Genomic DNA, 243,854 nt, shown 5'->3' with positions numbered 1-243,854 from the left:
TAGGCGCTTGAAATGCAGCCAGTCCGAAACTGATGTTCCGTTAAGTGTCAAATGCACACCCAGTATCACAGACAGCATGGATAAAAGAACGCAAACCTCTGCGTTTTTATACTGATTGCATGTCGAAATGATAATATTTGGAGTCAGTTGCGTTAAATAAAACACTATTAAAATTTAGTTCAACTGTTTCTTTTTAAAGTGTGGCTGCATGGGGCTCCTGACTGGCTCAAGAGCATGAGCCTCTTGATGTCAGGGTCGTGAGTTCAAACCCCATGTACTGCCTGTAGCCTACTTAAAAATAAATAAACAAAAATAAAATGTGGCTGGCAGAACATTTAAAATGACATGTGGCTTGCATCATATTTCTTTTTTTATCTGTTAAGGCAACTTTAATATAAATAGATGCTGCAAAAATAATACAGGAAAACAAAGCAATGCAGCCATACAAATGAACCAGTTCAGCTATTCAATATTTTTATGCTGTCTGTGATGATACATGTATCGCTCAATGTAAAATAAGTTCTGGCATCATTCCTATCTGGGAGACACAACCTTTATTTTACATTCATGATTTCAGCAGAATATGTTTATTATATTATGATTCAATGAGAATCTGAAAAATCTTAAAAATCACCGTAAGAAAGAAAACCACACACACACAAAAAGTAAAAGCCCCCCACAATAATCACATTCTGGAGAATGCCAGATGGACTGATCCTAAATATCTTTGTTGAAGTATGGTAGACACACAATATTACATCGATTCCAGGTGTCCAACAGTGATTCCACAAGTTTACAGTTCACTGGCACTGTATTTCTATTGGACAGCGCAGGTCTGAGGAAGGAGGATGGAAGGGTAAAAGACCAAAGAAGAGAGAGGGTGAGGGAAGGGTGGCTCTTAGTCTTTGAAAGAAAATTTTCTTTCTCTTAGCGGCAGGGATCTTGTTTTTCGACCTCTGTAAGAATCGTCATGGACCTCAATTTCTGCTCCTTGTGCTGTCCTGTAATGCAAAGTGCTTGTATTTGGATCTAGACAGTATTGTAGGTATCATCCAACAAATATAGTAGAAGAGCCGATCATTTTTCCTCCTTGTCTGTCAAGAGCTTTGGAGAACAAGAGGTCACTTTTTTCCTGAGATCACTGCGCTTCGCCAGTGTGTCCAGGGTCTCTCACTCGCAGAGGTCTACGTCCTCTGGTGATTGGCGGGCGGCAAATGCAGGCAGAACAAAGGCAGAGAGGGCTGGTGGTTAGCAGAGGCCTGCAGAATTTAGCGAGTGAACTCTTGGGACTAGAGAGGCAGGAAACGTTGTAGGAGAAAATGTACCAGTGATCAGAGTTCGCAGCGTTGTGCGAGAAGGGAGAACGAACTTGACTACACGGACTGGAGCAGCCCTTGTAAAGATTTAGAAAACCGGATAAGGTGATCAGAAGGGGCACCACGTTTGTGAAGAGGAACGGGAAAGGGCAGCCGAGAAGCGGTAGGGTGGTCACGATTTGAAGGAACCAGAGCGTGTATAAAAATCTTGCGCTTCACCACTGCATTTCTACCCCTTTCTGGTAGCCTTTGGATGGAAAAAGGGTACGTGTTAAAATAAACGGGATGTTACGCCAGCCTCCTCGGCCTGGGCCGGGGCATCTAGCGGCTGCGCTAAAGCCCCCCGCGAGCGGGTACGCGGCGGGACTGGGCTCCCTACTGAGCGAGAGAAGGCGGCTCGCCTCGTGAGGGGACCGCGGGAGATGGTGCCACCCCCCTCCCACCCCCCCCACCCCACCCCCCGCTTCCCCGCTCCCCGCCGGGGCGGGTGTGCCACCCAGCTCACCTACGGGACGCCGGCCCCCTCCCCTCCGCAGACGCCAGAGACAGTGAAGCAGGAAAGAGCAGCAGTCAGCCTATTCGTGATCCTTTTTTCCCTCATCATCATCCTCATCTACAGCTCCGACTGTGGCTCTGAGGTCTTCCATTAAAGCTCCCTGCAGGGCCCTGTCTGTTAAACTCAAGAAATGAAGCATCACCGAGGGCTACGTCCCCATTCTCAGCAGTAAGATGCAGCCCTCCTGGTGTCCCCACAGTGTGATCCTCGACAGCTCCAACCACCTGCTGGGCCTGAAATGAAAGTGGCTCATTCTGCTGGATTCTCTGTTCTGCCTGCACTCTAGGAGTTGTCTTCTGCTCCCCACCCTCACCACCCCTAAGATACAGAAGCCCCAGGGCAGCCTTGTGCAAACCATTCACTAGGCAGGCCTGGCTTTGCCCAACTCCAAGGCTCCCCGCCCCCATGTGCCAATTCGAAGACCTCTTCCAGAGGCCTGACTGCCACCTGTAACTAGAGATAGTTTTATTTCTTCCTTTCGAGTCCCTATGCCTTTTATTTCTTTTTCTTGCCTTGCACTAAATAGGATTTCCAATAGGATATTGAATAGAAGTACGAGGAGACATCCATATCTGTTCTCCATCTCAAGGAGAAAGCATTCAGTCTTTAACTGAATGCAGTATGGTAAGAGCTATAGGCTTTTTATATTTGTCCCTTTATCATGTTAAGGAATTTCCTTTCTTTTCCTAGTTCACTGAGCGTTTTTATCATGACTGGATATTGAACTTTATCCAATGTTTTGGCAGTATTTCTTACTAAGACTATTAATATGATGCACTACATTGATATTTAAATATTGAATCAGTCATGCATTTCCAGAATAAACCTCACTTGGTTTGATAATGAGGGGGGCGGAAAAAGGCAGCAACAAAGCACATGATGCTATATTGTGGTATGGAGTGCAAAATTTACAAGGCTTTTAAAAGATACAATTCAAGAGAGAGAGAGGCAAACCAAGAAACAGAGGCTTAACTATAGAGAACAAACTGATGGTTATAAGAAGGGGGTTTGAGTGAAACAGGTGATGGGGATGAAGGAGGGCACCTGTTGTGATGAGTACCAAGTGTTGTGTGACAGTGTTGAATCACTATGTTGTACACCTGAAATTCATATTACACTCTGTTAACTGGAATTAAAACAAAAACTTTTAAAATAGAAAAAGATCAAAGAAATTAATTTCTTAATGTAGTCTATGCCCTGAACTCCAGGGAGACATGGGTTTCCCCTTCATTAGGAATATTTTAGTGGAAAGTGAAGAATACATTATTCATTTTATTTGCCTACTTGTCTCTCTCCCTCTACTGAAAGTTGGCTTCTTAAGCACAGGATCCTTTTTTTTTTTTTTTTTTTTTTTTTGTCTTCATATTCCTAACATGGACCCAGACACTTGATAGGAGCATACGGGATAAGAAAATGTTTTCTCTACCCTTCAAGATTCTTTTTTTTCTTTAAGATTTTTTATTTACTTATTTGACAGAGAGGGAGAGAGGGAGAAGCAGACTCTATGCCAAGCAGAGAGCCCAACTCAGGGATCAATCCCAGGACCCTGAGACCACAACTGGAGCAGAGTCAAAGGCAGACGCACAACTGACTAAGCCACCCAGGTGCCCCTACCCTTCAAGTTTCTTTTCACTGGTCTTAGAATTACACTGACATAAAACAGATTAACAGGAGAAAAATCTTATTTAATTACATACATATGGGGAATCCACAAAAACATGAGAGATTTCAAAAACAAAACAAGAAAAAATGACGTATATTTGTCATTCTGAATGAAGGAGAAGGGAGTAGGGGCCTGGAGCTTCAAAAGGAAGCCACCCAATTCACAAGAAATTGAAAAAGAGTAAATGTTTTGTAAGCAAACATTTGCCAGGCTATACAGAAACAATGACACAGAAAAGAATTTTAACAGACTTTGCCAAGTTCCTCTCTGTCTTCCACACCTAGATTATGTTATACTATAATTATCTGTGACTATAGCTCCCTTTCTAGAACAGGTCCTCTATCTAGATTCTTTTGTAGGGGTGAAGAGGGAGAGGGAAAGATAATCTTAAGCAGGTTCCATGCCCAGTAAAGAGCCCAACACACAGGGCTCTATATCATGACCCTGAGATCATGGCCTGAGCTGAAACCTAGTCAGACACTTAACTGACTGAGCCACCCAGGTGCCCCAAGATTCTTTTAGGTGGTTAAGGGGAAGGTAAAAAGAAAAAGAAGAAAAACTTCCTAGGACACCTGGCTGGCTCAGATGGAAGAGTATGTGCCTCTTGATCTCAGGGTCCTGAGTTCAAACCCCATGAACACATAAAACTTTTAAAATTTTTTTTGAAAAGAAGAGGGTAGGGGATCCCTGGGTGGCGCAGTGGTTTGGCGCCTGCCTTTGGTCCAGGGCGCGATCCTGGAGACTCGGGATCGAATCCCACGTCGGGCTCCCGGTGCATGGAGCCTGCTTCTCCCTCTGCCTATGTCTCTGCCTCTCTCTCTCTCTGTGACTATCATAAATAAATAAAAATTTAAAAAAAAAAAAAAGAAAAGAAAAGAAGAGGGTAGGACGCCTGGGTGGCTAGGCGGTTGAGCGTCTGCCTTCAGCTCAGGGCGTGATCCCGGAGTCCTGGGATCAAGTTCTACATAGGGTTCCCTACATGGAGCCTGCTGCTCCCTCTGCCTATGTCTCTGCCTCTGCCTCTTTGTGTGTGTGTGTGTGTGTCTGTCTGTCTGTCTCATGAATAAATTAAAAATCTTTTTTAAAAAGCTCAATTATAAAGAGAGAGAGAGAGAGAAGAAAAAGAAGGAAGAGCCTGGGTGGCTCAGTCCATTAAGCATCTGCCTTCTGCTCAGGTCATGATCCCAAGGTTCTGAGATTGAGCCCTTCATCAGACTCCCTGTTCAGCAGGGACCCTGCTTCTCCCTCTCCTTTCTGTGCTCTCTCTCTCTCTCTCAAATAAATAAATAAATTATTTTTAAAAATTTTTGAAAAGAACAACAAGAATCAACCTAAAATAATCCACATGCTAAAGACATGCATTTTGGAGTGTCAAATTTTGCTGCCCCAAAAGCAGAATACATTGATTCAAATAAATGAAAAGATGGAAGAATGAAAGCCATGTAACTTACACTGTAGCAGGGATTTTTCTTTTTTTCGTTTTCTTTTCTTTCTTTCTTTATTTGACAGAGAGAGAGAGAGAGAACACAATCAGGGGGAGCAGCAGGCAGAGGGAGAAGGAGAAGCAGACCCCTCTGCTGAGCAGGGAGCCCCATGCAGGGCTGGCTCCCAGGATCCTGGGATCATAACCAGCCAAAGGCAGGTGCTTAACTGACTGAGCCACCCAGGCTCCCCCACAGGGATTTTTCTATATTTTACCTCATTTAGAAGTCAAAAGAGGATGCAATCCAAAGATGAGAGTGTTGATAACCAAGATAATCCCCCCTTTATTTATGTAGTAGTAAATTTTACACAGTTCTTGCCTATCCACCTTTTTTAAAGATTTTATTTATTTATTCATGAGAGACAGAGAGAGAGAGAGAGAGAGAGAGAGGCAGAGATACAAGCAGAGGGAGAAGCAGGCTCCATGCAGGGAGTCTGACATGGGACTCGATCCCAAGTCTCCAGGAACAGGCCCTGGGCCAAAGGCAGCACTAAACCGCTGAGCCACCCAGGCTGCCTGCCTATCCACCTTTGTACGTGATCCTCCCAGTGCCCATGTGAGGTAGGCAGGGTAGTTATTTTATGTGAGGGAACAGAGGCCAAGAGTAGTTGGTTTGCTAGTCCAAGGTCACACAGCTAATAGAAGACCAAGTCAAGGGTAGGAAACAGGTCCCCTGAAATCTAATTTAGTTCTGAAATACAATGGTATTAAAAGGGAGTGCACAGTGGCAATACAAAGGAAATAAAATCATTTTATGATATAGCTGTCAAATTTCCAGTTACATCAACTATGAAAGAAGCAAGTAAAAGATTGAGTGAAGCAGGTGAACCTGAAGTTAGGAGCTATCCTTGACAATGGTGCACAGAGAGATTTCACCATGAAACTTGTGATATGCAGTGTCACTCAAACAAGTGTGAAAGGGAGAGGAATGGCACTTCCCCAAAGTGGATGCTTCAGGTTGCAATAAAGAAAATGTAGGGACGCCTGGGTGGTTCAGCGGTTGAGCATCTGCCTTCAGCTCAGGGTGTGATCCCGTGGTCCTAGGATCAAGTCCCACATCAGGCTCCCTGCATGGAACCTGCTTCTCCCTCTGTCTCTGCCTCTCTCTGTGTCTCTCATGAATAAATAAAATGTTTTTTAAAAAAGCAAAGAAAATGTGTAAAATAGGGCGGCTGACTGGCTCAGTCAGTTAAGCATCTGCCTTTGACTCAGGTCATGTTCTCAGGGTTCTGGGATCAAGACCCATGACGGGCTTCCTACTCAGCCCATTCTCTCTCTCTCTCTCTCTTTCTCTCAAATAAAAAAATAAAATCTTTAAGAAAAAAAAAGAAAATGTGCAAAACAGATGAATACAACTATTAGGTCTTTAATAGTTTGTCTTTAATAGTTAATATTTTCCCCACAGTTCTAACCATTTGGAGTTAAAGACATCCAAGTGACAGTTCCCATCCTCTTTCCAGTTCACTCCAATGTGTACATACCAAAATTAAGTAGTGGAACAAAGGAGTACTGTGATCCAGTGAAATCATGCTCTACTTAAGCCATGTTTCTAAATAAGCATATTGGAACATCAAAAAAAGAACTAATGTGCCATGGTAGGCCATGGTGCCAGCTCCAGAGACCACATTACACCTTTCTTAGTGTGCTGTCAGAGTCAGTCTAGCTTATCCCTTGGGCCTCCTGCCTTGACTTACTTTTTCCTTCCCAGTTCCCCAAAATCTAAACAGATTTCTTTCAAACTGATCGTGTAAATCTAATCATTTATCAGGTCCTCCCCTTAAATTCCTTGCTGTACTGGGGTGCCTGGCCGGCTCAGTTGGTAGAGCATCCTACTCTTGATCCCAGGATCATGAGTTTGAGCCCAACATTGGGTGTAGAGATTATTTTTTAAAAGATTTTATTTATTTACTTGAAAGAGAGAGTGAGCAAGTGAGAGAGAGAACTCGAGCACAAGGACAAGAGGGGCAGTGGGAGAGAGAGACACCCCGCTGAGCACGAAGCCCAATGCAGGGCTTGATCCGAGATCATGACCTAAGCCAGAGGCAGACGCTCAACCAACTGAGCCACCCAGGCACCTCTAGAAATTACTTCTAAAAAATTAAAATTAAAAAATCCTTTGCTGCACAAATCAACGTAATGCAGGGGCCCTAGATTGGACCCGGGTATAGAAAAAGAAATTTGGTGAAAGCCTAATAGAGTCTTAGTTTACTTAATACCATTATACTGGTGTTAATTTCTTCCTTTGATTATTGTACTATAGTTATGTACGATGTTCACATTAAGTGAAGCTCAGCCAAGGGTATATGAGACCTCTGTGTACTATTTTTGCAGTATTTCTGTAAATCTAAAATTATCTCAAAGTAAAAAATTGAGAAACTCTCCTACTGGCTCTCCATTGTCCTAAGGGTCAAGTCCAAATTTTGCTTAACAAGGCCTGCTCCGCCTAACCCCCAGTTCCCAACACACACCTCTCCAGCATCAAGCTAGGGGCGTGGATGGGGCTCTACTCCCACAATCATTCTGATCCTGCTCCAGAGAATCACTTTTAGTTACATGAAGACACCATTCTCCCTAGCCTCTGAACAAATTGATCCTTGGTGTTCCTTACTCTAGTATGCTCTGCTGATGCTCACCCCCTCTCTTATCTTTTGCCTGGCTGAAATCTTTTTTTTTTAAGATTTTATTTATTGGGGCGCCTGGGTGGCTCAGCGGTTCAGCTTCTGCCTTTGGCTCGGGTAATGATCCGGGGTGCTGGGATCAAGTCCGCATTGGGCTCCTCTGCCCTGGGATCATGACCTGAGCCGAAGATAGACACTCAACCACTGAGCCACCCAAGTGCCCCAGTCTGGCTGAAATCCTGTATTTCAGCTCATAATTTGGAAGTTAATTTTCCCAGTTTATGTTCCCTGACAACCCCCTACACTGCACATATCCCACTCCCTCACATCCCCACACACAGAGTTGGATCGAGTGTCCCTTGAATATGTTCCCATTGTATTCTATGTACACTTCTGATTTGTCACTTTCACACTGTATTACAGTCCTGCCTGCTCCCCCAACCCCTGCACTGATTCACTTGTTAACTCTGGATCTTCTCTTTCCATCCACACCTACCACTTTCATATAGCAAGGCAGCCATTAAAGGAGCTTGACTTCACAGGTATAACACTTTGAAGGGTAGGCTCCCCATCTGAGTAATTGCTCTTGTAATTTATATACTCTGGGAAAGGGAATAGTTTTAGGGTTTTTTAAAAAGATTTTATTTATTTATTCATAAAAGACAGAGAGAGAGAGAGAGGCAAAGACACAGGCAGAGAGAGAAGCAGGCTCCATGCAGGGAGCCCGACGTTCTAGGACTCCAGGATCACACCCTGACCTGACGGGAGGCGCTTAACCACTGAGTCACCCAGGCATCCCTAGTTTTAGTTTTTGACCAAGAATCATATTTTTGCACTGTCAACTTGTTATCAAAGGACACATATATCCCTGTATTACAGAAATCATTGCAAAATGATGACAAAAATAAATCTGGTCAACATCCATCACCACACATAGTTACTAATTTTTTTTTTATCTTTTTAAAGATTTTAAGTAATCTCCACACCCACCATGGGGCTCGAACTCACAACCCCAAGATTAAGAGTTACATGGTCCACCAACGGAGCCAGCCAGCTGCCCCACAACAAATTTTTTTCTTATGATGAAAAATTTTAAGATGTACTCTCTTAGCAACTTTCAAGTATATAATACAGTATTACCTATAGTCACCATGCTTAAGTTACATCCCCATGACTTTTTAATTTTATAGCTACACATTTGTACTTTTAACCCCCTACACCCATTTTACCCACCCCTACATCGCCAACTCTGGCAACCACTAATATGTACTCTGTACTCATGAGCTTTTTTTTGTTATTGCCTTTTGTTGTGTTTGTTTTTTGTTGTTGTTGATTTTTGTTTTGCATTCCACATACAAGTGAGATCATATGGTATTTGTCTTTCCTGTCAGACTTATTTCACTTAGCATAATGCCCTCAAGATCATCCATGTTGTTACAAATGGCAAGATTTCCTTCTTTATTAAGGCTGAATAATATTCCGTTGTATACATTATACCACATTTTCTTTATCATTGATGGATATTTAGGTTGCTTTTGTATCTTGGTTATTGTGAATAATGCTTCAATGAATACTGGAGGGGGGCTATATCTTTTCAAATTAGTGTTTTCATTTCCTTTGGACAAACACCTAGAAACAGAATTGCTAGATCATATGGTCGTTCTACTTTTAATTTTTTTGAGGGACCTCTATACTGTTTTCCACAGTGGCTGCACCAACTTACATTTCCACCAACAGTGTACGAGGGTTCCCTTTTCTCCATATCATTGCCCACACTTATTACTTCTTGTTTTTTTTTTTTATAGTACCCATCCTAACAGGTATAGGATGGTATCTCATTTGGTTTTGATTTGCATTTCCCTGGTGATGAGTTGTATTGAACATCGTTTCATGTGTCTGTTGTCTATTTGTATATCTTCTTTGGAAAATGTCTGTTCAAGTCCTCTGCCAATTTTTAATCAGATTATTTGAGGGGTTTTGTGATTTTTTTTTTGCTATTAAGTTACATGAGTTCTTTATATATTTTAAATATTAGTCCCTTATCATATATATATGAATTGCAAATATTTTCTCTCATTCAGTAGGTTTCCTTTTCATTTTGTTGATGGTTTCTGTCTTGTTTTGTTTTTTGCTCTGCAAAAGCGTTTTAGTTCGAGTTCTATTTATTTTTGCTTTTGTTGCCTTTGTTTCTCATGTCAGGTGCAAAAAATCATTGCCAAGACCAATGCCAAGGAGCTTACTGCCTATGTTTTCTTCTAAGAGTTTCATGGTTTCAAATCTTACATTCAAATCTTTGATCCACTTTGAGTTAATTTTTGTGTATGATGTAAAATAGTGATCTACTTTTATTCTTTTGCATGTGACTGTTCAGTTTTCCCAACACCATTTAATGAAAACACCGTCTTTTCCTCATTTTATATTCTTGGCTCCCTTGTCATAAATTAATTGACCACATATATTTGGGCTTATTTCTGGGCTCTCTATTTTGTTCCATTGATCTAAGTGTCTGTTTTTATGCCAATACCATACTGTTTTGATTACTGTAGCTCTATAGTATCCTTTGAAATCAGGGAGCATGAGGTCTCTAGCTTTGTTTTTTTTTTTCTCAAGAATGCTTTGGCTCTTTTGGGTTTTATGGTTTTACGCAAATATTAGGGTTGACTGTACTATTGCCTAGTGGTTCTTAAAAAACCATATATTCTCTAAAACAAAAGAAAGTAGTGAGAAAAGTGGTATTGTATTTCATTTTTGAAAATCTCTTTAATGTTTGGTTTAATAGAAGATAGCCAGATTCTCCTACTTACTTCTGCATTCAATTTGTTGTGATATCACCTGTCACATAGCCTCTGGATTACTGCATATTCAAAAGAGAATAAGAATGAAAAAGGTATATAATACTCTTCCCCCAAGTGGCCTGAGGTGACCTCCGAAAATTGTTTGCTACTTGCTGGACCCAGAAAACTACAAAATCATGCAAATCGAGAGGTTCAAATATTCGTTTTCATATTAAGAACATGTGTGAACCTGCCCAGGCCATCAAGGGTATGCATATCCAAAAAGCCACCCAAGTATCTTAAAGATGTCACCTTGCAGAAGCAGTGTGTGCCATTCCGTGGCTACAATGGTGGAGTTGGTAGATGTGCGCAGGCCAAACCGTGGGGCTGGACACAGGGTTGGTGGCCCAAGAAGAGTGCTGAATTTTTACTACATATGCTTAAAAATGCAGAGAGTAATGCTGAACTTAAGGGTTTAGATGTAGATTCTCTGGTCATTGAGCACATCCAGGTGAACAAAGCCCCCAAGATGTGACGTAGAATTTACAGGGCTCATGGCTGGATTAATCCATACACGGGCTCTCCCTGCCACATTGAGATGATTCTTACTGAAAAAGAGCAGATTGTTCCTAAACCAGAAGAGGAGATTGCACAGAAGTAAAAGATATCCCAGAAGAAACTAAGAAACAAAAACTTATGGCCCGGGAGTAAATTATGCATAGAATAAATACAAAGAAAGAAAGAAAGAAAGAAAGAAAGAAAGAAAGAAAGAAAGAAAGAAAGAAAGAAAGAGAGAAAGAGGCACATAATATCTTGGTATTATGCAAAATTTTCACCTTCTTTTAAGCACCAGATATGTGTCCGGATCCCCCCAGAGTTCTCAAAACAAACGTTAGGAACCTCTTGACTAGGGATCCCTGGGTGGCGCAGGGGTTTAGCGCCTGCCTTTGGCCCAGGGCGTGATCTTGGGGACTCTGGATCGAGTCCTGCATTGGGCTCCCGGTGCATGAAGCCTGCTTATGTCTCTGCCTCTCTCTCTGTGTGTGACTATCATAAATAAATAAAAATTTTAAAAAGAGGAACCTCTTGACTAGAGCATTAACTTAGTGTTAACCAAGGACATAATGAAATATTTAGAAGTTAAAACCGATAGGATTTGATGATTGATGGATTATATCAGGGATTAGAGGGAGAGGGAAGTGTCATGCTGATTCATAGGCTGCTGACTTGCACAAGTGACTGTATGGTGGAGCCATTCACTGAGGCATGGCATTGGAAGAGGACCAGGTTTTGGGGTGACAGAGAGAGATCAGGAGGGTTGTTTTTTTTTGTAACTGTTATATTCTGAGGAGACCCTGAGAGTTACAAATGGAGATTTCTTTTTTATTATTTAATAATTTTTTATTATTAAATTCAATTTAGTTAACATAGTGTATGATTAGTTTCAGAGGTAAAATTTAGTAATTCATATAGTTGCATATAGTTGCTCATTACATCAAGTGCCCTCCTTAATATCCATTCACCCAGTTACCCCATCTCCCCTCCCACCTCTCCTCTAGCAATTCCCAGTCTGTTCTCTATAGTTGAGTCTCTTATGGTTTGCCTTCCTCTCTTTTTTTTATCTCATTTTATTTTTCCTTCCCTTCCCCTATGTTCATCTGTTTTGTTTCTTAAATTTCACATCTGAGTGAAATCCTATGGTATTTGTCTTTCTCTGACTGACTTATTTTGCTTAGCATAATACCCCCTAGCTCCATTACATCTTTGCAAATGACAAGATTTCACAAAAGGAGACTTCAAGCATGCATATATAGTTCTGGAATGGAAATTTCCAGCCACAAATTTGGAAATTGATGGCTTATGGATGATAGAAAGAAATCACATAATAGGAGAGTACAGAATGAGAGCAGAAGAGGATCTAGGGCCAGTCTTTGAAAAATATCAACAATTTGTGATCTAGTAGAAAGTGATAAGCTGCAGAGTTGCTAGAGAAGGAGCAGACAAAGAGGTAGGTGGAAACCAGAACTGTGTGATGTTAAATATAAAAGGGCTTGGAAGCCAAGGAAAGAGAGTGTTTCAAGGAGAAAGTGGTCAAGAACAAAAAAGGCCAAATAAAATAGCAGGCAACATCTTATCTTTTTGATTTGGTGACACAGATATGAGAGAGAGCTATCTGAGGGAAAATTATCAGGACAAAAGCCAGATTGGAGCAGATTGAGCATTGAGTAACAGGTGATGAAATGAAGGTAGTTGCTAGAGACAACTCTTTCTTTAATTTGATTAACTTTTAATTGCATAAGTGATACAGAAATATATTTCTCCTGTATCAAAATTAGAACATTACAGAGAAGACTAAAATCCTCTGACCACTGCCACCAATTCTGGTATTCCCCACCTTCCAGAGGTAACCATTGTTAATTGTTTGGTATGTCCTCCCTGGCCTTTCTTTTTTTTTTTTTTTAATTTATTTTTTATTGGTGTTCAATTTACTAACATACAGAATAACCCCCAGTGCCCGTCACCCATTCACTCCCACCCCCCGCCCTCCTCCCCTTCTACCACCCCTAGTTCGTTTCCCAGAGTTAGCAGTCTTTACGTTCTGTCTCCCTTTCTGATATTTCCCACACATTTCTTCTCCCTTCCCTTATATTCCCTTTCACTATTATTTATATTCCCCAAATGAATGAGAACATATAATGTTTGTCCTTCTCCGACTGACTTACTTCACTCAGCATAATACCCTCCAGTTCCATCCACGTTGAAGCAAATGGTGGGTATTTGTCCTTTCTATGTATTAACATGTTATTGTTATCTGTAGTATAATTTTACATATGTACAAGCATATACATACACGCATATACTTATGCATATTTTACATGTACCTATTTTACATATAGTATAACATGATGTATAGAATGATGTACTTCAGTATTACTTTAAAAAGATTTTTATTTATTTATTCATGAGAGACACAGAGAGGCAGAGACCTAGGCAGGGAGAGAAGCAGGCTCCATGCAGGGAGCTCCATCCAGTCCCCATGTGGGACTCCATCCCTGGACTCCAGAATCACACCCCGGGCGGAAGGCAGATGCTCAACCGCAGAGCCACCCAGGCGTCCCAACTTCAGTGTTTTAATAGATGTGCTACCGATATCACATACTACAAGTATATCATTATTTATTCAGCATTCCTCTGTTGATAGTCATTTAAGTTGTTTCCACCTTTTTCCCCAGTCACTAACAATTCTGCACAAAAAAACTCCATATATGCAATGGCCTGGGGAGAGAAGGCAACAAGAAGGGTATGTTCATTTAAATTTTCATAGAGGGGCGCCTGGGTGGCTCAGTGCAACGTTGAGCATCTGCCTTCTGCTCAGGACATGATCCGCGGGTCCTGGGATTGAGTCCCGCATCAAGCTCCCCATAGGGAGCCTGCTTCTTTTTTTTTTAAGATTTATTTTTATTTATTTATGATAGACATAGAGAGAGAGAGAGAGAGGCAGAGACACAGGAGGAGGGAGAAGCAGGCTCCATGCCAAGGAGCCCGACGCGGGACTCCATCCCAGGACTCCAGGACCGCGCCCCGGGCCAAAGGCAGGCGCAAAACCGCTGAGCCACCCAGGGATCCCCGGGAGCCTGCTTCTCCCTCTGCCTCTGTCTATGCCTTTCTCTGTGCCTCTCATGAATAAATAAATACTTTTTTAAAAAAATAAATTTTCATAGACACTGCTTGCCCTTTCAATATTTTCATAGATACTACCAAACTCCCTTCCCAAATGACTGTACCAAGTTTTCTTCCCACCAGCAATGGGAGTCTCACACGACTACTGACGACCCAGTGTCCCACCCGCTCAATTCTTTCAAGATGTTTGGCTGTGGAGAGGAGGAAAATTATCAAGTGGTAGCCAGAACAGAATGAAAGACTGAGTGGGGGGGGGCGGGTCTTTTATTTTTTTAAAAAAGTGACCTCTATGCTCAATGTGGGGCTTGAACTCACAACTCTGAGATCAAGAGTAAACATTCTCCACTAACTGAACCAGCCACACACCCCAGTGGGGGTTTTCTATATGAGAAAGGCTGGTGCATGTTTTAATGTGCAGGAGAAAGGTCCAGTTGAGGAATGGTTGAATGTACACAAGAAAAGAAGAAGAAGAATTAATGACATAAAATCCCCAAGAAAGCAGGGGAGGACATTGTCCAAAACACAGGCAGAAGAACTGGCCTTATTAAATGAGAAGAGCCACTATTCTTTCATTACATTGGTTCCCTGACTTTGTTGTGCAGCAGAGTTCCCTGGAGAGCTTGTCAAAACACTGATTGCTGCCCCTTCCTCCACCAGTTTGGGATTCTGCAAGTCTGGAGGTGGAGTCTGCAAATTTGCATTTCTAACAAGTTCCCAGCCCTTGTCAATGGGGCTATTGGGGGTGGAGGCTAACTACTCTGTGGGAGCTTCTATCCTACTTAGCAGGAGGGAAGGAAGGTAGGATGGGTCGAGATGTAGAGATACGCATGATTGGTAACCAAAAGATGAGGAGTTTCTCATTTACTGCCTTCTATTTTGTCTACAAAAGAAGAATTGAGGTCAGATATTGGGGCACCTGGGTGGCTCAGTTGGCTGAGCCACCAGCTCTCAGTCATGATCTCAGGGTCATGGGATCAATCCCTGCGTGGGGCTCCATGCTGGGTTGGGAGTCAGCATGAGATTCTTTCCCTATGCCCCTCCCCCCACTCGTCAGCAAGCACATGCATACTCTCTCTCAAATAAATAAATCTTCAAAAAATCAACAAAAAATTGTTGAGGTCAAATAATGTTTTGTTTAAAAAATATATTTTATATATTAATTTGAGAGAGAGAGAGAGAGAGAGAGAGAGAACATAAGTGGGTGGGGGCAGAGGGAGAGGGAGAAGCAGGCCCCTCTGCCAAACAAAGAGCCTGGGACCACCACCAGAGCAAAAGACAGACACCTAACCAATTGAGCCATCCAGGCCCCCCGATGTCAAATATTGTTAAGGTTGGGACAGGAGGGAAGTAGTGCTGGGTTAGGAGGTTAGATAAGAGTGGAGAATAGGGGATCCCTCGGTGGCGCAGTGGTTTGGCGCCTGCCTTTGGCCCAGGGCGCGATCCTGGAGACCCGGGATCGAATCCCACGTCGGGCTCCCGGTGCATGGAGCCTGCTTCTCCCTCTGCCTGTGTCTCTGCCTCTCTCTCTCTCTCTCTCTCTCTCTCTCTCTCTCTGTGACTATCATGAATAAATAAATAAAATCTTAAAAAAAAAAGAGTGGAGAATGTTCTAAAGAAAATGATCAGTAGGTAGGATAGTTAATTGGCTAAAGATATGTAGTAAAATTACTGGGCAATACTGAAGTATCACTTGAGGTCTGCAATCAGGAATTTTATAACTGACCGGATTGTGTCACTTTTCCCGGTAGATATGGGGAAAGTAAATTATTGGTTTCACCCAAGATGGGTTTTGCCACCTTAGTGTCTCAAAAAGACATCCAGTATCTCATGCTAGAAACATGGCATCACCGTGGATTCCTCCTGCCAATCATCACAATGTCAATAGTTAACACTCAATATAATGTTTACCATTCCCTAGGAAATGTTATAAATGTATTGTATATATTAAATTCATTTAATTCTGACACTTTTTATAAGTGCTATTTTTATAAGTGCTATTTTCATAAGTGCTATTTTTTAAAAGATTTTATTTAGTTATTCATGAGAGACACAGAGAGAAAGGCAGAGACACAGGCAGAGGGAGAAGCAGGCCCCATGCAGGGAGCCTGATCTGGGACTCAATCCCGGGTCTCCGGGATCACGCCCTGGGCTGAAGGCGGCGCTAAATCGCTGAGCCACCGAGGCTGCCCTATATTCATTTTGTAAATGAAGACACCGAGGTACAGAGAAATTGGTAATTGGTCCAAATTCACACAGTTTGGACACAGCAAAGCCTGGCTTCAAACCAAGCATTTTAGCATCAGGGTCTAGTACTCAGGTAGGCTATTCTGCATTGTTTCAGCTTCCTAACCATCTTTCTGATCTACCCATGTTTCTCTATCTCCTCAACCACTACCCCAGCGTACGCTGTGTCCTATGCTGCTCTGAATACTGCCTTAAACTCCCAAGTGGTTTTCCAGCCTGTGTGCTCGCCCCTTTATAACTCATTCTCTCCTCAGCTGCTAGAGTGATCTTTCAAAACTACAAATCAGCTCAAGTTTTTCTTCTGGACTGAAGTCCTCTGGTGGCTTCCTATTGTACTTAACATAAACCCCCCCCAAATCTTAGGCATGACTTGCAAGGTCCTGGATGATCTGACACTTTCCCAATCTTCCAACTACATCACTTGTCATCATTTTCCTTAATCTCCATTTTCCAAAGGGGCTTCATTTAAGTTCTTCAAACACATCAAATTCTTTTCCTCCGTAGGGCCTTTGCACATGCTGTTGCTGCTATCTAGAATGTTCTTCCAACAGTTCTTCCTATGGGTGGTTGTTTCTCACCGTTAAGAACACTCAGCTTCCATGTCATTTCCTCAGAGAGATCTTCCCTGGCTATAGTAAGTAGGTTTCCACCCCTTGCACACATGTATTTTTCAAAAAATTCTCTCTCACTACAACTGTTTTCTTCATAGTGGTTTTCACTATTTTGTCTATTTTATATCTCTCATTCTCTCTCTCTCTCTCTCTGTCTCTCTCTCTCTCACACACACACACACACACTCTGCAACTAAAATATAAGTTTCATGAGGGCAGGGACAAAGTCCATTTTATTCACCACTGTATACTGTAGGGAAGCAAAATGTGCCACTCCAAAATGTGTCTCTCTGGCATATGGGTTACTTTAGGCTGATGATTTTTATTTTTTAAGTAAAAAAGTGTGCCTGACATGGGGCTTGAACTCATGACCCTAAGATCAAGAGTCGCATGGTCTACTGACTGAGCCAGCCAGGTGCTGATTATTAAAAAACAAAAACAGAAGACTCAGGGTGCCTAGTGGCTCAGTCACTTAAACATCTGCCTTCAGCTCAGGTTATGATCTCAGGGTCCTAGAATGGAGCCCCATGTCAGGCTTCTTGCTCAGCAGAGAGTCTGCTTCTCCCTCTCTCTCTGTACATACTCCCTCCTTGTTCTCCCTCTCTCATCTCAAATGAATAAATAAAATCTTTTTTAAAAAATAATTTTTATTTTTGTTTTTATTTTTATTTTTTTAAAAGATTCTACCCATTTATTCATGAGAGGCACACACACACAGAGAGGTAGAGATACAGGCAGAGGGAGAAGCAGGCTCCTGCAGGGACCCCAACATGGGACTTGATCCCAGGACTCCAGAATCATGCCCTAGGCTGAAGGCAAGCACTAAACCACTGAGCCACTCAGGGATCCTAAATAATTTTTAAAAACCAGAGGACTTAGGAAGTTTTTTCTATTGGCCCCTTAACTGCTTAAAATAATCTAAATAAGGGGATCCCTGGGTGGCTCAGTGGTTTAGCGCCTGCCTTTGGCCCAGGGCGCGATCCTGGGGTCCCGGGATCGAGTCCCGCGTCGGGCTCCTTGGCATGGAGCCTGCTTCTCCCTCCTCCTGTGTCTCTGCCTCTCTCTCTATGTCTATCATAAATAAATAAATAAATCTTAAAAAAAAAAGAATCTAAATAGAGGACCTGCTCCAGGAAAGGAGCTATCACCATAGGTGACTATACTAGAACTCAGAACTAGGTGGAGACAGAGAGGAACTTAGTGAAGCCTGTTAGAATTCTGTGCCCCATTGATTCTGTATAGCCTGGCAAACACTTGTTTACCAAACATTTGCTCTTTTTCATCTTGTGAACTGCCTGCCTTCCCTTTGAAATCCCAGACCCCTATAGCCTTCTCCTTAGTCTAGAATGACATACCTACTTCCCTTTTCCTGTCTTTGGAATCTCTCTCTCTCTCTCTCTTTTTTCTTTTAGTGGATTCCCTGTAGGGACATAATTAAATTAGATTTTCTCCTGTTAATATGTCTCGTGTCAATTTAATTCTTAAACCATCCAGAAAAACCTTGAAGAACAGAGATTTTTTCCTCCCCAACAATGCAAGTCCCAATCTTGGTGACTAATGCATAGTAGGTATCTGATAAATATTCAGCCAGGGAATGAATTAATGAACCTGAGGCAGCCAAGTGGTAATGTGTGACAGGAAGTTGGATGTGCAGGTTGAGGAGCTCAAGTGAGAGATCTGGCATGGAAATATAAATCCAGAGTCATAAGGATATTTATTGTAGTGGACACTCTGGGAATGGATACCATTACCTAAGGAGAGAGGACAGAATGAAAAGGTGAGAGGATCCTGCAATAAGAGGGAAAAAACTCTAATATTTAAAGACCTACTGGAAAAGAATGAGCCTGTCAGACATTTGAGAATGAATGAATGCCCTTATATTCAGATGAATCAGTCTTTTTATTCATGCCATCTGGATTTTGTGTCAGAAAGTCCTTTTGCTTCAATCTTCAAAGTATATCTAGAACATAATAACTTCTCACCACCTCCACTGCTGTCCCCTTCATCCCAGGCATTATCACAATAGTCTTCTCACTGGTCCCTGTTCTCACTCTTGTTCCCTACAGTGTATTCTGGACAGAGTGACCAATGTGATACTGTTATGAGGCAAGACAGGTAAATCACTCCTCTGCTCAAGCCTGTTGATTTCAGTCCAAGTAGAAGGTGAAGGAGCAGGGACACCTGGGTAGCTCAGCGGTTAAGCGTCTGTCTTCAGCTTACAGCATGATCCTGATGTACTGGGATTGAGTTCCACACAGCTTCCTGCACGGAGCCTGCTTCTCTCTCTTTCTATGTCTCTTCTCTTCTCTCTCTCTCTCTCTCATGAATAAATAAATAAAATCGTTAAAAAAAAAGAAAAAAAAAGAAGGCGAAGGAGCAGAATTTGCCACCTCAAAATAGGCCTCTTTGGCAAAAGGGTTATTTTAAGATGATTATTTTTTAAGAACTGCAAAGTCAAGAGAAGTTCTAAAAACCCAAGTAGGGGATGCCTGGGTGGCTCAGAGGTTGAGCATCTGCCTTTGGCTCAGGGCGTGATTCTAGGATCCGGGATCAAGTTCCGCATCGGGCTCCCTGTAAGGAGCCTGCTTCTCCCTCTGCCTGTGTCTCTGCCTGCCTCTCTCTCTCTCTCTCTCTCTCTGTGTGTGTGTGTCTCATGAATAAACAAATAAATCTTTAAAATAAAAAAATAAAATAAAAACCCAAGTAGAAGTTGCCTTTTTGTGAGACACATTAACATTTATTTTTATTTTTAAAGTCTTTTGTTTACTTATGGTAGAGATAGAGAGAGCAGGGGTGGGATGGGGGGAGGAGCAGAGGGAGAGGGACAAGCAGACTCCAGACTGAGCACAGAGCCCGATGTGAGGCTCAATCTCAGGATCCTTAAGATCATGACCTGAACCCAAATCATGAGTCAGACAGTTAACCGGCTGAGCCACCCAGGGGCCCAGACATATTAACATTTATAAGGGAATCTCCATTCATTAGGGTGTCTCCCACTGTGTACCAGGAAAAGGATGTCTCTAAATCGCTAGAAATTCTTATTAATGGAGAAGGTAATGACTTAAATCTGCATAAAAACCTGACCCTTGGGGCACCTGGGTGGCTCAGTGGTTGGTTGAGTCTCTGCCTTTGGCTCAGGTCATAATACCAGGGTCCTGGGATCAAGTCTGTGCTTATGTAGGGACCAGGGGTGGGGGACACTTTCTGAATTTCTTGGGTCCCACATTCCCCCCTTTTCAGAGGAACCCAATGCAGGACCCAATCATGGGTCCTGAAAGTTCAGTGGTTGGTATTGTTGCCTTCAGAAGGAGGAGGAGGAGGATGAGGGGGCCAGCTAGGGAGGGCAACAAGGTAATTAGCCAGGGAGAATGATCGAGCCAGGATTCGAACCACCCCTGTTGCTGCTCTCGCTCTTGTTTTTGCCTAGCCAGTCCTTCCCTGACCTTTGCAGTGGGAAGCTTGGGTGGCCAGTGAAGCAATACCTGTTCCTATGCCAGCCAAACTAATTCCTAGCAGGGTAGCGATGGTGACAACAGAGATGGGATTTCACCCGTGGGTACCCGGTCCATCCATTGAGATGATTCTAGGGAGTAGTTGAACCAGCACACAGAAGCCCCCAGTTCTGTTTATAACCTGTCCGTGAGCGCAGGGATTTAATCCCTCGGAACAGGCCCACCAACTGTTTTGGGGCGGTAGATGATACCCAGTACTGTTTACAGGCTGTGTAACGCACAGAATCTGGTAACCCGGTCCCTGACAAAAGCCACTAGTAGTGGCGTGGAGGAGTGCCTATGCAGAGCCCCTGGCCTGACACAGATTGTCCTTGTCGGGCTGACTCTTCCATTCTGGAACAAAGTTCTTGAGTATGGTGTGTGGATCAGCTAGCCGGATGTGGGTGTAGTGGACCCAGGGAGTTATTCCGTCGACCTTGAGAGCAGTGGGCATAGTCAGGATCACAATGTAGGGTCCTTTCCAGCAAAGTTGGAGCATCTGCTGTTGGTGTCTCCGCATGTACACCCAATTGCATGGTCGATATCGATGGGGGTCCGGGGGCAGCCCAGTCTCGTAGAGAGGGCCCTCAGCTTAGGCCATACCTGCTCATGGGCTCTTTGTAACATTTGGAGGGAGAAAATAAGTTGTTGGTCATTGAACTCAGCAAGCACCTTGGGTTTCAGGGTAGGAATGATAGGTGGGGGTATACCAAACATGATTTCGTAGGGAGTCAGTCCCATCTTATATGGTGAATTCCTCACCCTATATAGGGCAAAGGGGAGGAGAGTCACCCAGTCCCCGCCAGTCTCCAAGGCTAATTTAGTTAAGGTCTCTTTTAATGTCCTATTCATCCTTTCTACTTGACCTGAGCTCTGGGGTCTGTAAGCACAATGTAATTTCCTATCTGCCCCCTTCCCCCCCCCTCCAGTATTTGTGCTACTCCCTGTGTTACCTTAGAAATGAACCCTTGTCCATTGTCAGATCTGACCTGGAAAGAAATCCATACCTTGGCAGAATGTCCTCCAGCAGCTTTTTGGTCACCATTTGCACTGTTTCGTGCTTGGTGGGGAACACCTCTGTACTCCGATGCATTTTGTATAGGACTCGCCATCCTAGTTCCTCTGGCAGGATGATGCTGGAGTCTGCGGCTCTCCATCAGCCACGCAAGCATTGGGTCATAGGCAAGCGTTTGATCCAGTGTAAGTCAGCATCAGTATAGTTGGGGGTGTCCAGCAGGGTCGGTGCCCCTGGATCGGGTAGTGTGGTTGTTAAGATCTGGGTCACTGAAAGGGCTGCCTCCTTTGCTTTTGAATTGGCTAGCCAGTTTTCCCTAGCTACTAGTGTATCTGCTTTTTGGTGTCCCAGACAATGGATGGTAGCTAGTGCCTTGGGCAGCCAGAGGGCCCTCAGGAGTTCAAGGATCTCTGTTTTGTTTTTAATAGTCTTTCCTTCTGCTGTCAGAAACCCTTTCTCTCTGTAAAGGGCTCCGTGGATATGAGCGGTGGCAAAGGCGTACCTGCTGTTGGTGTAAATGTTTATTCATTTACCTTCTCCCATGGTTAGCACCTTGGCCAGTGCGATCAGTTCTGCCCATTGAGCCGATGTTCTGGCTGCCAATGGCTCTGCCCAGATGGTCTCCATTTCCGTGGTTATGGCTGCCCCCACCTATCTGATTCCTTCTTGGACAAAACTGCTGCCGTCCATATACCAGGTGGCATCCACGTTCAGCAGTGGCTGGTCCTGGAGATCAGCTCTGATTCCGTGCACCTGTGCCCAAATTTCTTGACAGTCATGCAGAGGGGGGTCTCAGTCTGGGTTAGGGAGTAGTGTTGCTGGATTCAGGGTTGTCGGTGGCTTGAATAAAATTCTGGTGGGGTTTAGCAGTAGGCTCTGATAATGGGTCATATGAGCATTGCTGATCCAGCGGTCTGGGGGCTGTTTGAGTACCCCTTCAATAGCATGTGGTAACATACAGTTCTTGCCCCATGGTCAGCTTGTCTGCGTCCTTGACCATAGTGGCCACCACGGCAATAATTTTTAAACATGGGGGCCACCCAGCAGCCACCATGTCCAGCTTTTTGGAAAGATAGGCTATGGGTCTCTTCCAGGGACCTATGTACTGGACAAAGACCCCTTTTGCCACCTTGTCTTTCTCATCCACATACAGGTAGAAGGGCTTGGTTAGGTCGGGCAACCCGAGAGCCGGGGCAGACAGCAAGGCCTGTTTAAGGTCATTAAAGGCTGTGTTCATGGCCTCTGTCCATTCAAAATTTTGCTGGTGCCTGGTAGCCTCATAGAGGGGTCTGGCCATCTCGGCAAAACCTGGAATCCATAATCAACAGAACCCTGCTGACCCCAGGAATTCACGTACCTGGAGGACGGTTTGCAGCTGTGGGATCCTTAGGACAGTTTCCTTCCATACATCCATCAACCACCTCTGTCCATCCTTTAATTTGTACCCTAGGTAGCTCACCTCTGCTCTGCAGATCTGGGCTTTTTTTAGCTGAGGCCCAGTATCCTAGAGCTGCTATTGTCTGGAATAAGTCCTTGGTGCCTCACAGGCAAGTGTCCTGGTCCTCCGCCACCAACAGGATATCATCCACATATTGCAATAAGGTCAAATGAAGGTGCTTGGCACGGAACTCACCCATGTCTTCGTGTAAGGCCTCATCGAAGATGGTGGTGAATTTTTGAATCCTTGTGGTAGTCGTGTCCAGGTGAGCTGGCTATTGATGCCTTTCAATGTCCGTCCATTCAAAGGTGAAAAGGTCTTGGCTCTTGGGTGCTAAAGGCAGGCTGAAAAAGGCATCTTTTAAATCTAATACCGTATACCAAGTTTTGTCTGGAGGCAAGGTGGAGAGGAGGGTGTATGGGTTTGGGACCGTAGGGTATATATCCTCTACTTGCCGGTTGACTTAATCGTTAGAGTGCAGTTTCCGCACCGGCAGCAAGGCAGTGTTCCATGCCGATTGGCAAGGCCTCTCAGACAGTAGAAGACTACTGCCCGAGTCCAGTAGTTGCCGTATGTGGGTTGTGATTCCTGCTCGTAGCACGAATGGGAGGCATGGGGGATTGGCGGACCCTGACAGGGTCTGCCCCCGGCTTTAGGTCTATGTATATGGCCAGTCGGTGCCGGGCCAGCCCAATTCCCCCAGTTTCTGCCCATGCTTGGGGAAATTCCTGCAGCCAACGGTCAATGTCAGTCACTGGGGCTGAGGGCATTTGGTGGAGATGATATTTGTCCTCTAGACCTAGGACAAGCACCTGAATCAGATGCCCCTCCTTGTTTAGGATTTTTGCCCCTTCGGGGTGGAAGTGAATTTGTGCCCCCATCTTGGAGAGCAAGTCCCAACCTAACAATGGGTAGGGACACTCAGGGATGACTATGAAAAGGAGTGGGATACCTGGCCCATGCCAAGATCCACAGTTCTTCAGGTAGTCCATGAGTACTGTTTGGTGCCCGTGGCCCCTTGCACCCATGAAGTCTTGCTTTCCAATTTCCCTTGGGGTTGTAATAAAATCGAGTGTTGTGCCCCAGTGTCCACTAGGAATTCAACGGGTTGCCCCTCCACTCTGAGAGTTATCCTGGGCTCGGGGAGGGGTGCCAAACTCCGACTCCCCTAGTCGTCCAGGTCCTCCATTTCTAAGATCTTGTCAGGGGCCTTAGGTCTTTTGTTAGGGCAGTCTTTCACCCAGTGGCCCTCTTCTTTGCAATAAGCACATTGGTTTTTGTTCAGTTTAGGGCGCTCCCAATGGGGACCAGGGCCATCCTCCTTACTTGTCCCTGAAGCCAGCTTCTTGAGATGCCTCCGTTTTTCCTGTGGGTCATCCATGGTTGTGGCCAGCAGGATCTTGGCCAGGTTTCGGGTCTGCCGGTCGCTTAGTTTAGTTTGTTGTTCTTCTGGACTTTCTCTATTATAAACTCTTTCTGCTACTATTACTAAGTCTTGCAAGCTCTTCTCTCCTAGTCTCTCTACTCTTTGCAATTTTCTTTTGATGTCTGGAGCAGCCTGGTTAACCAAAGCCATGATAATTGCAGCCTTTGTTTCTGGGGCTTCTGGGTTCATAGGGGTGTACTGACTAAAAGCCTCTATGACTCTCTCTAAGAAGGCTGCTGGACTCTTATCCTTACCTTGTCTCACATCATATACCTTGGCCAGATTGGTAGGCTTGTGCGGGGCAGCCTTAAGACCTGCCATTAGAGTCTAGTGGTAGACCCGGAGTCTCTCCTTACCTTCAGCCGAGTTGTAGTCCCAGGTAGGGTGGGATAAGGGGAAGGCAGCGTTTATGAGGTCTGGGTTTTGAGTCGGCTGTCTGTCCTCTCCCAGGACAGACTTCCGGGCTTCCACCTGAATTCGTTCTCTCTCTGGTGGTGAAGAGAACCTGCAAGAGCTGATGGCAGTCATCCCAAGTAGGCTGGTGGATAAAGAGAACAGTATCTAAAAGCCCGATTAGATCTTTCGGGTTATCAGAGAACTTTGCATTATGGGTTCTCCAATTATATAAATCACTGGTGGAGAACGGCCAATATAACATTGGTTGTTCTCTGGTCTCCACGGGAGGCCCCATGGTGTGGAGGGGAAGAGCAGTGGAGTAGGCCGGCCCCACATTTGGAGGTGGGGCCACCCGGTGGCTCTGTTGGTGTGCCTCTGCTGCTGGCTGGCACACAGGAACTCCCTTGTCAGGGAGGGGTGGAGCCCCTTCTGCAGCCCCTGGTGCCTCCAATGGAGGGGCGGAAGGGAGAGGGGGTGCCTGGTAGGGCAGTGAGAGAATCAGGTCCTCTGGAGAGGAATCCTGCAAGACCGGATAAAGGGGCGTTTTGGTCTTAGAGTCAGTCTCCTTCTCGGCCTTGCCTTTCACAGGACTAGAATCTTGGTAGGTCCTGCTTTGGGGGGTAAAAATGGTTTCAGCCAAGGAGGGGGATTCTCGATCATGTCCTGCCAGACCAGGATGCAGGGCACCTGGTCAGGGTGGCTGTCTGGTTTATTCCTGAAGATCACAGCCTTAACCTGTAGGTGGAAAGTTCCTTCTCGGGGCCATCCCACATCAAAGGTTGGCCATTCTGACATGCAGTAAGTTTGAAATTTCTCTCTCCGTATGTCTGTGTTCAGATTATAAGCTCTTTCCCTAATGTTCGAGAAGTGGGAGAACATAAGAGACAGGGGGGTGGTTTGTGTCTGTCCCATTATGTCCCCAGTCCACACCAAGGCACAGACAGTTATGACGATTAACAAGGACACAGTAACACAGACAAACGTTCCAATGCGGCCACGGAGACAAAACAGAAAGTAAACTGAAGGGCTGGCTGTCCGTAATGGCAGTTGGCCCTCTTCACAGATGAGGACTTCGTCCTCCTGGCGGGGGCAAGGGATGTCTCCCAAGACCCCTGGTCGACAGCTTGCCAGCGCGTCCTCCTAAGCCAATGTCGACCTTTAACAGTTTTGAATTCCTACAGGTAGAAATACAGCATGGAACTCTCAGAAAATATGTGCGCAAAAGGTAGAAAAAGTTGAGTGCACTCACCAGGCATGGGACCCTCTGGGTGGGGTCCTAGGGGTCTCTCAGATCCCCGACGAGCTCCCAAATGTTGTGCCCAAGATTGCGAATCCGAGAAACCACCAAGGAGCCAACACCAATGCAAGCACACGAGGGTTTATTAGCAAGCTCGAGCTTGGGTCCAAGTGTACCCGTCACAGCGGAGCAGGGACTTGGACCCCAAGGTGGGTTATAGCTGGGTTTTTATGGGCTGGTCTAGGGGATTTCCAGTAAGGGTGGGGGAGTTTCTCAAGCTCTTAGTTCCTCATTCCAATATAGGACGTGCTCTGCGGTTTTTCTTGGAACTGACTTGGGCTACAGGCCTCAGGGCATGCTTATCTAGGGGCCGGGGTTGGGGACATTTTCTGAATTTCTTGGGTCCCACAAGAACAACATGGCTGGTAGGCTTCCATCTTTCTGGCATACTTTCCCTCAGATATCCACACAGTTTACTCCCTTCTTTATCTTTGCTTCAAATATTACTTTAATGGAGCCCATTGTGATCCACCGTTTCAACATTGCACCCTTTCATTCCATACTCCAGACCTTCCTTCCTCACTCTATTTCTTACATAGCACTTTTCAACTTCAAACACACTGATGGATTGATTGATTTAGATTGTTTACTGTCTTTCCCTGTAACTGAAATGTTAGCTCCAGATCGGCAGGCACTCTTAGCCTTTTGTTCAGTGATGCTGTCCCAGCACCTAAGACAGTGCTGGCACAGAATAGACACTGTGTTTGAATGAGTATTTGCGAAGTGTATAAATGAATAGATGGATGGTCTTTCTGACCAGATGATAAAAGCACCTACCCATTTTTATTCTACTACTTCTATGGTTCCACCTTTTACACTTAAATCTTTGAGCTAGGGGCACCAGGGCGGCTCAGTGGTTGAGCGTCTGCCTTTGGCTCAGGTCATGATCTTGGGGTACTGGGATGGAGTCTTGCATCTGGCTCCCCACAGGTAGCCTGTTTCTTACTCTGCCTGTGTTTTTGCCTCTTTCTGTGTGTCTCTCATGGATAAATAATTTTTTTTTAAAAACCTTTAAGCTGGAATTTATTCCAGAGCAAAAAATATGGTGGGAATTCAGATTTTCCCCCTTCAAATGGCTAAGTGCCTCAGTACAATTCATTGCAAAAGCCATCGTTCTCCACCCCATCATTTGAAATGTTTCCTCATACTTCAGTTCCTTTTAATCGAGTATTAAATTTGGTTAAAACTCATTATCTCCGGCGCCGAGGGGGCCGCATCCCCCCGATGGGCTGCCTGGACCCGAGCAGAGAGGATGTAAGGAAGACGTGGAGGAGATTTGATGTCCGAACACCCAAGTCATCTAACTCAGATGATGACCTCCCCGAAGACTATCCAGTGGTCAAAAACATGCTCCACGGGGATCCCTGGGTGGCGCAGCGGTTTGGCGCCTGCCTTTGGCCCAGGGCGCGATCCTGGAGACCCAGGATCGAATCCCACGTCGGGCTCCCGGTGCATGGAGCCTGCTTCTCCCTCTGCCTGTGTCTCTGCCTCTCTCTCTCTCTCTGTGAGACTATCATAAATAAATAAAAATTTATAAAAAAAAAACATGCTCCACGGACTGGTAGCGGATTTGACCCTGGACCTGGGTACTGCACACCGCCCCCTACTTGTCTCCGCGGACCACCACAGTGTCCAGCTAGCCCTCCCACCCGGGACCCCCGCCCCCCCCCCCATGGTCCTGCGGGCTTTGATCAGCTCCCGCCGGTACTGGGCACATGGGGCTTTGGGGCTGGCCGGCACTGCTGGGAGGTGGAGACCACGGATGCCGCCTGGGCCCAGCCTCCTCTGGGGAGGACGAAGAGGACGAGGATGAAGCCAAGGGCCGCTAAGCCTTGGGTGCGGCCGGGGAGTCACTGCGCCGCAAGGGCCGCGTGGGGCTGTGCCCTGCGGGGGCCGTGTGGGCTGTGGAGGGTCGCGGCGGCCACCTGTGGGCCCTCACCGCCCCTGACCCCACCCCGCTGGGTGGCGCCGGGCCCCTGCCGTGGCGCATCCGCATAGACCTTGACTGGGAGCGGGGCTGAGTAGCCTTCTATGACGGCCGCTCCCTAGACCTACTCTTCGCCTTCCAGGGGCCAGGCCCCCTGGGGGAGCGCGTTTTCCCGCTGCTCTGCACTCGTCACGCCCACGCCACGCCACACCACCACCCCACCACCGGGAGGCTTCCTCCTGTGCCAGGGAGCTCCCCTCCCTCCCGGGAGCACATCCACCTGTCCCCTCCCTCCTTCCCACCTGATCCCTACCCAGCACACAAGCCCTGGCCACCAGGTAGACAGGATGGGTACTCGCAGCAGTTTTCTCCCGGCCCCCACCTCGCCTCCTCTCCAGATGGGCCTGGTCCTCCTCCACAGCTCTAGGGCTCTGGCTTCTGGCCTGGCTCCAGTGTCCTCTAGGAGGGGACAGGCCAGCCCTACTCCATGGTGACTGCTTCCTATGCTCATAGCCTTTTCCCCTTTGGGACCTTGTTAGGGCTCCCTCCGCACATGCTCACAGTAAGGAACAAATGGTGCTACCTCTCCTTTCCTCCACCTGGGAATGGCCCAGACCCCCAAAAACTCATACTTGTATATAGCTTCACATCTTTCCACATATGTATAAATGGGCCCATATTTAACACGTTTTGTGATGCTGGGTTATTTATTTTGTACATCTGTGGCAATAAATGAGATCTCAGTTGTGGTTAAAAAAAACAAACAAACAAACCTCATTATCTCCTTCATTGTGGAGAAAGGTCCAGTAGAATTGGATCTTCATTCCTTCAGCCAGTTTCTTTTTTTTAAGATGTTATTTATTTATTCATGAGAGACACACAGAGAGAGAGGCAGAGACATAGGCAGAGAGAGAAGCAGGCTCCATATAGGGAGCCCAATGCGGGACTCCATCCTGGTACTCCAGGATCACACCCTGCGCTGAAGGCAGACGCTCAACCGCTGAGCCACCCAGGCATCCCATCAGCCAGTTTCTATAAAGATACTAGAGCTATACTTTGGTTTATTTATTTATTTATTTATTTATTTATTTATTTATTTATTTATTTATTATTATTTTTAATTTATGATAGTCACACAGAGAGAGAGAGAGAGAGAGAGGCAGAGACGCAGGCAGAGGGAGAAGCAGGCTCCATGCACCGGGAGCCCGATGTGGGACTCGATCCCAGGTCTCCAGGATCAGGCCCTGGGCCAAAGGCAGGCGCCAAAACGCTGCGCCACCCAGGGATCCCTATACTTTGGTTTAAAAAGTTTTTGTTCCTCGCTTATTGTAGCTAAGTTGGATATCTTCTGGACAGTGGCTACTTTAAGTGGTTTGGAAAGTCTCCCAATCTTTAATCACATAAAATTCTTCCCTCCCTTCCTTCTTGCTTGACATAAGATAACAAGTTTTTAGAACATGTGGCAGGATATCTTTCTGTCATTGGGAAAACAGGCACAAGTGGATGCAGAGCGACCTTACATCTGCCCTTCATGTAAAAATGCAAGCCTGCCCAGAGAGCTTCAATTTACTCATCTCAGAGTGAGCCTTAATTTGATGATGGAAGTTTCTTCTTTAAAAGAAGAGTTTTGGGATCCCTGGGTGGCTCAGAGGTTCAGCGCCTGCCTTTGGCCTAGGGCGTGATCCTGGAGACCTGGGATCGAGTCCCACGTACGGCTTCCAGCGTGGAGCCTGCTTCTCCCTCTGCCTGTGTCTCTGCCTCTCTCTATGTCTATCATGAATAAATAAATACATCTTTAAAAAAAAAACTTCAATAAGAGTTTTGGGCAGCCCAGGTGGCTCAGCGGTTTAGTGCCGCCTTCAGCCCAGGGTGTGATCCTGGAGACCTGGGATCGAGTCCTGCATCAGGCCCCCTCTGGGGAGTCTGCTTCTCCCTCTGCCTCTCTCTCTCTCTCTGTCTCTCATGAATAAATAAATAAGATCTTTAAAAAAATAAGAGGTTTTTTTTGGGGGGTGCCTGGGTGGCTCAGTTGGTTGAGTGTCTGCCTTTAGCTCAGGTCATGATCCCAGGGGCCTGGGATGGAGCCCCACATTGGGTTCCCTGCTCAACTGGGAGCCTGGTTCTCCCTCTGTCCCTCCCCCTGCTTGTGCTTTCTCTTTCTCAAATAAATATATAAAATCTTAAAAAAATTTTAAATACAATTTTTTAATTAAGTAAAAGTTATTTCTTAATCATTCAATTGCTTGAAGCTTTTAAAACTATGGAGTGCTTTTTAAAAAAGATTTTATCTATTTATTCATGAGACACACAGAGAGAGAGAGGCAAAGACACAGGCAGAGGGAGAAGCAGGCTCCATGCAGGGAGCCCGACGTGGGACTCAATCCTGGGACTCCAGGACCATGCCCGGGGCAGAAGGCAGGCACCAAATCGCTGAGCCATCCAGGGATCCCTATGGAGTGCTTTTTGTTGTTGGTTGTTGTAGTAAAAAAAATGTGAGCCCTTCATTGGGAGGTTGAAATTTAAGACAAGACCATAGTATTCATTAAATACTTGTTACGCACCCATCTCATACTAACTGCCATGGAGAATAAAAAGAGCCTGCAAGTAATTCAGCCAACATTTATTTGGCACTGATCATATTCAAGGATACCTAATGGTGAAGTAATATTGCTTGACTGGCTATCAGTCCATCATTGAGATGGCATCTGGAGAGAAACAACTAGACCAAGGGAAAAATAATAGTAAAGAGAACATTCAACTATATGTAATGATAATCCAAAGGAGGAAGTAGAAATAAAGAACAAAGGGAAAAATCTAGAGGATCCATGATGGGGAGGGGTGGGTTTCAGAGATTATTTTTGGCTTGTGAGACCTGCTTCTCTGAGGACTGTCCCTTGGCCAGATTTGCTCACACTCAGCTGGCCCATCTCTCCTCGCCAGAATCACATCAGTAATACCCTGCTTCCTGCTCCTCCCTCCCCTAATATAGTCTCCAGGTAGCAGCCACAGTGATCTCTTTAAGATGAAATCTGATTATCTCCTTCCTCCTCTTAAAAAGGCTCCCCTTTTCATTGCTACCTGGATCTAGTCAGTAGGCCCTGCATCTCCCTTTCCAGTTTCTTCTTTTGTCCTCTCTGTCCTAAGATGCACTACAGCCATATCGATGCCCTCCTGCCATTCCCTCAACTAACCTTCCCGCTGTTCCCACTCTGGCTTCTTGCCTTGGAAGTCCTGTCTCTACCCCCATACTCCTGGGCACTAATTGCAACGACCAGACTGATATGGTCCACATAGACGCACATTTCCCTCTTTGAACCCCAGGGAGAAAGGCACAATTATTGTAGAGTTGGCCCCATTCTGCCCTAGACTGGCGGAGGCCTGGCTGAGAATTAGAGCCTAGGGGAAGGTCCTAAGGTGCTCTATCTGGATTTGAGACAGAGATTGCCCGCCAATCCAGGGGGAGGGATTTCTCCTGACTCCTCCTGGGGGTGCAGACTGCTTGCTGAGCCTGGCATTTAAGTGTTTTTTGCCAGCCTAGCCAATTCCCAACTATCGCCACAGACAGTAATTTACATAACTCATCCTGAAGACAAATGGACAGGACTTTTGCTTTATTTGTCATTATTTGACTAGGAAATAAAGGAAGAAATATTCTTGCCCTACTGAGTACTATTCCCTTCAGGAATGTCAATAATTCAGAGCTGGTTCCAAAAACTCCTTGGGGTTTTTACCCGTGACCTGAACATTATTAACTACCACCTGCCTGATATATACAGTAATACACCATGGGCAGAGTATAACTGTGAAGAAGAAAAGTAACAATTGTCAAAAGATCCTACTCCCCCAAGATAAACTGGTAACATTTTAGTAGATTTCTTTCTGGTTGCTTCTCTCCCTCTACGTATTTTATAGTTAATAATGTGTGATCTTGGGCGTCTTTGTGGCTCAATTGGCTGGGCATCTGCCTTCAGCTTAGGTCATAATCCCAGTGTCCTGGGATCCAGCTCCACCTGGGGTTCTTTGCTCAGCTGGGAACCTGCTTCTCCCTCTCCTTCTGCCCCTCCCCCCTGCTCGTGCACGAGCCCAGGCTCTCTCAAATAAATAAATAAAATCTTAAAAAAAATAAGGTGTGATCTTAAGCTTTCTTTCCCCAGTGTTCCCTTTTCTGGTGGTCTCATTGTTGTATTATCATTTGTAAGTGACAATTCAGCCCTGATCTCTAAGCATCAAATTTCTCCATGTCCCCATCCCAAACTTGCTCCACTGCAAGCATTTTGGTAAGTAGCCACCACACCATTTATGCCAGATGCTTATTTAGTCATCCATACTGACTTCTGATGCCTCAATTCCATCCCAGCCCTTTCCCATCTGATTCATTAGCAAATTCTGTCTAAACTATCTGCCACATACGCCTAACAATTGTTCCTTCCTCCCCATCTCCACTGCCACCACCCCAATTCAAGTCCCTATCCTCTCTCTCCAGATCTGTTGGCACAGTCCCAGGGGTACCTCTGCTTTCACACTTAACCCTTTGCAGTCTTTTAATGGGTTCGAGGATTCTATCTACCTCCTTGGCTCCCTCTCTTTATTCTCCTGAAATTCCTGTCACCCTGGATCTCTTTCTGTCTCTTGATATGTGCACACTCTTTCCTCCACTTTCTGCTTAATGCTATCTCTCTCCTTGAAAAGCTTTCCCATGGCTAGTTTTTCTCCATTCAGATCTGATGTGACGTCTAAAATCAAATTGAGTCTCCCATACATTGTCCACCCAAGCACCTAGTTTACTTCCTCTGTAGCACTAATTACAACACATATTGTTTTGTTATTTGTATTAAAATATTTTCGTAAGTTTTTAAATAAATTAGAAAAAAATTAAATTTTTGCAATCCCTCCAACACGAGTAGATTGGCACAGATAAAATACACAATGCCCAGTTAAATCTGAATTAAACGAGTACTTTTTTTTGTATATCATTTTGGGACATGCACAAACTGAAACAATTTATCTGAAATTCAAACTTAACCGGGCGTCCTATATTTTTATTTGCCAAATTTGGTAGTTTTACCTTCGAAGTGCGTGCCTTGTCCTTGTCTCTCTCGCTTGTTCTGCGTTGTATCCTTACAGCCAAGCCCAGATCCTGCCTTTTATTTGTAGGTGTTCAGTAATTGTTCTATATGAAGTAACTATCTGTACTACCCCCCAAGTCATATTCATTCACCAGAATTTTCCCCATTCAGTAAAAATTCTTGTTGAGGATATTTGGGAAGATGTATTTTATTATTGAAACTTCTTTGTTTCCCCTTTATGCAAAATTAGCATAGTTAGGACTCTGTACCTTCATCACATTGTTTTGAGCATTAAATGAGTTCATGAGTGTAAAGTTCAGCACCGTGTCTGGCCCCCTAGACTATGCAATAAATTTCAGTTCGGTATTAAATGCAGCCCGTGAAACATTCTAGCGGAAAGCAAAACCGCGGGTTTGTGGAGCACGGGTGGGGGCTGGGGAAACGGTTAGAAACGGGCGCCGGCCAGAACGCGGAGGACCTGGGGAAAGGGGAGGAGCAAGGAGTGAGTGACAGAGAGGATGGCCAATGGGAGGCTGGGAACCGCTCCCCCTCCCTTTGCGTTTCAAATTCTAAGCTCGGTTTCCATCCGGGTCCTTCAGCCTCGTTCCCGGGCAGTATAAAGTTTGCTGTCTCCTTTGTTCGCCCTCGTTGCGCAGTAGTGCTAGCGGCTTCCCTCTTCCGCTCTCAGAGCCGGTGGCTCTCACTCGTGCTGAGCTGCTACGAAGCCCCTGCCGGCGAGCTCGTAGGAGCTTGGAACGGTCGTCACCCCTCCGGTACGTGTTACTCTTTCCTTCACCCGCTTCTCGTACCTTCTTGCCACGTTACAACTTGGGATTATCTCCCTGGAGATGGGGGTGGCGGGCGCCATTTTAAGAGCCTAAAGGTGCCGACCTATTTCGTTAAAGCCGAGCATGTCCGGGGAAAACAGACGTGGGAGCGCCATTCCGTTCGGTGCCTCTCGAGAAAGTTTGGCTGTCCGCCTGCGGGGTTGGTGCCGGAGGTCGGGGCTGGAACAGGACGAGGGCAGACCGCGCCACCGCGGTACCTGCATTGGGATGGCGCTGGCGCTACGGATGGGCACGTGCGCTTTTACGCGGGTCCTTGTTCATTGGCGGCCTTGGAGAGGAAGCCCTTTGAATTTTCCCAACCACTGCTGATGGCAAAAGTTACTCCCCTGACCGGTGTGGGTTTTTCTGGGTTGAATCCAAGTGTCGCCATTTTGTGTTTTCCACGCGGTTTTTAATGACGGGTTTTAATTGGATTCTGCTGCAGTCATGGAGTGTTGAGTGATACGATGCGCGCTTCCACCTTCCGTTATTATGAAACGAGACTGAGACCATTTTTTTTTCTTTTAAACCTTTTCGGCGGGGCAGGGGCTGGTAAAGAAGAGGAGGTATAACTTGGCGCAAGGTTTAAATTTCTTTTAGATTTACTAGGGAATCCTAATGAGAAAAGGCAAAGAAAGGTCTTGGAAGAGGACTTGCGTCTGGCCCGTGACCTTGAATGGGGCGATACACTTTTAAAAAACCATTAGGGTAATTGGGATGTGATAATTGAATCTTTAAAAGGAAACACATCTAGGATTAAACTAAAATGGCTTTTTCAAATGCTGAGTGGCTGTTACTTTATTAAAATTGCCGAGGTGGATTAAGGAGGAAGGTATTAGCTAAGTTGGACCTTTTTAACTAGTTTAGTGTAAACTGCTGTATCCGTAAACTACTTAAATTGGTTTCCTGCTGAGGCTTAGCAAAGGAATGATGATTTTAGTAAAACAAGAAAGATGTACCAGTAAATAGGTGTGTCCTGTGAACCTGAACTTTTTTTTTTTTTTGAACTTGAACTTTTTATAGGGAGGTAATACTATTCTTTTTTAACAGACTCTCACCAGGGGGAAAAAATGGTTGAAGCAGATCGCCCAGGAAAGCTTTTCATTGGTGGCCTCAATACGGAAACAAATGAAAAAGCCCTTGAAGCAGTATTTGGCAAATATGGACGAATAGTGGAAGGTGAGTTATCTGAAACTATATAGGGAGCTGTTAGAATTAAAAATGTAAGCTGTGATGTATTTAATTGCGTTGATTGTCTGAAATGATACATTATTTTGTCCTCTAAGAAGTTCTGAGCTTACGTTTTGTAGATGCACTTGTCTTACCTAATTCGAACTAGAGTAACACTCCCCCCCCCCCAAAAAAAACCTGTTTTTTTTGTTTTTTTTTTTTTAGTTCTATTGATGAAAGATCGTGAAACCAACAAATCAAGAGGATTTGCTTTTGTCACCTTTGAGAGCCCAGCAGACGCTAAGGATGCAGCCAGAGACATGAATGGAAAGGTGAGATTGCACAATGATAGTTTCCTAATGCATTAACTTAATGTTGTTATTGAATTTTGGTCTAGGCATAGGTCTTGAGTTGTGTTTGGATGTATGCGTTTCCAGAACCCTCTAATTTTTTTCGCCTTTTGTAGTTTCAAATTTTGCGGAGTTGTGGATTATACTCTTTTAAGTGTTTTCAAATCAGAAAATTATCTGATTGTTATCTGGAATCCATAAAATGAGTTGACAACTTGGCTTTTCATCGGTTATCACATTTGATAACAAGTTGACTGGCTCTTTAAACTTTATTGACCAGCAGTGTGATAGTCCCCTTGTGTTGGGGTTCAACTGATCAGTATTGTTCTAAGATACTTTCTCCCCCCCCCCAAAAAAAAAACTTTCAATGGAAAAGTGACCATATATTTTTATCACTTTTCTCAGATGAGTTGATGAGCTAAATTTACCTAAAAACTTGAATTTGGAGGGCACATTGGTGGCACAATGCATAGTGAATACATCTACAAGATCTATTTAAATACTAATGCAATTAACCACTTTGATGTTTAGTCCTTAGATGGAAAAGCCATCAAGGTAGAACAAGCCACAAAACCATCATTTGAAAGTGGTAGACGTGGACCACCTCCACCTCCAAGAAGCAGAGGCCCTCCAAGAGGTCTTAGAGGCGGAAGAGGAGGAAGTGGAGGAACCAGGGGACCTCCTTCACGTGGAGGGCACATGGGTAATGACTTGAGTCTACTTCAGGCTTGTAGAATTTATGGACTGCAAACCCCACACCGATCTGCATTGGTTATGTCCTGGTACAAATTCTACAGCTTTTTTTTTTTTTAAATTAACCAGCTTTTGATATTGAGTGCACCTACTCCTTTATCATTTACCTAAGTTAAATTAGTGTTTAAAAAAATGGACCAGAGCCTGGCTGACAACTTAATCACGGGTCATGAGTTTGAGTCCCACACTGGGATTACTTAAACCTCAAAAAATAAAATCATGGGAAACCAGCTTATATGGGTAGTTTGTGAAAGAAGTTTACAGAAAACTTCTCAGAATGCATATATTTTAAGTGTATAAGAATTAAACCATTTTTTTGAAGGAGCTTAGACTACTTAGTTTTGTTAGTCTATATAGACTCCCTTGGACAAGTGCAAATTAAAGCAAGATGTCCCAACTAAACAAAATGGTCATTGATACAGCAAAGGAAACTTTTATGACTTTCATTGATGTGAGAATTAACATGTTTTTCTTTTCTTTTTCAATGCAGATGATGGTGGCTATTCCATGAATTTTAACATGAGTTCTTCCAGGGGACCACTTCCAGTAAAAAGAGGACCACCACCACGAAGTGGTGGTCCTCCTCCTAAAAGATCTGCCCCTTCAGGACCAGTTCGCAGCAGCAGTGGAATGGGAGGAAGAGGTAGATGCTAGATTTATTGAATAATCTGTTCTACCACCATAACAGAAGAGATTGATTAATGGATTTTAAAAAATGATGCTTTAAAATTAAAAACCTAAGTAAATGTTAAGTATAAAAAATGTTAATGAAACGGACTCATGGACTTGAGATGTGATCTAGGTACATAAAGTTACAAGCACTGAAAAGAATTAAGTTGTGAATAGGAAATTTTAAAGAAACTTCATGATTTAGTTGTACTGTCCTATTTGAATCTCTACCCTCAATGCCTGAATATAAATTCATATTTTAGCTTTCCATTTTTGGATATATTTTTTAAATGGTTAATTTTTTCCCTTAAGCTCCTGTGTCACGCGGAAGAGATAGTTATGGAGGCCCACCTCGAAGGGAACCCCTGCCCTCTCGTAGAGATGTGTATTTGTCCCCAAGAGATGATGGATATTCTACTAAAGACAGGTAACAGACCAGTGTAGTAGTAGATAATTGAGGTTGAAAGGAGAACTTGTCAAAAGCGTGAACCAAGTTAATTTTTGTTTTTGTAGCTATTCAAGCAGAGATTACCCAAGTTCTCGTGATACAAGAGATTATGCACCACCACCAAGAGATTATACTTACCGTGATTATGGTCATTCCAGTTCACGTGATGACTACCCATCAAGAGGCTATAGGTAAAGTAATATTGTTGCCTGCCACAGCTGGCTGTAAAAGATAAAATTGCTCTGAAAATTGCCCTGTGACTTAACAAGTTTTTCTCTTTAGTGATAGAGATGGCTATGGTCGTGATCGTGACTATTCAGATCATCCAAGTGGAGGTTCCTACAGAGATTCATATGAGAGTTATGGTAAGATACTGGTTGAGGGTCTTTGAATATCACCAGCTTGAGTTTTTAGGTTCATGAGCCACTTTATTAGGCTGTGTGGTGCTTGCTTTTTAAGGGATATTTGCTTGCTTTTAAGGGGTAACGTTATCAGCTGGGCTTTTCCTAGTTTCGTGAGGGGCTTTTGTTTTTTTCTAAGTTTTTTTTTGAGGCTGTTTGCTTGCTTTGGAGGGGATTTTGCTTGCTTAAATTGGCAGCCTTATGTGTTTTCCCCCAACAGTGAAAATACAATTTAAAAATTTTATTAACAAGATCAAATGTTTACCATTGCAATATGAAGGAAAGTCTACAGTTCAAAATTGCAACTTATCACTGGAAAGTGTCTGAGTGTCTACTATAAAATAACAAGCTGTCTGGAATATCCTCTTGAAATACACACCGTCTTCAATCTTTTCAAACAAACATTAAAACCCATCCAATTTCCGTATCTCAGCAGATGAGCAAATCCCTGTTAATGGCCAGCAATGGCAGAGTTTAAAACCTCCCAGTTAAAGTAAACGTTTAATACAAGAATTCTGTAAATTCAGATTTAAATGTTGTATATATACAATTTATAGTGTTGCCATATTACCTGACCATTGACCCTGCAGGTAACTCACGTAGTGCTCCACCTACACGAGGGCCCCCGCCATCTTATGGTGGAAGCAGTCGCTATGATGATTACAGCAGCTCACGTGACGGATATGGTGGAAGTCGAGACAGTTACTCAAGCAGCCGAAGTGATCTCTACTCAAGTGGTCGTGATCGGGTTGGCAGACAAGAAAGAGGGCTTCCCCCTTCTATGGAAAGGGGGTACCCTCCTCCACGTGATTCCTACAGCAGTTCAAGCCGCGGAGCACCAAGAGGTGGTGGCCGTGGAGGAAGCCGATCTGATAGAGGGGGAGGCAGAAGCAGATATTAAAAACAAAACAAAACTTTGGACCAAAATCCCCGTTCAAAGAAAACAAACAAAAAAGTGGAACCTTTTCTGTCATAACTACCCAAGGACTACTAAAAGGAAAAATTGTGTTACCTTTTTTAAATTTCCTGTTAAGTTCCCCTTCCATAATTTTTATGTTCTTGTGAGGGAAAAAAGTAAAACCTGTTTAATCTTATTTGACTTTATGACATTGCTTTCAATAAGCAAATGTTAAATGTGTTAAGACTTGACTTGTGTACTAGTGTTGTAATTTTTCAAGTTAAAAGTGTCCCTAAAGGCCACTTCCTATATCTGATTTTTCCCAGTAAATGAGGCAAAGCAATTCTAAGACCTTCCACAAACATCTAGCCTTCTAAAATGGAGAGGTGAATCCTTCTGCCTATACAAACAAGCTAGCTATTAGAGGGTGGTCGGGGTATGCTACTCTTAGGATTTCAGAGTGTCTTCAAACTGAAATCTCAATGTTCTCAGTAATGAAAAACCTGAGATCAGATGCTTATGTAAGGAAAGTGCTATTCACCCAGTAAATCCAAAAAAGCAAATGGATAATGCTGGCCATATTTTGCCTTTCTGACATTTCCTTGGGAATCTACAAGAACCTCCCCTATCCCCTCCCCCAATAAGACCATTTAAGTGTGTGTTAAGCAACTACAGAATACTAAATAAAAAGTTTGGCCAAAACCAACCATGAAGCTGCAAACGGTGCTTGCTCTTACTGTTTCAAATTTTTGCAACTCTGTAGTGTCTCACTTTTAAGGAACAGCTTGATTGCAAAGGAGAAAATAGATAAGCAATGAAGTTATCTCCAACTTCTCAAAGGCTTATGACTTCTAAAAAGTGAATCTATCAGCATTCCACATCAGATTTAAAGCATCAAATGCCTGTGAAACCGCAAAGATGGTAAGCAAAGCAAACTAGTTTTTCCGTCTAAGTCGAGATTGAACACTTACCTTCCTCATAGTACAGTGAGACATACTGTACCTCATGGCAATGGAAATGCTTTCTAGATTAAAAAAAAAACTTTGGAAAAGCAAAGTGTTCGATAGCATATTAGAAGTCCTCCAAATTCAACACATGGATTTTTTTTTTTAAAGCATGTATGACACTTAAAGGCCTTAATAATAACAGCTGTTGTTTACCAATAGCGATCTGGGGCTTGGGAGGGGGTGTCTTTTTTTTTTTTTTAAGTATTTTTGATGAAGACCTTTAAACATGCTTCATATGTTTTAACATTTTTCAAAATAGACTTTTAGTCAATTTAGGAAATGGCTTAAGTTTGGGGTCCCACTCTGCCCCTGTAAGCCATTGCAAACTTGACATTTAGTTGGATGCCTGACTTGTTTTTAGTTCTATGAAACTACACTGTATGGAGAAAATCTATTGCAAGTGGTCTTTAAAAAGCAAAACCTGAGGCAGCATGACCCAGGTCCAGCCATGAAGTTGAAAAAGATGCTCTTGAATATAGTAAACTTGAAGACCTCCAACTAAAATCCTTACACTGCACTTATTCCTTCAAATAAGTTTTGTCCGTTCAACTTATGGATTTAACATGGCAGTGCACCATTGGAACAGAATGAGAATCCATAAGCCATGCGACTTAAACCATTTTAAGCCATTCCAGTCCATCCCAAGCCAGTGAATCTTCCACCACTTTGAGAATTAGTAGAACATGAAATAACTTAAGCTGCAAGTCTGAACTTGCCTTTTCTTTCTGGAAAAGAGCAGTTGTAGGCAAGTTTTGAAGAATTTCCTTTAAGGGAGATAACTAGTTACCTATTTAATTTTTACAGGTTGAGGATTTTGGTCATTATGGTTGGAGTGCTGATTTATTCACACTAGATAAAGCTGGCAGCAAGAGAAATCAAATGCTAAGGTAAGTTTCAAAAGCCAGGGCCTTTATAGGTGTAAGTAATAGCTTTAATAGCTTTTCCATTTTGCATATCTGATATTTGTAAATTTCTCTGACGGGGGTATAATCTTGTGGATTAGGATAAAATTAGGTGCTGTAATATGTAACATTTGGTGTGTTAACTTATCCATTAGAATGTAGAGCAAGGTTATCTTAAACAGGTATGTTTCCATTAGCGGCTCAGTCATAGAATATTAGCATTTTTTTTTTCTATATTAGGGTGTACTTTCCAACTGAGTTATTTATCCTGTAACTGGAAGTTTGTACCTCTTAATCCCCTTTATTAGCTATTTTTGAATGTATAAAGCTTGTTTAATACAGTCCCCATAAGCAGAGATTGATTGGAGCTGTACAGTTTGTTTTGGTATGTGGACAAACTGCACTTGCATGAGGTTTCAACTTGACTCCTGTGCATTTTATAAGAGGATACCCATTTTATTAACGATGCCTCTTCAACCGCAGTACAAATTGACTAATGGGATAACAGATGCCACTGTTCTCAATTCCCACTTGGAGTAACATTGTTGTGGGCATGATGTAGTTATCCTCAGTATTGCCCAAAATGATGCAGGAATTGTAATGAGTGTTTTTGGTTGCATTTTAGAGCTTGTAATTTAAAGCAAATGTTTGTTGCCAGTCAAAGCAACAAAAAAGTATATATTTAAAGAATGGGTGGGGAAGGGGAGTGATTTCCAGTATAACACAATGTCTTGTGACCTGATCACATGCTTTTCATTTTACAGAGTTGTTGAAGCAGAAGAATGCTGATTGTCGATAAGGCACAACAGTTGCATAAGCAGTACTCATCAGAATTGGTTTGGTGCAGGCAATAGATTTTGCCTTCGAGGGTTCCTGTGGATCTAAGGAGGGAAGGCATCAGTGTTGGTTAGCACTTAACTAGGGAGTGGTAGTTACTTCAAAAAAGTAATTGACCAGATAAAGGGGAGCAGTTAAGGAAATTGGTAAGTGGAGGTAGTAAGTTCTTGTGGTTCTTTATGTGGATTTTACAGCTTTGGCTTTCATTTTGTTAAAGTCCTAGGGGACAACTCTGCGATTCCTAATTATCACTGACTGTCAGAAAGTTGAAGTAGAAAAATGAAAGGCATGAGTGGTAACTCTTTATCCAGTAAACTGATTTTTCAGCAAGTGGAATATTTGTAGTTTACCCAGAAGTGGGGTTCAGTCATAAAAGAAGGGGAGGAGTAGTGTCTGGAACCTAAAGTAACTGGAAACATAGCTAAAATGACTGGAACAAAATTGGGCCACTTGGCTTTTAAGTATTTTGTAAGCCTGCTATAACCCCACCACCTGTCTTAGAAGCAAACCAGTCATGTTGAAGACCGAGCTGAGTATATATAAAAGCTAATGTTCTCAGAGGAACTGGATTTGAGTTGTTGCGTTAGAACGAAGTACAAAAACTTCTGAGATTTTTGTTTTCATAGTAAAATCAGTGCTTATCGTGTTTAATCTTGGCAATTGTAGGAAATAGTCCAAATACTGTAACCCTCATTGGACAGGCTCTTGTAATTGCAGATCATGATGAGGGTATTGACCAAATTTAAGTAGCTATTGCACTTACATAACTGTCTTCCTCAATCCTCCAATAATGTAAACTACTTGGGATTGTGCTTCTGATGACTTTGGCTTTGGAGATTTTTAGATATCTTGAAAATAGTGTAGAACATAGAAATTAATCATAGTAAACGTAAATACTAAATTCAAATTAAGCAAACCTAAATGACTATTCAGCTATTTGGCAAAGTTTACTGACCCAGCAGACTTACTCTCCCATTGGGAAAAGAATCCATCTTGATTCTTCTGGCTTTATATTGGTTGTAAGACAGAATGATAAAATGTTTTGTTTAACTGGTAGTTGATTATAGAACCTAGATATTATAGATCACTTTTCTCTTTTTGGAATGTTTTGTATTTGAAACTTAATAAAACTTAACCTGCATTTTTTTGTGACCCCTGGGTTCTTTTTCTTTTTAGTTTTTGTAATAAGGATTTCAGACTTTTCAGTATGGTCTCCATATGTCCTCCTCCCCAAACTCTACTTCTCATGCAGTGAGGGCACTTTGGAGCAGTTGCCATAGAACAGTCATCAAGGTGGCCTGTTTTGTGACTAGGCCCCCTTTATTAGGGGAGAGAGCTTTAGGTGTAGATATTGAGGTGATTGCCTTTAAGATCTTTATCCCTGCATAGGTGAATGGGAGCAAGGACATCAAAGAACTAGAAATTGAAAGACCAAAGATGTACTCTGGTGCTTCTGCTTAACTCTTGGGAAAAAACCAGTCCATTTTAGCTCAGTTTGGTAGGAAATCCCAATTTGGGCCTTTAGCAATTCTGTTTAAACCCAGCACCTATGATTAATTAATGTTTGTGTTGACAACTCTGCTTTTATTGACTGTTCTATGTACATCTGACTCCTGGTGTACTTGTTAAAACTAAAAATGTAGTGACTTGTCCTTTTTTCAAAGGAAAACACCCCATGGATTGGAGTGCAGGGCCTCAAAACAGTGGAGGCTGTTTCTGGGGGGTTTGAAGCGTGACTCAGTTTCATAGAATTGGAAGATGTGCAGAAAGTTGTATATTGTTGGCTATAAGGTCTTATTTTCTAGGGTATGGGAGGTAAAGCTGAATTGGATTGTTCGGTGTATTAGGTTTGCTCTTAAGTGCATCTAAACATCTGACAGGTTTTAGATTAGTGACATGGACCCAGACCGCTGGAACAACCTCCATTTTTATGGGTCCTTGTTAGATGCATTAAATTCATCTGCACCTAAAACTTGTATTTGGCTTATTAAAAGCCAGTTGAAGAGAAGTCCTCACATGGGAAAGTAAGGTCTCTTGAGCATTAGGGTGACAATAAAGCCCTGAGTATTGTCCTGTAAATAAACTTAGCTCCGTACCAATTATTCTAGGAAAACCAGTCCTTCCCATCAGTTTTTAAGTTGGACACATCAATGTGCTTCCCTAAAAACCTGCATCAATAACGAGCTCAATATTTACAGGTTTTGAAGATTAATGTGTTAATAAACCTTTGAAGTGTTCAAATAAGCATACCATGAAATTTGGCAAAACACAGAACATTGCTATCACCTAACCAGTTACCCTGTGACTCTTCCTAGACAGTTCTTGCCCTCCTTTCTCAAAGATTTAGACTATTTTTGCCTAAATGCAATCAAAAGTGAAGCCTTGCATAAGGCTTTTTATTTTTTTCAGCAGAATGCTTCTGAGATTTTGCCGTGTGTGTATGTGTAGTTCCTTATTATTGCCAAGTATCAGCATGGTGCAGTTTACCTTTTGATGGAGACCTGGGCCTTTTCCAGTTGGCTGTTGTTAAAGTTGCTAATTGAATGTTCTTATACACAAGTCTGTACATCATCAGATGAAAACACTTAGTGGAATTTGGATGTTCAGGATCCTATGATAGATGCTTAGTTTCTTAGGGAGTTGCTTTTCCAAAGTTGTAACATTTTACTCCATGCCCATATCAGTATGTGGTACTTTTAAATGTAGCCATTCTGGTGGGTACGTTATATCTCCTTGTGGTTTAAATTTATGTCTCTGATAGGTGAGGAGCATTTGTATTTTAAAAAGATAAAATTTATTTACAATGTAATGCATACAGATGTTGTTTGAGGAGATAGGAAAGAGTTGTATAACCTATTCATCAAGAGGCATAATATTTCCCTCCAAAAAGTGCCTGCATGCCCCTTCCTAGTGTCTCTTCTCCCAGGCCCAGAGAAACCACATTGACCACAGGTTTCTGTTGTTGCAGGGTAGATTTGCATATTTTAGGACTTTATGAATTCAGTCTTACACCAACATACTTTTTGTGTTTAGCTACTGTCCACATGATTTTGAGATTTAGCCATGTAGTTGTATTAGTTTCTTTTTGGTGCAGAGAATTCCAGTGTGTAGCTTACAGTGTATAATATAGTTTATCTGTTCTGATAGGCACCTAGGCTTCTAGTTTTGGGCTATTATGAATAATGTTATGAATATTAGACAAGTTTTGGACATATAGATAAAATTTGGAGTGAAATTGATGAAGTACCTGAGTGGACTCTTTAATTTTTAAAGTGCTGAATAGTGTTCCAAGAGTACTATTTTTATGCCCTCTTAGCAAGCAATTTATGGGTTTTCTGGGTGCTTTCCAACATTGGCTGCTGTTCTATTTCATTTTACCCATTTTTGGTGGGTGGGTGGGGTTGGTATCACATTGAGATTTTAATTTGTATTTCCCTGGTGACTAATGTTAAGCACTTTTTAAAAAATGAACTTCATTTTGGGGTGATTGTAAATTTATAGAAAAGCACAGATAGAGTTCCTATATATCTACACCTAGTTCACCCAAATTTTAATGTCTTACATAATTATGGTGTATTTGTCAAAACTAAGATTATCATTGGTGTATGTTTTACGAGTCTGGTAGTTATAACTTTGTTAGGTCTATAATCCTTTTGAATTGATATTTTTTTGGTAAGAGTTGGAATTTTTTAAAAATAAGGATATCTGTTCTAGTCTGTTGAAAAGATTGCTCTTCCGTTGAATTACTATCTCCATGTCTTTGTAGGAACCATGTATACCTACATCCATTACTTTTTCTTTTTTTTTTTTTTTTTTTAAAGATTTATTTATTTATTTATGATAGACAGAGAGAGAGAGAGAGGCAGAGACACAGGCAGAGGGAGAAGCAGGCTCCATGCCGGGAGCCTGACGTGGGACTTGATCCCGGGACTCCAGGATCGCGCCCTGGGCCAAAGGCAGGCGCTAAACCGCTGAGCCACCCAGGGATCCCCATCCATTACTTTTTCAATTAATGTGTCTGATCTTGGTTATTGTAGCTCCATATTATGTCTAAAAATACTAATTTTTAAAAGTTATTTTTTGTGGAATTATTTTTTAATTAAAGATTTTATTCATGAGAGAGACAGGCACAGGGAGGAGAAGCAAGCTCCATGCAAGGAACCTAATGCGGAACCGGATCCTGGAACTCCAGAATCATGCCCTGAGCCAAAGGCATTACGCTCAACCCCTGAGACACCCACGCCTCCCTCTGTGAAATGTTTTTTCCTCAAAGTTATTGTTGAAGAGTTTTTGTTTTACTTCAAACTCCATCTTCTATGTTTAGAGACTTTTTAAAGTGGAAATTGTGAGTTTATGCTCATGATTTTAAGAGTAGGAGATGAGCTCTGAGGGTTTTTCAACTCTGAACTTCACTGTAGGGGCTGTTTGGGGAACCCCTGGTGCCAGTGACTATGTTTTTCCTCTTGGGATAGTCCCATTTCCTCAAGGAAATCTTGGCCACATTCCTATCTTGAGGGTGTAGGGTGTATTTATTGGTTCAAGATGTCAGGCTGGGGTGTGTGTGTGTTTTGGGAGCTGATGGACCCGTGTGCTCTTACTACATGTACTATGCTGTCAACCCCAGTGGCTTCAGTGCTACCATCATATAATCCACTTCCAGCTGGCTTGGCCTCGCTGTTTTTTTTTTTTTTTCTTAAGAGTTATTTATTTATTCATGAGAGACACACAGAGGCAGAGACATGGGCAGAGAGAGGAGGCTCTATGCAGGGAGCCTGATGTGGGGGCTCAATCAGGACTCTAGGATCATGCCCTGGGCTGAAGGTAGATGCTGAGCCACCCAGGCATCCCAGCACCGCCGGTCTTAACATGGTAATGAGGTGAAGGTTCTTTTCAGAGTAATGTTGGGGGAGGGGAAAGAAAGGAGAGAAATTTCTTATCTAGCCTCTCATGGTGCTGTTCCTCTTCCATTTTAGTTTTAGATCGCTGTCTCCTGACCTCCATCTCTGCTCTAGACTCCCCTTCTCCAGTCTTTAGGTGTTCTTCAGTTATATCTAGACTACCTTGAGTTTGAATTCAAGCTCCAGCATTACCAGTTGTGTGACCCTAGGCAGTTTACTTAACCTCTCCATGTTCTCTCACCTGTCAAATGGGGAGAAGAGGATCTATTTCTTAGCATAGGATATCTCAGAACATGAGGATTAAATTGAGTTAATAGTGCCTGGCACATGGTGAATGCTGTACATGTAGTAGATTTCATCATCTGTCATCTTCAGGGCTGGAATTGGGGGAAGGATCCCAATACCTTATGTTAGAATCTTGGGGAAGAAATAGAAATCCCTGTAATAAGCCAAGGTTTTTTTTTTTTTTTTTTCCTGAGTCCTAGTCCTTAGTTTTTTGGTACATTATGATGATTAATCTATACAAGGCCCTTCTCATTTCACTTTCACATTTTATTCCCACTCCCATTTACCCCTCTCCAGTGGCAACCATTCTAGTGCATTTAATGTATATTGATGTTTTATATGCATGTATTTTTAATTTACTGAAATGCTGTGGTATTCTGTTAAATGTTTTTGTTGTGATTTCTCATCAGCATCTTTTGAAGACTTCAAGCATATAGGCCGTTGTTTCTTAGTATTTAATAGCCAGCATTCCCGTATTTTGCCTATCCACTTCAGTTTGGTGTGGAAGCGGTTTCTTTGTGGGTTGTAGTGTATACCTGGCCGGCTGCCTGGAGCATGCTATTTGACCCTAGTTATAGAACTCTCATGGCAATTGGAGGTGGTTGTGCTGGATATTAAGGAGAATGGCATCCCTTTTCAAGGAGTGTGCCCCACATGAGGTTATCATAGGGTTTTTAAGCAGAGGAAGGCCTATTTGTAGACCTTGCAGGGTAGTCTGCATCAACTGGTATGGGTGGAGATTCAGAATGACTTGGACATTAAAGATTGTCAGTTTCATCTGGATCCACAGAGGAGGTTCCACAGGGTCTTATTCCGTACCAATCCGTGCACTTTAATGTGAGCCTGAATTCAACTGTTGTAATTCAGCACCCTGTACAGTTGTTTTTCAGGAATATCAGCTCTGTGACTACAAGACCTAGGTTTTTTAAAGGTCTTACTCATTTATTCATGAGAGACCCAGAGAGGCAGAGGGAGAAAGTCTCCCTGCAAAGAGCCCAATGTGGGACTTGATTGCAGACCCCAGGATGATGCGCTGAGCCACCCAGGCATCCCTGCAAGACCTAAGTTTTTTGTTTGTTTTTTGTTTTTTTTTTTAGAGTTGCCACAGAAGTTCTTTGATTCTCAGACTATGACTGGGAGCTGGCAGTTAATGGACTTGAGCTTGTAATTTTTTTTCTTTGTAAGCATTCAGGTGAACTAAAAAAAAAACCACCCAACACCACAGTCTTTATGGTCATCTTACTAGTATAAGGGTTAAGTGTAGTAAGTGTTTGGCTCGTGAAGCATGCGTTTTAAGTTAGCACTTCTTGATTCATTGTGATGCTCCTACATGCCATGGATTACTACCATTTGCAAGGAACTCAAGCACAAAGGCATGAACAAACCAATCCTCAAATTCTGTTTTTGTGGGGTCTATCTCCAGTTGTCACTCCAGGGTCTATTTCTAGGTCAATTTAGTGTTTAGGTCCAGTCAGAAGAGAAACCATCGTCATCAAACAGGGAAGGTTTAAAAAAAAAAAAAAAAAAAGGGAAGGTTTGATGATAAAGTTTTAACATGGATGGGGGAAATGAGGGATTACTAAGAGAACTCTGAAGAATAAAAGAATACCAGATATAATAGAATGACCAAAATAACGTGATGTATGTAACAGTCACTAAGGCAGAGATGGAGTACTAAGGAAGGCACCCCTCTCCCCTACCAAGGACAGTGATAGACCCCCCCCCCCCCCCGCTACCGCCCCAGGGCTGAAACCTAGACCTGGTTGGAGAGCCACGGTTAGAGAAGTCACTGGTCCCCCTCCCCAAACTGCAGAACTTACTAGAACTATATTCTGGGGAACATGGAGAAGGTTGTTCTTTGGGAGGGTGGTCTCAGAGGTACTGGGCTAGAACACAGCAGGAGGCCTTCTGGGGAAGATGCAGCACATTGCACCCTGCAGGAGCCAGGCACTGGACAGCCTCAGCACAGTAAGGGCCCAAGGCTGCAGGAGCCAAACCTGGAGGAGTTGCCCATGCCAGAGAAGCAGTCTGTAAAAAGCCTGCCAAACAAGCATACCTGAACCAGGAAGCAAAACCCTTTTGCTTCCTGTGGTGTTTAATGCCTTTTACTGACAAAACCTAATGTATTATGATATATTAAAAAGTAGATCTTTTGGTTTTCATCCCCAGCTCCTGAAACCGCTCTGGAGTGATAAAGGTGTATCTTTTGGGTTTTGTCCTCAGTTCCTGAAATAGCACTAGGTTGATAAGGGTGAAAAGAACACCTTTTCGTTTATTCCTGATAAACCCCTTTCAGCCACACCCAGGTTTGTTATTAAACCTACTTTTGGAAAGTCCCTAAGGATGGGAGCTGGTTGCTAGAGGAACTGACCATGTGATTAGAGAGGGTTAAAACTTTAAGCCCCACCTCCTTGACCTTAGGGGATGGAGGAGAAGGGATGATGAGCCCAAGCACCAGTGGCCAAGTTTAGTCAGTCATACCTACATAGTAAAACCTTCACCAAAAAAAAAAAAAAAATGCAATGGGGAGGGGATTTGGAGAACCTCTTCACATAGTTGCTGGGGTGGGGTTGTGCCCTGCCAGAGGGGGCACGGGTACCCCGTGGCCCTTTCCCATACCTTGCCCTAGGCAGCTCTTCAGTTTGGCTGTTCCTAAGTTCTGTCATTTATAATAAATGGTTCATCACGAATACAGTTTTTTCCCTGAATTCTGTGAGCTGTTCTGGATAATTTCCAAACCCAAGGAGGGAGTAGCAGGAATCTGATGTATAGGAGGCCCAGATTTAGGATTGGCATCCTAAGTGGGGCAGCTGTGTGGGACTGAGCCCTTGTAGACGCTAACTCCAGATGGAATTGAATTGCGGGCCACCCAGCTGTTGCCGGAGAATGGATCAATGGAAAAAACCCCACATTTGGCGGCCTGAGATCTTGAAAGTAGTACAGAGGAAACAAGTTTTCCTTTTACATACTGTTACAACTGGCAAAGGGAAAATATTTAAGGGGTTCAGATTTATTTTCCTTCTTTAAAAGGTTTACTTATTTGAGAGACCAAGAAAGAGTGGGGGATAGAGGGAGAGGGAGAATCCTGAAGCTGATGACCCGCTGAGCGCAGAGCCCAACATAGGGCTTGATCTCACAACCCCAAGATCATGGCCTGATCCAAAATGGAGTCAGATTTAACCAACTGAGCTACATCCAGGCACCCTAGATTCATTTTTCAAAGATTTATTTATTCATGAGAGACACAGAGCTAAAGGCAGAGATCTAGGCAGAGGGAGAAGGAGGCTCCCCGCAGAGAGCCCAATGTGGGACTGGATCCAGCATCCTGGGATCATGCCCTGGGCCAAAGGCAGATGCTCAACCGCTAAGCCACCCAGGCGTCCCCCCAGATTCATTTTCATAGAGCAAGCAAAAGGTGAATTTGGAGATGAGAGGCAATAAATCGGTAATTGGTATGAAGGGTAATGTTGGCCTCAAAATTAATTAGAAAATGTTTCCTCTTCTCCAAAAGGGTGTGTTTAGGATTAGTATTGTCTTTAAATGTCTGATAGAAGTCACTAAAATCTGGAACTGGAATTCTCTGTGAAAAGATTTTTGTATTGCAAATTTATTTTAAAATTTTAGAAATTATGTTTTAGTTGACACACAATGTTATGTTAGTGTCAGGTGTTCAACTTAGTGATTGGACAAGTTTATACATTATGCTGTGTTTCCCACATGCATAGCTCTTGCTATTACAATGTCATTGACTATGTTCCCCATGCAGTGCCTTTTAATCCTGTGACATTCATTCCATACTGCAAGGGTGCCCCTCCCACACCCCTTCACCCAATTTGCCCACCTCCCATCCTTCCTTCTGGCAACCATCAGTTTGTTCTCTGCATTTAAATCTGATCCTGCTTTTTGTTAATTTGTGGGAGGTTTTTTTTTCTTTTTCTTTTTTTTTTTTTGTGGTGGTTTTAATTTCCTGAGTAGATCTAGGTCTCTTCAGGTTTTCTACTTTTTGTGTCTCTGATAAGCAGGATTCCAGCATGGCTCCCCAGATTTCTCTCCCTAATCCCCAGGGCTATGAATATGATACAGTCATGATTGTGTTATGTTACAAGGTAAAAGAGAGAGGGGCAAGGGGCATCAGGCTGGCTCAGTCACATGCTCTTCTCTTTAAAAGATCTCTTCTCTCTTGATCTTGGGGTTGCGAATTCACGCCCCACTACTGGGTGTGGAGATTACTAAAATAAAGGTAAAAAGGATTTTGCATTTATAATTAAGGTTACTAATCTGTTGACTTTGAGTTAATCAAAAGGGAGATTACCTGGGTAGGTTCAGTATAATCACATGAGCTCTTTAAAAGCAAAGATTGAAAAAAAAAAAAAAAAAGGTTGTCTCTGGCTGGTAGCAAAAGAGGAAATCAAAGGTTAGAGCATGAGAAGGATTTCACGTGTTCTTGTTTGCAAGTGGAAGGGTGGCTGCACGGCAGGAATAAAGGTAGCCTCTAGAAGCTGAGACAGCCCCAGGCTGATAGCCAACAATGAAAAGGAACTCCATTCTGCCATCAGTCCAAATGATCTTGAAAGCAGATTCTTCCCCAGAAGCTCTAGAGACTAGCCTGGCCCAGCCAACACCTTGATTTTAGTTTTTTTTTTTTTAATTTTTATTTATTTATGATAGTTACAGAGAGAGAGAGGCAGAGACACAGGCAGAGGGAGAAGCAGGCTCCATGCACCGGGAGCCCGATGTGGGATTCGATCCCGGGTCTCCAGGATCGCGCCCTGGGCCAAAGGCAGGCGCCAAACTGCTGTGCCACCCAGGGATCCCGATTTTAGTTTTTAATGTTATTCAAAGCAAAGAACGCTGTAGAGCCTGCTTAGACTTTTGACCCACTACTTGCCCCAGATACTCATTTGACTCCCTGATCTCTCAAGTCTGCTCAAATCTTGCCCATCCCCTCAATGAGGGTTACCCTGACTATCCTACTTAATACTGCATCTGTCCATTCCATCTTCCCCCATTCCCAGCATGCCTGAACTTCATTACCCTGCTTTAGGTTTTTAAAAAATATTTAAATTCAATTTGCCAATATATAGTTTTACACTTAGTTACCCCATCCTCCACCTTAACCCTGCTCTAGTTTTTCCCCTATAATGCTTCTTTTTTTTTAAAAGATTTTATTTATTGATTCATGAGAGACACACAGAGAGGCAGAGACACAGGCAGAGGGAGGAGCAGGTTCCATGTAGGGAGCCGGATGTGGGACTCTATCCCTGGACTCCAGGATCACACCCTGGACTGAAGGCGGCGCTAAACCACTGAGCCACCCGGGCTGCCTGCTTATTACTTTGTTACATAACATATAGTTTATCTGTTTATTATACCCATTGCTTATTTTATCTTCCTTTATTAGAACTGTCTTTATGAGATCAGGGAACTTTGCCTGTTTTATTAATGTATCCCAAAAGCCTAAGTGAGTGCCTGGGACAGTAGGAGTTCAACAAATTTGTGTTGAATGAATGAATAAACTTTTCTCATATTTATTCTTCCAGAAATGTGTCTGCCTAACACACTTTATTTTGCATATATATCCAAATTTATTGCTTCATGGCCACCCCAAAGAAAGATACCTCAGAGTTTCATGAATAATTACTCCACTCCCAAGTGCAAAATCTCTGGGAACTTCATATTCTCCAATATATGGACTAAAGATGTTGAATTTATCTCCAAACATGCTTTTTTTAAGATTTTATTTGATAGCTCAAGCAGTGTGGGAGCAGCAGGCAGTGGGAGAGGGAGAAGCAGGCTCCTGGCTGAGCAGGGAGGCCAATGCGGGGCTCAATCCCACAACCCAGGGATCATGGCCTGAGTCGAAGGCACATGCTTAACCAACTGAACCACTCAGGTGCCCCTGAAAATTTTCTTTTTAAGTAACCTCTACACCCAGTGTGGAGCTCAAACGCACAATCTGGAGATCCAGAGTCAAATGCTCCACCAACTGTGCCAGCCCGACGCCCCTATCTCCAAATATTCTATATAAAATAGTGGGAGGAAACAGGAATATGATAGGCTAAGGGACAAAAATCGAATGGAATCTACAACACTTGCTTTGCTAACTGGTCATGAGATCATGTTGGTATTTATTCCCTTTTTTTCCCAATAAAAATTAGAGGGATTTTTAATTTCAAGTCTTTGAGAAAGCAAAGTTAATGCAACCCAAAGTGGACAATCTGGGACACCTGGGTGCTCAGTGCTCAAGTCCTGGGATCGAGTCCCACATCGGGCTCCCTGCATGGAGCCTACTTCTCCCTCTGCCTATGTCTGCCTCTTTCTGTGTGTGTGTCTCATGAAAAATAAAATCTTTAAAAAAAATTGGAAGATCTAATTAACAACAAGCCAAAGTAATTTTGTTATAAATTAACCCGTTTATTATAGGCTAGCAGTGTTTCAAATGGACCTTCTACTGGTCTTTAACTCCTTCAGTCTTCTGATGACAGGCTTTTGTGACAGCAGAAGTAGTGTTGCAAGTCCAGATGGCACTGGCTGTAGTTTTTATGCAGGAGCCACAATGCCAGATCCCCATAGCTCATCTTTTCATCTTGGTTTTGCCACAGAAGGAGCAAATGTACTTGGTGTGCTCACTTATTTCAGTCTTCACCATTTTTCTGAGGGAGGCACCACAACAGGTCCCATATTTACCCATGATTCTGATCTTGGTGCATTTAGCCACATTGTTGCAAACTAGGGCTCCCATTTTATTTTTACTTTTTAATTAGAAAAAAAATTGACAGAGAGTACAAGCAGGGGAATGGTAGAGGGAGGAGCAGGATCCCTGCTGAGCAAGAAGCCTGATGCAGGGCTAGATCCCAGGACCCCGGGATCATGACCTGAGCTGAAGGCAGATGCTTGACCCACTGAGCCATCCAGGCACCCCAGATCTCCATTTTATATTCCCTTTACCTCAGTTAATAGTGGTATTTACTTGGTATGACCTAAACCTTTATTTCTGAGCACTAAGCCCTTAGTGATTCTACCTGTGTGTTATAGTAATTTTTAACTTTTTAAAACATTAAATAGAATAGTAAACCAAGCAACTTGCACTTCTGATGATGGTGGAGTAATTGGTATGAAACCTGCTTTCCCACCATAAACAATTTGTAAAACTGGACCAACTAACGAAAACAACCAGGAGGATCCATTTCCGTGCTCATTTGATTACAGGTTATAGAATTAACGTTCATGTTATTTGTAGGCTGTAAACTGCGGGATGTTCCCTGCTTCTAGAGGCCACCAATCTTTTAAATTTCTATCTCCTTTTCTACATATTCAAAGTCAGAAATGGCAGATTCAGTCCTTGTAACGTATCTCTGGCCTTTTCTGCTCCCGTCTTCTATTTTTAAGGACTCATGTAGTTCAGTTGGGCCTATTTGGATGATCTAGAATGATCTCCCTATTTTATGTAAACTGTTAGGAACCTCAATTCCCCCTACAACCTTAACTCTTTTTTTTCCATGTAACATAACATTCACAGGTTCTGAGGATCAAGAAGTGGACATCTTTGTTGGGGGGGAGCCATTGTTCAGCCTCCCACAACCGAGTATGTTCTCTGTCTATAATGGAACCAAACTAGAGATCAGTAACAAATAAAACTATAGCACTGTTAAGTAATCCATGGGCCAAAGAGAAAATCTCAAAGGAAATTTTTAAGGTACAGAGAATTGAATGAAAATGAAAATGCAACATATCAAAATATGTGGGATTCATCTAAGGCAGTGCTGGAAAGGAAATGTTTTTTATATAGTAGCTTCATTGAGGTATAACTTACCCTTTTTAAGTGTGCAATTCAGTGGTTTTTAGTATATTCACATAGTTGTGCAACCATCACCACTAATTTATTTTCATCACCCCAAAAAGAAACCCCGTAACTATTTGTAGTTACTTCCCATTCCTTCTATTCCTCTCTGCCCATAGGCCCTAGAAATAACTAATCTACTTTCTGTTTCCATGGATTTGCCTATTCTTGCATGTAGATGAAACCTTATAATATGTGGCTTTTTGTGACAGGCTTTTTTCACTTAACATGTTTTCAAGGTTCATCCGTGTTGTAGCATCTACCAGTACTTCATTCCTTTTATTAATTAAATATCTATGTTTAGACATAATACAGTTTGTTTACCGATTCAACAACTGCTGGACATTTGAATAGTTTACACTTTTATTGGTTTTTGTGAATAATGCTGCTGTGAGTATTCCTGTGCATATTTTTGTGTGAACGTTTTTAATTCTCCTGGGTATATACACCCAGGGTCATATAGTAACTCATTTGTACCATTTTGAGTTAATACAAAATTCTTTTCCAAAGTGACTACACCATTCTACAGTCCCATGAAATAAAAATTTTAAAACTAGAAGAAAGTTCTCAAATAATAGCACAAGTTTCCTTGATTAAGCAACTAGAAAACAAGCAAAATGAAACCAAAGGAAGTAGAGGAAGGAAATAAAAATAAGAACACAAATAGGGCAGCCCTGGTGGCCCAGGGGTTTAGCGCCACCTTCAGCCCAGGGTGTGATCCTGGTGTCCTGGGATCCAGTCCTGCGTTGGGCTCCCTGCGTGGAGCCTGCTTCTCCCTCTGCCTGTGTCTCTCTCTCTCTATCATGAATAAATAAATAAATTAAATAAATAAATAAATAAATAAATAAATAAATAAAAAATATTAAAAAAACCCAAATCACTGAAATTGAGGAGTGTCTGGGTGCTTAGTTGGGTGTCTGACTCTTTTATTTTTTTTTTAAGATTCATTTATTCACGAGAGACCCCCCACACAGAGGCAGAGACACAGGCAGAAGGGAGAAGCAGGCTTACAGGGAGCTCGATGTGGGACTCGATCTCAGACTCCAAGGTCATGCCCTTAGCCACAGGCAGACACTCAACCACTGAGCCACCCACGTGTCCTGAGTGTCGGACTCTTGATTTCAGCTCAGGTCATGATCTTGGATTCATCGAACTCTGCCGGGTGGCGTGGAGCCTGCTTAAGATTCTCTCTCTCACAGTCTGTCTTCCCCTCCATCTGCTCGCTCTCTAAAAATAAAATCACTGAAATCGAAAACAGGAAAACAATAGAGAAATCAGTGAAACAGGAAGTGATTCTTGTAAAATAAAATTGATAAACATCTAGCAAGTTTGACAAAGATAAAAAGACATAAATCAAAAGGGATATAACTAGATCCTATAGACATCAAAATGATAGAAGGGAGTATCAGGAACAACTTGTCACTCATAAATCTGAAAACTTAAGGTAAAAGTACCAATTCTCCAAATCACAAGGTACTTGAGATGGTTAATTTTACGTGTCAACTTGGCTATGGGATGCCCAGATAAATAATCATACATCTGTGGGAGTGTTTGTGAGTGTTAATGGAGCTGCTTTGCTTGCACATGCGGACAGCTGGCAATGCCTATGGGTCTACATTCACTGTGACACAATCTTGTTCCTACTCACCTGCAGGCCATGGACTGTCTTTACCTGGTGACTGACCGATGTGGGAGTATGAAGCCTTGGTTCCTTTGGCTCAAGTAGAGACAAACTGAGGCAAAAATTATACTCAAGAGTCTGCCTGGTGGATCATGCTGAAGCAATCCTCCACAGGGATGTTAACAGACATTAGACATTTGTGTAGCTTCTTCCCCCTTTCCTGCTCTGTTTTCTCCAGTCTCTTACCAGGTTCTCCTGGGAACACTTCTTTGAAGTTCATTGCACATACATGGGGGCACCTGGGTGGCTCAGTTTATTTAGCGTCTCACTTCAGCTCAAGTCGTGATGTTAGGGTTGTGAGATCCAGCCCTACATTGGGCTCCCTGCCCATTGGGGAGTCTGCTTAAGATTCTCTCTCCCTCTCCCTCTGCTCCTCTTCCCCGTGTTCATTCTTTCTAAAATAAATAAATTTCTAAAAAAATAATTTCATGCCCGTGAGTTCTTAGCATCTGCTTTTGGGGAACCCACCCTGAGACAAGGGGAGTTACTCCTTATTCCCCAGTTTTCAGGTAGAGGGACATTATTAAAGTAAAACTCCAGGCTTCTCTGTGTCCTTCACTTTCCTCCATGAGAGGAGGAGTGACATGCCGAATTGTGAGTTTGGGACTAGGAATTTGGTATATGTTGATAGAGCAGATGTTCTGTGAACCTGTAGATAGTGGTGCTGGCTGACCCCTTCCTTGTGGGCACTTAAGGCAATACCATACTTGGCACATGTGTCAGTCTTTGTCAGGATGAACCACTGACCTTTCCAAAGGGAAGGGTTCAAATATAATTATTTTAACACCAAGTCAATGGTTGCTATCATCAAAGGATGGTGCCATATTGGGGATTTAGCGTTGGTCTCTGTTGCTGGAAGGTCAGATATTTGGCCATGACAATATATGGATCAGCCTTGGTAAGCGGAAGACCGTGCTATTTGACCCATGCGTAGCCTCCATCTCTGGCACTGTGGTTGAGATAAACTGGCCAGGTCATCCTGTCTCCTTGGTCATTTAGTGCCTCTGCTCTCTGGTGGGTGTTAATGTGAAAACACAGAAATCTTCATGTTGTGCCCATTGTCCTAAGTCCACCCACATAACGTCTTCCTTAGACCTCCTTGACCCCAATCTTTTCATCTTTCCAAGCCCCTGACCAGCTAACCTCAAACCATTCACTGTACCCATAAACCAATATATATTATGACCCCAGGACACTTCTACACAAAGTGGATGATCAAGTGTACCACCAAAAGCTCAGCCCATGGCTTTTATAGAATTCCTCGAGTGTGGATTTTCAAGCTGCCCATTTTCAGCTTGAACCCAAACAGCCTACCCAACCATGAACCAAATTTGAACTCTTTCCTTTTACATCAGATGGTCATGAGGGATACTCCATGTTCCCTATGCCTATAGGAATGAGTTGAAGGAAAGGTACCAGTGCAATGGTGGGTGACTCACGTGTCTGGACTACCTGTTCCTGCAGCTTACTTGTGCCCCCCTGGGCCTGCTTGAACCTAATCCTGCTGCATGTATCACTTTATCTCACAATGGATTGCTGCGGGGCCTGTCCAAACTTATGACTGGGTAGATCTAACAGAACCCAGCTCATGATAAGCAGTTCTGGAAACATGATGTCTCTTGATGTCCCAAGGTCAGTGCTCAATCTCTACCAGGGCCCATAGCATGTCAGGAGCTCCTTTTCAAATGATATATAGTTCTCTGCTTCCAGATGGCATGGCCTTGCTCCAGAGCCCTAAGGATCTGCACTGCACTGCTCCTTTTTGTCTTGGTCAGCACTTTTTTAAAAAAGATTTATTTTAGAGAGTGAGCAGGGGGAGGGGCAGAGAGAGAGGGAGAGGGAATCCCAAGCAGATTCCGTGCTGAACATGGAGCCAGACTTGGGGCTTGGTCTCATGACCCTGAGCTAATATCACGACCCAAGCTGAAACCAAGAGTCGGTCGCCCAACCAACTATGCCACCCAGGTGTCCCACACATTTTTTTAAACCTCAGGTACATTTTGGTGCACCTGGCTGGCTCAGTTGGAAGAGCATGTGACTTTTGAGTTCAAGCTCCACGTTGAGTGTGGAGCTTACAAAAAAACAAAAACAAAAACAAACAAAAAAAAAACAAGGACGCCTGGGTGACTCAGTGACTGAGCATCTGCCTTCGGCCCAGGGCATGATCCTGGGGTCCCGGGATCGAGTTCCACGTTGGGCTCCCTGCATGGAGCCTGCTTCTCCCTCTGCCTATGTCTCTGCCTCTCTCTCTCTCTCTCTCTCTCTCTCTCTCTCTCTCTCTCTCTCTCTCTCTCTCTCTGTGTGTGTGTGTGTTTCTCGTGAATAAATAAAATCTTAAAAAAAAAAAACAAGCAAGCTAAAAATAAAAAAACCCTCACAGATACTTCTGGATCATCTGACCCAAGTGGCAGATTTGCATTTACTACAGTTTGAACTTGCTACAGAGCCCTTTCTTGCTCTGGGCTTCATTCAAAACTAGTGGCCTTGTAGATCATCCAATAAATGGACCAGTGTGGTATTCCCAAGAATAGAACAAGTTGCTTCCAGACCTGAAGAAGTCCGCTTTTTTACTCTTTCTTGGAGGAGGTTCAAAGTTCAAAATCAGGGCAGCCCGGGTGGCTCAGCGGTTTAGCGCCGCCTTCAGCCCAGGGCCTGATCCTGGAGACCCAGGATTGAGTCCCACGTTGGGCTCCCTGCATGGAACCTGCTTCTCCCTCTGCCTCTCTCTCTCTCTCTCTCTCTCATGAATAAATAAATAAAGTCTTAAAAAAAATTTCAAAATCACTTTGGAGCAAATGTGTCAGCCTTCCCTAGTCACTAGATCTCTAAGAACTTCACTCATGTGGCTTATCATTGCATCTTTGTAAGGTTTATCTCTGCCTCTCTAGAGTGCATGTCTTAAGGCATCCAGAGAACTTTTGCTTTTCACTCACCAGATCTAATGAACATACCATCAATATGATGGACCAACACAATGTTCTATGAAATATCTAGATAGTTTAGGTATCTTGGTGCTATATTATGAGAGAGGACAGGAGAAATAACATAGGCCTGGGATATAACTGTGAGTCTATATTGGTGTCTGTTCCATGAGAATGGAAACTTCGATTTTTCTTCCAGTTGGGCATGAAAGAATAAATTTTCCCAAATCCATAGCCACCTGCCACCTGGCAGAGGCTATGTTAATCTGCGTAAAGGTACTACATCCAGCTCAGTAAATATAATTGGGACTATTATTGGGCAGGTGCCAGACTGGATAAATGGGGATATAATGGGGGACCATGAGTCTTGCATCATTTAATGTTTTGAGAGTGACATTACTTTTTGTCATCGCCACCACCCCTGCCCAGGGATGTGTTGTTTTTTATTTACTGTCTTGGTCATTGGAGGATTTTTTTGTGGGGGAGGAGGGCTTCAGGGGCTTCTAGGGCCTTTCCTATTACAGTAGCTTATTCTGTACATCAAGAACTGATATAAGGATTCTGATAACTGCTAATATATTCATTCCATCTCTTCATCTGGGAGCTATGTAGATGACTGCTGGACCCATTATGAAATCTGAGTTTATATTCCTTATCTCCTTATTATTCGCCTGAACCCCCCAAAAGCCCTCTCTAACAGTGTAGTGCAGTAGCACTGTGGGCTTGGTATCAATGAATACTTAACTTCCCGGTTGCCATACACCTCAAAAGTTCTGTGTATTCCCCTTTCCCTGGCTATCTGAATAAAAAGCTAGACAGGTTTTGGAGAAAGGCCTGGGGAAGTCATTACCAATATATCTGTCATGTTGTAGGGTGCTTCCTCATGGGAACCTGGCCTGGCATCTCACTTCCTCCTTCCCTCCTTCCCTTCCTCCCTTCCTCCCTCTATTCCTCCCTCCCTCCTTCTTTCCCTCCCTTCCCCCTTCCTCCTTCCCTTCCTCCTTTCCTCCCTTCCTTTCTTCTTCTTTCTGCTCCAGTAGCAGAAGAATCCAAAATCTTGTCTGTTTTTGCTTATGAGAGAGTCTGGTATTTATGACAAAGAATTCCTTAAGGGTTTTGAAACTCCCCTGCTGTTTTTCTAATCATTTACAGGAAAAGTTAGAGAAAATTGTTCCACTAGAAGGATCTATAATTTTCAAAATGTAGATGGTTGGCTGGCAGCCTCAGAAACCAGAGAGCAATGTAAAACTGATTGATGCTTGGGTTTTGTCATACTTTTTTGCTTTACGAGGGCATAAGGCCTCACTAGACAAATTGCAGTATTGCTCATCCAAGGTAGAAGATTTAGTGTATCTGTTGTCAGCTGTTGGCCACAGAGTGTGACGATCTAGGAGTCAACCCATTTTGCAGATAAAACAGCCTACTAAAATAAACTCAGACAATTTTGATGCCAGTACAATACTAGACAGTGGATTCCATTTTTTGCAGAGTAGATAAAATCTCTGATGAAACAATTGCATGATAATCCTCCAGACCTTCTGGTTTGTTTTCTAGAATCTGAAGAGGCTTTTGAGCAACTTAAATTGATAATACCCTCTCTCCCAGCATCAAAGAGTCCAAAAATTGAAAACTCTGACCTGATTTATATGTTCTTGTCAAAATGCAGATGTAATGATATTTACCAATGAGTAATGCGCTGTGCCTAAAAGTGGCCCACTTGAGGCCTCCTATGTTGTGATGACTTATGATACAGCTTTGGAAGCTCACATTTTGCCTGGAATTAAACCTACGCAGACAGATGGGTTAATACCAGTTGCTACAGCTTTAATTCTTAGTTCTGGACTTAAAATCAACAAATAAAATCTACCACTAATTAATCTGTGTTTGGTGCCGGTCATGCAACAGCACAACTTAGAAAAAAAATAGAGGACTTTTCCTTTATTAAGCTAAAAAAAATCTCATGGAATAAAACTATCTCTGGAAAAAAAATATCTCCTGGAAAACTGATAGCTGATTTGTTAGGGGCTTTACAATTGAATGTGCAGATCCTAGTAGTTCATTTTGCTGACTGCAGCTGCAAAAGTGCTATAGAAACATGGCAAATTCCAAGTTTAGAAGCTCTGTTCTTCCTACAATAAAAAACTTTTGTTAAGTCACAAAATGTGAGAAATAAATAATGTTTTTCAGAAAAAGGAAATGGGCAAATGCATTGAAAAAGAAGCTGAATTTGACCGGGCTATGGGAATTACCTGACAATACTTTTTATGCCCCAGTTAGTGTGGTGTCATCAACAAAACCATCTGAATAAAAGGCCATTTTAAAGGCATTTGACTCTTACTATGTCTACCAAAAAGATGAAAATTTTTAAAATCTATTAAAGAGATGTACTATTTATCAGTAGAATTCTTTACAGACAACTCCCAAGGTAAGCACAGGAGGATATCCCTAACCAATTTTACCAGGAGCCTAGTGGCAGTTGGATTTCATAGAACTAATGTTTGCAGAAAGTAAGAGATGTTGTCTCATTATGATATGTATGATGTTTAGATGACTGAAATTTATCCCACTTCAAAAGCTGATGTACAGACAGTGGCAAAGGCTCGCTACATGCACATAATTCCCACTTTTGGGATATTGGAGCATATGGACTAGGACAGAGGAAGTCATCTTATTTCTTTCTACTGTTGTCCAGGAATTATGCCAATGTTGGCAGGTTCCTGTAAGCCTCAGTCCTCTGGATATGCAGAGCAAATGAATCAAACTCTTTGGAAGGTTCAGCAATCTACCAGGTTAAACTGGCCTAGAACCTAATTAAAAATTAAAGAGACCCCTGTGAGCAAGCAAGGACTCTCTCCCTTTGAACTTAGTTTGGCAGGTCTATGAATTTGGGTCTGAGGCCAGGTCCTGTGCCTAATTTAACTGAAGCTTTTCATAATCATGTTCAATACTTAAAAGGGCTCCTCTCTTTCTTAGAAACCTCAAGACTTGAGGTCATAGGACCTGGAAGGGCCTGCCTGAAGATGTCTATTTCTATCAATCAGGAAACTTTATCTTTGTAAAGGTATTCTAAAAGAAAGATGGGCTGTCACCTAGCTGAAAGGTACACTTTCAAGTGCTGCTGATCACCCATAATGGCTTTCAAAGTAAAGGAGAAATGTAGCTGTATTCATGCTTTTCTCACAAGAAGTCAGCAACACAGAAGGCTGCATTGTGGTTCCCACAAAGGACCTTTCTAGAGTAAGGGATATTGATACTGAACTCAACTGAAAAGGGATAGTCTAGAAAATTGATTAGTATTCTCAGAGGCTAAATAGGTCTCCTACTCATGGCAGTGGTTATTCCACTCACTTTAGGAATCACACTTACTAAGAAGACAGGAATCATTACACTACTTTTTCTTTCTGCACTCCCAAGTAATGATTCCAACCACATATTCCAATTCCTCTACATCATGCTCTTGGTATGGCCATGATCCGGATTTACAAATCCAACATTTTTTAAAAAGATTGTATTTATTTATTCAAGAGAGACACACACACAGAGAGAGAGGCAGAGACATAGGCAGAGGTAAAAGCAGGCTCCATGCAGGGAGCCCGATGTGGGACTTGATCCCAGGACTCCAGGATCACGCCCTGAGCAGAAGACAGATGCCGAACCACTGAGCCACCCAGGGATCCCCAAATCCCAACATTCTGATTATTGGCATGGTACAAGTGGCACCATCTTTATTAGTAATTTTTTATTGTAACAAAGTAAAAGTGGTTAGTATGCATCTATGTACTCAAGCTCTAAATTTAACACAGAAATGTTTTTGTTAACTGGTTGATTGGAAAGTTGATGTAGAAAATAGAAAAGCAAAACATTTAATTAATAGACAAACAGAAAGCTGGCATCTAGAGGTAGAAATTGCAGAAATCAGATATGATATCACTAGATGAACATTGGGAGGTAAGTTCTCTCCAGTCCCAGTATAGATGGATAAACAAAGATGAATACCTGTTATGTATAGATTCAGTTGACTGTTATAATAATACAAGTACTGACTTAGACCAATATGAAAAATGATCCATAGGATTAGTGTGTCCTCAAGACTTAAGACATCAGAGACATGTACAGTAAACACTAGAAGTTCCATCCATGCTCTTGAACTGGTGCCTCATAATAAGACTTCAAGAGGTGCCTGGGTGGCTCAGTTGGTTAAGCATCCGATTCTTGGTTTCTGCTCAGGTCATGATCTCATGGGTTGTGGGATCCAGCCCCACATTGGACTCCATGCTCAGTGGGGGAAATGCTGCTTGAAGATTTGCTCTCTCTGCCCCTCCCCCCATTTCTCTAAAATAAATAAAGTAAATAAATCTTTAAAAAATAATAAGACTGATACTAGATGATGGACATGGAAATCTTTGCATTTCATATTTGAAAAAGATTATTTGGAAAGATGGAACATTTACCAAAGGGCCTAAATTATCATGTAAGTATGATGTTGCTTATGTAATTGATGTACCTCAGGAGAAATTTATTGGTCTTAAAAGGATAACTCTTTCTCTTTTTAAGATTTTATTTATTTATTTGAGAGAGAGAGTGTGAGTGACCATGAGTGGAGGTGGGGAGGGGCAGGGGGAGAGAGAAAAGCAGGAGCAGGGAGCCTGAGGCAGATCTCCATCCCAGGACCCTGGGATCATGACCTGAGCTGAAGGTGCATGCTAAACCAACTGAGCCACACAGGTGCTCCAAAAAGGAAAAATCTTTTTTTTTTTTTTTTTCAAAAAGGAAAAATCTTAATTAAAATTTTAAATGATCAGGCTCCTGAGTTAAGCAACCTCTTAGTCTTGGATTGGGAAAGACTTCATAAGGAACTACAAAACAATACTCAGTAGTTAATCATTTGAAAGCACAAGCAGGGGCACCTGGGGGGCTCAGTGGTTGAGTGTCTGCCTTTGGCTTAGGTTGTGATCCCAGGGTCCTGGGATTGAATGACGAATCAGGCTCCCCGTAGGGAGTCTGCTTCTCCCTCTGCATGTCTCTGCCTCTCTCTGTGTCTCTCATGAATAGATAAATAAAATCTTAAAAAATGTGAAAGCACAAGCAATAAAAGCATCACAATAGTTTATAAAATTAATGTATGACAAAAAAGTTTTTTTGTTGTTGCCGATCAAGAATCTGATTTAGGGATCCCTGGGTGGCGCAGTGGTTTGGCGCCTGCCTTTGGCCCAGGGCACGATCCTGGAGACCTGGGATCGAATCCCACGTCAGGCTCCTGGTGCATGGAGCCTGCTTCTCCCTCTGCCTGTGTCTCTGCCTCTCTCTCTCTCTCTCACTGCGTGCCTATCAATAAAAAAAAAAAAAAAAGGAGCCAGCAATGTATATTTAAAAAAAAAAGAATCTGATTTAACCATTTACCATAGTATGAGATACTAATTTTTTAAAAGAGATTTAATTCAATTATTTATGAGAGACACAGAGAGAGAGAGAGAGAGAAGAAGAAGCAGGCTCCATGTGGGGAGCCCGATGTGGGACTCGATCTCCGGACTCCAGGATCACACCCTGGGCTGAAGGCAGGCACTAAACTGCTGAGCCATCCAGAGATCCCAGTATGAGATATTCAAAGTATTCTCTTAAGGTGGATAATATCCTGACTTTCCAAAAATTTAGTAATTCCATTATTCTATCACACTTTAGATGATTGCTTTGCTTTGTATTTTTCTGTGCATACGCTTGATTTCAATGGCTACAACTTCCCCAGAGAAAGGAAAAAAAATAATGGAGATGATTAAAAAACTTTTAATGTGATTACTTTATAGTAAACACAGGGAGGATATTGTAGGGACAAATACACATTTTGTAAAAAAAAAAAAAAAAGGGCTTAAATTTTCCCTGTTGAAAATAAAGTATGAGATTTCACTCCCCTTTCTTTTCTCAAAGCATTTACTTTAGAAACTTGTAATTTTAAGCATTTCTCATCTCTTTGAAATGTATGTAAATCCTTTTGAAGACTAAATAGACCTTTTGTCAGCTTTGTGACTCAGGAGTGTCTTTCTCAAGGAACTGGGAATATCTCTTTGATGTGAACAGTTAGAGATAACACCCCTGGGACTCCTGGGTGGCTCAGTCAGTTAAGCATCTGACTCTTGGTTTCTGCTCAGGTTATGATCTCAGGGTTGTGAGATTGAACCCCGAGAGGAGACATGCAGCTCTGTGCTCAGAAGGGAGTCAGCTTCTCTCCCTCTCCTTCTGCTCCTACCTCCCCTGCTTATGTGTGCACATGCACACACTCTCTCTCAAGTAAATAAATACATATTTTAAAAATATTTGGAGAGATAGCTATGTCCTAGCTTCTGTGGGAGGGTAGAAGCCTAACCTTAGTGGGCACCTTGCTCCAAGTTGCAAAACCACTTCCTGTCATAAAGATATGAGAAGTTGGTTGTTTATTGGTTTTTGTGTTTTTCTTTTTTTTATTAGTGATGGGGGAGGGGCAGAGGGAGAGAGAGAATCTTAAGCAGATTCTAGGCCCAGCGCAGAGCCCTACATGGGGCTCCACCCCGCAATCCTGAGATCATGACCTGAGCTACAATCAAGGGTCAGATGCTTAACTGACTGAGTTACTCAGGCACCTCTGATTCTTTTTTAAGGATTTTATTTATTTATTCATGAGAGATACATAGAGAGAGAGGCAGAGACATAGGCAGAGGGTGAAGCAGGCTCCCACTGGGGAGCCCAGTGCGGCACTTGATCCCAGAACCCTGGGATCACGTCCTGAGCCAAAGGCAGACACTCAACCACTGAGCCACCCAGGCATCCCATTTTTTGTTTTTAAAATATTTTATTTTTTTAAGTAATCTATACACCCAACATGGGCTCAGATTCACAACCCCAAGATCAAGAGTCACATGCTCCACCAACTAAGACAGCCAGGTGCCCCTGAAAAGTTGATTTCTTACCTTGATAAAGCCATTTAGCTAACACAGATATTCATACCATTACAAAGTAAAGTTAGGATTAGCTGTGTGTGACAAATGGTGCTGTCAGGCACTCTTCCTTAAGAAGTAGTCCATCATTAATCTTGAGAACATGTATGTAATAGGTTGTATCTGCTTGGCTATATAAAATGGGAAGATTTCTTTTCTGTCTTTGTAGTCTCTTAGTAGATTATCTATAATGCACATCACATTCTGGTTTAATGTTTGTTCAATAATAAAAATATTCTCTTTCGCTACTACCACTACGGGAAAGATTTCTGGGTTTGGAGAATACTTCACTTTTGTTTTTTTTTAATTGTATTTCTCCAGCTTAAGCAAAATAATGACCCCTCCCCAAGATGTCCATGTCCTAATCTCTGGGACTTGTGAATTTTACCTTACATGGCAAAAGGGATTCTGCAGATATGATTAAGGAAGATGGGGAAATTATCCTTGATTGTCTAGGTGGTTCCAATCTAGCCACATAAGTTCTCAAAAATGGAAGAAGAGGGCAGAAGAGTGGGTTAGAGATATGATATGAGGACTCAACTTGCTGTTGCTAGCTTTGAAGATGGAGAAAGGGAGCTGAAAGCCAGGGAATGCAGGTGTCTTAGTCTGTTCAGGCTGCTATAATAAAATACCCCAGATTGGGTAGTAATTTATTTCTCACAACAGAAATTTATTTCTCACAGTTCTGGAGGCTGCAAAGTCCAAGATCAAGATGCCAGCATGGTTGGGTGAAGGCCCTCCTTCTGGTTCATCACCAGTGCTTTCACACTATGTCCTCACTTGGTAGAAGGCATTAGAGAACTCTCCGAGGCCTCTTTTATTTTTATTTTTTCAAGTAATCTCTAAACCCAACATGGGGCTTGAAGTCACAATCCCAAGATCAGTATTTGCACGCTCCACCTACTGAGCCAGCCAGGCACCCCTCTCTGGGGTCTCTTTTATAAGACACTTACTCCATTCATGAGGGCTCCACCCTCATGATCTCTTCACTTCCTGAAGGACCCACCTCCTACTACCATCATGTTTGAGGGTTAGGATTTCAATAGGTGAACCATTGGAGAGGGGGCGGGCACAAACATTCAGACCATAGCAGCAGGTGGCCCCTAAGGGCTGGAAAAGACCAAAAAATGGATACTCTCTTACAGTCTCTAGAAAGGAGCATAGTTCTTTTTTTATTTTTTTAAAGATTTTATTTATTTATTCATGAAAGACACACAGACAGAGAGGCAGAGACACAGGCAGAGGGAGAAGCAGGCTCCATACAGGGAGCCCGATGTGGGACTCGATCCCAGGGCTCCAGGGTCACGCCCTGAGCTGAAGGCAAGCACTTAACCCCTGAGCCACCCAGGGATCCCAGAAAGGAGCATAGTTCTACTGACACCTTGATTTTTAGCCCAGTGAGACCTATGTTGGACTTCTGACCTATAGAGCTAGAAGACAGTCTGTAAAATTGTAGCTATTCTGGTACTGCCATAATAAAAAGTTACAAAGCAAGGGAGTCCCCAGCAGCTAGAGCAGGTCTAAGGAGAAAGCTGCAGGTGTAAGCTGTTAGCTGTAGCTCTCCTCACAACTGGATGATAGGATGTGCTGGCCAGGAAATGGGAAAACAGCTTTGGCTATGCCAGTGAGTCTGCCTGATTCTGGGATGCAATATAAAGGAACCCTGTATTTATGGTTTGGATTTCTTTTTTGGGGGAGAGGTCCTTTTTGGGAATACCTTACCCCAAGGGCACAAACATATCTTTACATTTTCTTCTGTTTTTATTTCAGTTTTATACATATAAGGATTTAATCCATCTCTTCTGAATCTTATTTTTGTTTGTGGTATGAGTTGCTGATCTACCTCTTTTCTCAATGGATAGCCAGTTGTCTCAACATCATTTATGGAGGAGGCAATCTTTCCCTGTTCATCTAAAATACCATGGCTATCATATACCAAATTCCCACATGGGCATGAATTAGCTTCTGGGTGGCCCTCAATTTTTTTCCTACTGATTTGTTTTCACCAATCTTGAGTCAGTACCACACTTATTTACTTATTGTAGGCTTAGAGTATGTCTTGGTATCTTGTGGGTAACATCCCTTATTTATTTTTATTTTTAAAAATAATCTCAGCTATTTGAGGGTGGTGAGATGGGTTGAATTTATCTCCTCCTTCTTTTTAAAATACACAACAGATTTATTGAGATCTAATTCATATACCATACATTTATCCCGTGTTAAGTGTACAATTCATGGTTTTTAGTATATTCACAGATATGTGCCACAATCAAGTAGAAATGACAAGTAAGCAGTTGAATATATGAGTCTGAAGTCTAAGGGAGAGTTGTAAAGTAGTAAAGTTGAAGTGAATCCAGTCTATTGTTTTTCTCTGGTCACATTCAGCTAGAATGAAGTTGAATTTAGCCAGAGTCGGGATTTTGGCAGATTATGGCAGAGGGAGAGTGGAAGAAGAAAGGTGAGGGAATTTGCAAGGAAATTATTCTAACAATGGACCATGGGATCTAGGCTGGTTAACAAGGAGAGTGGTAGGACTCCTGGGTGACCGAATTAGTTAAACATCCCACTCTTGGTTTCAGCTCAGGTGATGTTCTCATGGTTTGTGGGATTGAGCCCCTCAGCAAGCCTTGTGGTGGGCTCCTCACTCAGCAGGGAATCTACTTGAAAGATTCTCTCCCTTTGCCCCTCTGCCCACTCATGCTCTCTCTCTTTCAAAATAAATAAATCTTAAAAAAGAAAACAAGGAGAGTGGTGACATGAGGGCAGTCGTGGACCATAAAGAGGTGTTGGGTTAAATGGATAACAAGATAGTTGGGGGGACGCCTGGGTGGCTCAGCGGTTTGGTGTCTGCCTTTGGCTCAGGGTGTGATCCTGGGGTCCCAGGATCGAGTCCCACATCAGGCTCCCTGCATGGAGCCTGCTTCTCCCTCTGCCTATGTCTCTGCCTGCCTGCCTCTCTCTCTCTCTTTCTCTCTCTCTCTCTCTCTGTCTCTCATGAATAAATAAATAGAATCTTAAAAAAAAAGAATCTTAAAAAAAAAAACAAGATGGTTGGGATGGGGTACTAAATGAATGATCTGGAAAGCTATAATATTTGTTTAGAGTGCTGAATATTTGATCTTGAGATTTCAGAGGTGGTGTAGTTTTGGTAATGATATGTATTCAAATATGCTTATGAGAGTGGGTGGGGAGAGTGAAAACCAAGATCATTGGAAATGAAAAGTCAAGGCAATCAGAAGCCAGTGTTGGACTGATCATCCATATAGATATGGAAGTTACCAAGAACTGTGGCAGTTTTAGTGGTGGAAAGATAGCAAAGCAAGCTGGATGCTAAAGACTATTATGTCAAATGAAAAAAAAAAGAATAAGAAAGAGAACAAGATTTATGGCATGATATCACTCATGTAAAGCACACTACAAACTTTATGAGAGAACATGGATATTTATTTATTTTTTTTAAGTTTTTTTGTTTTTTATTTATTTATGATAGTCATACAGAGAGAGAGAGAGAGAGGCAGAGACATAGGCAGAGGGAGAAGCAGGCTCCATGCACCGGGAGCCCGACGTGGGATTCGATCCCGGGTCTCCAGGATCGCGCCCCGGGCCAAAGGCAGGGGCTAAACCGCTGCGCCACCCAGGGATCCCGAGAACATGGATATTTAATGAGATTTATCACACACATTGGAATGGGTGTCTGTGAGGAGAGTTTGTGAATGAAGGAAAAATATGAGAGTCCTCATGTAGGATTACATGTGTGGTAAACTGAGGAGTATGATTAACTGAACATTCTGCATCTGAAGATGAAGAAATATCTAATGAGTGTTCAGTGATAATAGCTGTGGTATAGTATTCAATTTTTTAAAAAGATTTATTTATTTGTTTATTTATTTATTATAGACATAGGGAGAGAGAGAGAGAGAGAGAGAGAGAGAGGCAGAGACACATGAGGAGGGAGAAGCAGGCTCCATGCCGGGAGCCCGACGTGGGACTCGATCCCGGGACTCCAGGATCGCGCCCTGGGCCAAAGGCAGGCGCTAAACCACTGAGCCACCCAGGGATCCCCCAGTATTCAATTTTTTAAAAAAGATTTCATTTGAGGTAGAGAGCCTGCACATGTGCATAAGTGGAGGGGTGGGACAGAGGGGCAGAGGGAGAGGAAGAAACAGGTTCTCCACTGAGCAGAGAGCCTGACATGGGGCTCAATCCCAGGACGCTGGAATCATGACCTGAGTGGAAGGCAGATGCTTAACTGGATGAGCCACCCTGGTGCAGCATAGTCTTCAATTTTATGCATATTTAAGCATTTGTTTTTAAAAAGGAGGGTCATATCATATATGCTATTTTGTATTTTGCTTTTTGTGTTTTTTTCAAGTAATCTCTATACCCAGTGTGGGGCTCAAACTCAACCTCAAGATCAAGAGTCAGATACTCTACTGACTGAGCTAGCCAGGCACCCCTGGACCATATACTTTTGCTAAAAGTTTTTCCACATTCATCTCTGAAAATCTTCTGCCCATTATATATCAAAGTCCCATCATATATAATGTCAATTCTTTGTGACCAGACTACCAGACTGCATCATCACCTACTGCTTTACAGTATGGGATGGGTAGACCATACTGGCCATCCAATTTGGTGATTTTCATAAGACAGTCTTTTAGGCCTCCGAGGTTTCTTTATTTAAAAACAAAAGTTCTCACTAGTTATTGCTGAAACAACCTACTAGTGAGTGCAGAAGCATAGAAACAAAGAGAATAATCATTTCCCCAATAAAACATGTCCAGCTGTCCAGATAGTACTGATGTTTCCAGCTTGATACAGTAAGACGCTAGTGACCTTGATGCATCATAGATATGTGGACCATCTCATGTGCAACTCCTTATAGACCCAGCTGGGTTCTTATCCAATGTCTCTCTTTTGAGTTGTACCTGATTTTTTTGTTTACCAGTTTTATCCAAATCCAATGGGGAATAGAACGATTCTGCTTTTGTTTCTTGGCCAGGAATTGCTTGATCTCAAAAGTCTTGCAAGGAGACATGGCAAGGAACATAGTCAACCACACACACCATGATGGTGGAGAAAGGGAGAGAGAGCAGAGTTTTCCTTCCTTGACAGATTTCCCAATATTGGCTGCCAAGTGGGTTCTGGCAAAATCTAAGTAGAAACAGCTGAAAGATGTGACTCCCAAAGTACCACAGGATGCCAGATTGTCAGCAAAATATCTCCAAAACTTTGTGCTTGTGCATTCATCTTAAGAGTACCTGCTGAAACTTGACCTTAAAGGCAAAGTTAATGACTCGATTGGGGATCAATATAATGAGTTTTCTCAAGTTGTTCCTCCAGAAGGAGAAAAGCCACTTCTTGGAGAAGCAGACTATATAATACTATGTGTCTTTGTATTGTTTGTCGACGTCAAGCTTTTCCCATGTGTGTTTTACCTCTGGTGTTGTGAGACCCCTGGGCATCTCTCATTTCAAGAATGTTATATAAATGAAATATACAGTATGTAACTTTTTAGGATTGGCTTCTTTTTCACTCAGAATATTTTCCTTGAGATCCATCCAGGTTGTCGTGTGTATCAATAATTTGTCCTTTTCATTGCTGAATAGGATTCTGTGATCTGGATATACCATAGTTTGTCTAACCATTCACTTGTTGGAGGAAGAAACTTTGAGTTGTTTTTAGTTTGGGGCTGCTACAAATAAAGCTTTTATGAAGGTTCATGTATAGGCTTATATATTTTTTTTTCTGTGATAAATTCCCAAGCGTGTAATTGCTGAGTTGTATGGCAAGTACAAACTACTGCAAACTACTTTCCAGAGTGGTTGCAACATTTTACCTTCCCGCCAACCGTGTATGAGTGATCCAGTATCTCTGCATCCTCAGCACCATTTGGTGTTGTCAGTGTTTTTTATTCCAGTTCTTCTGATATGTGTGTAGTGATATCTTACTATGGTTTTTAATTTGCATTTCCCTAGTGGCTAATGATATTGATCATCTTTTCATGTGTTTATTTACTATCTACCTATTCTAGATCATGAAATATCTGTTCATGTCTTTTGCCCATTTTCTGTTGGATTCCTTTTTTTGTAACTGTTGAGTTTTTTAAAAAAATATTTTATTTATTTATTCATGAGAGACACACGAGAGAGAGAGAGAGAGAGAGAGAGAGAGAGAATTTATTTATTTATCTGAGAGAGAGAAAGAGCATGAGTGGGGAGCAGGGTGAGAGGGAGGAGAAGCAGACTTCCCACTGAGCAGGGAGCCTGAGGCAGCATTGACCCTGGGATCCTGACCTAAGTTGAAGGCAGATGCTTCTTTTTTTAAAAAATTTTACTTTTTATTATTTTTTTTTGCTTTTTTTAAAAAAAGATTTTATTTATTCCTGAGAGACACACAGAGAGAGAGAGAGAGAGAGAGAGGCAGAGACACAAGCAGAGGGAGAAGCAGGCTCCATGCAGGAAGCCCGACGTGGGACTCGATCCTGGGTCTCCAGGATCATGCCCTGGGCTGAAGGCAACGCTAAACCGCTGAGCCACTGGGCTGCCCCAAAGGCAGATCCTTAACTAACTGAGCCACCTAGATTCCCCAGATTTTGACTTTATTGTCATCAACATATATCTTCTGAACTTGCCATAATTTCCCTAGGATAAGTTTCTAAAGTGACTTTGAGGAAGGACTTTAAGCATATAAAAGGTATATATCATAAAGGGAAAGAATGGTATATTTCATTACCTATAAAATTTTATTTTATTTTATTTTTTTCATTACCTATAAAATTTTAAACTTTTGTATAGTAGTTGTTAAGAAATATATAAAAGGCAAATAACAACTAGGAAAAATTTCTTTTAAAGATTTTATTTATTTTTCATGAGAGACAGAGAGAGAGGCAGAGACATAGGCAGAGGGAGAAGCAGGCTCCATGCAGGGAGCCCAATGTGGGACTCGATCCTAGGACTCCAGGATCACACTCTGGGCTGAGGGCAGACACTTAACCACTGAGCCACCCAGGCGTCCCCTCTAGGAAAAAAATTAAAACATATATACCAAAAGGTCAATATCCTGAATTATCTAAAGAGCCCTTATAACAACAATGAATTGTATTAGGTCTCACTTGTTGCATGATATAGAAGAATAATTAAAAGTAGATTAAGCCAATTTCTTTTTTAAAATTTTTTTATTTATTTATGATAGTCACAGAGAGAGAGAGAGAGAGAGAGGCAGAGACACAGGCAGAGGGAGAAGCAGGCTCCATGCTCCGGGAACCCGACGTGGGATTCGATCTCGGGTCTCCAGGATCGTGCCCTGGGCCAAAGGCAGGCGCCAAACCGCTGCGCCACCCAGGGATCCCAGATTAAGCCAATTTCTGCTTCTGCCCATGAAAGATTATGTAGTACAGATTTTCCTCCTAATGTAAACAACTAGAAAACTTTATAAAATATATGGAACAACTCTTTCCAGACATTGAGACAACAAGCAGTGCAGGATATTGATCCCCAAGAGAAGGGAAACAATGATGGAGAACTTTACGGTCACTCAGATTTTTTTTGCCTCAAAACAGATTCAGTATTACAGTCTCAAGGAAGGGCAACTTGATTGGATGCTGCTTTGAAAAAAAATCTCTAAAACACATTTTTAGGGATAATTGAAAAGTCTTGATACGGACTGAGAATTAGATGGTATTAGTGAATTATTGTTAATTTTCTTGGTTGTGATATAGATTTTTGGTTATGTTGAAAAGGTCCTTAATTTTAGGAGAGGCATGCTGAAGTATTTTGGGTGAAGTGATAAGATGTGTGAGTTGCATACAGTTTATTTATTTTATTTTTTTAAAGTAATCTCTACACCCAACATGAAGTTTGAACTCATGGCTCTGAGATTGAGTCAGATATTCTACTGACTGAGCCACCCAGGTGCTTCATTTTATTTTTAAAAATACAGCCACTGTACCAATGTAGGCAAGTGAAATATGGCAGAATGTTACTAATTATTTAATCTGGATGATGGGTATGAAGGAGGTCATCATACTATTCTTTCAATTTTTTAGTATATTACAAATATTTCCTAATAAACTGTGTGTGTGTGTGTGTGTGTGTGTGTGTGTGTGTGTGTGTGTGAGGACTGTTGTTTTATTTCCCCTTCCTTTTTTCCTGATGGCTGGAATGCAGACATGATGGCTGGTGTGATCCTGGAGTTCCAGGATCGAGTCACACTTCTGGCTTCCTGCATGGAGCCTGCTTCTCCCACTGCCTGTGTGTCTGCCTCTCTGTGTCTCTCCATGAATAAATAAATAAAATCTTTAAAAAAAACAACTTTGCTGAGACATAATTCAGATATTATACAATTTACCTACTTAAAGTGTACAGTTCAGTAACTTCTAGTATATTCAGAGTTGTGCACAGTTCAGTAACTTCTAGTATATTCAGAGTTGTGCAACCATCACCAAATCATTTTTAGAACATTTTCTTCACTTCCCCTTAAAAGAAATCTTCATAACCATCAGCAGTCACTCCCAGTTTCCCCTCAACCCCCACCCCAGTCCTGGGCAACTGCCGTTCTACTACTGTGTCTGTATGGATTTGCCTATTCTGAACATGTCATATAAATAGAATCATATAATATATGATCTTTTGTATCTGGCTTCTTTCAGTTAGTATGTTTTCAAGGTTTGTCCATGATGTGGCATGTATCAGGACTTCATTCATTTTTATGACTAATATTTGACTGTAACATTTTATCTATCCATTCATCAAGTGATAAATATTGTATTGTTTGAACTTTTTGGCTGTTATGACTAATACTGGTATTTTTTTTTTCTAATACTGGTATTAATATTTGTATACAAGTTTTCATATATACATATGTTTTTATTCCTCTTGGAGAGGAATTTCTGGGCCATATTGTGACTCTGTTAACATTTTGAGGCACTGTAAAACTGTTTTCTTATAGCAACTACAGTATTTGACATTCACACCACCAATGTATGAGGGTTACAGTTTCTCCACATCCTTACCAACATTAGTTATTATCTTTTTGGTTTTTTTAGTTAAAAAATTTTTAGTGAAAAAAAATTTAGTGACCTCTACTTCCAGTGTGGGGCTTAATTTATGATCCTGAGATCAGGAATTTCATGCTCTTGGGGTACCTGGGTGGCTCGGTTGGTTAGGTGTCTGATTCTTGGTTTTGGCTCAGGTCAAGATCTGGTGGTCATGAGACTGAGCCCTCTGTCAGGCTCTGTGCTCATCATGGAATCTGCTTCAGATTCTCTCTCCCTCCCTTTCTGCTTTTCCCCTTAGTTGTGCTCCTACTCTCTCTCTAAAATAAATAAATAAATAAAATCTGGGAAAAAAAGGAATCGTATGCTCTTCTGACTGAGCCAGCCAGGTGCCCCGATATCTGTCTTTTTTATTATGGCCATCCTAGTGGGTGTAAAGTGGAATCTCATTGTGGTTTTGATTTGCATTTGCCTGAAGACTAATAATGTCGAGGATCTTTTTTTGAGCTTATTAGCTATTTGTATATCTTTTTTGAAATTTTGTTTGTTTATTTATTTATTTGAGAGAGAGAGAGAATGAGAAATAAAGCACTGAGTAGGGAGAGGGGGAGGGAGAAGCAGACTCCCTGATGAGCAGGGAGCCTGACATGGGGCTACATCCTAGGACCCTGGGATCATGACCTGAGCTGAAAGCAGACACTTAACTGACTGAGCCACACCGGTGCCCCTGTATATCTTTTTTTTGGAGAATTGTCTATTCATAATTTGTCCATTTTTAGTTATTCGTCCTCTTATTATTGAATTATAAGAGTTCTTTATATATTCTGGATACAAGTCCCTAATTGGATATATGACTTGCGAATATTTTCTCATTCTGGAGTTGTCTTTTCACTTTCTTGATGATATCCTTTGAAGAACAAAATATTTGATTTTGATGAAGACCAATTTGTTTCTATTCTTTAGTTGCTTGTGGCCTCAGTCTGATATTTAAGAAACCATTATTGCCTAGTCCAAGTTCACACAAACAGTCATTTTGAACTATGAGGTAGGAAGCTAAAGATGGTGAAGTAACAGGAGAGTGGAATCCTGGGTCTCTAATGACTGTGAAGCTTCATGGTAGCCTTGGGCTGCCAAATTCTGGACTTATTTTACATGAGAGTGAGATAAAGTATTTTACTTTTAAAGATCAAGAACTGCTATTTCCTAAAATGCACCACATTTTACACCATGATGAAAAACAAAAGTACAGGGATCCCTGGGTGGCTTAGTGGTTTGCTGTCTGCCTTTGGCCCAGGGCGTGATCCTGGAGTCCCAGGATCGAGTCCCACATCAGGCTTCCTGCTTGGAGCCTGCTTCTCCCTCTGCCTGTGGCTCTGCCTCTCTCTGTGTGTCTTCCATGAATAAATAAATAAATAAATAAAAATCTTAAAAAAAAGTACAAGGGGATATTCATGTATGTATATAGCTAACATTGGTTTAGTATCCATCATGTATTATAGACTTTTACAAATCAATAGCAAAAAGACAACCCAGTGGAAAAGTAGACAATGGAAATGAGCAAGTATTTCACAGAAGAGGAAATATGCATGGACAATCGACATATGAAAACATGCTTTAGGGGCACCTGGGTAGCTCAGTTAATTAAGCATCTGACTCTTGATTTCAGCTCAGATCATAATCTCAGGGTTGTATAATGGAGTGCTGGTTGGGCTCTATGCTGGGCGTAGAACCTGCTTAAGATTCTCTCTCTCTTAGGGATCCCTGGGTGGCTCAGCGGTTTAGCGCCTGCTTTTGGCCCAGGGCGTGATCCTGGAGTCCCAGGTTTGAGTCCCACGTCGGGGTCCCTGCATGGGGCCTGCTTCTCCCTCTGCCTGTGCCTCTCTCTCTCTCTCTCTCTGTGTCTCTCATGAATAAATAAATAAAATCTTTTTTTTAAAAAAAGGATTCTCTCTCTCCCTCTAACCCTCCCACCCACCCTCTCTCTTTCCCTCTTTAAAAATTTTTTCAATGTTTTAACCTTATTAGGAATCATAGAAAAGTAAATTCTACACCCATGAAAATAAAAATTAAAAGTCTGAAATATGTAATAGCTATGATATGGAGCAATGGGAAACCAGAACCTGATTGCAAGAATGTAAAATTGTATAATCATTTTGGAAAACAATGCTTTGAAGATCGCTACAAGATTAAGGGATTGTTGTCATGAAGGAAACTGAACAAGCAGGCAGCCCGGGTGGCTCAGTGGTTTAGTGCTGCCTTCAGCCCAGGGCCTGATCCTGGAGACCTGGGATTGAGTCCCATGTCGCATGTCGGGCTCCCTGCATGGAGCCTGCTTCTCCCTCTGCCTGTGTCTCTGCCTCTCCCTCTCTCTGTGACTTTCATGAATAAATAAAATCTTAAAAAAAGAGAAACTGAACAAACAAGCTGGAAAGATGGTAGGTTGTGGTTACAAAATGTAATGATTGAATTCATGATTAGGAAGCAGAGAAATTTGTGTAATGACAGTACATGTTGTGACCTTGCAAGCGATTGGCTAAAGTGAAGGAGTGTTCATTGAAGATAACGAGGCATGTCACTGGGTCCAATCAGGACAGAGAAACCACAGAGGAATTTGAAGAGGAAAAGTTTAACATAATTATTAACAGTAACAGGGGAATGGAGTAATAAGGATTGACTAGTAGTAAGAAGTAAAGAGAATTCTTTTTTCTTTTTTTAGAATTCTAAGAGTATAGGACTAGCAGATAAAATATATAATAGCAGACAATATGAAATAATACATACTACTCACTCCCCTAGAACTGTGAGAACCTCCCCTCTCCACCTGCAGCTGAAATCCAGGCCTTATTATAGAAGTTGCCATGGGGCTGAGTCAGTAGAAGTAGCTGGATACTTGTCCTCTAGAACTTGCTGAAAATGTGCCCTTGTAGGATGCTTGTTTCCATTCATGGGGGAGAGGTTCACCAGAGACACTTTGGTATAGAACGCCCCCCACAAAGGTGATGCCACGGGAAGCTGCTACCCACTGTGAACTAGAGGAAGCCAGTGTTGCAGAAGGAGAGCACTAAGAAAGCTAGGAGCTCATCAGGAGCCTGTGGAGTGAGCACACAGGAAACAGGAAGTAAAACCCCTTCTTCCTGCAATATCTCTCTATCACCAGCTACCGATAAAATTTCGTATCAACTTCATATGGTGCAGGCTGGCAAAATAAAAATGATTTAAAAGCCCAGGTCTGTTTTCACAGAGCAAGCATGAAGAGGAGTTTGAGGTAATCCATCAATCACAAAAAGGAAAGGCAAGGAACTAAGCAGTCTTGACCTAGATGTTGGCAGAAATTGGTGTGGAGTGGGGGTGCTTTGGTGGCTCAGTCCTTTAGCCTCTGGCTCAGGTCAAGATCCCAGATGGAGCCCTATATCCAGCTCCCTGCTCATTGGGGAACCTGCTTCTCCCTTTCCCTCTGCCCTTCCTCCTCCTGCTCATGCGCTTTCTCTCTCTCTCTCTCTCTCTCTCTCTCTCTCTCCCTCTCTCTCTCTCAAATAAAATCTTAAAGAAATTGGGATGGAGTGGAAGGTTATAACCAACTTGTTTCTCCCAGTGTGACTTTGGTCTACCTGCACTGGAATCAAGTGGGATATTTAATAATACAGATTCCTTTGCTTCATTGCAGATCTTCTGAAGTAAGCTTAGCACTGGGGACTAGGGCTCCCAACTCTTCTTTTGAAGTGTCCCAGTAGATTTAAAATTTTAAAAATTTAAAAATCAATTATGGACGTTCCAAATATGTAAAGGAAAATGGTATAAACAGTTACCAGTGTACCCAGCAACTAGTTTTAGCAAATGTTAACATTGACCTTACTTCCTGCAGATCTTTTTTTTTTTTAAGTTTACTTTAATTGAAGTAATCCCTATACCCGATGTGGGGCTCAAACTCACAGCCCCTGTGGGGAGCCCAATGTGGGACTCATTCTAGGACCTCGGGATCACGACCTGAGCCAAAGGCAGATGCTCAACCACTGAGATACCCAGGCATCCCACATCTTTTTATTTTTAATAAAATGTTACCTATTTTGGCTCAAGTTTCACTCTTCATTCTTTTTTTTAAAGATTTTATTTCTTTATTTAAGAGAGAGAGAGAGACAGAAAGGAGAAGGCAGAGGGAGAAGGAGAAGCAGACTTCCCCCTGAGCAGAGAGCCCGATGCAGGGCTCAATCCTAGGACCCTGAGATCATGACCTGAGCTGAAGACAGACGCTTCACCCATGTAGCCCTCCAGGCGCTCCTACACTTTTCATTCTTTTCTCCACCTTCCCTCATAAGAGATGATTATTTTTGTACATTGTTGTTTGTAAGTCATGGCTTTAGGATACGGAGAGCCTTTGAGAGTTTTTGAGCAGGAGTATTGCACTATCAAAGAGGTTTTTCTGGAAGATCAACCAGACCATGCTCTGCCAGAGAATCCATTAGGATGAGAGGATGCAGGTGGGAAAGCCAGTGAGTGGGGAGGCTGGTTCAGTGGCTCAGGGTGCATAGTGCCAAGCTCTGCAGTTGAGTGAGAAACCCGTTCTCTGTTTACTCCTGTTGTCATGTGAAGCCTGTCGCTCTTTGTATCACCATGACCTCTAGTCTCCCAATGGCCCATCCTATTCCCCCAGTTCCTCAGCTCCTTTCTCTCCTCACTTGCTTCCCTAGTCAACCTACACTCCATGGTTAGTCATTCAGCCACATGCTTGCTACAGTCCTGGAATTCTTTGCTCTCCTGACATTTGACCATACTGACCCCAACTTCCAATCTTCATACTAATAGAAGTGCTTTGAGGTGGTAGCCTGGCTTTTCTCATTTAACTTTAGTGGTTATAGTAATGTGCTATAGCCATTGTCTAAAATGAGGCAGATTTTCATCTGGGCGACCTCAGTGGGCTCAAGCCTGTTTTGGGCAAGGCTGGGTTCCTGAAATGACCTAGGCTTTATTCTGGATCGGGAAATGTAAGTGATACCTCAATAATACTATCAGATTTGTTTGTCTGTAAAGTACAGTTCTTAAAAAATATTTATTTGAGATAGTGAGAGACAGCATGAGCAGGGGTGAGAGGGAGAAGCAGGCTTCTCACTGAGCAGGGAGCCTGATGTGAGGCTTGATCCCAGGAGCCTGGGATCATGACCTGAGCTGAAGGCAGATGCTCAACTGACTGAGCCACCCAGATGCCCCTGTAAAGTACAGTTTTGATGAGCAATTGTGAAAATTGTCAAAATGACATAGAAAAACGTATTCAGATAGGTCTGACTTGGGACTTTCATTTATCAACAAGTGGATTTTATATTTCTTCCTATGACACAGCTTTGGCCAGGGTCAAAAGTCAATGAAAACTTTTTTTTTAAGATCTTATTTACTTATTCATAAACACACACACACACACACACACACACACACACACACACACACAGAGGCAGAGGGAGAAGCAGGCACCATACAGAGAGCCTGACGTGGGACTCGATCCTGGGTCTCCAGGATCACGCCCTGGGCTGCAGGCAGCACTAAACCGCTGCACCACCAGGGCTGCCCTGATTGAGTATATTTATTTTGCTTCTAAGTATAATTACATCAAACCAAACAGTTGGAGGTCAAATCCTTGTTATAGAACTATTGATAGACAAAACAACATGAATGAATCTCAAAATGATGATGCTGAGTGAAAAAAAAAAAACAGAGAAAAGGAAGTACCACACTGTATGCTTCCATTTATATAGGATTTTAGAAAATGTGAACTAATCTGCAGGGGCTGAAAGCAGATTGGAAGGGAAGGTAGGGAAGAAGGGACATCTTTGGGGGTGATGGAAAGTTTTACTTGCATTGTGTTTGATTGTATTGCAGGTGTATATGTCAAATTTAATTAAATTGGTCATCTTAAATAGGTGCATAATAATATGCATCAATTATATTTCAGTAAAAGAAATCAGCAAGGAAAAATTTTTGTTTTAAGACATAAGAGTTTATTCGTTCATTCATGCATTCCTCCAGCATTTTTAATTTTATTTATCTTTAAAGATTTTATTTATTTATTCATGAGAGACACACAGAGAGAGGGGCAGAGACACAGGCAGAGGGAGAAGCAGGCTCCATGCAGGGAGCCCGACGTGGGTCTCGATCCAGGGACTCCAGGATCACGCCCTGGGCCAAAGGCAGGCGTTAAACCGCTGAGCCACCCAGGGATCCCTCCTTCAGCATTTTTTAAAAAAGATTTTATTTATTTGAGAGAGAGCAGGAGCAGGGAGAGGGGAGAGGGAGAAGGGGGAGGGATGGAGGGAGAAAGAGAAGCAGACTCCTGACTGAGCAGGGAGCCTGACCCTAGGCTCTATCTCAGGACCCCAGGATCATGACCTGAGCCAAAGGCAGACAACCAATTGAGCTACTCAGATACCCCTCATTCAGCATTGTAGAATATCTACTATGTACCTGATCCTGCTGGGAACAGTGTTAAACAAAACAAACAAGACGTCTACTCTAGGGAGGTTACATTCTGGTGGAGGAGACATATCAACAAGTAAATAGTAACGTGATAAGTGTTAGGAACATGGCAAGAAGAGGAAGCTTTGAAAACATTTAGCAGGATTATCTAAGCTGATCATTTGGTAGTAGATGTCTAGAGCTGTGTTGAGAAGGATTCGGAAGCTTAGCAGGATCCCCTACTTGAGGAGGGGCAGTGACTGATGGGGAGGAGCATGCATTTGCCAGTTTAAGGCTATGCTGTTCTCATTGGTCTTCTTACAAGTTTCCCAATAGTATGACTATTTCAACTGGTTGTGAAAAGATCTCTTGTTTTAGACCAGGTTTGTTTTTTTTCAGAGCAGCATTTTTAAAAAAGGATTTTATTTATTTATTTGAGAAAGAGAGAGAGACAGCAAGAGAGAGTACAAGTGGGGGGTGGGTGGGGAGAGGGACGGAGAAGCAGACTCCCCACTGAGCAGGGAGCCCGACATGGGGCTCAATCCCAGGACCCTGGGATCATGACCCGAGCTGAAGGCAGATGCTTAACCAACTGAGCCACCCAGGCGCCCCTAGAGCACCATTTTTAACGCAAAGTGTTTCTTGTTGGGGAAGCATCAACTTTCCAGACTATAGTATAGACAGAGGACAAGTGCTCTTTTGTTCTCAAAAGTTCTGTTTTCAAGTGTTTTATACCCTCTCATAGGACTGTGTCAGAGCCTTTGCTAGGGGTACTGCAGCTGGATTGTGTAGTGGAACCAGGTCCAGAAAAAGAATTGCTAAAGAATGCAAGTAAACAGGATGTCAGATGTTATCCTTAGCCTATTTCCCTAAACATAGCTTTTTGGCTGCAAAGTAAAATGCCATTCTTCTAGCTTCTGCTTGTACACAGTGATGGCTGACAGCAGGCACCGTCTTCATTTGCTTGGCACGTTATCACCATGCAATTCAACGTGTTTTACAAGGGATGATCATGACACACCATCTCTGTGAGACAGTATGAGGACATCCGGCCATTTCTTGGAAGAATTTTCTCAGCCTACCTTCTTCATGAGCCTCAGATCTATGTGACCTAAGAGCCAGTTGGCATCTTCCTCCTGACAGCAGCCAGATTTTCACTGGGGCTAGACTATTTATTGACAGTGTTTCCCCAGACTGGCCCATGAGTGTCTCATTGCCAAAGTCCCCTGTGTTTTCCAAGAGCACTTGCTTCATTCTCTCTCCTCCCTCCCCAGCATCCTCCTCACTTCCTTCCCTTACAGCTTCTTGCACTGTTGGGTTTTTTTTTTGGGGGGGGGGGCTGTGTTTATGTGTGTTTCTTCTTCTTTTTTTTTTAACCCTGGTAAGTTAGCTTTGCAGGCTTGGAAAACAAAATCCAGCATTATCCAAAGATTTTTATTCTTTCTATTTCTACATCTTTTAAGTGTGATCTCTGTGGCTTTAAGATCCTGTAATTGGAGTGGGGTCGCGTTATCTAAGAAAGTCGTTGAAACGCTTTGCTCTGCAAGCCCCAGAAGAGAACTTATAAAAACGGAAGGCAGTAGCAGATGCAATTACGGATGTGGCTTAGTCCTTGCAGCTGCCCTGGGGAGCTGTGCAGAGCATACAGTCCTCAGCGATGAATCCAGAAGAGCGAATCGTGACATGGCTTATATCCTTGGGAGTTTTAGATTCCCCCAAAAAGACCATCTGTGATCCAGAGGAGTTCTTGAAGTCCTCGCTGAAAAATGGGGTAGTGCTGTGCAAACTGATCAACAGACTTAGGCCTGGCTCTCTAGAAAAGGTAAGGGAAATGGGCATTCTCTTTAGGATTGCTTACCACCAGAGAGCAGCAATAATGTAACCCTTGAGATGTTCTGTTGCCTGGATCATGGGACTCTGCCACTTGAATCTCTTCCTAGGAGTTTGGCATTCTGTCTTGTTTTTGTAGCTTGAAAAGCTCAGAAAATGAAAGGTTATCCGTTAGCACTTGGCCCCCAAATATAGTAAAATCATGATACAATGTTGGTGCCAGGGGACAAGGAGAAAATACTCGTATCATTTGCTCTGTCATAGAGATATGTGTTATTACTCTCTGTGTACCAAGGGCATATTTTGAACTTGGGGTATATATGAATTGGTGTAATAACGGGATGATTTATAATAGATATTGATGGTGTTTATTGACAGTTTGACTAAAATCAATGTTGATTTGCTTCTCAAAGAAATAAAATATCCTTTGAAACAGAGGCAACCAGAAGAAATAATCCAAAATGTCAGAAAAGGTTTGTTAAAACAATAGAAACCAGATATATGTTTTGTATGCAACATGTGTTCAAAGTGAAACTAACCTTACTCTCTTTTAAAAAGCCAAAAGTTTTAATGTTGGAAATCCATATTCACAAGGATAGATAATTTCTAAAGTAGGCACTTTAAGTTTAAAGGTTGAATCCTACAGCTTTCTTAAGGTTAGCAGGGGACGTGACTATGAGCATAACGTGAGTGCTTTTGCCTTCTTGTACTGGTTGGTATTTTTATTGAGCAAATTGGTTTACTTATAATTTCTCTGAAACTTGAAAAACAGTGCTGAAGTGGTAGTGCAACATGCAGAACTGTAACCAAATGTAACAAACAGTAAATGGGAGGATAGAGTGTTAATAAATTATCATGGGGAGGAGGGAGCAAGAAAATAACTTAAAAGCAAGAACCAAGGTCAAAACACAGCCTGGATCTAATTTGCTGTCTCCGCACTTTGGCTGAAGGCTAAAAAATAGTTTGTCAGTAGAGATAGGTGGTTTGGGACTGGAAGTTTGGTGACATTTGAAACAGACCGACCGTTTAGACTTTTACATCACTTCCTCCAGTGGTTATTTCTCTTCCTGGATTGACAGCAATGTGGCCCCTGCCTTAAAAAGCTTACCTATCTAGTTATCAGAAAATGAGGACTATGGTGTATGCTTGGCATGCGATAACAGGGTTCAAGTGACATTTGGCTATGTTTTTCTAGTACTGTTTGGAGCCCCAAACCGAAGCTGACTGCCTCAACAACATCAGTGACTTCCTGAAAGGATGTGCAGCCCTTCAAGTGGAGGTAAGCCCACCCGGGATGCCTTGCCTTGCTAGTGAAAATGGTGTTGTACTAAAAGTACTGGGTTGTTTCTGACTGTTACACAGGGGTAGCATTTTATGGAGATCATGGTTAAGATTGGTGGTCTCCAGTGGTGGCTGGTTAGTTTGTCTTTTCCAGAAACCAGTTCCAAAACAAAATGAAACAAAACAAAATCAAAACTCAGAATATGCTATTTTTTAATACAGCATCCGTGCCCTGAAAGCAGGCTTCCAGTGACAAAGGCTGTGTAATGTGCCTCCCTCCTGGGAGGAACCAAAAGCAGGCCATTGGCCGCTCTAGGGGGTCATAGTAATCCCCCCCCTCCGAGTTGGGAAGAGATGAAAGTATACTGTCACTTTTTTCCTATTAACACTTTAGAACAGAGGCCATGAAAAGCCAAGAGAGCCTGGCCCTGTGGTAGAAATTGTATATTAACTTACATTGCACTATTTTATATCATATAGATCCTTACAGTATATTTGGGGGTATTGCTGCAAAGGAGGTGATACTTTTGTCTGAGTGTCCAATTATGTAACTTCTTTGTTCCTCAGTGTGTGTGTGTGTGTGTGTGTGTGTGTGTGTGTGTATTACATCTTTATTTGCAGAAGCAAAATCATGGAAACAACATCCATAACTAGCAATGGGAGAATAGTCAAATAAATTATAGTACATTCAAATGATGCTGAAGTCTTATACATTCATTTAAAAAAGATTGTAGGTTTTTAAAATGGAAGTATAGTTATATTGATATTAATATTAGTTGATATTAATATTAACTAATATTATATTAGTTTTAGATGTACAATGTGTGATTCAACATTCTATACATTACACAGTGCCCACCATAGTAAGTGTAGCTACCATTTGTCACCATACAATGTTACTTCAATATTATTCTTTAAAGATTTATTTATTTATTTATTTATTTATTTATTTATTTATTTATTTATAGAATGCGTGGGGGAGGGGCAGGGGAGAGAGAGAATCCTGAAGCAGACTCTCCTCCAAATGTGGAGCCCACTGCGGGGCTTTGTGTGGGTGGGGTTGGACACGAGGCTTGATGCCAGGACTTGGAGATCATGACCTGAGCCAAAATCAAGGGTCGGCCACCTAACCAACTGAGCCACCCAGGCGACCCTACAATATTATTGACTGTATTCCCTCTGTTTTATTTGTCATCCCCATGACTTACTTATTGTAACATTGGAGGTTTGTGCCTATTAGTCGCCTTCATCTATTTCATCCATCCTCTCAGTCCCCTTCTTTCTGGCAACCACCAGTGTGTTCTGTTTCTATGAGTCTGTTTCTATTTCATTTTGTTTTGTTTTTTAGATTCCACACATGAGTGAAATGGTATGGTAATGGCCTTTCTTTGTCTGACTTACTTCACTTAGCATAATACCCCATCCATGTTGTCCCAAATGGCAAGATTTCATTCATTTTTTTTATATGATTGAGTGCATGTATACCATATTTGTGTCTGTTCATCTCTGAATGGATGCTTGGGTGGCTTCCATATCTTAGCTATTGCAAATAATGCTTTAATAACCATACAGATGCATATTTTTTAAGGATTTTATTTATTTATTCATGAGACATACACACATACACACAGAGAGGAGAGAGAGAGAGAGAGAGAGAGAGAGAGAGAGAAGCAGAGACACAGGCAGAGGGAGAAGCAGGCTCCATGCAGGGAGCCTGATGCGGGACTCGATCCCGGGACTCTAGGATCATGCCCCCGGCCGAAGGCAGGCTCTAAACCACTGGGCCACCCATGCGGCCCTACATATTTTTTTAATTCATGTTTTTGTTTTCTTTGGCTATTTGCCTCAGTGTTTTGATCTGTAAAATGGACACAACAATTGCTACCTCATGGGGTTGTTTTAAGGTCACATGAGATACTATATAATAATTTAGAGGAAGGAGCTTCAACCTGAAAAAGTTCTATGAGATAATGTATGTACCGTGCTCAGCTAAGAACCAGGGGCATAAGAAGTGTAGACCTGTTTTAGCAGTATAATTTGTGAAAAAGTATTGGTAGTGGGTTGATGATAGACTCCAATGCTAGGTTGCTTGGGTTCAAAGCTCAGTTCTCTCTCATTAGTAGCTTTGTGACCTTGGGCATGTTCTTTGACTGCCTCAGTCTCCCCACCTATAAAATGAGAATAATAGCAGCACCTATCTCATAGGATCAATATGTCAATTAATTCATGTCCCCAGAAGAGTGCCTGGCACATAGTAAGTATTCTCCAAGTATTAGCTATTATTATTAGTAGTAATACAAGTTGCTTTGCCCCAGATTAATTTGGCTTGCTTCAGAATTTTTCCTAAAGTTATCCACAGCATTAGGCTATAGTTGTCTCAGATTATTTTATTCTAGGTGTCCCTATTGCCCATAGTTAGCTGTGTGTCTGCAAGGGCACATGTGTGTGTATATGGCTTTTGAGGTAGGTGTAGCCTGAAACTTCTCTATATATCTTATAGAATAATGTCTACTGTGGTACAGATCATGGTATTTTCTTCTTTATTTGACAAATAAAAAACATGGTGAGATTGCCAGTGATTTCTGCACTGATAGCTGCCAGAAGATATCCTGAACTTCTTTGCAGTTCTAAGAATACTAGGTGATATAGAAACACCTTCTGGGTCTGGCATTGTGGGATAATGAGTCGTTTCACAAAAGTGGATTTTTCTGATAACTAATGCTTACTCCTTTAAGTACCAGTGCTTAAAATATTTTCACCCACTTTGGGGCACCTGGGTGGCTCAGTCGGGTAAGTGTCTGCCTTTGGCTCAGGTAATGATCTCAGTGTCCTGGGATCGAGCCCTGAGTCAGGCTCCCTGCTCAGCAGAGAGCCTGCTTCTCCCTCTCCTTCTTAAAAAAAAAAAATTCATCCACTTTGGATAAAAATCTTTCTGAAAAGTATATGCTAATTTTCATTCTTTTTAAAAAAATATTTTTATTTATTTATTTGAAAGAAAGCACAAGCAGGGGCAGAGGCAGAGGGAGAGGGAAAAGCAGACTCCCTGCAGAACAGGGTGCCCTACTTGGGGCTTGAACCCAAGAGCCTGGGATCATGACCTGAGCCGAAGGCAGACTCCAAACCAACTAAATCACCCAGGTGCCCCTAATTTTCGTTTCTTAAATGAAAGGCATTGGGCATATTTTTGTCTCTCTTTGATCATAAAGGCTGGCCTGAACATTGTATGGGTATTGAAATAAGGCAATAACTGGCACCACAGCTAAGCACATAACTTTCTCTAGTTTGACAGACTTGAGCTAGAGTCTTGGCTTGGTGGGTTACTGACTGTGGACTCTGGGAAAAGTTACTTTGCCCCTCTATTTTCCAGTTTCTTCATCTGCATAATGGAGACAATAATATCTACTGCATAGAATTGTTTTAGGGATCAAATGAGATAGTGCTGAGCTGGGGGGCACTGACCATCCAGTCTCACGCTCCCAGGTAGCTAGGACACAGACCAAGACACAAATATTTACAAAGTTTTTCAAATTCATTTTTTAAATTGAATATATTTGACATATGATGTGGAAGTAGAAGGTGTACACCATGTTACTTTCTATATTTATATATTATAATATGATTGCTGTTGCAGTGATACTTATCACATCACATAATACTAGTACAGTATTGTTGTCTATATTCATATTATGCCATGGCATTAGATCACTGTTGCTTACTTAGTACTCATTGCAAGTTTGTGACCTTGAACAATATCAATGTTTATCTCCCCATCTCCCCATCCCATGGTAATCACCATTTCACTCTGCTTTTTTTTCAAGTTTGACTTTTTAAAGATTTTATTTATTTATTTGAGACAGACAGAGAGAAAGAGAGCAAGAGCACAAATTGGGTGAGGGATAGAGGGAGAGGGAGAGAGAGAATCCCAAGCAGACTCCCCACTGAGCATGGAGCTTGAGACTCTGAGATCATGACCTGAACCAAACCAAGAGTCAGATGTTTGTGCCACCCAGGTGCCCCCAGAACACACCATTATTTGTCTAAAGAAAGAGTGCCAGATTGAAAAGGGTCAGTTGGGAAATGTAGAAAAATGAAGCCAGAGATGGGGCGGGCAGCATAGTGACATCTTGAGTACTGGCTATCGGGCACAGTGGCTCCATTAAAGAGCTGCTGCCTTTTGAACCTCTGGGTGGCCTGTGGGCCTCTCCAAGGGACTTTCATCTTTGTGTTTTCATATGGCTGTAGTGTCCTTGGGTCTCTAGAAGATCACTTAGCTAGTAACTGGTTGAGGAGGTCTGCTGAGACATCTAAGAAACAAAGCACTCTCTAAAGCACCTCCCCAACTTTGATAATATCTTTTGAAACACACAAGTTTCTTAAATTTGATGAAGTCAAACTGATCTATTTTTGTTGTTGTTGCTTGTCTTTTGGGTATCATGTCTAAAAAATCATTGTCTAATGCAAGATCATGAAGATTTATACTTAGGTTTTCTTGTGAGAGTGTTATAGTTTTAGCTCTTACAGTTAGGTCCTTGATTCATTTTTACTTAATTTTTGTATATGGTGTGAGGTAGAATTTCAGGTTCATTTTCTCTTTTTAAAATATTTTATTTATTTATTTGAGAGAGAGAGATAACAAGTGGGAGGAAGGGCAGAAGGACAAACAGACTCTCTGCTGAGCAGGGAGCCTGACTCAGGGCTTCATCTCAAGACCCTGAGATCATGACCTGAGCCAAAGTCAGATGCTTAACCAACTGAGCCACCAGGCAACACCCCCCAATTCATTCTCTTAAACATTATTTGTTGAAAAGACTATTCTTTCCCCCACTCAATCAATTAATGTAGCTGTGTAGTAAGTTTTCAAATCAGAAAGCATGAATCTTCCAAATTTGTTCTTCATTTTCAAAATCATTTTGGCTCAACTGGATCCTTTGTGTACCCATATGGATTTTAGGATCAGCCTGTCCATTTCCACAAAAAACAAAAAACAAAAAACAAAAACCCAACCCAGCTGGTATTTTGATAGGGATCGTGTTCAGTTGGTAGATGGCTTAGGGGAGTATTTCCATCCTAACAATATTAAGTCTTCTGATCCATGAACACAGGATGTCTTTCTACTTATTTGGGTCTTTTAAAATTTGATTCAATAGGGTACCTAGGTGGCTCAGTCCATTTAGTGTCTGCCTTCGGCTCAGGTCATAATCCCAGGGTCCTGGGATGGAGCCCCGAGTTAGGCTCCCTGCTCAGTGGAAAGCCTGTTTCTCCCTCTCCCTTTATCCTTCCTTCCCCCTGCCTGTGCTTTCTCTCTCTCAAATAAATAAATAAATTATTTTAAAAAATTTCATTCAACAGTGTTTTGTAGTTTCTAGTGTGTACATCTTATACTTCCTTGATTCAGTCTATTCCAAAGAATTTTATTCCTTTTGATACTATTGTAAATGGAATTGTTTTCTTAATTTCATGTTTGGATTGTTCACTGCAAGTATATAGATATAGCTGATGTTTGCATATTAGTCTTGTATCCTTCAAGTTTGCTGAACTTATTCACTAATTCTAATAGTTTTTTTTAAATCTTTGTGGTTTTCTTGTATAAGATCATGTCATCTGTGCATATAGTTTTACTTCTTCCTTTCCAATCTAGATGCCTTTTATTTCATTTTCTTGCCTACTTTGCCTGGTTGAAACCTTCAGTACAATGTTGAATAGAAGAGATTAAAGTGGACATCCTAGTGTTGTTTTTAATCTTAGGGGGAAGTTTTTAGTTTTAAGTAGGATGTTAACTGTGAATTTTTCATAGATAGCCTTTATCAAATTGAAGGAATTCCCTTCTATTCCTAGTTTTTTGAGTTTTTCTATCATGAAAGGAGGCTGGATTTTGTCAAATGCTTTCTCTGTATCTGTTAAGAGAACCATTGGTTTTTTGTCCATATCTTGATATGTTGCATTAGTTTGATTTTCATATGTTAGCTCAATCTTGCATTGCTGGGATAAATCCCAGCGGGTCTTACTGTAGTATGAGATGTGTACCTAGAGATAGATTTGTGTACATCTGTGATTATTCTTGAGGCATTTTTCTTCATGGAAATGGAATTTCTGTGTCAAAATTTGATAGATATTCTCAAATCCTCTACAAAAATGCTATATGAAGCTATACTCCCACCAGTAGAGTAGGAAGTGCCTTCTTCCTCATGTCCCTGGCAGCACTGGATATTATGTATCTTTCAGGTTTGCTAAAAGGTTGGGTGAAAATGGTATTTCGTTTACTGCTGTAATTTGAGGTTCATGATTCCAGTGAATTTGGACATCTGCTGACCCCTTTATGGTCCATTTGTATTTCCTCTTCTGTGAACCAACTCTCTTTTTTATTTGTTTACAGAATGGAGAAGGCAGGGAGGACACTCAGGCCTCAAGAGAAAATCTAGAACACATGGAGAAACCGTTATGTCTAGGTAGAGTGTCACTAATTTGACCAGGAAGTCCTCTGACAACACTAGCAATGGTAGCAATGGTAGTTTTGTTTTCATTCTGCCTTTCAACTTGGAAGGAGGAGGGGCAGACACATTTCTTCTGATCAATTGAGAGTGGCTTGGGTGAGATACTTCTTTGACTATACTGTTCTGGCTGCAGCCTTCATGCTCTCCCCCTGGCCTCATGACCAGCTGTTACTCCTGTTTTGTCCCCTGCCACCTTTACCACAAACCCATGGCCAGGGATACTTATCTCCTGTTCTACTCCTGGACCAAGCCTACTTTTATAAAAAGATGTTTTGTTCATGAAGGATTTGATTGAATGTATATGAGGCTCAATTAGTGCTTCTCTCTCTCTCTCTTTTTCCTTCCCTCCCTTCTTTCTTCTCTCTCTCCTTCTCTTTCCAGTACCAGCTGGTCTCAGTATGGCTTTTCTTTGCCCCCACCCCCTCACAGCCTCCTGTCTCCCTGAGTCACTCCATCTGCCTTGTCACTGGAACAGTACGAGTGCCATCCCCAAAGTGAGGCCTGTGGGATGGACAATTTGCCATTTCCCAGGGAATGCTCTGCAGGGAAGCAGTTTTGGAAGGAAGGCAGATCTACTAATGACCAAAAGTCAAGACTAAATCTTCCATAAGAGAACCCCAGCTCTAGGAGAACAGAAGCCTCTTGGAGGAGTGAGGCATGAGGTCAGGAAACTAACCAGTACCTGTCATGGGTATCAAGGCCAAGTCTGCCACCTGTATGAAGTCAGAGACCCCATTCCCTGGGCCTGGGTTGACTCACGTGTGAAAGAGGAGACTAGAATAGGGATTGGTAATATCTAACTTTTGGACACTCTGTTTTTAACTGGCCCAATTCCATGAGTTTCTGCTGGGCAGAGCTTTGTATATCTAGCTGCTCAATTTGTGCTAGTGGGAAGACTAAAGAGGATTTTGGTAAGTTTTTTTGTTTGTTTGTTTTTGTTTTTCCCTGCTGAGCAAATGTGACACTCCTAACAGAATTTCCGTGAGTTACATTAGCTGACACCCAGGGCTCTGGCCATCCTAATCTTTTACCAACTGCACTGTATTTCTGTAAAAACCAGACTTCAAGTAAGGCGGTAAATATCAAGAACCTTTTTAAGCTTATAACAGGCTCACTTGACTTGGGTCCTGTTGTGAGAACCCAGGAAGGGCATCCAGGATAGTTAGGGAAGGGACGGATGTGGAGGGCCACCGGAGAGCGCTACCTTTCTCACTGTCTTGGCGGCTCAGCACAGAGCTGGGGGGTTCCAAGTTGCGTCGGGGAGTGGCAGGAGGAAGCGGGCCGCTGGGAAGGGCTAGTCCGTGAGGCCGGGATTCCCGCCTGAGGGTCTGGCAGTGGCCCGCGGCAGGCCAGGAGCCAGCGGCCCGGGGCTCGGCTGGAGCCGGCGACAGCAGCATGCGCAGTGTGGCCGCCGCCGCTCCACCACGGTTTCTGCCGCTGCCACGGCTACCCGGACGGCGGCGGCGGTGGCGGCTGCTGCTCTGCCCTGCCGCTGTCACTTCCAGTTCCTACTTCGGCGATCCAGGTCCGGGTCACCGCTTCCCCACCGCTGGCCCGGTCCCTCCAGGCCTCCCTCCCTGCCGGGCTCTGGCTCCAGGCCTGAGAAGCCAGAGCGCGCAGCAGAGCGGGGTCCGGGGCAGCCGCTCCCGCCCGCCGCCGCCGCCCCGCGCGCCCTGGCCCGGCTCGCCGCCAGTGCACCCGGCGGGCGGGTCTCCCGCACCCGGCTCGGCGCCGCGCTTCTCCGCCTGCCGAGCCGCACGGCCATGGCAGCAAGAACTTGAGGGCAAGAATCTGGCTTCCCTTTAGATTAAAAAAAAAAAAAAAGCATAAAGAAAATCCTCAGGCTGGAGAGGTGGCGGGCGCGGCACAGAGTTTGGAGACGGGCGCCCCCTCCTCGCCCGCGTTCAGGAGCAAAGTTGCAGCCGCCCCTCCCCGCCCGGGCGAGCCGAGCCCAGCTCTCCAGTTTCGCTCCGGTGGCGGCCGCGTTCAGGGCAGGGTCCCAGCTCCGGCTGGGGTGCACAGTTCCCGCAGCCTTGGCACGGGCTCGCCCGCCCGCTCGCCGGCCCCGTGACTCGCCAGGGCGAGCCGCTTCCAGGAGGCGGCGGCGGCGGCGCGGCCGGAGCCAGCGAGCAGCGGGAGGAGCAGCGGGCAGCGGCTGAGCCAGGTGACCTGCCTGGGGGCGAGGGGTCAGGGAAAGGGGAGAGCACGAGGGTCGGGGTGGTGCCGAAGGACCTGGGTTGCAGAGGAGCCGCCCTTCCTCCCCCTGCCGTGGCTTGCAGCCCCAGCCGTGGGGTCGGTGTTCGGCCAGGGCCTGGCGGTGCCCTGGGATCCCGGGGGCCAGGATGGAGGGGCGGGGGCGGGGGCCTAGGGCGCGGAGCGAGGACGCGGCAAACTTAGGGGCGAGTTCTCTGGCTCTGGCCGCTGGGTTTGCAGCGGACAGGATTCCTTCTTTCCCCTGGAACCAGGGCGGGAGTCAACAGTACAATTTTCGATACTAATTTGATGCCTCCCCCCAGCCTCCTCGGTCCCTGGCATCCGCGCATTTGGGGATATTTTCGGCGTCGAGTACACAGGTCTGTCGCAGGAATGGTTTGTGGCTGGGGGATGACCTGTACTCTGGAAGGTGTACCAACGTGCCGGTAGTTAATTTCGAGTTTTCATTTTTCAGTCATTTAGGAACCCAACAGGTATTTGAGCTATTTTGTTTCTTAGCTCTAGAGTGCAGAGCCCTTAAGTTTATCTCTGTCTCTTCAAAAATTTTATTTTTATTTTTGGTTTGTTATTGTTTTGGGCTACAGGGGTGACTCACATGTTTTTTTTTTTCTTTTCTTAATGTGTAGTGGGAATAAAAATGGAATAAGAGAATATATTTATCTATGCAACTACTTATGTTTTTGTGAATAAGAGCTCCACATAACTCCCCCCAAAGTCACAGTATAGGATAAATTTAAGTTGATGTTTTATAAAGTATTAACGATTTTAACAGCAAGATACTAAGGTCCAGACTGCTTTTCTAACTTATTTTTGCCTGGAAAACCCACAATTTGTCCTTGAACTTCCTATCTTAATTTTGACATTGACCATGGTAAGAGGAGCTCGGATGACATCATTTGCTCCAGCCACAGTTCTGGTGTTCTGTGACTGAGAGCACCTCTCTCCAAAACATTAAGGCCTGGGCCTGCCCTTGTACTTCAGCTAAGGCATTTCCAAGGATTTCTCTTAAGCAAAGTATTGTGCTACATGCCAGGCAATGCTGCAGTCCCGTCTTACATAAGTGAGCTTCAGGCTGTGTGCTTGGAGCGGTTAGTATCAGAGAGTTCTCAGTCTCTGGGGGTGGTGGTGGTTGGTGATTGGAGTTTGGAACAAAGTAAATTTGCAGCTTGTATTGTCCTCTTGCATTTCTTGGCTGCTTAATTTTTTAGAATGCCATCTACATGCCTTATCTGAAACTCACTATGCCCTTGTAAAGCATGTAGCATTACTTTCGTTTAGCAGGGAAACTGAAAAGTTAGCTCACCAAAGTCATACAGTTTACCAGTGGTGGCATCACAACTCCAACCTGGATCTTCTGCTCTCAGCTCAGGATTTTGTTTTGTTTGTTTTTACTAAAATGTGGCAATTTATACAAAAGAATTTCATTTGGCACATATAATGGATGGTATGTCTTCCAAGCTACTAATTTTTTCTGTTCTTTTTGCCAACTCACATCTTGGCCTTGTCTTTGCTCGCACAGGGCTGGCACTGTTCTTAAGGATGAGGCCAGGAGTAAAGCTTTCTAGAGGAGGGTCTGTGGTTTCTATTTACGTGTGGTCTGTGTCCTCTCCATTCATCTTCAGGGATAGCATGTGCTGAAGACAGTGAGGAAACTACAGCCCAGAAATGTCCAATATTCGTTTGACATCATTAGTCCAAGTATAATATTACTTCAGTCTTTACAAAGAGACTCATTGAGGAGGAGAAATTGGAGAGCGTGAGTTTTGTGCCTTTATAGCAATCTGCTGATCACTGTACTTAAGAACTTAGATGCAAAAGAGGAAAAGGAGTGGAGTACCTAGCACTTCTCAAGCACCTACTATGTTCTAGGTACTGTGCTAGGTACTGTGTACTACGTTAAGTATATTACTTTGTTTAATCCTCCCAACAATCCTGGGAGGGAAGAATTGTTGTATCCATTGTGCAGTGGAGGAAACTGAGGTTTGGGGATGATGCAGACGAATGCCCCACATTGTCAGTGCAAATCAGAACGTAATTGCTGATGAGCCTTACTCCAGAACTCATTCCATTTGCCATGTGGCCGACTGTCCCCCAAAAGGAGCTATTAATAAATATAGGAACACCAAGCCCCTTGGTGTTTAGATATGGCTGTACATCAGAGTTACCTACGATGCTTCTAAAAAATACAAATGTTGGGGTGTTCCCCCCCAGTTGAGCTTAACTGGTCTGTAGTGAGGCCCAGGCCTGAGTATTTCTTTTTCTTTTTCTTTTCTTTCTTTTTCTTTCTTTCTTTCTTTCTTTCTTTCTTTCTTTCTTTCTTTCTTTCTTTCTTTCTTTCTCTTTCTTTCTCCTCCTCCTCCTCCTCCTCCTCCTCCTCCTCCTCCTCCTTCTTCTTCTTCTTCTTCTTCTTCTTCTTCTTCTTCTTCTTCTTTCTTCTTCTTCCTCCTTCTCCTGCTTTTTAGAGAAGAAGAGGGGTGGACAGAGGAAGAGGGAGAGAAGCTTTTTTAAAAGATTTATTCATTTATTTTAGAGAGAGAGAGAGCATGAGGTGTGGGCAGAGCAAAAGGGAGAGAGAATATGAAGCTGACTCCCTGCTGAGCATGCAGCCCAACATGGGGCTTGACCTCACAACCCAGAGATCATGACCTGAGCTGAAATCAAGAGTCAAATGCTTAACCAACTGAGCCACACAGGCACTTTGGTATTTTTTTTTTTTTTTTTTTTTAAATTTTTATTTATTTATGATAGGCACACAGTGAGAGAGAGAGAGGCAGAGACACAGGCAGAGGGAGAAGCAGGCTCCATGCACCGGGAGCCCGACGTGGGATTCGATCCCGGGTCTCCAGGATCGCGCCCTGGGCCAAAGGCAGGCGCCAAACCGCTGCGCCACCCAGGGATCCCATTTGGTATTTTTTTTAAATGTTTAAATAAACTTCATATTGAAATATAGCATGAATTCAGGAAATCACACAAATTCTAAGTATTTATAAATTGAACACATCCATATAATCAGCACACCAATTAAGAAACACAACATTATCAGCACCTGGAAGCCACCCTCATCCCCTGTCCCAGTCACACCCCTCATCATTGGGTACCACTGCCCTGACTTCTAAGACAATAGATTCATTTTTTTTTCTGTTTTGGTATATTATATGAGTGGAATCATACAGTATGTACTCATTTGTATAAGATTTGTTTCACTCAGGGTAACATTTGTACAAGTCACCCATATTGTGGATACTAAAGGTTCATTCTTTTTATTGCTGGTAGATCCTATCATGTGGATGTACCATCTTTTGTTTATCCATTCACCTGTTGATGGACATCTGGGTTGTTTCCAGTTTTTTGGTTGTTATGAACAGTGCTGCTGTGCGTGTCTCATGCATGTCTTCTGGTGGACATTTCTGTTGGGTTTGTACATGGTAACGGAACTGCTGGGACTCAGGGTATGTTCAGCCTGAGTAGGTACCGCCTGACAGTTTCCCAGAGTCACTATGTAATTATTTTGTTTTGAAAGGTGCCCCAAGTGCTTCTAATGTGCAGCCAGATTCGAGAACCATTTCCATGGGTTTTTTTTAAAAAAGATTTTATTTGTTCATGAAAGACACACAGGGAGTGGCAGAGACATAGGTAGAGGGAGAAGGGAGCCTGATGTGGGACTCAATCCCAGAACCCTAGGATCACGACCTGAGCCAAAGGCAGATGCTCAACCACTGAGCCGCCCAGTGCCCCTCATTTCCATGGTTTATCTAGAGTTCAGTGACCTAGCAACCTCCAGTGTCTGCCATTTAGCTGAGAACTGTAAAGAAAGAGATACCAAGCTTCCTCCACAGCCTTAGATCTAGAAAATCTCTGCTGAATTGGGCAACTATTGGCCTCATTCCCATAATCCTTTGTGTCAGGATATCTAATGCTGGCAGGCCACTCTCATTATAGGGAACCTGAGTTTGATCATTCTTATAAATCCCAGCACTCAATATAACACAGCACAAAGCAGGTACTCAGTAAATGTTTATTAAATGAATGACCGGTATAATGAATGAATGGTGAGGGAAGATCTGGGCTGCAGAAGAGACACACCGCCCCCATCTTTGCACTAAGGCTTCCACACTTTATTCCTGGGAGACTGCCTCAGGATCTCACTTGGAGCCTAATGACTTTTACTTATCTAAGCATGTTGGAATTATGGGTAATTTGGTTGCTCATCCCAAAATGAATTAGAAATAGAAAATTAGATTAGATGAGATAAGGTATGTGGAAGCACTTTGTAAATTGGAGAACAGCATCTAGATAGAAGGTCATGATAAAGGGAAAAGGGCGGCTGCCAGGGACTAGACGTGCCAGCAGTGGTAGAAAGAGTGCATATCCACGTATAACGCAGAAGAAATGAAACCAACAGCACACCAGGAAAGGAGACAGGAAAACTCTAAAAAGCAGATCTCCAAATATATAACCATCTGGGGCCTTTTGGTGTGGAATCAGGCCAACTCAGCACATGCTCTGTGGTCTAGTGGCTCAAATTTGTGATTTTCTCTTCCTTGGTCTGGGTTTGAATCCTGGTCAGGGAAACCTGTGTTCCTGAACACAGAAGTCGCATAGCAGTGCAGTGGCTAAGAGCCTGAGCTTTGGACTTGAATGGACCTGGATTGGCCACTTATTGGGTGTATGCCAACTTCCTTGGTAGTAGTGGGAGGTAATACTAGGTATGTGCCACTTTATTATTCCCAGGTATACACTACCTCTTAGCCATAAATGAGAGAAGGCAGAGAAAGCACTTGGTACAGTGCCTGGCACTGAATAGACTCAATGAAAGCTCATTCCTAACTGGAATTTTCATATATCCCAGTAGACTAATGTTCACGAATGATAACATTGCATTATCAAAAAAGAAGTTCACTTAAAGTCTTTGGTTACGTTAAGCAAACTCTAAAGTGAGTTATGCTGTACAGAGAGATCTTCTTTTGAAATCTTAACATTAAAAACAGCTTGGGGGTGTCTGGGTGGCTCAGTCGGTTAGATATCTGACTCGATCTCAGGGTGGTGAGTTCAGTCCCTGTCTTGGGTTCCACGTTGAGTATGGGGCTTGCTTACACAAACAAAAAACTTGGGTACAGGCAGGGGTAAGCTGTGGCCTCTGTGGGATGATGGCTTCTCCTCAGGTTTCTGAACTTATACATCAGTCACTTTGAGAATTTAAACAGGGAGGAACCTTGAAACAGGAAAACAAAATCAGCTATCTTGTTCCTTAGTTCTGTGCTTTATTGGACAGAGACTGCTTGTTTTTGGAAAAAACATTTTTAAAAGTAAAGTTGAAGGTAAGATGCCCACATACTTTCTCATGCTTACCACCCCTCTTCTGAAGGCAAACCCAAGTTGAGTGTTTCTGGAAACTTAGGATAAATCGTGGTAGTGGCCTTGGCCTCTGTTGCATTTGCCAGCACGCATCAGGCCTTTCAACATTATTAACGTCTTTCACTCACTAATTGAAGTGCTTTTTTTCTTTTTTTTGTACTTGAGATTCTCAGTGCGTCACATCATAGAAAATAATTTGAATTTAGCTTAGAGTATGTTGAAATGTGTTTAAAATTATTTGTATGTCCTATTTAATTTGCCATACTTTATTTGAAAGGCTACATAAAGACAGTTTAAATTTCAGTGATATCGTGGTTCAGTGATATCCATGGAACAGAGACTGGAACCTTCCACTATAATTTCTGTCAATTTATGTCTCAGCTTAAGAGTTACATGAATCAGTTATAAAAGTTCATGTTAAGCTCTCCAGCTGGCTGTCTTACTGTTGTTCTCAGTGCTTACCCTGGCCAGTTTTTAACTGCTGAAAACTATTTGTAGATGGTTTCCTTTGTAAGAACTGAGGACTAGAGATGTGTGGGTCTCCAGGTTTAAGGAGGACCTGGGGAAGACAAAGCAGGCGAATTCTTCAGAGACTATGAATTATTCAGTTGTTAACCACAGTAACTTCTTTAGCTACCATTTTGTGTGCTAATAATAGAAACAGTTTGGACGGATTCCTCTTGGAATTGAAAAATCAGGAATGCTTTTTGCTCTTTTTTACTCTATGCATAAACTAGAAGGTGATAAAAGAATATTTCTGCTTTCTTACATTGACTACCTGGATGAAGTAGTTTAATTTTTGTGTCTTTTAGTTATTTTCAAATTTCTGTGTCTTTTAAAACAAACATATTTGTTGTATAATGACAACAATAAAATTTAGAAAGATACCCCAGAACAAGATGCTTGTTTTAGTTAAATTTAACTGTTCAACAAATGGTTTTCTAGTTTTGGGGATGACTGACAAAAATCATTTCCCCTTGCCCCCAGGAAATAAGTAATGAATCTGTCAAATTGGGCATAGTTGAGGGGGATAATCAAAATCAATTGCCTCTATTAAAAAAAGAAACATGGTATGTAATACTTAAAAAGGAAACATGTCATTTCTGAATCGGGTTGAATGTATATTGATAGTACCAAAAGGAATACATTTTGTTGGAAAATTTGATCAACTGAATCTTCCTGATGGGAGATACACAAGTTATCTTGTTTTAAATCTCATTCACTCTAATTCGGTTTTAATGTTGATTCTGATTCAGGCTGTTTCAGGGGGCACCAGAGGAAAATATAGCTCTTTACTAGAACTACAGAATCTTGGCCAGCTATCCCCTACTTCAACCCCATTCTAATCTGGTCATATGTTATCATTGAGGCAGCCCCCAAGGATCAATCTGAGAAGTGAAGACATTGCTGGCACAGCAGAAGGTATGCCGAACTATTGGCAATGACTCTGGGGTTAGTACCAAAAGGCAGTGTAAGGTCTGGCCTCTGGACTGCCAATGAAGAAGTGTGAGGGCACTTGTCAGTGTTTTAGGGACTTTACTTACCAACTTTGTAGAGGGAATATATGTCCACCCAGTCCAGAAGCTGCTCCATAACTGTATTTCAGCAGTGACATTGCCACTTCCTCTGCTGTCGTCTGGAGGACTTAGGACACCAGACATCTCTCTGATTAGCTCTAGCTTTTGTTGTATATTGGCAGACTGGACCCTATCACACAGAGGAGTGTATGGGTGCAGAGAAGTGGCTGATTTGAAAGAGCTTAGAGCCACTCATCATTTGTACTTGACTTCTGGCAGAAGATTTACCTTCCTAATTAAGTTCTGCTTAGACAAATAGAGTAAAATCCCAGCTTTATACTTTCTTGGGACTTGAATATTATTACAGAGATCAGACATATCAGCTGAGGGATTGAAGTGGGCAAAAGGGAAAAGAAAGGATTAAATTAAGGTGAGATCGAAGTTTGCAGTTTGCAAAGCAGTGAGTGACACTGTTATTAAGGGCTTGTCTTGCTCTAGACAATAGCAGGCAGGATTCCCTATCCTTGGAAGCGTGGACATTATTTTAAGAGGCATCTTTAAGGTGTCAAGCTCTTCACATCTGTATGAAGCAGACCTGAGCACTAAGGAACATTCTAACTTATAATTTGTCTGTTCTTCATGGCAAACTGGGGCTATTTACCAATACTTTGTGGGAAACATATGCAAACTAAGAAAATGCATTATTTTTGAAACAAAAGGAATTTAACCACTTCTTTGGGGGGATATATGTTGTGATAGTGTCACTAAGCATTTGTGCTGTAGCACGACCAGTTTTCTTGAAGACGTGCTGGTGTTTTATGAATGTGTTATGAATTGGGGAAAATCTTGATTTGGGATTGAAAAATTACCTTCTAGAAAAGACAACAGAGTGGAAAACAATGGTTTAGTGGCTGGTGAGCCTGTAAGTGACTCCTTTATTTGCCAGATTTTACATACTATCCTTTTTACGTCTCATCTTAACAACAAATTTCTCTCTTAGTCCCTGGCATATACCAGGTGCTCAGTAAATATTTTTTAAATGGAGAATGAATGGATAATATCTTTTTTGAGAGAGAGAGAGATAGCACAAGTGGAAGGTGGAGGGGAGAGAGAGAATCTCAAGCAGGCTCCATGCTCAGTGCAGAGCCTGACATGGGCCTCAACCCACGACTGTGAGACTGTGACCTGAGCTGAAACCAAGACTCAGATGCTTAACTGACTGAGCCACCCAGGTGCCCCTGGATGAATTTGTAAAAATGTATTTTAGATAGCTTGTATATCTGAGTCTATATGTAGATTATCAAGAGTTGACTTTCATTCATAGAAATGGCTCTTCATGAATGAAAATCAAGATAAAAAGAAAGCTGAGTTTCTCCTAATGCAGTATTTGCTCTGTTTCTTTGTGTCAAGCTAGAGTACCTGTTACAGGTTTTTCAAAAAGAAAAAGAAAAAAATAATGGTTTGCAAGTTAAGTCCCATAATGTCACATGGAAGACCTTCTCTGCTTTTTCAGTCCTCAGCTCACTTCTTATTTCTTATGTTACCCAAACTCTCTTGATTTCACTGTGCTTTCAAGGTGTGACACTTTCACATTAGGACTCTGTAATTGTGATTCTCCCAAGTGATCCTAGGCAGTACCTTTGCTTCCTTTGGTGAGATAAATATTTAGTCAGCATTCTTCATGACTCTCAATCATAGCCATCCAAAAGAAGAATCTGTTTTACCAAGAGATGAAAAAAAAGATGAGCTCTGATTAATCAAATTCTACCAAAAAACCCCCAAAAAACAAAAAACAAAAAACAAAACCCAACCTTTTCTCTGTCTTTCCTTCTGAGGAAGGCATGCCAGAAGGACTAATGTTTCTGGTGGAAGAAATACCTGTTTAACTTTTAGGTGAAAAGGAAAGAATAATAGTCTGCAAGTACTAGTTTGCCATCTGTACGGTGGGCGCTGTACCTGTGGCATTATGGGAAGAGGCAGCAGGTGTATGAGAAATCGTGGACTTGAACAACGTGGATTGTGTTGTATGGCAAGGTATCCAATCTAGTGGGTCCAGGGTCTAGAGCATAACGCAGAGTTCAGAAGAAGCCCATTGTATACTGAGGTGTAGTGTTTGGGGCAGACCCTATGGAGGGGGAATGATGTCGTCTGGGCCCCAAAGGACAGCTGGGATTCAGATGGTTGAGGGAACCTTTTCATGAGAAGTGTGCGTATCAAAGAGAGGCACAGTGAAGAAAGTGAAGGATTGTGGGGCATACGAGTTGATGATGGTGAGAAATGATGGGCTTGAGAAGAAATCTGAATGCCAGCTTAAAGATTGGGGATTTGATTTTGTAGGCACTTACAGGCTGAGTTCCATTAGGCTGAGAGACCTAATGGATGTTCATGGAAAGCACCGTTCCTGACATGTCTGATAGGTGAGCTCCCAATACCACCTCACCACATTTGGATTGTATCCTACGTCTAAATCTTTGAGATCACATGGAGAAAAATTAATTAACTGATTGATGTCAGGCATTGATGGGCATCTCTGAAAATGGCATACTTTTGAAAAGGTGACTCACACATAGACATAAGCAAGGAGTGCCAAAAGTCTTTGCCAAATATATTGTTGAGGGATCCCTGGGTGGCGCAGCGGTTTGGCGCCTGCCTTTGGCCCAGGGCGCGATCCTGGGGACCCGGGATCGAATCCCACATCAGGCTCCCGGTGCATGGAGCCTGCTTCTCCCTCTGCCTGTGTCTCTGCCTCTCTCTCTCTCTCTGTGTGACTATCATAAATAAATTAAAAAAAAAAAAAAAAAAAAAAAAAAAAAAAACAAATATATTGTTGAGGGTGATCTCTAAATAAAGGAAATGGTTGTAACTTTGGCACAACATCCTTCCTACCCAGATTAGCTGGTGTAAGAAGGACTGTGGGCATGTGGGTTGTAGGCTTTTAATTTGCCTGTCACCCCTTCTTGCTTCTCGTGAGCTCCTTTGGCATATTTTGCCATGTCCCACTGTGTTCTGTCTATGACTCAGAGCCTGTTTTGGAGTAAGGGATGAACAGATGAGTTTGGCTTATAGTGTTTGTCCTTTAAGCTATTTACAATGAAAAATATAGCCAACTCCAGCAAAGCAGTGAAATCCCACAGTTCTTTCCTGCTCTCTCTCTGTACTGTGTAAGTTATGGTGCTTTGTGAGGGGAATGAAAGGCACCTATACTATCCAGGACAGGCCAGCAATTGCAGACTTGGCCCGAACTGGCACATAGCTCAATGAAATCCACAATCTTGGAGCTTGAAGTACCTTTAGTCGTCTCACAGTTGCAAGGCTTAATTTTGATGACTTGTATGGGTGTAATATTATTTTAGCTAATAGTTGTTTCCTGGAAAGTCACGTGGAAATTGATTGTTTCTCCCTTAATCATATTTCTTTTGAACTTTACTGTAATTCTGGCAATGCTTTTTCTTCAATTATGATTAATCATCTGTTGGCAAGAGCTTCTAAACTTGCATCAATTCATCAAATATTTATTAAGTGCCTGCTGTGTGATAAGCACTCTTCTAGACACTGAGGATCCAGAAGTGAAAAAGTTTTTTAAAAAACTGGCTTCATGGGGCTTGCATTTGAGGCATAATTTGTGTTTAAGTTTTTCTGCCAGTACATCCTGTTGATCAGCCAATGAATAATTATTTATCGAGTCTCACATATGTTGAACAGTGGGCTGGGTCTGTGGGGCAATTTGGACTTCTAAGAGTCCGCCTTCTAATTGGAAATCCAGAGCTAATCTTAATACCCACAGAATAAATAGAGAATATTACAGTAGTAGGTAGTTGAGGGCTTAAGTGTGCAGCCTCTATACAGACTGGAAGACTCCTCCTTCCCTAATCTTTGTGTGGGGTTCATTTAACATCAGTCTCTCTGGTGCATGGAATCTGTAGTGAAGCCCTTGATTCTGCTAGACTCCCAGGCTCTAACCACAGCAGACTCCTGGGAAAGCTGGGGCTGCAGGAGCCCTCTCTTTACATGAGAGTCTCCTCCTTAACTGTCTGGCCAGTTAAACACGCATGATTTGTCAACTTAAAATTTCTGAGGACATTCTCATCATCTTTGTTTTTTTTTTTTTTTTTTTCATTCTCATCATCTTTGTATGTATCACTTGATTGTCTCATCATGGGCAGTTCTAAAATAAATAGCACTTGGAGTGTCTGGGGTAGTTGTTCATCCTTTATTTGAAAGGACAAGGAGAAAGTATAACAGATGTAGACATTAATTTGGGACCACACAACCAGGCATTCTTCAATGTAAAATGGATTCTTTTCCAAAAGTTCATTTGTGAGTTACTGTTAGGAACACAGAAAACATTTTGCCCCCTAGAAACCAGGTTCTGTGTGCTGATTAAGTTTCCTGGCTGGCCCAAAACAGCCTGCTTAATAAGTATGGCTGAACTATAGAATTCACACACTAAGTGGCAGATGTGACACTATGTCTCTGTGAAAATGTGTTCCACATTCCAATTTGGAACGCTGGAAAATGAGTCCCCTTCTCTGAAGGGATGGGGGTGAGGAGCTTGGGGAGGACACCCCCAGGTCTGGAACCCAGATGCTCTAGCAGCTGAGGAATTACCCGTCCACCCCACCCCTCAAAACTGGCAGCCAATGCAGCTCCTGCAGAGGTTCTAGCGACAGGAGTGCAGGAGGAGGGGGCAGGCCACGGTGGCGTCTTGCTGAGCAGCAGCTGGTTCTAGGTGCCCAGCTTTCTGTCCTGGGCTTGGCAAGCCCTATTGACAAGAGAGATTTCATCTTTTCATTCTCTTCATGCCTAATCTCTTCTTGGTGAAATTATCCAAAACCAGTTATTCTGTCTCTTTCTCTTTTTAATCCTGTGACCGTCCTGGCCAAGATACCTATATCATTCCTTGTGTCATTTTGCTCTTTCCTGAACACTTAATACTCAATTGAAGAGAATTCCCTGGGGCACCTGGGTGGCTCAGTGATTGAGCATCTATCTGCCTTTGGCTCAGGTCATGATCCTAGGGTCTTGGGATCGAGTCCTGCATCAGGTTCTCCGCAGGAAGCCTGCTTCTCCCTCTGCCTATGTCTCTGCCTCTCTGTGTCTCACATGAATAAATAAATAAAATCTTTAAAAAATAAAAGAATTCCCTATTGTGGAGAATGTGTTTTTTTCCCCTACAGGAGTGTTAACAAGGAAGAATAGAGGCCATAAGGTGTCAATGATTCTGAAATGGCCATCAGGAAGTGGATTTGGTGATGTTCCATTGAGGTGTGAGTCATGTGGCATTACATGCAGAACTTCACTTCTGTCATAGGAGCTTTGTGGAGCTGAACTTCCTGGCTCTGGATTCTATAAGGTCCAGGCAATCTAGAAGCCCACATTAGTTATGTAAAATGACACTATATAAATCCACAGATACAAAAGAACATAAATGGTTAAAGCTGTCCACAATCACAGGCCAAATGCCACTAGGCAGTGGTAGCAAGATAGAGCAAGAATTTATAAAAAGGTCACTATTTATTTTGTATTTTTTTTAGAGAGGGAAAATGGGGGAAGGACCAAGGGGGGAGAGAATCTTCAGCAGGCTCCACACCCAGGGCAGAGCCTGACCTGAACCGAAATCAAAAGTTACATGCTTAACTGAGCCACCCAGGTACCCCAATAGGTCACTTTAAAAATGACATTTTGAAAAAGTCCACTAACAAACAGGTAGTAATTACATTAGCTTGTGATACCCCAGACTCCTTTTGCTTTGATTGTGTACTATCCAACAGATTTCTAACTTTCTAATTTGGCTTACCATGCAGATTTCTCTCTTGCAAGAGAGTGATATGCTGGCCATAAAATGGGAGTATCCAATCTCCTTAACGGTCTATTTCTTTTAGCAGAAATTAGCAAATTGGCCTTTTGGTTGATGCATTGGCCTTTTGTGAACTTGGTTAGTGTGAGTCCATTCTCAAGAACCATGAGAATCAAATACTAGATTCTGGACCTTGGGGACACAGCCCGGGTGATACATTTGAGAGCCCCTATTCAGACGATATGCCAGTGTGCCTTTCACTGTGCCGGTCTGGTCAGAGACATCTCTCACTTTCCAGATAGGAAACAGAGCTGCAAAAAAGTAGTGTGACTTTCCTATGGTCCCCACAACTGCTCAGCAGTGACAAATCTGGGGTTGGAATCAAGGTTTTCAGACCCTCACACCAGTGCTATTTCCAAACACTGATGTTTTTGCAGCCACACACCCAGGTCAGATCTCATTCCCTGAGTTGCTGAATGGAGAGAAAGGAAGGAAATAAGAGAGGAGTGGAGAGCTGGATTTGCTCTCTTAAGTTTGCTCCATATCAAATAGGAAGTCATTATTTAAAACCAGGCACAGTAAAAATGCCATCTACTGTATTCTAGTAAGTGGTGTGTCAGTGGCTAATTGAGTGCAGTTTCTGAGCTAAGAGCATTATTTGTTGCTGATGTCGTGATTGCTTCTAGTAGGAGCTATGTGAAAGCATCCCTGGTTGTGTTCACAGAGCCAGGAGCAATGCTACCCAGTGAAATATGACTAAGCAGCTCAAATTTGCTTGCTCTATTGCACTATGTAATGACATTTCCTCCAAAGTTCAGGGGTTAACAGAGGCAGCATGCTCAGCTGTGAGAATGGGAGAATGTGATTCAAGATGGCCTAAGTTAATTTAAGATTTTATTCAATAGGAACAGGGGAGAGATGGAATGTTCTTAAAATATTTGGAATCTTTTTTTTTTTATGGGCCTGAAACAGAGCTATGTCCATGTGGTTCTACTGAATCCCTTGCTTTTCAGCTGATTATGTTTTAACAGATGAGTGACGGAGCCTATTGTGATCACCCCAAACCCTAAATTAGCTTTAACTGGAAGTCTATTGAATGGTACTGAAGTCCCATGACATTAGAGACCTCACCGTATTCTGATCGTGTATACGGTGTGGCTTCTTCTCCTAACAAGGATGTGGCCAGGGCTGTCACTGGTTATCTCAGGTGGTTAGAGCAAGGTGCCAGGGAATGGTTCAGCTTGGTTCTATAACCATGGGCTGGACCCCTCACCCAACCGACACTTCACACATATGGACGGCAGCTCACAAGGTGGAACTAGATGAAGAAATAGGAGTAGCTCAGCACAGCCCACTTCCAGCAAACATGAGCAGATGCTTCCTGGGTCAGGACTTGAAATGAAAAGGCCAGTGCTGGAATCAGCCATGGCCTCTGTGGAGACAGCTTTGTCATATGAGAGATTTTCTCTTTGCCACAATTAGTTGAATTAGTCATCTTAGAGGTTGTAACAAACTTGCTGCCAATGGTACAGATGTGGCTCATATTGACAGCAGCAAGGGATTTCTTTTTGTGTACAAATCCGCAGATTTCTTTTTCTTCTTTTTAATGCCTCATGACAGTGGAAGGTATTCAGACAGGACTAAAATGCCCCTCAGAGCACTTTCTTGTGTATCTGCATTGGTTCCAGCACTCTCTTGCCGTGTGAGTTAACTACTTGGAGTGCAGTTTGCTCATCTATAAAATGGGGGAAATAATTGTACCTACATTACAAGCTTGCTAGGAGAAACACATGCAATGAATAGAGACAAATGTATGTATCTCCCAGCATGGTGTCAGTGCATAGCAAGGTCTCAGTAAGTCAGTACACTATACCTACAAGATTAGTGAGGAAATGGAGCAGGGGCTTTGGAGATTTTCTTCTCATGTGTTTCCTTATGTTTGTCTGCTTAAGGAAAATGTCATAAAACAGCATACGTATTGAGACTGAAAACTACTCCAAAAGGGTCTATTTGTAAAGCCATGAAAATATTAACTGTTGTGTGGATTATACTGCCAGATCCTCAACAGTTTAGAATTAACACCTGGTGTTTAGTGGATGGAAAAGAAGTTTTGTTGTCATTGTGGATATCCAAAATGTTAAAATGTGAGGAAACATTTAAAGATCAAATGTTGGGCAGCCCAGGTGGCTCAGTGGTTTAGCGCCACCTTCAGCCAAGGGCCTGATCCTGGAGACCTGGGATCGAGCCCCACGTCGGGATCCCTGCATGGAGCCCGCTTCTCCCTCTGCCTGTCTCTGCCTCTCTCTCTCTCTCTCTCTCTCTCTCTCTCTCTCTCTCTCTGTGTCGCTCATGAATAAATAAATAAAATCTTTTTAAAAAAATAAAGATCAAATGTTTTGTGGGCGCCTGGGTGGTGGAGTTGGTTAGGTGTCTGATTCTTGGTTTCGGCTGAGGTCATGATCTCGGGGTTGTGAGATCAAGCCCCGCATTGGGCTCTGCGCTCAGCAGGGAGTCTGCTGGAGATTCTCTCCCCCTCTGCCTCTGCCCCTCCCCACTACCCCCCATCCCCGAAAGCAAGCTCTCTCTTTCTCTCAAATAAATAAAATCTTAAAAAAAAATTCAATGTCTTGTCTGAACTCAGCTATTGATGTAGTATTGGACCTTATGTAAATTCACCTTATGTTAATTGACCAGAAGTCTCAGTGATAACATCAATAGTCAATTAACATATTTAGTATGTTCTATGTGTTATATACTACGTTCTTACAATAAAGTAAACTAGAGAAAAGATGTCCTTACAAACTCATAAGGAAGAGAAAATACATGTATGGTTCTGTACTGTATGTATCAAAAAAAAATCCACATGCAAGTAGACCTGCACACTTCAAACCCATGTTTATCAGGGGTCAATAGCGCTTTAAAAAAATCTTTCTTTCTTTTTTTTTTTAATCTTTCTTTTTTTTAAGATTTTATTTTTTTATTCATGAGACACACACACACAGAGGCAGAGACATAGGCAGAAGGAGAAAGAAGCAAGCTCCCTGCAGGGAACCTGATGTGGAACTCGATCCCAGAACCCCAGGATCATGACCTGAGCCAAAGGCTCAACCACTGAGCTATCCAGGTGCCCCTCCCCACAAAAAATCCTTCAAGTTTAATCTTTGTCTTTCCTGTCACTTACCCAGAGTAGAGTAAATGTTTGTTGTTGTTTTTATCCTTTAGCCTCGCCTCATCCCACTGCAGGAGTAGAACCTTGAAAGCATCTAGGAGTCGTCTGAGAAGCAATCTTTTCTTTCTTGTCCGCATCACAATTGTGGTAAATGGAGGGAGGGGATCTTGTTCATCTGACCTTGGCAAATCCAACTGGAACTAACCAGCTAATTTCTGGACCCACATGGTACAGAGAAAGTGCAGCTAATCTGTGGCTCAGCTTCATGCCATACTAAACAGGCTAGTGAGGCTCGCACAGAGTAGCAGAAGATGAGTAGCATCATGGCTTCATGTTGGAAAAGCACAGGCAGCGTAAATATGCAAATATGCATTTCTTTTAACAAGCCTCTGTGCTTTGCAGACAGAAGAGGGGAATTGGTTCTCCATTTTGTATATAGAAATGGTTGGGATTAGTTGGAGGCAAATGGCCTGTACTACAACCGACTTCTTGTTCTCTCCGTACCCCCCTCCGCATTGGGCAATTCTCCTGCCTTTTCCCAGCGGGGCACCAGTGCCTTTAGGTTTTCTGCGTCATCATCTCTAAACTTGGTCTCATGCCTCTCGTTTCCACGAGGGTCTAAAAGACTGCTAACAGCTGAAAGTGTTGTGCTCCCTCCAAATGTTTCCATTTTAGTAGGGGACCAGTCTCAGCACATGGAGGAAAAGGCCCGGGGTGGAATTTTTACTAGCATTCATTTTGGGGTTTGGAAGGGTGTGGTGCAGTGGAGAGTGTTCCTGGTTATATTTAATCTTTCAACTGCTCTGACTTTGTAATTCTTAGGCTTTGCTTTCTGTACTCCTCCCTAGAGACGTCTTCTAGCTCCTTCCTGTGGAGTGCTTAGTGCTACAAAATGAGAAAAACAGTATCCATGGGTAAACTCTAGTGTATTGGCCTTTTCTAAAAAGGAAACTGTATAGTCCAGGCAACTTCCCTCGCGCAGATGCAGTGACTCTTGCTGATGCAAGTTTCATTTTCTGATTAGGTTATTTGTCCTAATTTCAGCCAAGTACCCATATAAGTGAATCATGGCACTATTGCCACATATAGGCAGTCAGTTACTCTGGATAAGGAGCAACAGAAAAAGGGAGAGGTTTTGATCACAGTTTTTGCTCTCATGCCTTATTCTGCTAATATTTTCTTCTGCTTATTTCACACTCTACCCGTCTCCACCACACCTACCGAAGATACACATCCACATGCACACACCTTTTCATGCTCCTGTTAGGAATGATGGGCTAAAAACAAGTGAATTTCTTGCTTTGTTACCACTTTGTCATACATGTCATTAACACTTTCCCACTGATGTGCTCTAAGGGAGGTTAAGTGAATCTGGAATCCTCTGGGATACTTGATACTCTCTCCAGGGTCTGCTGCATCTTGTTCAGCCAGACTTTGGCAGACTAAAACAGAATGCCTATCCATTTATTCCTGGACAACTTTGAATCTAATATTGTGGCATTCAGAAACATATTTGGGATGTAATATCATTTGACTCTTTAGTAATATTGAGATTACCTCTTTACTAAAAGTAGATTAGTGTGTAATTTTTATTCTTTCAAAGATCTATTTATTTATTTTAGAGTGAGAGAGCATGCACACGTTCACACATGTGAGTCGGGGGAGGGGCAGAGGAAGAGAGAAAATCCTGAAGCAGAGTCCCTGAGGAGCACAGAGCCTGGGGCAGGACTTGAACCCAGGACTCTGAGACTGTGACCTAAGCCAAAATTAAGAGATGACAGCTTAAAAAAAAAAGAGATGACAGATTAACCAACTGAACCACCCAGGCGCCTCTAACATGTCGTTTTTAGATGTGATCGGGCTCTTCAGTCATATTGTTTGAATGCAAAACATTCATTGATCAAATGAGTAGTACAGTCGTGAATCCCAGAATAGGCAGACTTCTGTTGGCTCATATTTGCTTATATTATCTATATTGACACCTCTTCCCAGTGTGAAAAAAAATGGCCACTATATATTTTCATTCTAGAGACAGAGTTTAGGTCTTAAAGAATACGTACACAAAGAAGACAGAATTTTGTCTTGACGTGGCTCCCAGAAAACATGCAGATTAGCAATGACATGGATGGCTCTGAATAATAGGCCCATTACCAGTCATGTCCCACGTGAAAAGATATGTTTTATTCCTATCGCTGCATCTGGGAAAAGAATATTCAAACTTCTATAACTCCTGGAATGAAATGTTTTTAGAAGGTACATTTCCGGGATCCCTGGGTATCTCAGCGGCTGAGCATCTGCTTTAGGCTCAGGGCGTAATCCCAGAGACCTAGGATGGAGTCCCACATTGGGCTCCCTGCATGGAGCCTGCTTCTCCCTCTACCTGTGTCTCTGCCTCTCCCTCTGTGTGTGTGTGTGTGTGTGTGTGTGATAAATAGATGGATAAGGTTTTTTAATAAAAGAAGGTGCATTTTCATCCAGAACCTGGGCATCTGGTTTCCTATAGATAAATATATCTACATCCTTGGCTGGCAAATTAATAGATTGTACCTATGATTCAAAATACTTCTAGTTTCAAATACACATGTATGAGACTAGAAGAATTCTCCATACATTTTAATGCATTGAATACACTGATAGAACAATTAATTTGTACTTAAAACAACAGCTGACTGGTGTTTTCACTAGGGACAGTGGCATATCAGAATGAAGACAAAGTGAAATATAGTATTCATTTCGTGTTTTATTGCTGACAGTTGAATAGTATTAGGAAGGCCAGAGGTCACATCTGGAAAAGTCACCTGAGGGAAGAGCCAGCACAGTTTCAGATTCATGAAGACAAACCAAGAGGGGCAAGGTCAAGCAGCAGAGACCAGGAACAGAGGCTGGGAGCAAAACGCAGGCCTGGAGAACTCTGGGTGGCATGGATTTAGGATCCCAGGCTGTTGGGACCCAGTGGGTGGTAGCAGGGAGATGAGGAGCACAGGAAAGGCAGTGTGGGTTGTGGCTATACTGAATCCAGTGATTGAACTATGCCCTTGGCAATGTGTCAGAAAGGCTCCACCACCTTCTTCATGGACTGTAAGGACTTTATGTAGGTGATGGACATGAACTGTAACCCATACATTCGGGTTTCCTGGAACTGGGCTGCATATTGACATGCCTAGGTTTGCTGGGGACCCTGCTTCTCAGCTTGGCTCTCATTTCCCATCACTACTTCACTCTGACTCACTGATGGCCTGCCACATGTAATTAGGTGGCTCAGCTGCTGCTTTCACTTTCCCAAAGGTATACATACAGAGATTTGGGTCTTGGCTTTTACATTTTTTTTCTCCTGAGAGCCGGAGGAAGTGGCCTTTTGATAGTATAAAGGTTTGCTAAGTTGAATACTTACAGTGTCTGACAGTTTCAATTTCCTTTCTCATAGGTATTTGATCCTGATGACCTTTATTCAGGGGCCAACTTCTCCAAGGTCCTCAGTACTCTTTTAGCTGTCAACAAGGCAACAGAAGGTAAGCAGGGTTTGTGATTTATGAGTCATACATGACATGTTAGGATCCACAGGCTTCTCATTCCCCCGGGAGCCAACTGTGGCCAGGATTGTTCGATTGGTGCAGATTTCTCCTCTCCTCGAAAATAAATCGCAGTGGGTGTCAACATGCTTTCATTGTTCATAGCTTAGGATTTAAACATGCCTATCACAGATGTTCCTGTAATGCCCCCCATATAATGGCAAGAGCCAAGAAACCATTTCGTTCAAAGCTATGGAATAAGCAACAGAGTGTAACAAGACAGAAAATGAAAAGGAAGAAACCAGTTCTCTTTTTCATGAACTTTACAGAAGATAGCTGTTACTTCCCTGTCCCCACTAGAGCATGTTTTTCTCTGAGATTTTTGTATGTATCTGTCCATGTAAAGGAAGCCATCAGTAACCTGGCACTGGAAATGAAACCTCAGGTTCATAGGGACCGAAAAAAAAATTTTTATTTGAACGTTTAATAGCTACCACATTGGACATATTGAACGTAAAGCCGAGTAAATGTGAAGAAAATGCTGATACCTTGGAGTATAGCTTCACTCCTGTGAGACAGCACCTTACCTACAGCTGGGTGGGAATAACCAGAGTTAAAATACTTGAAGCCCTCACCGTGAGTCTAAGCAATTCTTTTTTTTTTCTTAAAGATTTTATTTATTCATGATGACCCACACAGACAGGCAGAGACTTAGGCAGAGGGAGAAGCAGGCTCCCTGTGGGGAGCTCGATTCGGGACTCGATCCCAGGACCCTGGGATCATGACCTGAGCCAAAGGCAGATGCTCAACCACTGAGCCACCCAGACATCCTGGGTCTAAGCAATTCTAAGAGCCATCGTTGGTCTCATCTTTGAAACAACTCTGGGGGTAGGTATTATTATTAGGTCCATATTTCGGATAAGAGAAGTGAGGCCCGCAGTTGCCCAGTTAGAAAGTAAGTGGCAAAACTGGGATTCAAACCTACATCGGACTGACCCTGGGACCCTTATGGCCGAGCATGGGTCTTGATGTTCACACTGTTGGGAGAGTCCATAGGCTGTGTGCTCAGCACTGCCAGGTGCTACAAAGGAAGTGTTAGCTATGGTCCCCACCCTTGAGAAAATGACTGTCTATTTAGGGACACTCAACTTACCCACATGAAACAATTAGCGAACAAGAGCAGACAATATAGTCAAGTGCCAAATAGAATGGAGCATCTAGGAAGCTATCAAGTAATTATAGTTTTAGTCAAAAGAACTGTATATAATAGCAATAAATGTAAAAATACTTTTCTAGAGTTGTTCTTTTGCTATTTGGGAAAAAAATGCTTTTGAGCTATTGCAAGGCATATAGCAGAAAGTACAGCTAATTCAAGTAACTATATTTAACACACATGACAACTACCCAGTGCTGGGCAGGGAGGATCGTATAATTCTAACATTATGCCATACAAATTATACGTTCCTTTGCCAAACTCTGCTAGCAAGTTTTACAGTCTCTTCCCTTGCCACAGATATTTATAAAATACAAGGAGGTGAAAGTTAAAATCCACAGCATCAAGGAAATTACTTGGATACTGAGCTTGTCGCCTAGGGAATGTTTGGGCTTTAGACTTTTGCAGTTTATGTCTTTTAAAAATAAATGGAGAGGAAAAGAACCCTCATTTGAATTTGTCAAGGAGCCAGCTCCTCTCTTTATTTTAGCACACTGTCAGCGTACAGAAAACATCCAGCTCAGCGCTGGTCTGATCAAATTTCACAAGGTTTCAAGGAAGAGAAGATTCTTGAGTTTGATTTTTTAAAAGAAGAATACTGATATCAAGATTGCATCTTTCCCAGATATACAATTTTCTCTCGGATTATCCTTCTCCACCCCCCCCCCCACCCTGAGGCTCTGGGGGAGAGTTTACATTACATCCGCCACACATACTGCTGCCTACGAGGAAGACAAGAACCACCCAGTTAAGGGCCAAAACACAAAGAGAGAAGTTTGAAATATTTCAAAGTAATAAGAGCCACAAACAGCTGTTTGGTACCCAATATAGTTCTGCCTTGGATAACAGGGCGTACTGTTGCAACTGGTTTAAGAGGGGAGAGTTGTAGGGAAATGGGTTAAGAGAAAATGTGGCTCTGTCGCTGTTTTTCATTCTACTGGACAGCAATGGCCAGTAAGGTTACGCAGAAGGAAGTTGGCCACCAAGATGGAGGGAGGGGGAATGAAATACCCTTGGCATGTTCCTAATGGTAACAGTGAGGAGGACGGCCAGGGTGCCTTCGATAATGTCCCATGAAAGATGACTTTATGTTGTAGCAGTGTTTCTGACAGGAGTGGTTCCTTTTATCTTGCCTTTTCCTCTTTTCACAGATCAGCTATCAGAAAGACCATGTGGACGTTCTTCTCTTACTGCTGCTAATAGTTCTCAGACAAACCCACAGGGAGGAGTTGCTAGCACAGCTCCAGGCCTGCAAAGGCAGTCAAAGACAGTGGTAAGTATAGAACTCAATTCCCCTTGCCTGTTTTAAACTCCGTAAAATGAGATCCCTATCCTGGTTTCATCTGCATATGTGGTGAGATAGCCGGGTCTGTATGTTTGGGGCGTCGCCCACAAAACGACTTTGAAACCCAGCGCCAGTTCGGGCTGGCCCACTGGCACCCATCAAAGGTGTGTGAGCCAGAGGGTCAGAGTGTTGGGGTTGAAGCCCCAGAGATGTTTTCCTTCCTTGAACTGAGTGAGTTGGTTCACAGAGAATGCTATGCAAATGGAAGTCCTTATAACTACTTCCTAAGGGCAGTTTGCTGTTGTTTCCTCTACCCCTGGTTTATTAGGAGAACTAAATTGTGCCTGGCACAGAATAGGCAATCAATATATATTACTTGCTCTCATCATCGTTATTGTCATTTTGTTTTTCTCTTTGCATTCCTAGTGAGCCTGTGGGGAGCTTGCGCACTGGCATAGCCCAGTTATCTTTGCTTTTGGTCTTAATGGGAGCTTCTATTTGGGAGGAACCACCTATCTTTTGCTCTTTAGAAACCTTTATTCCTCGTCAGAAGCCACCCACTCCCTTTAAGCCATCAGGAGCTCTTACTTCCAAAACACTTTAACTACTTCCAAAGGGCTTAACCTTTTGGGATCACGATGCCTTTGAGGAGCTGATGAACTCTATGGTCCCACAGCCCTGGGACCCTCACAGATTGTGTGCAAAATCTCCTGTGTGTGAATTTATGCATGTGTGTCTTGGGTAAAGATCTGTTGTGCTCATTAGCTTCTCTAAGGGACCCACGAGAGGTTAACAACTCCCGATTTAGGTAACTATGGGGTATTTGATGTTTGCATATGACTAAAGCACAGCCAATTTAAGATATTCTTAGCAATTGGGAGGTGGGAGGCTGATTTTACGGGTAGATTAGTACCTAATCTTGGCCGTATAATTATGTAAGACTGTGTCTGCCTGTTGGTAGAGGCAGGGTGGAATAGTTTATCACTCTACTCTGTTTCACAGTTCATTTAAATAAGTATCTTTAGGTAATTGGCGAGGGAGAGGGAAATGAAAGCTATGGCCTCCTTCAAAATATACATTCTCACAAATGCAAAAGGTCGTGCGTGCTTCCGAGTGTCTTATTAGCCTCCCCTCACCCCCAGTCCCACTCCGCAGCTAAAAACTCAGGACTCAAGATTGAGATAGACCTGGGGTTTCATCCTTGGTCACCCCACCTTCTTTGCCTCAGTTCATTTAATTCATGCCCCTGCCTCATGTAGATGAGTGCTTAATCTGGTGTGATTTTTTTTCTCTTAGGAGATGACGGAAAATGGGAGCCATCAGTTGATAGTGAAGGCAAGATTCAACTTTAAGCAGACAAACGAAGACGAATTGTCGGTTTGTAAAGGGGACATCATTTATGTCACCAGAGTTGAAGAAGGAGGCTGGTGGGAAGGCACGTTAAATGGCAGAACAGGCTGGTTCCCCAGTAATTATGTCCGAGAAATTAAATCCAGTGGTAAGTGGGTCTTTTAAGAGCCTTCTTGAATGTGCCTCTTGTACTTTCTTGTATTTCTACTACAAATCTTGTACTTTTTTAAAAAAGATTTTATTTATTTATTTATGACAGACACACACATACACACACACACACACACACACACACAGAGGCAGAGACACAGGCAGAGGCAGAAGCAGGCTCCATGCAGGGAGCCCGATGTGGGACTCGATCCCAGGACTCTAGGATCACACCCTGAGCCCAAGGCAGGTGCTCAACTGCTGAGCCACCCAGGTGTCCCAAATCTTGTACTTTTAATTGGTTCCCAGAAACTATTTGTTTTTGTATCTATATGCCCACAGTAAGAGTAGGAGAGAAATGCGGGGGTGGGGGGGGCATGGAAATCTGTGAGTAGATATTTTGAAACACAATTGTATTTAGATTATATCAAGGCAGCAGAAACCCCAAAAAGCAAAAGAATTCAAAGCTCAGATAGCTAACTATTCCACCTTAACTATATCCTCTTCTGTCTACTAATTGTAGCTCATGTAATATAGAACATAGTCTTGCCTGCTGCTCCAAGGCTCACCATGGCAGAATACAATAATAAGACAGGCCGTGTGCTAACTTCCTTTTTTTAGCCCTACGCTCCTTAAGCAGACCTATGTCTAAATGCTTCAGAGATGTGTTTGAGAAATAATAATCGTCGGACTGCAAGAAGCTGTCTGGCTGCTTTGATTCTGAATAAGATTGTCCTTAACTCATTGCATACTACTAACTGCTTGTCTTCTTTCATAATAATATCCAGAGAATAAAATCTAGTAATTCTTCATTAGTCTTTCTAGAACTTTCTTAGGTAACTTCCTTGCCTTTTATTATTATTATTTTTAAAGGTTTTACTTATTTATTCATGAAAGACACAGAGAGAGGCAGAGACATAGGCAGAGGGAGAGGCAGGCCTGGGCCAAAGGCAGATACTCCACCACTGAGCTACCCAGGTGTCCCACCTTTTATTATTTAAGAAAGTAGATCCTACCTCTCTATTAGCAAAGACCCCTGATACATAAAAATATGTCACAATCCGGATAAAATAGCGTTCAGTTATTTACATTATTATATCTCTTTACTTCCCCAAATTATTTACCCAAGGGCTCCTTTGAGTGGTTATCTCCTCAGGGCAGTTTTTCTTTTGTAGATGTCTTTATTGCTTTCTTAATGCCTCAAAATTAATACTATTAACTAATATAATTATAGGCTCACTGTAAATAAATTAAAACATTACAGAGATGTATAATGCAAATAATACGAATTCCTCTCTCCTTTGTACCCTCCCCCAGATAACCACCAACCATTAGGAGCTTTTCCCTAAAACATTTAATAGAAAGTTTAGTTTGCACACTTTCTCTGTTGTGTGTTGGTTTAAGGGCAGGGAATGCATCTTTTTTAATGGAATAGATGTTTACTAACAGATTTACAATTATATATGTATGTGTGGACTTCTTAGCATTTTTTTAAGATTTTATTTTTAAGTATCTCTACACCCAGTGTGGGGCTTGAATTCACAACCTTGAGATCAAGAGTCACACAGTCAACCAACTGAGCTGCTCAGGTGCCCCTTAGCATTTTTCTTTACTGGGAATCAAGATGTTTCTGTTGAGTCCTGAAATATTTTCACAGGCCTTGATTCGAATTTCCTTGGTTTTGATGATCCTCACAGCTGATTTTTACCCCTTGCTACATCTTTCAATTGCTTTGATCTGGTTATCAAGGTCTCTAACTTTCCAGATTCACTCTAGCTTTGTTCCTTGATTCAGTGTCTTCATCTGCAAAATTAAAAGCCCCAGCACTTGCTGCCTTGCCTGGGAATCCCAAGCATTGTTGAGAGGACACAGGGAGTGGACACACAGCATGCCCTCATTATTGTGTCCCTTACTGAGATGCCTTGTAGCCCAGGCTGGCTGCTGTACTAGGGACTGCCCTGGGCTGTTGTCCTGGGCTTTGGACTCTTCTCTTCAGGTTTCTCCTATACTCTCTTTTGCTTGGAACTCAGTGAAGGACTCACATGGCAAGGTCTGGCTCTGATTTGAGCACTTAGGTAATCCTTAGAAGCATTTCACCCATCTGTCAAAGATAGATCTGTACAGTGTGGCCCAGGAAGTCTGCTAGTTAAATGAAATGTAATTTAAACTTGGTAGCCAGAGTGATTTTTTTTTCTAAATGGAACTTGAGTAATGGTTCCCCATCCCAAAAAGAGTAAAAGCCAAGGTCATCTAAGTAGTCTACAAGATCCTCCAGGATTTGGCTTCCCATTGGTCCTCTGACATCCTCTCTGACCTTTTTCCCCCTCACTCCTTCCACTTCAGCCACACGGGCCTCCTGGTTGCCTGTGCCAGACGGGCACCTGCCTCACTTGCTGACCCTCTGCTTGGGACACTGTCCCCAGATATCTGCATGACTGGTCCCCTCGCCTCCTCAAGTCTTTGCTTACTTGTCTGCTTTGCAGTAGTGCCTTTCCTGATCACCTGAGAAAACAACCTTATCCCCATTGCCTCTGTCCCCCTTCCCTGCTCTATTGTTTGGTTTACCACTTCTCCCCATCTAATATAATATACGTGTACTTATTTATTTCATTTACTGTCTGTATCTTGCCATTAGAGTGTAAGTGCCATGAGGACAGAGATGTTTTTGTTTTGTTTAGGCTTAGTAAATATCTGTAAGATGAATGAATACTGTGGGGCAGGTCATTACATTCTGTTCAACCCATTCACTGAGCATCAGTTAGATACTGGGTAGTGGTAGAGTTATAATAGTCTGTCCTCATGGACCCAGCCTCTAAGGATGTTTCAGTCTAGTGTCAAGATACGAGTGTATGTAACCAACTGTAACAAGATAGCACAAGGTAAGTAACACAGACAGAGCTCTAAGTCTAGATAAGATGCTGTTGGAGCAGTAAAGAAATTATTTTATTAACAAAAACCTCGGTGAGGGGAGAGCACTTAAATTGGGTCTTGGAGGATGAAAAGAAGCTTCTGCAGGTAGAAGATTAGAGGGCTTGCTCACTTCCGCAGCACATATACTAGAAGGTTAGAGGGCATTAGTAAGTTAAAGAATGGAACTTGGAGGGCAAGGCACTGACAGGTGGTAGGGTGATTTGGGTTGGGGGGAAGGTAAGTAAAGAGAAGTGGGGCCTTGGCTGGAGCTGCATGAAGAAGGGTGTCAGTGAGAAGCAAGGGATAGCATGTGGTTTGGAAAGCTCTTTCTAGTGGTAGTATAGAGGCTGGATGGCAGAGAAATGGTGAGGATAACTGACGAGGATGTGGGGAAGCCAGTAGAGACTCTTGCTGAGATCTAGGCAGGCCAGATAGTGGTCTGGGCCACTTTTGTGACAGTGGAGCGGAAGAAGAAGTGGGTGGATGTGGTGGAGACTGTCAACATACAATCAAGAAAATTCGCTGACAATTTGTTATGAGCACAAGGGAAGAGGTGAAGGTAACTCCAAATCTAGGGGTTTAGCTTGAGGGTGAGCTCTTTAAGGGCATGTAGTATCATGTACCTAGCCAGCCAGCAAAGGGTTTTTTTTTTTTTTTTGCCACAACTGGACCATCAGGCTCTGTCCTGGACTCTGGTGAGGCACAGAAATATAGACATGTTCATAGTCTAGTGGGGGGGGGGGCAGATCTCTTACCATGTAGCATGAGAAGTTCAGTGATAGAGTTAAATGCAGGGTGCTATGAAGAGTGGCGAGCAGAAGAGGGATGCCTGACTCACTGGACATGCAGGTCAAGGGGAATTTATTTGTCCTTGTCAACTTTCTGTCTCCATAGGACCTCATACAGTGCTTTAGGCACAGGAAATATAGGAAATGTTTGACACGCACTGAACTCCATTAATAGAGAAGATGGGATGAGGAGGGTATGTGTGAGTGTGTGTGTTGGGTGGGTTGTCAGGACCGAAGATGAGGAGTTGCTTTGGACATGTTGAGTGGAGATGCCAGAGAGTCATAGTTGTGAAGATTTGCAGCAGGTAGTTATCCTTCCAGATTTGGAGTCTGAGGGAGAGCTAAAAGCTGGTGATGAAACAGAACTGACAATATAAGGTGAGAGGCAAGAAAGTATAAACTGCAAAGCAGGTCAACAGCGGAAAGAGTGCGCTGTGGGTGGAGAGGTTGTCAGAGGCTCTGTGGAGGAGGTAGGGCTTGAGCCAAGCCCTCAAAGACAGGTAGTCTGTGGATAGGCCCAGATGAGAGGGGAGGGTGATCCAAGTCGTAGCAATGCGTGGGGGCAGGACAAAAGCCACAGAGGATCTGTGGTAGGATTGAGTCAAAGGGAGCCTGGGGGATGGTGGAGATCAGCTTGATGGAATGAGCTGTTGGGAAGGAGGTGTTGAGCCTTTGTTGACCTGAATTCTTTCCCATCCCAACTTGTGCACCTTCACAGAGTAGGGAGTAGGCCAAAACCCATTGAGGAGGCTGCTGAGGGACATTTTAAGTTCTATGTGTGCTGTTTTGTCTTTGGCTTAGAAAATGCTTGTCAATTTTTAATGTCTGTCCGTGAAATTCATACTGATATATAAGCTTAGGAAAGGTTTATCTTTAAGGAGTTAAAAAAATGACTCAAAGGGGCCCCTGGGTGGCTCAGTCGGTTGGGAGTCTGCCTTTGGCTCAGGTTGTGATCTCAGGGTCCTGGGATTAAGTCCCATATCAGGCTCCCTGCTCAGCAGGGAGTCTGCTTCTCCCTCTCCCTCTGTGCTCTCTCTCTCTCTCCTCAAATAAATAAAATCTTTAAAAAAGTGATCCATAGATGAAATGCATCTCTCATAGAAATGAAATTGGCCACTCAGTTTTAAACCCCATTGCTATACAACCTCTTGGGTCATCTATAGAAGTTAAATCAGGCATCAAACTAAAGGCCTCCTGTCATCTCTTTCTGCTTACTCTTGGGTCACATATGTAGCACTGAGGTCACTCAAGTAGTCTGTAATTCTGACAAATTCATTCAAGGTAGCCTGGATACTGTTCATTCAGGCCAACATTACCCATTCTTTTGTATTGTCTTAAAAACAAAACAAGCAACCCTAGCCGGTGCAAACTCTCGCCCTGCAGATTGCTGTGCCGTGGGAGTGCTGTGCACAGTTTTCTTCCCTTGAGCCTGTCATCCACAAGAGCACTTTGTGCTCTGGTAAATGCCCTAGGGGAGTGGCATTTTAAGTTTTAGATTCCACTGTAGCTTTTGTCGAGAAGATAATTATGGCCAAAGCCCTGGGGGCAGCTTCTTCCCTCTGTTCAGATGGAGGCTGGTTTCAGAGGACTTGTGGAACTACCAATCTACTTCTGTAGAAAGTTAAGAAATAGAATATTTGAGGGGTGCCTGGGTGGCTCAGATAGTGAAGCATCTGCCTTGGGTTCAGGTCATGATCTTCAGATCCTGGGATTGAGCCCCATGTTGGGCTCCCTGCTCAGCGGGGAGCCTGCTTCTACCTCTCCCTCTGCCTCTGCCCATGCTGGTGCTCTCTCTCTCTCCCTCTTCCTCTCTTGAATTAATAAATAAATTTGAAAAAATAAATAGAATATTTGAATATCTCACACACACGCACACACGTGCACTCGCACCCTCAAACTCCTTTCAACATGAGCTTGAAGCTGAAGGTAGAATAGATTTTCATGAGTATGATGATAAAAGCCTCTCACCAAGGATGATGGAATCTGGAAAGTGGTGACATTATGAAGCCATTGTTCTCAGTCCTGCTTGCATACCTCTCGATTTCTTGTTACATGAGAAAAACCCTAATTTGAACAAAAATATTTTTCAAAGATTTTATTTCATGAAAAATGTATGTATGAGGGGCGCCTGGGTGGCTCAATGGTTGAGCGTCTGCCTTTGGTTCAGGTCGTTATCCCAGGGTCCTGGGATGGAGTCCCTCATCGGGCTCCCCGTGGGGAGCCTGCTTCTCCTTCTGCTTATGTCTTTGCCTCTCATGAATAAATAAATAAAATCTTAAAAAAGAAAAATACATGTATGAATAAATTAGTCATTATATAAGCTACAGAAGCTACATTAAGGGCATTTGCTCCTCTGTTTGAATCAGATACGTTACAAATAAGAAAATTAGCCATTGTTACAATTATCAGTCCTTTACTTAAAAATCACTGGTGACCTATAAATTAACGTGTTATTTATACATTAGACAAATTTCTGCCAATACATCAGGAACATGGTCAATTATGTCTCTTTTTCATTTTTGTCTTTGTTCCTTAGAAAAAAGCTAAGGGTTCTGTCAGGACTTGGCGTTAAAATTTTCCTGGCAAAATTTCCATGCCGAGGAAGTATTGAAGCAAGTATGATCAGAACAGATATTTTAAGCAAATTCTGTTTTCTGCCACCAGTTCAGTTAAAGGGTCATTAAATCCTTCTTCTAAAACTTATTAGCAAGAAAATATAGATATCACATGAGGAGATTAGGTAGCATTCTAATTAAATTTGTATTAAGGCAGATTAAGAAATGGCTCATCCTACTGATTGTAAACCAAAACTAGGATTGAGCTTTATATTTAGATTTCCTTTTGTAGTCCCCTGGGTATGTCACATAGATGTTTCCTTTTCTTTTTTTTTTGGCTCGAGATTTTGTATTCTGCATTTTGGGGCCTCCTTGCCCCCACTACATAGATGTTTCCTATCCAGAGAAACTAGTTGTCACTGGATTTCTTTTTGTCCAGTCACCATCACAGGCAATAGGACTCTGTACAGTGGCAAGGGAGGGGAAGGAACTGGAGGTTAATTGGAAAGGGATCAGGGCACCTGGGTGGCTCAGTGGTTGAGCATCTGCCTTCAGCTCAGGGTGTGATCCCAGGGTCCTGGGATTGAGTCCCTCATCAGGCACCCCACAGGGAGCCTGCTTCTCCCTCTGCCTATGTCTCTGCCGTTCTCTCTGTCTCTTATAAATAAAATCTTTTTAAAAAATTGGAAAGGGATGTTTACATCAGGATTAGGAGGGCTTCTGAGGGCTGCATCTGTGTGATACTGCTATTGTTTAAGTTCTGTTATGCCAGATAACCCATCTGAATTCTTCATGACACTGATTGATGTCAGTGATTGAATTGAATTGAGTAAGAGTGGTGAGAGAGGCCACCTTGCCTTGTTCCTGATCTCAGGGGGTGTGCGCTCAGCCTCCCATCTCGCACCATTTATGTAAATGCTAGCTGTGGGTTTTTGGTAGATGCTCTTTATTCAGTTGAAGGAGTTCCACTTCATTCCTGTTTTGGGGGTTGGTGGGGGTGGGAGTTTTTTACCCCTTGAATGAGTGTTGAGTTTTGTCAAGTGCTTTTTCTGCACTGATTGATATTATCTTGTGATGTTTCTTTTTAGACTATTAATGTTGTGGGTCACATTGATTGATTTTTGAATATTTAACCAACCTTGCATCCCTGGGATGAATTCCATGGTCTATGGTGCTTAAAAAATATTGCTGAACTTTATTTGCTAATATTTTGTTAAAATCTTGTGCATCTATATTCATGAGGGCTGTTGGTCTGCAGTTTTCTTTTTTAAGACTCTCTTTGTCTGGCTTCGGGGCTGCGGTAATAGTGACTTCATAAAACAAGTTTGACGGCTATCCCTCCTTTCATTTTCTCTAAGGGACTATAAAGAATTGGTATTGCCTCTTCCTGAAACATTTGATAGCATTCTCCAGCAAAACCATATAGGCCTGGAGATTTCTTTTTCACGAGTTTTAAATTTAGAAATTCTATTTCCCTAATAGTTATAAGGCTACTCAAATGGTCCGTTTCCTACTGGGTAAGTTGTGGTAGTTCTTGTTTTCGGGAGAGAGTTGGTTCATTTCACATCTAATTATCAAACTTATATGTGTAGAGTTGCACAGAGTATTGCTTTATCATCCTTTTGCTGTCTCCAGGGGCTGTTATGATATCCCCTGTTTGGCTCCTGATATTGGTAATTCGTGTCTTCTCTCTCTTTTTTTTTCTGTCAATCTCGCTAGAGGTTTGATAATTTTATTGATCTTACCAAAATGCCGTCTGTTTCTTTGCATCACCTTCAGCCACCCAGGAATCTCCAAATCAGCTACTTCCTTCTTTTCAATTCTTGTCTCTCCATTCTACATTACATAGTTAACATTTTGTTTCATTTGCAATTACCCATTCCAGTGGCCTTTCCTGCTCTCTTCTGTTTCTTGGCAGGCTCTCCATTACTGTTTACCCTCCTTTTCAGCCTGGCTTTTGAAAGGTGACCACATCTTACTGGTATCTCTAGAAAGTTTAATTTTTATCAAGACTGGCTTGTATTTTCATTGCACAAAGCAACTGTGAGTTCTAAGTAGAACCATTAAGGGTACATTGTAGAAAACTTGCCTAATCAAAAATGAAAAGAATTGGGTAACTGTCAACTTAGAAGATATGTGAGTGTACAACACCATGATATACTGGAAAGTATACCACACTTGGCTGTACAGTACTTGGTTCAAGTCCTGGCTCTGCCACTTACAATCTCAAGTATAGGCAAGGTTGCTGTACATTGTTCAGTTTTTCCCAATAAGTAAGGCCTTGTGAAGTCACCAGGTAGATCCAGGAGGATCTTGAAATAGCTCAAAGCTCCCCGAAACTGGCTATGCCTCACTTGTCATCACTTGCAAGTGGCAGAATTGGCTCAGGTTTCTGCCTTTTGGCCTTATTTTCACTCTACCCAGCATGGTCCAGCTAGACGATTCACTGTCACAGGAACAGTCCTCCCTTAACATTGCCATTTCTGTAGCTGTTCTTCTGGAATCTTCTCTACCTAGAAAATTCTCTACAGTTTTCTCTCCCAGTTTGAATTCTTACCACTCTCCAGGACTGGATCAAGTGGCCCTTCCCCAGCTAAGTCTTCTCTGACCATCCCAGCTCAAACTGATGGTCCCTCTGAACTCCAGTAGGAATCACTACCAATGCCATCAACTGAACCCTTCAGTAGCTTTATCTCTGGACATCATAAGGGTTAGGAATGCAGGCTCTTCTCAAGGCACATCTGGGCTTCAATCTTGGCTTTGCCATTTCCTAGATACATGCCATTAGACAACTGACTTCATCTCTCTGAACCTTAGTGACCTCTTCTGCAAAATGAGATCACCTCTGCCTGACAGGGCTGTTGTGAGGATCAAATAAAATGTCTTAAAAGCTATTAAGTTCCAAATAAATATAAAGGATATTTTTAATGTAATAATTAAAAGTCAAGATTAGATGACAAAATATTCATAAAATAATGTTATGATAGGAGAATTAGAAGCGTACCTGGCTGGCTCAGTTGATAGAACATGTGACTCTTGATCTTGGGATCTTTATTTTTTTATTTTATTTATTTATTTATTTATTTATTTATTTATCTTGGGATCTTGACATTGAGCCTCTCATTGCGGATAGAGACTACACAAAAACATTAAAAAAACATTATTAGGAGAATTACAAAACTGTAAGTAAAGTAAGAAAGATCCCTGTGTGTGTGTGTGTGTGTGTGTGTGTCTTCACAAATACATATATAAAAAGAGTGGGAAGACATGCTTTATAGAGACGCCTGGGTGGCTCAGTGGTTGAACATCTGCCTTTGGCTCAGGGCATGATCCCAGGTCTGGGGATCGAGTCTTGCTTCAGGCTCCCTGCAGAGGAGCCTGCTTCTCCCTCTGGGTATGTCCCTGCCTCTCTCTCTGTCTTTCATGAATAAATAAATAAAATGTTTTTTTAAAAAAAGAAGATATGCTTTATAATGTTACTCTGATGATGGTTAGCTCTGAGTGATGGCTAATCATTGGTTTTTATTTTCTTTTCTATAATTTTCATTTTTAGGATAAGAATGTAATATGTTTAGAACTAGAAAACATTTTTTAAAAATATTTTATTTATTTATTCATGATAGACATAGAGAGGGAGAGGGGAGGGAGAGGGAGAGGGAGAGAGAGAGAGAGAGAGAGAGAGACACAGGCAGAGGGAGAAGCAGGCTCCATGCAGGGAGCCCGATGTGGGACTTGATCCCAGGACTCCAGGATCACACCCTGGGTCAAAGGCAGGCGCCAAACCACTGAGCCACCCAGGGATCCCTAGAAAACATTTTCTTAAATGATTTTTATTTATTTGTTCATGAGAGACACACACAGAGAGAGAGGCACAGACACAGGCAGAGGAAGAAGTAGGCCCCATGCAGGGAGCCCGACGTGGGACTTGATCCCGGGTCTCCAGGATCACACCCTGGGCTGAAGGCAGGCGCTAAACCACTGAGCCACCCGGGCTGCCCATAAAACATTTTTTATTTTTTATTTTTTATTTTATTTTTTTATTTTTTTTTATGATAGTCACAGAGAGAGAGAGAGAGAGAGGCAGAGACACAGGCAGAGGGAGAAGCAGGCTCCATGCACCGGGAGCCCGACGTGGGATTCGATCCTGGGTCTCCAGGATCGCGCCCTGGGCCAAAGGCAGGCGCCAAACCGCTGCGCCACCCAGGGATCCCCCATAAAACATTTTTTAAAAAGAAAAATCAAGCGTGATGATATGTTACATTTAGTTATTCATATATACTCTACCATACTTCATAACGAGTTTAAAGTACCATATAATATAGCAAGGTAAAAATGGAATATAAAACAAAATGAAGCAAAGGAAAAAATGAGGGTAGGAAAGATAGTATTAGTGACACTGTTAAACATTTATCATCACCATCTTGTATTTATCTTCTGTGTTTTTTTTTTTTAAAGAAAGAATGTGGGGCAGCCTGGGTGGCCCAGCGGTTTAGCTCCGCCTTCAGCCTAGGGCGTGATCCTGGAGACCCAGGATCCAGTCCTGCACTGGGCTCCCTGCATGGAGACTGCTTCTCCTTCTGCCTGTGTCTCTGCCTCTTTCTCTGTCTCTGTGTCTCTCATGAATAAATACAATCTTTTAATAAAAGAAAGAATGTGTTATGATATCTCTTAATCGTGAGTTTAATAGCTAAGATTAACTTTGTAAAAGAAAGCATTTTATCACTCAATGTCATGATGTTAAAATGATGCATAAAAGAAAGAAGAATTTTCTGCCAGTTTTTTTTAAGATTTTATTTATTTATTCATGAGAGTCACAGAGAGAGAGAGAGAGAGAGAAGCAGAGACACAGGCAGAGGGAAAAGCAGGCTCCATGCAGGAAGCCCAATGCAGGACTCGATCCCAAGACTCTGGGATCATGCCCTGAGCCAAAAGCAGACGTTCAACCACTGAGCCACCCAGGCATCCCTTTCTGCTAGTTTTTAATGTGTTAGAGATTCTGATTATTTTATTTTTGGCACAGTAGAGAGCCCCAAGAAAGGATGGTTGCTATTATCTATATTATACTTATATAGTAACTTATGAGTTACAAATATATATATATATTTGGTTAGTGTTGGCTTTACGTATCTGTTTTGATTAAGTTGAGGGGAGAGACAAGACTGGAGTAAAGAAACAAGCCTGAATGGAGTGAAGTTCTTACCCTGGGCCTGCCATTCATTAGCTAGGCCTTACCTCCTTAGAAATTGAGGGGGCCTGAACAAGATCTATCTAGAGTTTAGCAAAATTATAGTTTCACTTATTGAGGAATGTACATTTCCATTGATCATTCTATTTAACAATATCTACTGTATGTGAGTTGACCTGTGTAATAAAATGTTCCTCTTAGATTTCTATGACATTAACATAATTTACATGTCTTTCACAGAGAGACCTCTCTCCCCCAAGGCTGTCAAAGGATTTGAAACAACTCCACTTACCAAGAACTATTATACTGTGGTGAGTGTTCAGATCATAACAAAAAAGTTTCTTGACTGTGGAAACTTTTCAGTGGCTGAGCCACTGATGTGTCGAGTAACACTTATGGGAGACTGGGTAAAGTATTGCAAAGGTCTCATGTCAGCTGTGCTACAGTAAAGCTCTTCTGCTTGTAGGCCTCTTACAGATGTCTAGAAGTTTTAGATTCACCATACTGAAAAATTCAAAGATGGTACAGTGATTCTGAGCAAGGCCTATTAAACAGTGCCGAAAGAGAAATTGGTCCATAGGTAGGCATCATGGGGAAATTCAGCAGTAGATATAGCTTTACCAAATATTTAGAAGGTGAATTCCCAAGTTACTCTAAGCAGTAAGTTTTAAGTGATTGCATACTGTGATTTTATTTTAGAATCAACCAATCCATTATGATGTCCTCTGAAATATGATCAACCTTGTGTTCGAGGAGAGCCTGAAGGGAAGACTGCCCTTTGGCAAAAAGCAAGGAATTAAATGGCTCTGGCTTGAACACAGATATGTCAAAATATATTAGCTATAAATAGGGCATATGCAATATTCAAAATAACTTCTCATTTGAAAAAAAATCATATTATTCTCAATCTTCTCTCTGCTTTCTTTCGTATCTACTTTCCAGACTTAGCCCAGTCACTAATGAAAAGGTCAAGTCATCATAACCTCTAAGTTTTCCTGTCTGATAGCTTTGTCATCATCCTCCACCTCAGCTGAAATAGTGTCACTTTCCCCCCAATATTGGATGTGCATTTGGACTGCATACTCCTTTCATTTTGTGCATGGATAGTTTTTAAACATCTCTATACATTGCGTTTCAGAAAACAGATTTGCACTCTTCAGTGAATTTGCTCCATAATGATGACATGGGCGGGACGATAGTTGGCATGAAAACTCAGAAAGTAGCTTCATAGGTGACATGGAAAATAATCATAGGGGACAATTTTGTCACTATTTTTCTTCTTACATTTACACTATTTTCCTCTTACATTGGGTTAAAATCTATTACCCAACAGAGCTGGGCTCCCTTCTCCCTTCCTCATGATCATTTCTTTAGCCTCCAGGTGACCCCAGTCATTTAATTTTTAAGACATTATCTATCTATCTATCTATCTATCATCTATCTATTATCTATCTATCTATCTATCTATCTATCTATCTATCTATCTATCTATCTATCATCTATCTATCATCTATCTATTTGAGAGAGAGAGAGAGAGAGCATGCACAGGCCAGGGGAGGGAGGGGTAGAGGGGGTGGGAGAGGGCGAGGGAGAGAATTTCAAGCGGATTCTGCACTGAGTGCAGGGCCCAACAGGGACTCCATCTCACAACCCTAAGATCATGACCTGAGCCCAAACCAAGAGTGTGACACTTAACTGAGCCACCCAGGCACCCTACCTCAGTGATTTAATTTTTTTAAAAGATTTATTCATTATTTTAGAGAGAGAGAGCATGCACACACATACCCATTTGCACAAGTGGGGGGAGAGGCAGAGGGAGAGAGAGAAGTAAATTTCCCAGTAAGCATAGAGCCCGACACAGAGCTTGATCCCATGACCCTGAGATCATGACTTAGGCCAAAATCAAGAATCGGACCCTTAAATGATGGAGCTACCCAGGTGCCCCTCCACAAGTGACTTAATTTTTAAAGAAAAGATGCAGTCAAATGAGGGATGAAAATGCTACCATAGCTTCTTTTCCCTGTGGATTTAGAGTATACCATCGAGCTGCTTTGGAGTTGTCTCTGCTTCTGTGGATTCTACCAATTTATTTATTTATTTTAGTTTTTATTTAAATTCCAGTGAGTTAACATACGGTGTGCTATTAGTTTCAGGTGTACAATTTAGTGATTCAACACTTCTGTACATCAGCTGGTGCTCATCACAAGTGCCCTCCTTAAGACCCATCATCTGTTTCACCCATCCTCTCCCTGCCCCGCCCGGGGAAGCCTCAGTTTGTTCTCTGTGGTCAAGTCTGTTTCTTGGCTTGCCTCTCTCTCTCTCTTTTTTTACTTTCCTCATTTGTTTTATTTCTTCAGTTTCACATAGGAGTGAAATTAGATGGTACTTGTCTTTCTCTGACTGACGTATTTAACTTAGCATAATTACTCTCCAGCTCTGTCCATGTTGTTGCAAATGAAAAGATTTTATTCTTTTTTTGTGGCTAATATTCCTGTGTTTGTGTGTGTGTGTGTGTGTGTATCTGAAAAAGTTAAAAATAGAACTACTTTATGATCCAAAACCACACTACTGGTTATTTACCCAAAGAATACAAAAAACACTAATTCAAAGGGATACATGCACCCTTATATTTATAGCAGCATTATTTACAATAGCCAGGGTGTGGAAGCAGCCCAAGTGTGCACTGATGGATGAATGGATTAAGAAAAGGTGGTATATACATAAATGATTCTACCGATTTAAAATGCCGTTGGGATTATCCAAGGCACATTAACCTCTGTGATTCTTATGGGCCTATGTAAACCATATATATACTTATACACAAATTCTGGATGTCCTGCAGTTTATATCTCCCAGTTCCTATTGGAGTTCATGTGCATTGCTTCTAGTTCCCTGCTGCTATATAAACAGTTCTGCAGTGAAGATCTTATCATAGGACGTTGGCAAAGTATATGAAGATCTATAGAGTAGATTCCTAGAAATTAAATTGTCCAAAGGCCTGAGAACCAGGAGAGCCAATGGTGTAAGTTCTAGTCTGAGGGTAGGAGAAGACTGATGTTTCAGCTCAAGAAGTCAGGCAGAGACAATGATTCTCCTTCCCTCTCCCTTTTTGTTCTATTCGGGCCCTCAACAGATTGGGTGATGCCCACTCACATTGGGGGTGGGCAGTCTGCTTTAATCACTCTACCAATCAAGGGCTCATGTTACCTGGAAATGCCCTTACAGACACACCCAGAAATAACGTTTAAGCCAGGTACCTTGTGACCCAGTGAGGTTGACATGTAAAATGACATGTAAAATTAACCATCACATCCTAAAAACATGGGCAGGAGACCTCTTGGATTTGCAAATCTGTAGATATCGTGTCCCCCTTTTCAAGTTTCCAAGGGATCATCTTCTGATTCCTGCCCTACTCAGGCTTTGATGCAATTTGGGTAGCACATCTGATTTGAAATGTAACTCGATTTTATGTGCTAGGAGGTATTTAAAAATAAAGAACAACAGCAACAATTGGAACAAGAAAGGAAAATGGTAATGTTGTGAGAGGAGGGTTTTTAATGAGTGACTGTGGTGATCATTTTGCAAGGTGTACTTCTATCAAAATATCAAGTTATATACCTCCAATATATATACTTCTTATTGGTCAGTTGTACCTCAGTAAAACTGAAAAAATAAAGAACAGAGAAAGGAATCCAAGTGGCTTTGTTATCAGGCTTAATTTGCGTTGTGGCACTTAGCTCTTAGCACCCATGGCCTCACTGGGAAGGCGGGGCAGATGTGATAGTATAAGGCATGTGGCAGAGATGTCACATTATAAAAGTGTCCTAAGATGGGTTCCTTACACTGTGCTTGAGGTCTTGTGCATCAGAAGCCCCCGGGGAGCTTGTTAAACGTGCAGGTTGTGGGCCCCACACCTGACTTACTCTACCTGAGAATCTCTGGCCACAGAGCTCAGGAAACCTGCAGCCCCTTCCTCACCCCTACCACCCCCCACAGGTGATTCTGAAGCTCACTAAACTGAAGTTGGAGAACCCAGCAAAAGAAAGGTTCAGTGGAAGACGAGACTCAGTCATGTCCAGACCTAGATAAGCAGAGAACAGCTGGAAGGGAATTGGGGCAGTGGGACTATACAGGCACATCCGACCAGGCAGGAATGTGCGAGCCTGCAGTCCCTCCCCTCAGGTCACAGAGTGGATAGAACTCTCTTCTTCACCCATCAGAATGCCCCTGAGAAGGTGCAGTGCTTTATTCACTGCAACCAGTGTGGCACACGGGAAGAATGCTGTCCTTTGTGCTGCCATATGCAGTGATCCGAATATTCAGTTCTGCATGCTAGCATCCATCTGCAGAGGGAGAGATGGTGTCTCCCTACATCCGAACAGGAAAATTCAATCTGTAATGGCCAGCATTATTTTTTTTTCTAGTTTTCTTCTACTTCACTGTTACTTGTGGCAGATGCCTAAAGGGTATGTCTTAAAGAGCCTACACTCAGTAGGAAAGGTGGAGAGTGTGTGGCATGTGACATCACAAAAATCCCAGGAAACCTCCTGTAATATCTGCCCTTACTGCCTGCTTTCTGCTTACTCTATTTTCTCTCTTACTCCTCTATCTGCCCACTTGCTCCCACCCTGAATTTTCTCTATCTTTCTAGTGCTTATCAACTCCTTACCCCCCTCTTTTTAATACTTTATTTTATAGTGCAGTTTGGGGTTTGCAGCAAAATTGAGTGGAAGGTACAGAGAGTTCTCATATACCACCCACAACCACACACATGCACAGCCTCACCCACCACCAGCATCTCTCACCAGAGTAGTGTATTTGTGACAACTGAAGAATCTACACTTTCACATCATGATCATCCAAAGTCCATAGTTTACATTAGGGCTCACTCTTGGTCTTGTATGTTCTTTGGGTTCGGGCAAATGTATAATGGCATATATCATCCATCATTATGTTATCATACAGAGTATTTTCACTGTCCTAAAAATCCACTGTGCACTTTCCCTTTTTAATTTTTTTAAAGATTTTATTTATTCATGAGAGACACAGAGAGAGAGGCAGAGACATAGGCAGAGGGAGAAGGAGGCTCCCCACAGGCAGCCCGATGCGGGACTCAATCCTAGGACCCTGGGATCATGACCTGAGCCAAAGGCAAATGCTCAACCACTGAGCCACCCAGGTACCCGCACCTTCCCTTTTTTAATATACCGACCTAAACTACTTTATCCATCCATCCATTTATTCCTTCTCCGTATCCCTGTACTTTTTTTTTTTACCTACCCATTTCCTGTCTTACTCATCCGTATACAGTTGACCTTTGAACAACTCGGAGGTTAGGGTCGCTGACCCCCTGCATAGTCAAAAAATCCATGTATAACCTTCGACTCCCCAAGAACTTTACTGAGACCTTGCTATTTACTGGAAGCTTCACCGATAACATGAAGAGTTGATGAATACATATTTTGCATGTTATATGTGTCATATGCTGCATTCATACAATAAGGTAAGATGGAGAAAAGGAAATGTTATTAAGAAAATCATAAGGAAGAAAAAATACATTTACAGTCCTGTACTGCATTTATTGAAAAGAATTCGTGTATAAGTGGACCTGTGCAGTTCAAACCTGTGTTGTTCAGAGGTCAGCTGTTTCTCTTCCATCTGAAGGCTGGAGGTTAAGGTGGTGACAGCATTTGCATAGTCTGTCAATAGGGAGATAGTGCTGCTTGTTGCATGAAAGCCAGGGACCTGGAGGTGTGAAATCAGTCACTGCATTTGAATGTAAGCAAGGAGGCTCTACTGGCATATAAGTCAAATATGACATAAATACAGGAATAGGTCGCTTTTTTAGGTCCCATAGGACTTTATCAACATGAGCTCATTCTTACGGGCATCATAATTATCTCAGAATTCCTATAATATGACATCTTTGCTTTGAGGTTTCCTGAGGCCATTATAATCCTCTGTGATCATTGGACCTTTCTCTATTTTCAGCCTTTTGTGTTTATGCATTTTCACCTCTTAAAATAATTCCTTCATACTCTGTGACTCCTTCCCTTTGGAAGAAAGAGTTATAAAAATGAACTCACTCTAAAGCCTTCCCAGGAAATGTGGGAAATACATTTTACTGGAGAATCAATAGCCCAGGATAGAGGTACAAAAGGCCTCCACGTCTTTTTCTATGGCTTCTCCCCATCTGTCTTATTCTGAATTTAGTCAAAGGTTAATGGAGCAAAAGGATACTCAGTTACCCTTGTGGAGACAGTCAGGGAGGCAAAAGCAATGTCTGGATGCAGTCTATTTTAGCAGTTTGAATGGATTTCATCTCGATCAAACTGTACTGCTCTGAAGTTGGTTGGCTTGCCAAACCCCTTGCCATCTGAGGCCTTCTGTTTGGGAACACATAGCCTTCTCTGTCTGCTTCCCTTTTTATCCTTTTACAGTAGATGCCCTGTGGCCTGCAAAATAAAGAACCAGTATCAGAAGTTCATCAGTTGGTCTTTTGAGATTGAGGAAAGCAATGAAAGTCCAGATGAATTTGGGAAAGAATCCCAAGCATCCACCCAGAAGATTGTTTCTACTAATCAGACCACAGCAAGGGCAGGACTATCTAATACCTTACCGTTCAATTTTTTTTTGCATTATTTAATGAAGGATTCATTGACCACCTTTGTCAATTTAGTTTTGTAAAGTTAGCATTCAGCCATCCTCAAAACTTATAGTGATATGAGTTAAAACGATTTTTGGTGTAGCTCTCCAGGACTCATTGAGAAGCAGCAGGAGGTGTCTCCTTGCCTTTGTTACCTTTGTGTTCTGTGTGTCCCAAGCTAGTGGGTCCAACAGGAATGGAACTCCTACAAAGTGTCCTGCCTCACCTCACAAATATACCCACTGGAGCAGGACAGTTAGCACCTTTCTTGCAAAATCTTAGTGATTTCTTCTTCTTTTCTTCTCTCTCTCTCTCTTTTTGCAAAATCTTAGTGATATCTTTAAAAGAAGCCCCAGATGATAGCATTTGAAAGGAAGATGAAATAATAAAGCTGTTTCAGTGGTGAGAGGGAGGTCGGATTAAAGCAGCATCGTTTTAAAAATCACATTTTTAATGTAAATATGACTGACTTTTCTAATTTAAAAATTCCCTTCAGGCAATGAATGACTGGATCTAGTTTGATTTTTTATTTATTTTTTCTTGTTTTCAACAGACATTGCAATTTGGGTAGGGTGGCAGTTATAGGCAACAGCGCTTGAGAGGAAGGTGAGGATGTGGGATGGCTCATTTCCAGACACAGTCTTTTTAGAGAAATGTGAACAAAAGGAGATGATGAGATGACTTCATTCCTTCCTGAACATGAGCAGGAAGGCTTGCCACCATCCTTTTTCCCCTCCCTCAATACAAATTCTATAGAAAAATAAATATTGTTAATAAAGCAGTATGCATATATATGTTTTACCTCTTCCTTAATAAAAGATGATACTGCTGAATTCTGGTGCAGTTCTCTCCATTTCTAAGAATATAAAATGAATATTAGTGCTGAGCATGCATGTAGTTGAGGAGCTGGGGTACTGTATGCTTTGAACAGTGGCCCAGCTGGGCAGAGAGCTCTATGATGGACAAATTTGAGTTTGGAAGGACACTCTCCTGGATAAGGACTTGGAGTCTAAGAGAAAAACCAGAAAGAATTTCTATTAGCAGATGCAAAATGTGTGCTTTGACTTTTTAAAATGGCTTCATTGACATATAATTTACATACCACAAAACTCACCATTTTAAGCTGTATAATTTACTGATTTTTAATAAGTTAACAGTTATGTGACAATCACCAGTCTGATTTTACAATATTTTCATCACCTCATCACTCCAGTTATAAACCCTGTACCCATAGCAGCAATGTCCACAATAGCTGAGCTATAGAAAGAGCCCATGTGTCCATTGACAGATGAGTGGGCAAAGAAGACATGGTATATATACACAATGGAATATTACTCAGCCATCAAAAAGAATGAAATAAATATTGCCATTTGCAATGACATGGGTAGAACTAGAGGGCATTATGCTAAGTAAAGTAAGTCAGTCAAAGAAAGACAAACACCAAATGATTTCATTCATATGTGGGACTTAAGAAACAAAACCGATGAACATTAGGGAAGATAGGGGAAAGTAAAATAAGATGAAATCAGCGAGGGAGACAAACTGTAAGAAATTCTTAACTCTAAAAAAAAAGAAATTCTTAACTCTAGGAAGCAAACTGAGGGTTGACGGGGGGGATAGGGTAACTGGGTGATGGGCATTAAGGAGGGCACTTGATGGAATGAGCACTGAGTGTTTTTTTTAAGATTTTATTTTATTTATTTATTCATGAAAGACACACACAGAGAGAGAGGCAGAGACATAAGCAGAGGGAGAAGCAGGCTGCCTGTGAGGAGCCCAATACAGGACTCAATCCCAGGACCCTGGGAACACAACCTGAGTCAGAGGTAGACACTCAACCACTTAGCCACCCAGGTGCCCCTGAGCACTGGGTGTTATATGCAACTGATGAATCCCTAAATTCTACCTCTGAAGTTATAATACAGTATATGTTAACAAAATTGAATTTAAGTGAAAAAATTTTAAAAGGAAACCCTGTACCTATTAGCAATCACTTCCTCCAGACCTTGACAAGCACTAATCTACTTTCTGTCTCTATGGATTTTGACTATTCTGGACATGTATAAACGGAATCATACAATATTTGTTCCTTTGTGTCTGGCTTCTTTCACTTAGCATATTATTTTCATGGTTCGTTCATGTTGTAGAATTTACCAGTACTTCTTTCTTTTTATGGCTAACATTCCATTGTATAGATACACTAGGTTATGTTTATCTATTCATCAGTTTATGGACCTTTGAATTATATCCACTTTTTGGTTGTTACTAATATAGCTCTGTGAATGGGGCACCTGGGTGGCTCAGTTGAGCACCTGCCTTTGGCTTGGGTCATGATTCTGGGATCCTGAGATCAAGCACTGAGTCAGGCTCCCTACTCAGTGGAGATCTGCTTCTCCCTCTCTCTCTGCCCCTCTTCCCTGCTTGTGTTCTCTCTCACTCTCAAATAAATAAATCTTAAAAATATAATGCTCTATGAAGATTCACTTGCAGATTTTTGTGTGGACATTTGTTTTCATTTCTCTAGGAATTGAACTGCTGGGTCATAATGTAAAACTATGGCTATTCAAAGCCTTAGCCGACTTTCAAGTAATTATTTTTACTGTTCAGTTGTTAGAGTTTTTTATATATTCTGGATACTAGACCCTTTTCAGATATATGACTTGGAAATATTTCTCCCATCCTGTGGCTTGTCTTTCACTTTCCTGATAATGTCCTCTGACACACAAAAGTTTTTAATTTTATGAATTCCAATTTATGTACTTTTTCTCTTGTTGCTTGTGATTTTGGTGTCAAATCCAAAGTCATGAAGATTTCCTCCTCTATTCTCTTCTAAGAGTTTGATAGTTTTAAGTCTTGAGTCCATTTTAAGTTAATTTTTGTATATATTATAAAGTTGAAGTGCACATTCTTTTGCATATAGCCATCCAGTGGTCCCTGCACCATGTGTTGAAAAGACTGTTTTTTCCCTACTGTATGGTCTTGGTACATTTGTCAAAAATCCGTTGACTATAGGTTTATTTTTGGACTCTCAATTCTACTCCACTGATCTATATATCTATCCTATACCAGTACTAAACTATCTTGTTATTGTAGCTTTGTAGTATGTTTTGGAATTGGGAAGTATACCTTCTACTCTCTTCTTTTCCAAGATTTTAAGAATTTGTGAAGGATTTATATAAATTCTTTCAACTTTTGGTAGCATCAACCAGAAAAGCCATCTCATCCTAGGCTTTAACTTATGGGAATTGTTTTGAATGCTTAATCAATGTCTTTATTTGTTATAGCTGTTGAGACTTTCTTTTTTTTAATTTTTAAAAAATTTTTATTTATTTATGATAGTCACAGAGAGAGAGAGAGAGAGTGAGAGAGGCAGAGACACAGGCAGAGGGAGAAGCAGGCTCCATGCACCGGGACCCCGACGTGGGATTCTATCCTGTGTCTCCAGGATCGCGCCCTGGGCCAAAGGCGGGCGCCAAACCGCTGCGCCACCCAGGGATCCCTGTTGAGACTTTCTATTCCTTTTGTGAGTCAGTTTTGGTAGTATTATCTTTCTAGAATTTTCTTTTTACTTTTTTCAGTGGTTGACCTAGAGTTTGCAATGTATATTTAGAACTAGTCCAAAGATAGTAGTATATTACTTCACAGGTAGTGCGAGTACCTTATAATAACAGAGTATTCCTAATTCCTCTCTCCCATACCTTGTATCTTTGCTATCATTCATTTCAATTATACATAAGCATACTGGGTGTTATAGTATATGTTGGCAAATTGAATTTAAATTTAAAAATAATAAATATGAACACCAATAAAAATAAATTAAAAAAATAAAAATAAAAATAATAAATAAATTTTAAATCATATATGCTTATCTGTATGCAAGCATATAAGCATATATCTGTTACATCAATTAATAGTGCAAAAATTTAGAGTTTTTATTTTATCATTACTTATTTCTTCTCTCATACTTTCTTTCCTTATGTAGATCTGGGTCTCTGACCTATAGCATTTTCCTCCTCTCTGAAGAACCTTTTTTGAAACATTTCTTCCAAGGCAGTTCTGTTGGAAACAAATTCCCTCAATCTTTGTATGTCTGAGAAAGCCTTTATTTTTCCTTGAGTTTTAAAAGAAAATTTCACAGGGTACAGAATTCTAGGTTAGTGGGATGTTTTTTTCTCAACACTAAATATTTCTCTCCACTGCCCTCTTCTTACATGGTTTCTGAGAATACGTTGGATATAATTCTTATCTTAGCCCCTCTATAGGTAAGCTGGATTTTTATTTCCCTCTGGCTTCTTTTAGGATTTTTTTCTTTATCTTTGCCTTTTCTGTACTTTGAATATGATTATGTGTAGGTGGGTTTGTCTTTGGCATTCATCCTGCCAATTTTCTCTGAGCTTCCTGGAACTGTCATTTAGTGTTTGACATTAATTTGGAAAAATTCTATCATTGTTGTTTCAAGTATTCTGTCCTTTTCTCCCCTTCTTCCTCTTTTGGCATTCTGATTAAACATATGTTATACCACAGTTTGTAGGTATTCTGTTTCTTTTTTTTTTTGTCTTTTTTTTTTCTGTTTGCTTTTCAGTTTCAAAATCTTCTATCGATATATCTATCCACAAGCTCAGAGATTCTTTTCTTGGTGGTCCAGTGTACTAATGAGCCCATCAAAGGCATTCTTCATTTCTGTTACAGTGTTTTGGATCACTACCATTTCATTTTCATCCTAAGTATTTCTATCTTTCTGCTTACAATACCCATCTGTTCTTGTATGTTGTCTACTTTCATTAGAGCTCTTAGCATATTACTCATAGTCATTCTAAAATCCTAGTCTCATGATTCCAACACTCCTGTCATTCCTGACTGTGGTTTCAGTGTTTTCTCTGTCTCTTCAAACTATGTTTTTTGCCTTTTAGTATGCCTTATAACTTTTTGTTGGAAGCCAAATGTGACGTACTGTGTAAAAGGAATTGCAGTAGTAGGATGGTGAGGTGTGGGGGCTGGGGAGGTTTTCTGAAGTCCGATGATCAAGTCTAAGTCTTTTGGTATGCTTATGTCTCTAGATTGTAAACTTCACCAGTGCTTCCCAGGTTGTTTTACTCTTTTAGGGGGGGACAGGAAGGCTGGAGGGAGCTGGGGTAGGTATTTCCCTTCTTCTTGTGAGGTTCGGCTTTGGTAAAGACCTGAAAGGTTAGGCCCTGGTCAAATAGTTTCTCTCTTGAGGGCAGACCTTGTCAGGATGGACAGAATGCTCTGGTGTATTTCCAAAATGGCCACCTTTCCTTTCCCACTTCTGAAGCAGGAGGGAGATTTTCTTCCTATCTTTACTGTGACAGCCTGATAGAGCCACTGGACATACAACAAAAGGTGAGTGTGCTGCTCTGTGACTGGGCTCCCTGGAGGTCTGAATGCTCAGACTTGTCCACCCTGTGCCCCCAGCAGTTCAGTTACAGCTCAAGTTGTCCTGCCCTGCTCCTGATTTCCACAGAGGCCTCTGCTCATGGATTTCTGTGCCAGCAAGTTTTGATTTTGTGTATCTTCCTGTTTGTCTCTCCAGTTTGGGAGGTAGCATTTTCCAATGTGGCCTCAATTCCTTGACAGATATAAGAAAAGTCAAGTGGTTTTTTTTCCCCAGTTAGTTTAGCTATTTACTTATGGTTAGGATGGGGTAATGACATCCACACTGCTTAAATGCTGGACCAGAAACAAGAAGTCCTCTTTCTTCTTTTTCCATATGGACATTTACAGCTATATATTTGTCTGCTTTAACTGCATCCTGTGAGGTTTTTTATGTTGTGTTTTCTTTTTTGTTCATCTCAAGATAGTTGCCAATTTCCTTTGTGGTGCTTCAGCTTTCTATGGGGGGGAGTCATTTCTGTTCTGTCACTGGATTAATTTCAGAGAGTGTCAGTGCCTCCAGGCCCTGAGGTTTATTTACATCTACACCTTTTGACAGTAGTTTCTGAGAATAGGGGAACTGAAAGGAGACATGAGTGACTGGAGAGGGGGGAGTATGACTTAAGCTCTCGCTTTTGAAGCCATGCTGTAGCTTGTGGCCTCTACCCCAGAGATTCTCAACTAGGCCATATCGTCCTTCAGGTGGCATTTGGCAACATCTGGACATGTGTTCGGTTGCCATACTGGATGGAGGAGTGGCGTGCAACTGGCGTCTAGTGAGTAGAGGCTGGGGATGCTGCTCAACACCCCATAATGCACAGGGCAGCCCCTCACAGCAGAGTTGTCTGGTCCAAAATGTCAGTAGTGCTGCCATGGAGAAACCTTTTGTAACACCTTACATTAGCAGGACTGTATCCTGCTCACTAAGCACCCACCTGTGTAGTATCTCAGTCCCTCTTCACAGTGATCCCTGAGGTAGGTGAAATGTCACAATCTGAGGTGAGAGGAGTGAAGCCTTAAAACTGTAGCAACCTGTCAGTTGGTAGCAGAGCCTGGATGACCACCTGCCAGTCTGATTGTTACCCCCAAAGGCCATAGTTACCTGGGTCTCCACTCGCTCTGTCCACTCCATCTTTCAAAAGCAGATCAACATGCATTGTCCTGTGAGTAGATGTCTGGAGCACTGGTTGCCTGAGGGGCCTCTCCTAGCTAAGAATGCTTCACATGGTCTTGTGATCCTCTGCAAACACAGTGGAGAGACTCCCTGCAGGCCATGTGGCATTTGGCACGGAGTGGGCATACAGTACATTTCTGTTGAGTAAATTAAGAGTAGCTTGGTGAGCTCTAGGAGCTTGAAATGTAGGTTGTAGGTATCTCCAGAAGAGGCTGGAAAATGAGACAGGACCCTAGGATTGACAGGGCAAGAGAAATCGCGGACTGTACATGGGTTGTTTTGCCTCAAGGATTTTAATTTGGTTATTATTCATATAAAAACCAATTATTATAATTTGGTTATAATTCATTATTCCCCTTGTTAAATTCCTCACACCTCAGCTTCCTCTTCTTATTGAATTGTTCATACTAGTACTTTTTAACCTTTCTTAAAAGACCAGTTTTTACTCTACTTAAAAATTCACTGTGGCTTCAGATTTTGTCCCCTAAAGATCTTACTGGAACATTACTTCAAGAAAAATCTTTTGTGGTACTTTTAAAGATTTTATTTATTTATTCATGAGAGACACACACAGAGAGAGGCAGAGACATAGACAGAGGGGGAAGCAGGCTCCCCACAAGAAGCCTGATACAGGACTAGATCCTGGGTCCCCGGGATCACACCCTGAGCCGAAGGCAGACGCTTAACTGCTGGGCCACTCAGGCATCCCTTTTGTGGTATTTTGACATCAGTTATCATGAAATTATCCTGACATTGAATCCGTATGTCTTCAGGTAACTGGTCTCTATGTTCGCATCCATAAAATGGGATATGGTCCTTTGTTAGTTAACTGTGGCCTTTCCCGAGGATAAATGATTTAGAGCATGTGAAAGCATTCTCAACAGTGCTGTGTAAATGGCCAGGTCCCTCCAGTTATGAGTAACTGTGAAAAATTGTATTCATATGAATTATGCAGTATAACCAGTTGTCGTGCAATTATTAAGGTAGTTTGCTAGAATGAAACAAAGTGCATTCAGATTTTGTGTTTCTTACAGTGCTAGCCTAGTAATTTGATGAAAAGATCTCAAGCTATATCTTACTTTGGACTGTCCTGAGAAATACAAGAGCTTGACCTTGACCTTTGTTTCTCCATAGGTGTTACAGAACATTTTGGACACTGAAAAGGATTATGCTAAAGAACTTCAGTCTCTACTTGTCACTTATTTAAGACCCCTGCAGTCCAATAACAAGTAAGATTTACATTTTAAACCCCTTGCTAAATAAAGCAAGATAATGTCAGCATCCAGAGTTATTGCTCTTATGTCACTGAATAATTGATTTTGCCCTTTAGAAGAATTTCCACAGATCACAGGTTGCCAAGAACACGGTCAGGGCAACGGAAATTACACAAGATGTTGCTGCTGGAGAGCTTGGCTTTCTTTCTCTTTTGCCTGTGGAAGGAATGAGCACATCTGCATTTCTGTCTGTAGCAGTTTTTATCATTTCTGTCTGTACAGTTTTTAAAAGCGATATATGCAGTTTTACCTTGCACACACGGATCCTGCTAGTGTTTTTATGCAGAAAACATATAAACTGGAAAGTTTTGTGCTCCCCCTGACCTTTGCTTGCTGGGGCAGAAACTCTTCCCCATGGTCTGAGAAGGGAAAGCATGTGGCATTTTGTGAATGTTTGTTAAGGGCACCTCGAGGTCGTATTTCATTCAGACCAAAGAGAATGATAGAACTGTTAAAATGTCTGTGTGTTTGTTTTAAATAAAATACTCAAACCTTATTCTGGTCTTAGAAATGTCTGAAGCTTGAATTGAAAACTTCATTTTCACAAAAGAAAAACATTGACCATTTTTTTTGTGCTTGTAGGCGTGGCCTATTTAACAAATAGTGGCTAACTGCATTTGTGTTTTTATTTTAATTGATTACACTTTACTAGAGATTATGATCTATAAGTCAAATAGAAAATTGAGCCACAGGCCCTTAAACTGCAGGACAAAAGCCTTCTCCTTCCCCTCAGTAAGAGTTTACTTTTGCTGGACAGCTGCCTCAGCTATTGGACTTCAGGCTTAAATAAATTTAACATATTTCGTGATTTTTTTCCCTCCCTTTTTTTTTCCAAATCATGTTTGCTAAGGCATAAGGTCTTGCTAAATTTCCCAGTTGGTTATTTTCCATGGCACTATGGGAATCTTAACTTCGGTATGAAAGGATTTTGTATTCCTGTGTTTTGTAAGCATTGAAACATGATCAACAACAAAGTGTCTTTTGTTATTATTATGTAAAACATGAAGTTAATCCTGTGAATCATACTTATTAGAGCTGAATGGAAGGAACCTCAATGAATCATTGAGTCTAGTGCCCTGGAAGAAATGACTATCCCCATTGAACAAATAAGGAAACTGAAGTCCAGAGGCTTATTGCTGTACCCATCACACAGCCAGTAAGTGGCCAGACTCGACCAGCTGCACCTCCTGCCGCTGATTGAAATGTGCCTTCCATTTCGTAGAGGTGACAGACAGGGGCAGGAAACCGAGGTGATGACCCTGAGAGGGGAGATGGGAAAGTTTCAAATGAAGGAGGCAAGAAGCCTGACTCAGAACTGTGCTGTTGCCATGTAAATTCAGAATACACTTGGGGTCTGTTTCTACCAGCTGTCTTTCTGGACAGAATGACTCGAGCAAACCAGACTGTTTACTGTCTGATCCTAAAGGGACCAAGAAAGCCCCAATCAGGTTCAGTTCGACTCCCCAGTCACCTTCTTGGGGCCATGAGAGAAGGAAGTCAGGGAAGCTGGCTGGCTGAATGTTTCACTTTTGATACCCATACTAGGGGTTTTCCAGCTTGTGGTTCAGAAGGGCATGATGGCAGAGGAACTGGGCACTTCTTATACTCGAGGGGTTACTGGTAAGGTTTGTGTGGGGCTTCCTTTTCTTTGTCAGCAAAAATTACTCTCTTGGAAACACTCCCCTATTATATGAAGAATAAAGAATGTGTGGCTGACACTGGCCTTCTAAATCTTCAGAAAAGTTTTCTCCCAAAAAGTGTTTAAGAACATGGGCTCTGGAGTTAGAATGTTGTGGTTTAAGTTCTGGCTTCACCCTTCACTAGCTTCGTGACTGGGTGATTTGCTTTAACCTCTCTGTGCCTGGGTCTCCTTACATGTAAGATGGAGACAATAGCACGCACCTCATGAGGTTGTTGTCAGGTTAAAATGAGTTATTATTTGTGAAACACCTGCAGAAGTGTTAAGTGCTGTGTGAGTGTTGTTGGTGCATGTAATCACCTACCATTTGGTGGGGGAAAATGGAGAAAATTCATAGTACAGAGGCTCTGGATAAAATTGTTCAGTTGGCCTTTATTTGCTCCATTCCATCCCACAAACAAACAAGCAAGAAAACAAGCAAATAAATCAGTACTATTTTCTTCTCCTCTACTTCCTCTCATGAAGATTTCCTTTTATTGATTTATGAGCATTAAATTGGGAGAAAGTGGATTTTGCAATTTTTCCCTGTGCAGTCTATGAGAATATATAATATCTTTCAATTAATCTCCCAGCTCCTCTAGAAGAGAATACTCAAAATTTTTTACATTTATTCCCCAGCTATGATGTATTTTGCCTATTTAGATACTAAATATTACACACTTGTTATTTGTTCACTCATTGCATTTTGAAACACCTAAATGTCTTTTATAAACACTTGTTTGCTCTGGGATCATTATTCTTATTATAGAAAAAAATCAAGGAAAGACACTTTTAAAAGTTGTTTAAGACCACAGAGTTGTTGTAAATTTAAAAGTGAAAGTTAAAATCTAGGGATTGCCCTTCCCTCATCCCATTTGCCAATTTTTAGCAAATAATCAGCTCACTAGACTAGAGGTAGATAACTGGAATCATCCTGAAGTTCTATTCACTGAAACTATGTATTATTTTTTTTTTCAGTCTGAGTACTGTGGAGTTTACATCTTTATTGGGGAACTTTGAGGAAGTATGCTCATTTCAACAGACACTCTGCCAAGCCTTGGAAGAATGTTCAAAGTAAGTGTTGGGTGTTGCCATTAGGATAGCCAGCAATACCATTTCTTTGGTGTCTTTTGTTTACCCTTTACCTGTTGTCTTAGACAGGGGTACTTTATATTTACTCATTTGTTACAACGTTGATAAATTGTCCTGTATAGAGAAAACCCACTAGGTGGTGGTATTTACAGAGCCAAACCACTAATGCATTGTATATCAGGGCTCTACATGCAGTACGTTTTTTTCTGATTTTATTTAAAAATTGTTTCGGTTTTCTGCTCCTGATCAGTGTAAGAGGCAAATAAGGTCTCAACTGACCATGGACGATGCCTTTGACATTGATTAGATATTTTCTTTTGTATACTGCAAATTACTTGGAAAAATTAGTCAGATGATTCATTCAGTTGCATAAGCTGCTTTTTCTCTTTATATCACTCCTGCTATCTTGTCTATTATATTAATAGTAGAAATACACAAAAAAGTGGGGAAAGGAAAGTATATCTATGTGACCCACAATACATATTTGATGGCTAGCTCAATAGTTGAGGTGTTCAACTTCATATACAAAATGGACTGTAAAGATCATCAGGCAATATATTTTTGTAGCAAGATTAATTTTCCAAGCATTGTATCTCGGAGAAGTTTCATTGTCTACAGGGAGATTGGGGTGATTGCCTGTTTCTTGAGCTTTCTGGGACACAGGTGGTCATCCAGGAAGGAAGATGGTAAGAGCCTATACCAAAGAGACCTGAGGAGCCATCCTAAATACTGATACGGATCCAGCTTATTGATGTGGAAAGATAAGTCACTAAGTGAGAGGAACCAGTTACAAACTAGATTTGTAATCTTTGTTTTCCATTTTATAGAGAAACATGTAGAAGGAAGACAAAGGAATATGCCAAAATTGTTCTAATAGCTGTCTGTGAACAGTGGAATGCTGAATAATTTTTTTCTTGCACTTTTCTGATTTGTCTACAAATGAAGACAGGTGGCTTGTAACTTAAAATAATTAGTCTTGAGGCCATCCTGCCTAGCGACCACCAAGCCACGAAGACTGCATAATATTCCTTTGTGATGTGTCATTTTTAGATTTGATTTCTTTTGTCTGTCCTTTAACTTCATATAAATTAGCCAAGAGTATTTTTTGTGTGCCTGGCTAAAATTTTGAATATTATAATTTGAACAAATATCTTAAAAAAAAAAAAACCCTACCTAGTAATTTCAAGTAAGCATCTAGCCCCTATTTATTGGTTCTGTGTTTGGTGGCTCAAGTTTAAAGTGGTGGTCAATTATCCCTTCAAAAAACAAAAAATAAGGTGGTGGTCAAGAACTTACATTCCATGGAGAAAGTGATTAGAACATATTTTCTCTTTTAACTTTCGCAAAATAATTCAAAAGGTTTGCATGTAGTCAGGCTTGATTGGTAATCCTCTTCCTTTGTCCCTTGTTTCATATTTTACATTCTGTGTTTCATCTGTCTTACTTACAGGTTTCCAGAAAACCAACACAAAGTAGGAGGTTGTCTGCTGAACCTCATGCCTCATTTTAAATCTATGTATCTGGCTTACTGTGCAAATCACCCCTCAGCTGTCAATGTACTCACACAGCACAGGTAAATTGTTAACTGTTTGCCCAAATAAGCCATTCTGCAGTGAGATCCTTTCCTAAAACCACTTCCTTTAGAAATCCAAGGTGTCCAGTTGGACTTTTGATTATCCCCCTTCACAATTGCAGGAGTTAATCTGTCATTATGTGGATTGCTAGTCTGTCAGTGCAGCAGATCATTTCCTGAGCATCTGCTATGTGCAGAAACCGGTACTAGCTGAGGGGGGATACAGTAGCAAACAAGGAAGAGGAAGTCCCTTCCCTCCTGGAGCATAGAATCTCAAGGGAAATACAGACATGAAATGAAATGTCATAAACATGTGGCATTACAAAAGGGTAATTAAAAGGGTGCTGTGAGACTTTGCAGTGTGGTACCAGCTTAGTGTGGGATGAGGGAAGATCAGGGAAAGTTTTCCTGAAGCAAAACTCCATTTAGATCCAGTGTTTTAGCCTTTCCTCATCCCAGTGAATGATTGATCTGAGTTGCTGACAGAAGGCTAAAGTGCCTGGGTTCATTCCTTTTTTCTCTTTCCCTTTCTCTGGTGGGGGAAGCTTCAAACAGTGCTATGGCTCAAAGGCAGATACTCATTACCCTGGAAGGGCAGAAGGAAACCAGCAGTGTGAACTATCTGGCAGGCGTTTTAAGCAACGGGCTGTGATAATAATTGTACACGAATATAAATTGTTCACAATTCATGGGGAACAATGAAATGGTATCTCCTTTAAGAGTCCTTGCGAGGGACCCAGATTAGCTCGTATCTCTCTTACCCTTCCTCACCATCTCCTTTCCCAGCCCTGATGCATTCACTGATGCATTCATCTGGACCAGAACCCTGGATGATAGGTTTAAAGATACAGTTTGGACTTTGAAATGGTGTGCTAGAAATCTAGTGTGGGGGTCGGGAGGAGGAAGACAACAGCAAGAACACCACACAGAGTCTCTTAGTACTTGACCCAGAAACGAGACTCAGAATGGATATGGATTCCTCAGGACTGGAAACCGGAAAGAATATTCTTCTCTTAATCTGGCTCAGACTTGAACCCCCAGAGCCAGACTGGAACACTAGTTGACACGAACCCTCAGAAGTGGTAGAAATTTGGGTTTTATCCTGGTTGGTTAGGAGTTTTATTGAATTTAGAGAGCCAATAAGTAAGGATTCTTAAGGTAGAATTCAGTGGGTCCTGCTTGGAGGTCAATTTTCTTCTCCTGATCAAAGTCATGAGTTCTTGTAGAATAGCAAATATGGAAGTTGGAGTTTAAAGAAGGAGAGGCCATGATTCTGAGTTATTTAGGCAAGTAGCTGAACTCCTTATAGCTAATACTAGCTAATAATAGCACTGACAGTGCACCAGGCACATAAGAGCCTATGAGGGAATTACTATTACTACCTTCACTGCTTTACAGATAAGACAGTGGAAGGTCAAGTAATCTGCCGGAGAGCTCATAGCTCTTAAGTAGTTGAGCCAGAATTAGCATCCAGGTCTATCACACTTCTAAAAAAATATTTTTATTAAGATATATATATATATATTCCCTACAAAGTATAATTTAAATGCAAATTTAAAGAATTACAATAAAATGAGCACTCGTATACACACCACCCAGCTTAAAAAATAAAACATTACCAAAAAAGAGAGAATGAAAGTGTTACCATTTCCTTTTTTATCTACCAGCCTTATTGAATTCTAATTCACATACCATGCAATTCACCCATTTGAAGCATACAGTTGAATTATTTTTAGCATATTCAGAGTTGTGCAACCATCACCACAATCAATTGAAGAACATTTTCATCACTCCCCAGACAATCCCATGCTCATTAGCAGGCACCCTCCATTGCCATTCCAAGGTAACCCCTAAAGTACTTTAAGTCACTCTGGATTTGCTAATTCTAGACATTTCATTTAAGTGGAGTCACACACCACAGGGCCTTTTATGTTTAGCTTTCTTTACTCATCATGTTTTCAAGCTTCATCATGTTGTAGTACTTATTTGCACCTCATTTTTTTAGAGATTTTATTTATTTATTAATGAGAGAGAGAGAGAGAGAGAGAAGCAGAGATACAGGCAGAGGGAGAAGCAGGCTGCTGGCAGGAAGCCCGACATGGGACTTGATCCTGGGTCTCCAGTATCACACCCTAGGCTGAAGGCAGGCGCTAAACCATTGAGCCACCCAGGGATCCCCCAGTACTTCATTTTTTAAATCCTCACAGAAGATTCCATTATTTAGATACTGCATATTGTTCTTCCATTCACTAGTATGTAGACATATGAATTGTGAATAACCTACTGGCTATGAACATCAGCTACAAGTGTTTGTGTGGACATCTGTTTTCATTTCTCTTGGTAGATACCTAGGAGTGACATTGCTGGGTCATATGATAACTCTTCTGTTTCACCTTCGGAGCAGTTGTCAGACTGTTTTCCAAAGTGGCTACACCAATTTATGTTCCCACCACCAGTGTATGAGAGTCCCATTTTTCTCCTCATCCCCACCATTTATTATTATCAGTCTGTTTGATTATAGCCATCCTTATGGGTATAAAGTGATCTCTCATTGTGATTTGGTTTGCATTTCCCTAACGAATAATGATGTTAAGTGTCTTTCATGGGTTTATTGGCCATTTGTATATCTTCATTTGGGAAAACATCTATTTGGATCCTTCACTTACTTTAAAATCAGATTATTTGTTTTATTGAGTAATTATCTGCGTACTGTAAATTCACCATTTTATTTATTTTAAAAGATTATTTATTTTTAAAAGATTTTGTTTATTTATTCATGAGAAATACACAGAGTACTTACACAGAGTACGTCACTCTGGATTTGCTAATTCTAGACATTTCATTTAAGTGGAGTCACACACCACAGGGCCTTTTATGTTTAGCTTTCTTTACTAGTCATGTTTTCAAGCTTCATTGTGTTGCAGTACTTATTTGTACCTCATTTTTTTAAAGAGATTTTATTTATTTATTAATGAGAGAGAGAGAAAGAGAGAGAGAAGCAGAGACACAGGCAGAGGGAGAAGCAGGCTCCTGGCAGGGAGCCCGACATGGGACTTGATCCCGGGTCTCCAGGATCACACCCTGGGCTGAAGGCAGGCGCTAAACCGCTGAGCCACCCAGGGATCCCCCAGTACCTCATTTTTTAAATCCCCACAGAAGATTCCATTATTTAGATACCTCATTTTTTAAACAGATTTTATTTATGTATTAATGAGAGAGAGAGAGAGAGAAGCAGAGACACAGGCAGAGGGAGAAGCAGGCTCCCTGCCGGGAGCCTGATGTGGAACTTGATCCCAAAACCCCAGGATTATACCCTGAGCCAAAGGCAGATACTCATCCACTAAGCCACCCAGGTGTCCCTATTTATTTATTTTACAGAGAGAGTAAGAGAGAGTGCGTGAACACACACACACACACAAGCTGGGGAGAGGAGCAGAGGGGGAGGGAGAAAAATCCTCAGGCAGACTCCCCACTGAGTACAGAGCCCCACATGGAGCTTGATCCCACAAACCTGAGATCATGAACCAAAATCAAGAGTCGGGTGCTCAACTGACTCAGTCACCCAGGCATCCCAGAAATGCACTATTTTAAAGTGTATAATTAAGTGGTTGTTAATATATTCACCAGGTTGGGCAACCATCACCACCATTTGGTTTCAAAACATTTTCATCTCCCCCAAAAGAAACCTAGTAGCCAGTAGTGGTCACTTTCCTTCTTTCCAGTGGCTAATGATGTTGAACATGGTTGCACATGCTTGTTGGCTATTATAAGACCTTCTTTGAAAATATGTTTGTTTAAATCATTTGCCTGTTGTTTAGTTGGGCTATCTTTTCATTGTTGAGTTGTAACACTTCTTTATATATTCTTCTTTATATATTCCTCATATCAGATACATGATTTGCAAAAATTTTCTCCCAGTTTATATGTTGTCTTTTCACTTTCTTGATGGTACCCTATGAAGCACAAAAGTTTTAATTTTAAGTTTAATTTTGATGACATCCATCATACCTATTTTCCTACTGTTGCTTGTGGTTTTGATGTTTTAGCTAAAAAACTATTGCTTAATCCAGGTCATGAGAATTTATGCCTATTTAAGAATTTTATAGTGTTATCTCTTACATTTAGCTCTTTAATCCATTTTTGAGTTAATTTCTGCATACGGTATGAGGGAGGGGTCCAACTTCATTCTTTTGTGTGTGTAAGTCTAATGTCCCAGCACCCTTTGTTGATTTCTATTCTTATAAATTTATTACATTGTTTTATGTCTCAGAATTGGATCTATCTTGGTGAATGCTCCACTTGAGCTTCAGAACAATGTATATTTTTTCTGTGGTTAGATGAAATATTCTATAAATGTAAATGAGATTACTAGGTTGACGGCCTGTCTACTTCAGCTATGTCTTTTTTTTTTTTCATCCCAGCTATGTCTTTACTAATTTTCTATCTGCTGGATCTGTTGATTACTGATAGAGGGATGTTGAGGTTTCTAACCACAATAGTGGATTTATCTGTTTCTCCTTTCAATTCTATTAATGTTTGCCTCGTGTATTTTGTTGTACCGTTGTTAGGTGTTTTCACATTAAGGATTGTTTTGTCTTGTTGGGGAATTGGCCCTTTTATCTTTATGTAATGCTCCCTCTTTATCCCTCATAATTTTCTTTGTTCTGATGTAGCTTTTTCTGAAATTAATGTAGCTAACTCAGCACATTTTTGACATATATTTTTCATCCTTTCCCTTTTATTCTATTTATATCTCATAGACAATATACAGTTGTGTCTTGTTTTTTAATCCACTCTGACAGCCTTGTCTTTTAATTGGTATATTGAGACCATTTACATTTAAAGTGATTATTGATATAGTTGGATTCATGTTTACCATGTTTATAACAGTTTTCTTTTTAAATATTTTTTAAAGATTTTATTTATTCATGAGAGACACACAGAGAGAGGCAGAGGAATAGGCAGAGGGAGAAGTGGGCTCCCCGCAGGACTCGATCCCAGGACCCCGGGATCCCGGGACCTGAGTCAAAGTCAGATGCTCAACCACTGAACCACTCATGTGTCCCTATAACTGTTTGCTATTCATTGTACTTGTTCTGTTTCTTTACTACCCCACTTTTACTGACTTCTCTGGTTTTAGTTAAATGTTTTATGTGACTTCATTTTTCATTTTATCTTCTCTCCTAGCATATTATACTTCTGAAAAAAACTTTAGTGGTTTCCCTAGAGTTTACAATAGCCATTTATAACTAACAGCACTTTCATATAACACTTTGATTTCATAGGTAGTATTCTCAATTCCCCCTCATCTCTTACAACATTGTTCTCATTCACTTCATTTATCCATAAGGTAAAATCACCTGATATATTGTCACTATTATTACTTTGAACAGTTATCTATTAGATCCATTAAGAATCAGAAAAGGGGGGGACCGCTGGGTGGCTCAGCGGTTTGGCGCCTGCCTTTGGCCCGGGGCGTGATCCTGGAGTCCTGGGATGGGAGTCCCGCGTCGGGCTTCCGGCATGGAGTCTGCTTCTCCCTCTGCCTGTGTTTCTGCCTCTCTCTCTCTCTGTGTGTGTCTATCATGAATGAATGAATGAATAAATAAATAAATAAATAAATCTTTAAAAAAAGAATCAGAAAAAGGTTTTCTTTCACTTACATGTATTATTCTCTGGCACTCTTCCCTTTTTATGTAGGTCTAAGTTTACTTCTCTCTGAAGAACTTTTTTTAACAATCTTTGTGAAGGTGGTCTACTGGTGATAATTTCAGTTTTTGTTTGCCTGAGGAAGTATTTTTCCTCCACTTTTTTTTTTTAAAGTAGGCTCTACTCCCAGTGTGGAGCCCAATGCAAGGCTTGAACTCATGATTCTGAGATCAAGACCTGAGCAGAGATTGAGTCGGACTCAGAACTGACTGAGCCTCCCAGGTGCTCCTCTCCTCCACTTAAAAAAATTCTTTTCCCTTTTATTTTTATTGTGGCAGAAAATATATATAGCATGAGATATACCCTCAACAGATTTCTAAGTGTAAGAACAGTATGCGAGGAGATTTTTCTATGATCTTTGCCTTGAGAACTTGAGTGGACTCTTGGATGCAAAACCCATGGAAGTATTGGGATCCTGAGACTAGGCCCCTGGGAGTTTTTAACTGTTCAGCTAGTCCACATGTAGACTCTTAAAATTCATCAAAATTAGCATTTGAGTGTTTCTACCAGTTACTGGCTCCCATGGCTTCTTCAGGGAAGCAGATCTCTGTTTTAATTCTCTGTATTTACCTGCCTTTCCAGATTTGGGGTGGAGGGGTCATCTCATTTCCTGGTGGATCTAAGGAAAGTCATTGATTTTCAATTAGTCCAGTTTTTTTTTCTTCCTTGGGAGAATAGTAAGGATGCCTTCCAAACTCTATATGTCAGAGCTGAAACCAGAAGTCCTTCAATGATTTTTTTGAATTCTGTTTTTGGTGGTTGCTTTGAGACTTTCCATATGTATCCTAACTTATCAGAATCTCCTTTATATTCACACTAAATTAATTCTAGTGTGATAAACTAATTTTACTCCTCGTATACCCTGTGTCTTCTCATTTGGGGCTACTGTTATACATATTATATCTATATGCTATAAATCCAGAAATACATTGTTGTAAATATTATTTTATGTAATGCTATGTGTATTACTGAAACAGAGAGGGAAAGGAGAACAAGGATATATTTAGAGCATCTGTTACATTAACATTCACTTTTAGTAGGTGTTTATCTTAATTTCTTCCTGTGGATTTGAGTTACTATCTGGTATCATATCCTTACTCCAATAGTGCTTTCCTCCCACCCACTGCCACTGTGCTGTGCTTGTAAAATATATTACATTTCAATGTTACAGGCCCAATGATATTGCTTTACACAATCATTTTTATACTAGTTAAGAGAAAAAGGAGAAATATGTAAATATGTCTTTCACAATTGCATGACTACCTTTGCTGGTGCTCTTTTTACATGTAGATTTGAATTTACATTTGGATTTACTTAATTTTCTCATGTAACTTTAATATTTTCTTGTAAGCTGGGTCTTCCAGCAAGTAATTCTTTGGTTTTGTTTATTGGGGAATATTTCCATTCCACCTAAATTTTGGAAAAATAGTTTGGATGGATATAGAATTCTTGGTGGGCAGTTTCATTTTTTTACCTTGAGTATATGTCATTTCACTGCCTCTGGGCCCATATTAATTCTGATGAGAGATTAGTGGTTAATCTTATTCAGGTTCCCTAGCCTATGATCAGTTTTCTCTTTCTATTTTTAAGATTTTCTCTTTTTTTTTTTTTTTTGTCTCTCAGCATTTTTACTACAATTTGTACATGGATCTCTTTGCACCTGTCCTACTTGGAATTCATTGAGTTTCTTGGCTATATAGATCAACATTTTCCTCAAGTTTGGGGTTTTCAGTCATTATATCTTCACATATTTTTTTTCTGCTCCATTCTCTCTCCTCTCCTTTGGGACTGTCATGATTCATATGTTTTTGTGCTCAAAGATGCCCCACATTTCTCTGAGGCTGGTTCATTTTTCTTTATTCGTTTCTCCCTGCCCCACCCCTGTTTTCTCAGATTGCATTATCTCTCTGAATCTATCATTAAAGTTACTGATTCTTTCTTCTGTCAGTTCGCATCTACCACTGAGCAGCTCCAGTGAATTTTAAAATCTCAGATATTGTATCTTTTAACCCCAGAACTTCTATTTGGTTCTTTTTTAAAAAAAAAAACAATTTCTGTCTCTTCACTGATACTCTCTGGTAAGACATTGTCATTATAGCTTCCTTTAGTTCTTTAAGCATGGTTTCCTTCTTTTGTTGTTGTTTATTTTTTTATTGGAGTTCGATTTGCCAACATATAGTACAACACCCAATTTTCATCCCATCAAGTGCCCCCCTCAGTGCCTGTCACCCAGTCACCCCATCCCCCCACCCACCTCCCCTTCCACTACCCCTTATTCATTTCCCAGATTTAAGAGTCTCTCATGTTCTGTCACCCTCTCTATTTCCCACTCATTTTCTCTTCTTTCCCCTTTAATCAGCATGGTTTCCTTTTGTTCTTAGAGCACATTTATAATGGCTTTGAAGTCTTGTAACTCTCACAGACAATTTTTATTATCTCTTTTTATCTCTTGTGTATGGGTCACACATTCCTATTTCTTTGCATGTTACATATTTTGTTGTTGTTGTAAACTAGACACTATGCAATTTTAGTGTTAGAAACTCTGGATACTGATTCCTTTCTCTCCTCTTGGGGGTGTGTTGTTGTTATTGTTTGCCTATTTGTTTAGTTACTTGATAGTCTCTCTTAGTGACGCCTGTTTCACCCACAGTGTGCACCTCTGACGTCATCCTTCAGAGAGCATAGCCCTGGTCATGCACACAGTCAACCTGAAAGGATGGTGGTTTTAGCAGGGTTCTCTTTGACCATCTCTCCCTGATTTTCCTGTTAAGCTGTCTACCCAATTCTGCATCAGATCCAGCTGTTAGGCCCCACTAATTTCCAGTGGATTGCTCTCATGGTTTTGACAATCCCCTGTGGGGCATAAATTGATCTGTCATCCAATCCAATGAAGTTCAGGCAGGGGTAGTTTTTGAGACAAATCTTTGAAGTGTGTTCTGACCCTTCTTAGCTGTGTCTTTCCTTGGTACTTTCTAGTGACCTAACTAGCCTGTGGTTTACATTCTTGCTCTTAATTAAGAAGAGCTGCCGGCATCCTCTTCTTTTCCTCATCACCAAAATCTTCATTGTTTTTGCAAGAACTTTTAGGTTTGGATTCCCTCACACTCTTTTTCTTTTATCCTTTTTTTAAAAAGTAGGCTCTACACCCAACATGGGGCTCTAGCTCATGACTGTGAGATCAAGAGTCACATGGTCTACCAACTGAACCAGCCAGGCGCCCCTCCCCACACTTTTTTTTTCTTTTTCCTTTTTTAAAAATTTAAATTCAATTAGCTAACATCTGGTACATTTATTTCTGATGTAGTTTTCAGTGATTCGTCAGTTGCATATAACACCCAGTGCTCATCATATCACATGCACTCTTTCATGCCCATCACCCAGTTACCCCATTCCCTCATCCCCCACACTCTTTTTCAACTAAAACCAGTTCCTCTGGGGAGAGCCTCAGAACTCTCTGTTCCTGTAGGCTGCCTTCCTCCCTGGGAAAAATCTTTGTGCCACTGTTTTGGGCACTGGGTAGGGCACTAGCCTCTGGTCTTCTCTGCTTGCCTCTCTCAGCACAGAACCTCTGCCCAGCAAGTGAGTAGGGGTGAAGGTGTTGGGTCCCAGTGTTTTCAGCCTGCCACTGTAGGGATAGAGCCTTCTTCCTATGCCTGTGTGAGAGGCTGAGTAGAGAAGGAAGCCTCCACCTCTTAGCCATGCTGGCTAGGAATTGGCTTCTTCAGCTTAAAGTTTAAGCAGATGAGATATGCTAGTGAGGTATTGTGTCCTTGGATTGGGAGCTGAGGGGAGAGGGAGGGAGACCTGAAGTCTTGGCCACACTTGCAAGAGGTAGAGCCTCCATCAAGCTGAGTGGGGAGGGAAGGAGAGAGGAAGATGGCAAGTTCATGGTCAAATGCCAGGTACTCTCCTTGTTCTGAGCATTGGAATGTTTTCTTGAATAAATGTTCTTTCACTTATCATTATGCCATTAGGACAATTTCTGGAGACCTGAAATGGTTGCTTTTATAGTTTCCACCAACCTGCAGGTTTGTGTGGGGATTAAATAAGATAATGTCTACAAAGTACCCAGTATTTAGCACAAGGCAGTTGTCACCACTCTTTATTTCTACTTTATTCATTTGCTACCAGCCATTAGTTACTTTTTAAAAAGAAAGTTGTATGTGGCATTTCCAGCATACAAAATACAGAAATAAAATAAAGTCCACCCAGGTAGCCACCATTCAGCTTAACAAACAAATTTTAGCTGCAGTCGTAGTCCTATATGTACTCTCTCCTATTTCCTGTTCCTCCCTCCCATGCCACAGGGAACCACAGTCCTGAATTTGGTTTTATCATTTCCAGAAATATTTTCATACTTTACTATCTATCTTCAATTAAGAAAAAAAAATACCCAGAAGCATTTTTCCTGTGGTGGATAAACATCTTGTGTGTATAAAGACAAATTTCTTAATACCAATAAAAAGAGATCCCCCTCATGTTAGAATATGAGCACATTTTCTTTTCCTTTTAACCTGAGAAGGTCAATTCCAGAAAGAAATGGTGTACCTCCAGGAGCCGACTTCTATAGTGTTCAGAGAAGTTTCAGTTGTAACTCTGTGTGCTAGAATGTTATGACTGCATTTACCCACATTAGGATTTTAATTTTGTAAATAACAGTAGAGATTCCTTCAACCATTATGATTTAAAGTTTGTTACAGGGATGCCTGAGTGGCTCAGTGGTTGAGTGCCTGCCTTTGGCTCAGGGCATGATCCCGGATTCCTGGGGTCGAATCCCACATCGGGCTCCTTGCATGGAGCCTACTTCTCCCTCTGCCTGTGTGTCTGCCTCTCTCTGTCTCTCATGAATAAATAAACAAAATCTTAAAAAAATAAATAAAGTTTGTTAGAGAGTTAATTTAAAGTTTCTCAACTTTGGGGGGATTATCATATCCTATTTGCTTCATTTTGGTTAGTGGTGTTTTTTGAGAATTTTATAATATACCTTGAAATGATGGAAGACTCATTGGAGTCCCATAGAACTGAATTTTTATATTACCTTTTATTTCTATATAAGGGATGAAAATTAAATTGAAATCCTTGGAGGTTTCCCCAGATGTGTTTCTCATATAATCTCAGCTCTTTTACATGTATCTTGTGGGCAATTTATGCTGAAGACTAGAGGCAAGGTATAGGTGAATGAAATTTCAGTCTAAAATCCTATTTTATTGTTTTTTTTTTAAAAAGCAAGATTTATTTACTTATTTGAGAGGGAGGGAGAGAGAGGGAGAGATAGAGGGAGAGAGAGAGAGAGGTGGGATAGGAGCAGAGGGAGAGGGAGAGAGAATCCCAAGCAGACTCCCCGCTGATCATGGAACCCTGATGTGGGGCTCGATCTCATGACCCTGAGCTGAAGCCAAGAGTCGGGTGTTTAACTGGCTGTGCCACACAAGCACCCCTAAAATCCTGTTTTAGATGAAAGTGTCAGCCGAAATAAGGACATTGGTGGATTTCTGTTCTTTCCCTGCCGAAATCTGTGGATGCTTAGACACTGAATTCCACTGGAGCCTTAACCGGCCAGTCAGTTGAACTTCTTCCTTTCGGCCTGCAGATGGCAGCATCATACCAGAAATATACCTGACATTTGGCAAAGACCTACTACAGCTTTGAAATTCATTACGTGTTGGTACCTTGTTAAAAATGCAGTGATGTATCATCTGAATATGGATATAGAAGCAGACCCCAACTTTGATGTGTCCCCATATTTACATATATTTGAATGGCTGCCCCAGTCTTTTGTTATCCCTTGGTTGAGGTCTTTTGGGATTTCCCCTCTCTTTCCCTTTCAGGCTTATTACTGTAGCTCTTGTTTCTTCCTGGGAATAAGTGCTCCCTTACAAAAATACCCACTTCTCTCTCGTGCTTTGGTGTGTCTCCCATCCTTTTCGCGAGGGAAGGGACTCAGATTGAAAGAGAGAGCAAAGTGGGCAGCCCGGGTGGCTCAGCAGTTTAGCGGTTTAGCGCCGTCTTCAGTTCAGGGCGTGATCCTGGAGACACCGGGCTCCATGTCACCACTGTGCCCGGTTCCTCTTGTTGTCTTACTGTTTACCCTGTTGTCAGCAATGAAGACTTGGAGGAAAAACCCAGAGTTGTGTTGTGCATTCGTTCCGGGGACAAGGAGCCTAGGGAACATTCTGAGACTGGGTTCGGTTCTTTCTGTGTCTTTGAGGAACCGGGGGAGGGAGCGCACGCGGGACAGATCACAAACAAAAAGTGGCGGGGATGAAAAAGAAGCAGACAGCCTTGGCTCTGGGACTAGATGAATGAATAAAGTGATAATAGGGATCCACCTAACCCATTTGAGTGGCATCCCTGGGATTTCCCACTGGCCAGAGGTCCAGGCCTTCAGCTCCTCAGGCCTCACTTCCCCCTTTCCAGGCCACAGTGATTTCCATGAAAGCAGGGCAGGGGAGGAAGGAAGTGTAGGGGGGTATATCTAATCCTTTTCCAGCTATTTTAGGTAGACTTCTCATCCTCAAAGTAGAAATCTATGCAAAGATTCCACAGAAACACTCTTATATGATATGGTTAACCTCTGTAGAAGTATTAGAAGTTAGGATCATTTTCTGGAGCTTTCTAGCCTAACCCCAAACATCCCAGAGCCCCATCCACCATGCATTCTGTGAGATAAATGTATATTGAATCTAAAACAGCATTCATACATTGAGAACTGCTTCTCTTATATCACATCATGTGTACAGAACATGTGAAGCTTGAAAAACAAGTTTTAACCCACTGACATTTCCAACAGGCTATATAAAATTAAAAACCGCATTTTAAAGACAGCTTGTTCTTTGATATAACAATAGATATTTGAATCTTACATTTTTGTATAATGACCTTAATTTGTGGATTAAGTTTATTTGGCCAAGTAAAATGTGTCTTGTAGGATCTAGTTATTGTAATGGGCAGTGGCTTTATTAAGACAGTTTTGTTCATTTGTTGCACTAGTAAAATGCTCATTTCTTCCCAATAGCCGATGATCTCATGTTAAATGGAAAAATTTTTTTTTAATTTTTTATTTATTTATGATAGTTACACACACAGAGAGAGATACAGAGACACAGGCAGAGAGAGAAGCAGGCTCCATGCACCAGGAGCCCGATGTGGGACTCGATCCCGGGTCTCCAGGATCGCGCCCTGGGCCAAAGGCAGGCGCCAAACCGCTGCGCCACCCAGGGATCCCTAAATGGAAAAAATTTTAAAGACCCTCTTTTATGATATTTAGCAAGCCTAAAAGTTAGAATGCGGCATGGAAAGTAATAACAAAATACACGTTAGCATTTGCTTTTAATTGTTGTAAGCCTTGTATCAATTAGTGTAGAACATCGAGGACAGGGGGCATTTATTTAGTCATGGAGAGAAAAAAAATAAGACTTGTTTACCTAATTGAAAAGAAATTAGGAAAGTGATTTTCCCTAAATTACATTTCTATTCAAATGCACTCTCCAAATTCAAGTTATTTTCCTAATTATATTTTATATGCAATGAATTTTTAAACCTCTTTGTGCACTTTATGCTCTTGGTTGGAAATTTAACATCAATTGAGTTTCCATTAAGCTGGAAATCACAGCTTAATGGTAGTTTTTAGAGATGTGATTTTAGCAAGGTATTTGTCTTGGCATAGTAATAACAGTAATATAAATGCATTTATAGACTACTTTAAAGTTTACAAAATACTTTTCTACACAAAGGCGTGTGGTGTCATGGAAAGACTTGAGGCTTTGACTTCAGACCTGGGCGTGAACCCCAACTTAGCCATTTACTTCCAATTACTCTTCCTGAGTCTCAGGCTTCTCATCTGTAAAATGAGGGTAACACCTGGGTTGAAGTGCCACTGTGCATATTAAATAGGAATGAATGTTTGTGAATATCTTAGCATGAAACAAGTCACCTTCTGAACCCCAGTAGTGAATCTTCAGAATTTAGTAGGAAGTAGATTTAATCCCTGTCTTACAAATGAGTCAGCTGAGTCCAGGTAACTGATCCAGAGGCACCAGCCCTGATTCATGACTCCAGGTCCAGAGCTCTTCCCTCCTCCCAGGGGCTTCTGGGGCAAGACGGCAAACATAGATACAATACTCAGCATGGATTGCCAGGTGTGGCCACTCAGATACCATCCAGCTTCCATCAAAGCAGTGATTCCTAGCCCATTTTCCCTCTGACATACATGTGACCCTGCATGGCTCCAGGTTGCTGGGGTGTTAGCTGAAACCCCATCCCTTTCTCTCCCACTCACAAAAGCCCAAGAAGGGAGTGTGTCTATTAATAGGATAACCTACAATCCATCCCATCCCCACCCCACCACCCAGTATTTTACTGCCAATAGCAAGTTTCTCTGAAAACCTTTCACCACTGATTGCAACATGCCATGGTTAGGAACTGCCTGCCTGAGCTGTCTTCTAGGGAGAATAAGTCATTTCGAAGTAGATAGTTCATGATCGAGAGTGATGAGAAAGATTGGTGGGACCAGTGGGAGGTAAAAAGTGTGGGCTTGAGTTTGTAGGCAATCAGAGGTTCTTGAGTAGAAAGCAACAGGATTAGAGTGGTAGTCTGCAGGACAACTTGGAAGCCAAAAAGGCTGGAAGCCAGGAGACCAGTTGGACTCTTGGAGTGAACCAGATGGTATGAGATAAAGGTCTGAACCGTGGCAGTGGCAGCGGGAATGGAAAGGAATCAACCTGAGACTGATTGGCTATGCACAAGCAAGCAAGGAGGCAGAGGGGGCCCAGTCAGAAGCAGAAGTTTCAGAATATGCTGTCAGGTAGGCAGTGGGTGTCCTTCTTTAATTTTATTTTGCACAAATGAATATTAAAATGATCTTGCAGCCCCAGGACTCAGGATCACGTTGCTAGAAAGGGACAATTAGGACGGTGCAAAAAAGCAGAAAAGAAAAGCCCAAGCTTATAGGGCATAGTTCATAACATATTAGTGGTCTTTTTCTTTTAACCCAATTGCTGCCTTATGGAACTGTCTGTGTAGCCTGCTGTGCTGGTTTCAGATCCTAGGCTAAGTGACTTTGTGGCTAGTCATAGGAACATGCAGCTATCTGAATTTTGAACTTGATTCTGAACATTACAAGTGAGTGCCCGATGATAGGGAGTATGCGGTGAGTTGCTACGCTTGGCATTTTACCAGTCAATAACCAGAAAGTTTGAAATGACTCAAGCTGTATGTGGAGGCCGTCTGATAGACTGTATGTCCCATGTTGGTGGGGGCAGTCTCCTTAATTGAGGGCAGGGATTTTTATTTCATCCACTGCTGTGTCCCCTGCAGAGAACAGAGCCCATTTATTTGTAGATGTCAATCAATGATTGTTGTATGCACAGATGAAGCCGGGGATCACAGTGACTCTGGCTTGCCACAGTAGCCCCAGTGCTGGGCACAAGGCTGATTGCATAGCAGGAGCTGAATAAAGGTTTATCAAATGGAACTGACATGAGTTGGACATCATTTGGTTTAGCGAAACTGATTTCTGTCTGGTTTTATATTGTGCAAAATACAGGAAAATAATATTGGGTTGGGAATTCTTTACTTGGAACATTAAGCAGTAACAAAACCATGTTCATTCTTTTGCTAGTGATGATCTGGAACAATTCATGGAAAGTCAAGGTGCGTCCAGCCCAGGGATCCTCATTTTAACAACCAGCCTCAGCAAACCATTCATGCGACTGGAAAAGTATGTCACTCTCTTGCAAGAGTTGGAACGGCATATGGAGGTAAGAAGGCAGTGTGTGGACCTCTGCTCTAGAGGAAGCAGCCAGTCTCCCTTCAGACTAACCCTGCTGAGGAATTCAGGAAAAGCCTTGGTTTCACATTTTACTTGATCCAGTCTTCCCTCTTCCTGGGCTTCTAGTATCCCTCTTTATGCAGCAAAATAGAAAGGGGGCATTCTTTTTCCCCCCTCTTAAGATTTTTTTTTTTATTTAATTTATTTTTCCCATTTTTATTGACAAATAAAAACCATATATGTTTAGGTTGTACAATGTGATTTTTTTAAGTGTACCATGTGATGGTTTAATATCTGTAGACATTGTGAAATGATTCCCACAAGCTAGTTAATTCACACCTCCATCACCTCACACAGTTACAAGTATTTTTTTATAACACTTACAATATACTCTCAGTGAATTGCAAGTATACAATACAGTGCTAGAAACTATAACCACCATGCCGTACATTAGATCCCCGGAATTCATTCATCTTGCAACTAAGAGGTCCCTCCTTTACTACAAAATATTCGTGATCATTTGTCTTCCCAGCCTCAAACCCGGTGCTTCTCTCAAGTTGACTTAGGTTCTCCTCATCTGTCGATGGTGGTTCAGTCAAAATTGGCCAAGATTTTCTGTTGTTCTGGTATATGAACCAGCCTGATTGTGGGATATAAACAAAGCAAAGCATCAGAAAATATAAACACCATTTTCACTTATAGACAGGGATAAATATCTTGAGATCACTGCGATCATTCAGCTTTCTGAATTACAGCTTTCTGGGTTACACTGGAACATTCTGGAATCTCCTTAAAGACTCATAAACAGGATAACCAATATTAATTGATCTGTCTATGTATCCATAGACCTACATCAAATCCCCTCACATTTGTGTTTATAAACTTAGAGTTGATTGGCAATAGCTGCAGCATAGCTATAATCTTTCCTAAATATTAAGATTGGCAATGATGCCTGACCATTGAATACTGTTTCAGCAAGAGGCCAGATCCTTTTATTAAAACCCAATCAACAGGGATTGCTTCTAGAGTCGTCCTTGCACCATGGAGCATGGGTGTTTGAGGTGTGGGTGGGAGAGGAGGGCCCTCTGAGGGAGGCTGCGTTTACCCTAGTTGCTCTTCCTGTGTCTGAGGAAAGGTTTTGAGGTTTTAAAGGGTTTGATTATCTTTAAAGAAAAAGGTTGCACACCGCTGTTCTCATCAGCATTTGTAAGGATTGAAAGCGTGTACTCTGAGCAAAACCACATTCTCAGGTTGTTTGGCCTGCCGGAAAGCTGGAGGCAGCAGGGAGCTAGTGAGCAAAGCCTGCTGGGATGAAATTTCAGTTAGGCCTTGGGAAGGTGTTGACCTCTGGATGCCTTCCCAAAAGCTAAACCAGTTTGCTGAACCGTTTGAGGTTTGCCCCTCCTTGCTTATTGCAGAAATCCAGAAACCAGCGGCCTCAGTTTCTGTTCCTGCTCAATGCAGGAGTGCTAACATATACTCAGTTTGAGGAGAAGAATCCCCAGCCACCCCCGCTGTCTGGATCCCCTCCAATGGGCTTCTGTGTGTTGGAGCCTGTCTGCACTCCTGCCTCCGTTGGCTGTTGTTCACCTGCCTTGGGCCGCCTTCTGTTTCCCACCAACAGATAACCCACACCCTCAGCACTAGTTAGCCATCCGGTGAGCCACTTTCTCCAGATTTCTGATCATTTAGCATGGCCGCTGGCTAAGGGGAGCCTAGAATCAAATTAGCTATTGGTTAATTTGGCAAAGGATACATTTGACCATAAAAGAATAGAAACCTTCTTCACAGAAGCAATACTGTTCTTGGCTTGGGGCAGACCCCTGGTCTGTCCAGCTGTGTGTTTTCTTACCTATGGCTGGTGGAGCAGCAGATTTTGTCCTTCCGTTAGGCCGGCTGAATCCCAAAGGTTAGGTAGACATATACTCCCATGGTGGGTATACAGCCTCCCCAAGAATCTCCCCTCTCCTTTCATGAGTGGTCACGGAGATATGCATTCCTCAGAGCCGTTCTGGAACCTGTCTGCTTTTCGGGGTTGTAAGTAGCACAGAACTGCAGACCATATATGTGGCTTACAAAGAAGCACATGGTATGAAACTTGGAATTTTGTTCCCATCTGCCCCACTGAGCCTCCTGGAGGAAAATGAAGGCATTTTAGGAAGTAAGATGGGATTGATTTTTCTGTAACCACGGTTCCCTACCTCTTGTCACTTATTAACAACGTGGCCTGATGATGCCCCCTCCTGACTGCTGATTATTTATTATCTAGAGACTCAGTAACCACACCTAGCATGTTGTTGCCAAATCCATGATGCGCTACCTACCGCCTGTCTACGTTTCTTGGTCATCTGATCATGGGAGGCGCTGAGACGCCAAATGCTTAGGTGCTGCCTTATTTTGTGATCTTTAAATTAGCATACAGTGAAATGGACTTTTTTCTTTTGACATATAGTGCTGTGGCTTTCAGCACGTGTCTGGATTCATCTGACCACTGCCACGATGGAGATACAAGACAGATCCATCATCCCCTCAGATTTCCTCTGTGTCCTTGCGGCTGCCACACCCTCCTCCCTCAACCCCTGGCAATGGCTGATCTGTTCTCCTTTAATATTATTTTGCAATGTATTCCTTTAATAGGATACGCATCCAGATCATCAGGATATTCTGAAAGCAATCATAGCATTCAAAACTCTCATGGTAGGTGATGCTCTCCAATTATAATTCTGTTTTGTATGCTTTGTTCCTAAAAGAGTGACATGTGTGTAACGTTTCTTTCCTTATGCAAAGGTCTTTAGAGTGGAAACAATAAGCTTTAGTGACAGTACGGCAGTGATTGTCTCATTTAATTTTGTCTTCCAAAAAATCATGCTTACCTATGAAAGGTTGCCAGGCTGAGAGTATAAAGCACTCACATTTGAAGTTTCTGCCACATTAAGCATTGCTGTGTAGGTGGGGGGTTTCCTTTTGTCTCTTTGTCTTTCCCCCCTGTGTCGTTCACCTTATGTCTGTGCAACTTGTCGTTCACTGATTGGCATCGATAATGGATTCATCTATATATGCCAAAAGGTGTGAGTTTGTTCTTTGCATATGAAAAAGAAATCCTTCATCAAATCTAAAAGGAGAAAACCTACTCAAATACAGTTGCTTTATACAGATTTCTATCAAAGCTATCTGTAATCTTGTATCTTGAGCATGATGGTTAATGTCTTCTGGAACCCACTGATGGCACTTGGTAGCATTTTAGGAGAAAAGATAGTGTTACTTTGAGTGATTGATTAAGTTCAAATTCACTTTTTAAAAAGATTTATTTATTTATTTGAGAGAGAGGAGCACAAGAGGGAGAGGGAGAGAGAATCTCAAGCAGACTCCACGCTGAGCATGGAGCTGGGTGCAGGGATCTCTCACAACCCCGAGATCACGACCCAAGCTGAAACCAAGAGTCAGACACTTAAGCGACCATGCCACCCAGGAACCCCAAGCTTAGCTTCATTTTAGACATTTCTGTGGCATTCTAATTGACTGCATTCCATGGTTAGTTACTGATCCTTGCTATAACGTTGTGAGGCAGCATTCACCATCACCTCATTTTTATTGCTGTTAAAAGATCAGTACCTGGTGTGTCCACAGGAAACATCAAATTGAAGAGCAGAGTAAAGCATTAGGTTAAAATTGCTGTAGTCATAGGTCAAAAATGGTTGAATATTGGCAATTTTCTATGGCTCAACCTAACAGAACAGCCCACCGAAATATGGCATTTATTACTACTTGTGTCCCTTGATTTGTCCTATGTAAATTGAATATAGAATTCTTTTTTATAAAAATAATATTTCTTTCTGACCATTGTACATGTTGTGAAGCTTGCTTTGATGGCCATAGTATGTTTATTCCCAGTATAGATGCTTCAAAAATGTGTGTACAGTGAACTGCTGTCTTTAAGTTTACATGTAGCTGAAAGGGGCAGCAGAGATTTTATAGAAAACACACCCCAAAAAACTATGACATTTATTTGGAAACAGTAGCATAGCTAACCATATGTTCATTTTCATATTCAGCTTGGAATGAGTACTGTTAAATCACTCTAAGAAATAACTTCACACTTTCTGAAGCAGTGATATTTATATATAGTGTATTCATATGCCACATATTGTTTCCTGGCTTGTATTTTCAGTTTGTATTAGTAAAATTCAGTTGTATCTCTTTTTCATGGTTCTCTTAGGAATGAAAATTAATTTCGTATTTTTTCCATATCGATCTACTACTAGTGCCTAAAGTATAGGGCCGTGCCACAGTGAATCCAACTGATCTTATAACGAAACAAATACAGGGTCCCTTCTACCACTTTATCTTGATGTTTTGACAAAAGTGGCCCTTCTTCACAAAACCTTTGGCTAGAGATTTAAGATAGTGGATCTCTTTATGTGTCAGGAGCACATCTGGTGATGGGACTTGTGATGAGGAATAGGGACTCCGTGGCAATCTGAAAGTGCAAAGTCCCATCTCACTTTGGTCTTGTTTTGGGTCTGTGTAACAAGAATTCCATTATGTTCTGCTTTGGTTCTATAGGGCCAGTGCCAAGATCTAAGAAAGAGAAAACAGCTGGAGTTGCAGATACTTTCAGAACCTATTCAGGCATGGGAAGGAGAGAATATTAAAACCTTGGGAAACGTGCTGTTTATGTCACAAGTAATGATGCAATACGGAACATCTGAGGTAAGATGTTTCAAATCTCAACGCCATTGCTTCCATCTTCCCTGTTTCTCTTCTTTGACTTGTCCTTTCGTCAAGGTCAAGTGCTTGAACATTCAAAGAAACTGAGCACCTCTTCTTTGCCCGGCACTCTGCTAGGTGCTGTGGGAGATAGGAGGAAAGAATACGCGATAATCCCGGCCTTCGAGGAATGTCTTACAAAACAGATGGAAACTCAAGCTGCAACTGGCAAACAAACCCAAATAGTCAGCATAGGTTGTGTGGTCTCCAGTGGATTCCACGGAAAGCCTTATGGAGGTAGGATCTGAGGAAAGCCTTATGGAGGTAGGACCTGAGGAGGAGGCCAGGAAGAGAGATGGCAAGGATTTTGTAAGTTAGAGGCTGTTCCTACCTCCGGAAAGAACAGAAGCGTGGCCTTTTGAGATGGAGAGAAACATCAGGTTTTGAGAACCCCGGGCATCAGGCAAGAGCTGTTCAGATCCACAAGGCAGGCAGCAGAGTCATAGAGAAATACGACGAAAGGGGTGATAACAATATTCACTCTGCCAACCATGTGTGTCAGTAAACTGGGGGGATGGGGCTAGGCACAGAAGGACCAGCTGGGTTGCAAAGTGAGAAGCACCCCCCACGAAGGTGGTGGGGAAGAAAATGAAAGTGCAAGGGCAAATGAACCCCGTTTAGGAGGGCAGGTTGAGACGAAGCAGTGACCTGGGGGCCAGAGGAGACGATGAATGTTATCTTAGACCTGTTAACTTGCCTGTAACATAGGTCTCCAGGTGGAAAGGTCTTGTAGGCAGCTGTTAAAACAGAAGAAAAATGTGGGTGGGAGTGAGAGGCAGAGATTCAGATGTCCCTGACAGATGTGCCCTCCTAGGAAGTAAATATCTGGAGAGAAGCATGGAGGGCTGAAGATGGATTATGTCTTTTAGGAAGGGGGCAGAGTAGGGGAGGAAGGTTGCTTATGTCACCTGGTATGATTTATCGGGTCTTAGAACTGCCTTCCCTGTCCCAAAACATCTTCCTATAGTCCCTGACAGGTCTCTGTCAGAGATTCATTACTTAGGGTTAATAAGCAATCTCATTTAAGATGCAGATACCCTGGGGAGGGTTAATGCAGTGGCCAGTCTAACTATTAGTCTTTCACACCTTTGGGATAAACCTCTGGGGTGAAGGGAGGAGGAGCCAGGGCCTGAAAGAGCCCACAAAGAGAATTGGAGAAGTGTGTTGTCATGGAAACTCCAGGAGGGGCTGTGGAAAGTGGTCAGCCTGCTGAGTGCCGATGAAGGTTCGAAGGTTTGAAGGTTCGGAGGTCAAGGAGTCTGGAAACCAAGAAGAAACCATTGGATTTCGCTAGAAGGCAGTTATTGATGACTTCGAGAGAGCAGTAGGGCTGCAGTTAGGGAGGAATCAATGGGGAGAAAAATGAAGACAGCAAGTAATTTGGCAATATAGTCTCAAGGACCAGGAGGTACTGGCATACCTGGGAGATGTTGGACGTTGGGTTCCAGACACCTGCCATAAAGCAAACAGTGCAGTGAAGCGAGTCAAATGAAGTTTTTGGTCTCTCGGTGCATATAAAAGTAGTCTTTATGCTATATCATAGTTTATTAAGTGTACAATAGTGTCATGTCTAAAAACAGTTACGGACCTTAATCAAAAATACTTTATTGCTAAAAAATGCTAACCAGCATCACGGCTTTCAGTGAGTCATAATCACTGATCACCATAACAAAAACAGTAATAGTGAAAAAGCTTGAAATGCAGCAAGAATTACCAAAACATGACAGAGACATGAAGTGAGCAAATGCTGTTGGAAAAATGGCGCCTACAGACTCGCTTCACACCGGGGCCCTACGAACCCTCAATGAGTAAAAACACGGCACCCGTGAAACCCGATACGGGGAAGCGCAGTAAGGCGAGGCAGGCCGGTGTTACACAGAAGGAGCCACGGGATCCATGAAGGCCTGTTAGGACAGAAGCTGGCCATATGTTAACGAGCAGAAAAGAAGAAATTAGGCTGCTGGAAGGACAGGGAAGAGACAGAGTGTCTGCAGAAGGAAGCTAAGTAAGAGAAAGACGTGAGAGGGTGCAAAGAACTTGCTAGAAGAGTGAGCCTCAAAGGATTGATTGCCTTTCTCAAGTGCAAGGAAGATGGAGATAGGCATAAGGATCATTGTAGCTAACATGGCTGGATGTGTCAGCCAAACAGAAGTTTTTGCACCTACTAATCACATATCTGTGTAAGAAGTTCAGAGAAGCCCTCTTGTGTGAAGTTTCCTTTAGTGCCACTTCCAAAAAGTATTTACTTCTTCGTGTTATGTGGGAACAATAGCTACCTTGTTCTAAAATTTTAGTGATTGGGCAGCCTGGGTGGCTCAGTGCTTTAGCGCTGCCTTCAGTCCAGGGCATGATCCTGGGGACCCAGGATTGAGTCTCATGTCAGGCTTCCTGCATGGAGCCTGCTTCTCCCTCCACCTGTGTCTCTGCCTCTCTCTCTCTGTCTCTCATGAATAAATAAATAAAATCTTTAAAAATTAAAAATAAATTAAAAATAAAATTTTAGTGATTAAGTGATTTTGTAATTAAGATTAAAATTAATTTTATGAATAGGATTTTAATATACATGCTACAGCATAATAAACTTCCTATTGCCCCAAAGCCCCTTCTGCTTTGCTCCTTTTCAAAGGAAAAATCATTTTCATTTTGTAAACCCAGAGACTTGTGCCTTGCCATTAATTGTGTGATGTCTCAGGTGTGCATACCTGGGAAACCAGCATGGTTAATTTGTATCTAACTTATGTATATGAAGAAAAAGGATAAACCAGGGGTTTGTACTCATATCAAAGCAAAATTCAACCAGTTTTGTGTTTTTAGGTTGGGTATCTTTTTTAAATGTTCGCTTTTTGTGCTCTGTTGCCTTATACAAGCTCTGTGTTATACAACAGTGACTCCAGAAATTCTTAACAAATAAAATGTCCAATTTCTGTTCTCCACTTAACATTTTTTCATTTCACTTTAGGAAAAGGAGGAGCGGTACCTCATGCTGTTTTCAAGTGTCTTGATTCTGTTATCTGCAAGTCCTCGGATGAGTGGCTTTATCTATCAGGTTAGTAGATTTCATACAAAGCAAATAGCAGGATCCAGAATGAAAACAGGTTTCCATCCAGATGCAATATTTCCACTCTGGCATTAAAAGCTCCAGCCAGAAAAGACAGAATGTTCTGACCCTTTGTTGTAATTAAACAGCTTATAAGAGCAGATGTTCCTTAGATCAGAAACCTTTATATAGCTGTAATGAGTTTATATTGAATATCCACTGCTCTGGTTATGAGCTAGGTTATGGATGTTCAAATAGAATTCTGAGTCTACAACCAGATAAATTAACAGCCATATTTCACAGGCTCATATCATATCATTATTGCTGAGAAACTATAAAGCTGGGGCCTGCTCCTGTGACTGTCTGATTGCAGTCATATCACATGATTTGGGGTTCTGAGGTGCAAGTCATGAAACTCCTTAGGAAATTAAACTTCCTTCTGTCTGCTCCCAAAATATGGAAGGCTAGTGAGTTACTGTCATCTGTTATAACTGGCCTAGTGATTACTAAGTTTCATAAAATTGGAATTTTTTTTGAATATTTACTTTGTTTACTGATTCCCTTCCAAATGTGTTAGAAAAAAGTAAGCTGTTTATAAATCCCCACCGTATGGTTTAGGGCGTGTTGGCAAAACACAACCCACATTTCCCCCTTGCTTTTTTGTCTAATTAAAATTGAAAGGAAAACATATTATCTATTGACAAGCCAGAGAGATATGTCTGGCCATAATTCAGCAGTGATTCCTGAGAGGGTCAGAAAAATCTGATAGACATAAGCAGGGATGCATATAACCACAGAATTAATGGAAATGTTCTTTTTCCAATAGGGAAAAATACCAGTGGCGGGAATGGTGGTGACCAGATTAGATGAAATTGAAGGGAATGACAATACATTTGAAATCACAGGTAGGTAATTTTATTTTTTTTTTCAAGTAGCTACTTGAAATCCTTTTTGGAGCAAAGTGGGATTTGAATAAATAAATGCTATTATTTTCTGCACTAAGTCTATGAGCTATAAGCTTTACCTGGGCAGGGCAAGGTTTGTTCTCTTTCCCAGGATAATTAGCATCCTGGGATAATTAGCATCCAGTGAAAGAACAAAGTCTCTCAGTCATTCAAAAGCCTCAGCTTTGCCATTAGTTTCAATCTTTTCTTGCACAGGAGCCACTTGATAGAACTAAAAAATAACAAAACAGGCTGAAGTAAATGAACAAATTGAGCAAAATACCAGGCCTGACCTTTGTGGCCTGTGGTCCCTTTTGCCAGGCCTGTGTAATTTCCATGTGGCGGTTTTCCTTTTTTTACTGACATGGCACAGTGGCTAGCACTGGGACTATGGCCCCAGTCCTTCCCCCTTCTTCCCCAGTAGGGAGCCTGAGCTGAGATGTTGGCCTTGTTTCAACTTGAATATTGGGTAAAGCGGGACAGCATTCTCATTGTAGGCCGTGAACTAGATGGGCTCTGTGCTTACACTTTTGCACTGTGAGTTTGTTTAAAGTGAAGTTTTAGACTACTTTCCTCAGATTCTGTAAGCAGTAGAAGTCAAGGACAGTTTTAAAAATCAGACACAGGGATCCCTGGGTGGCGCAGCAGTTTAGCGCCTGCCTTTGGCCCAGGGCGTGATCCTGGAGACCCGGGATCGAATCCCACGTCAGGCTCCCGGTGCATGGAGCCTGCTTCTCCCTCTGCCTATGTCTCTGCCTCTCTCTCTCTCTCTCTCTCTATGACTCATAAATAAATAAAAATAAAAAAAAATCAGACACAGATATTTCTTTCCTTGCTTCATTACCTGTTCCTGACATAGAAGTTTCCATAGGGTCACCCCATAGGTGTGACCCCTTCTGATAACAGACACCCAACTCTTAGTTGCGTCAGGTCTGTTTATGAATGAGGTGCGTTCAAGCTTCTCCTTGCCTCTTATTTCCAAATGCTCACCATCGGGCGATGCAGGTAACATGGTCGACAGAATTGTGATCCACTGCAACAATAGCCAGGACTTCCAGGAGTGGCTGGAGCAGCTGTACAGACTGATCAGGGGCCCTGCCTCTTGCAGTTCCTTATCCAAAACATCATCGTCATCTTGCAGCGCTCATTCTGTAAGTAGTCCACTTGTGCGGCTTGGGGACTGATGAGTCTCCCATCAGACCTGCCTGCAGAGAACTTTCAAGAAGCAGTTAGCATGCCCTCAGTCTTTGGGTCTTCTATATTTGTAGGTTTTGAAGTACAGTAAAACCTCACTAATTCTGATTTCTTGTGGAGGGAGGCCCATCCAAATTAATAAAACATTTTGCCGAGGGATGTGCACTTTTGTTTGACGATTCTAAGCAACTCCCCCTGACTGCCAGCAAAGTTTTTCTCATCACGGGTCCTGCTAAGACATTTCAATGATAAACAAGATTCATGTGAATTGTCAACCGTTAGTCTCATGTGAATTGTGTGCTGAGTCAAAACACAGAGTTTACCTTCGTAAATCCTTAAGTGCCCTCATGGAATCTCATTTATGCTACCGCATTCACTAGGTCAGCTTTAAGGGTAAACTCTCAGCGTTGCCTTCTTCCAGGTTATCATGAATCTGGAATTCCTAGAATCGGAATCGTTGAGATTTTACTGTATGTGCTGAGTGAGAGCGCATATTGTTGTGTTGTCTGTTAACACTCAAATGGGCAATGCCAAAACCCCAGTCTTAAGTACTGTGCATTGTGGTGGGAAGAACAAGGGCTTTGGCATCAGATCTGAGTTCAAATCTTGGCTTGTTCAATTGCCAGCTAGCTACTTTGCTTTGCTAAGGTTCATCTTAAGTCATTCTGCCAAAATAACCTATTTCGGCACCTAGTAGAGCGCCCAACGCATGACTGAACGCAGTCAATGTTGACTCAGCTTTCCTGCTTCCTAAAGGAAAGCCACCCCTGACTTGAGTGACATTCCCAAAGAGAGAGGGAAGACAGGATCATGGGATGTTGAGTCAATTTTGTGCTGTTCCTTAGAGACCCCATAATCTGAACTGGAAAGTGCCAGTTCCCAAACTGGAGAATTTTGTTTTCCCACCTCTCCTTTTCTATGGCTGGCTTTGCTGATCCAATGACATTGTCGCTGTTCTCTCACCGTGTGGCACAAGGTCGGGTTCAGACGGCAGATTGCCAACATCTCATCAGACATTTTCCCAGTCTTTTAGCTCTACTGGACAGCCCCGAGGACCCCTGGAACCTCCTCAGATTATAAAACCGTGGAGTTTAAGTTGTCTACGACCCGCACCTCCACTTAGACCATCAGCAGCACTAGGTTATAAAGAGGTAATTTTGCTACATGTGGTATAAAATGCTTCTGACAAGCTAATTTCATAGCTCGTTACAAAGAGTTCTGTGGGAATGTGCTAGAACTTATGCTAGGTGATACATGTCAATCAATTGTGAATTGTTAGACTCAGGGATTTTGTTTGTTGCTTAATTTCCCTTTTTCCCATGGTCCCCGCACAAATATTTAGCAAACATCCACAGAGTTTCTGTGCACTGCCTGAGTTCCCTGGCCCCCTCCTGAAGTGCCTCTGGCTCACCTGATTGCTTTGGTAATAATGTCCACACATCTCAAACAAGAGCCACTTCATTTGACTTGAATTTCCAACCAAGAAGACCCAATTCTGCATTTTGGACCATTTTGATCTATTAAGCCAAACCAGGAAAGTCTTATGGGACCAAGCCATGAGTCTGAATTTTGAGGGTCTGGTCTTTTTGCTGCAGTTGAGAAGGGAAAAGAATTTAATGAAAAGAACATCTTTTCCACAGAGGCTTCTAAGCGACAACCCTAGAAGATATAGGATAAATTTGGGTAGTGGGGGGACTTTGAGGTTCTTTCTATTTTTTCCTGAAAGTCACAGTCAGGAAATGTCAGTCACTAGCTTCTAGGACTGTATGGACTGTTACTTTTTCCATCCAGTGTTTTTTGGGTTGGTTTTTTTCCCCTAAGCTGTTTCTCATCATTTCAGCTTTTAAAGAGCCTCATTTATTAGGAACTGTTCTTTACCCAGATCTTACCAAGTGAAAGTTTAAGTCCATGACGGTTATGAGGTACATCTTAGAATTAGAGGTAAAGACAGCATATCAAACGTGTGCTTTGACATGTGATACAGATTTAGCTCCATTTCAAGTTGATCTTGATTTCAAACACCATGCTGCTGTTTCCATTAATTGTTGCCTTCAACTCCACATGCTTTAAAAAATAGAACAATCTTTGGGCACTGGAGGATTTTTTTGATCATTTCAAAAAAAATGATACGGGCACAACAGGAGATTCATAATAAGCTGAATCCTTATTATGTACCTCTGTTCAGAATTGGGCCAGGAAACAGTCCCACAGGTTTGCTTTGGAAATCGACCAGTGATACCCGCAAGCATCCAGTTTTCTTCTCTGATTACGTAAAGCAGGAGTGCCACTGCATAGTTATCTGGGTCCCCTTTTTAACGATGGATATTTTAGAATTGTCAGTTACTAAGTTCAAATGAAGGTGAGCCTTGAAGGGTAAAGTTTACTTAATCCTTCACAGAACTAATCCATTAAAACTAAGGCATGATCATGTTGTTTCTCTTGGGAGAAGAGAGTTATTAATATATTCTTACTGCATAGTGTGTATTTCGGTTATTTTCAGTATTTGTTATTCTGCATAGAACTGTATTTCTTGGGCTTTTGCATGATGCTATTGCATCTGAGACTAATGTGGGAAACATAATGATATTCCTTCTGTGTAATTGATGATAACACTAACATTTCAAATGTTGTTTTAGAATTATTGATAAATGGATTTGGTCATTATAACCATCGACCTCTCACGCTCATCTTCTCTTTCTTTACATATTCACTTTAGAGGATGTCTTATATCTTGAAGGTAAGGGTAGAACAATATCTTTGGCTTATGGTGACATCATAATGCTGTGCTGTAATCTTTGATGAATGAAACTTTCCTTTATGCTTGTTGTGTCCCTTGTTCTAATTGGTGGCTAGAGTATGAAGATGCTATTCTGACATGTAAGTATTTGCTTCAAAAAATCAGGCTCTTATGAAACACATGTGAAAACGTAGTCTTAGATGCCTTAAAAATGCCTGTTTTCCTTGTGTTTTTTTTTTTTTAATTGCTCCTTTTCCTGTTATTTTTGTCCCTCGTGAGTTTTCCATGTCTGTCTGTTCTCAAGTCTAAGTGGGTCACTGTGGTTAAATGGAAGAAATTAAATTCTTTGTTCCATATATTTTAAGGTACTAGTTATTATCCATACATCACTTATATACACTGCATGGGAGATTGGGATAAGAATGGTCACTAGGGTCTAAGATTCTAATCTGTTTACTTGGGTACCTGTTCATGGGCTCTGGTTATTCATACGGCAAAAGCAAATTTAAGAATCCATGGCTCTTTTATCTACTAATTTAAAATACACTTTATATATGTATTTTTAAGCTTGGGTCTATACCCAGTACTCCTAACCCCAAGTTATGTATCCAGAGATCCCTCATTTAGCTCTTCTCTCTGGCTTCAGGGAAATTATTTAGTCCCTCTGCCTTAATTTTTTCCATCTGAAAAATGGAAATTAATATTCTTCTTTCCGGGACTGTTGCTAAGGAAAATGTATTTAAACCGCTTTGAAATTCTTTGAAAAGCAGTATATACTACAATTGTTGTTTAATTCCCTTAACACTGTATCAGTGAAGACCATCAACTAAGTTAGGAATACAGGTATTTCCCTAGGATCGACACCCACTACTTTCTTTGCAGATGGCACCCATTCCCTATGGCAATTGAGACACAATGTCATTGCCTCTGTTTTATGTGATCTTTTAGAATTTACTGGAGCCATTTTTATTGTGTACATTATTAAATTTTGATGCATTTTTGAGACTGTTAAAGTAAGGGAGAGCCATGCAGTTTAAGTTCATTTGCTCTTTTTAATTTGTTTTTTGGGGATAATTCTAATTCATAAAGAAACTTCTATCCTTACAGGAGTCTAGTAAAAGCCCCAAAACAATGAAGAAGTTTCTTCATAAAAGAAAGACGGAAAGAAAGCCATCTGAGGAGGAATATGTGATTCGGAAAAGTATGTGTCTTGCACTTTTTTGACAGTCGGTTATGGATGAGCTATCAGAAGAATTTTGTTGAAAGCAAATGATTAGAGCCATTTGTCCTCCATTATCACCTGTTACACAAAGAAAAATGCCATTCTAGGGCTGGTCACTTCTAAGCTTTTTGAATGAGCTGCCTGCTTCTGCACTTCATGTGATCTGAGGCAGACACCATTATATGATCTTGGGATAGAATATTTTACCCCACCTGGATGAGAACCACTAAAGGGCCCCATTTGCTACAGATTCATTTCTTTCCCTCAGTTTCTCATACACAAAATGTTTTCCCTACTGAGATAGACAAAACAGACCTGAAGGCTGAAATCCTTCTGGAAGTTTAATGCTCAGTGACATTTCCAGTTAGCTAAGCAGTCACCCTGCTGCCATGTAGAAATGGCTTGATTCCAAGGTGGGCTACAGAGTCCGTTGGCCAGTACATATGTCCGTATTTGCCTCTAAGACTGGGACCGAGGTACTCTGGGAGACACATGAAGGAGTGAGTGGTACATCCCAAAAGGGTCGCAGAATTGTGTGTCTCAGGCAAAAGTAATCTGTAGAAGTCTTTACTGGACTCCAGCTTCTGCATCGCCCAGCCCACCCCTGGGTGCATGCATCATCCCTTGAGCAGGGTTCCGCCTCCCAGTCATTTCAAGAAAGAGTTGGAGGGGAAGGGAGAATCAATGACTCTGCTGGCTGATTGGGAAAAACCGAATGAGGTCTATGGGGGAAAGCTTCCTAGAGAAGGGATGCCTTGCAATTTGGAGGGGAGGCAGGCTGTGGTGTATGTCGGGTGAGAACTGAGGCTAGCGCCAAGCCTGGTGCTGTCATCGTGGCCCCTAGGAGTCTAGTAAAAGCCTCCAAATGATGTAGAAGTTTCTTCAGAAAAGAAAAATTGAAAGCTGCCGCTGCTGGCAAAGGCTTTCCGGTCAGGGAACCCAGTCCCCAGCAACTGAGTACATGGCATCATTTTGAGGGTCCAGAGGTGGATCTCTGTCTGCAAAGTCATTATTAATTAAATCCAATAGGTACGGCTGCTCTGGAAGAGGATGCTCAGATCCTTAAAGTGATTGAAGCCTACTGCACCAGCGCGAATTTTCAACAAGGCCACGGCTCAAGTAGGTTCCCCCCCAAACCACTTTCTCTAATGAATGCTGTTTCTTTTTGACTGCTCAGCACCTCTTTGAAAAAGAGCAAAGCAACCCAGATGGGTTGCAGGGTGTGGAAAGCAGGTGACCTGGTGCAGAACTGCATCTTTCCGATAAGGTGCTTTTAGCTGCCAGGCGGTTTGTTTACCCACTCTTTCTTTTCACTCAGAGAGAAAGAGAGACGCAAGAGTAAAAAAGTTGGAGGTGATAGAAATGAAAAAAAGAAGTCTTTTTTTTTTAAAAGTCCTTCTCCTTTGAAGTATACAGATACCTTTGCCAGCACTAGTTAGGAATTAAAGAGCCCAGAAGAGTTCCTGTGTCTGTGAACTGATGGTAATCTCTTCTCATAGGCAGATTTGGAAAGGAAGTTACAATACTATCTTTGATCAGCTGCATTTTTAAGCGAACAGTGCTCCACCCAGCTTGAGTTTCAAAGTTGCTCTGAAAATCTGGAAATGTAGCTGCTTAGCAGGGGCTGTTTGGAATGTCTGCAGTTTTCAGGGAGTGATCAGGAAGGGTGTTCCCCACTCACTCCAACATCTTTCAGGCTACAGAACTGAAAGCGAGATGAGGTTGTCTGATTGATCCTTGAGCTTCTCAAAAAACTGGGTCGCATCAGTCCTGTCTTGTCTTGCATGATTATAGACATTCAGGAGACCTCTATGAGGTGTTTGCATCCGCACAAGAAGTGAGTTCTCTCCATAATGCTCCATTTTGGACAGCTGCTGACCCACCACTCGAGTTGGAGGTGGGGATCACTTGGGTGCCTCCAAAGGAACTTGTCCCTAACTAAGGTTGGCATGAGGAAAACATTTGATGTCAAACTTGACACATTTGGCCGTGAAGAGAGGTCTGTCACACCCTCTGCTTTCACAGATAGATCCTGGTGGTGGCTTTGGACATGCCCAGCTCTGTGAACAAGTTTCAAGGAGGCAGGAAAGGACAGAGAGAGCAGTTTGGGGCATGAAAGCTAGGAAAGAGAGGGGGACAGGGAGACACCAGAAGAAGCCTCCCTCGTACAAAACGTGACCTCATCTGCTCCCCGACCCCGCTCTCTTCACATTCACGGCATCCGCAGATCTGTAGGAGGCACAGGCAGGTGTTCTGGCCTAAAGAGCCACATTTCCGCCCCTCCTACCTAGCCTGTCCCCGACACGTGGCAGGTTGTCTAGCATCGTGGCGACCTTCCATCCTCTGTCCCTCTTCAGCTGGAAGTCCTATTTCCTAGGACCTCGCTGCTGTTATTTCCTGCTGCATTTAACCAGTGAGTCAGCCAGTCTGCTGTCTAATTATTAAGCACCTACAGAGTCCTGGGTCCAGGAAGGCAAAGCCACTGCCACCTGAGCAAAGGTGAGACAGTGAGCGCACACAATTTGAAGGCTCAGGGAGACTGAAGATTAAGGCCTTGAGCTCCAGGAGGAAGGATCCAGAAGTGAGGAGGAAGTTAGAGGTGCAGGAGAGTTGTTTGGTCCAGTCCCTTGTCTGTTCTGTCACCTCTTCCATCCCCAGAGCCTGGAGACTGTCTGAGCAGAGCCATGAGGATGTCCACACCTTTGTGCTGGTGTGACGATCCCCAAACCCCTCTCCACCCTTGACCCAAATGAACTTGACTGATAAAGTGCCCCACCCTGGCCAAAATCCAATTGATGTAGTTGTCTGTTTTCTCATGTCAGCAAATGTTGGATGACTGCTCTCTGGGTGCAAAGCAGCAACATGCCATCAGCAGAGACCCCTAAGTGATATTAGTAGAAGAGACCAACACCTAGAATAGTCTCTGCTAACTCTCCCCTCTCCTCCCTCTTGCAACCCTTGTTTGTAGGTGCTCGCAAAGATTCTCTTCCACAAGTCTTACTCCCTGAGGAAGAGAAACTCATCATTGAAGAAACCAGGAGCAATGGCCAGACTATCATTGAAGAAAAGTGAGTAGAGTGGGCTACCTTTTCTGATTTGTCTGTGGGCTGGAAATAAGGTTCCAGAAAGGCAATGCATCTCTTGCAAAGCCTGCACTGAAGGACAGTCCGTCCTTCTCCAGGAATATAGTTGGGAGCTGCAGGAGGGCTGCCCCCACAATGAGGGGAAGGGGGCAGGGGAGGCAGAGGGCGTGGAACTCTGTGTGTGGTGGCTGCCCCTGGGGCTAGCTCCCCCATACAGTAAAGTACTTCAGGGTATGCAAGAATCGCACTCTAGATGGGTTTAGATGGTGCTTGGGAAGGCCACAACACCAATTTCCTTGCCCAGAGGGATGCTTCTCACATTTACTGAATCAAACACTGGACTTCCACATACTTGGCCTATTTAGCATCCTACAGAAACCCAGTGAATTAAGCATTACTTTCATCAATTCTATTGAAGTTGAGGTTCAGGGAAATGATGTTCCTGGTCTACCTTTGCACACTAATGAGGGTGACCTAATGGGGAAAAATCAGGTTAAGTACCTATGGGCTCATAAAATAAACACAAAGTAGCCAAATAATTCATTTGTTTAAACTTGAGTCATTTCTGAAGTCAGGCCTAAATTTGCATAGTACAGCATATTTCAAAGTGCTTGACATCGTCAATGTATTTTTCCATCTGGTATACGAAGTGATGTGGCAAAATGGTAAAGTGCTTGGGCTCAAGAGAACAGTCCTGGTTCAAGCCCAAATTCAGCATCGTGTTAGCCGTGTGACCTGGGGCCAGCCTCTTTACCGTTCTGTGCCTCCATTTCCCCATCTGTAAATAAGTATGATAGTAATACTTTAAGGTTTATTGTGAAGTTAAATGGAATAATAAGTATAAAGGCTGGCACATAGTTATAGAGAGCTATATTAATCCCCACAACAACTTTGTGAAGTTTGTGGGGAATGTGGTATTATCCCCATTTTGTATGCGAAGAAAGTAAGGCAAGGAGAGGAGAAAGAACCTGATTACCCAAGGCTGGAGGATAGTAAGTGGTAGGGTCAGACCTGGAACCCAGATCTCTAGAATTCTTGTCCAGGGAGAGAGCCATCTGGGAATTAACTGTTCCACGAGTCAGGCAGGGCATTTTATCCTCTTTTGGAACAGATGAGACCTTCCAGAAAGAATGCCCCTGACTTTGTGTCATATAGGGTCACGTAGGGTCACAGAGGTGAGAGCAGCAATGCCATAGCACAGGATAAGCAGGGCCTCATGACACCCCTCATTATATGTTATGTGATGTTCATTCCTGCTCTTAAGAAAGTCAAAACCTTGCGATGAGCTCTAGTCTCTTTTTTTGTAAATCCCCCAAGCTGGGAAGTAAGTGGCCAAGGAGGAGGGCACTATAGTAAAGGTGTAATGACATGGCATTCAAATGAGCATGTGGGCTGGTGGTGGTTTGCCCATAAAAATAGAGACCACAGGGGCCATTCGTAGCAGTATCTCTCCCAACCAGCTCCCCCCCCAAAAAAAGGCCACTGTTTTTCAGGATCTGTATTTCTTGAAAGTGGCTTTTATGGTTAAGTTTTATGTGACAGTGTTTCAGTACCAGCTATGAATCTCTGAACTTTATGTTCTAGGAGTCTTGTTGATACTGTGTATGCCTTGAAGGATGAGGTCAAAGAACTGAAACAGGTAATGAAATATATAACTGATTTTCTTGGGTCATATAATAGGAACAAGGTGGTGAGGTGGGGATTTTTCTTATTTCTACAGGGTGAGTTCTGTTGATTTTGCCATGTAGTGTTGGGTTTAAATTTCTTAGGCTTGCTCATATACCTATTTAGCGGTTTACAATAGGTTCCCAATACTTAGTTACAACTTTCATGTTCTCTGACATTTGTAAACAGAATTTTAGAAAAGATAAGTCATCCACGAGTGTGTAAGTATAAAGAGAACCATAAATCTTGATTTGCGGGCTCCTCTGAAGATGTGATCCAGTGCTCCATGATGCACACTTCCTGGTGTTTGGGGACTGGCTGCACCTGGTGACGGGGTAAAGGATGGACTGGAGGGGGGAGAACAGAGATTATCTGTCACAAAACTCAGGGTGAGACACAGTGGATTTCTGAACTGAGGTAGTGCCATTGAGGCTGCAGAGAAGGAAAACAAATGTAAAGGAAGGCACATCGTAGAGTTAGAGCCTATGGAAAATTGATGCTGTGATGTTGGGACTGAGAGGGAGAGCCAGAGATTGAAGATGAGGCTTCTTACATGGATACCTACTTGGATAGGGCAGTGCCCTTCACGAACTCAGGAACCACAGGAGGAAAAGAAGTTTGGGGTGACAGAGGAGAGACTGAGTTCACTCTAGGATATGAGTCTGAAGTGCTTGTAAATATCAACTTGACACTAGGGACTGTGGACCTAGTGCTCGTGAGATGAGATGAGGTCAGGTGTCAGAGGGATTAGGGAGGCCCCTGAGTTGAGCTGAAGAAGAGACATTAGGTGAAAAGAGAGCTGAGTTGGAAGAGGGCCCGGGCCAGTGCTGTACAGGACGCTTAGACTGCAAGCAAGAAGACTGCAAAGGCTTGGCCAGAGAAAGGTAGGAGAAGCAGGGGGCTGCCTTGTCCTAAAAGCTGAAGGAGAGGAGTCTGAGGAAGGAAAGTGGTCAGTGGTGAAAGCTGCCAAGAGGAGGAACAGGAGGAGCCCTGGGAAGGGGCCACGTAGTTTGGGAATTAATGAGTCTTTTCTCATCGTAGGAAAATAAAAGAATGAAGCAATGCCTGGAAGAAGAACTGAAATCAAGAAGGGACCTAGAAAAGCTGGTCCGGAGGCTGTTGAAGCAAACTGATGAGTGTATTCGGGCTGAATCTAGTAGCAAGACCTCCATTCTTCCATAACTATCACTGTGCAGCTGGGTAGACGTGCCTTCGGGGCATCTCAAAATGTCCAGCTGAATGATTTGTTTGCTCACTTCCTTGGCTTTTATTTTGTATCTGAGTCAGTCCTCTCTCCCCCCCTCCCATTCCCCCCGCTCTCGCTCTTGCTTTCTTTCTCTGTCTCTCTGTTTGCTTTCTGTTTGCTTGAGTATTTGTTGTTGTTTGGTTATTGGTTGGTTGTTTTCTTTCTGACAGGGGTAAAAGTGAAAGTGGTGGTGGAAGTCTCTCCAGAGTCTTTTCCATTCAATAAGAAAAGGAAAACTAGTATAGGCAAATGACTTACATGGTCTTCAGATGGCCTTCAATTCATAGTGCCTCTTCAACCAGCCATTTCCCCTCCCCGCCCCGCCCCATCACTCTTTTGGGGCTGGATGCCATATCAAAGTGGCTGGCCATGGCTTAGTAAATGTGAACTTGACTTTTTCTCTCATGCTTTCTTGTATCTGGAAGCCCCTCTGTACCCAATTTAAGGAAGACAAAGCTCCTTGAGCTATGACTAGGGTAGGGTGAATGGAAGACTAGCACATTTGCCCGGTGACCCAGCCACCTTCCCTGGACTATCATGTGCCACCCCTCAATGCACACTTTTTTAAAAAATTACTGTCCTGTGTTGTCTATAAGGCCAAGAAAACAGTAGCACCCTTATTCCTTTTGTGTGCGTTTACATTTTAACTCTATGGGGCAGAAGCTCCGGTCATCCATGCCAATACCAGATCCATTAGCAAATTGCACTAGACAATCTTCCCCTTCAGCAGCAGAGTTGATCATCTCTCCCCAGTGCATGATAGATTTCGCCCCCAACCTTCTGCCTCGTATGTAAGTTTTATATTTCCCCAGTGCTTTTAGCCAACCATATGAAGCGATGTGTAAACTAGTATGTGTGTGCTTCGCTTCCTTTTTGAAAATATAGACTGTGAGCAATTACTTTATCTACCCTGCATATTCAACTTGTGACTTCTCATCCTTCAAAACAATCTGCATTGAGGAGCTATCATGCCCTAGTAGACTGCTTTAATTCACTTTATTGCTCTACCAGGTATGCAGTGAGAAGCTGTAATATTCCTCAGCCTTGAAGCATTATTTGCAGAAATGTGCTCTTGGTCCAGTTTGTATATCCAGAAAGAATGGACACTTCTAGTGGTTGTGTGCTGGTTGCTAGTGAAGCTCAGGATTTGGAACTAGTTTACTAAAGTGGCTTATTAAATCCAACGATCACCTTTGTAAGTGTCTCAACAATTAGAACTGCGGTAAACCAGGTTTAGAAGGGTCACAGAAGAGCAGAACTCATGCAAATTCAGCACAACTGAAAGTCAGCACAGTGCAACCCACCCCTCTCTCTCCCCAAGACAGGTGCAACTGGGCAGGTGGGAAAGATCACTGGAAAGAGAGGCAGAGGGCCAATGGTCTGGTCAAGGTAGTCTTCCAGATACATTTGACGCATGCCTATAAATGTGGGTTTTGCAAATGTTATTTAGAAAGCACACTTGAAGCTCGAATCCCCCAGCTTGCTAAGCTCTTTTTCTTTCTCATACTGGGGTGGGGGGGCGTCTCAAGTTCCCATAGCTACACGGTACAGGGCTGTTGACTACTTGCTGCACAACAGAAATGACACCATCCACAGGAAAGGGACTCTACCTGCAGTCTGCCATCAGCCAACCACATGCAGCCATCTTTGGAAGCTGAAGAGTGAAGATTTCTAGAAATGGCCATCATTCTGTTTTTAAGCCCAAAAGCTTAGCTTTGCCATCCTTCACCTAAAAATTAACAACAACCACACAGATCTGAGCATCTGCCCCGTCTGTGGTTAATCAATGGCTTACAGTAAATGTGCACACTATATCCATAGGGAACATTTTTGTGATTTAAAAATACTTTAGTAGATAAGGTACAGGATTGCTTATAATACTGAAAGGTCTTTATTTTAAAGTAAAGTGTACATATGCATGTTTTTGGAACTTGGCCTTCTGAGGAGAGGCCCTCGGTACTCTGGGTAGTGAAGCTTGTGCAGAGTGTGGTGTCTGCGCTCACACAGTAAGCAGTAATATAAAGGAAATGAAGCCATGTTAACCCGAGAGCAGTGTCTTCATAGTTGTGTTGTTTACTTACTCTATAAGTGGGTTCCTCTTACTCTGTAATTAAACTGCTGCCCTTAGAGGCTTTTTAGTTCTTCTTCCGTCATGTTCCTTCTTACACAAGCTCAAATTTTCTAACTTGTTTTTATTTTGAAGACTTTTAAAATGGACGTTTTCAATAAATAAGAATAACAGTGCTTTATAAACTAAGTCCTGTGTTTTCTTTTCTTTTTCTTTCTTCTTCTTCCTTTTTTTTTCTAACCAGTGTGCAGAAGGATTTTTCATGCTATGGCAGCTTCCTCCCCCATTTACTCATTAGGCGTCTGCTCTCCAGCTGTCTTCCACCTGTTTCAGTCTGGGCAGGTGAGATTTGCTCCCTGCTTTACAGAGATAATACGGGCCTTCCTTAACTTCTCCACCCCTCTCCTTCCATCCTCAACCTATGAACTGTACACCATTTTCCATCCTGTATCAGGATTTTGTCAACCACTTGAAGCCTACATTTTGACTGCAGTTGGAATGCTGGTGTCAGCAGTCAAAATAAAAATATATGCTCCACCTCGAGACAGGTGTGCTGTAGGTATCTGTTGCTACTCAGCTTCCCTTCCTACCCCTTTTGTGTTTCTCCCTGGAAGCCTAAAAAACAAAACAAAAGACCTATCTCAGACTCCGTTGCAGCTAGGGTTCTCTATACAATGTGGGTTCTGACGTATTTTCAGTTCTGCCAATGAGATGCCTTTGCATGATGTTTGGAAGGTTTACGTGAGGCAGAGGTCATCTTCCTGGGGCTTGGCAGCTGGTGGGCAGTTCCACAGATGTGTTTGTGGCTTCTGAACTGTAGCTTCCAGTGTGTCCACTCATGGCTTTGTGCTTGGGAGATTGTTGTGGCAGCGGTGGGGGGTGGAACAGGAGTAGAAGCTTCCTGGACCAAATTTGGATCACAACTACAGTACGATGACCTTGAAGCCATTAGTCCAACAGAAGCCCCTGACTTCCACTCCTGTAGCCAATGATTTTTTAGGCACCAAGTATTACCTTTCTGCTTAGGATGCCTTTGGAGGCTATTTCTCCTACTCTGAAGCAGTAGGTCCAACATCACACCTCCCATGTTCTGGGCTCTATCCTAAGTGTTTTATATGGTTGAGCTCACAAAACATTTGCACCCACTGTATGAGGTACTGGTTATCCCCATCTTAAAAAGGAACAGAGGCACAGGTGTTGAACAAGATGCTAGTATGTGTGGAGCTGGGATTCGAAACCTTGGTCCATCTGCCTCTGGGATCCATGCTCTTTCTACCATGCTTTCACTTCTATACTTGGAGCCTACTAAATAGGCTTCTACCTCAGCGATCTACTCTCATGAAATCACTAATGAGCTCTTAATTGAAAAATCCAGGGAACACTTTTCAATTCCTGTCTTGACATCTCCACATTATTTGACCCTCACCTCCTTGGCTTTCATGATCCCAACTTTTCTGGCATTCATTCAATCTTTCTGACCACCCCTGTCTTTGCTGCCTTTGCCTCCTTTGCCTGTCCCTTGAACATTTGATATCCTCAACACTTCTTCTTCTCTTCCTTTTTATAGCCTCTTTCTGAACAACCTCATCTATTCCTAAAACCTCATTGATGAAAATGCAAGTGACCCCCATGTCCGTGTTTTTCCATCCCAATCTTTCTCCTGAGCTCCAGACCCATGGATACAGCTACTTCCTGCAGTCTCAACTTGGTTGTCCTACAGCACCTTGAACTCCACATGTCCAAAATAGGACTCCTCATTTTTATTCCCAGATTGGCTCCTCCAATGTTTCCCATCCCAGTGAACAGCACCCCTGGCCCCTTAGTTGCCTATCAGGAAAATGGGCATTATCATCTGCTCCATCCTCTCTCTCAACCCTGTATAAATTTATACATTAACCCTTTATAAGTCTAGCTATCCACTCTTACCATTTTTAACTCTGTTGTATCATCTGAATTCCTCTCCATCCTCCTGACCATCACCTGTTTTTGGCGCTTATCATCTCTCCCTTAGACTAATGCATCTCCTTGCCTCTTGTGTCACCTCTAGTCAATCCTCTTTGGTTCCCATGGCATGGTTACCTAAGAGATCGATGTCATTCATCTGTTTAAAAAATTAGTCTCTTGCTACTCCTCACCACACAGTAAAATTTAATTTCCATGAATTTCTCTTAAGTCCTATAATATGCCTTTTGCCCTGCCTAATACACCTATCCCTTTCCCATTCCTGTCCATCAAGCAAATTCTTTACTTTCCATTTAGAATCAGCTTACATATCTATGTGAGCTCATGATCTCTAAAACATGTGTATATATGTGTGTCTCTGCATGTGTATGTGTACATTTATATGTATGTACTTTATATGTTTGTATGTATTAGGATTGCCAGATAAAATACAAGATGCTCAGTTAAGTTTGAATTTCAGCTGGGGCACCTGGCTGGCTTAGTCAGTAGAGCAAGCAACTCTTGATCTTGGGGTCTTAAGTTCAAACCCCATGTTGAGTATAGAGCTTACTTTTAAAAATTGAATTTCAGCTGTGCAACAAATAATGTTAATAATGTTTTGGTACAGATCATGTCTCATATATTGCATGGGATATATTTCTACTAAGTTTTTCAATGTTTATCTGAAATTCAAATATAACTGGGTATCCAGAATTTTTATCTGCTAATTCGGATAGCTTTTGTGTGTGTGTATAAATATATTTATAGTTATTAGTATATATTTATATATGTTATACTATATATATGTGTATATATATATATATATATATATATATATATATATATTTACACTTCCTAGGAGCAGTGACACCCTCATAGCAAGAAATACAATTAGTACCCAGAACTTGGTTTCTAAACACTTAAACTCTGTGCTGAAAAGAACCGGAGCTCCTTGGCAAAATGGCTGATTCTATAGCTGAAGCAGGGAAGGTACAAGATGAGGCCGGAACATCTTCTTGTGCCAGAAAGTAAAATAATGCTAAAAAAGGAACCTGGTAGATCCCATTTCAAGGACACAGGGGCTAACCCAAAGAGGCTCCCACTAGCAAAATAGGGTAAGTTTGAGCACCAAAATAAGGACAGTGATGAGTTTGAAAACAGTGAACAATGTAGGAATCTATGAGTCCATACTGATAAGTAAGTGGGCAGAAAGGGAGAAGCTCTTGCTCACAGGACCACATTGAGTGTTGATGGTAAATGTGGAAGGAAGGCCAGAGTTGGAAAAAATCATTTTGCAAGCATCATACTATAGACTGATTCAGGCAAAAATGACTATCAGATGCTAAATAAAGGGGGAAATGTTTTATTTTTATTTTTTTATTTTTTATTGGTGTTCAATTTACTAACATACAGAATAACCCCCAGTGCCCGTCACCCATTCACTCCCACCCCCCGCCCTCCTCCCCTTCCACCACCCCTAGTTCGTTTCCCAGAGTTAGCAGTCTTTACCTTCTGTCTCCCTTTCTGATATTTCCCACACATTTCTTCTCCCTTCCCTTATATTCCCTTTCACTATTATTTATATTCCCCAAATGAATGAGAACATATAATGTTTGTCCTTCTCCGACTGACTTACTTCACTCAGCATATTACCCTCCAGTTCCATCCACGTTGAAGCAAATGGTGGGTATTTGTCATTTCTAATAGCTGGGAAATGTTAAAAAGATCCTTGCATGGTCTTGAAGTGTTTCCCCTAAGACTGCTCACTTAGTTACAAAGGGGAAAATGGTAACTATGGGGTACAGAGACTGGATGATATCTTCCTTCACTGAGTGATCAAAATTCACATCAGTGACGAGAGACAGATGGCCAGCATGTGCTTCCAGATGGGATCCACTGAGAACACAACATCATGAATGTGGTTTGCCATCTAGGAAAGCATAACTGGGATTTAACCCTGAGGAAACTTCAGACAAATTCAGAAAAGGAACATTCTTTTTTTTTTTTTCTTTTTAAAGGGGAGAGACTGTTAGTATTTTAGGCAAAAATGTCAAAGTCATTAAATGCAAAGAAAGGCTGTGGCAATGTTCCAGATTAAAAGCAATTAAAGAGACATGACAGCTGAATTTAATACCTGACCCCAGACTGGTTCCTGTACTGGAAGGGCAAAGTGATAGCAAAGATATTATTGTATAACTTAACTGAATTAGAAGACAAATGGCAAATCAGTATCAATGTTAAATTTATGGAAGTTGATAAATGTACAGTTGGCCTTTGATTAATCTAAGGGTAAGAGTGCCGACCCCCCCCCACAGTCAAAAATCCACGTAAAGTTTTGACCTCCCCCACACTAAACTAATGACCTACTGTTGACTGGAAGCCTTACTGATAACATACAGTCAACATATATTTTGTATGTTCTATGCATTATATGCTGTATTCTTACAATAAAGTAAGCCAAAGAAAGGAAAACGTTTTTAAGAAAATCTTAAGGAAGAGCATTTATAGTACTTTATTTATTGAAAAAAAAATCCAAACCTGTGTTATTTGGGGCTCACCTGTGCTGTGGTTATAAAGAATATCTTTATTATCAGCAAATACATATTTAGGGGTGAGACCATGATGTATACAATCTCATGTGGTTCCAAAAAAAGATACACTGTTATTTATACTATTATTTTTCAACTTCTCTATAACTTTGAAATAATTTCTTTAAAAAAAAAAAAAGTGAGCTCACGTCTTGCCTCTTCAGGGGATCCAGACTCCCAACAACCTTTTTCCTGCCACTGCACTGCACTTCATCTACTGGGGTCTTCTCCCACACTAAATGTTAAGTACTTGAAGAGGAGAGATTGACTCCTTTCATCTGTGTAAATTCAGGGCCTGGTACAGGGTCAAGCCCACAGTACCTACTCAATAAATATTTGTTGAACAAGCAAACATTCCAAATAATTTGAATGGGAAAACTGAAAACTTGCCTTAGTGTCTATAGCAGAGGCCAACCGGGGGTCCAAGTTTTCTGTGTCCTTGTAGCCTGCACAGTCTGCTCTGTGACCAGCCTCCTGGCCACCTTCTCGCAACATGCCCCTCAGGCCACCTGAGCCCCACAGGATGCTGCGGAGCCAGCCACTTTGGAAAGCATGCCAGAGGGCAGTTTCTGCCAAATGAGCGCTGGGCCTCTTCCTAAACTGGGCTTCCACATGAGCTCTGCGGCCGTACACCAAGACCGTTACTCACGTGAAGCCCCCTGTGAACAGACACCTGCCCCCTGCTGTGCTTCTGTGTGTTCTGCTCTCTTCCTCCGAGGCTCCTTCCCTCCCCAAAACACCCTTTAAGACTCAGTCTGTGCCACCACTCCCAGAAAGCCTTTCCTGACTCCTACTTTCCCCTGCGTGTCTAAGTTGTAAGTCCTTTGCATATATCACCTGTAACACTGGTCCCTAACTCCTGCTGCAGCATTAACTCCAGGCTTTAAATGTTTGTACACCTGTTATGTAGAAGGCTGTAAGCTACTTGAGGGCAGGCACGGGATCACATTTATCTCATGTTTAGCACAGGATGTATAACGTCAATCAGTGTTGGATGGGTGGGTGGATGGATTTAAAAAAACCTTGTAAGAAGAAATGTGAATCAAATCTGAGTTCAAGGTTGCATGTTGGACTTCAAAGAGGTTTACAGCAGAGAAGTAGAACAGATAGTAGAGTTTGTGACAAAAAAAAAAATCATTGGACTTTAAGTGGGGTTACATTAGCAGGGAAATGGGAAAGATAATTCAGTGTAACTCCAGTAGTGGGCAGTGGGAAACCTCCTCCTGGAGCCTGGGAGTCTATATGTTGTTTTCCTTTTTTTTAAGATTTTATTTATTTATTCATGAGAAACAGAGAGAGAGAGAGAGGCAGAGACACAGGCAGAGGGAGAAGCAGGCTCCATGCAGGGAGCCTGACGTGGGACTTGATCCCGGGTCTCCAGGATCACTCCCTGGGCCGAAGGCAGGCGCTAAACCGCTGAGCCACCCGGGGATCCCTATATGTTGTTTTCCTTTAACTGGGGTGCCCTATAGCGACAGCTTACTAGGGCACACTGTTTGCCTTTCTCAGACATTTGCTTCCTACCAAGTAACAGAGTAATATTTTGTACTTACTTCATTTTCTCTTTATCTGGAAATCAGAATTATTGGTCATTTCCAGCATTCCTTTCCCCTAACCCTTAGATGGAATGTAAAAGTAACATGTTTATAAAAATGGGATGAATGTAGATAATTTATGATCAGAATATTATAGGTAGATCAGAAATACACTCAAGTTCCCATCTTTGATTAGAACAACTTTGAAAGTGTTCAAATGAAGTTCGGGGCAACTTCACGTACTATTTTGCAAACTATTATGAACCATATAATAAAATAGATGATTTAATTTTTAAAGATTTTATTTTGAAGTTATCTCCACACGCAATGTGGAGCTCGAACTCATGACCTTGAGCTCAAGTGTCACACCACTGACAGAGCCGACCAGGCATCCCAGGAAAAGAGATTTTTTTTTTATTTTTATCTACAGTATAATTCCCATTCTCTACTCCCTGAGTACAGTTTTATCATATACATGTTGATATAAAATATTTTTACAGCATAGCAAATTTATGATTTTTTTAAAATTTTTATTTATTTATGATAGTCACACACACAGAGAGAGGGAGAGAGAGAGGCAGAGACACAGACAGAGGGGAGAAGCAGGCTCCATGCACCAGGAGCCCGACGTGGGACTCGATCCCGGGTCTCCAGGATCACGCCCTGGGCCAAAGGCAGGCGCCAAACCACTGTGCCACCCAGGGATCCCGCAAATTTATGCTTTAATCAACACACAATTATTTCATGAACTAGTTAACCAAGTTACAAGCAGGGGCATTTACTCATTTGTTATTTTATTCATGCAATAAATCAAGGGCCAATTCTATGGTAGGTCCTGTAGCAGGCACTGGAGGCACCATGAGCAGGTGAATGGGACAAAATCTTGGTCCTCAAAAAGCTCACAGCACAGTAAGGGAAGGGAATGGATGTTCCAAGAAGATCAAACAACATGCCTGGGTCCCAAGGCAGGAGAACATGTGTAGCCTTGCTTAGCGGAACTGAAGGTTGGAACGTAAGCCATTGAGAGGGATGTTGGCAGGAGATGATGAAGCAGGGGAGTGGAGAAATAGACTTATTTTAGAATTCACTTTGGCTTTGCGTGGAGAATGAATGAGAGGGAGAGAGATGATGGTAGTGTGGACTAGGATAGCACCAGTAGAGATAGAAAGAAGTAGATTCTAAGGACTATTTAAGGAATAGGGGTGATGTGTTTATGCTGGTACAGTTGGACACGAGTGAGGACAGTGAGAAGTCAAACCAGGCTTGGGAAGCAGGGTAGATGAGGCTGCCATTCACTGGAATGGGAAATACTGAAAGTAAAGGGGGAATGATCAAGAGTTCCATTTCGTTGCATTGGGTTTGATGGCCTGAGCTCAGTGTCAGGAGAGGCAGGCAGTTGGGGACAAACTCCAGGGAGCAGGTCAGGACTAAAGTTTGGCATGAAGGTGGTGGTTGAACCCAGGGGCTGGTGGGGCAGAGGAGATAGCCCGCTGTGGGCATGTAGGACAGGAAGAGAAGAGGGTGAAGGATGGGACTGGAGTTCTCAGGAAGGACAAGGGGACTTCATGAGGAAGTAGTCTGATTGGTTGAAGGCAGTTGGCTAGGTGAGGCTGATGCTCAGGGGAAAGTTCTGTACGGGACCTATGGGAGGTGTCTTTTAGTGAGCAGTAGGAAGCATGAGAGCAGAAGAAATACACTAGAAAATGGAGTTTTTGTATATCTAGCATTCCTTCTGATAGAAGATATTGTTAGCAACTTGGTTGCCAGGGGCAGAGATAATTGGGAGATATGATAACCAAAGAAGAAGGTAGGGCCAAGTGCAGGGGCAATGTTTAGATTAGAGGGTGCAAGTATATGAAGACTATAAAAGTTTTGTCCAGGCTGGATGTGGATTCCCTTTGCAGGAACCCTTAAAGGGTTGATGCCGCTTGGCCACCGCTGCCCCCACATCTCACCCGGGCAAGCTGGGCAAATACGGCTGTCCCTCGGAGTGGGCCTTCAGCTACCGCGAGGGAGGGGAAGTTATGACCTGTGGATTCTCTTCTTTCTGGACTGGGCCAGGCCCTCTTCTCAGGTGGACCTGGGGTCCTGACCTTCCTTAGGGAGCCCCCTACCTATGAGGATGCCGTTACACTGTCTCCTTGCGGCCATGGCTGCTGCCCCGCTTCCTTCAAACGTCCTGTGCAGAGGACAAGGCCGTAGAAGGATCTTTCTCCGGAGGACAAGACAGCAGTGTAGACATATCTGTGAGTCCCTGAATCAACAAATGTCCCCTCTGCCCAAAGTTCTCTCATTGAAGACAGTATGCAGCCAGGTGAGTTCAAGCAGCACAATTTCAGCCCTGTGTTGGAAGTTCATGCTGAAACATCTTCAAAGTCTCTCAGCCCAAAAGGGGCTGTGTGGTCCACAGGAAGGGCAGGGCCAATGGGCAGAGCAGACTCCTCATCGCCCCCACATTCCCCCCTTCCTATTTCTACAGTAATATATTTCTGCTTGAACCTATGGTGTTTGCCTTAAGCAACACTCTACCAGTATAGACGAACCAGCCATTCTGAGTTTCTTCTGTTTCCTGGTCCCTCTATTGGAGGTGACCAAGAATAGGTCTGCTGGCTTTGGTGGAAGAACAGAGGACCAATATTTCTCCCCAGTTCGTCCCAGCTCCATTTCTTTTCACCCCTGAGGTAGAACCACCCAGACAGCTATTAAAAAGGGAAGCCGGTGCTTCTCATTGAACCCTCCCTCCAGCCCCAGCTAGCTGCGATGAATCAAGAACGAAGAGGCGCTATTTAATCCCCTGCAGCCTTTCCAGAGCAGGCAAGAAAGACCCAGATTGCTCTTCCCCAAGGAGCTTCACGTCATCCATCAAATCCTATCACAGGCTGTCAGGAGGGTGCTGTCGCCAAGATACTTGGTGGTGCAAGGAGCTTGAGAACCAAGTTTAGGAACACACCACAAAAGTTGGGAAGAATCCCTCCGAAGGATCCCTCCTCCTCCACCCCCCCTCAACCTGCCCCCAGGGGCTTCAGGTGCTAGATAACAACAATAACGTTAAGGGCGCTTTATTATTCAAAAAATAAATAACAAGATAATCACAAGTTCACTCTGGAAACAATGGAGACTGCAGGTAGGTAGGAGAGATTTCCTTTAAATACAGTCATTTCAGGAGGAGGAGTGGGCAGCCTCTGCTCTCTCCTCCCGCCTACACTGGTGGAGAGGCAACAGGGTTGAAATAAGATAACCGATTAGCAACAGCCTGACTGTGGGGGGAGGGGGGCGGAGGAGGGAGAGAATGAGTGTCAGGGTGGCTGGTGGGGGCAGGGTTTTCCAGTTCTCCGCGCCATCAGACTTTCTGGAGCCTGTCCCCTCCATCGGGGCCCCGGGGACCCCGGGTCAACCGTAACTGACTGTGAGCTGAGGCTCCCTGTTGCCCTTCAGCATCTTCGCGGGGAAATCGAGTACATTCTCCAGTGAAAGACACTGCATGCAAAGAAACAAAACGAAACTGGACTAATTATCTGCCGTTTACTGAGGATTCAATCTGTGCATAATAGTCTCGTCTTTTTCATGGGACTCTCTGGATGTCTGCATCAGTGGGGCGGCTGCTTCCAGAATATCAACTCTTACCGACCGGGGCCTGTTGGCGCTGCCCCCGCCCTGTCATTCCCTTCTTGCAGCCCTCCACGCCTGGGGGTGTATAATAAATAGTTCTCCACGAGGAGGATCCTAGGGTTATAAATAGGCAGTTCAACAGGGGTGGTGGTCTTAACTGCTCGGCCGTATTACGAAGACCACCAACAGGAGCTGAGCTGCAGCCTGTGAGGTGCCAGCACTCAGAGTTTGAGTAAGCCAAAAGACGTGAAGCCGGTCCCGTGGCTCACTTGGCTTGGATCAGTCACGTTGACGAACACCGAAGCACCTGGATGCAATTCAAATACTCCTCCCAAGTGGATGGACTGTTGGCCGCAAGGTTTGGACGAGCCGCGGGAGCTCGCGGCGCGGAGTAAGACTCTCTCCGTTCCACTCGGGGAATGGAGGCATAGGCTGGCGACGAACGGAGCTTGACTCGAAGCTGCCCGATTGGAGCAGAAGGTGACTTGGGCATAGACGTAATAGAGTCCTTGTCTTTTCACGGCCAACTGTTTCCCATTCTCGAGGCTCACCAGGTTGCTGCTTATGGTGTAGTACCCTTTTGGCGCCCACCGCAGAACTGCAAGGAGAGGGGGAAATGCGTGGTGAGACGAAGCGTGCATGGCTCCCATCCCAGCACGACACAGGCCTTAATGGTGGATACTGGCTTCACGCACACAGGACAGTTTGGGGTGCCAAGCATTCTCAAGGGCCCCTCCACCCCTCCGTCTGGCAAATCAGTAGGGGCTGCGCAGTCGGTGAGAGCTGGGTTCCAATCCAGACTTCAGTCACTTAATCTCCCTGGGCTGTTTACCCCCGTCTGTTACCCTCGTCTGTAACACGGGGATAGTATTATTACAGCGTCTTACAGACTCATTTTGAAGGTTAAACACAGCTGCCAGGCACAGTGAGTTTCCTTCCTCCTTTGGAGCCTTTAAAGCCAATTGGTCCTCGAACTTCAAGTGTGAGTGATTTCAAAGTGCCACATCCTACACTATGCACCGTCAAGCATTCACCGTCAAGCTGATGTGAACACTGCTGTCTTGCCTTCCTTGGATTCCAGAGTGGAAGAGTTGCCAGTTCATCTAGCTCAGCCTCCACTGCCGAAAGACCCCATCTCTTCCTACCTGCTCATGCTGTCACAAACCCAGCTGGCCTCCCACAGCAAGGACTAAAATTAGGCAAGGAAGTATGAAAATGAACCTGTCATTTCACAGTGTTTTGATCTTCCATTGTAGTGGGCGCCACCAACTTGAAAGTACCTGTGTTCTTGTGGCTAAACCTGAGTACCCACCAACGGTATGCCATTTTCTCGGCGGAGATGTTGAGTGGGTTCAAAGTACGGTGTGCGCCTGATTTCAAATCTCAGCTCCCACAGCGAGGTAGACTGCTGGGCATGGGGGCTGGGGAGAAGTCAAAGTATCGATCCTTAGCTTCCTTGAGCCCTCTTTTTAAGTTCCTACTTGGCCATCTATCAAGGTATCAGATTCAAGCTGTTAAGACTCCTCTTTTAGTAATAGGGAAGTCATCCTGAGATGTCTCACATTTCTTGGCCCTCCTGGCCACTCCAGAAATGATACTTCCTTATGATGCTTTCATTTTCAGGCCATTTGAGAAGCCAAGGGCAGGTTCTCTCTCTTTTAGTCCACTAAGATTATCTGTCCTAATCTTTTGCTGTGGGGTGCAGGTCAAGCCTGTGGCAGTGTGCCCGGGCAGGGGCAGGGGGTTTGGGACTGGGATGCAGTGAGGAATGTTGCTGTCCTCGCACCTGCGGACCTTCTGTGAGGCGGACTAGGAAATATGCTGGGACCAATATCGATCCTGGGCCCTTTGGCAGAATCTGAGTGCTGTGAAATATATCCAAGGGCAAGGATTTCTGTACAGGTGGCAAAGACCAGTGGGAAGCTACTCTTCTAGGTGGTGTCTCTGTCGCTGTTATGCAATCCAGGTGTGCAAGTGTCATGTGGATGGCCACCCTGGACATGCCAATACAGCTATGATATTCTCCCATTTCTAAGAATGGCTACCCAGCAGGGTTATTATGTATGGTAGGAATAACTGGTATTAATGAAAGGCTTTATGTTACTCTTCTGACATCTAGACTACAGTAAAGGAAGCTAAGTAATGGCACCTTACATTTATCTAGCACATGACAGTAAAAACTTCTTCCACATTAGCTGATTTGACACTGAAAGTCACCCTGTGAAGTCAGTGAGGCAGGAAACAGCAGTAAATGGACTTGCCCAAGATCACTTAGCAAGTGGTAGTCACTGTTCTGGAATCTCGTTTCAAAAACTTCCTATCCAGGGACACCTGAATGGCTCAATGGTTGAGTGTCTGTCTTCGGCTCAGGTCATGATCCGGGGGTCCTGGGATTGAATCCCACATTGGGCCCCCCACAGGGAGCCTGTCTCTCCCTCTGCCTGTATCTCTGACTCTCTCTGTATGTCTCTCAGGACTAAATACATAAAATCTTTAAAAAAAACTTCCTCTCCAGTGCTCTTCCTTCTGTATTATGATCCATGATAACCATTTATGTTACACTCACTGAGAAGCCCATGCCACCTCAGAGATAAGATGGTATCTCCTCTACTCTCTCTTTGTCTGTCTCTATCTCTCTCTTGTTGTGTGTCTCACTCTCATACACACACACTGTTTAGAACTTCTTTCTGGAGCACTGTGCTAAATTTTTCCAAGACTACTCTGATGCCATCAGACTGCATTTATATCGCAAGGGGGTTTCATGCTCGCAGGCATGTTTCCATCCATTTATCAAATTCAACACATTCTCAGGCACCAGCTCTCTCAAGGTATATAGGTTTGGGAAAAAAAGATCTAAGAGCTAGAATGATGGCAGAATGTATATGGAAATAAACTCAGAGTTGAAAAGATTATAGTATGTCGTCTGTTGTTACTTCATTGGAAAATCTAACATCCTGGCACCTATTGATCTTTGCAGAATGATTTTACCTTTAATTTCCCTGAGGTTGGCCCCTGTGAGGCTGGGGTTAATCATACAGGGATTGACAGATGGGAGGAAGTACCCCCTGAGGCCCATTTACACACAGCGAAGAGGGGTTAGCATGAGGGATGCTCCTAGCCAGGAGGTCACTACCTGCCATCTCGTCTATGTTCTCAGACTAATGGTTCCTCCATCCAGCAATTCATCATTTAGAATCGGCCATTGAACAAGAACATAATGAGAACATCAGGATTGCTTCCCACCTCCTTTTGTCCCTTCAAGTCCCATCTGTGCTCCTGAGCTCACTTTGAAGACAAAGGAGAGCATAGGAGAGAGGTATGGGTGGATTGGTAAATTGGACCCCAGAGGAAGAGAGGAACCTGATCATTAGGCTTCATTGCTTCCACATCCCAGCTTTCCCACCTGGGTGACTGACTCAGATGTTTTGGACTTACCGGACGCTGGGTTACTACTAGCCTCACTTATGACATGGGCTGCAATTCGAGGATCCTGATCACCTGAAATGAAACCAGAAGTCAACTGTCAGGCCAAAGCAATACAAAACTTCCCACAGAACTATTTGGTCCGGTTCTACAGCTGTGTAATAGAGACTGGGCTTAAGTAGGCTATGCAAAAGGAAGAGCACAGCGGCCTGAAGTCCCTGTCACAGGGAAAAGCTGGTTTCTAGAATCTAAACACCGAATTGACTATTTTCACTGATCCCATTCTTCTAATGGTTGCTCAGTACTTGACTCCTCTTTACCGGATTGACGCAGGCTAAAACTCTGGTGTTCGTGAAACAGATTTTGAATCTTGCTGTTAGAAACAGCTCCCATCCATTGGGACCCTCACTGGGCCCCAATGTGGCGTTTGCATACCTAGCTGGCATGGTGCCAATTGTGTCTGACATCATCAAGCAACTGGCCAAACTATTGTTCCTAGCTCAAGTTGCTTCTCATGTAAAAATCTTGCTCTTTAATTAGATGTGTTCATATCCCATGTGAGGAGACTGTGTGCAAGTTTCTTTCTTATTTTTGTTCTCCAGGAATGAGCCTGGTGTCAGACACTTTGTAGGTGCCCTGTAAATATTGAATCAAATTGCATGACCAGAATAACCAGTTTTGTTCAGTTGATCCTTTTCCTGAAGACTGGTGGGCAACATCTACATGCACCCCATTTCCTCAAATTTCACTGTAAGTCACAGACAACATGATACCACTCAACACATTTTAAAATCATTCTGAAGACAAAACCTTCATGGAGATCAGATGACCCATGGCATCCAGAGCAATAGTTAAAGCAAGCTCTAAGTACTCTCTTTGCCTTGGAAAATACTATCTGTATCTCTGTATGCATATATTTCTTAGTGTGTACTAATTTGCACAAGCCACAGCATCATTTTCACTGGCATTATGAATAATACTGGTCTCCCAATGATGCCCCATCTCTCCCATGCTCAGCTGTTTGGCTCACTCCCGGCATTATTCTTGTGTTTGGGATGCTAAATTCTAAGAGGAACAGGGAGAAGAAAAGCCTTGGAAGGAGTCATGGGAGGAACAGTGGAAGACACGGGGAGGTTTAGCCTAGAGAAAGGGCCATGATTGCTGCTTTCAACATCTGGACAGCTGCTGTGTAGAAGCATTCTACTTTGCCTAGTATGGCCCCAAAGAGCAGGACTGGGTCCAATGAGTGGAGATTAAAGCAACAAATTTCAACTCCAGAGGAGAAAAGACTTCCCTCTGAGTAGTATAGTAATCTTTTTATAATTATTAGAGCCATTCCAAGATGGACCAGGATGAATAATGAGCTAGAAGGCGCCTAGGCGTGTTAGATCAGAGGCCAGATGGTCAGTGCTGTTAAGGAGATTCGTGCTCTGTGGGTGGCGCTGCATTGGAGAACCCTGCCTTCCAGTCAAGATCCCTTCAAGCCCTGAGATGTTCGAGATGTTCTGACATTAAGAACAGGGCAGAGAATAGAACGTTGTCACACAGAATCATTCCTTGATTGCAGACACTCAACTGGTCATGGTTCCCCACAAAAAAACAATTATCACTGAGCGATGAATGCCAGTGATGACTTTCTTGTCATCTTATCCTCTGTAGGCGGCACCAGGCTGTGGGGTTGCTTTGAGGAAGATACTGAAAATAGTGGCATTTCTTCATAGTTGGTATTGTTAGCATTAAAGGAACACAGCCTGCCTCATAAATGTGTACATATAAAGCCCTTCCAAATCACAGACATTAGAGAAGGTGTCGATTTAGCCATTGTGGTCCTGTTTTATTCCCAAGGCTAAAAGTTCCCTAATTCAACAGCTGGTTTGTTCAGTGTAATCAGCTTTAGGTTTTAAGTATTCAAAAAAATTGATAAATAGCAACCTACCTTTTTGCATTGCAATGTTTTCTTCTTTCTTCATTTCGTTGTTTAGCATTATCTCCTAAAATAAGAATTATTGCAAAAGGTCATTTTGACAGGAAACCTGGGGTTTTAGAGGCATCATTCATTTGGCATCTGTCATGACTCTATTGCCTGTTCCTGGTGGGGATTATCACATGGACTTAGATCCTGTTATTAATTCCATCATAGCGATTGGGAGCCTGTGGCTCTGACAGATGAGCTGACAACCCAGAAAGCCCAGGGGTGAACCTGGAAGCAGAATCTGGACCCTATTATTTCCACTGCAGTGCTCTCCAGACCAGTGGCTGTGATGCTGACCCTTCCTGTGACCCTGGCCTCCTTGCCTTTGACAGGTATTGACAAATAATGTTGAATGAGGAGATGTTTCTACCCTGGTTACCAGCATATAGAATATTACTAAACATAAAGCATGGCATGTATCTATTAAAATAAAACTGGTCTGAAATCTCTTAGGAAATGGTAAGAGTGAGTTTGACCTTGGGAAGAAATTCCGGACTATGAAAAGACCCTCAGACATTTTTTATTGTCAATGGGATGAGGAGATTCTCTCAATGCTGATCGCCTTATGTGGCCTGTATGTATAGAATATCAGCATATAGGAAACACAGGTAATCTCCCAATGATGCTGTTGTTCAAAGGCAAATGCAACACTTTTTAAGTGGTTTCTTTTCACTTAGCAATGGGGGAAGGCTAGAGGTGCTCAAAGAAATTTACAAGCATGGCCATCAACTCAAGTAGGAAGGGAATCATGGGTACAGCTGCCATTTTAAAGATACTGAATACAAGGCCTTGATGGCTTAACTGGCTGGCACGAGGTCAACCAAGGAGTCTGAGGCTGAAGCCAAGAGCAGAAACTCTGATATCACATGCAGAGGCCGGCTTAGCTCACACCATCACTCTGGGCTCTAAGTACGAGGGCAGAGCACAGGAGCATTTTCATATCTGATAATCAGTCTTGGGCACCTTTCCATTACTGGACTCAATTTTCTACAGGGCCTTTCCTTTCGTCCTTCCCCAGGAGGAATCAGTGTTGGGACTGTTGAGCGTCCTGTTGTAGGCTCAGCTAGATTGCCAGATGGGAAGATGTAAGTCACAGAGCCCTAACGGGGAGCCTGTGCCTCAAAATGCTCACAGGGGCCACAGGGCTTCAACTTTCCACTTGAGCTAAAGTGTGGCGCTGAGAAAGTGCAGGGACAGGAAAATGTTTGTGAGACAGCCAGTAAACAAATGAGTATTTAGTGTCTTTTAAAAAATGGAGTGTGATGATCAAGGTTGAGATACTTTTAGGCTACGTGGTTTGCGCTGGTGTCAGGGCTTGGCCAAGATGAAAACGTGAAGTCAGCAAAGTCTTTTATGCACCCAGCCTTGCCTTTCTGTGAACTTTCCCTCAGCCACACTCCCCAGAGGCTTTTTTCTCCCCCTTGCTTCACTCTCCACCTTGACTAGAAGACTTCTTAAAGTTTACTTCCAGAAAATCTCAGATTAGTTATTTCTCTCTTACTGGGAAGTCTACATGAAAGGTATGGACAGGTGGACACTGACCTTGGAAAGGAAATGCTTTGACACCCCCCCCCATCAAAGACCGCTCAGGCCTCGGTGGGCAGACAACCCTGGAACTGACCAGTCTAGCGGGGTAGGGAGAGTAGTATGTTTTACTATGAAATTACACTATTTAAGACGCTGCCTGAAGTTACCCAAGCATAAGCCCATCTTCCCCTCCAAGTGACAGCTTGGTGTTACCTGCCTCAGGAGCTAATGAGTTACTCCTCACCAGAGCAGTCCAAACAGAGCTTGGTAACCACTTGGTAGGGATTTTGGGAAGTTCAGGGTTGATCATTGGATCTGGTGACTTCTAAGACCCCTTCAAGTCCTATGATTTGGAACCCCCAAATTCCAACCTTTCGTTGCCCTGGACCAGTCAGACCGCGAAGCCCAGAAAGAAAGCCTGCTAACACTCACTAGGAATATTAATATCCAATTTGGGGTTACTCTGTAGGTGGCCAGTTTGATTTCTTTTTAAAAGTCCAAAATATTGTTTAGAATGAGAAATTTGGGAGAATGGCATTGGAAAGGGAAACAGTGTTTGGGAGAGGACTGGGTGGCCAGAAGACATTTTGTTTAACTACCATGTGTGTCATAGGGCCACATGGCACCAACTAGGATCCCGCCCCTGTGGCAGTAGAGGCCAGGGGCTTCCTCTGCCATTCATGAGGAGCCCTGCTTCACATGCCTGAGACAGGCTGCCTTTCTAGAATAGGAAACTTTGAAGCTGTTTTCCTTGCTCCTACCCTGGGTCGCTGATTTGAGAAATTCTACATGTCTGCCCGGAAATAAAACCATTAGAAATGGGCCATTGAACTGTAAAACTCTCAGAAAGAAAGGGAGAGGAGGGGAAAAAGCAAAGGTGCTCTCACTGCCTTGGAGGGAATGCAAGGTTGGTCACATAATTACAGAATGTCAGAGTGGGTCATCTCAGCCCTCTCATTTGTAGATGACAAAACAGGCCAAGGGAGGTGAAGCCATTTGCCCAAGGTCGCACGGCCAAGCCTATTAAATATCCAATAAATATCTGGATTATGAACTGCTGTTCTGAAAGTGGCTGTCTTCACATTTAAATTTGCAACACCTCCCAACACCCTATAGTACCAGCCAGAATCCTCAGAGAACCAGAGAAACTCAAACCATTTCTAAGCCTAGCCAATAAAGAGGGAGTCTTCATCTAAAAACCTAGATTAGCGTAAAGAACACAAAAGGCAGCCATAGATTGGGGCTGCATTCTGATTCCTGGAGATGATGCAGGAATAGGCTCAGAAAAAAAGATCTTAAACCCTTTACTCCTGGGTTAAATATCATACATTATTTATATGCAAGAGCTAACTGCCCTTGGTTTATCCAGATACCTGCTTCCACCCACCCCCACCAGCTTGGCACAGAGCTGCCTTCTCTTCGGGACCCCAAAGTGAGCTGAGGGCCGAGGGTATTCTACTCAGCATCTGAGAGGGGAAACAAACAGGAAGACTTTTTGATGTTTTGCTTCAGGAGAAAGCTTCTAGACTCCCTCTCTGTGATGATGGAATTCATGTGGTAAGGGCATCCTCAGTAAACATTCTAAGACTTCTTGTTGTCAGTACCTATGACAGGCCCCAGTGACAGCAGTGACTGCACTGGGTCCTCTGTCCACCTCTGGTCTTAACAGACCCTAGAGTGGACTGGCTTCATGTGGGGTCTGGTCTGAGTGGCACCGAGAAAGTCCACTCCCCCAACCCCCCACAACCTCTCCTCACAATAAAAGGAAGAGATCTCACTTTCATATGTATGCACATATGTATGTATGTCTATACAACTTCTACACTTTCAGGTTGCCATTTCCCGACCTAGCAAAAGCAGTAAAAGTTTTCAATGACCCTTTAATTAACAGCTGAGCTCCTTACCTTGAGAAAGGCTTCAAATTGGCTTTTAATTTCCTCACAGTTCAGTAAGGACAAGGACCCCTCCCCTTTGTTGCATTTCTGTAACGTTTTCATGAACACAAAATCTTCATAAAGATTCCTTTCATCTTCTATCTATTTGAGAAATAACAGGGACATGAGAAACATAATTCTGGAGAATATGGCTAATGATGTCTGCCTCTACAATTACTTCCACAGCATCAGTAATAGGAGGAGGGCTTTGCAGATATAAATGGGGAATAAAAGTCATTATACCAGATTACTGTTATTTGGTATTAGCTGTTAAAAAATTGACAAAAGCCAGCAACTATAACGTCACATTAACCAAAACTCTAGGTAGAAATCACAGCCATTCTAATAAAATTCCATTACACAGTGTACATTTTGTCCATGTATTATAGCAGCAATATTCTAGAATGATCATATTCCTCATTGCTCTAGTAATGATTGGTCATTGTGAACCCAGTGTATAAAATCATTTTCTGCTGAGCTCGTTTGCCCACCTCATCTTACTTTGTGCTGCAGTGCTTTATAAAAAGAAGTGAATTTGCAATGTGTGTCAATTAACTTGAGTTTCTAATTACATCACTCTTTTTAACTTTAGTATTTGTGGAAAACATTTGCATTTTTAAGGAAATCATCTTTCTTTCCCAGAGCTAACAAGATATTTTAGTTGCCAATGTCTTAGAATAATTAAATGTATGGAATTCACTTGTATAATCAACTGATTCCGTACCACTTTCTTGTTTTAAAATTCAATTTTTAGATTCAAAACAAGATCCAATTAGCCAGCGGCTTCCATTATTATCAAGAATGGGGCACATGGGTGGCTCAGGGGCACATGGGTGGCTCAGCAGTTGAGTATCTGCCTTTGGCTCAGGTTGAGATCCTCAGGATCTGGGATGGAGTCCCGAATCGGGATCCCCACAGGGAGCCTGCTTCTCCCTCTGCCTATGTCTCTGCTCTCTCTCTTATGAATAAATAAATAAAATCTTTAAAAAAAATAAAAGAGCACACCTCAATGCTTTGGTAAATTTGGTCAATGCCTTCCCCCATAGAGGCCAGGCTTGGGTCCAGGCATTTGATTGACAGAGCCCACCAGGCCAAACACAAACAACCAGGCCCAGAACCCCTCTCTTTACTCAACTAAAATGTGAGTTACCCAGTGAGTTGCCTCAACCATCACTGTCTCTCCTTATCCTGATGAAAAACATCCTGGCCTTCATTCTAGGATGGGATCTCAATAGAGGGCATTCAAACATCCCTGAGAAAATGTGGTCTCCAGATGCTGTACATCCACAATTCCCACATCCAGAGTTAGGGGAACAGCCAGATAATTCATCAAATTTCTCCTTTTCATCTGTGCTTGGGTTTCTGTCGGTACAGCCAATAATGCCCCTCAGTGGAAGTGGGTTAAGGCATTGAAACAGGACAAATCCTAACAGTTATTTTTTCCTAAGAATGCAAAAGTACTGAATAATCTACTCTACTGTTTTGTTCCCCTATGTCCCGCCACTTAAGAATGTAAAACATCTCAGAAGGCAACTGAGCAGCTTGCAACTAAAATCAGTGTTTGAAGAATTATAGAGAGAATGCCCTCTTTTACTCTAAGACAGCAAATTCCAGACTTATTTATCCATGTCTATGCTAATCTAAAATGCTATGAAGTTTCAGATCAAAGTCATACTCTCCTTCTCTAGTTAGCAATTAAAAAAAAGGTTGTCTCCATCAAAAAAAAACACAAATTTTTAAGCAAAACTTTAGCAAATAATTATAGAGAGAATGCCCCTTTTACTCTAAGATGGCAAATTCCAGACTTATCTGCATCTGTGCTAATCTAAAACACTATAAAGCTTCAGATCAAAGTCATATTCTCCTTCTCTAGTATTTACTTTGTGCCGGGCTCTGTTCTAAGCTTGCTACAAGGCTAAATTAATGTCATCTACCAGGTGGGTACTATTACCTTCCCCGTTTCTCAAATGTGGAAACTGAGGCACAGAAATATAAAATAACTTGCCCAGGATCGCAGAGCTGATAGGAGCCAGAGTCAAGATTTGAACGTAGGCAGTCTGACTCCAGAGCCCAAGCTCTCGACCAGAGACAAGAATAGGACATCTTACCAACTAGATGGCAAACATAATGCCACAAGACCTTTTTAGCCATTTGGCTTCCTACCATTGTCCATCATCTGGGTAGAACTAAAACCAGTCAACCTGCAAATCAATGAAGACCCCAACTTTCATTAATAAGGACTCTTGGTTCATCTTACCTTGTCCAATCTTCTGTGAAGATATACAGCAAAGAGTGCCGATCCAATCATCTGGGTGATGAGAAAAACAGTAAGCAAATACATAAAAATTTTCATACTGACGGGTGGTCCAGTGGCCACAGATCGGGGAGCAGTTTGGCTATATGTTTCGATCATGCTGTGTTAGAGTTGAAATGATATCTTCAGACCGAGAAGGTGGCAGAGGCAGCATGAAAACACTGTCAAAGTGGCCACCTTACTCAGGATTAGTTAAGAGCGCACAATCGTTGCAGCCCACACTTCCTGGAAAATGTGCTTCGTAGTCTTCTCTCCCAGCAAAAAAAGTTACGTAAAGGTTTTTTTTTTTTTTTTTTTTTTTTTTAATTATACCCATATCATTCACTTCCAGGCTTTCCCTTTTGTTAGTAAAGAAGAAACAAGTTTCTTCTTCCATACATTCATTCTTGCCTTGAAATGTCATAGACTTCTTAACAGACAATGGCAGTATTTTCCTATCGCTAGCTTTCTGGGTTCACCAATTTCAAGGAAAGTGACAAATTTGTCCACTAGCAACAGACTTATTTCAATTTCAATCTTACTAATACAAACCGGGAACCTGGCATATGGGGAAAGAAACATGTCAACAAAAGTTTGGATTGATTTGATGACTGATATACCCCTGGCTAATGGCTTCTCAACACTTCTTTAATCTGAAAATCCAAAGAAATCCCAGCACTTTTCAAGTCTACATGGCATGAAGCAAAAAGGAGTGCTGACAGTTATTTTTTTTAATTTAGCTGGAAAAGGTAATTCAAGAAAAAGAAATTTCTCAAAGGCCGAGAGGAGTGAGGTCTTAAAGGAAATTGGTCCAAAACTCTGGGATCAGGAGGTTAAAGTTGGAATCTTCACTTGACTTAGCCCAATTGCTTGTCTACACTGTTCCAGTCTGTCAGATAATTGCTGATGCTGATGTAATGGATCAGAATAGAGAACATATGCTCCGGTTAAGAGACCTGAATTCTAGTCCTTGCTCTATCAACAAATCACTATGGACCTCAGATGAATCACTTTACCTCTCTGGGTCTTGGTTTCCCCATATCCAAAAGGGGCAGTTGCACCTGCCTTGCCTATCTTATAGGCTGCTGCAAAGATCAAATAAAAATGTGTACGAAAGATCTTTGAGACGTGTTAAGTGACAGACAACTCATTCTGAATTTGGGGGAATTTGTTTAGCTGAAGATAATGAGTTTTCCAAATAATCACCACCTCATTACATACTAGTAAAAAAAACAAAAGAACAATAACAACATCAAAAACACCTAAAGTTTTGACAATGAATTGAATCACTGAGGTATGTGGATTATGCATTTCTCAATGTCTTCTGTATCATTTTATCAGATTGCCTTTGAAACAAAAGCAACTGTGGAAATCCCTACCCCACATCCCAACCTGGTCTAGAAACCATGATAAGATCACTTTGGTGATTCCTATAAAATTGTTTTGAGAGACAAATAGGAAATGTAACAAAGTGCTCTTGTAGGCACACTATCTGTATTGTTAGCACCTGCTCTCTTCCCCTCCCACGCGCCAGCATCCTGTCCTGGGCTCAGAGCTGTGTAGCTTTTCACTACATCTGCCAAGTAGGTAGCTTCCACGCACGTGATAAACTTTCATTAGTCAAGTCAGAGGCTTCGGTTCCTAGACAAGTAACCCGAGTTGAACTGAAGGAAAATAATCATGAGATCCAGAATGGGCTTTAGGACTTCTCCAAAGCCCCTGTTTCATACAATTACAGAATGCCAGAAGCGCAAGGGCCCTGCCAAGATCAGCTTGGCCAAATGCCGAGAGGGAGGACGCTCAAGGCACTGCCATAGAGATGTAAGCAATGTCAGGATTTGCTCACATGATCGCCTTCCAGAAAGAGTTGCTGTCCAATCTCCCTGCCTCCCACTTCCCCAGCTTCAGCCTTCTGCAATATGACTTCGGCCCCAGTATTCCCCCGGAACTGTTCCCACCATTATTAGCACAATAGTTTTGGCTGAATACTTTTTATGGTTCATTTTTAATGACCTTTCTATCCGTCCATTAACCTATGATTCTATTGTCACCCTTCTGAAAGCTTGTCCCCCTAGACTCTCAGAATACTTCTTTGTGTGACTCCCTTTTTACTCTGTTCCCCTTAAAACTTTGGTATTCCTCATCCTCATTCTCCCCTCCTCTTTTCTCTTTCCCCGCCCCTCCCCTCTCCCCTTCCTCATTCTACACGTTTTCCTTGGGTGATTCCCATCCACTGTCATGGTTTTCACTATCACCTTCATTGTGATAAATCCAAAATCTATAACTACAACCTTGAAATTCAGTTTTGTAAGTATAGGTACCTCTGAACATTTCCACTTGGTTCTCCCAAAGCCACCTCCTATTTGCATGTCCTATACTTAACTCCACTTCCAACCCAGACCTGTTCTCCCTCAGGGTGCTTCCTATCTCAGGATACAGTGCTACTATATCCACCTAATTGCCCAGGTCAGAGACCAGGGAACTGTCCATGATTCCTCCCTCTCTCTTGCCCAGATTCCTCCCCAATTCCAGTGGCTTCTTCTTCCCCAAAGCTTCTTGACTGCCACCACTTTTTTTCTGCCAATATCAGAGAAGGCCCATGTCCCCTCTCTCCTAGATTACTGATTTGTACTCTTCTAATTTATCTCCTTGCTTCCCTTGCTGCCCTACCCTATCTACCCTTCATACTGCTGGAAGAATGTTAATTCTAAATCTTATAAGTGACCGTATTATCTAATCTGACTTGACCCCCTAAGATTCTGCATCAGATGCAGGGAAACAGAATGATGGAGTGCCCTGGTGTGTTCAACATGAATGGGATTAACTCCAGAAGAGCCCACTTGCACTTCAATCCTTGAAGCCTCCTCTTTCTTCCATCCTTCTTGTGCCTGGTCCTCTACAACAATTGGCTACCTTTCCAACTTCCAAACTTGAGCTCTATTTTCTGATTTCTGATTCTTGATCAAAAATCCTTTGTGTTGGGATGTCCCGTACCTGTCTCTCCTCCAAGAAGGAGTGGCCTTGGCCCTGGTGTTGGGTCCCCTTTAAAAATCCTCAGCTGCTTAATGCATCCAAAAGTGATTCTTAACCTTAGTTTCCAAGAAATCTATGGGTCTATGGAGTGCACAAAAGTGCCTGTAGCCAAAGTCAAATATTGACCATCTTTCTCTTAGTTCACAGAAAGAATAAAGCTAATGCATTGCATTGTTTCATTTTTCAGTTTTTCTTATGCAAAATTTTCTTAAATCTCTGTTATCCTTTTTTACTACCACTTTCCTGCTAGCCAGTGACTGAATTGCAACAAATAAGTATGAAGGGGAAAGTTAAAAAACCAATGGATCATACTTCAACAGTTTGTTTTTGGTGTGACTATGCTTGTGGTTGTGATTTTATATTGATAACCTAGAACACAGTCATAGTTTCTGCTAGGAAAATTATTTCCAGTACATACGAAAGAGTTAAATATATCAGCATTTTGTTTGTTCTACAAACGGCCTCACAGACTCTTTTCCCTGAACATGTCTGGAAAACCCTAGCCTAGAGCACAGCATCTCAATTCTTAGCACAGAATGTGATCTGCCCCTTGCCCACCTTTCTGTCTTCATCTCTTGTAACTTGCTCCCACTCAACCCTGAGCATCAGCCATATCAAGCTAGGTCAATTCCTAAATGTGCTGTGCTTAGTCAAACTGTTCCCCATGAACATGCTGACTCCCTCCACCCTTAGTCATTAAGGTTGATGAAGAGATCACCCCCTCTGAAACATCCCCTCCCAGCAGACAAGGTGGGAGGCTTAATCCACATGAATCCATCTTCTGTACTTCATCTACCCTAGCATTTGCCACATTATCTCATAATTGACTTGTTTGATTTTCCTACCATTAGCTTGTAGAGGAAAGGGACAATCAGAAAAAAAACCCCACCTCAGAATCCTTGCTTCCTGACATTTTGTAAGGAATTAGTAAATCTCGGCCAATTTAGTAAATTTTAAGAGGATGGAAAGGAGAACTATACAACATTCTAATCTGATACAATGGCACTGGCTGGGCTCTCTGGTGATACAAATGAGAATATATTTGTTTTGAGTTTGCTTCTTTTCCTCTAATTGTCTTTGTCTCCTCTGGGGTCAGTTCCATTTGTTTATGGGATCAGTTCCATTTGTTTATGTTGGTCCTTTTCTTTCATGTTGATAGTCTTCCTCAAATATCTGATGACCCTTTATTGTCTGGTCATATTTATGAATGAAAAACTATGTGCGTTTTTATGGGTAGATAGCATGGATTTCCTCTGCAATTGCACTGATCTGTTTCCCCCCACAAACACTTCTCCGGAATGGGAGGGCTGACTGTGGGTTCTGTTTCAGTGGGTAGAGCCTGTCAACAGGCAGGCTTCCCTTTAGGTTATGTGGGTGGAGAGGCAGGAAGGCCTGGGACCCCCACAACTGATAAAGCAAGGAGGGCTTTTCTCTGGGGGGTGAAGACCTTAAGAGGGTTTCACTCTTGACTGAGCTGGTTTTCCTTTTGTTTTCTTTTTTCTATCTTTTGCAAAGGTCTTAGCACTCTCCCTAGAGCCCTCCTCTGGCAACTCAGCCTGAGGGCCTAGGGAGGCCTTATGCTGCTGCTGCTGCTGACAAAGCGCTCTTGGGTGGGGGGAGAGAAGAGAGCCCACCTGTCCCAGCTGCTTTACTGCAGCTCTTCAATAAGTTATCACAATGATTCCTTCTCAGCCTACCCCTGCTCTCTGCATTCATTGTCTCTGAGATTGGTGTCCCCTTGGGAAAACCCACTCTTACCTCTTGAGTACCTGAATTGCAATGCTTTCTACTTGGATTTCTCTTCTAGTCCAAATTCATTGTCTTCCTTACTTGAGGGTATCACTCAAAATTTATTTCACACTGATGTTACCTTTTTTTGTTTCCCATAGTTGTTGTGATTTCACTCTTTTTACGTTTATTCTTGGCCAAATAATATATTCACATGGTTAAAAAGGTAAATGATGGGGTACCTGGGTGGCTCAGTGGTTGAGCATCTGCCTTTGGCTCAGGTTGACCTCAGATCCTGGGGTCCTGGGATCGAGTCCCAGTTTAGGCTCCCCGCAGGGAGCCTGCTTCTCCCTCTGCTTATGTCTCTGCCGCTCTCTCTATGTCTCTCATGAACAAATAAATAAAATATTTTTTAAAAGGTAAGTGATATAAAGTAATGTGCAGTGTAAAGTCATCTTTCCACCTCTTTCTCCCAGTTCTCCATTGTCAACCAATGTTAGTTTCTCACATATCTTCCAGAGTTGCTTCTCTATGCATTCAAGCAAGTACATAGATATTCTCTTTCACCTTTATTTACACACAGTAGTATTTAATACTCTATTCTGCAACTTTGTTTTTTCATTTAACAATATATTTTGGAGATTATCCCATGTCAGCAAAGTGCTTCTTTATTCTTTTTTTACAACTGCATAATATTCCATTGTATAATGACATACCACAATTTATTTAACTAGTTCCCTATTGATAAACATTTAAGTTAGGTCTTATGATATTGAACAATGCTGCCACAGGGGTGCCTGGATGGCTCAGTCAGTTGAGAACCTGACTCTTGGTTTCCACTCAGGTCATGATCTCATGGGTCAGGAGGTTGAGCTCCCAGTCCGGGTCCAAGCTCAGTGGGCAGTCGGCTTGAAGTTCTCCCCCTCTGCCCCTCCCTCAACTTGCACACACAGACTCTCTCTCTCTCTCAAACAAATAAATAAATATTTTTAAAAAGTAATAAACAATGCTGCAACATAAAACCCTGTACTGATTCATTTTTTAAAGTTTCTTTTCAGACATTTCTGTGAGATTTGGAAGGCAAAAAAAAAAATCACATATTTTTTTAAAAACATTGAACAATAAACATGTTAACCTAAACAAGCACATCACACTCAAAGGAAGATAATTTAAAAGTTATTGTTTATTTTCTATTAGTCAACAGACAATAAAAATCTCCATTATCAATGCATAATAAATTATTTGTTATACACTCTCTTCAAAGCCAGATATTGCATTTTAAATTTTTTTAAATTTTTATTTATTTATGATAGTCACAGAGAGAGAAAGAGAGAGAGGCAGAGACATAGGCAGAGGGAGAAGCAGGCTCCATGCACCGGAAGCCCGATGTGGGATTCGATCCCGGGTCTCCAGGATCGCGCCCTGGGCCAAAGGCAGGCGCCAAACCGCTGCGCCACCCAGGGATCCCCAGATATTGCATTTTAAAGCTTCCAACGCAAAATTTCTATCCAGCCTTGAGAATTTTTTTGGCCCCATGAATGATTCTCCACGTAGATCTGCAGCAAAAAGCCAAATATGAGATGCTCTCTGGTGCCTCCATCCACAATACTGCCCTTGTTAGCTAGATTGGTAAGAAGCAATTACAGGAGACATTTCTCTCAACCAGTTCATTTGCTCAGATCAACATTCACTGAGTGCCTACTGTGGCCTGGGTGCTGAGCTGGATGCTGGGGATACAAAGATAAAGACAATAGTCCCTTCCTTGCCAGGAGCTCCCAGTTCAGAGCAAACAACTAATATACAAGCAAACAAACATAAAACAATGTGACAAATGCCCCAGTAGAGATGCATACAGACTGCTGTGGGAACAGTAAGGAGGAGTACCTATGCAGCAGGTGGCTGGGATAGAAAGAATATCAGGGAAGGCTCCCTAGAAGAAGAGATACGTGTCATAACTTTGAATCCTGGCTTCTAGCACTCCACTGACAAATCCCACATTCAGTGCCAATCTACTGTCCTTGGCTTTTCTTTTTTTTTTTCTTTAAGTTTCAGTTTATTTTATTTTTTATTTATGATAGTCACACACAGAGAGAGAGAGAGAGAGAGAGAGGCAGAGACATAGGCAGAGGGAGAAGCAGGCTCCATGCACCGGGAGCCCGACATGGGATTCGATCCCAGGTCTCCAGGATCGCGCCCTGGGCCAAAGGCAGGCGCCAAACCGCTGCGCCACCCAGGGATCCCGTCCTTGGCTTTTCTAGTCCAGAATCTTCCATCCCTTTTCATTCTGTAGTAATCTTCTAGTTGACTGTACTGACTCTAACACGGAGGAGTAAGGTAGGAGGGGGTTGGGGATAATCATCTCCAGCATAAACGAATGACATTGAGGACAAGGATGTTTGGAATGTTGGCCTGGTTTTAGGTATTAGTTTTGCTAGTTTTTTGTGACCAGAATCCTCAATCTCTGTTACTACTAGCTGCCTACCTCCATCCTAGATCCCCAAAGTGAATTTTGTTGGCAAATATTCACTCGTTGTTTCTGACTTTTGGGCATTCTGCCTCCACTCCCCATTAGTGTAAGAAAAATACAGCTGTATTTATCTATATACTTAGATTAACACTGATTACCACTGGGAAGTAGAACTGGGGGATGGGGAGGCAAATCTTACTTTTTGCCCTATACCCTCTCCACTTTTTGCACTATTTTTAACAGTGAACATATTTTACTTTTATCATGATTTATTCTTTAATAAACTTTTATTGACAAAAACGTTTACAAACAGAAAAATGCACAAATCATAAGCTTAATGAATATTCATAAAGAAAACATATCCATTGTAATCATCACCCAGATGGAGACATTCACAGTGCCTCTGAAGCCCCCCACTTGTCTTCTCCCAGTCATCTCTACTCACAAAGGTAACCACTATTCTGCCTTCTATCACCAAAGATCATTCTGACTGGAAGTTCCAGTTGCTACTTATCCTCACTAGCTCTTGGTATCATCTGTATTGTTTATCTCGGCCATTCTAATAGATCTATAATATAACCTCATTATAATTTTGATCTGTATTTCCCTAATGGTTAATGATGTTGAACATCTTTGCATATATTCATTTGCTACCAATATGTGCTCTTTGTTGCTAACATTTTTCAAAAATATAGAACACGATCATTTAAAACAATTGCTTGAAAATTATAATGCCACTTACCTGACCAGGGAAGAGTCTTTGAGTGTAACAATCCTTCTGAGAGGCAGATTAGGGTGGTGGAAATAGCCAGAATTTGGTAGCCGACATTCCAGACTATTCTACTTGCTGTGGGATCTTAGGTGAACTATTTAACCATTTTTTGTGCCATAGTTGCTTTGTCTATAAAGTAGAGATAAGAATAGTTCCTGCTGCATTGGGTTGTCCTGAGTATCAATGAGAAAATTATATAAGGCAATATGCTCCATGCCTGAGAGGGGAAATGTTCATCAGTGTTCTCTCTACCTGTCTAGCCAAACCTGGAGACCAGGGGAGGGAAGTTCATTCTTGAGGCAGTCAGCAGCTTAGTATATGAGGGAGACTGGGTGAGTGATTCCTCTATTTCTGGCTCTAAAGATTAAACACTCCAAAGTTGTTTTCTGGATGCAGAATTCTGTCCCCTCACTCACTGCTGTGCTCCCCACCCCCCAAGCAGCTGGAACATCCTACTTTGAGGAAAACTCTAGGAGAAATTTCTGGTCACAAACAACTGGGTTCTTAGATGCTGCTGGACCCCTTTTATGTGTGTCCTAACACCTCCTGCTGTGTGTCTAGCAGAAAGACACGAATCCCACAGCATCTTTCTGTATAATTCCCAAAGGTTTTCCCATTGATGCCTTCTATGGCAAGATGGCTTGAGATGCCTTGTGGCTAACAGCATGTAGTCAACATCTATGTAGCAAATATTTGCCCAGCGCTTAGCAAGCACTAGTCTCTCTGATAGGTCTGAGGAACCAAAATGAAGAAGAAAGGACTGCTAGTTAAGGAGACAGGAAAATGTCACAGTAGGGCAAGTAGATAGGGTTGGCGGAGCATGGAGGTAGAGAGTGGAGTATGAGAGGGTCTGAGAGGGCTCCTGGAGGAGGGAAGGTTAGAGCCCTGAGATAATTGTCTGGGTGAGAGAGGAATGCACTCCAGGTACAGGAAATAGCACATGCAAAGACCCAGAGAGTGAGATGCTTTCTCCTCTTGAGGCTGCATGTTTGGGACCAAAGCCTTGCTCTGGGATCTGCACAGCACCCAACTTCTTCCAATGGGCCCTTAAGGTGGAACACAGAATACTGAGTCTTGATAGTACAAAAATCCCCTTTGTTCCAGACTGAGCATCTCAGGGATCAGGTGCTCTACAGGGAGGTATTATTATTATTGGCACCCATTTTCCTTCAGAAATCAGATTGATATGAGTGAACATCTGTGTGGTTGTAGCCCATTTTCAGCCTCCCTCGTTCCAGTCTTAGCCTGCCTTCTGCACCTCCCCTAGAGCTCCAGAACTCTGGTAGCCTGGCCCCTAGCGCCTATGCACCAAGACCCCAACACACAGCCTTTCCTTGGGCCCTTCTTATCTACCCTTATCCAATCCTTCTTCTTGACTTCACAAGTTCAGGGTTCCTTCCCATCTCTTTCACTCTGTCTCTCCCCAACTTCTAACTATAATTGTTCAGGCTGCCCTCTTTAGTTCTGACCCTAGGATTGAGCAGTCTTGTCTCTCATCCTTCCTGTGTTTCACTCCTGGGACTGTTTCTGAAAGAGCACTTCTGCTCCTAAACCGGTTCCTCCATAACCTCACAGGAGACTGTCTTCTTAGCAGAGACATTACTCAGAGGATCTCTAGTTCTCCCACGGGATTTCCTGGGGCCAGCCCCCTGTTTTCATAAGTGGGGAAATTGAGGCTCGAGGAAAGGGGATGACTTACCGAAGTCATGTTTGTAGCAAGTTAGTGGTAGAGACTAGCCCAGGCCACCAAACTTCCAGCCAATGCTCTTTCCTGGGGAATCAGACTGCTCCTCGCAAGGCTCAGATCTTCTAGCCGGCATCGGCTCCCACCCACTGAGCGCACAGTGCACCATCTCTGTTAGCACTTCCTTCCTGAGTCAGTTCATTAAGACTGCAGCTGGCCGGTCCAGGCTTCTGACTCAGCAGCTTAGCAATGAACATCCAACCATGTCTGCATACAATTAAGGAAATGCCAGGGGCAGGAAACATTTTTTTTTCTGGCAGAGTGGGGGTACAAAAGGAGGTGAAGAGATTCAATTAAATTATAAGATGTCAGGGACCACAGTGGGGGTAAGGTAAGGAGTGGAAGGGTTGTATCAAAGGGTTTAGGATTAGTAGTTTGATACATTTTGGTACAGAAGTATATTTACTGGCTTACAAGGAACAGTGCAGTACAAATATCATGGCAAAGATAGAATGTTTCCATAGCTTCCATGGTGTAAACGTAAGTTGAGTGTCCCCAAAATGCCTATGAGTACTAATTAGAAATTAGCTGTATGTTCCCTTCCATTCTCTCCACCCATGTCAATTTTTGCCCACAGGTTAATAGTTTGAAATGATTACCACACCTTTGAAAGCTGTTGTGGCTCAAGTGTTCACCTGCAAATAAAGAGTTGAGAACTTTTCTCCTTCACAAGGTCCCACAGTGAATGGTGCCATCTGGCTAAGTGTAGACTTAGAATAGCTCCCACCAGAGCACATCTACATCTCATCCAGCATCCAGTCCAATCAAAGATTTAAAAACAGTGATATCTATGCCCAATATGGGGCTTGAACTCACAGCCCTGAGGTCAAGAGTGGCATGCTCTACCGACTGAGCTAGCCAGGTGCCACCCCCACAACTGAGGATTTTGACATCAAGATGTTTTCTGACTTGGAGGAGCAGAAAGCCCTGGCCCCCTGTATTGTGACAGAGTCGTGGATGTCTAGACACTGCCCTCCCAACATGGAAGAACCAACCACATTTGAAGCATGTTCAAATAAACAATGGGGTTGACACTTGTGCTGGGTTGAATTGCATCCCCCTAAAGTTCTTGTCCACCTGGAATCTATGGATGTGACCTTATTTGGAAATAGAATCCTTGCAGATATTAGTTAAAATCAGATGAGGCTGACTGTTCGCGGGGTATTGCCTGCGAGCGCCCGCGGCCCAGCCGCTACCATGAGCCGGGCCAGCAGGCTGCAGAGGCAAGTTTTGAGCTTGTACCGCAGGCCAGGTGCCAAGGCTCGAGCACAGGCCGCGTTCCGGCAGCACGCCTCATTGCCACGCTCCGACGTGCTACATATCGAGTACCTGTGCCGCCATGGGTGGCGCCAGCTGCAGCTGCTACGCTCAGGTCACACCAAGGCCATGGGTGCCTTCGTGCGCCGGCAGGGGCCAACCAAGGAGTCCAGCAGCGCGGGGGCCTCAGGAGCCCAGCCTGAGGATGGTGGTGGTCCGAGGAACCCCTTCGACAGCATGGGGTCACCAGAGACCCCTCCGGATGGGCGGTGACAGGCCAAGGAGCTCACCCGGTAGCACAGGGGAAGCAGGGGCCCTCCTGACTGCGTGGGGAGACCAGGGAACCCACTTGATGGAAGGGGAGATGTCTTGAGAAGACCAGCTCGATAGATTGGGTAAATTGGAGAGCCCTCCTCAGGACGTGAGGTCCTAGAGACCCCGATGATGGATGCTGAGAGGTACCTGACCTTTCCCCATCCATGATCGAATTCTCCCCATGAGGGTTTGGGGCGGCTTGGTTGCTGGCTGGCTGAACTGCATCAAGCTGAGAGCTACTTACCCTAAAGCTTGGGGAGCCAGGACGCCCGCCGTGGGACAGAAAGAAGATGCCCTTCTCTTGACCCCGGACTCCCCTCTCTTGTGTTTAACTCTGAAAAGAGCAGACTTTTTGCCAAGAACTTTGAGAAGATACCCTGATGGATGGTGAGAAGCCCTGAATCCCCCTTTGGAGAACTTTCTTCCCGTTAATTGAGGCAGACTAGGACTTGGGAGGAAGGGGCTGGGGTATCTTAGCCCTTCTGATCAACTAAAGACCCCTCAAGACCTATACTTGATGGTTCTAAGGGGGGAACCCTGACTCCTCCACCCTTCTCCCAGGACTACTGAACAAAAGGAATAAAATCGGGGATGTTATTTCAAAAGTAAATAAATAAATAAATAAATAAATAAATAAATAAATAAATTCAGATGAGGCTATACTGAATTAGGATGGGCCTTATCCAATGTTTGCTGTCCCTATAAGAAGAGGAAAATTTGGTCACCAACACACAATAAAAGAAGATGCCAACGTGACAGGCAGAGATTGAAGTAATTACTACCACAAGCCAAGTAACAACAAGGATTATTGGCAACCACCAGAGGCCAAAAGAGGCAAGAAAGGATTCTTCCTTAGAGTCTTCAGAGGGAGCATGGCCCTGCTGACACCTTCATCTTGAACTTCTGGCCTGTAGAACTGTGAGAGAATAAATTTCCATTATTTTAAGCTATCTAATTTGTGGTAGCTTATGTGTGGAGTGTGCAAGCTTGCAATGGAAGGCATTGGAACCAAATACAACACTTGTATGGAAAAAGTTGGCCCCATCTTGTGAAATGCTGTGCTGGTCATAACATGAAGAGAAAGATGCTGTGTGACCCTTCTGGTTATGCTCTACACTGATCTACACATGCATAGAGTGATAAGCCTGGAAGGTACAACAAGACTCATCTATGAGTGATAAATTCTGGAAAATTATGATCTGCTTGCTTTAAATTGTCTATCTTTTCTAAGTTTCCCACAATGAATATGTATTATCTGTGTAAAAATTATGTGTCTCTGGCTACCTGTCATCTATTTATCTACCTCCCTATCTTTGATTGTTAGTACTCTCATGTACTCACAGAATACTTCTAAGTGAAATATTCCCAGGGTACCTTCATTTCTTATAGGTCTGCAGTTAGGAACTACTCCCTATAAGCCTTGGCAGGGGTAAGGGTAGACAAAAATAAAGCCATATATTTACATGGTATTTGATACTCTTCAAAGAGCATACATCCATGTCCACCAACCCATTCAACCTCATACCCCTCTGATAAGAATTCTCAGGTTCAGGGAGTTGTTAAAGAACTTGTGCCAGGTCTCATAGCTAATAACTCATGGGGCTGTGACTAGCGCTCATGGTCCTGACACCTGGTCCAGTAGCAGTTTCTAGAATGTAAGATCCATAAGGACAGCGCTTTTTGTCTGTCATGTTCCCCAAGCACTTATATCTCCAGCACTTAGAATGGTGCTTGGCGTATAGTAGGTGATTCATCTCCTTGAATGAATATGACAAATGCAAGTTCCTCTCTAGAAGCATTTTCTGCTGCTAGGAACAGTTTTGTTCTAGCCAAGCTGCTGTGCTCTGCAAAAGACAGCAGTGTTGCTGGAGGGATCCCACTTTCTTCTCATTCTCTGTCCTTCCATAGCCTGCTCCTCCACTCCCACCCCCCACCCCCATGCAAAGAACAGCTCATTTCTAGGGATGACCTCTCATATCATTACAAGGAGGCACCTATGTGGTATGATTCAAGGTGAGTCTAAAAAGAGCTCCTTGGGGCACCTGGCTGGCTCAGTCAGTGGAGTGTGTTAACTCTTGATCTCAGGGTTGTGGCTTTAAGCCCAATCTCTATTTTTAGAGATTACTTAAAAATAAAACCTTTAAAATAGATAGGTATATAGACAGACATACAGATAGATAAAGAATAAAAAGAGCCTGTTGCCCAAAAATAGCATCACCCAGGGCCCAGGGGAGGGCAGGCTCTGCTGATGGGTGGGCTTCTCAATTGCAGAATGATTCATTTGGTCCTGTCATAAGGAGCACCTCAAGAAACAGAGGCAGAGGGAGAAAATGGCAGCCAAATGGTTACAGAAGGGTCTCAATTCAGGAACAGAACAAAAGAAATGCAGAAAATCTCCAAAAGTAAGTCAAAAAGGAAAATTTGTTGAAACAAATAGGAAAAAGGAAGTTGGGCAGGACAGGCAGAAGACATCTCCATCCCTCGATGTACTGTACCCCTAGCCCAACCTCCAGTTCTCCTGCCTTCTAAGGATATCCCCCTCATCCTCCACACAGGTGACACCTTCCCATCATTCCCACCAGGGCCTGCTGGGGGGGGTGCTCCCCAAAGGCAGGATTTGTACCCATGTTTTCTTTTCAAGGGCAAATTCCCAGGAAGCTTTAAAGCTACCCGCTGCTCTGCCTGGGCGGGGGAGGGGGGGTTGGAGGAGGGGTAATGTGGCTAGTCTCAATGCCAAGAACAGGGTCTCTGGAAGCTGGGAAGCCAGCCAAGAAATTGGAGAAGGGAAGGGAGGGTCAGGGGCCTCCAACCACTGGGGTCAGGAGCAGAGTTCTGGGGACCCTGTAGGATTTCACAATTCTTCTCTTTCCTGGCCTCTTTCACACACACCAGGACAGGAAAGGGAAGCTAAAAGAGGATTATGAGCCAATTAATTTAGGAAAGGAAGTTGCCTTAAAAAGGAAAGCTCACACCTCTATCTTAATTAAGGATCATTCCTGGCTAATTTTCTAGACAAGGAGAAGGTGCGGCTTTGAGCTGCAGGTTTTGAGAGATCACACATTTCTGTGTCCAGGTGGAGCCACATGTATTCTGGAAAAGGAAGCCTTCCAGGTCTTTGAGCACTATGGGAGGGGAGTTGTGAGAGGGTTTTCCTTCTTTTCCAACACTGCATTCTTCTGCCTGGGCATTCTGGGGTTTACAGCATTAGGAGCCTCTAGATACAAAATGCCAACCCAGAATATCACTCATGTGGCAAAGTCCAGGAATTAATGCACTATATCAATTACCAACGTCCTAATTTTCATTATTCTTAACAAAGACCTATCTCAAAACAAAGACCTATCTCAAAATCTACTCCCATCTGAAAAGCACAATGTTCATTTGCAGCTTTAGGACTCAACAGAATTTTCTTTCAGAGGGGTGGGTTTGGGGAGTATCCTTCACAAAGTTGGTGAACAATGAAAATTACTGCATCTTCAGAGTTAGCTCCTCTGAAACCGGAAATGTGAACAGAGCTAACTTAGTACTAATACTTTCTCTTACTCTTGTAAGAAAGAGGAAAGACTGTGCTCAAGGTAACAGTGATGTGCGAAAACCACAGTAGAGGTTTTGTAAAGAAGAGCAATTGTGGCTTTTGCACAAGTTATTCCTAAACCGAGGCTGGGGACAGCATATGACACGTTTCAAAGTAGCTTCTGGACTGGTATTTCACTGAAATGAAGATGATCTTTGAGCAAGACCGGAAAGCCAAAAATCTACATTTCATGACCTCTGCAGGAAAGTAATAATTGCATTATGGAACATTCTAGAATGGCAGGCTCAAACCATGGCCCGGAAGAAATGTACACCTTTTTGGGTAGGAGGGGGAAGGCAGGAAAAATCTAATTCCCAGTGAAGGTTTCTGATAGTTTTCCACTCTCTCCCCACCCCCTCACCTAGTTCTGTGGCTCTTCTTTAGCCACCTCCTCTAGCACAGGAGATTTGATTCAATAGATGGGGAAAAGGAAGTAGAGGAAACAGAGAAGAAAATTTAACGTCAGCCTCAGGAAGTCCAGAACATTGTTAGCTTAAAAGTTGCCTGCAAATGTTAGCAGAAAAGAGGAAATAACAAAGATCAGAGAAGAAATACATGAAATAGAAAATCAATAGAAAAAATCAACAAACCTAAGTTAGTTTTAAAAAAATAAACAAAATTGATGAATGCTTAGTTAAAACAACTAAAAAGAGAGAGAAGACTCAAATAAGTAAAACCAGAAATGAAAGAAGGGACATTACAACTGATGCCAAGGAAATAAAAAGGATCAAAAGAGTCTAATACAAAGAATTACAAACCAACAAATTGGATAAACCAAAATAAATGGATAAATTCCTAGAAACCTACAACCTACTAAGAATAAGTTATGAAAAAATAGAAAAATCTGAACAGACCAATATGAGTTAGGAGATTGAATCAATAATCACAAATCTCCCAAGACAGAAAAGCCCAGAACCAGATGGCTTTACAGGTAAATTCTACCAAACATTAAAGAAGAATCAATACCATTCATTCTCCAACTTTTCCAAGAAATTGAAGAGAAGGGAACACTTCCAAACTCATTCTATGATGCCAGCACAATGATACCCAATACCACAAACAAACTATAGGTCAATATCCCTAATGATTATAGAAGCAAAAATCCTCAACAAAATACTAGCAAATTCAACAACTCATTAAAAAGCTCAAATACCACGAGCAAGTGAAATTCATCCCTTGGCTACAAGGATGGTTGAATACGCACAAATCAACCAACATGATATTCCACGTGAATAGAATAAAAGATAAAAATCACATGATCATCTCAGTGCATGCAGAAAAAGCATTTGACAAAATCCAACACCTTTTCATGATAAAAACTCTAAACAAACTAGGAATAGAAGGAAACCACCTCAACATCATAAAGACCAAATACAACAAGCCCACAGTTACCATCATACTCAACAGTGGAAAGCTGAAAGCCTTTCCTCTAAGATCAGGAACTAGGCAGCAGGATAGCCCGGGTGGCTCAGAGGTTTACCGCCGCCTTCAGCCCAGGACCTAATCCTGGAGAGACTCAGGATCAAGTCCCATGTCAGGCTCCCTGCATGGAGCCTGCTTCTCTCTCTCTCTCTCTCTCTCCCCTCTCTCCCTCTGTGTCTCTCATGAATAAATAAACTCTTTAAAATAAAAAAAAGGAACAAGGTAGCAATGCCCACTCTTGCCACTTCTATTTACCATAGAACTGGATGTTCTAGCTGGAGTGATCAGGCAAGGAAAAGAAATAAAGACATCCAAATCAGAAAAGAAATAAAATTATCTCTGTTTGCAGATGACATGATCTTAAATATAGAAAACCCTAAAGATTCCTTTCATTTTATTTTTTGAAGATTCCTTTTTAAAAACTGTTAGACACCGGGACACCTGCACCCCGATGTTTCTAGCAGCAATGTCCACAATAGCCAAACTGTAGAAGAAGCCTCAGTGTCCATCAAAAGATGAATGGATAAAGGAGATGTGGTTTATGTATACAATGGAATATTACTCAGCCATTAGAAACAACAAATACCCACCATTTGCTTCGATGTGGATGGAACTGGAGGGTATTATCCTGAGTGAAATAAGTCAATCGGAGAAGGACAAACATTATATGGTCTCATTCATTTGGGGAATATAAAAAATAGTGAAAGGGAATAAAGGCGAAAGGATAAAAAATAAGAGGGAAATATCAGAAAGGGAGACAGAACATGAGAGACTCCTAACTCTGGAAAATGAACTAGGGGTGGTGGAAGGGGAGGTGCGGGGGGGGGGACGGGATGACTGGGTGACAGGCACTGAGGGGGGCACTTGACAGGATGAGCACTGGGTGTTATTCTATATGTTGGCAAATTGAACACCAATAAAAAATAAATTTATAATAAATAAATAAATAAACAAACAAACAAACAAATAAATAAATAAAAACTGTTAGAACTAATAAGCAAATACAGTAAAGTTATAGGACACAAAATCAATACGCAAAAATCAGTTGCATTTCTATATACTAACAACGAACTCTCTGAAAAGGAAATCAGGAAAATGATTCCATTTATAAATAGTACCAAAAAGAATAAAATGCTGAGGAATAAATTTAAGTAAGGAGGTATAAGACTTGTCTACTGAAAACTACAAAACATTGATTTAAAAAAATTAAGCAGATACAAAACAATAAAAAGACAACATTGCATGTACAAGGATTGAAAGACTTAATAATGTGAAAATGTCTATACTACCCAAAGCAATTTACAGATTCAATGCTACTCTAACAAAATTACGATGGAATTATTTACAGAAATAGAAAAAAATCCTAAATATCATGTGGAACAATGAAAGACCCTGAATAGCAAAAACAATCTTGAGAAAGAAGAACAAAGCTGGAAGCCTCATACTTCCTGATTTGAAAATATATTACAAAGCTACAGTAATCAAAACAGCAAGACACTGGCATGAAGCCAGTCATATAGACCACTGGAAGTAAATAGAGATCCCAGAAGTGAATCCACATTTATACTGTCAACTGATATTTAACAAGGATGCCAAGAATTCACAATAGGAAAGGGATAGTCTCTTTAACAAATGATGTTAGGAAAACTGGATATCTACCTGCAAAAGAATGAAATTGGACCCTTATCTTACACCATACCTAAAAATCAACTTAAAATGAATTTAAGGCTTAAACATAAGACCCCAAACCACAAAACTCCTAGAAGAACACATGGGGGGCAGAGAAACACCTCATGGTATTGATCTTGGTAAGGACTTCATAGATATGACGCCAAAAGCACAAGCAACAAAGCCAAAACTAAGCGAGATGACATCAAACTAAAAAGCTGCACAGCAAAGGAAACAATCAAACAGAGTGAAAAGGCAACCTCAGAAAGGGGGAAAATATTTACAAGCCATATATCTGACAAGGGGTTAGTCTCTGAAATATTTAAGGAACTTTTACAACTCATAGTTTAAAAAAAAAAAACCAAACCTAACAACCTAATTTAAAAATAGGCTAAGAACTCAGATAGACACTTCTCCAAAGAAGACATATAAATGGCTAACAGGCATATAAAAAAATACTCAATGTCGCTCATCATCAGGGAAATGCAAATCAAAACCACAATGAGACATCACCTCACACCTGTCATGATTGCTACTATTTTAAAAAAAGGTGACAAGTGTTGATGAGAACATAGAGATTGGAACCCTTCCACATGTTGATGCAAAATGGTGCAGCACTATGGAACACAGTATGGAAATTCCTCAAAAAATTAAGAATAGGACTACTCTGTATCCAGCAATCCCACTTCTGGGTATTTATGCAAAATAATTTAAATCAGTATCTTGGAGAAATATTAGCACTTCAATGTTCATTGCAGCAATAGCCAAGATATGGAAACAAGTTAAATATCTAATGACAGATGATAGGATAAAGAAAATGTAGTATATACATACAGCAGAATATATTCTTCAGTCTTAAAAAAGAAGGATGGCTGAGGAAATTATGCTAAATGAAATAAGTCGGTTGGAGAAAGACACACAAACACAGCATGATTCCATTTATATAAGGTACCTAACATAGTCAAATTCAGAGGCGCCCAGGTGGCACAGTCAGTTAAGCATCTGATTCTTGGTTTCAGCTCAGGTCATGATCTCAGGGTGGTAAGGTCGAGCCCAGCTTCGGGCTCTACACTGCTTACTGCTGAAGACTTCCTTTCTCTTTGTTCCTCCCCACCTCACCCTCTCTCTCTCAATCTCTCTCTCTCTCACTCTCTAAAAATAAATAAATAAATCTTAAAAAAAAATAATGAGAGTACCTGCATGGCCCAGTCAGTTAAGTGTTTGCCTTCGGCTCAGGTCATGATCCCAGAGTCCTGGGATTGAGCCCCATATCAGACTCCTTGCTCAGCGAGGAGCCTGCATCTCTTGCCCTCTTTTGAGTGCTCTCTCTCTCAAATAAATAAATAAAACCTTTTAAAAAAATAAATAAATAAATAAATAAAATAGTCAAATTCATAGAATCAAAGACTGGAATAGTGTTTGCCAGGGGCTAGGATGGAGGAAATGGGGAGTTACTAATCAACGGGCATAAATTTTCAGGTTGAGATGAGTAAGCTCAAGAGATCTACAGTACAGCATTGTGCCTATATTCATAATAATGTATTGTACAGTTAAAAATTTGTTAAGAGGTGGGGATCCCTGGGTGGCTCAGCGGTTTAGTGCCTGCCTTTGGCTCAGGGCATGATCCTGGAGTCCTGGAGTCCCAGAATCAAGTCCCACATCGGGCTCCCTACATGGAGCCTGCTTCTCCCTCTGCCTGTGTCTCTGCCTCTCTCTCTCTCTCTCTCTCTCTCTGTCGCTCATGAATAAATAAATAAAATCTTAAAAAATAATAATAAAATTTGTTAAGAGGCTGAATCTCAGGTGTTCTTACAATAAAATAAAATTTTAAAACCTGAAAAAAAGCATAAAAAATTAAACTGCCTATCATCAGTCTCACACATAAATATTTATTTAAACTATGTCAAGTAAAATATTAGTAAAGGAAATCGAACAGTGTGTCAATATACCTTCACCAAGAGGGACCCATTCAAGTCATGCAAGAATGGTCTAATAGTGGAAAATCTATTAATCAAATTTATTTTAATAACAGAACAAAGAAAGAACACTATTGTAATCCATGGTGGAAAAGCAAAAAATTCACTATCAATCCGTGAGAATGATTTTAGAAAAAGAATATTGACATTCATAAGGTACATGTATCTTTCAGTCCTATTATCTCTACAACCTTGGCCATATCCATCCTGTTTGTGCCTCAGTTTCCAAATATTTTTTAAAGGTTTTATTTATTTATTTATTTATTCATGAGAGACATAGAGACACAGGCAGAGGGAGAAGCAGGCTCCATGCAGGGAGCCTGACATGGGACTCGATCCCGGATCTCCAGAATCATGCCCTGGACCGAAGCAGGCGCTAAACCGCTGAGCCACCCAGGGATTCTCAGTTTCCAAATATTTTAAACAGGGATAATAATATATGTTTCTTTTTTTAAATTTTTATTTATTTATGATAGTCAGAGAGAGAGAGAGAGAGAGAGAGAGAGAGAAGCAGGCTCCGATGAGGGATTCGATCCCGGGTCTCCAGGATCGTGCCCTGGGCCAAAGGCAGGCGCCAAACCGTGGCGCCACCCAGGGATCCCAATTATATATGTTTCTAATGCCATGAAGATTCAACAAGATATAGAAAGTTCGACCACTCAACACCAATTCCTCCCACCCTCTTATGGCCTTTTTTTCTCTTGTGTGTAACAGTCATTAACGCTGTATGACATGCACTAAGGAAAGTGATGTGCTCTCATTTTTCTGTTCTCTGGGTGTTTTTCATCTGCACCAGTGGATTAGGATGCTTTCACTGCTACTCTAGCTTGTGTTTGCTCCTGCATGGCCTTGACAACAAAGTAACACTCTTCATATCTGCCCCTCCATGCTAACTCCTAGACCCCCTTAAAGGAAGATTGTACTGATTGGCTTTACTGGTATTAAGTCAATGGTTCCCAGCCCTGGCTACACATTAGAATCACCTGAGCAGCTTTCTCAAGCAATCCTCCTGGGTAGCCAGAATTGCAAGCTGGTGCAGCCGTCATTCCTCTCCAAGTTCCAGGTGTGTTTACTATCTTTACACAAATTGTCATATATGCTATTTGATTTTGAAATTAGTTTTGATTCATTATTCAAAATTGACCACCTGACTCCATAAGATCCTAAAAGACCATTCATTAGAGTAAGTGCGTTTGCAGAAAGGAAGAGGACATTAAAAAGAGGGCAGAGAGGAAGTAACCAAACCTTAGGGGAATCTCAAATTTAGGTCAAAGAAGAAAAAGAAGCAAGCAGGGGGTCGAAAGAGAATCAGGACTGGGTGGTACTGTAGAAATGCAAGAGGGGAAAAGATGCAAGATGAACTAAGCTCCTCTTTCTTGTCTCCCGTGAAGCTCCGCCCACCTTCCTACTCAGGGAAGGCTTTTCCTGGCCTTATTGGCTTGGACTGACCCTCAGCACCAGAAGGATGCCACCTAGCTTCCCAATTCCATCCTTTTCCAAGCACGTGGCATCAGACAAGTTAGTAAATTCTTTGTGTCTTCATCTCATCATCTACAAAACGGGGACTATAGTCTCGGCTCCTAGGGCTATTGCAAGTCCTAAACAAGAACAGCAATATACTATGTGGAGAGTTAGCTATCGTTTTATATATATAAAGTTAAATAAATATGTAAAGAGTTAAATATAAATATATGTAGTTAAGTAACCCCCATTGTAGATCTTCTTAGTGCCCTACATTTCCCTTCTGTAATATTTGTCCCAATTGTCATCTGACAATTTCTCTTGCTGATTAAACCAGCTCCACCAGAAGAACCTCCCTTTTGAGTAACTCAGAGCCAACTGATTTGAGACCCTAATTACATCTGCAGAATCCCTTCACCTTTGCCATACAACATAACATAATCACAGGAGTAATCACCCATCATACTCCTAGGTCCTGCCCACATGCCAGTGGAGGGGGTTATACAAGGCATGTAACCCAGGATGTAGGAATCTCCAGGACTGTCTTAGAATTCTGCCTACCACAGTGATGATTTGATCACTCTCTCTCCCACTAGATCATAAAGTCCACAAGGGCAGGGGCTATTTCTGTTTTGTAGAATGAATGAACAAATGAATCAAAGAAGAATGCAAGACAACTAAGGGAAAATAGTTGTATATGTATGTGTTTTGATTCATTGAAAGCCTTGCCACCGTGTTCAAGAAGTTGAGGTATCCTTTACAACTTCACAAAAGCTTTTGGAAAACTGTAGAATATATAAACCAGGTAGGCATCAAAGCTGAACCCCTCTTTGGTGCTCGTCCTGGTATCAAAGGCAATGGGGGTGCTACCTGGGGCCTCTGCTGGCCTGAGCAGTTCCCCAACCACAGGGTCTCCACACACCCAGCTAGCTCTTGGCCAGCACCCAGAACTTAACACCTGGCACTCCTAACACAGGGGCACCATCTGATCTCAACTGTTTATGAAGAGATCAAGGGCATTCTGAGGGAGGGAAGGAGGGGGAGAGATGCATCTAAGGCCAAACCAAAGAACTTCAGAGAATGAATTAGACCTCACCTCAAAGGCACCCAGGTGTTTTTGCTTGGTGTGTATGAAGTTTTGCAGTTCATAAATGGTATTTACTGTACAGCATTCTATTGCCCTGCTATTCACTTGCCCCATTCCTCTCCTGGCAACTGGGCCCTGTTCTGGGCTAGGACCCAGGATGGGCGCAGGGGCTTCAGTACTTTTAAAAAAGATTTTATTTGTTTGTTTGTTTGTTTAAGAGAGAGGGAGAGGTGGTGGGGAGGGACAGAGGGAGAGGCAGAGAATCTCAAGCAGACTCCAGGCTGAGTGCAGAGCCTGACATGGCGCTCAATCCCAGGACTCTGAGGTCATGACCTGAACCAAAATCAGCCACCCAGGTCCCCCACTTCAGTACTTTTTATAACACCTTTATCAAGATATAAATCCCATACCATATAATGCCCCCATTTAAGGTGTGCAGTTCAGGGGCACCTGGGTGGCTTGGTCAATTGGGCAGCCGACTCTTGATTTTGGCTCAGGTTATGATCTCAGGGTCCTGGGATTGAGCCCCGTGTTGGGCTCCACACTCCATGAAGAGTCTCCTTGAGGATTCTCTCTCCCTCTCCCTCTCCCCCTCCTCCCAATATTTCTCTCTTAAATAAAAAATAAATCTTTACAAAAAAAATCTTTAAAAAAATAGCATAGATGGACATCTGAGTGGCTCAGCAGTTGAGTATCTGCCTTCAGCTCAGGATGTGATCCCGGGTTCCTGGGATAGAGTCCCGCATTGGGCTCCCCACAGGGAGCCTGCTTCTCTCTCTGCCTGTGTCTCTGCCTCCCTCTGTGTGTTTCTCATGAATAAATAAATAAAATCTTTAAAAATAAATAAAATTTTAAAATAGCATAGAACTCAATGGTTTTTTTTAGTATATTCACAGAGTTCTACAACCATTGCCACTACCCAATTCTAGAACATCCTCTTTTGCAGTCATGCCCCACTCCCTGCTCTGATCCCCACTCAATTTTGACAAAGGCAGAATCCCTGCCTCCAAGGCTATCCCTATCTTGTTCCTTGTGTCTGGGCAGGGCAGAAGACCAAGGTTCTAGTCCTGGCTGTGCTGTTGACCAGCTGTGTGACTGTGTGGCCTTCCCCATTTGAGTCTCAGGGTTTTTTTAGATGTAAAATGAGGGGATTGGATTACAAAATGTTCCCTGAGGGACTCTACTATTTTTATATTTTACCCACAAACTACTGCTGTAAGCAAGGTATGAGTTTAGGCCAACATCCCAGCCTCCTTTATGCCTTCACTTCATTCACCCCATGCATTATCTTCCTCTCCTTTTACAGCTCCCCACACTCCTCTCTCCAAGACTCAACCCCAGCTGTACCTCCTCCAGGAAGCCCTGTAGAATTCCTCTTTTTTTATCTAAGCTCCTATGGCAACTAAATAATCTACCACCCAAGTTGGCCCTTCCTTATATAAAGAAAGTCTGTGCTTCTTATGGATGGCTAGGAATGGTATCAAGTATTTGCACTGCATCTCACATTACCATCCCCCTTTTCCCCACCCAATGCCTTGTATTGCTGTTTCTGTTATTCTTTCCTGTTTGACCCCTGGCAAGATATTGCAGTACTTTAGAACTTGGAAGTGTCAATGGGAAGGAAACAGGGTGAGACTAGCATAGTTGGGGTACTTATGATATGCCAGTCCGTGTCAAGGATTTCATATACTTTATCTCACCAGAGGCTCCCAACAGCAACTCATGAGGTAGAAGTGAAGCTGAGAAGGGTCAATTTACTTGGCCAAGCTAATAAGCAGTACCGAATAGAAGAAAATCCAAATCTGATTCCTGTGTTTGTGCTTTTTAATTTGCTGTTACAATAGCTCTCCCTATAGTAGAAAATGCTGGAGGAGGCATGGTCAGATAAAATCCAAATTCCTCCCACAGCTAATGGGGGCTGAGCTCACTCTCAACAGAGAGGAGAGATCTCTGCTGCCCAATCACACCCAGTGCAATGCTGGCCATGCCATATGCCCCCAGATCCTGCTTGCTCAGGCCCTTGATGATTGGTCAAGGTACTGAAATATTAGGGCAAGATTTGAAGGAGAGGTGTGTGGCTGCCCCACTAGATCTCAGCAGAAAAATATTTACCTCAAAGAGAATTTCTGTGAAGAATTCATTTTCAATTAGCCAGAAATGTCTTTAAAATTGTTCTTAAATCCATTTTATTATTTTCACGTAAGGCCCTTCATTTTAGAATGCTTCACCCACCAATGCCTGATGGAGCTCTGGTTTTCTGATGAGAAAACTGATAAGTGCTCATTGTGGGAAACTTTAAAATGCAGAAAAATATAAAGAAGGAAGCAAAAAGCACCCGCAACCTAAAGATAATCACTGATAACATGTTGGAGTATTTCCTTCTAGGCTCACTGGCTTGCATGCACTGTCTCTCAATAAAGAAATAAATATACATAGCTTTTGCATCAGTGTATTCATACTGGGCATACAACTTCATACTCACTTTTCCCTGAACACTGGATGGGGTGAGTATTTTTCTGCTTGTTTCCAAATTTGTCTCTATTAGGAACTGATTTTGTAAACGAATAAGACGATTTTAACACCGGCTCTCAGAAGTATGTTCCATAACTATTAAATACCAAATCTTAATAAATGAAAACAGCTCTGGAGCCCAGAGGGTGGCAGAGTACTTAGGACGTTGTTCTGATAGACTCAGAGTGCTCTTCCATTCACATGGCACTTCATTATATCGTACCAGGCACTGGCACCTAGCTGTTTTTTTGTCTCCTCAACAAACACTAGGTATTAAGCATCTATGGCTGACCCTTAACTCTCCACATTTTCCAAAAAAAAAAATTGTAGGATCGATTCAAATGTGGTTTTGAGATTTCGTGTGTGTGTGTGTGTGTGTGTGTGTGTGAAGGTAGTAAGCAGCCCTTCCAAAAAGATAAAGATTTTGGTGAAGCTGGTGATTCACTTGATGATATGTGGTGACAGGGAAAGTTCTAAATGGCAAACTTAGCCACAAAGGTCATCTTCCTTCCCAGGAAGAGGAGACACCATCTTTTACCCAACATGCTCCATTTCCCTTTCCCTATTTCCGGCCCGGCCATGATGAGCCAAAATCAGGGGCTTCTAGCTGCTCTTTATCCTCCTTGAGACTCAGCTTTCTGAAACCATGCTGGCAGGCACACAGAAGAATAGGTTGCACCATGGCCTTGATTTAAAAGGACAGACGGGAATGAGGCTGCTGGCTCTTATTTCTGGGATGACTCAGGGTTTCTCTGGGCCTACTCACTGAAGCCAAGAGCCTAGCTGAGCCCCTTTCCTGGGCAACCTCTTTAGGATGAAGAACTCACCTCATTGAGAATCTCAGTTTCTGGAAGATGGCGTTAAGCAAGGGGAAAAAAAATCAACTCATGCTTTCAACTTGGAGACTTAACTTTATAATAACTATACAGAAACCCCTCTTTTAAATAAAATGCTGAAAAAAGTACTATTTCATGATATTGCCCAAAGGAGAGAAAAGGAACAAAAATACTCATAAACCTACCTTCCTAGCATAACGGTTGTTATCATATTTCCTTCCAGTCTTTCCTTCACATAATTTTTTTATAATTGTGATTATAGAATCTATATAATGACTACATGGTGCTTTCTTCACATAGCTTTTTTTCAGCTTTATTGAGGTATAATTGACAAATAAAATCATAAGATATTGAAAGTGTGCATTGTGATGATTTGATGTACATACACACGGTGGAAGGGTGCCTCCATCGAGTTAATTTACCACACCCATCACCTCACACAGTTGTCTTAGCCTTTTCTACCGAGCATCTGATGTTGTTCCACATTCTAATAACCACCATTCTATTTTTTTAGAGATATATTTATTAATTTTAGAGGAGGGAGGGGCAGAGGAGGAGAGAGGGAGAGACAGAGAGACAGAGAATCGTAAGCAGACTTCCTGCAGAGTGCAGAGTGGGATTCAGGGCTCAATCCTACGACCCTGAACTCATGACCCTGAGTTTATGACCTGAACTGAAACCAAGAGCTGGATGCCTAACCAACTGAACCACCCAAGTGCCCCTAACCACTGTTTTAAAAGGCAACATAACAGTGCTTTCTTTTTTCATAACATCGCATCGCTGTGAGATTATGGTTTTTCTCCTACTTACTCACAAAAGGCACAGGATTAAGAGACTGGAGACATAGCTGCTACTGTCAAAGAGCTTTTATTCCATCTGGTAAAGACGGTTATTTCTCCAAATACTCTTAGTTTGCAGCCCCCAAGCATAAGTACCATCAAGCTCAGGATGGTCTCAACAGATAGCCCTCTATGAACAATGGAGTACATATGAGAGCAATTGGATGAGCCATTTGCAGTGCTCAGGTTTACAGCCCTCAGACTCGGATTCTGTATTGGCACCTATATCACCTACTCCTAGCTAAAGAGATGTTTCAGTGGCCTTGATGTGGAGGCTGTGTATGTGGAGGCCTCTCCCACACCCTTTTAATCTGGTTGGTTGGTTTGATAGAGAGTTTACCCTGATGGGTTTACACCTTACCTCCGTGGTAACCTAGTGAGAAGATTCTAGCATCTTGGAGGGCATCAAATGAAACCTTAATGAGAGCAGTGGAATCTTTTTGACTCTAAGTGGCTCAGCTGATGGAGGTGTTACCCAGACTCTGTAGTCCTGAGAAGGGTTACTGCATTTTGTCATATTGCTGAAAACTTCGAACCCTAATTTCACTTAGAGCCTGGTAAATGTTTGGAAATGTTTGCAATTTGTAACTTGTCTTTGTTGATTTGCACAAGCATTATCATTCCAAAATCATTTGCACTTTGAGCTTCTTTTATAAGCATAGACCCTCTTTATTATCCTGGATTCTATGAAAGAAAAAGTTTGATCTTGATACAAGAAAATCTTCATCATTGGCTGCCAATGGTCAAGAAATAACAAAGCTACCATCACCAGTATATTCTCAACTGAAAAGAGCCATTTGAACATTTGGTGGCATTACTTATTCTGACTTCTACACAGGGTATCACTCCTTTAGCCAATACTCAGCTTTGCTAAAAACGACTTTTCTAACTATCTCTGTGGTATGTGTTTATACTGAGCCCAAGGTCATGTGTGTTGTGAACTTACTATTGATACTATTAATAGTATCTGGGACTAGTTGAAATAAGCCTTTTCTTGAGGCACCAACCCAGTACACTGGGGCATGTAGACCATGCAAGATCATCTGGAAATGAAGGTTTAAACATAGAGTTATAGAAAGATTGTGAAAACAAAAGCTACAGAAGGGCCCAGGAAGTCATCCTTCAATGCCATTCCCTACAGCCTGTGAGAGTCTTAAATATTCATATTTTTCCCTCTTTAAGATTTCCCTGCTAAAAGGTGATAGACTGTACCCCACTATTGTAAAAAGACATTTTCCCATTTCAATTACCTATTTGGCTTCCTCAATAAAATATTTTACTACTTTTGTCCACAGCCATTAGTGTTCCTCTAATCGTTCTGACTCAAATGGAGGTTGACTTTGTGGTTGGAAATTTTGTGACATTACTAAGAAAGCTCAGTCAGTACCAGGACTCTTCTCAAACTCCTGTTTGCAAACCCAAGGAAAGACCTTTAGCAGGAAAGGCCAAAATACTGATATGCAAAACAATTATGTGATGTTTGGTAGAACTTAAATGATTAGTGAACTCTTCTCTCCATTGTGTGTGTGTGTGGGGGGGTGTTCTTTTTTTTTGTCAAAGTTTTTGTTTTGTTTTGTTTTGTTTTTGGTCAAAGGAACCAGTTCAAGGAAATTTTTAGTGAGGCTACCTACTGATTATTTGTGTCCATGAGGGACAAACAAGTTCTGGAGAATTGAAAGCCAGACAATATCAAAAGTTTATGTTAAGCTAGTAGTTTCTTTTTTTTTTTTTAAGCTAGTAGTTTCGAACTTATTTCCCACCAACTCTTTATTTTTGCTTTTCTCCTTGCTTAAAGGTACAAATATGGCTTTTATAGCTAAAAGCACTTGAGGACCTCACCAGCTGCACTAAGGATCAAACCAGCAGCTAAGAGTAGCAAGGGGTCCAAGCAAGAAAATGATCCTTAGTTCTAAGCATATAAGGGGGATAGGCAGAGTGGATAGTAATAGGTCATAGACCCGTGAGATATTGAGTTTAAAGAAATCTTGGGGGCACCCGAGTGGCTCAGTTAAGCGACTGACTCTTAGTTTCGGCTCAGGTTGTGATCTCATGACTTATGGGACTGAGCCCAATGCCAGGCTCCATGCTCAGTGGGGAGTCTGCTTGAAGATTCTCTCCTTCTGCACCCCCCCCCCAAATAAATGAATAAATCTTTAAAAAGATAAAGAGACTTTGGAGCAACACAGTTTGTTAAGATGCAGATTCCAAGGCCCCAAAATAGGAGATTCTGAATCAGTGGGTCTGGGATAGGGCCCAGGATTTTACTGGAAACAAATGCCCCAGTTGATTGTGTTACAACTGTTTCATGCTGATCCCACCCTGAGAACCTCTGCCTTAGCAGGAAGAGGATACAACTCATTCATTTTATATATATGAGCAAAGAGGCCCTGAGAGGTTAAATAATTTATTCAAGGTCCTGAGAATAAGATTAAGAAGACAGGTTTCTCAATCTGGTAACTCTCTCTTTCTGCTATGGTTCTAGAGCAAGTTCTTTTTCCTTCTTCTGTGCTCATCACCTGAGTTTATGCCAGTGGCCAAGGCAGTCAGGCCTATTGTATCAAGTTAGGGCTGGTACTTCTTCACTATAGGCCTCAGACTATGTGGGCTGTGATCTTAGGAGAGGAGCATCCAGAAAGTGGATCTGGCCCCCTTAGCTTTGTTGTTCCCCATAAACAGAGAGAACCAAGACACAGACTTTCCTCATGCCAGAATGCTAGGCTGTAAGGACAAAGTGCTGAGATCTATAGTCAACTATTGGTTAAGCCAGACAACTATTTCACATGTGTGACCCTGAGCTCTAGAATATATCTGTACTGTTGCGGATTTGCCCTAGGATTCCTGGCCCCTTGGCATATATAGGTCATTAAAAATTTGGGTGCTGGGTGTTATACTATATGTTGGCAAATTGAATTTAAATTTGTAAAAATGTAAAAAAAATAAATAAAATAAAATAAGAAAGTTAAAATTTTTAAAAATTTTAGGGTGCTTGATCTCCTTACCTATCCAAGAAGGATAATATTAATCGCCCATACATGTAGTGTATTAGTTTGCTAAGACGGATGGAACAAAAGACCGCATACCAGGTGGCTTAAACACTAAAAATTTAATGTCTAAGAGTTCTGGAGGCTAGAAGTCCAAGGATTGGTTTCTTCTGAGGCTTTTCTTCTTGGCTTGTAAATCTTCTTTCTGTGTCTCCACATGGTCTTCCCTCCATGTGCATCTGTGTCCTAATCTCCTCGTCTGACAAGGACACCAGCCATATTGAATTAGGACCCACCCTTATGTCCTTATTTGACCATAATCACTTCTTTAAAGATCCTATGTCCAAATATAGTCATATTCTGAGGCACTGGGGGTTAGGATTTCAACACTTGAATTTTGAAGGACACAATTCAACTCATAGCATGTTGTCTTTGTTTCTACAATAAATAGGGTTGAGCAACTGATGGTGGAGGTGGCATAGGTAGGGAGGAGGGAGTGGAGAAGAGCAGAAGGGTGATCAGCCCTGGTGGCTCAGCAGTTTAGCACCGCCTTCAGTCCAGGGTGTGATCCTGGAGTCCCCGGATCGAGTCCCACATCGGGCTTCCTGCATGGAACCTGTTTCTCTCTCTGTCTCTCATGAATAAATAAATAAAATCTTAAAAAAAAGAAGAGCAGAAGGGTAAACAGAAACCTAGGGGTGCCTAGTGAAGGGAAATGTGTTTGTTGAGTAAGAGAAGTCAGATATTGGGGAAGCAATGCCATCAACTCAATACTAAAATCATGCACCATATACTACTACTTGCACAAAATACAGCATTTCATAAGGACAGATGAATTTTTCATGAAAATGCTCCACATGCATGAATTGATTTTATATTTTACTGATAAAATGTGCTCTTCTGAATAAAAAAAATGACAACCATGCCTTTAATCTTTTGGAGCTTTCTATACATATGAATTTCCCCAATATCTCTTTTTTTAAAGATTTTAAAGTCATCTCTTCACCCAGTGTGGGGCTTGAACTCGCAACCCCAAGATCAAGAGTCGCATGCTTCACCTACTAAGCCAGCCAGGCACCCCTTTCCCAAATCTCTTAACTTTAAGAGAAAAATAGCTAACAGATTACCTCAGAAATTTTAAAAAAATATATAAAGGCATCCAACATTTCCCCACTGCGAACATAAGTGGGGATGTTATAGACCTATTCAGATGCTCCGAAGATGTGGTTTAGTATGGCTAACTTTGAAAAAAAGAGAGATCATAGTTCTCAAGGGTGGCCTGGCAAGAGGAGGGAGGAGATCCTGAGAGGGGTGGGAAAACAAAACAATCTTGGATCAGTCCTGCAAATCACTAATAAAGATTGGGAAGCTATGATAGGCAGAGTTGATTTGTTTTGTGAATGAAGGCTTAGGCCTTTTGAATCCAGCTAGCTACTGGAGAGGTAGGTTTTGCTCCATCAGAATCCCAGATGAGAAAGGCCCATAGCCTAAGTAATGTCTCTGCCAGGAGCCCTGCCTAACCAGGCTCCTACTAAGGGCCCTGAGTGCCTGTGAGATTGGAGAAGGGAGACTATGAAGGAAGGAGTGAGAGGAGCTGCCTGATACACACTGCCAATGTCACAAACTGCCAATGTCACCCGCTGCTGTGGTTTGGGCTCATCTGGGACTTAAGCACTAAGGGGGAATTAAAGTGAATGCTGAGTCACCCAGCTGAGTTGCTAGAAGACAGAGGTGGGCACTTCTGAGTTTTGGTGGCCACAGAGTGTGGCTTTCGGTGGGCCACAATCTGACTACACTGGAGCTCACCAACAAACGATGGAAAGAGGAAAGAGAAATAGTTGGTGCCGGAAGTTTTACTTTCCAAGCTTGCCCTTCATCCTGCTGCTTTTACTTTGCCTATTTGGTGGCCTATCTATGAGCCAGTTTGTCATCACAGGGTCATTTCGTACTGGAAGCCACGTGATAACTTATGCAGTTGTTTACTATATGATAGGTTCTGTGTTAAGTGCTTTATGAAGAATAACTCATTTAATCTATGTGACAGGTGAGGAAACAAAGATGCCACAAAGATGAAGGAATGTGCCTAAGATTATAGTGCTAACAAGGGGTAGAGCCAATATTACAACCCCCAGCATTCTGACTTCAAACCCTATGCTCACGATCCCTACAACTGACTACTGCCTCATCCCTGCCTAGGAAGGGAGGACAGTGGAGGCAATCAAGCCCAGCTGTCCAGAATTGACAGGGCATGGTGGGGGTAGAGAGCCACTCTTCTAGAGAAGCTCACTTTCCATATAACTGAAGGCCCACCCTTTATGTGTGGGAACTTACAAATTACAGTGTTGTTGGATAGAGATCTTTCTAAAATATTACTTCCCAACAGAAGATTCTAAACATGTGGTCACCCATTCTGAAAGATTAAATGGCTTCATTACCAACATTATTCACACATTCATTGCACACTTACTGAGTGGTTGTGCTGTTGATACCAGTGGTGATTGTGTGGGGCTCTCTCTGGCTGAATGAGCTTTTAATTCTGTGTAAGAGGACAGATTCCCAGTGCTCTCCCCAGATGCTATAGTATGCTGGTGGGTATGTCTTCAGCTGGAAACAAATGCCTTAAGGTTCCCTCCAGAATGAGGTAGACCCAGGTGATTCACATTTAAGTGGCTCTGCCTCTTATTAGGTTTGTGACCTTGGGCAAGTCAGTGACCTTCAGTTTCGTCATCTGTAAAAGGAGGTTAAAGAGACTTCCTACCTCAAAGGTTATGAGAACCCAGTGAGATAACACAAGGGAGGCACAGTGCCTGGCCCCAGAATGAGCCTTGTGATCACAAACCAATCAGAGGGTCCCTTTGATTCTGTACAGGAAACCCACCACTCTTCAGCCCTGGGTGTCATCACAGGGGCTCTGGCCTTCCCAACTCTGTTTTTTTGTGGCTGTGTGCTCAAGTGCAACGTCCAGGCTATCAGAGAAGCCTTTCCCAGTCCTGAGCTAAGCACACCCAGGCCTATCTGAATGAGAAAAATAACATGGGCTATTTGTTGATACAGCTTGAAAGTTGTGCCCATACAAAGTAGGCACTCAGTGAGTGGCAACTTGAATGGAATACACAGTAGGCCACCTCGTTGGCTCACCTCACCTACCTTGGCTATGTCTCACTTTCTCCATCTGCACATAGGCCTAATAATACCTGCCACCTACACGCCTTACTATTGTTGTCGGGGAGCAAAAAGTCTTAGCCCCTTTAAGGGTTCTTCTAGTTGGACTAAGAAGCCACAGACTTGAGACAGGTTGACAGGAGAAAATCTAATTTAATACTATACCTACAGGGAATCCACACAGACATGTAAATTCCAAAAACAGTCAAGCAAACTGAGGTCTATCTGTCATCCTGAACTAAAGAGAAGAGGGTAGGGGTCTGGGACTTCAGAGGAAAGGAAAATACTTCACAGGGTGATAAGAAGAGCAGATAATTAGATGTTTGCTCTGCCATCCAGATGGGTCACTCAGATAAAATGGATCTCTGCTAATAACCCTTATTCTGGAAAGACCTTCCAATTTAGATTCTTCTATGTAGTTAAGGGAAGGGCGAAAGTTTCTCTTGAGCCCGCAGGGTCTCGATTGTCATTGGCTCAAAATAATCCACATGCCAGAGTGGCACATTTGGTCCGGGGGAGGGGGATCGCTGTCCCAAACCCCCTCACTGTTGTGAGGGTTATCGTAGGCAAATGCCATGGAGAGCGGGGAGTCATTAGAAGATGTACATCTAACAAAGTAGAAACCTTTGAACCTTCAGAGCTATGGGGCTGTCATGTGGAGACCTGCTCTCTTCATCTTTCAAACTCCTCTTCAGCATTTCAATTATGTTAGAAGTGAAGTGCTCCCATCTGGCCCCAAGCTGATGTGTACATATCCAGGAGAGCATTCTGGCCCCTGAAAGCCCAAATTCCAGCTTACTTCCTGCCAAAAGTCCTTTGAGTGATAAAATAGCTTCTTAATACCACCACAGCCCTGCTATTTAATGTACAGAAAGGACAGTCTTATTTGTTCCATAAAAAATTTATGGAGTCTGAATTGTCAAAGGCTATGTGGAGATGAACAATTTACTTTTAGGAAAACTTGCTAAAAAAATCACTTCAGTTCATTATTTCTTCATTCACTTCACTTCATTTATTGAGCACCTATTATATGGTAGACCCTCTTCTGGGTCCTAAAGGATATAGGGGTGAATGAACTAGACGAAGTCCCTGTCCTAATGTATAGTATGTTCTTAGGAGGGTAGATAGATAGACTATAATCAAATAAATAGATAAATTAACAAGATGTTTTCAGATGGTGATAATGGTTATGAAGAAAACCAAAGGGGGTTAATTGGTTAGAGATTGACCAAGATGGGAGAAATGGTTTAATTGGGATACTTGAGAAAAGTCTCATCCAAACCAGCTCATGTTATTTTGGGGCTTGGGTACTAGAAGTCCCAGGGCTTGGGTGTCCTCTGCTAGAGATTTCAGAACCTACCTGGGATTCCCTTCAAATTGTAGATCCTACTAAAGGGGTCACACTCAAGACTGCTAACACCTTGATGTGAATTTGGTGTCAAACCCTTTCCTCCCCATCCTGAGCAAGGAAGCCCTTGTGGGCTGTGGGATGGAGCAGAGCATAGGATGAGGCAGGGTAGAGGGGGAGCCCTTTGCAGTTTCTGTGTCATCATTTCCGCCTTCTCATCAAGGTGCTTTACCCTCAGGAAAAATCTTTAGATGACGAGTGACTATAAATTGGTTTGAGAGGTTTCCAAAGCTGTAGATCTTGTGATCACTGTTGCCATACCTGCATTCTTCCCTTCCTATCAACAAACACTGGAAAAGCTCTGATTCATGGCGTCGGGCTTGCCATGCAGGCTTCTTGTTCTGAGTCAGAATGGAAGGGCTCAGGGGCCTTCGGTTGGTAGGGCTTAGTAATGAGGAAGGAAACGGTTACTAGGAAATGAAGAGTTGCACTCATCAAAGTGATCAGTAACCAAAGAACGGTGACTTGGTTCTTTGTTACATGGTGGAATAGAAAAGAGTAGGTGTGTGACAGAAACAGACCCAGATGACCCCACACTGCTCAAAGGGCCAATGCCAGCTTCCCATGAAGCTGCCTAGGAAGTAGGTGGGGACGGCCCCAATTAAATCTCCATGTTGTTTGTTTTTGCTTTTCCCGAAATAAGAAATTTTAATCTTTCATTTCCATGTGGAAATACTCCCACTTTCCCCGTCCCCCAAATGTGTAGAAAAGTTAGATTTTGCGAGTGGTAATCAACAACCTGAATTTGGAAGTCTTCCTCATAGCAGCTCTCCTCGCACCTACCCATGAATTGCTCTTAATGGCTGCTCACTAAACTGGCATAGCAGCTGAGGTCAGTAGAACATTCTAGAAACATTTAGAACTCAGAAACAATAATATATAGCACTTAACACATGCTTAGCTGTACTGTTATAATTTTCTTTTTTAGAAACAATGATATATTGTATTTAGCAGGTGCTTAGTTGTGCTATTATAATTTTCTTTTTTAAAAAAGATTTAAAAAAAATAAAAATAAAAAAGATTTATTTGAGAGAGAGAGAGAGAGAGAGAGAGTGAGCATGCAAGAGCATGAGTAGGTGGAGGGGAACAGGGAGAATCCTTGAGCAGATTTCCTGCTAAATATGGAGACCCTGGGGCTTGATCCCAGGACACTGAGATCATGACCTGAGTTGAAATCAGGAGTTGGCCGCTTAACCAATTAAGCCATCCAGATGCCCCTATAATTTTCTATTTAATAACACTCACTCTTGCAGTAACGCCATGAGGTTGTCCTGTTATTATCTCCTTTTTACAGATTAGGAGACTGAGGCCTGAGGAGATTAATGAACTTGCCCAGCTGTGGAATGGCATGGCAGGATCTAAGTCTAGGCAGCCCACTTCCTCTGCTTGTCTCTTGATTATTATGCTATTCCTGTTTCTTCCACTATCTGCAACAAGTGGTACCAAGCTCTCTCAGTGTTCCTGGCTGTTCTGTGTGTTTGTGTAAACTCTGTCTCTGCTGCTCATTCCATGTACTATCTCCTTCCCAACTACTTCCAGAAAAGATCAGAGGTGGTGACTTAGCTCCTCAGGATTCAACCCACTTAGAATAGTTCACCAAATGTTTACCAGCTGGCTTATAATTATTTGTTACCCACCCACACATTTCCCTCCAAGTGTTTTTCATACTTGCTCCTTCCTCAGAGAATCAGGGCTGTGAACTTCTGAAGCCCAAATGAGCACCATAGCATTCATTATCTGGAAACTATGAGTTGGGGGGCCCCATGCCCAGAGATGGCCCTGGCAGATATTCTACTTTCAGAAATGACTGATTTCATTTTCAGACACTAAGCCAAGGCAAAATTTGGCTGAATACTCAGATGAGAGACCAGATTTTGGTTATTATATACAGCAAGAAATCCTGTTGGGGGCCCTTGGGGTGAGCAGTTGTACTGAAGACTTGGTTGGCTTAGTTGTACCTGGTTAGCTGGTCCAAGCAGTGTGTTAATGAGAGGACCATGAGTTTGCTATGATGGTTGGCTGTGGTTTGTGTCTTGCCCCTCAGGACACATTCTGAGGAGGAAAATCTGAAATCTTCAAACCAAAGATCCATGCACATTCCCAGAGGAATGGGACAAAATAGTCTCAGGAAGCTAGGTGCCAAACTTGTACTCACTGACCGTGATCCATGGGTCAATTTCAAGATGTCGCCTAGAAAAGACGATAAACAGGATTCTCCCACCCTCAGGTGATCTGGCAGTTTTCTCTCCCTTCTCAACCACTTTTCTTCTAAAACCCCTTCTTAAAATTCACTTATTCCATGCTAATAACCCATTAAAAGGGTTTTTACCTAGGGGAGGATTAAAAACTTGCCTTCTTTTCCACTGGGAGAATAAGGCGGCAGAAGCTTATAGTTAAGAAAAAGGGATTTGTCTGATTACCACAGATTCACACCCAACATCCTCTCCACTCATTAATTAGGTATCACTTCAGCACTTGAATCATTAATTTCCAGTTTATTACCATGAATGGCACGTGACCATTCATTGCTTCATGATGGCAATGTCTGATTTTTGTTTGCTTGAATGTTTGCTGTCCTGACGTCTTTAGGAGCTTCTTGCAAACCTAGGTCAAGTTTGAAATACTCAAAAATGTTGAATGACATGAAGCAAAAACCTAGAGGCATTGTTTTCCAGTTTAAATAAGCAAATGTTACACGTTCTCCTGTGGGACAGTCGTGCCTGGCTTGTGGTAGTGGTGGTTCCCCAGGCACATGGCAGCCTTTAATGAGCCCTTTATACTACTGTGTGCTCTGAAGCACTGAGAAGAGTCTAGAAAGCTTGAGCCGACTATTTAAAGATGCTAGTCTTCACTACATAAGAACCACCCCCTTCACTGAACACTGGAGGGGAAGGCCCTTCATCTGAGCACTCCAGGAAGTCAAATGAGAGATGAAAATGGTCTCCATTTATTGAGCACTTGCTGTGTTCAAGGAAGTTCACATACATCATCTCCTTTTATTGTCACAGCAGCTCTGTGAGGTAGAAAATGTTATAACCGGGGTGCCTGGGTGGCTCAGTCGATTAAGTGTCCAACTCTTGATTTCCCCCTCCAGTCATGATCTTAGTGTCTTGGAATCAAGCCCCACGTCAGCATTAGGCCCCCTGCTCAGCAGGAAGTCTGCTTTTCCCTCTCCCTCTGCCTGCTGCTCTGCCTACTTGTGCTCTCCCTCTGTCAAATAAATAAATATTTTTAAAAATAAAAAAATAAGAAAGAGAAAACGTTGTGATCATCCTCATTTCAAAGGAAACTGAGGATCAGAAGAATTTAAAAACTCTCCTGGGCAGCGCGGGTGGCTCAGCGGTTTAGCGCCGCCTTCAGCCCAGGGCCTGATCCTGAAGACCCAGGATTGAGTCCCACCTCAGGCTTCCTGCATGGAGCCTGCTTTCTCCCTCTGCCTTTGTCTCTCTCTCTCTCTCTCTCTCTCTCTCTCTCTCTCTCTCATGAATAAATAAATAAAATATTAAAAAAAAAAAAACATCTCCTGAGCTCACCAAGCTTGTAAGTGGTACAGATGGGACTCAACAAGTCATATAGTGAGACGCCACTGCCTGTGCATTTTGCCACTGCCCTATCCTGTCCCTCACAGGGCCCAGTGCATGAAGACGGGACTGAAATTGAATTATAGGGACTGTTTAACCACCACTTGGATTTCCTCAATTCTAAGATACCGGGTATCTAAGAGCCAGGCACCATTGGTTTGGAGATAGCCTTGGTAAAGAACACAAGTGCCACTATTTTGGTAAATTGGATGCCAATGTCATGGTTAGGGTAACGGCTCTGCACACCTCTGCCTCTTAATAGATGCACGCGTGTGACACCATGGAAAATGTACCTCTCCTTTTTGTGTCTCAGTCTCCTCAACTGTCAAAGAGGGGATGATAACTGTAGCTAACTCACAGGGTCATAAATAAGTTCATGCAGATAAGGTACTTAGAAGAACACCTGGCGCACATTGAGTTGTATATAAGCATTAACTGTTATTATATTATTATCATATTCATCCTCATCACCATCATCATAATTATACATCCTGATTTCAGAAATAATCAAATGTGGAAAATGTGCTTTTTAAAAGTGAAAAAATACAGTAAAGATACCGATTCAATTCAATGACTGCTGGCATGGATTACATGGATTGTCTTACAATATCATCATCAATGTGACCTAAGCCTTAGCCACTTCTGCCACCCCACAGGTCTCTCTTTTTCTAAAATCTTGGGAAAGAAAGCTTTACACACTAACATTTACTTCTCAGTTAAGCATTCATTGGGGAGCCACTTTTGTGGAGTTGGATCCCTCTAAGCCACTCAGCAATTCTTCCATATAAGGCCACGGCTCACCCCCAAACTTGTCACCATGCAGAGATCCTGGACAATGGCCCTTCCTGGGGTGCTGCTGCTCCTCTGTCTGGCCATCAGCTCCAAGCTGAACATGAAACAGGCTCTTCTCCCCTTGTAGTCCTCCCAAAACTCCACCACACAGAGTTCTGTTGGACTTTAGTGGAGGGGTGGGGGTAAGGGTAACTGGAGAGAATTTCACCAAGGGACAGTGAAGGTAAACCATACATTAAATGTGGCTTTCGCCTTGGTGTTGTGCA

At 42.3% G+C, this 243,854-nt stretch overlaps 4 protein-coding genes, 2 long non-coding RNA genes, 1 other non-coding gene and 1 pseudogene across 11 annotated transcripts; 5 read left to right on the top strand and 3 right to left on the bottom strand.

Annotated features, from left to right (window-relative positions):
- Positions 1-18,826: 18,826 nt before the first annotated feature.
- On the bottom strand, positions 18,827-26,140 carry LOC119878087. 3 transcript variants are annotated; one of them, XR_005386460.1, is made up of 4 exons: positions 25,962-26,140; positions 24,673-24,854; positions 21,445-23,689; positions 18,827-21,053 (listed from the first exon to the last, which is right to left on the bottom strand). It is a non-coding gene; the product is annotated as an uncharacterized LOC119878087 (long non-coding RNA). The 3 variants fall into 3 exon arrangements; XR_005386461.1 differs by having other exon boundaries at positions 21,445-23,234; XR_005386462.1 differs by having other exon boundaries at positions 24,673-24,830.
- A 227-nt stretch (positions 26,141-26,367) lies between these two features.
- On the top strand, positions 26,368-28,363 carry LOC100688211 (annotated as a pseudogene).
- A 5,229-nt stretch (positions 28,364-33,592) lies between these two features.
- RBMX (RNA binding motif protein X-linked) lies at positions 33,593-42,416 on the top strand. Its single transcript, XM_038588429.1, has 11 exons — positions 33,593-33,775; positions 34,880-35,008; positions 35,225-35,331; positions 35,881-36,052; positions 36,593-36,745; positions 37,084-37,198; positions 37,285-37,410; positions 37,502-37,584; positions 38,211-39,439; positions 40,330-40,412; positions 41,192-42,416. The coding sequence occupies exons 2-9, from the start codon at positions 34,900-34,902 to the stop codon at positions 38,519-38,521; spliced, it is 1,176 nt and encodes a 391-aa protein (XP_038444357.1). The 5' UTR covers positions 33,593-33,775; positions 34,880-34,899; the 3' UTR covers positions 38,522-39,439; positions 40,330-40,412; positions 41,192-42,416.
- LOC119868656 lies at positions 35,057-35,128 on the top strand. Its single transcript, XR_005386633.1, has one exon. It is a non-coding gene; the product is annotated as a small nucleolar RNA SNORD61 (small nucleolar RNA).
- A 40,246-nt stretch (positions 42,417-82,662) lies between the features above and the next one.
- Positions 82,663-184,341, top strand: ARHGEF6 (Rac/Cdc42 guanine nucleotide exchange factor 6). 3 transcript variants are annotated; one of them, XM_038588426.1, is made up of 22 exons: positions 82,663-83,109; positions 84,313-84,396; positions 112,366-112,450; positions 114,815-114,936; positions 116,245-116,446; positions 128,124-128,194; positions 142,229-142,323; positions 145,025-145,120; positions 146,589-146,711; positions 162,040-162,178; positions 164,827-164,886; positions 166,753-166,899; positions 169,916-170,002; positions 170,820-170,898; positions 171,943-172,088; positions 173,145-173,282; positions 174,848-174,868; positions 175,976-176,069; positions 177,120-177,209; positions 179,059-179,158; positions 180,758-180,812; positions 181,880-184,341. In XM_038588426.1, the coding sequence occupies exons 1-22, from the start codon at positions 82,945-82,947 to the stop codon at positions 182,018-182,020; spliced, it is 2,340 nt and encodes a 779-aa protein (XP_038444354.1). In that variant the 5' UTR covers positions 82,663-82,944; the 3' UTR covers positions 182,021-184,341. The 3 variants fall into 3 exon arrangements, with proteins under 3 accessions (XP_038444354.1, XP_038444356.1, XP_038444355.1); XM_038588428.1 differs by having other exon boundaries at positions 82,912-83,109; positions 173,157-173,282; XM_038588427.1 differs by lacking the exons at positions 82,663-83,109; positions 84,313-84,396 and adding an exon at positions 92,947-93,053.
- LOC102154490 lies at positions 161,975-164,389 on the bottom strand. Its single transcript, XR_005386459.1, has 2 exons — positions 164,042-164,389; positions 161,975-162,829 (listed from the first exon to the last, which is right to left on the bottom strand). It is a non-coding gene; the product is annotated as an uncharacterized LOC102154490 (long non-coding RNA).
- An 8,918-nt stretch (positions 184,342-193,259) lies between the features above and the next one.
- CD40LG (CD40 ligand) lies at positions 193,260-205,376 on the bottom strand. Its single transcript, NM_001002981.1, is given in 5 exon segments — positions 193,260-194,423; positions 197,261-197,323; positions 199,185-199,239; positions 202,652-202,783; positions 204,939-205,376. Coding segments are annotated over 5 exon segments (783 nt in total). The 5' UTR covers positions 205,095-205,376; the 3' UTR covers positions 193,260-194,046.
- Positions 205,377-215,915: 10,539 nt separating this feature from the next.
- Positions 215,916-216,828, top strand: LOC100684432 (succinate dehydrogenase assembly factor 1, mitochondrial-like). Its single transcript, XM_038586616.1, has one exon. It carries the CDS (start codon positions 215,916-215,918, stop codon positions 216,246-216,248), a length of 333 nt encoding a protein of 110 aa, XP_038442544.1. The 3' UTR covers positions 216,249-216,828.
- Positions 216,829-243,854: the final 27,026 nt, after the last annotated feature.

This window comes from Canis lupus, chromosome X (genome assembly GCF_011100685.1).
Source record: "Canis lupus familiaris isolate Mischka breed German Shepherd chromosome X, alternate assembly UU_Cfam_GSD_1.0, whole genome shotgun sequence".
Taxonomy (NCBI): domain Eukaryota; kingdom Metazoa; phylum Chordata; class Mammalia; order Carnivora; family Canidae; genus Canis; species Canis lupus.
This window is presented reverse-complemented; position numbering and strand designations above follow the sequence as displayed.

What these genes read in the sequence shown, in the direction of transcription:
- ARHGEF6 (XM_038588426.1), top strand. Translation starts at nt 82,945, where the DNA reads ATGAATCCAGAAGAGCGAATCGTGACATGGCTTATATCCTTGGGAGTT. An exon ending in CCCCTGCAGTCCAATAACAA is followed by an intron (nt 142,324 to 145,024) that starts GTAAGATTTACA and finishes TTTTTTTTTCAG; the next exon opens with TCTGAGTACTGTGGAGTTTA. An exon ending in TGCAATACGGAACATCTGAG is followed by an intron (nt 166,900 to 169,915) that starts GTAAGATGTTTC and finishes ATTTCACTTTAG; the next exon opens with GAAAAGGAGGAGCGGTACCT.
- RBMX (XM_038588429.1), top strand. Translation starts at nt 34,900, where the DNA reads ATGGTTGAAGCAGATCGCCCAGGAAAGCTTTTCATTGGTGGCCTCAAT. An exon ending in GGATATTCTACTAAAGACAG is followed by an intron (nt 37,199 to 37,284) that starts GTAACAGACCAG and finishes TTGTTTTTGTAG; the next exon opens with CTATTCAAGCAGAGATTACC. An exon ending in TACCCATCAAGAGGCTATAG is followed by an intron (nt 37,411 to 37,501) that starts GTAAAGTAATAT and finishes TTTTCTCTTTAG; the next exon opens with TGATAGAGATGGCTATGGTC.
- LOC100684432 (XM_038586616.1), top strand. Translation starts at nt 215,916, where the DNA reads ATGAGCCGGGCCAGCAGGCTGCAGAGGCAAGTTTTGAGCTTGTACCGC.